This window comes from Crocodylus siamensis, chromosome 7 (genome assembly GCF_052110815.1).
Source record: "Crocodylus siamensis isolate JL-2025a chromosome 7, ASM5211081v1, whole genome shotgun sequence".
In the NCBI taxonomy this organism is placed as follows: Eukaryota; Metazoa; Chordata; order Crocodylia; family Crocodylidae; genus Crocodylus; species Crocodylus siamensis.
Genome location: NC_143401.1, coordinates 86,279,773 through 86,506,390, shown reverse-complemented (window position 1 = coordinate 86,506,390; position 226,618 = coordinate 86,279,773). Strand labels below are relative to the sequence as shown.

General features: G+C 42.6%; 3 protein-coding genes across 3 annotated transcripts; 2 read left to right on the top strand and 1 right to left on the bottom strand.

Annotated features, from left to right (window-relative positions):
- The first annotated feature begins 10,719 nt into the window (after positions 1–10,719).
- Positions 10,720–17,745, top strand: KCNK18 (potassium two pore domain channel subfamily K member 18). Its single transcript, XM_090058733.1, has 3 exons — positions 10,720–10,936; positions 12,609–12,755; positions 16,883–17,745. The coding sequence occupies exons 1-3, from the start codon at positions 10,720–10,722 to the stop codon at positions 17,743–17,745; spliced, it is 1,227 nt and encodes a 408-aa protein (XP_089914859.1).
- A 55,510-nt stretch (positions 17,746–73,255) lies between these two features.
- Positions 73,256–107,735, top strand: SLC18A2 (solute carrier family 18 member A2). The gene is made up of 15 exons (XM_090057299.1): positions 73,256–73,457; positions 75,556–75,907; positions 85,133–85,191; positions 85,870–85,953; positions 87,989–88,081; positions 88,998–89,087; positions 89,180–89,223; positions 89,306–89,366; positions 96,375–96,470; positions 98,236–98,314; positions 98,564–98,615; positions 99,104–99,167; positions 100,026–100,145; positions 100,768–100,901; positions 104,811–107,735. The coding sequence occupies exons 1-15, from the start codon at positions 73,337–73,339 to the stop codon at positions 104,919–104,921; spliced, it is 1,560 nt and encodes a 519-aa protein (XP_089913425.1). The 5' UTR covers positions 73,256–73,336; the 3' UTR covers positions 104,922–107,735.
- Positions 107,736–107,866: 131 nt separating this feature from the next.
- On the bottom strand, positions 107,867–192,325 carry PDZD8 (PDZ domain containing 8). The gene is made up of 5 exons (XM_090057298.1): positions 191,424–192,325; positions 164,572–164,694; positions 155,300–155,402; positions 115,906–116,068; positions 107,867–112,439 (listed from the first exon to the last, which is right to left on the bottom strand). The coding sequence occupies exons 1-5, from the start codon at positions 192,176–192,178 to the stop codon at positions 110,254–110,256; spliced, it is 3,330 nt and encodes a 1,109-aa protein (XP_089913424.1). The 5' UTR covers positions 192,179–192,325; the 3' UTR covers positions 107,867–110,253.
- Positions 192,326–226,618: the final 34,293 nt, after the last annotated feature.

Genomic DNA, 226,618 nt, shown 5'->3' with positions numbered 1-226,618 from the left:
ACCTGCTGAACTCTACAAGATGAAACCTAAGGGAGATGCAGGATAACCTTGAGTTCTCATTCCCTGCATTCAAACTGCTGTTACGTATCCTTGCTGAAGGGCTGCAATAATTATTACAATTATTTACAGACATCTCAGTCACCAAAGGAAATTTCCCCTGTGGCCCTCTTTTCCCTCTACCCACCCACAAAGCAGACCGAAGGGTCTGTTTCTTTGGTGATATGCCAATATGTTCACGCACGTCCTCAGTCACATTGACCGTACCAGCTGTGGGTACTGCAGCAAGGTGTGGGTGCGTTTTTTATGTGTCCTTCCATACACCAAAACACTCACAACAGACCCTAAGCACATCTCACGCCGTGAATTGCTCTAAATGCTTCCTGGTATGTCCCTGGAAAAAAACAAAACCCCAAACAATGCCCCCCACCACCAACACCAAAAAGCCCCAAACATATTGGGTCAGATTCTAAGCGAGAGGAACCTGTTACAGCCCTTCTGCCAATCTATCCCATACGCAGTGTGTTAACAGGCCACTGACTCCACTGCCATTAATGGAGTAGAAGTAATTACAATTAATCTAAAGTAAGTGTGTGTGTGTCTGAAACGGCGTTGCAGAAGCCCACGGCAGGACAACACAGAGGGGAGTGGGACTACAGTAATTTCTACTGCTGTAGGTCGGGCTCATTTCACCAAGGTTTCAGATGCTTAGTTCATATTAAATTCTTATATTGCATCATGCTGATTTTTGCCTGGATAGTTCCAGAAGGTGAAATCTCTGTCTCTAAGTGGCCCAGAAACCACCCACCAAACAAACTTCCTGCTACCCATGGGGAGGGAGAACCCCAAGTCTTGATTTATAACCCATGTTTGGACAGACGTGTGCCTTGCGCTCCCTCTTGTGGCAATTTTCAGTTATTTACTTTAGCTTTGAGTTTTTACCTTTGTCCTGACAGGCGCACCGCCTCATAACCCACCATAGGGACTAGATTTTTAAAAGAACGAAGCCCTTCTGTTGGGAGCTAACTACAGGCTATTTTTTCCAGTCGACAGAGTTCTGCCCCCAGCAGCTCCCACTGTGACACTTTGGGACGCTCGGGACACTTTGGGCAAAAGAGCTCAGCTTGAAAATCTAACCAAGAGACCTGAGATCTGCCTTCCTGTAACTGGATGTGACTAAAGTGCAGAGAAGTCTAATCCAGTGAAAAACACCTGCATCTCTGTAAGCCGGGAATGCTACACATGTGAAAAGGCCCCGGAAGACTAGAAACGGCGGATGAATCAATCCTATAATAACGGAGTTGTGGAGATTTGTGCAGAAATGGTCAATTCATGCAAATCATCTCCCAACTGCCTACAGCCAGCTCCTTGGGTCTTGAGTTGGGGGTGACTTTTTTTTTTTGTTTTTTGGTCCCATTAAAATCCAGTATACCATGGAACCAATTCCAAGGACAGTTTAACAAGCACACTTAGAGGCTAGGATCATCTTGGGAGCACCCCTCTTCTTCCAGCCACAGTTCCCCATATCTGTTATCAAGGTTCCTTGACACTTTGCATAATAAAATTCTATTTTCACTTGCTTATAGCTTTGCCAATGGTTCGGGATGAAATTTTCTATGCCAAGTGGCTGCCTCAAGTTGAATTTTGGAAAAATGAACCTGAAGGAGAAAGCAAGTTTAAGTAGCCATCTGATTACGTGAACATGATCCATTCTAAGCACTGGATGAAGCAGAGGGCTTGTAGAAAAAAAAAGATGTGGTCATCTATTTAAAGACTGCACAAGAATGGACATGCATAAGGGATCTGAATAAAGGCAGCTTTCATGTTGCCATTTCCTAAGCTTAGTGTGCCTAACTTTTAACAAAGGGTAAGAGTATGTGTATTTATTTCTATTTTGGGCAGAGGATTTCTCCCTATAATGTAGCGGAGAAAAGCATGTTTTCTTACTGGGATAACCCATATGAGAGAGAAGGCAAAGGAGAACAGGAAGGCTGTTGGAGTGGTAAGTCAATATTCCCACTAGGCCTTTTGAGAGCAAGTACAAATCCTGTATATTTTTCTCCCATTAACCTACACTGTCCAGGTTTAAATGAGAGCAGAATCTGACCAAATTCTGCTACAAATTGACCATTGTGTGGCACCCAGGTCAGTGTTTAATATGAGTAAAACACATATTTTGGCTGTTAGCGATGTGCCTCAAATAACCTCTCAATCCCAAATTAATGAACAAAAATAATGATGGTACTTTCAGGTGGGCGAAATAGCTCTCTAATGGAGTGGCTTGCTGAGCTAATCACTTTCATTAGTATAAACATCTGATGATACCAAAGGATAAAGTGTTTGTGTGCTTCAGTAAAGTAACTTCAGCAAGGATGATTCCTACTGGCATGATAATGTATGCCCTTCCGCACATTTTTAAGATTGATTTTAATTATACATGAAGCTGATGGTTTCAGGATGCCCCCACCAATTAACTCTTTCTTTAGTTCAAACCTTTCACTGGTTGTATGAAGCTGATTGTAAAATACTGTTTCTCAATAATTTACAAAGTAATCAGAACCAAAGAATTTAGGCCCCCTGAGTTCTGGGGCAAATTCTACTCACACTCCAGTTTCTACAGCTCCAGGGAGTCCCACTTACAGCTGCTGGGGCTGGATTTGGGAATCCAGCCCCAGCTCCTGATATATGGCACAAAGACCTAATGGAGAGATGGTTTTTGTGTGCTGTCATGGGAACACATGGAAGCCCAGGGTGGATTTTCAGTTCTTCCTACACTTGACGGAGATAAAAGGCATTAGGCTCATAATGGCTTCATAGGAAGCCATAAGATTCGGCCCTGTTTGATCCCATAGAGCTACCGGTGCCCCACCAGGTATTAGACAAGAGGTTTGTACCTGGGTAGCTCATTTCCTTGTGTGCTATATAGGTCAGACATATTCGCAGAAGGATGCATCAAGAATTAACTGCAAGCCCATTAAGCATAGCAGTGACACGTGCCCCTTGTTCAGTTCTGGAGACATGTTCCCTAAGACATTGTTGTAAAGCACACCCTAGTAATATGCTACTCTGCAGTTTCTGTATGTCGATAAAAGACATCAATAATTCACCTAAAAGCAATGTTTATAGAACTATAACATTAAATGGAGATGGCTTAGGATACAACAGACTATATTATACATTAATGTTTGGAAGAGGGGGGTGGAAGGAAATGTTCTTCTTTTGAGGAGACGGGGATTTTCACAGCGAGCTGGCATTTGAATGGTTAATAGTTCCACATCCTAGGTCAAGGTTTTGTGTCAAATTCAAGTTTTTTTGTCTTGGAAAATGAACGGGGGCAAGATTCTTTGGTAATGAGGGTCACATCTTCATCTAAGGGAAGAGAGATTGCTTGGGTTAAACAGATTTGCCTGTGGGGTGGGTTGACTTCAGCCTGGAGCAACTATCCTGGTTGTCCAAGCTTCACCTGAGGGTATTTTCTGTTGGTGTGGTAGGGGGCAGGCTCCAGGCCCATCTGTCTTTTTGGCATATCTGCCCATGGGCACAGAAAATAAAGCCTTGGATTTAAGGGTTTTACATTTTGTACATAGATAATCTTTTCGTCTTTGGCAATACATTTGTAAAGGAAGATGGGCATGTGTTATGCTGCTGTTTAGGAGCAAGTAATTACTTTTTTTTAGTTTGGTGGCTAAACCAAAATATCAGGGGGGGGAATAAAGCTCAGGTTGGGGTGAAACAGGAAAACGTTCAGCCTTTTCAGTGAAACATTTGCCCATTTGCTTTGCGCCAACCCAGAATGTTTCATTTGATGGCAAATGAAACCTTCTGTTTTGTTTTGGGGTTATTTTCATTCCCTTTTTTTGGGTACAGAGGCCATTTTTTCCCCCTGAAAAAGGCCGATTTTAAATAAAACTAAAAAAAGGGTTGTTTAGAAGTGTGAACAGTGTTGGAAAGAAAGCTATTCTGTATCTGCCTCTACCACAGTCACCTGGGAAATTCTGCTTCACATCCCTTTTAGTGCTTCTCCAAGGCAACCCTTTTGTGAGTAGTTTGTCCTCCTGCATTACACTCTGAATGGACCCACAAAGGTCCCGCTGCTCGAGGACTGGGTTTCTACCCCCATTCCCCAGCCAATGGTTAATGTGGAAGGAATAATTGCAACTTGTCTAACTCTTGTGTTCAAGACAGAAGCACTCAATCTTTGGGATGCAGCTCAGCCATCCCACGGGGAAACCAGTTCCTTAGATCCTAGCCCTAGACTATTCATGCCCCACTGAAAGGCAGCCAATCCCACAGAGCCCAGTAACACATTCAAGACTCCCAACTAACCAGTGCCTCTTTCTTTCCTCCTTCAATGAAGGTAGGTTGACTTTCTCCAAGATGTTAGTGGGTTTTCACCACTAGAGAAAGCCCTGCTTTCACAGCTGTGCTGGCATTGCTATATCAGCAGATCTCCCTACTGGATATGTAGCCTACATTGTTGGAGCTGGTATGGGGTGGGTGCAGAAGGGCTTTTGTGCCAAAGGCTTTTCAAACATCTGCCTTCATACTTCCTATGATGTCGCTCATCAGTAAGCCAACTTACTGCAGGATAATGTCCTAGGAAGGAGGGCCTGCTTTTGGGTCTTTCTATCAGTCAGCATCTGGTGAGGGTGCTCTACGAAATAATACTGTCTTGTGGCTGATATTTGGTTTCCTCCAGGGCCTTCTGGAAACCGGCAGCTTCCAGGATGGACTGCATTGGTCAATGGCTGAGGATTCCTCTGATCTCCATGTTGACTCAGGACAATGGTATATTCTCCCTATTTCTGAGGCTCAGTGGGACACTAGCAGTGTGAAATCTTTAGGTTCTTTCCTGTGAGAACAATCTAAGTGAAGCCACGGTTATTGTAATGGCCAGGAAATCCTAGCCCAGCATCATATACCCCCATCTATATTTAGAATATCCTCTTGACGAACACATAAGAGGTAGCACAAGAACTGCTACCACCTGCAGATTTTACAAGCAGTTCACTGGAAATGATATGAAATGGCAGCAGTATTCCCTAGGCAGCCTGGCAATGTTTTTTCTTCATTGCATGTTCAAGTACTGCTGGGAAAGTCCTTGTGCATGGTGCTTATTCTTCATGAAGGCTCCTGTGGCAGGACGACCTCTAGGGGTGCCGTGACCTCCCCTAGCGTCCCTGGCTACCGTGTCAAGCCGGTGTCAATGCACCCTCACCAATCTTGCCCACCACATCTTTGATGTTTTAAATGTTTAGGGGAGGCTGGCTGCCTTTTCTATCTGCTTTGACACGGTGCCTTGATGTCACTTAGCCAATAATCTGTCCAGCTGCCCCGGTGCACTCTAGCCTTGGGGCTACTCGTAAGTCCCACCATCGCCTGCACGGCCTGGGGCCTGCTTAATATGCTCGCCCCCTCCTGGGGCTTCTCAGTGCACGCTCACACTTGCCCCCTCCTGGGGCTTCTCGGTGCCCTTGCCCCCTCCTGGGGCTTCTCGGTGCACTCGCGCCCATGCCTGCACTGGGGTCTGGCTTGCGCTCACACAATCGGGGCTCAGGTGGCCTCGGCCTTACCTGGCCCCAGACCCCCTTCTCCGGGTCTTGTGCCCACTCAGCTTCTCACAATCGGGGCTCAGGTGGCCTCGGCCTTACCTGGCCCCCAGACCCCTTTCCTGGGTCTTGCGCCCCACTGGGGCCTTTCGCCAGCGCCCACACTGGGCTCCTTCCGATACTACCCCACTGAGGCCGGGCTCGGGACACCCCGAAACGCAGCACCCTCTCCGGTGCCAGGAACTCCCACACAACTGGGGAGCTCCCCTGAGGCCTCCTCCACCCCTACAGCCTCACCCGGTCCTCCGGTCTTAACAACAAACAACAAAACAATATCATAAGCCAACCGGCTACAAATCAAGAACTAAGCCACCTGGCTAAACATAAACTCTAAACCATCAAGGAGTTTCTCCTCCCAAAAATCCCTACCAGGGCTTCCTCCACCCGGTCTACTCCCAACGGAAACTGCTCAGGCCACCGGGCTTCTTTCTTCTGCCCGCTTCCACCGAGCTCCTACTTCCTCAGCAGCCAGAGGGGGAACTGCCCCCTTGGCCTCAGCCTAGGCTGTTTATAAAGGCCAGGCCCTGCCCCCTTCCGGTCAGCTGACCTCTGGGGTTGTCTTGGCAACCCACACCTGTGCTGCCCTGGTGACTGGCAGCTGCCCATATTCCTGTTATCAGTAGCAGGCACCCTAGTGCCCTGCTACAGCTCCCTTGACTTGAATCCACCTCTTGTGCACGAGTACCACTGTTCCTCTTCATCACTATCAATGTACGCTCTTATACTGTGCGGAGAGGCCGGAAGGTAACAGAGAAGGAAACATTTCTGGTGCTGCAAGATGCTGAAATGACGACACCTGTTCTGCTCCTCCTTCCTAGAGCTCCCAAACAGAATGCATACATCTCAACTTCTTGCACAGTCCCTCTATGTTTTCTTCTGCATGCTGCTTTGGCATGGCATGCCGTCTATGAGCTCGTAGGCAAGGCCCCATTGTCCTGTCCACAATCAAGGCTCTATTCTGGACTCACTTCTATTGTGCATTATTACCAAGATTTGCACTGACTTCAGTAAAAAGGGTTACTTATTGTTCCCTTCACCCTGACGCTGCCTTTCTTCAGGTTGTTAGTGTGGCAGTGTGTCTGTCCTTCCAGGTGTGGCTGTGAAGCCCCTGAAGCCCTCACTTCCTGGGCAATCACCCCGTCAGTTGCTCACCACACCTTGATGTTTATTACTTTTATCAGGGAAGTTGCCCCAGGGCTTCCCTAATTGTTCTTAAGTGAGTACCTGGTGCCAGTGGTGCCTTATGGGATAATTGCAGGGGTCTGTTCCTCCCCTACACCATTACCCAAGTCTTGCAGTTGGCATCCTCATTGATGTTCTCTTTCACTTATCCCCTCCCCTGTGGTTCCTGGATGCTCTCTGGTCCCACATACCCAGCCCCTCAATCTGGGCTCCAGACCCCTTCCCGGGTCCCTAGAGACCTCCTCCTCCTCCCCTGAGTTCCTCCCCAAAGCTCCAGACTGCTTTGGTGTCCTCTCTGTGTCCGTGCGTCAGAGCTGCAGTCCTCCTGCACGGGTGGGCTTATACCTGCCCTAAACCCAGCCTTCCTCCCAAGTTGGGTGACTCCCTCTACCCAGCCTTGCCTCACCTACCAGCTCCCTGCGTCAGCAGATATGTTGGGGGCCGTACTCTAAATTTACATACTCATATTAATAATAAATAGTAAGGAATTCCCATCCCCTTTGCAAAGAAACCAACCCATTCTTGGGCACAGATAGCAACTGCTTTTGGGAAGGTGATAATGTCAGCTCTTTGGGTGTTTATACACGTGCTCTGGGAGTGTGTTGGGGGGTGCTCTAATTAAAAGCACTGTTAGAGCAGCTCTAATTAAAATGCCTGGAGCATCACGTGTATCCTGTTCCTTGGACATTGTAGGAACCAAGCAGCCACAGACAGTTTCTTTACTTATGGTTCCCAGCCTTTTTTCAGGCAGCACGTTACCGCAAAGTACTCTCTCTTGACTTCCTCTGAGTGTTACACAAGAAGTGTTTCTCTGGGTGGTTTTTGGGCTTTCTTGCTGCCTGCCCTCTATGTACCAATGGTATTTTTGCCACTGCTTCTTCCCTGCACACCCAGCTCTACTTGAACCATATCCAGCCTCCTGAGTTTGTGTGCAGCCCACAGTCTTACTCTGCTTACACCACTCAGATTCCTGCGTGGTCTTGCACGTGGCCCCTGCCTGAGTCATGGCTCCTATTGTTTCAGCTACATATTTTAAAGGGATTTAGCTGCTTTTGACATTTATCCTGAACAAGGAGATATTACACAGTTACCTGCTCCAAACTTTTTGGTGCAAGCTAAAGCTTTTTATCCCATGATCGTAAGAAGGTCCTTTTCCTATATATGAAATGAATGGTCAGTTATGTAGTAAGCAGAGATGATCCCCGTTGTTGCCATGTGGCTTTTCAGATTAAAATTCAGTGAAGACCAACAACCTGTCACATCACTTAAGCCCTATTTTGAGGGCTTAAATGAGATTTAACTGGTGCATAGGCCTTGTGATATGCCCAGGGGTAGATCCAGTTGCACCCCCCTTTGATCCCTTCTCCACTTAAATTTTAAAACCAACTGCCTGGGAGGGGCATATGGGAATCAATTGAATTCATGGCTCTTTATGGTCTCCCTGATTCCTGCTGATCTCTCTCTGCTCTACATGTGTTAATGACCCTCTCTCCCTTTTAAGGGTCATGATGTTACATTGATCAAATGATCCTTTCATCTGCAATTGCGCTGTCTGTTCACCACTCCTGGTAATGTGCATCTTTTCATTCACAACCCTGCACACTGTTTTAGCTCTAGCTAAAAACCTGAACTCAGGTACGGTGAGATTATTTTAGGTGTAGTAATAACTGACAGTGAAGGATTACATGCACTGTTCAAACGCTCAATCTGAACAAGAGGCATACATTTAATTATAACAACTACAGGACTAATGACATAATATCTTTTGTCTATTTTGACAATTTTTGCCAAGTATGTTGTGTTTCCTTAAACTTTATATATTTTGTTTCAAGGTAATTTGCATCACAAGAGGTGAGAAACTCCATATCAGCTGTGAACGGACTGCCCAGAGGAGTTTGCAATCTATTGACCCCTCTGTGCAATCCTATGAAATATGAACTCTCATTTCTACCCAGGAGAACTTTTACAATCTTTTCTCCAATGCTTGATGAAGCGTGTTTGTGCCTGAAAGCTTGCAATTAAAGACTTTTTTTGCAAAAATCTTGTTGGTCTAATAAAAGATATCATCTCTACTACAAGTCCTGATATATAACCTAGCAAATTAGTGCACATTCCAATGGTTATATTTGTTTTTGCTTTAATCTTAAAAATTGAATAATATAGTACTTGCATTTTAGCAAGGTTTCTCATATAACTGGAGAAAAATGTAAGTTATGTTGTATGCAATGATGCACAACACCATCTGCACCCCCCCATTCAAAATCTTAGATGCATCCATGGATACGCCCCCTCCCCAGGTTTGAATGTCAGCTTCTGTGGACGCTGCTAGGGTACCCACATAATACAGCATGTTACAGGCTCTTGGCTTTGTTGAATAATCTGAAAATGCTAAACCATAATTTTTTGATGGAGAAGCAAATTGCATGTAGTTCCCTGGCCTGGCCCTGTTTTGACCAGCGGGATCTCTGCGTTTGTATCCACCACCTGCTGCTCCATCCAGACAGTCCACAGAAGGCATTTTCACAGTGCAGCTGTGAACACATGCCGAGCCAGAGTCTCCACCAAGGAATTGTGGTTGGACCTAATTAAGCCAGTGTAGCTTCCGCTGATGGGGGTGGAGGTTTGCAAGAATGCTTCCACAAATCATCCTAAGCTGTTGTTTACTGAATGGCTAAGCAGCAATTAGGAACTTTTCCCATCACTTAGAACCATCTGAAGGGCAGCACCTCGGAGGGTAAATCTCTTAAATTATTTATTACCTTGAAATGGATGGGCCTGGTCTGGAAAAGTTCATGTAACTGTGCTCAGTCCTGTGTCCCTCACTACCAGAAGGAAACACAGCAATAGGGGAACTGCGAGAGTCAATGCCTGGGGGCTTCCACCCAAAGCTAACTGTCACCAGCACGGGAGGATGGGAGCACCCCCGTTAAAACTGTTTTTTTGGTGGCAACACTAAAAGGAAAAAGAGACATTATTGAGGGTGGGCATGAGAAAAGAAGAGTTGAAAATGAGAAACAGGACACTTAGTATGAATGCCAGTGACATCTACTGATGGTGGAGTAGCTTCCCAAAGGACAGTGCAGCAAGGGCAGCAGGAGGTACCGTTAGGGAGTAAAATAGTCAAGGGTAGTGATACTGCTTATTACCTCAAGTAAAGTGATGACTAAAAGCATGTTAGTTTTGCAACTGGATGCTCCGTGCGCCCAAATTCTGAAGTCCTAACTCAGATCTTACTCATCAAAGTCCGAGAGTTTTGCTTAAATGTAGGCTGAGTGAGAACTGGGCAAGGACTTCATGCATTTAGTCCTGGCTGAGAAAATCCTCTACAATTAAATTAAAAAATAAAAAATAAAATGTGGCACAGAGGCAGCTATATAATACATCTGTAGGGCAGACAAAATTCTTGCGAGGCCCCGAGGGAATGACCATTAGTAAAATGGTTGTGTCCCAGCCCTATCTTTCATCTGATAGATTATCAGTTTCCCCATGGGTTCCCTGGGGGACTGTTTTGTCCAAATCCATTATCTACACTGTGTATCTTTGTTTGTTCCTGGGACATTTCTTTTCTGCTGTGTCAGTGGGAAGCTGACGTGGGAGCTCGGAACAAGAAACTTTAAACATCAGTCGACTCCGGTAGAAACATACAGCGGCACATTACAGCTCTAAGTGATCAATAGTAATGCAATGCTACAGTGTGATGTATTATCACCAGATAGATACTTACAGATTTGATTAGGCATGGGCTCTTTTTAAGGAACCATTGGGACTGTAACAAAGCCTTCAAGTATAAAGTCCTGGAATCTGAAGGCTTGAAGCAGAGAAATCCTTGCTTCCTACAGCCAAGAGGCTTCACTCAGCAGCAAAAGCTCTCTTGTCCGCACACTTGTTCCTGAAAGCCGTGGCTGGCTTTTTCCAAGAAGAGCCTTAAGGGATGGAACGAACATCTCCCCCCCGGCAAAATAAAAGGTCATGCACAAGATTGTTTTGGGCAGTGTTTCCTCATGCCTGCTTCCTCTCTTCTCTAGTGATCTATGCTTTGCTGGGGGCTGTCATGTTCTCTCACATTGAGGGGAACAGGAAGATCACTGAGAGTAAAGAATACGAAGATTTTATGCACAGTCTGTGGAACATCTCACAAAATTTATCAGGTAAGTGCTGTCATAGATAAAGGACTTAACTGTACTGGATCTTACTAATTCCCTTGCAAAATGAGACCTCTTAGCTTGAAGTATTTATGCACAGGCTAACGAAAGTCAAGCCTGGAAGCAGCTTTCCTGAAATGTTTAGACAGGGATTCGGTTTATTTGCTTAGCTTCTCTAATTATGATTTCCAGATTGAAGACTTCCACAGTCCCTGTGTGTGTGAATATTTGCAGAGGTTTTTGTGGTGCTTGCTTTCTTCTTCCCTTTCTGCTCCCATCATTATCAAGGGTAAACGTTACCCCAAAGCTATGGAACAGCTGAGAGTGCCTAGATATTTTAAAGGGTTTTCTTTGTCCCAACAGGTCAGCTAGGAATGGGAGGTCTGTCTACAGCTCAACACAGCAAAATATAAACGCAGTTCAGACTCAAATAAAAGCTGGCTCATAATCACTCTGTGAAGAACAGTCATCTCACAATAGGGAATATAATGTGAAGCGGGAAGGTTGTTTTGCTGGACAGGGGCTGGGTGGGCGACACCTACCCATTGCCTACAGTAGAACAAGAAGAGAGCTTGCACGACTGGTCATAAGGACTTGTGTACGCTTAGTTATCCCAGCGCAAGCACCTGGGGGATTCTCCAATTCCACAATAAGAGGTCTTTTTTTGATTTAAGTTAATCCACTTTGGAAATGACCTTTATTAGGGGAGGAGTGAGAGGGATAAGTCGCAATCAAAAGATGCCAGTCATAGTTTTCATAGATTTCATAGACATTAGGGCTGGAAGGGACCTCAGAAGATCACTGAGTCCAGCCGCCTGCCCCAGGGGCAGGAAGTCAGCTGGGGTCATAGGACCCCGGCAAGAAAAACATACAGGTTTCTCCTGAAGGCATTTGAAGTAGATGCTTGAACCACCTCTGGCGGCAGTCTATTCCAGACCTTGGGAGCTCAGACAGGAAAGAAGTTCTTCCTTATGTCCAGCCTGAAACGATTCTGCAGAAGTTTATAACCGTTTGACCTTGTCATTCCTTGGGGGGCTCTGGCCAGGCTATTGGAGTGGCTGCTTGAGATAGTGCCAGGGGAAGGTATTGATCCAGTGGTCGGCCATGGGCTCAGGCAGTAACATGCAAGAGATTTTACTCTTCACTTTCCGATAAGTTGTGAAACTGTTTTGAGTAAAAGATCTGGCTGGCTGGCTGCACTTCTTCATTTTCCTGTTCAGCTGCCCAGTCAGAAGATTAAATTTGCTGGGAGTCAGTTGTAAAACTTAGCATCCAGCAGGTGCCTAACTGAAAAGAGCTGGAGAGCCCGGAAGACAATAACAAACCTTGTCTTTATTTTCTCTTTGGTAAATCTTTTACTCCCTTTTTTTCTAACTAGCCCGCTCAGTTTCTCTGTCCTAAATGTTATGTTACAGTTTGTTTTTCTTTGACCAAACCTGTCTGTTCTCTAAAGTTTATTCCTGAAAGGTATTGGTCTGATCCAACTTAAATGTGTGTGTGTACGTACGTGCATGCACGTGCACGTGTGAGAGAAAGAGAATATTTCCTTAATAAATAACGGAGCCAGCTCATCAGTGGATGTAGTCTGACTGATGGAAGTATGCTGATCTGCAGTGTCTGACGATCTGGTCCACAGACTTTAAGCAATAACCGCATCTCATTTTAATAGCGTATGCAGAAAACTGGTCAGAAGTTAAGGAGCTGTTTAAGAACAAAACTGTTCCTCTGCTCAAGGATGCTAGATCAGAATGGTTTGCCAATCCAAAAGAACAATGGTCCTTCCTGGGGTCTCTGTTCTTCTGCTGTACTGTATTCACAACAGTGGGTAAGTTCTGAGGTAAAGTACATCTTACCGAATCCATTGTTTTTCCTTCATTTATCTCAGGTACTTCATGCAGTGAATTCACTGAAGCAGGGGGAGGGAGGGCAGGGATTGAGAGATGCAGGTTAACTTGTTCAGCGGGGACTCTGCAAACATTCTCTGATGCATCTTGGGCGCACATCTGAGTGACAGCAATCGCATTTGCTAATTAAATACTCAGTTGTGGGCATACAAGGTATAACAATTTAATAAAACTCGTATTATAGTACAAGAGTATGTTGCTGTCTTGGGCCAAAGTGTCTCCTTGTCCTCCCGCTGCTGTGAATTGTGCTGGGTGCTGCCTTCCAAATAGAGGAAGTTATGCATATAACATATGTCATGTTAAAGTTCACAGCTAGTTCACAGCTTAGGAGATTTTTTTAAGTTCTTCTATATCTATGTAAAATGTAAGGTAACAATCTCTACTTTGGGAACGTGGATGCATAATGGCTAATCAAGTTTCCTCAAAGCACTGCTGAAATTTTTTGATTTGGCTCCAGATTTAGATGGGCGAGTTGGATATGAACAAAAATGTTTGCCTCGTTCCTGCTCTTTCAACAGCACTTAAAGCTACTTTCCATGCCAGTGCCTAATGCTACTGTTATTCTTCTTAATAAGAGTTTTCACATATTCACCAGCACAGGCCGTGACTAGCCCACCACAAAGCTAACCATTCATGAAGAATTAGAGCTGGGTGGGAAATGGTTTTCCTGCCCTGCAAAAAGTTTCAGTGTATCAAAAACAATTTTCTTCGGCATTGGGGTGAACCTAAGATCCTTCAAAGCTTTGTTAAAAAAAAAAAAAAAGAAAACACTAGTTAGAGTGTGCTCTGTCCCAGAAAATCAAGTTGGGACCAGGTTCCACGCCTCGGCTCTGTTTGATTCAGAGGAAGGATCTGAATCTCACATCTCTCTCATCTTAGGTGATTGCTTGGACCCTCAGTCTGTCTGGGAACAACCTGACCATCACCAGCCTGATGGCTATTTTGTGCGTAAGGGATCTCTCTGTTAATACTTCTTGGAGCTGTTCTACTATGCACAACTAAATATTATTGGATGCTGTAATTATAGTGGTTAGGAGACCCACGTCCCTGCTCCAATGTTTATATAAATAAACTAGAACAGCTGCAATAGGAGAGACCGTGAGACATCCATCCCCAACCAGTTAAATAGCATTAAGAGTCACTTATGATGAAAAAAATGGCATACCAAGGACTTATCTGGGTCTCATGGCTATTTGAGTGCGGGCTCTCTTTACCTCTCTGTTTCTGTCCAGACATTTCATCTTGGATTTGAAAAAAATATTGGTTGAAATTAGTACATTCTTACCCACCCTCCAGGCGCTGAAAACCCCCCAGACCAAACTCCTTCCATAAGCAGCTCTAGAAGATATTATTTGGGGAGGCTGGGCTGTTCTGGGGCTGGTGTGTGCTGGTGCTGTGTGCACAGCAGTGGAGGAGCAAGCGACAGGGGTGCTGGGTGTGGTGCTGTGGTGGCAATGACACTGGAGCCACTGTTCCTGGCCCAGTTTGGGGGGGATTAAGCCCTGTTAGTCCGGCCTCCCGCCGCCTAGGACTCCCTCTGCCCCTTCCCGTTCTGAAAACAGCTTGAGGCTGGGAGACGATGCAGACACAAGTTACAGAAGAGGCTCTGTTTTGAAACACCTTTATCTGACCCCTCATGCAAGAAGGGTTCAGATTTTCACCCAACTAGCCATTTTTAAAGCAGTCTGCAGCCGTGTACTTTCGTTTGGTCACAGCAATAGACCGCTTTGTGGCCAGATCAGGCAAACATTGTCACATCTGTCTGTGCCCTTAGGCCCAAGAAACCACAGTTTCTTAAACCCCCAACATGCTTGTTCCTAAATAGCCCATATCTGTCAGCCTTTACAGGAAACTGCAAAGCACATGTGTTTCTCTGGATCTTTTGGAAGGCAAAGATTTTTTTTTAACTAGCTGCTACTTTATAGCAGCTCCTGTATATTTGTTCTTACTGGAAATTTTGGTAACTGTTAGAAGACCTGCAATGTAGGAGAGGCATTTTCATCTGTATGAATTAAAAGGAAGAAATGGAAGAGAAAGCATTTGGTTTAATTATGACAAAAATGGGCCTAAAATCTTCCCAAAAGATAAAATATTAACAAAGGAAGAGGACCGAATTCATTGAAAAGCAAATGAATGATGCCCCCCGCCAACCAAAAAAAAAAGTGCCCAACCCTTTAAACTGGTGGAGGCTGAGGAGCACTGCCATTAAAACTTTAATACAATTTATCTGATAGTTTCCTCTAATGGAAATGCATTAACTTTGGGTTTTAGCTTCACACCGAAAAAGCAATGGCATAGCGACAGGAAAGGAGCGTTATGTCCTAATTTAATTTATGGCAGTATATTCTCTACTACCATTTTTTTTTTATTGATAATGTTCAAATCACAGAGAATGACTGGCAATAATTCTGCATTTGTTACAGTTGATATTTATGCACTTCAGATCTGTAGAGAATAAAATTATTATTTTCCAGTTACTTCTTTTTTTCATGTATGCTCAATTCCTGAATCTGTGTTCCTGAAAGCCCAGCCCTACCACTGTCTGTATATCTATACAACACTTGCCATCAAAGCTTGATCTACCAAACTGTAGACAGTCACAGACCATGTACTTTGCAATGCCATTCAGTAATGATCTTGAGTCACAAATTTCATGGTATTATGATTCCTTGTACCAACCTGTTGCACAGAAGTGTGCCAAGTGCAACATTTGGGCTACAAATAGATGGCACATTTATCCTGGGATAACCCAATTAATCCTGGGACAAAGGACAATCATTCAGGCTACCGAGGTAAGGTTTATCCTGGGTCAAATTGTCTCTCACTGGTTTTGACTGGCATTAAAACAGGTGTGGGACAGTCATATACATGAGCTGCTTGAATGGCAATTAAATTACACCCCCACAGTCTGGAGGTTGGGGGTGAAGTGTTATCTTGAATACTTCATGGATACTTAAAGTGGGACAATGGGCTTGCATGTCTGTACAGTCCCTGAATAAAAGGCTTTATCCCAGGAGAAATCCAATGCCTGTTTTTAGCCACAGACATCCATGTTTGTCTTGGGTTAAATCTTAAAATAGTTTCCCAAGTTAGAGGTAGCAACAGGTTATCCCAGGATACAGCAAAGTATGTCTGTACAGTTACCTTGGGATTACATCATTGAATCAATGGCAGAAAAGCAGCATTGCATTCATCTGCTTACTAAACTCTGATTAGAAGGTCATCGTGTTTACATGCCAATCCTGGCATACCACCCCCTGCACAACTTATACAGGAACAAATGCAATGCCTGTTACTAGCTGTAGATTCAGATCTGAACTTTCTCAAAGCTCGAGGAGTCTTGGGCTGCTGTTCTACTCTTACATGGTAATTCGTAAATGGAGTCCAAACTGTTTTCGGGTCACCACAAGCGCTATGGATTGTGCATATACACTTTCAGAAAGAATATGAAGAAAACCACTCTGCACTTGCTCTGTCACTGTCCAGTAAAACGGACCAGACTGAGTGGTCAGGAACTTAAGAAAATCTGAAATCTGAATCTGAAATTGCTTGTCACACTTCCTCAGAGCTCCTGTGGCTTGGGCTGGGCAGCAATCCCATGGCTATGTCACATTTATACTCTGAGCCCTTCCATGACAGCTCAAGTCCAGCTTATACAAAAGAATTCACATCCTCATGGGTTCAAGCTTCTCTGCTGAGGATCCCAGAAGTAATGACTAGTCTTGTTGCTTTGAAAACAGCCAATCTCTTCTCAACTAACCCCAACTGCTGGGCCATTTCGCCTTCAGTCCAACAGACATACCAGCATTCAACAAGACTAACTAGCTTCCCATATATAACAAGACTGCTCTGTTAGAAGTGCTAGTGTTTCTTCTGTCTCAAATGTTTTAAAGTGTATTTTAAAGGCTTGAAACGGATGTTAATTTTGACTACAAAAAGGTTGACTAAAAATAACTCCTTAACATGAACAGCACCAGAAGTTCAGTTATTTGAATGCAAAATAAATCACAATGTCCTATTTTCTGGTTTTGTTTTTGGTTTCTTTTAGGTTATGGCCATACCTACCCTATAACAAAGCTTGGGAAATACTTGTGTATGTTATATGCTTTTTTTGGCATCCCTCTGATGTTCTTGGTTCTGACTGACATGGGAGACATCCTGGCAACTATCTTGTCCAAGTCTTACAATGAATTCAGAAAACTTCAGTCAAAAATTCTAACCTGCAAACTGTGCTGCAAGAAAAACAGGGACACCAAAGATGGGATGTCGCTACTTATGAAACACAGAATAGTGATCCACGAACCCCTGAGTATCACAGAAGTGCTGAAAAGTCAATCCTCTGTCATAAAGAAGTCACAGCAATGCCGCAATGCCGAAATATTTGAAATGCTAATTGCCAGAGAAAATCAATACCTTGCACCACCAGTAAATAAAAAACTTGAAAGATGGAGTTCATGTCCTGAACTAGATAGGAGAAAGATGATGAGCCATGTCATTGACAACTTTGACAAAATAGGAAAAGAACTGGAAAAGCTAGATGTGCCCATCATTTTAATGGCACTGATTGTCTTTGCATACATCTCCTGTGCAGCAGCTATTCTTCCAAATTGGGAGAAAATGAATTTTGAGGAAGCATTTTATTTTTGCTTCATCACCTTGACAACCATTGGGTTTGGAGACATTCACCTGCAACATCCCAACTTTTTCTTGTTTTTTTCCCTCTATATTGTAATTGGCATGGAAACGGTCATCATTGCATTTAAACTGGGCCAAGATCGATTGATCTCTTTTTACAAAAATTTGATTTCATACTTTGGTCAGAAAAAGGCACCCCGATATAAGCAGGCTCCATTTACAAAACAAGTATTGCAGCAGCCCCTGACACATTCACTGGCAATTGCACTGAAGTGAAATTGTCATTTCCATTTCCTCCCCCTCCCTTATGGAAAGCTGACAGGGGACATATGTTCCTCATTGCTTTAACACATGCCCCACCTTCTCCAAAAACAGTGGGGACGTGCTGTACATGAATTCTGCACAAATGAAGTGTATAACTAGAAATAAGGACCAAAACACCACGAGGAAAAAGAACAGAATACTTCCACATTTGGGTTCACATCAGTCTTATGACCCTTGGCAATGGAGCTTTCACTTCCCGCAGGCGTGGTCTCCAAGTGAACCAACCCCTAAGCATCTGCACAGGAAAAACTGGGGCAAAATCCATATTCACCTGAGCCAACCAGTGCCTAGTCCCTTGCCTGCTTTTTGTCATAATACTCAATCCATCATGAATCTTCATGTTATTGTTATTGGAATTATCATACAGAGTTGAGAAATGGAGATACTTCCCCAACTGCTGTTTGCTCATAACCTTATACAATGTAAACACTTATGCTCCACAATGGTCAGTGTGAACTTAAAATAAAAAAATAGGTAAAATTTCAGTTCCTCCCCCATCCAGCTGTTTTACAGTATCAGACAGTGCAAAGCAGCTGGACAACTGCCAGTCAATGAGTAGCTAGAGAAGGCCTAGTTACCTCTTAAGTCTTTGTAATCTGCATTATGTATGTATGTAATATATGTATGCATGAATTCATGATGATGTTCACCGTTCAGCTATAGTATTCAACCACTTAGCAAAGTTGGTGCTCATGAGATAAGTAGCAGTGGCAATGCATGTTATAAAACCCAAAAATACATCCCATCATATGAGCCTTAGCTCCTGGTATTAGAGAGGCAGCGTGGCCTAAGCTGCCACCGGAGAAGCGTGGAATCCCAAACTTCTAATCGTAGCTCTATCACTGACTTGATGTGTGGTTTTAGACAAATTACTTTACTGCTTTGTGTCACGTTCCCCCATATACAAAACATCCCCAGTCTCCTTGGGATACTGTGAAGATTAAACAGTTTATACTTGCTGAATATTGTGAACATATAAAGCATGAAATATGTGATAAGTATTATTCAGAACAGGTTTATGCAGAGATCCCCATCATGCTAACAACGATGCATCTTTTTGTCTATCAAACATTCTATAAAGGGAGCCACCGAATTCAATTATGTCTTGGCTCATAAATTATGTGAATAAAAACTGAAGATGAATGAAGACAGTGGATAATGTCATGCATTTGATCATGATATTAAGTACTATATTTTTATTAGCATGTTTGTCTTTGAAGCATAGTATAATGCCATGATACGAGTTATGATAGCTTCTAATAATCTTAATGGGTGTTGGCAATTCATATTCAGTCCTCCATATTAATTAGTAGTAAGCAAGCACCGGTGCTATGTAAAATACATAACGTATACAATAGATGGACTGATGATGTACAAAAATGTACCGTATAATAATAAACAAACCAGCTCCAGCATGCCAGCTTCCATTTAAACAGTTCTTTTCGTTCCTCATCCTGTGTCTGCATCCTGCAGACTTGCAGTTTTTCCATAAAGTTTTTCTTCAGTTAGTACTCAGTGCTACAGCCTCTTCTCAGACCAAGTCCCTAACCCATGATCCTGATACTAGGGAGACCCCGTGGGTAGAGGCTTGGGTCCATGTTGTTTCCTCAATGAGGTGATGCCCCTGTGTTTTGCTGTTCACTTTTAGGCCTTATTCAGACGTTTGACAGAGCTTCACATTTTCAATCCCTGCATCAGGATCAGAAGAAAGGTTCTGAGCACCAAAATATTCTGTGTAGAACAAAGACAAGACTACACTGAAGCAAAGCATGCCTTCCAACAGCATGTTCAGATGTTAGAAAAACATGACAATCAAATGTGTCTGGGTCATAAAGCTTATAAAAATATTTAAGTTAATCTATTTTTTTTAAAGCTAGTTGTCTTCAAGTTTATAGGTATACACCAGGCAGAAAAATATGCTCTTACATGGAATGTAGAAAGCAGTCTTGAACAAGGATAGGCAAAAACATCAAAGGCACAGATAGGCAGGGGCTGGGTTTCTGCAGAGCTTGAAAGCACTGAGCAGATGCACAGAACTGAATACAATGAAGGCTGCCCCCTCTCTTCCCTCAGCCTTGTAGGAAGTTCTTGCAGCAAAGCCCTAGGTGAAAGAAATGCAAAAGAAGCAGTTGTCAGACCTGGATGTGCATAAGTGACTGGTGCCTCCTGGATCTGGGGAGGCACCCGCAGAAGGCATTGATGGCAGCTGCCCTGTCAGGGGGGGCACCAGCCCTACTGACAGCATCAGTGTTGGCCATCGGGGGGGCACCAGCTCCATCAGGGGGGCATGCGCACCCCCTACCAGTTGCCTATGCTGATGTGCATCTCAGATGGCGGCATCATTGGCCTAAGGGTCTGCACAAAAGAGTCTTGAGGGATAAAACAGTAGTAAAAGGAAGTCCCAGGGCCAGGACTGAAAAACCATTAAACTACCAAAGCAAAAATATATCTTCTCCTTCAACCAGCCACATTTAAACAGCCACAGCCTATTCCAAGCATCCCTTCAATTTGCACTTCATTAGAGCAGTCCGAAAAGTGCTAGAAGAATGTGAAGCTTTTCATCTGTAGGGCAGGGGAGGCCAGACTTTAGTAGAGAAAATGCTGATAATGCCCAATAGACTTTGTGGTTTTCCACTTAGCTCTGGATGGAGGCACATCAACATTAGAAACACACAGGAGGCTTGATAGCAGCCTCAGCAGAGGCTGAGATCCCCTTGGATCTCAGCATTTCCACATCCCCAGAATGACTTTGACTCCAATCCTTGTGCTAGTCAGGAGGTGGAGTGAAGCATGTAACACACATATTCTGTGAACAAAATACAAGTGTGCTGTGTTCAGGGCTGAAGATTTTCACAAACCCAGTATTCATTTCTATAGAGAAAAACACCACAGGCTGTATAAAACAGTGCTACAGGACACATTCCTGTATTGTAAAGCAAGTGCCGAGTGTGTTGCTAGGTTAAAGTTTGCCTTTCTCTATTATCCATATCCATCCTACACACATACAATTGTTTAAAAAGAAAAAAAAAAACCCCAAGCCTCTGGGATATCAGAAACTGTATACATTGCATTGCATATAGAGAGACAGAAAATCAAATTGCCTAGGATAAGTTCCAGTCACATTTGTTCAAGTACATAAGCACAGATGGTGAGAGAAATACTGGGAATCAGTTCTCTCAACCACAGCGATAGCTGCCAGCAAGCAGTCAAAAGATCACTCATATATTGGATTTTTTAAAATAGAAAGCTGAAGTCTGAACACAAGGATGGTTATGCAATTTTGTTATTATTCCTGCTAACAATTAAGTAGGTATGTGCATATGCTACTGTTTGGGACACTACTAAAATGTCAGCAAGCAACTGCATCCAATTTTTCACTTGGCTTTTCTTGAGAAGTTTAGCCCCCTGTTTCACTAGGTACAGTCAAGATTGTCTGAGGTCAGCGCAAGTTGACTCAGGCTGACACAACTGTAATTCATGGGTAGAGCAGAAGACTTCGGTGAACTTGTCCACAAAGCCCTGCTGACCAATTCATTCCACCTAACAACATTACAGATAGCTGCGGTCTTACAAAAGGGGTGTCATGCCAGCCAATGCAAGTGCAGAAACAAAACACAGAAGGTTCAATGACCAGAAAAAGAGGGAGGGCAACTTCATAATGAAAAATTAAACAGCTTTATGTCAACAATTTATTGATGAGAAATCCAGGTAATAAAGGTCAGTCTAATGACATCACCTCACACTATTTGCTTCCACAAAATGCTCCCAGAACAAGACACTGAGAAAAAGTATACTGCGGGTAAGCATATAAAATTGCCAATGTACTTGAGTCTCAGTGTAAAAAGAGTTGTACTTAATCTACTGCATGCTGCAGGCTGTCAACAGGCTTTGTGTTGAGTGCTCTGAAGGAGAAACCCATTGGTTTGTCAAAGCAAGTGTTGACATTCGCCGTTTCTTTTCACATGTGAAGTAGAGGCTCCAGAAACAAACCAAGGTTTGGGATTTGGCACTATTATTGCATGACTATATGGTACTCATTCTACAAGCCTACCATCCTATTATTTTCTTACAGGGAGTTAAGTTATGATTGAAAGCAGAATTTAAAAGCATTGCAGTGTGTATTCAGGTAGAAGCCCTTCAATCTTCAGATTCATTCTTACATTTTCTCTTATTTGAGTACAGCACAACAATGCATCATCTCAGCGGTGAATGAATGCCCCCAAGTGTCTGAGGAGATTATTGATCAACAGTGCCGGCTGCATTAGACCCAGCACAAGGCATCCAGCCATGCTGACAATTACTAAGCAGCTTTTCAGACACACCCGAAGTAAAGAGCTGACAAATCAGGAATAAGGAAATACATTTTCATAATAATCAATATTATAAACTTCAAATGAGGCAGTAAATGAAATGGCATGAAACAGATACAATGTATAGTAGGGGAGGGGAAAAGATGCATCATAAAGTGTACCAGGATGGAAAAAATACACATCACCAAAGAATACAAGAAAATGAAGCCGTGTTAAAGTGATGGTAGCAGAAGTCCTGTTCCTAGCCATTGCACAGAGAATTGCATTGGCAAATCTGAAGCCATGGCTATGTTTTGAGCACAAAAAAACCATTTCTTTCCCTTTGTAGTTTCAAAGTTGTGACTGGGAAGACTGATCCCTCGGCTTGCTGTAACTTGTTGAGTGTGTAGATTTGTCAGTAAAGTTTCTAAATTGTGCCGGATGAGAATCTCAAGGGTGTGTGTAGCTGTATTTATAGATATAGATATACAACTGCATACGTCTGCATATACATACATACATACACACATATACATACATATACACACACACACACACACACATATATACACATACACACATATACATACATATGCATATGTATGCAGGTGTATATATGCAGATGCATATATATGTATATGCAGATGCATATGTATATACAACCAAGGGTATATGTATACAGTCCCAAAATGTGACTTTATTGCAGGCTAGCATATTTATGTATTGAAGAACTGGGCTCTTGATATTATTGTGAATGTAGCTGTAGTAGAGAGGACACAAAAATAAGAGGACAAGGTGAGCTAGAAGCAGAGTAGCCAGCAAGGTGGAATTAGCCCTTTAAAGGATCCAGCTGCTGGGGAAGGGAAGATCTATGAAGGTTTTGGGACCAGGCTGGTTGTGGCAGAGACTCTGATTCCAATTAGCCAGAGGGCAAAGTGTATTAGTGATAGGAGTTAAAATATGTGCAGAAAACCAAGACAAAAAGGGGCACCAGTGTAATTCAGCGCTCAGTGCCACACTTCCCCCACTTCTGTGCCTCATGCAGAAAGGATACGAATCTGGTATAACTCAACTATGGAGCCTAGCCCTTCACTGCCAGTGGTTCACTTCTGGAGGGTGTCACCTGAATTATCCATCCTGAATGCAATGGTTATTATTGCACAATTAGAGGCTAAACATATTCTTCCTGCTTTTTAATGCTTGTTCTTCAGTTTTCTTTTTAGTATTTGTTAGGGTCTAGTAGTGACACTTGATACCTAATTAGTAGTTTGATGAAATCAGCAGTCCAGTCTCTAGCAGACAAGGCTTAGCAGCACTAGAACAATTATTGGAATGAAGAAAGCTGGTTTCTCTACATACATGGCAAAATTCCTTATAAAGTCACTGGGAGTTTTGCCTATGTGATGAATCCAGGGCTTTAGCCAGACTATTGAGCTTCTCGAAAATATTGACGGACTATTATGATGATATTATTGTTGAACTTCTTATGAAAAATAACATAAAAGTGTGAATTTAGATTCAGGCATAGCAACACTTGGCACAGGAGTTCAGGCTCATGAACTTGGACTGGAGTTTAAAGGCAGCACATGACCAGCCGTAATCAAAAGTGTACTTTACTAGCTAGTCTGTAGATAAAAAGCACATGCTTGGGTCAGTGCTTCCTGCTAACAAAGCTTCTTTTCAAACCCGGGCTCCAACACGGAATAGTTAAACCGAGTGCCAAGTAGTTGTTATAGCAATTTGCTCGGGCAATGAAACAAACAAACTTTGTGCTTAACGAGATCAAGGGCCTGAATGCCTACTTTTTTCCGCCCCCCCACCCTGTGAAGAAAACCTTTCAAATGCTACGTAAGTATCAGAGGGGTGAATCTGGATCCTTTGGCCGAGCAAAGCCCCAGTGGCTTCCATGGAACCAGTTTGGAAAACAGGGAGGGCAGGGCGTGCGCTGGGAGTAATCTGTTCAATTCAAACTTTAGGAGGAGATCTCGTCTTACTTGTAAGCTACCACCTCCAGGAAAGTTTTCTTTCTAACCACAGGCTGGACAAGTTCCTGGGTGGGGGGAAAGCTTATCTGCACGAGCAAACCAGGCAAAAGAAAACAAACGCCAAAGGAAAGGGTTTGAGCCTGTCTGTAATTACTCCTATTCTACTCCTGTTGTCCTCTTGGAAGTGCTTCTTTTTTTTTTTTGTCACCCAGGAGCAATTATTCATAACTGAGGCCAGATTACAGACTCCCTAAGCAGGCACAATTCCCATTGAAAGAAACATGAGTTTTACCTGCCTAAGAGCAGATCAGCCTGAACCATGCCAAGTGCCAATAACACTGCATTACAGCATTCCCGAGCTTCTTAAGTCTTGCGTGGCCTAATGGCCCCCTCAAATCTTGTTCAGAGCTCCTCATTTGAATCCCATTGTTATTATGCCTTATTAAGAATTCAAAGAGAATATTTTGGGGCCAGAAATTAATTTGCACATGGGCATACTTGACCTTGATGCAGAACAAATCAGATCATATAATATTATGAATGCAGCCGGGAGAAAAAGCGCATTCAAAAAGCATCTAATATGCTGCCTAGTTCTTTAAAAGTAGTTATTAGGGCTGGAGAGCCAAGTTTGCATGGGATAACTACTGAGTTTCAGCAAAATGACCGCTATTCCACGTTTTCCTTTGAAAATCCTGTTTCGTTCTTCTAATATAGCGTCTAAAAAATTCCTTTGAAGCTTGCAGGAAAATCCTGGATTTTGATTTTTATTAATTAAACCATCTGTTTTTAATAATGACAAAATATTTGTTCATGACATACTGTTCTAAGGAGAATTTGTTCCACATGTACTCAGAAGAAATATGCCCGTGGGAGGAATATTAGGTGGGATAAACAGTGTTTAAGGAGAAAAGCAGGGGGACGAAGGAGGGACTCAGAGCCGTTCTCTTAGCAAGGAGAATTTTTACACATATTCAGGGTTCCATAATAGGCTTGTTCAGAGCACTCTTCCACTGCAAGACTATATCACATGGACATTTCACATATTTCTTATGTCAGAAGTAATCAGTAGGTTAACTAGCATGGATTTAAAAAAATTGATACTTTCGCCTATTGTTGGAGGATTTCAAAACCCTCACAAATATCCCTAAAAAAAGTGTCACAGTTCTTAATTTTGCGAGTGTGCTTCACAGAACCCAAGAGCCAAACATGAACCGAATATGCCTTTTTGAAATCAGGTACGTTTGCTTAATTATCATTTCTTTGGTCACTTATGGCTTTCCTATTACTGAAAGAAGGATGTTAAAAGAAAATACCCACTCCCTGGGTATTTCCAGACAGACAAGGAAAATGTTATATTAAAAAAATATATATACATAAGAAAGTCTGTTGCACTAAAATTAGCAGCCCACCATAGGAATTCAGGATGGTTCAGATAAATTACAAAAACCTTTGGAGAACTCTCTAAATTGGCAGGTCTAAACATTGTCAATGTGAATTATACAACTGGGGACCAAGCCAGCCCTATGGAAGAATAACGCCTTGGCAGATGATCAGAGATGTGTGTGAGAGAGTGCTTATGCTAAGCAAGGCCTAGCGTTAAGAACAATGCACTAAAACTCCCAGAATGCTTCAAGGAGGTTGAGGGGTCAGCGACTGACATTCTGGTAATCTCCTTCTGACCCTTAGATGAAAATTTTGACCTTCTGACCCTTGGACAATGATAAAAATTGCAAGCAAGCAGCTTATATTGTTAAAACAGGAAACCGCATGGCTAAACTGCAATGACGAAAAACAACCGCATATTATGTAAGCCCTGACCTTTTAACCCTGCTAAAAACAGCAAAACATTAGAATTAACATTAAAAACATAAAGGTTATTGAGAATTAACATAAGAAACATAAAGGTCATTAAGAATTAACATAAGCAGCGTAAAAATTATAATACAGAGCGTATCACCTGATATTATAATACAGATAAGTTAACTAAATAACCAATAGAAGTAAGAATTAGAAATACATATGTATATGTGTTATCATATATAAGTAATAGTAAAGTTACGTTAGATGCCTCACTGTCAGAGTGGGGACAGTTTTGTATCTTTTGTCTAAAAAAAGGTAAGGGACTCCTTTTAAATGAGCTGTTGACCAGTTCTGAGACTACTGAATCAGGCAGCCGCACCTAGCCTCCGGGTTAGAGAGCAAGGGCTTGATTTGGGAACCTCGTGAACCAATAGACCTCCTTAGTTTATGACTTTGTGAAACAATAAAAGTTTTTTAAATTGAACATCCAGGTCTGAGCCTGTGCTTAATTCAGTCCTTATATAATTCGGCATCGAACTCACACAATGTGCATCCTGATTTTAAGGTTGCAGGACCTTACAATCAGGACCCACGTGCATCCTGATTTTAAGGTTACATTCCCATTAGTAAATTAGGAGCATCTCTGATAACAGCACGTTAGAAAAAAGTTAGGCTAAGTTGGAAAAGCTACTGTGTGATTGGAACCAGGCTCTCTGAATGCTTCTGTTAAAAATTATTATCACCATTATTTATCGTTTGTATTGCAGTAGCACTGAACGGCCCCAGTACATACAAGAACCCTTCAGCTATCATACCCCATTATCTCAAAATTGCTAGCCAGACTCCTGCTGTAGCTTGTACTTTCTCTGTAAACTTAGCTCAGGTCTTATTGCTTTTCACCTGTTCTGGCTGAAAGAAAAATTCTTTCTTTCTGACTAGTTCGGAAATATGTAACAATTTGGGTGCTTGAGTAGGTCTGTGTAAGATCTGTGGCCTGTTTCCAAAACGAAGAAATCTAGTAGAATAGAAGCGTCAATCACACCAGAAACATGTAAGCCTCAGACAATGAAATATTGCTATCAACAAAGGACATGCACAGCACAATTGTTTTGTTCCAGCTGCATGGCTTTATCCTACAAATTACACTCTGAAGCATAGCCACTTGACCATCATTTACCTTAATGGCAATGTCGGATCAGTGCATTCATTTCTGTATGCTTATAGTCATAGGTACAAGCTGTTCAGGAAGGACAGAAGACGAGGAGGAGTTGCATTTTATGTAAAAGAGCTGAATGCTTGCTCGGAGCTCTAGTATGAAGATGGAGATAGGCCTGTTGAAAGTCTCTGGGTTAGGATAACAAATGTAGTCATGGTGGGTGCCTGTTATAAACCACCAGACCAGGAGAGTGTTGGGGACAACTTCCTGGTGCAAGTGTTGGAGAGGCCAACTAGGGACCATGCTCTTCTTGACCTGCTGCTCACAAATGGAAGAATTGGTGGGGCACGTAGTAGTGGATGGCAACTTGAGTAGCAGCGACCATGAGTGATTTGAGTTCAGGATCCTGAGGAAAGGAAAGAGAGCAGCAGAGTAAGGACAATGAATGTGCTTAGGGGGCTGGAGCACATGACTTTTGAGGAGAGGCTGAAGGAACTGGGTTTAGTCTGGAGAAGAGAAGACCAAGGGGGATTTAATAGCAGCCTTCAACCTCCTGAGAGGTGGTTCCAGAGAGGATGGAGCTGGACTGTTCCCATTGGTAGCAGATGACAGAACAAGGAGCAATGGTCTCAAGTTGCAGCAAGGGAAGTTTAGGTTAGATATTAGGAAAAACTCTCTCACAAGGAGGGTGGGAAAGCACTGGAAAAGGCTACCCAGAGAGGCTGTGGACTCTCCATCCTTAGAGATTTTAAGACCTGGCTAGACAAAGCCTTGGGGTTGGTCCTGCTTTGAGCAGGGGGTTGGACTAGATGACCTCCTGAGGTCCCTTCAACCCTCATTTTCTATGATTCTGTGATTTTAACAATATTACGCTCTCTGTGCAAGCCTTTAGGAGCACTTCAGTTAGTACTGGGAAGAGAATGCAAAAGCATTGGTAATGAGCTACTCTTTGCATGATCTGGATACTTTCGTCGTTCCCCGCCAGGTGACTGCAACAGGCTCCCAGAATGGGAGAGGACAGAAATTCAACAGAACACAAAAACAAGTCAAGTAAAGATTCAATGAAATCTATGTCCCTTCACTACAACGGCAAAAATAATGAGAAAAACCATAATGTCTTTGTGTAAATGTAAACTCTAACAGGAAGATTTTTCAGGACTGGACTCCCAAATCTGCCCACCAAGGATGCCTGTAAAAAAAGGGCTCTCATAACTGCACCAAGTATTATCACAATGAACCTGAACCTACAAACTCTTGTGCATGGATCTAGCCCCTGAAAGACAAGTTTTCTCTGTCTTTCAGGAATACTTATTAAAGGTACCTCGGTGTTATTCTGCACGGCTAAAACACCGTGTGAAAAAGATGCAAGCACTGACAAGACACAAGCATGTTTCACATGATCTCCCCATCTGCTTTCCAGTCACACAGAGTGTAATAAGAGAGAACTGAGGCACAAAATACCTTAAACCTATGGAGGGAAACAGATAGCCCTTTTGACCCCTTTGGCCTATGGTGTTATTTAGGCTTCCATAAGGACTAGCCATGGCACACTCCTGGCCTGAGGTTTTATGAACAGGTATTGTTAAAAGCAGATTTAAATCTCGGATTTCCCCAGTGGCCTTTGCACAGGCATACGGGTAGGATCATATTGCAGTGCAAGTCTTCAGGGAGCTGTGTTACCGCAGCATGGGTAATGTAAGATAGATTAGTCTGGCACAATGTGATATACTCCTTGGAAAAGATAACTGACATTTGAGATAAGAGACATGCAGAAGACCTAATCTATCTGGACTTCAGCAAGGCACCTGACAGTGCTTTATGGGAAATTACTGGTTAAATTTGAACAGATGGGGATTAGTACAAGAGCTGTTGGCGGGTGAACAAACTGGCTAAAGGCAAAGACAAGTCATGCTGGAAAGGGAACTACTGGGCTCAAAGGAAGTTACTGATGTCTTAGTCCAGGAGCGGGCTATTTTATCATTTCATTAATGACTTCTGGCCCTAAAAGTAGGTGTATGCTAATCAAATCTGTGGATGTTATAAAGCTGGGAGACATCATCAGTGCAGATAAGCACATCATACAGGAGGGACTGAATGACCTTGAGGCCTGGAAAAGTAAAAATGGGATGAAATTTAATAGCACAAAGTACAAAGCCATGAGCTTAGAGACTAACATGAATTCCTGCTGCAAACTGGAAGAGGCAGAAGGGAAAGACCTGGATATGATGGTCAGATACATGATGACCTAGGAGCTTTCACAGCGATATGGTTGTGAAAATGTTAAGTGTGATCCCAGGGTGTGCCAGGCGCATATTTCCAGTAGAGATAGGAAGGTGTTAGTACCATAAATTCTAACTTTATCTGGACCAAGGAGGAGGATATAGATGCAGAAAAAAAGATGCTAAGATGACGAGGGGAATAGAAAGCTTATTTTACAAGAGGAAACGAAAAGCGCTTGGCTTGTTTTACTTAGCAAAATGGATCCTGAGAAGGATGCTATTGATCTCTAAATACATGAGGGAGGTAAACACCAAGCAGGGGAAAGATGATGATGCTGCGTAAAAGCTGTCCGTGAATAAGTTAGGCTGGGTGAAAACTGTTCCTGAATGAATTAGGCTGGCAGTTAAAAACAGGTTTCTAACTCTCCGAGGAGCGAGGCTCCAGAACGGCCTCATAACAGCAGCCGGCCCAAACCACCCCCATACTTGACGGAGCTTAAAGTTTCTGACCAGGTTTATATGATAACAGGACTCCTGGAGGCTCTTTCCAATCCTATGCTCTACACAACACCATGGCAAGGTTTCTCCTTTGCATGAGCTGCTAGCATAGGTCCCAATTTCTCTGCAGTCTCAAATGCTCTCTGCAAATTGTGGGGTGGGCACCTAATCTCCTGGGAAGAGCTCTCTAGTGTTTCCCTCCCATACTGGTTGTGCAGCAAGCCCAGCACTATTATATGCCATATATAAATTAAATATACAAAATAGTTCCCATTTGACTACCCACATGCTTCCCACACCTATAACCCCTTTCATTTTAAATCTGCAGCATAACAAACTTTGCTATAGTACCCTGTCTATATACATCTCCCTTTTAAACTGCAGTTCTGGACCTACATAACATCCACAATACTCTTCCTTCTCTAAAATAAGCCTTCATTTTAAATTGCTTTCTGTAGCTCGGATGATTTAGTGCACTGCAGGGGCAGTGTTCAATATTAGCATTATTAGCGTTTGAATTGTGAAAATCTGATTTATTGTTGTAGCCTCGGGTAGCCATGAGAGAGGCTCAATAAGAAGCCTCAATAAAAAGCTACTTAAGTGCTCAGTAAAAAGCTACTTAAGTGCTCTATAATAATTTCCCTTTACTCATCATGACCAGGAAAAAGCTTCCAGATAGTCTAAGTACAGTAGATCACATAAACAGTATGCAGCAGCTTGTGCAGACAAGCCAAATCCTCTAACCTCCTCTAAAACACCCAAACTCCTAACCCCATCTAGGCCATTTAGCTCAGCCCTTTTTATGCACAGAGGATTACCCACAATGCTCCACTTCCCCAAATTAAAATCTTTCTCTCCATTTAAAAAAAAAGCCATCTAAGTCAAAGGATTAGCATAGTGAGTAGTTAGGTTTCCTTCACCCTGTACTGCAACAAAATCCCCTGCAAAATACTCTTTAATTTGGTTAATTACAAGCAATATGTGTGCAACAAAAATGGCTGCTCAGCTACTAAACTACATTTCCCAAAAGGCCACAGTTTAGGGGCAGAGACACACAGCTGAGGTTTAAACCTGCCCCTATCACATCTTCATTATAAGTTATAGCTGCTTCTTGCTTCACCTGTCATCAGTGTAATTATGATCATGCATATACAAGAGCCAGTAAGACAAGGTAGGTTTAACAGTATATCATTTATTACATTATAAACCATCCCTCTTGGGGTTGCCCCACATTCAGTCTTTTATTTAACTGCTGTCACTCAGAGTCTTTCCAAGATTTCAAGTCCTTTTTTCAGATATTCTTGTCACTCCTTTCGTACGCTCCCTGATATGTAAAATTTGCAAACTGAGACAGATTAGCAAACAGCTGGCGTTCCTATGCGCTCCACACAGGTAAGGATGCTGACGTGCATTTCCCAGTGCTTTACGTATGACATCAGTAGCTACCAGATCTCATGTATTTCCCATACCAATAATCATACCCTCCACGACTAATCCAACTTCATATGCAAGCTTCTTTCAAGCGCCTACCTACACACACCCTCATTAGTTTCATTCTCATTTTACGAGTAGGAAACTGAGGCACAGAGTAATGTAATGTTCTGGCTAATTCATGCTCCAGAGCAGAGGTGTCAGACAGATGGCCTACGAAGCCTGGGGTGCTCCTGCAGAGGCTGGGAACCTGGGGTCAGTGGGGCCCATTGCTGAAATCTGGGATATGGTGCCTGTTTGCAGACACGTGTCCACAGCAGGTGGCAAGCGATGACTGCATTAACCCCCATGCTGCCATTGCCTGCCCGGTCACTGATGGTGGGTCAGGATTTGGCCCATGAGGAGCCCCACAGTCCGGATCCTGCCTGGGTGGGGCTCGGGAAATTTTGACACCTCTACTCTAGGCTCTGCACCGAGATCATATGACTATCAAGTCCACTGCTTGAACAGCAAGTCTGTCTTTCTTCCCAAGTAGCCAGTGAGACTAGTTGCATAGGTGAAGATCTGGAGCGAGTACGAGTTTCCAGAACTTTGTTCTTCGATCACAGCCCACTGATACCTTGACAGCTGGTGAGAAGCTTCTCGCTAGATATGCAGATTTTATCCTATGTTTTGGGCTTATGAGGCCAAACGTTGTAACCTCTTATGATTCAGCAATCGCCCCAAACTAACTAACTAACCTTCTCTTGCTCATCTATGCTATTAATAATTATTAATCTCTCAAACATCTGTTAATGACGGCTTATTTCTCATTTTAGCGTAGTAATGAGGTGAGAGCCTCTGTGCAACGAACATTTTACAAACACCGAAGAAGCAGCAATCTCTTTACTGTCCAAATACATAACTGCTCCAAACTCTTTACCATCCAAATACGTAACTTGGACAAAGGGTGGGAGCTTATTTGATGGCTCCCCTTCTAACTTTCATGGTTTATAAGGAATAATCTGAGGTTCCTCTTTCTCACTCCACCCTCTCTTGGGGTCTGGCACTTGAACCTCGAGGTTCTGGGCAGTCGGCTCCCATAGCCGGCACGCTCCTTTGTAGAATATGTATCGAGGGCCCCGGCCTGCTGGCATCATGCTCTTTAGTCGTCTCTAATTCCCTGGAACTGAGCCTTATCTGGCTCTTCATCAGAAAGCAAGACTGTCCTTTGGATGTTTAAAATTTCTATTTAGCCTGTCGACCTTTAAGTGGTTTCCTTAATGGACCGAAGTTCTTGTTTCTTTATGGACTCTTTTGACTCGGTGATGTGATCAGTTTTAACTTCGACTATCTATGGGCATCCATTAAATATGACTTGGAGTTCAGCAGCCCCGTGCCTCTCTCATGGCACTCTTTATGTACTAGAACGCCCTGGGTTTTCCTTTTGCCCTCACTTATTCATGGTTGAGACTCTAGTTTGAAGCAAGAAAATGAGCCACCGTTTCTAGTAAGGCTTTGCAACTTTCCATTAAAAGCCTACGCCTGAAGTCGCTAGCATCTATAGCAAAACTCCCATTCTCTTCAGAGGATCCCTCAATGGTCCCTTTCCCTGCGATACAGGTCCTGTCATTTCACCCCAGTATTTAAAGTCCTAAATGAAGGCTCAGTCCTGAGGTTCACGCACAGACGATACTTCCACTCAAGTCATTGGGAGTTTTGCCTCCGTAAGGCCTTTTATTAGCATTCTTCCCTGGATCGATCGCCTTTCATCATTTTGTACCAGACACAGCATGATATTTATGGCTGCTGGAAACCACCTCTGGTCATATGTTAGTTTTGTCTGTTCGCAATTTCCAGGTCTCATTCCTTTAACAATATCAACCTCTTGGTCAGGTCTTTTCACAGCTCCCCCCTACACAAATTGTGTACACCTCAAACATGAACTTTGATGAATACAGAGCCTGCCACATTACCCCTGCCACAAGGGGTAAAGATGGCAACATGCCCGAGAAACAGGCTTAAAACTTGGTTTCTAAGTGGTATTGCAGGATCCTTTATGCTGGCATGATTATACTGGGTGTTATGTTTAAAAATTCAATATATGCTAGCTGATACTAGAGAGTAAGACTGGACACGTTTAGGGGGTCAAAGAAAGTGAGTCACCCGTTGAAAAAAAATCAATGGAAATTGGTTAGGCCACATTGAAAACCTACTCAAATGGCCAATGTTCGCAAGAACTCATGTGGGTGCTGACCCCTTTTGAAAATGAGGCCCCAAACATCCATCCTAGAAACCTAAGATGAGATAAATCTCTCTCTCCTCACAGCAAAGGACATATTTTCCTTTTTTTGTGGAGTAGGAGGCAAGCATATTCAGGTGTGGTAGGCTCAGGCCCCAGTTAAATGTTTTGTGGTCATATTTATCACTGTATTTTTTGTCTCTCTTGATAGCACGTATTGGCAGGATTGGAAATACCAATAAAACTGAAGTTAAAAGAAGAGGGTAGTTCTCCCAGCACTGGTCCTATGCAGATGTTACAGCCACAGAGTAATGGATTAAGCATGCAGATTTGCAGTAATAGCATCCAGTATGAGAGAATCATAAAGCACTTTACTAACAATGGTTTAGATTCAGTCTGCAATCTGTATGTATGCATATGAGGTGGTAGGAAGTTCATTAGGAGTGCAAGTGTTTCAGTATAAAGCACAGTCTCCACTATTCCAGGTCACGGTGGCCACAAAACACAGCTCTAGATAAAGGGCATGGCATGGCAGAGCTGTGGGTTTGGGGATGTAGCCAGATCGATGCTGTCTGTGTTTTTATACTGATTCATCAATATGGGGTGAGCCTGATCCAAAGCCCACTGAAGTCAATGGAAGCCTTTCATTAACCTCAGTGTTTTTGTAACCTTTTGTACTAGAGCAACTTAGCAAATGTATTGAATAAGGAATATAACTGATAGCTATACATACCTTTTCATAGCTTCTGTGTCAAACATATGTCTAGTTAAGGTACTTATGTAGCTCCTGTTGCCATAGTATCTGAGCACTTTACATTCTTTTAATGTATTTATCCTTACAGCACCTCTGGGAAGCAGGGAAATGCTCTTAATTTCACTTTGCAGGTGGGAAACAAACCCACAAGAGACAAAGGGCTATATCATTATGGCATTTAAATGCCTAGCTCCCATATTGAAACCACGTCTCCCAAGTTCCAAACGAGCAATCTAAACAGCTTTCCTTTCTAGACTGTGTCCTTGAAAGGTGACTTTCCAGGATGGCCCCTTCTTTCAAAAACCTCTTGAGGACTCATGGATGTACGAATTGGTTTATAAACATGAAAAACAATGCTGGCTGGAACAAAGTGGTTATTGTGAATCCTGCTTCCAGGAGATGAGAGTATCTTGAGCATGTAACCTAGATAATGGGTGGAGGAGATGGACGGCTGCACCTCTGAAGTTAAGAGCTTGACACTACAATGTTTACACATGCAATTTGCAAGTAATGAATCCCACCTGAATGTGCCTGGCATTCCCTGTAATTAGCAGAGATAACATAGCCACATGAATGGAGCAAAATCCTACGTATTTCAACATGGGCTGCTGGCCTCTGCCTAATAAAGGTGAACAGAGGAGGAAGAGTGGGAGGCGGAGGCTGAGATGCTTAGCACATCCCAGACACTGCCCCTGGCAGCAAGACTCCTATGAAAGGACTTACAGTTGCCCTCAAGCATCATAAAATGAAAGAAAAGGAAGGTAGCAACAGGGTGCCTAAGGGTAAATGCTGTCTTCTGTAGCGAGATTGTGGATGCAGAACAAAACTCCTCTCTGTATCTGTATAGATGAGTTTTTTTCCTTCAGATTTATCTTTAAACTTTTGGATGCCACTTTTATTTTTTTTTAAAATAAAGTGATAGCCTGTCTATTTATTGGTGGCAAAAAGCTCTGGGAAATGAGGAAACAGGAGTAGTTTGTATTTTTGTATTTTGCTGCCTTCGTTCACAATTGCCTATAATCTCTGGCACATTTATCTTTTTTTAATTATTCAGTGTTAGTTTCTCAGCCATATGTGCTGCATACGGTGAGTTCCTTATCTGAAATGATTGTGATGCCACTAGATGGTGCAGTTAGACCTGATGACTTCGAAGCGGCAGCTACCACCAGATGGCATGACTACAGTCTTGTAGTGTTGTAGGATGATGAATCTACTCAAATCTCTACGTTTAAACTAATGCATAGTTGCCAAGCTCTGCTGTTGGAGCTCCACCAATTTATACTTCTCTAATGTTATTTCGCGTGCATTTTTGTAAGTGGGGGAAAATCTAATAAATGTAATATAAAGTTAGAAGAGGCTTTTGTATGAGAAGGTAAATGGTGTGTGTGGAGCATATATTGGAAGTGAAGGATATTATTTTTCTCTTACACAGCAACTTTCAATTGTAAAGTTATAGATTTAAGGGCGGAAGGGACAATTATACTTATCCAGACGGCCTGCCTAAAACAAACGTAGGAGGCTTGAGACACTTTTCTGCAGATTAGACTAATCTAACATGCGGTAAAACATAACTATCTACACATGCATGGGACTTACTGCATTTTAAATTAGTCTAATGAGCTGCTTGCTAGTACTAGCACATAAAGGTATCAGTTGTGTTCAGGATCCTGAGGAAAAGGAGGATGGAGAGCAGCAGAGTAAGGAGCCTGGACTTCAGAAAAGCAGATTTTTCACTCCAGGGGCAGGATCCTCTGGGAAGCCAGACTGAGGGGGAGAGGAGTCCAGGTTTGCTGGCTATACTTCAAAGAAGCCTTACTGAGAGTGCAGGAAGACTAGCAAGTATGGCAGAAGACCAGCTTGGCTTAGCAGGGAACTCTTCAGTAAACTAAATCACAAAAAGAAAGCTTGTAAGAAGTGGAAACTTGGACAAATAACTAGGGAAGAATACAAGAGTATTGCTTGGGCATGTAGGGATAAAGTCAGGAAGGCCAAAGTGCAACTGGAGTTGCAGCTAGCAAGGGATGTGAAGGGGAGCAAAAAGGCAGCAAGTATGTAGGCAGCAAGAGGAGAATCAGGGAAAGTGTGGGTCCCTTACTGACTGGGGGAGACAACCTAGTGACAGAGGATGCAGAAAAGGCTGAAGTGCTCAATGCCTTTTATGCCTCAGTCTTCACAGGCAAGGCCAGCTCCCAGACTACTGCACCAGCAGCACAGTTTGGGGAGGAGGTGAGCAGCCAGCAGTGGTGAAAGAACAGCTGGACTTAGAAAAGCTGGACATGTACAAGTCCATGGGGCTGGATGGGATGTACCCAAGGGTGCTGAGGGAGTTGGCTGATGAGATTTCAGAGCCATTAGCCATCATCTTTTGAAAACTCATGGTGATCAGGAGAGGTCTGGGATGGTTGGAAAAAGGCAAACATAGTGCCCATATTTAAGAAAGGGACGAAGGAGGATTCAGGGAACTACAAATCTGTCAACCTCATCTCAGTCCCTGGAAAAAATCATGGGGCAGATCCTCAAGGAATCCATTTCTAAGCACTTGGAGGAGAAGAAGGTGATTAGAAACAGTCAGCATGGATTTACCAGGGGCAAGTCATGCCTGACCAACCTGATTGCCTTCTATGATGAGATGACTGACTCTGTGGATGTGGGCAGACCAGTGGATGTGATATACCTTGATTTTAGCAAAGCTTTTGATATGGTCTCCCACAACTTTCTTGCACACAAGCTAAGGAAGTACAGGCTGGATGAATGGAGGGTAAGGGGGATAGAAACCTGGCTGGAGCCTTGGGATCAGAGAGTAGCAATCAATGGCTCCATGTCTAGTTGGCAACCAGTATCAAGTGGAGGGTTCCAGGGGTCAGTCCTGGGAGTGGTTTTGTTCAATATCTTCATCAGTGACCTGGAAGATGGCATAGAGTGCACCCACAGCAAGCTTGCAGATGACACCAAGCTGCGTGGAGGAGTAGACACACTGGAGGTAGAGCTAAGATTCAGAGTGACCTGGACAAATTGGAGAACTGGAGAATTGGAGAACTGGGCCAAAAGAAATCTCAGGAAGTTCAACAAGGACAAGTGCCAAGTCCTGCACTTGGGATGGAACAACCCATAACCCCATGCACCGGAACAGGCTGGGGACTGACTGGCTGGGCAGCAGCTCTGCAGAGAAGGCCCTGGGGGTTACAGTGGACAATAAGCTGAATATGAGCCAGCAGTGTGCCTTTGAAGCCAAGAAGGCTAATGGCATCCTGGGCTGCATTGGTAGGAGTGTTGCCAGCAGGGCAAGGGAAGTGGTTCTTCCCCTCTATTCAGCACTGGTGAGGCCACATCTGGAGTCCTGTGTTCAGTTTTGGGTCCCTCACTACAGAAAGGATGTGGACAAATTGGAGAGAGTCTAGTGGAGGGCAACAAAAATGGTTAGGTGGCTGGGGGACGCGACTTATGAAAAGAGGCTGGGGGACGTGGGCTTATTTAGTCTAGAGAAGAGAAGACAGAGGGGGGATTTAATAGCAACCTTCACCTACCTAAAGCAGGGCTCAAAAGAGGATGGAGCTGGACCGTTCTCAGTGGTGGCAGATGACAGAACAAGAAGCAATGGTCTCAAGTTGCTGCAAGAGAAGTTTAGGTTAGAGATTAGGAAGAATATTCTCACTCAGAGGGTAGTAAAACACTGGAACAGGTTACCCAGAGGTGGTGGAAGCCCCATCCTTGGAGGTTCTCAAAACCCAACCAGACAAAGCTTTGGCTGGGATGGTCTAATTGGGGCTGGTCCTGTTTTGAGCAGGGGTTGGACTAGATTACCTCCTGAGGTCCCTTTCAACCCTAATTTTCTATGATTCTATGACAAATGGTGCATTAGTTAATGCTCCGGGAACAATTTGCTCCTGGTCAGCCTAGACATCAGGGGACCACTGCTGCTTGGCTAAGCCCCAATGTGAGGGGACCTGTGCCAGCTGCAGGGGAAGCTGTTGCCCCACTACCTGGGGAGCAGGACAGGTCCAGATCCCCATGTGGCTGGGAGAGCTGTGCCAGCTGCAGGGGCAGCTGTCTTACCACCACCTGTCTCTAAAGCAGGGGAGGGAGGAAGAGTCTTCCTTTTTTCTGAATTTTTTCTCCTTTGATTTTAAATTCTTTAGGGCAGCAACTGTCTCCTCCCACCTATTTGTAAAATATTCATTATGATAAAGTCCCAATCTCAGCAGGTGCCTTTAAGAGCTATCCTAATGCAGACAAGAAACAATAATGATGCCTTATTGATCTGAAAAAAGACCAGTCAAGGCATTGCAGCACCGTCTGACAACACTCAGTATATGTTATGACACCACAGCTGGCCCTATTGCTACGAACCTAGGAATAGAGGCTACTAGGAAGAAGCCAAGACTAGAAGCTAAAGTGCATAAGTTTTCATGATCTATTTTTGGATTTGCAATAGGAACTGGCATTAGGAACTTAGAAAAAATTGCAACATCCTTGTGCTTCATTTGCCCCATCTGTCAAATGGGGGTAACGATACTTCTGAGGCCTGTAGTGAGGCTTTACATTTTGCTGGTAGAGCATCTGTAACGCATTTCATTTATATTTTGAGGAGGGAAAAGTTCTGGAATTGATTTGTATTGAATAGCTCCAGGTTTATTAAATGAACATATCACAGAGGGAAAACTGTACTGGTGCTTTTGTCTCAAAATGCCAAAAGTTTCTCCACGCCAAATCCAAAGAACATAAAAATTATTGCAATTAAACACCCTCTGTCACATTAAAATAATGCTGCGGTTGAATCACAGCCTATGAAGGGCAGGACAGTATTGAGTTCTGGGTGTCATGGAAACATTGCCTTCTACAGCTGAAGATGCAGTGTGTCACCTCGCCCGCTGTTCTGGGATGCTCACACTGCAGCTGGGTGTGTGGTGCTTTTATCGGCTGAGAAGAACAAGGGACAAGGATTGTGTTGGAATTTTACTCTTTGCATGTTAGCAATCTCAAATGTTACAACATGCTGACATGAAGCCTTTTCCACACGATGAAGCTTCTTGAAAGAACGTAGAGAAACCGAAAGCAACCTGGCAAAGCTTGCAAGACCGTGGACGGCAAGGGAGAAGAGCCTGCCACTAAAAAAATCCCAGCTCACTGCCATTTAATTGCCTCTTACTAACGCACGGTAGGGACAGACAGTAAAATCGGCAGCAAAGAAATTGCATTTGTACATGGCAAACCATGGCACCGATAGCAACAGAATGCTGCTCCTCAATTATTTTAGCATTTTCGAGGTACAGCTAAAAAAGCAGTTAGGTATAATCCAAAGTAAATCACGAGACATCATGCGGTCCCTTCCAATCTAAGTTTAGACAGAGCAAGGCAAGAGGGGGTAACCGACAGTAGAGAGCTGAGGAAGGATGAGGGCTGAGTAATAAGATCCCACTGTTATCCAGGTTTGGTGAGCAAGGAGCTCGACGGTCTGATTCTAGGCATGTTTTTGAGACATGGTCCCAAGTCTTTCATTTTCAGGGATGCCCTTCAGCCCCAAACTCCCCTCTGCTATCTGTCATTCGATCATATAGAACAAGCTGAGATGTGCTGGCTCCGTGGCCTGTGGTGCCTCAGCCTTTCCTGTCTCACCCAGGTTTGTCAGCTCTTAGCAGAGGGGATTTGCAAGCTAGAAGCCTCACACCCGTGTCCAGTCACACGTTCAGAAATGAAAGATCCCCCACTTCCTTGGAAGAGGCCTGCCTGTAGCATCAAAATACTCCTAAAACATAGTTGTCACGGACAGCAAGTGTGTTATGAAAGATAACAAAAAGAGTTGTTATAAAAATGAGCAAACATAAGAAAATCAGCAGCCCTGTTTTGAGATACAGTCAAAAGAAAATATGACAACAATATTTTTACCTTATTCCTGCATCTTAGCCCTAAGGTCTAAGAATACAGCTTTCATCCTCTCCAAACCACAGCCCTCTCCCAGACTGTTATCTTGCCTTACTCAGCTAAGCTACCGGGAGACTGAACTATCTCATGCCCAGGAAATGTTAAACCAACCCTTGCTGTCCTGACAAGGTTTAAGTACTTGTCCTTATCTGGCCAAATCCATTCTTCTATCAAACTCTTGGAGATCAAATATTATATGTATATTATGTATATGCATTTGACCCATCAGGCATCTTTACTGAGCTGTTTATGACTGGAAGAATATTTACATCCTTTTAGAGATAAAGATAACTAGTCTAGTCTTCCCGTGTTAATTAAATACTGTTTGGGTGGAAGATTATTTGCCTTAAAAAGCAATTCTCCTGTGTGGGTTATGCCTTGGCACCTCACATCGTCACCCAATATGCATAGCTATCCTAATATAAATCCTCAAGGTTTACTTCTCCCACTTATCTGGGCTCTGATCTTATAGGTGTGAATAGCCTTTGTCCTTCCTGAAATCTCATCTGTCCTCTTCAACTGTCTATCCTACAAGGGTGTAGAACTACAACTATATAAAACATCATAACCAGGGGTCCTGGTTTTCCATGTGCCATGGTAAAATGTGGATTTTCTCATTTTAAAGGAGAAAAACCTGGATCTTCTCCTTTAAAGAAGAAAAACGTGGGAAACAGTGGGTTTCCCTTTGCAGGCTGGCAGAGTTCCAGCTTGCAAGGGGCTGGGGGAAATGGGAGGAGGGTGGTCTGGCAGAGGGCACCATGTGCCTGGAGAGCATCTCCAGCAGGTAAGTCTGTCAGGGGGGAGATTAAGGACCCCACAGCGAGGGAGGGAGGGAGTTGGGCAGGGCTGGGGCTGCTGCCAAGCCTGGGCAGTGCATGGGGCAGGGCCTGGGTGGGGGGCGGGATGGAGCCATGGGTGGCTTGTCGGGTGGGTGGGGTGGGGGATCCCCATGGCTGTACGCACTCTCGGGGGAAGGGGCATAGAGGGCCAGTGCACCCCAGACTTGTGCGCGAGGCCAGGTGGCTGCCTGCTGTGGGCTTGGGGCTCCCTCCCCTGCTGCCCTGCCCCCAGGGCCTCCGCAGCCCAGTGGGCAGGACCTGGCACGGCAGGGCAGGCCACGGCAGGGCAAAGCAGCTCCATGCTGTCATTGCAGGGACCCCCCCACCCCACCATGGAGAGGCACCCGCTGCCTGCCAGGAAGCAGCAGGAGTGGTGGCGTGGAAGGCACCTCGCCATGGCAGCGTGGGGCTTGCAGTGGCAGTGCCCAGCCCTGCTCTGCCCTATTGCATTGGGTCTTGCTGCAGAGGCCCTGGGGAGAGGGCAGCAGGGCAAGGACCCCGAACCTGCAGCGGGCAGCCTGCACCCCCTCCATGGGCTCCACTCTGGCCGTGCTGCCCATGGGGGAGGGGGAGCTGGGCTCTGCGCTCTGCTTGGCTGCGGCAGCTGCTGCCCTCCGCGAGCGGCAGCCAGGTCTTGGGCACTGCTGCAGGGAGAAGGGGACTGGCCCAGGAGCCCTGGCCACTGGGACCCCCTCCAGCAGGGCTGGGAGGTGGGGGGCTGCACGCGCGGAGTGAGGGGCACCAGTAGGGCCCAGGGGGGTGTGGGTAGGGAGTGAGGAGCAATGGCTTGGGCAGAGCACCAGCATATCAAAGTGCCACAAAGCAGTGTGGGGGGCACAACAGCAGCTGGACCCACATCCTGATGAGCAACAGGGGGAGGGGGAACTCTGATTTTCCATGATAAAACACCCAAAATCAAATGCCAACAGTTATAGGTATTTAGAATTTATTTTATTACAGTGATTGAGGCACTGGTAGGCTTCCAAGTTGCTTTAAAATTGTAACTATATCAATAAAACCTTGTGTTCAACTGATAACTGTGTATATAGCGACGTTTTGTTTTAATCGTGGCAAAATGTGGATTTGGGGGTTTTTAAAATCAGAGAATTTGCATTTTTTAAACAGAGAAAACCAGAGTCCCTGCTCATAGCTCATGCAAACATACAGAATACAAAATTAGACATAAGTTATCTTTTGCTGCTTATGAACACCATACACTATTATCAGTAAACTTGTTTCAGGGAAACAAGCACAGCATTCCACAAATACCTCAAAATGTAGTGGGCTCCTGACAGGGTCCATTACATTTACCATATTTACTTGAATCTAAGATGAGATCCGCCCCCCCCCCATTCAATTAGATTCAAGCACAAATATGGGGAGGGGGCAGAGGAGGGCAGCAGCTGCAGCTCTGACCCCAGCCCTGACCGTGAGGTCAGATTTTGAGTCATAGCCACTTCCATCCCCGACATCTTCTGCACCCCACTCCACCACCATTTCTCCCTGCCACTGCTTACCTTCCCCGTGTAGCTGTCTCTTGCTGGGGCCCTGCTCCAGCAAGGACAGTGGCAGCTAAGGCCCTGGCTTCAAAGCACTGCTGCAACAGCTGCTGCATGGCTGGGTTAGGGCCAGAGGCACATGCACTCTATTCTTCTTGCCCCTGCCCAAAACCAGGGCCCCAGGAGGAGCTGAAGCTGCAAGGGCAGCGATGGGGGGTCAGCGCAATGGGGGTGCATGGGAGGGAGGACACAGGTGCCTAGGGTGCAAGTAGCACAGGGAGAGGCAGGTGTCAGGGGGCACCAGAATGAGGGGACAAGCAGGAGTGGGAACACGTGGCAGAGGTGTCAAGCCAGGGGGGCAGGTAGGAGGGCTGTAAATGGGCAGTACAGGCACCATGGGAACAGGTGTGAGACATGCAGGCCCTGGGGGCAACAAGCAGCCAGGGAGGAAGTAGTGAGAGGCACAGGTAGCAAAAGGCAGGGGTCAGGCCACTTGACTTCCCTGCAGCCTGGCTTATCACCTCCTGCCCTTCTGCTGCTGCCTGCTCCACTGCAGCGGGGGGGAATGAAAATTTCAGGTGACCCTTCAAAAATTAGATTATAAACATGTAAAAGTATAACAATACATGTTCCATGCCTTGAGCCTAATTACTGGGGGGTTGTCTTCAGTTCAGAATTGCCTTGGGTTTGGATAAATACAGTATATATATTTCTAAACAAGTCAGCTCCTACATTTAAATAGGTAAACTAGGGGTGAAAGTACTATTTTTTATCATGTTCCTGCATTCCCCCTGCATTCCTATTGTCACTACTCTAGGTGATAAGGATGAAAAATCAGATCCTCAATTTTTCATTTCCTCTTGGATTTAAATATGTTAGAACTTCTCTAGTGATGCAGTGGTTTCACTGAATGTTCCAGCAGTGCAAAATTAGGTGTTTTTATCTCAAGATAACTCTCTCAGGGCACGTCTACACATGCACTTTAATGCACAGTAGCCTATTTTACTGTGTATTAAAGCATCGCATAAAAAACTGTGCTATTATGCACAGTAAAAAAGGCTACCACACAGTAAGCATCACTTAAAAACCATGTGCATTCATTCCCGTGCATTAAGGCAGCCTAATATGCATTTCTTTAGTACCTCACCTTGGAAGTACTAAATTTAAGGCACATTAGAAAAAACACCTTAATGCATGTGTAGACACGTCCTCAGTGTACAATTCTACTGCAAATAAAACACAGGTATTTTTTCAACTCGATTCAGAATTAACTTTATTAACTACACTCTTCACTTTGGCATTATCTCAAGTAGTCTCACAGTGATGAAATGCACCTGTGCCTATTCTTCCATGGGACTTCCCAGCATAGATACCTTGAGACTACTACTTGGCTGGACATATATTCCATGTATTTGGAAGATTCCTAATGCTATAATAACCCCGGTGTTTATGCTCAAGGGGCTATCTCTGAACTGAAACTGCAGTGTTACCATCTTACAGCAAGCACTGATTCTCTGAGACCTCTTATCATGTAGCTGGTCAATATTTGAAATGGCAGGGGCTGGATGGTTCAGGGGCCGGGTAAATTTTTACTTACTCTCTCTCAGCCTCTTAGGCAGAGACCAAACCTCTGCTCAAATGTCTTCCGTTTTCTTTAATCTTTTTCATAAATTTAAAGATGCAAGGGGGCTTGAGTCACCCCAGTTCATGGCCCTCGTAGCATTGCTGATTCTAAATGCACCAAGCATTTCAGATGTAACTACATGAAATGTCAGCTCTTGCACAAGAGTCTAATTGCTGACTAACGACTGTACCACCCCTTTAAATACTAGTGAAGCCACTGAACTCTTCCTGCCCTGAATACTCAAGAAGATGCGCGCAGGGTAACACATTGACTACTTGTACATGTGAGAAACACATTCTGGATGATTCTCTTGATACCCAGATCATAAAAGGAAACAACTGCCAGCAGAGAGGCATTTTTAAACTCTTCATCATTCACAGGCCACAGCTTGGAAATATGGGGCTTCCAACGCCTTCCTGGGAACAGTGGTAGGAAAATGGCCACAATACCATTCAAATGTCTCGGGAGAGGAGAAGCCAGAAAGCATACTTGTTCACCCCTTTCCCTGAAAACACAGCCTGTTTGAAGCTTTGGAAAGCTTTCGGTGGGGGGGCTTGACCAACGGTAGAGAACCGAAGAGCAAACACATCAGACAGCAGGCCCACAGGCAAAACTCGCGTCATTTGAGACAGAAATCCTGGCAACAATTAATACTGCTTAGACCAGCATCAGCGGTGGTGGGAGAAAATATTATTTGGGGGTGCGGGGGGCAGTGCAGGACGGGGTGCAGTGCAGAGCGGTGTGGGGCTGCCCCTCCCTTCCACAGGGCCATTGCAGGGCTGGCACATGGCAGGGGTGCTGAGTGTGGCACTGCAGCAGTGGGGCATGGTGGTGGCGCTGGAACAGCAGAGCCACGTTTCAGGGGACTAAGCCCCATTAGCTCTGGCTTTCTACCACCTAGGACCAATATTAATTTCAGAGAGGCAGGGGGTGCTGAGCAAGTGTGAATTAGAGGAGAGGAACCAGGGCAGCAGGACCTCTGAGCTAACCATGATACTACAAAACATAGGAGAGCCCAAGTAACCCCAAGGAAGGATGGAAGGGTAAAAACGCTGGACTTGCTTCTTCTCCCCCTTTGACTGAATTCTCCACCGAGCTCCTGGCACCGAGGTAGTACCTGTCAAGGTAATGTATAGTAAATCTCCCTCTTAGCTACTCAGGTGGGAAGGTCTTGGCTTTATGCCCACTTTGTGGAAAGAGGAGACTCCTCCCTAGCTTGGTCAGACAGCTGAGGGCAAGCAAAACTCGGGGGGATCTGAGCCCCAAGCTTGGGCCTGCAAGTAGGATGCCCGCCAAAGGATTTGGAAACATCTGAAGCCCCAGATGGGGGTGGAGGAAGTTTGCTGGTAGCAGGACCACTTATGGTTCTGGACTGACCCATGGATTTGGAATTGATTTGGCTGATTTGGCTTGGAATATGGACAATTAAAAAAAAAAATCCCCACAGACTCATCCAGCCAAGGCAGAGACCACTTTGAATATTTGGCTCACAGATCTGGCTTCTTACATATCAAACTGACAGAGAAAAATGCATGTGCTTGTCTTGGTACATGAAATGCAAATCTGATTGTACATAAATTCAGAGAGAGAAAGAGTGCTCATAAACAACAGTATATATCCAAAGGAGAAGTAGCTTTGCTTCCTTTCTCATAAATAACCAGAAATGATTGTGTAAAATGGGGGACCATCCCAGACTGATTGCACCTGATCCTGTCTCATGAAAGTGGATGATGAAAGCTGGCATTCCTTGCAGAATGGAGGCAGGCATTCACATTTTAATGGTGTACTGTAGTAAAAGTGGAGCCAGGTCCCATGTTTATAGGTACAAATGTAGTTTACTCTGGTGTTCAGGTACAGTTTCAGCAGCTGTGCAAGATGCAATATGTTGCTATGGATATCAATGTGAGCCTCTGTTTAGATTCTAACTTTGAAGTTGACTTTGGCTACCTGGAGATCAAAGATGTAGCATGATCCTTTAACTTAACTGTAGCTGCAAATTATTTCTTTTATCCCTAATTTCCCCCTTACTGCTTTTCATTGTCTCTTTCATTTAGTCCTCCTCTATGGGCATAGTGCGAGTTAAAAATATAAGCAATGAAGTGAGTCTATTGAAGGTTCCTTTCATATAGATGGGGCTCCAGCAGAGCTAAATTACATGCCATTTTTATGGAAGGGAGAGATTGGATTATTTAAAATGACTTTATTTCATCATAGAGAAGAGATGTGGAATAGATCTGCCTTACGCAAATGAAACTGTGCACTAACAGAATATTGATAAATTGCAGTTGAAGTCAGAGATATATTCAAACCACAACATGTAAATGCCAAGTCCAATTCTAGAGAGTCCAAAATGCCAGAGATGTTCAGACCACCGCAGAAAATAAGGGCTAACTTTGGATTTCAAATACCCTCCAAGTTAATGGAGAATTGATTCTGGGAATTTGGGTTTGGGCCCCAAAAACTGAAATGACATGGGACACCGTTGAAGATATACATCACAATCTGAAAGGAGAGAAAAAGAGAAGGAAACCCCTGGAATAGCAGAAATGTACTTATCAGGGTTAACAGATAACACTGTCTGCTGCCATCCTGTTACAACCACAGCTCTCAGGTGTACAACAAAGCCGAAGGCGAATGACGGACTGCAAGTAGTACCAGCAAAACAGCATCATTTCACTACAACCGGACGCCTGGGGGCACCTTCTTCAGCATTTAATGCTAAATGCCATAGAAAAATATGAACTTTCCTGTAATACCAGATTTGGTGGGGAAGAAAAATAATCTGACTATTTATCTATGACCTGATCCACTGCCCAGTGAAACAATGGAAAGTGTATTTAGGAATATCATTACGGTACATTTCCCCTACATTAAACTTTATTATCTATTTCCCAATTTTAAATAGGCTTTGCAACACATCACCCTGAATAGGATAACCGTGAAGGAAAGCATGCGGGGAGTGCTGGGCCAGGAACTTCAGCTTGCTTTCACCATTGGGGAAGACTGCACAGAAAGAGAAACAGCAAGTCTGAGAATTATCTGGTGACTGGGTTACCAACGGAGAATCCACAGGACAGTTTTGTTTGGATGATAAATACCTGGATGAAGTTTGAAAAATTAAAGAAAGAGGGTACATATATTTTCAAATGTGGTGACTAATTATGGACTCGTTAGTCTGAGACACAAACTAAGTTTGTATTCCTTGTATAACTCTCCTCCGTTAGCGTTTTGGAGGCATTGGAGGTTTGTATTGTTGATCATGCAGTTCTTCTGTGTGCAGTTGTTCAAAATATACTTTTTAAATAACATCCTTCATTTCACAAGGATTCTTGTTAATGAAACTATTAGGAAGAGCTAATGGAAAAACATTACTCAGCCAATTAGTTCCTTCATCAGTTCCTCACCTTCTTTTGTGTAGGTGATCTAGATAGTTATAATTAAAAATATAGTGAGTTATAATTTGCCTGCTTTCAGTGGACACATCCAGGCTGCATGATTCATATGGAAAAATGCACAGAAAAAGAAGGAAAGAAGAAACAAAGTTATTTAAGTTTGTTAGAACCAGAAGCCAATGCATCTCCCCCAGAGAGGTGTAAATAAATACTAGACTCGACCAGATTCATCTATGAGATGTTTGTATGCCATCAATTCATTCTTGTGTAGAGGGCCAGCGCTGGCTTATTTATGTATACAAGACCTCAGGTTGGGGCTTAAGTATAACTTAAACTTAATTAAGTGTTTTGGGAACTGTCTGCCACGGTGGAACTTTTTACCCCTACCGAGAATGGCCATTGGCAAAAGCACTAACTCATTTTCTTTATGTAATCATTTTCCTTTAACAAAACCTCTTACATACAGTCCCTGATCCCGCAGGTGTTTCTCTGTGTGCTTCCATTTTAAGTCTTTGAATTTATGCTGTCATAAACACGTGTGCAAATATTTGCAGGGCTGGGACCAACAAGCCAAGTGAAAGATCTGGTGGTGGCAAACTGGAGATTATGGAAATGGTTTTCACATAATTTGCTTTACCGAGTGAAGCAAACAAACCCTTGTGAAATGAAGACAGGGAAATCAGATGAAGAATAATTACAATACCTCATTAGGACCTCAATGTGCTGCTCTTAAATGCAATTATGGCTAATATGATTTAAACAAATGTTACTGAAGGTCTGTATTCCATCCATAAGGATGGACTACTTTTTACTTTTTCAGTCCTATTATTGAATGACTTCCTAGTGCTTTATAAATATTGACAGTGACCAATTCTTCCTTCAGGAAACACATGGCAGTTGGGAGACGTGAATGCATGTACAGAATAGGTAACTAAATGACCAAATGATTACACTAGGATCCAAAGAAAAGCAGAAGCCATCTATGCCTGAGGGTGCAGATATACAACAATGTGCTGTACCCTGGATTTTACTCCATATTAAATGTACTTACTGCTTAGTAAGGTGGGGACAAATTAGTAGTTCTTCCTAGGTGGATGCCTGCAGTAGCTGCTGTTACACTACCTGACCAATAGTTATATTGCTCTATACCAGCTGAGGATCCAGCCCCAAATATTTCATACTGGTTTGATTTTGTTAGCTCAGGAAAACCGAAAGGCAATTCTTGTTTTTTTTAGAAATTGTGTAAAACCAGGATTATGTGGCCTAGAAAACATCTGTTTTTCTCTTAGGAAGGGTGTAAAAAAGACACAATACTGGTTTAATGCCCTTGATTCCACAAGACTCCTTTTTCTGCCTTTCTAAGGGCGCGTCAACATGTGCAATTAATGCTATAATGGCTTACTGTGCACTAACCTACTTCACAGTAAGCCTTTCTGGAGATCACGTCTCCAACCCTGCTCTGGCCTCCTGGTGCTATCCCAGGGGGCTGGCAGGGAACATGGGGCCAGTCCCCATGCACACAGGGCCAGGAGAGCTCTGTTGGCTGCAACGGCAGCTGTTTCCTGGCCCTGTGCACATCAGGAGAGGTCCCGATTGTAGCTGCTGCTACAAAGCTCTCCTTGGCCCCCTGTACATGGGGATAAGGCCCATGTCCAGCGGGGCTACCCCAAGCAGCTCGGGGCTGACTGGGAACTGTCCCTTTTGGGGTAGATCCCAGTCAGCTCTGGGCTGCATGGGGATTTTCTTGCCCAGCCTGGAGCTGACTGGGATGTGCCCCAGAAAGAACAGGTCCTGGCCAGTCCTGGGCTGCTTAGGGAAATCCTCACATAGCCTGGAGCTGGCTAGGACTTGCCCCAGAAGTGGGACAGCTCCTATTCCTAACCAGCCCCAGGCTGGATGGGGAAGCAGAGAGCTCCCGAGTCCTGTCACTGCTCAGCTTCCAGCACCTGTGGGGAGCCAGGAGCTGAGCAGCACTGGGGTGGGATGGAGGGGGCAGGAAGGGATTGACAGAGAGCTATCCTGTCCCAGTGCTGCTAGGCTCCCAGCTCCTGGGTGGGGAGGTGGGAGCTGAGTAGCGATAGGACCAAGGGAGTTCCCCATCCCCTGTGGCCAGTCTTGGGGCTGACCAGGAGCAAATTTGCTCCTGATAAGTGTCTACATGTAGTAAATTAGTTTACTACCTGGATTTACAGATAGTAGCTAACTGCTCAGTAAACTAATTTACTGCTTATTAAATGTGTGCATGTATAGACAGTGATGCTTTACTGTGCAGTAGATTAGTCTACTGTGCAATATAACATCTCATGAAGACACACCCTAGAAACACTATCTATATATGGGTTTAGTCCAGTAGCAGCATGAAAGAGTGTGTCCTTGTGGGTTACTTAATCTAGTTTAAATCACAAAAGTTTTAATGACAGAATATCTGACCTGAGGCTTTTGACAGGGATTCAGGATATTCTTAAATGACTTAATAAAGTGTGAATAACTTGCAGGACTTTTTTTAAATACGAGGCTCAGCAGGTCACATTTTTTTTCAGTTGAAAGGTTTCTATAGTTCTATCAATCATGTTGCATTTTGTTATGCTAAAAAGTCTCATTCCTAAACTAAGATGTTTTAAAGATTGGGGCAGAAAAAATATTTAACAAGTTGGATTTAGGACAGCCTTTATATAGGCATCTGTGCGAAGTAATATAGCTCATGGGGGCTACATGGTTAACTAGTATTTGGGGCCTTTGGGGGTTATTTCTAATTTAGCATGAGAAAATGATTATGTGAATAAATTAAATTCTTGGGTATAATCTTATTTATTTACTACCCCCACTTCCCCTGCAAAATCCTGTTTCCCAGAACACAACAGAATCAAACAGCTGACAGACGCCTGGGTTAGAGAGGTCCAAATGTGTCCAAGAACCTCTTTTGAATAAAGACATTTTGTGAATAAAGAATGTTTTTGCAAAAATCTTGTTGGTCTAATAAAAGATATCATCTCTACTGCGAGTCCTGATTACCCAAGAATCTGTGTCGTGCACAGTTGCTTCTCCAGACTCCCTTCTCTAAACATGTAGGCTGCAAAATCAATGTTTTCAATAAGAAAAATACTTCAGCTGACGCAGCTAAGCTCTGACCCAGTATATGCTCTGGGGAGTTGCTTCATTGTCTGTAGCTCTCCTTGCAACATAGACGCTAAATTTTCCTTTCCCTGAGTCTGCCAGAGTGCTTGACACACACGCTGACTTTAACAAGACTGCATATCTGGACATGTCTGTACTACTGATTGTTTGGTGTGGTACCACGTATTCTTTGAACCTGAACCTGCCAATTGACCATGCCCGAAGCCCTTATCACCAACCATCAGCATGTTTCCAACCAAAGATTCTCCTCTTGGCAGTCATTAGTACTTTTTAAAATAACAACAGGGTTATGCTGAAGAGTCCTTACTGTAGGGTTTTCTCAGGCCCACGCCTCCCTGGCCAATGCCACCTACTACCCTCCTACAACTCTCCGTCCAACTATGAACAATGTGCCTTTTTCCTTCATGCATCTACAAACAAGTTTACACCTAGCTGTGTGCATGATCTCCCTGGCACACAAGCACTTTTAACAATTCCATGGAGCTCCTAGTTCAGGGGCAGGGCCCTGGCATGGGTGGCAGAGTATGGCAGCGGAGGCATTCTGCTTGGCATGGGTGCCTCAGAGCGGATGGTGGGGAAGGGGCTGGGGCTGCGGTGCCACAACAAGGATTGGGACCCTCGTGGCTCCCCTGCCATCTGGCCCTGGCATGACATGACATCTTACAAGTCAAGGTTGTGAGTGCTTTTGGCACTCTGCCCCAAAATGTTGCTGAGCCTGTCTTAGTTGCATCTTTAGGCATCCTTAAAAATCTGGGTCTCACTTTCTACCATAGCCACGGGGTGGCAGGTCACATGAGCTTGCCTATTAAGATTCAGGGATGGTGCTGAGGCTAGTAGGGCTCTGCAAAACTGCACCGTTCTGTTTCGCCTTGAGTTTCGAGGTTTCCACGGAACAGTGTTCCGTTTCGAATTTCATTTCGATTTGAAACAGCTGTTCTGTTTTGCTTCGTCAAAACAGTGAGGCTGTTTCGACATTTTGCTAGATCAGGCTGGGGGAGTCAGCCCATCCCTGGCACTAGACTGGACTGGGGGTGGGGAGTCAGCTGAGCTGACCCCAGACCGATTTAGTACCGGGGGTGGGAAGTTAGCCCAGCTGGACTGACTTCCCATCCCCAGCTCTATGGCTGAAACGTTTCGACTTTTGAAATGTTTCAACCAGCTTTGTTTGTTTCGAGGCTGTTTCAACGCCCTTTGTTTCAGTTTGCTTTTGCTGTTTTAACCTCAAAATGAGTCGAAACAGTGTCGAAATGAAATGGCCGGTGAAATTTCGCACAGCCCTAGTGGCTAGTGGGTTAGAGGTAGATGTGTGGTAAGGGAAATTGTGTAGCTGTGTAAAATGAGCCTGTGAAGATTGCCACTATTCTTCCTTCAATTACCAATGCAGAACATTTCTAAAAAAATTGAGCTCAGTTACTCAGTAGCTAACTCTTCCATTAAATAGCCCAGGGAATTAGTTGCTGTTTGTTGGTAATTGCTGGGTCACTAGAATTCCTCTAAGAAGCTACACGTAACTGTACGGTAATAATTAACTTGCTTATCCAAAGCTAAGGCAACTTTGTTTTTGTTGTATTAGGGACAGTGGAGCACAGAGTTGCTATTATTTCTGGTCACTGATTTTATAGGTCTGGAGGCTACTGCCCACAACATGAAAGATTACATAGCACATCAGGTATAAGAAGGAAAGTGCACATCAGCTACCACTGTAAAAGCACAATAGACTGATAGACTATAGAAGGTAATAGGACAAATTTACACTTTGACATAATATTTTAACTTCTATCTCCCTTGCATTAGCAGGAAAAGCCAAACTTGTTATAAGCAGGTAGATCCTACCACAGTTAAGTTGCACTTACTTACACCACGTTTAATTTGACTCACTCTATGAGGCCCCAGTCTTTCACTGAACTTTGTGTAGGGGCAGGTCCCATCTACATCAACTTGTTTAAAGCATGGCACACTTTCAGGCAGGTCAGTATTGCTCCCATAAAAGACAAAATAAATGATTTCTTCCCCGAGCACTCCCTACATAGTTTATTCATGGCTTCATTCCCATTAGCCTCACATCTCCAATACAAGCAATCCCATTTGCTTAAACTCCCCAATCCATTTTTAATTTTCAAAATCAGACACTGATAAAATCTACTGAAAGAAAATGCACCATAGCCTAAGGGAATCTGGATAATTTGTAAAACATTATTTCCACAAACACGTGCAGGACCAGATCCTGAATTCCTTACCCTTTTTAATTGCTGATTTGAATGAGAAGGGTTCTTGAGCGAGGAAAAATAAGCAAGGATTAAAAAACTTGGTCCCAAAATGCTATCGGTGGACACAATTCTGCAAACGCTTTAGGCACAGGGGTTATCATCGTGAATGACAAATCCCATTGACTTGTTTGAGTTTATTCATGGAACTGGCACACCTGCTCCTAGGAGTAAGCTTCATCTCCGCTAAAAAGCATCTGGAGAATTGGATACATCTTTGTTACAGGCCTCATTCCTATAAAACCCATGTGCATCTTCTTAATATGAAATACCTAGGTAAACTCACTGGCCGCGTCCAGATGAGCAGTATGTAGTATGTCTGTGGTGCCACCTCACATCCAGATGTGATCTGCTGCTACAATGGAGCAGCACAGAGATTTTTTTTACCCCTGGCTATCCACAGAAAAAAAAGTGGAGCAGTGCATGCGGGGGCAACACACACCACTCAAAAGCAGAGCTGGGCTGCTCGGAGCCACACTGCAGCTGCCAGCCAGACTCCCCACAGCAGAATCACCACTGCTGCAGCCCTGGGAGGCTCCCAGGACCCCAAGTAAGGCTGCTGGGGCCACCCCGGTGCTGGCCCCCACCTCCACTACTGCCCCTGGAGTAGCTTACTCAGCACCAAACCACATGTGGCCGAGGCATTCCCTAGGGACAAGTAGCAGCACAAGGTTGTCCCTGGGGAGCCAAACATCCATACCATGTGTGGATGCGGCCAGTGAGATTGGTGGGACTACTTACATGTGTTAGATGTTAAACATATGTGTATAGAGCCTTAGTTCCCATTGTTTCCCTCAGCTTTCATTTCAGGATTTCCTTTCTTCCATCTTCAGTTGCCATTGCTTTATCTTACTTCAAGCCCTTTAAAGGCAAAAGTGGCCTTCTTAAGATAGCCCCTACTGTGAGATACTGGAGCTAACAGGCACTGTTTCAAGAACAGGTCTTATATCTGTGCTATGAATTCAGGCTCCTGAATCTCTTTCCTATTCAGGCTGACAGTACATTTCCTCTTCAGCTGAGCAAAACAGCCAACCAGCTGTAAAAAATTATAGGATGTGAAATCTCACTGTGCCATCCCCTTTGCTAAGATAGTATAGAGCTGAGCTCCCTTCATATTCTGTAAACTATGCTCCCCAGAAATAGTCCTGTTAACTGTGCCCCGAACAACCACTGTTGGATTACTTCTAGGCATTAAAAAGATTTTCTTCAAATAAACAATCTTGGGATTTTCTATTAGCAATTTAAACCTAATCTGAGAATGTCTGGAAGTTGAAAATGACTTCTACGTGCTGAGGATAGTGTTCCATTACCAGTAATTTATTGTCTTTAAGAGCATCGCTGGAACATTGATTAACACAACAAAACACAGACATTTCCAGTTTATTGTAAAATCTCATTGCATTTATCCATTTGTGACTAAGCCCAGCAGTGCAATTTATATGCCTCAGCAGAGCTTTCCATTCCTAAAATTGTATTTAGAACTCACATGAAGATTTCAAAATTTAGAAAGGGGCAAAAAAAAATCCTGTACTGAAGCCAAGAGGCAAAAATAGAAACAGTGTTAATAGAAGAATGTGAGTAAACACCAAAAATACATTGGTTAAACACTTCTTGACTCTAATGTTCAACTATAAGTACTGGATGTACTTAACTCAGAGATTATAGTAACATTTGATTAAATAGGATATTTCCCAATCCTCTGAGGACCTAAATCTCGTTTCTGTGAGTTATGAATTTTAGCTGAACCTGCTCTCTGTTTTGTTTATATTTATTTGCTGTACCTTAGAAGGGATATTCTAGAGAAATGTCGTTGTAAATGATATGAGGACATGCTAAAGGATTTAATTTTGATAACGTGAATTTTTTTTAAAGCCCTTACCATTATTGCTATCAATGTTTCAGGACCCAGCCATTCAAACTCATTTACTGAAATCAAGGGGATCATGAATAAAAGGTTTCAGCCATCAGAATATTAAGGCCAGATCATGGTCCCTGCTCTACGTCCTAATGGAGCAAATAGAAATAAAACCTTGATCAGTGTAAAACCAGGTCTGTGCCATACAATCTCCGCTCCAGTCACACAAGGTATTGCTAGACCGATTGCACACAGCTGACAGTGGAGTTAAATGCCACATTTCAGCTATTCCTTTTGGAAGAGCTCTTCCTAAGGGACTAGACAAACCAATACAACATAGAACAATCCTTAAACCTAACAGGGCAAGGGTCTTCCACGTTCTGCAATGAGTGTGGCTTAGCTCAACCCATGGGTCCAGTCCCTTATACTGAAATCATTTTAAAATATATTTGCCTTGGCTCCTTTTGCTTAGTTCCATTCACTTTCTGTACTCCATTCAGCTTGGACCATGTAGCTAGCAGACAACGTTGCTCTTTGTTCATCATCATGTTCACCTCCTTCTTCTCACTCATTGACATCAGGGTCTTCATAAATAAAACAAGACTTCATGATCAGATGTTTGTGAGATTCCATATTCCAGGGATAAAGAACAAATTGGAACTAAATTTCCCTAAAGTTCAGGGGAAGTCCAGATCAGAGGATCTCTATTTTTATTTTTAGATACCCCCTGGAAGTGATCCTGAATATATATTTCCTGTTGTCTCTCCTTGTAAAAGGTTGCCAGTTGCTTTTTCAATATAACTTTCTACCAGAAAGTTTTTTTTTTCCTTTTTTTTCCCACTCCATTTTTCTCCTTTTATAAAAGCAGAGCCCCTGATTTTGCAGGCGTGTGTTGAGGAACCTTATGGTTACCACATCCAGAATTTAATATTCTCTAGTCTTTTTCTGCTGCTCATATAAAACCTTTCATTCATCTGCCTGCAGTCCAATCTTGCTTTTAATAGCATAATTATTTGCATTCCAACAGCATCCTTCTGCCAGAGATTTCATATGTACTTTACAAACATTAACTCAATGTAGCTCGTAAGACCATTGGAAGGTAAGAAAACATTATGCCCATTTTATAGCTTGAAAAACAGAGCATGTAACTTGTCCACAGTCATGTAATGAATCAATGGCAGAAATAAGAACAAACTCCACTTACTTGATATCAACATAAGCAGCACTGCTGAAAGCGGGCTGGTGACTAGCAATGATGTGCACAGATGCTGAAAAGAAAACCTGTAATGTAAGGATGAATCTTTAAACTCTTTTTTTCTTGCATTTGCAAACTTCCCATTGAAGATGGGAAGATCTGCTTAAAAAGAAAGGGGATGAGGATAGAGTTAACCCATTTGGCACTAGTATATTAGATGTGTGTTTTCCCATATTCTGTCTTAATTCTGCACAGAAACTGGACAGAAAGCACTTCCATTCTTTTGCGTATCATGTCTCCTATCTATAATTAAGTGTATCATGCTTTTTAAATAAGTGCACTAGGATTCATTATAAAAAGATACTTAACTAAGACCTTTTTTCAGGTTTTTCACTTTTGCAAGCATGTAACTGTGTTTCTTAGCCTAGCAGTGCATGTTTCTTTGTGTTTGTATTTACATTTGATGCATTACATAGAAGGAAATTTTATTTATGCTCCTATTATAAACAAGGACCCACAGAAGCTTTTCATCTCAGAGCTCATCTAATACCTTTGTTCTCACATTACAGTTGTTTGGTTTCTCTCATGCTCTGAATGCTTCTCTGTGCTCTTATACCATAATTATTACATTAGTACCCATAAAGGTTACTGGATCAGCACAATAGTATTCAGCACAGGTGTTGGTCTAATTGTAATACATGGGGAACAATCACCATGTTCAAGAGCCTGCAGATCATGCTTGCTCTGTGTGGTTCTCTTGTTTTTCTCCATTAATTTTATGTGGGATTTAATCCAGCATAATACATTTAGGTTTTGCCCTAGGAGTTGATTACAGGGTTTTAGTATGGATTCACTGACCACAATGGATGGGGATTTGTATTTAAAAAACAAAGCTATAGGCTGGCTTTCTGGCTTGTTGGGTCTATGTGGGGAATTGTGCTGCAACTTGGTAGCCCTCCCACTGTGTTATAACGCGTGGTAAAAGGGAGCATACATTATTCTAACGGTGTTATACCTGTTGTTTGCAAAGACATGGCTGTGACCCGACTGACAACTGGTTCATTTTAAAATTGAATATTAGAACACAAACCAGAGTAAAAACATTGTAAACAGGAGTCTTCTGATGTGGTTGCAGATATAACATTAGAAAAGAAACAAAAGTGGATCACCAGCAGCGTGACTTTAATTGGGTCTCTCTGATGGAGCAAGTTTTCGGCCTTTTTTGGATGGTTTCTTTTTGCTGGGAACACTTGGTAGTTTAGCTGGGCAGAAAGACTGGACCATGCACAACACCAACCTTAGTATTACCTCCTGGCTGCTACCAACACCAGCTGCGAGGACACATGGATATATCTGAAACTGCTGATCTTTTCTCCAATATTGAAGGATATTCTGACCGGGAAGAACCAGGCTCTGTCACCGATTCCTGAGATAGAAAGGAAGCAGGGGCCTCCAGTTCTTCTCCCGGTGTGTTTTCTCTACTTCCCATTCTCTTTCCGATTCTGTATACTAGCAGAGGAACCATTATACATCTAACCTTACAGCACTTTGCGATGGCCAGTGTGGGCAGCCATAAATGGATCTTGGCCTTGCTTCCCACCAACTGGGCAGAAGAAAATAACAGCTATGAAGCCAAATATTTTCCCAAACCAATGTGGTTATTATGGGCCCAAAGTGGTTAATACGGTCTTGTACCATATGTTGTGCCTGTGATTATCCGGTGACTGAACTTCAGTGCAGACAGAAGGTGCTTCCTTTCTCATATTTTCTTTCAGTTCTTTTCTTCTTCCCTCCTTGTATTCATTTGTCTTGCTTTATCTTAGGAAGAGACAGGATTAGACTTTAACAAAAGTCTGTCAGGAAATGAGATCTACCAAATAAAACTGACTTTCTCTTCTTTCCCAGTGAGGACGAGAGATACCATCTGAGAAATGTCAAGCAATGTGTTTTTATCCTTTGAAAGACTCTCTACAAACAGAGGGAGAGAAGGCCAGAGGAAAATTATATCAAAGGTGAGATTTACTTGATCTTTTAAATTGTAAAGGTTTCTCCTTTCCTCCATGTGTGTTTTAATAATGGCTAGGAATAATTTTTCATTTGATGGTGTACAAACAAGTTCCTGCAACACAACTTTACAACGCAAGTAGCAGATGGCCAAACAAAAAGGGGAAGCTTAAAAGCCCACAGTGCAACTGGGGGAAAGGGGATGAGTGGGGTACCAGCCCTGAGCGCTAACTTAGAGGAGGCACCTGGATAGCTCCCTTCCCCAAGGAAGTCTTTGCTATGGCAGGCACAGCCCTGTGCCATAGGCGCCAAGTAGGTGCAGCCCCACATCCGGCTGTATATTCGGAGAAGAGGGGTGGAATGACAACCTCCCCGCCACCCTAACCCTAACCCTCCTCCCCACCCCGGCAGAGACTTTGCTATGGGAGATGCACCCAGGGAGGGGTGAGCGGGACAGCAGGAGAAGCCCACAGGGAGCCTGCATGGTTGCCTGTTCCACAGCAGCAGCAGCTCCAGAAGTAGCGGCAGCTGCCTGGGTGAGGAGAGCAGGGGCAAGTAAGACTCCATTCCCTCTCCCTTTCCCTCTTGGAAACCATCAGACAGGCTAAAAGCACAAAGAGTTAAAATACGCAAGTTTAAAGTTTGGTGCATCGGGAATATTTGGAATCTCATCAAGAACATCCTGGGATGTAAGAGTCAGTACAACCTCCTGCAGTAGATAAGAAAAGTGGTACACACCTGGGAAGATCTGTAAGAATGTTGTAATTAAATAAGTTCATTAGTCAGCAAATTGCAAGGTGCATGGCACCAAATGTGATGGATCAGGTGTAGGAAATAATGCAGCCTTGATATCAATGCTTCAAATACACTTTGGAATTATGTTCAACCCTGCTGACAACCAGTCTGATCACTTGGCTGTTAGCACCGATAAATGCTACACTAAGTTTATGTTCACTGAATAGCTGTGTTGAGTGTTTATTCAAACCATATTGCAGCAGGAGCTAACAGGTTCTTGGAGACATCAAAACCTCTCCTCCCCTGCCCTCTCCCACTCTCCAGTGGTCAGCGTAATTTCCTCCACACACCTCTGGCCCAGGTGCTGAAAGATCTTGCTACACCACTGTTAAAAACCGCAATGTCTTAAAGCCCTGAATCCAACACTTACAATAACAGGCAAGACTAAAAGATGCTATGAACACAAACGGAGACTGGCATAGCCCTGGTTGAACTTCCCTTGCTAGACCCTCCACCAAACTATTGTGTTTAGGCTCACACCTTTGAGGTTCTCTCTCCTGGGCTTGAGGATCACCAAGTTCAATAAATATAGGCATACCATGAATGAGAAGAACTCCCAAGAATTCATTTTATTGTGGAGCAGTAGGCAACCTCTGGAGACCCTTTGTCTTCCCGTAACTCACTAGCTAGCTGCTCTCAAATCGAGGGACCATCTCCTAATTCCTAATCTCCTCAGTCTCTGGTTACTGAGTACCTTTAAAAATGATAGATTCTACCACTACAGAGCAGACTGTGGGTGTTGTCTCTTCCTTTGACCGCCAGGTTCCCTCCCCAGGATGAGTTCTCTCTTTAAGCTTGCCCTCCTCAGGTCTTCACTGCACTCTTGTTTGATAATAATCTTTCTGGGGGCACGTGATAGATGGACATGATACAACACAAGATTTTCAGAAGGATTTCTACACAGTCGCTCTTACTTTTAGACATTATAGGAGGTATGCAGTTCCTTACAGAATAAGAAACCTGCTTCAGTTTAATGCAAACATAGTCCTGAAATGGATACAGTTTCCTGCCATCACAGGCAACCACATCGTACAATCCTTGCATAAACTCTTCACCTATCACTTTCTAACGTCCCATGGGATTTGGTCAGGGTTACTCCAGGGTCCAAGGTGTCCTCTTCTACATGTTACTCCTTCAGCACAGGCCTTCCTTTTTTATCAGGTTGGAGAGAGAGCAATTCTAAGTAGATGTGTTTATACCCTTCCACCCCCTTTGTCACATGACTCTTTCACTGCTGCATCAGCTGGAGTCTTTCTATAGACTTTGAGAGGCATTTTACTGAAGGCTGAGTCTTAACTGGACCAATTCTGATACTACACTTACAGCAAGTTTAAAAAATATTTAAATAAAAAGAGAGAGACAGGAGATATGCTAATACTGCAGTCACACACAGGCAGAAAAATACCTCTGCTAATCCTGAGTCTATCTGCTACACTATAAACCCATGAGTTCTTAAATTAAACTCATGCACACTTGTAACCCAACAATGTTAAATTCAATGTATTAATGTCTATCTGCACATGCACATAGCTCATTGCAAGCTAATGGTCCAAATAATCACTTAGTTTCTCAGTTGGGTTTTGTATCCCATATTGAGTCCATGTTTCTGCAGCTTAAATGCCAGCAGTACTCAAACTTGTTAATTTAAATTCAGTTTGGGTATGTCTGTGCTCCTCTGCAGTCACTGAATTACCAGTCTTCTAGTATTGATGTATCCAGAGTCTCATAGTTCATGGAACCAACCCCACTCTGTTATCAATAGATATTCATACACCAAGTTTAACATAGGTAGGTTATAATCATGCATGGATAATATATAAGCATGTAGGCTGATAGTATACTAATTGGGTTCAGGGAATGGCAGAGAGATCTTTCCATGTATCTACCTTGATTTTGATATTTCTGTCTATGCCATGGGTGGGATGTGTGGCATGAAGCCAGTGGGTGGCCTGCACTAACCCTACTGACCAGTCCCACATTCTGGATCCAGAGCCACTGCCACCATGGAGTTTGCAGCATGGCCCTGGAGCCCCAGAGCCACTGCTATGTGTTGCAAGGCCCCAGAGCATGATGCAGTCACTCAAGTTGTGCTGGTCATGGTGGCTGCTCTACTCTTCCAGGAATCAAGCTGGAACAGGTACCTGATGCAGCATGTGGAACCATCCCATGCACCCCACATGATACGTGTGGGTCACCTCTGGAGTCTGTGCATTTTCACCTGGGTGCCACTTGCTCTCTAGATGTTAGTTTAAGTTCGGAGCTGATTCAGCTTCTGTACTACACATGCCACTCTCTCATCTCACCACTCCCACAGGCTGAACTGGACAGTGAATCCCTGTAGCGGTTGGTCCACTGGTCCCATTTCACCTTGTCATCTCCACTGAACAGAAATGTATTTGTCTTAAGGGTGGAGGTGGGAGGTGGGGGATGTCAAAGCCACTAAAAAGACAATAGGTTCAGCAGACATACAAACTGTCAATATAAACATGGTTTGCATGTAATGACTGGATTACTCTAAGCTCCAGGGATGGGAAAGATTATTTGTCAGATGCCTTTTTGTTACAGATGGATTTCTGGAGAAAATAATTAGGTTTGTAACGCTGCAGCCAGCGTGTCTTTCCAGTGATCGTGGCGTTAACATTAGGCTGCCCTCTGGGCAATGTCAACTGCAAATAGAAGACTAGCTCAGAAAGGACAGAGAAAACAAGGTGTTATTTAGCCTGATTACTTTCCGTTTTTCTTGTGCCCGATGCATCTTTTTTTCTAAGACCCTCTTCAATGAAATATGCCAAAATGAGTCCTTACTTTACTCAAACTCTAGTAGGCAGTATCAGAGTATCTCTCTGCAACTAAAAGTACTATCAATACATCTTGCGTTCTAATGGCTTTCCTGATCGAGTTAAATTCCATAATTCAAGCACATCCAAAAGAGATGAAACACCTCATCCTCCCCTCCCAGGCTGCTGCTTCTGCTTTCCCCATTGTCCCAAGGGCAGAGGAAACACCAGAGCTGTTCCTGTTCCCATCTGCTCTCCTGTTCAGGCTGCACGTGGGTCGGGCTTTTCGCCGGTTTAAGTGGCTTTAAAAAGACTCCTGAGGGTGGTCTGCCTGCATTTCTGGGGGCAGAGGAGGCTGGGATGCAGCTACTCCTGCAGTGCAAGTTGTTGCCCCTGTACCCCACTTTGGGAAATCATGGACCCACCCTTGTCTAAACTGAATATGAGCCAGCAGTGTGCCCTTGTTGCCAAGAAGGCTAATGGTATCCTGGGCTGCATTGATAGGAGTGTTGCCAGTAGGACAAGGGAAGTGATTCTTCCCTTCTATTCAGCACTGGTGAGGCCACATCTGGAGTCCTGTGTCCAGTTTTGGGACTCCCGCTACAAAAAGGATGCGGACACATTGGGTAGAGTCCAGCAGGGGGCAACAAAAATGGTTTAGGGGTTGGGGCACATGACTTCAAAAGACAGGATGAGGGAACTGGTCTTATTTAGTCTAGAGAAGAGAAGACTGACGGGGGATTGAATAGCAGCCTTCAGCTCCCTGCAGGGCAGTTCCAAAGGGGATGGAGCTGGGCTGTCCTCAGTGGGGGCAGATGACAGAAGAAGGAGCAAAAGTCTCAAGTTGCAGCAAGGGAAGTTTAGGTTAGATATTAGGATAAACTATCTCATTAGGAGGGCAGTAAAACGCTGGAACAGGCTACCCAGGGAGGTGGTGGAAGCTCCATCCCTGGAGGTTTTGAAGACCTGGCTAGACAAAGCTTTGGCTGGGATGATCTAGTTGGGAATGGTCCTGCTTTGAGCAGGGTGTTGGACTAAATTACCTCTTGAGGTCCCTTCCAACCCTCATTTTCTATAATAATATAATCTTTGTTAGTTCTCAGGTCTCAAAGATAAGTTTTTTTCTGTTCCTGTATCTCAGCATGAAAGTATTACGGTGTCATAAAGCTTCAGTAGCATGAAAACAGGACTAAAAAAATCCCTGAGTTGAAAAAATGACATGATAAACAAAGAACTGGGTTCAACCAGCTTTCCAAAATGAAATGGTTCCAAGCCCAGATGAGCCATAACCATTTGCTTGAGAAAGTTTATGTTCATGTGTTGGACAGATTAGAGTTTAAAGCTCTAATATAGATCAAGATTGGTCAACTGAGTGCAATGGCTAATCAGCTAGAATTTGGGATGACTGGTGCTCTTTTTTTTAAAAGCCATTCTAAGTGACATGTTCTCAGCAGGGTAAACTGTGCTTTAAAGCAGCAAACTCTTGAAACCAATGTTCCCTTATTCCTTGGATATTCCCATATAAAACAAGTTAATTGAGTGATCTAATTATTAAGACTGCACTTCTGTGTTTGTCTTAATTTCAATGAGAGTCAGCTAAACATTATACAAGTGAATTGTCATTTATGCTGTCATTACTTCCATTGCTATTCAGTTAGGTAGCAAAATATTGTTTACACAGAGCAAAGTGTTAGGCTAAATGCTATGGATCATGTCTTTTCTTCACAGATTATAGATTGTGGAGGGAGCAGAGAAAATGGTGGTTTTCTATTCAAGTCCTATTTAAAATCCCAGAGTAGCTGGGTGTTCCTGCTAAAATAAGCAGCAGCAAAATAGTTTAAAATGTGAATTGTAAATTGTTATCATTATATTGTTGAGTTAAAGCCTACTATTTCTGACAGACTCAAAGAATTCTGATCCCTGGCTGTGAACCTTTTACTTAATCACCTGAAAGGTTTTTTTTCTACGCGGTAAATATAACTAGAAGGCAAAACTGGCTATGATTCATATCTTTAGTTATTTTTGTTCAAGGCTGTGCATTGATATACTTACTTCAAAACAACAAGTTGACTTTTTTACCACTGAGTTATTTTGAATACAGCACACAGTGAAATGAGAGACTCTTCACCCAGTGAAATAACTAAAGGGGGCGAATGACAACAGACGTATTATTTTGGTTGATTAATAATAGAGATGTTTGGAGTTTAGCCTTAAGACATCTCTTGTGAACAAGTCGGTACCTTGACCACAGGCTTCTCTTTAAAATGCATTAGAGGGTTGTCCAGAAGTTTGCCTCCCATGGGCAAGGCACCGCATATCTGTCTCTTGTTTTTTGTCCCACTTTCATAAAGTTTTCCTGCATCTCTCAGCTATGGTCTCATCCTTCTGCAGTGACCTTCTCCATGCTTAAGAAATGACTGAGCCACTCCAAATAGGTCTTTTTATGACAATGGCTTCATAAGCTGGAAGATGGAGGCAACTAGGAATCGGACTCTCTACATGTTCTGCCTGCTAATTCAGCAGCTTTGGCTCCCAGGCTCTGGACGTGTATTGTGAAGACCATCATCTGCTTGGAAGATGTGCCTATGCACACACAGATTGCATACTTGGTGAAGTGAACTTGGCAGTCCCCACATGCACTCATCGATTGCTGAACTTCAACCTCCATCCTCAAGGTTTCTATCCGTGACTGGGCACTAAACTGACCTAGTTTTAACCTTTAAATCAGAAGCCAAATATTTTTGTGCATCAGTTTATTTTACTTAACTAACTGAGCCACCCCACAGAATCCAATGTCCACATGAGTACCAGCTGGCTGGTATGTACACTGCTTTTCCCTCCTGCACTTTGAAGGCTGACTCAGACGCTAGCTAGATCTGCACTTGCTCCTTCCCAGCTCAAAGCACCAGGGCTTTCTCCCTCCTACTCACTCAGTACTGAACAATTACTGCATAAGACTCATACCTTTGACTCACTCACTTCAAACACTCACTGACTCACAGACTTAAAAGATGTTAGCCTGAAGAGGTTAGTTCAAAGACATCAGTTTTATTAGCTGGCTCTTGCCGCGGTTAGATTCCAAACAATTAGATTCTTTTTATCTCAGAAACACTGCCAACACTTCATCCTTTGACAACATCAAGGAAAAGATTAACCCCCCCAAAAACAAAGCAACCCATGAGATTGGAAACCTCAGAGTGGACCAAATTCAAACTTTGACCACTATATTGACTGCTTTGGGGAAAGAACGAAAAATGAAAAATAAATCAACAACAAACACCACCATAGCAACCTCTCCCTACCAGAGAGAAGGGCCATAGATCCAAGCACCATATACTAATAAATCCAGCAGATAAAGGAGGAGCTATTGTTATCCTTAACCATGAAGACTGCATAAAAGAAGCCAACAGACAACTCTGACACCACTTGCTACAAAAAACTAGAGGAAGATCCAGCTCCCCTTTTCACTACCAGGGAAAAGGCTGGAATAGTATGGGCCTGTTCAGAGGAGTTCAGAAGAATACACTGGAAAAAAAGTTACCAGAATGTCACTGCCAGGGAGAAGAAGAAGAGGAAGACCAAAGATAAGATGGAGAGATATAGCTGCATGAGAGAGAAGGAGTTGGATGAAGAAGATATGTATGATCAAAGCCAGTGGGAAGCCAGGATCTGCAACAGTGACCCCATTTAGACGGGACAAGCGAGGGAAGATGAAAAATAACTGTAAAAGATTAATTTATCTAAAAGGCTCAGATAATTGTGAGGTATAACAAAAAGGCCTGTCAGGAGTCCCCTGTGGTTCAGTGGTAGCATCCTTGTCTACCACACAGGAAACCTGGGCTTGATTCCCAGACACTTATACAACTACAGCCATGGACGCACCAAACATTTGGACTCAGTCTGGTCCTTGGATTCTGTCTCAGTGGCCTGGTGGGAGGTCTGGGCAATCTCTACTCCTCCAAAAAATTCCTGACTAGGCATAGACATTGATGGTCTGGGTGGCCCTCATGCATATACCATGATCCAGGAGGATTGACAGTTGCCACAAAGAGAACTGTGTGGTATAGACACAAATGTAAAATTGTGAGGGGGGAAAGCTTTAAAAAGGGCTGGGTTATCTTGAGAATGAAGAAGATAGTGAGTGCTTACAGGCAACTCACTAAGGCAAAAGCATGAGGATTTTACTTGAGGTTATACTCTGTGGCTAGGGACACAAACTGACATTAGTGACTGGAAACTGGTTCAGATCTGTCATACAACAGAAGTTCAGTGCACATAAACTACTTTCAAAATGTCCAAGACTGGTTTATGATAGACCTGCATGGAGTATCAGACTTAACTGATTTAGGTTAAATCGGTTTATTGAACTTCTGTCCCAGATCCCCTCTAGATTCCAGATACCTCTCAGTCCCCCGGCAGCCCAGGATGCTTTGCACCTCCCCCGCAAGACTCCCCTTGCAAGGTAGGTGGGCTAGTCTTGGCCCAAACTGTCTGCTCCAGCCAAGCAGGGAGGCGTGCACTAGTGCCCCAGCTTCTGGCCTGAGACATTGCAGGCATGTGGCTGCATTTCAGGAATCAAAAATGAATGCCTGTTCACTTGCTTATTGGTTCTATCTACCCAGTTTAGACTAACTTGCGAAGACTGAATTGATTCAGTCTCTGGATTTTTGACTGTCTATACTTAGCCCTGTGTGGCCCATGTTCTCAAAACCAAACTTTAAAGACAGTTTTTTTAACATATTTTAGCATCTAAACAAGCAGACATAATTTTTTCAGAAGTTTTGAATGTCTTGCTACACACATAGGAGTTACTGGGACCCATAGGATGCTCAGAAGTTTTGAAGATCAGGCTATAAACTTAGGATCCGAAGTATGCATTCAAGTGCTCATTTTGGTTTGGGTGCAAAAAAGCAGGGGGTTGGGGCAGGGAGCTGGACTTGATGACCCTCTGGGGTCCCTTCCAACCCAAATGTCTATGAAGTCTATGAAATGCAGCAAAGAACAAGGAAGCAGGGCAAAGAAGAGACTTTATTCATAATCATTTTATGAGAACACAGTCCTGGAACACTTAATCACCAAATTACTCATTTAAGTGTTGCAGGCTCAGAGCTTACACCTGGAACAGGCCTGAGTGTTATGGTTTATTGTCTAGAAAAAATAAAAAAAAAACTAGTCCTCTACGTGTTGGTGATCAAAATGATGATTGCCCTGGAACATGCAATGGTCTTAGTGTATGAACAATAGCATCTTAAAAATGGATTCAAGTCTCTTTGATTAAAACTTGATTACAATCAAAAACACTAGTTTCAAAAGGACTGTAGTGATCTTCTTGCTTTAATTAATGCAGAATTTCCTTCCTTCTGATATAGAAATCAGTCTCCTGGAAGAAAATGGCCTTAGATAGGATAATATTCACCACATTTGTTTAATTCATAACCAAAGGTCTTTGAGAAAATGAGCTGATTTCAGATTCCAGGTGTGATACACACTTACCGAATGCATAAAACAGGTATGTCAGCAATGCTTATAGGAAATTAAGTAAAGGAATGCACAGCACTGAAGTAAGACTTGATGGTTATGCAAAGTTAACCATTTAGGCAGCTTGAACCTGGGCCATCTCTGGGGATTGAGGACAAACGTCAGCTACAGGTTCTTTCCTTTTTTAGATAGACTAGCCATAGGAAATAAGTCTGCAAAATGACACTTCTCTCCACTGAAAGTAGTAGCAGCTTGCCCATTGCTTAGGGCAATGATGATATTTTGCTGCAGAGAAATCTTCACTTACTTTTTCACAGTCCAGATTTGAACTGCAATACCAGTGCTGTCTTTCGGTTTTGCATCCTGCTTGGTCATTCTGGCCCTATGGCACTGTAGGAACCAATTCAATTAAACAGACTAGTCCGTCTGCCAAAGCCCAGGTGTAAGACACAATTGAGACGTAAAAGGCTAGACTTCTTGATGTTTAGCCTTTGTGATGACCAACCTACCATTATCCATACTCTGGGGGTTTATGAGATGTACATAATACTACAATCACTTTTAACTAGTAACTCAACAATTAATCTCTTTACTATCAATATGTTACTTCCAAATAAAGGAAAGAGTGCCAACAATGCCAAGAACTTAGAAGGAGACTTAGAATTTAGGCTCCAATGCCACTTAGATACTCCTGAAATCTCTAAACATTGTTTGTGGTTCATCTGATAGCAGTGTTATTCGATCTGGATCAGATAAACATATTTATTTAAAGTTTGATAAAAAATTGTAAAGGTATTAAACTAGTATTTATAACAGAAAAGAGTAGAGCTGATGGATATTTTTTATCTACCAATGTTTTGTTGAAATGTCCAACAGTAGTTGGGAGAAAAATAATAAAGTTTCTCTCTTCTCCCCAGTTTGTTGACTAAGTAGTTGCATAATAACCAAAATCTTAATAAAGAAACCAATTCAGAAACACATTCACTGAACTAGCAGTTCAGTTTGTCTGTCATCACATCCTTTTTCGATTCCATCTTTAGTAAATATGAATGCAGCTGGTTTAAATTTATACAAATATTTGTGGAGGAACAATTTTTGTTTAAATACAGCTGTGTTTGAATAGGATCTAACTAACCGAGCCCCCACCTGCTTAGTTTCTAGGCACAATTACAATATAATTGGTTAATAGCAATCATAATGATAATATTGTAACATATTTATGGGGAGGGGTGTCATAGATAATATTGCAGGGTTGTTGGTTGTGTAACCGTGTTGGTCTAAGGACATAGGCAAGGTTCTTTGGGTAGATGTGATGGATCAACTAAACAGTTGGAAAAAAGTTCCGTGCAAACTTTCTGGCACATACACTCACATGTAAACATGAGTGTTCAAGCATAGGTACTCATAGCAAAAGTGCTAGTGTACCTACCTGTATATATCTGATCATTGTGTGTCTGGTAATCAGTGTTCATTGCGGGGGCACAGGCAGAGACTCGGAGAGTGAAAAAGCTAATCTTTTAAATGCTAACCAAACAGAGTGGTCAGCAGCTGTCAGTACCAATGGAAGTATTGCAGAGGTAGTAGGCAATAGGGGAAATGGAAGTGGAAGAAAAATCTTTTGCTTAGAGATTTTAACGTGCTTATCAAAGCATCTTTGCTTTCCTATCCTCCGTACAGCACATGACATTCCATAGGAAATAGATTTACCGGCTGAGGTTGTAGGGCAGCTATGAGCTAATTCTCTTTTGAAGTTCTGTGAATACAAGAAGGTCCAACTCCTTTTTTTTTTCTTGTTGTCATGTTTCTATTGATGTTTTATTAAAATGCATCCTTTATATATGTTGTGCTCTGCTAGTCACAACATCTGGACATACATTTTTTTTCCTATGTGAGCAAAGTTACCTGTATGCATGTTTGCAGAACGGGGCACCTGATTTCTCTTCAGTAAAAATAGCGTAAATGTTCTGAGGGAAGAAAGGAATGTCATTCTCCCTTGTTGGTGACTTGGGAGTATAGCACTGGAGATATTGGTTAGGAAAACCATGCAAAAGTGACAATCCCACTCATACAATCTTAGCAAAGCGTATTGACATTAAGCTGATGGAACCGATGACTGCATATCAAAGAAGGTTTGTAGGAGGTACCAGAAGAACATATCAATGAAAAATCAAAATTTACCAATGTGGGAACAGAAATAAGTAATGGATATTCTGTTCAACAAATCTGGCATTATTATTATTATAAGAAACTATGAATGCACAGTAAATAGCATATTTTATGAAAATTTTAGTACGGCAAACAAGGCCTAATAGAAAGTCTTTTCACTGGTTTCAACAAAAACTAGAGAGCCTGTTATTGTCTATCCATTTTTCTCTCCTGTGTTACATCTCTAAGCAAATTCTATGATGGAACAGTCATTTGCCAGAGTGTAAAACTGTTTTGCTAATAAGTCTCTGATCCAGAGGCACTGGCAAAAGGTACAGACTAACAGGTTTTCCTCAACAAAATTTGCAGAGAAATCTGCACCATTTTTAAGGCTTTCTTAAGTCAGAACGTAGCACATCCTGGTTACCTAACTTTATAAAAACGAACAGCTAAAGCATGCAATTCGGTCAGAAAAATAAACTGGTTTTTTTTCAGTAATGTCACAAGTTAAGTCTGTTCTACTGGGACCTGACCCTTTGGATTCAGTGGGAGCATTTACACAAGATACTTTACTTAGGATCAGAGCAAATGACAGGGCAGTAAGCATTACAGTCTACATGTGCAGATGCTTACTGCACAGTAATTTGTTCTACTTGCGAGTAAATTAGCTACCTGTAAATACAAAAAGCAAATTTACTCAGGAGTAATTACTGCACAGTACAGCACATGTAAATGGCCGATTGGGAGCAAACGTGCTCCCAGTCAGCCGGGCAGCAGGGAGCAGGAGATTGTTCCCTGCCCCAGGAGCTGCCTGCTGCCAGGGTAGGCTCCACCATGTGACAATGTCACAAATGTGCATAATGATCACAAAGAAATATAACAGTTTGAGCAGAATGCATGGGATTCCATGCAGATGTGACAATGAAATGGACCAATTAGTGGTACGAGAGTCAGTGAGAAAAGAATAGTAAAAATACTGATTTTGCTCATTAAAAGACTCATTTCCTGAAAGACATATGTGGTGACCTTATGCAGCTCACTTCTAATTTGACATAGCCTTCCAAAGTATGCCATGATTGGAAGTGAGGCTAGAATTCAGGTGACTGGAAAGGATTAGAGGGGTAAAAAATCATCTGCATAACCCTATGAAGCTTATTACAGGTATTTCACTACCACTTTTTGGAATTGCTGGGGAACCTGTACATATTAGACTACAGTATAACTTGAATCATGTCCTGCAGTATGCTCTTTATCTGTCATGATAGCTTAGGACAGACAAAATTAGTCTGCTGTATCCTCTTCAGTGGTGCTCAGACTAGCCTGCTTCTCCAGCCTCTGATGATGCCGAGCTTCAGCCCAGAAAAGCTTGTGCTGTATCTGTCTAATCTGGTGAGCCTGTAGCAGTGGTTCTCAACCTTTTTGGACAGGAGGCACCCCTCTATAACTTTTGTGAATTGAGTGGCCCCCGGTTTCAAAACCTATTTATACGTTACAGCTCTAACTGCCTTACAAAGGACAGTAGGAGCAGGAAATTGTCTGGACAGGGATAGCCTGAGCTACTTTTACCTGTTTGGCTTATCTGCTTATCTCCTAACACCCCACTTATCTACTCACATCTCTTGCCACATCTTTCAAAGGATGTGGCAGTACCCTGGGTGTCCTGACACAATTACTCTGCTGAAAAATCACTGGTCTGTAAGGCACAAGGGAAAAGATATGGGAGTCACTGTGGACAGTTTTTTAAAAACATTACTTCAGTGCTCAGGAGCCACCAAAGGGCAAACAAAATGTTAGGGATTATTAAAACAAAAAGAAGAGGATCATTATACCCCTTTAAATGTCTGTGGTAGGTCCATACCTCGAACACTGTGCTCAGTTCTGATCTCCACACCTCAAAAAAGATACAGAAGAACTAGAAGAGGTTCAGAGAAGGGCAACAAGGATGATTAGCAGTATGGAGGGGCTTCCACATGAGGAGACTTTAAAGAAGCTGGGTCTCCCTGAGAAAGGGAAGACGGAGGATCTGGAGAACTACAGACCAGTCAGCTACACCTCCATCCCTGGAAAAATCACGGAGCAGATCTCCAAGGAATTCATTTCTAAGCACTCGGAGGAGAAGGCGATTAGGAAAAGTCAGCATGGATTCACCAGGGGCAAGTCATGCCTGACCAACCTGATTGCCTTCTATGATGAGATGACTGGCTGTGTGGATGTGGGGAGACCAGCGGACAAGACATACCTTGACTTTAGCAAGGCTTTTGATACGGTCTTCCACAACATTCTTGCAAGCAAACTGAGGAAGTCCGAGTTGGATGAATGGACTGTAAGATGGGTAAAAAACTGACTGGATCACTGGGCTCCAGGGGTAGTAATCGAAGACTCAGTGTCTAATTGACAGCCAGTATCAAGTGGTCCTAGGGCTGTTTTTTTCCCAGTATCTTTATCAGCGACCTGGAAAATGAGATGGAGTGCACCCTCAGTAAGTTTGCAGATGACACCAAACTTAGGAGATGGGGAGAGGGGGAGTAGTAGAGATGCTGAAGGGTAGGGCTAGGATTCAGAGAGACCTCGACAGATTGGAGGATTGGACCAACGGAAATCTCATGGCGTCAGTAAGGACCAGTGCAAAATCCTGCACTTAGGATGGAACAACCCCATGCACTGAGACAGGCCAGGGACTGAAAGAAGCAACTCTTCAGAAGAGGCCCTGGGGGTTTCATTGGACAATAAGCTGAATGTGAGCCAGCAGCGTGCCCTTGTTGCCAAGAAGGCTAACGGCATCCTGGGCTGCATTGGCAGGAGTGTTGCCAGCAAGGCAAGGGAAATGATTATTCCCCTCGATTCAGCACTGGTGACATCGCATCTGGAGCACTGTGTTCAGTTTTGGGTCCCCCACTACAGAAAAGATGTGGACAAATTGGGGAGAGTCCAGTGGAGGGCAACAAAAATGGTTTGGGGGCTGAGGTACATGACTTATGAGGAGAGGTGGAGGGAACTGGGCTTATTTAGTCTGGAGAAGAGAAGACTGAGGGGGGATTTAACAGCAGCCTTTAACTACCCCAAGGGGAGGTCAGAGAGGATGGATCCAGACTGTTCTCAGTGGTGACAGAAGAAGGAGCAATGGTCTCACTTTGCAGCAAGGGAAGTTTAGGTTAGACCGGAGTTTCCCAATCAGTGGTACACCTACCACCAAACCACCTGTCAGTGGTAAGCTTAACAGATCTATTATAATTACTTCATATGACAAAAACTTTCTGGTAGTACTTAAGGTCGAACTGAAACATTTGCTGGTGGTACTGAAGGTTATATCGCTTTCAGCTGGTGGTGCGCCATCTCTCAGAGTTTGGGACCCGCTGGGTTAGATGCTAGAGGAACCTTCTCACTGGGAGGGTATAAGAGGTGGTGGCACGAACGCTGCTCTGCTGGTGGCAGGAGCGTGGCGGTGGCAGGCGGGGAGCGCCCGCAGGCGGCAGCGGTGACACGAGCGTGGCGGTGGCAGGCGGGGAGCGCCCGCAGGCGGCAGCGGTGACACGAGCGTGGCGGTGGCAGGCGGGGAGCGCCCGCAGGCGGCAGCGGTGACACGAGCGTGGCGGTGGCAGGCGGGGAGCGCCCGCAGGCGGCAGCGGTGACACGAGCGTGGCGGTGGCAGGCGGGGAGCGCCCGCAGGCGGCAGCGGTGACACGAGCGTGGCGGTGGCAGGCGGGGAGCGCCCGCAGGCGGCCACGGCGCTGTCAGCCGTGGGACGGAGGGCGTGGCGAGCACTGCGTGGTGGTCCGCGACCACCGGCCCTCGGGGACTGCCTGCAGGCGCCACCGGTGGCGGTGGCCGTGAGGGGAGGGACAAGGGGCAGCCACCTGCGAGCGCCACCAGCAGTGTCGGCGGCCCCTTTCTGCAGGGGCACGCGGGCGCGTGACGCGGCCTCCATCCTGGGCGGTTTCGAAGCCCCCGTCGGACGGCGCTCTGGCCGGGGTGATCTAGCTGAGGGGCCGTGCCTCGTTTTCTGTCACGCTGCGATTCTCTTCAGCTTGAAGCCGGCCGGGGAGGGGGCAGGAGGAGCCAGCCGGCCATGCCTCCCCCTCCCCCCCGTCGGAAGTTGCCCGGCAGCTCTCCCCGCGGGCGGGGGCGGGCAAGCCCCGCTTGGCGGGCGGGCGGGGCGCTGCCCACGGGGTGACGTCAGGGGAGGCTGTAAGTGGCGCTGCCAGAGGCGGGGGCTCGGGACAGGCCGGGCCGGGCCGGGCCGGGGCGGGGGCGTGAGGTGCCGGCCGAGCCATGGCGTGGAGGGAGCTGGCCGTGCTCCGCTGGCTCCGAGACAGCCGCCAGTCGCGGAGGCTCATCCTGCTCATCGTGTTCATCGCGCTGCTGCTGGACAACATGCTGCTCACCGTCGTGGGTAGGTGCCGGCCGGCCCGCGCCCCTTCCCCGCCCCTCTGGGCTCGGGGACGATGCCTCAGTAGCCCAGGGATGGTTTCTTAGTAGACCAACTAAGAAATCTCCCCAGCAGCAGCAACAAACCCGGTTCTGCAAGCTTTCCTGGAGCTTGGGGAACATTAAAGGTGGGAAAAAGTTCCTGTCAACTCGCACGGAGGGAGCCGAGGGTGGCCGTGGGTGCCGCCGGGGCTGGGCGAGTTGCTCTTTGCTGTGCAGAGCAGGCAGGGTTTCTTGGGCGGACAGGCAGGGAGGCGTGCAACTCTGTCTTGCTGTTCAGCAGTGAAGCTTAAATTCAAAACGGGCTAAACTCTGTGTTTCAGGGATGTATCTGGTAGCCGTGTTGGTCTTTTCTTTATTAGATGCATTTTCAGGAACATTATTTCAGGAAAGTTCCCTGCAGCGCTTTTTTCACCATCAGAGGTGCGGCTGTCTGCACCCGAGGTCCCCCCACCCTGTCCTCCCAGCTGGCCCCATCAGTCCTGGTTGAGGGCTTCTGCAGAAAAATATTTCTAGTAGGAAAAAAAAAACCCAACCCAACACTTGTCTCAGTTTTTGAAGTCTCTGTAATGATGCCTTCCTTCCTTCTCTCTGCGGTCATAAGAACTGAAGGGAGGGCCAGATAACACAAGGCACATGTTTCCCTTTGATAGGATTCCCCCCCATCATTATTGTTATAATAACTTTTGTAGCACAGCAGTGACAACTAGATGAAGACATCTACTTCAGTTTGAAATAAAGCAGAATTAGGTGGAGTAAAAAAACCCAGTCAGCTTTGACCAGAACAAAGATGATCCTGTATGGTTTAAGACAACAGCAAAACTTCCCTTGACTTCACAGAGTCAGGAGCATATACAGGCATGGCTATAAATGCATTTAACATGAACATTTTAAGTTGCTTGAACACAAACTAATAGTTTTAAAAGGTCTTCTCTTAGTTTAAACTTTGATATAAGGATGCAGTTTTTAAACAAGTGAAAACAAGAGGAAAATACTTGTTCATGTAACCCTCAGACATAGATGCTACAGGGTTGACTCCTTGAGTGCACTGTGGCATCAGTTTTTAAACTGCACTCATTGATTTCAGTGGAAAGTGCAGTTTAAAAAGCCTGGTGCCATGATAGGACTTCAGAAAAAGCTGTGTATATATTTTAATTTTTTTTTATATATTTTTTTTTAAGAAAATCATTTTCTCGTAAATGTATTAGTGCCTCATTTCTTATTCAGTAACCTAATGTTAGAAGATCTTTTCAGGTCTGATGAATATTCAGATGTTGCAAGAGGTGATACAAGTAAGCAACTGGTGCTTGTATCACTATTATTCCTTTGCAAAATATATCGTGGCATCCACTTTCAATAATTTTGAAGAATGTATTTTTATTATATATGAGTATTTTCAGGAAAATTATACTAAGAAAAGAAAATCATATTAAGAATTTCACTTTTGATTTTTCTGTTACATGAATTTAACAAAAATCCAGTGATGAAGAGAGAATGAACATGAATGTTATAACTCTCTCTGTTATTATAAAGATGACACAAAATCTTTTCCCGTAATACTTTTACGCCATGCAGCAAAAGTAATTGCATGGGATAAAAATACATGTTACTAGACCATTTTCTTGGATTTTGTGGTTTTACACCTCAATAAGTGTTCTTTAAAAAGATATGCATCAGATAAGGCTGCACAAGCAATTGGGTTCTCCTCATACTTTGCTTGTTAAATAATACCTGTGGAAGACTTTGCTACACTCACGCAAACCAACAAAATCTGAAGATCTATGGAAAAAAGCTTACAGAAGCAGGTTATAACTGCACTTCCTAGTTATCATTGATACAGCCAGCATACATATTCCTGGTACAACTTTTATTAATATAATCCTGTGCTGTAGATAAAAATTAACATCAGAGCTCTTAATAATGTTCCAGCAAGATAAGCCCTATTTTTTTTACTTGTTCTATTATCATTTCGTTATCAGTGATAAAGCATGCAGGCTAATGAAGTGATGTCATTTGCAATGACAACTGTAGAGTAACCAACGTACTCCGTTTGTTTTTTCCAGTGCCAATAATTCCCAGTTACCTCTACAGCATCAAACACCACAAAAATGCGACTGAAACCCACACTATTAGGCCCAAGATAGTTTCATCAACATTGGACAGTTTTCAGAGTATCTTCTCCTATTATGACAACTCTACAATGGTTACTGGAAATCAGTCTGATAGGACAAGACCGAAAGAGTGGTATCTTGCTCAGACAGAACAAATGGTTTTAAATGTGACTGATACACCCTCAGATTGCCCTAAGGAAGACAAGGACCTTCTAAATGAAAATGTTCAAGTTGGTTTATTGTTTGCTTCTAAAGCAACCGTGCAGCTAATCACTAACCCTTTCATAGGGCCAATGACAAACAGGTATGTTATCTCTCTCATGCTATTATGATTTTCTACTGAAATTTTACTATTCATCGGTATTTCAGCATTATTTCCTTTAGTGGCCCTGACTCACTGGACTTCTCATGTCATAGCCAGATTTTAGTGGAATATGTCTGACTAGCACATCTTCAATGTATCAAAGATTTTTAAAAAATAGAAATCAACTGGTGTAGCTTACAGTGGCCATTTGCTAATTTAAGTATTATTCACTTTCTTCCCCATTCTTAGGTCTGCTGTCCCTTATAGAGGCTTTTATTTAAAGGGTAGATAAAGCTCTTTGAGAACTGGTCATGTAAAAACTGCATTATGTTGGCCTGAATGACAATATGACACAGCAATTGTAATGGTCAAACTATTGGAAAGAGATGGCAGGTTCTAAGACCGTCCATATTTTTAATAGGAAAAGGCCGTGCTGAGGTTGTTGGCAAAGTTCAGATTTTTTTTCTTTGTACTTGCATTGGAGGCACATTGTTTTTAGGGCAGTTTGAGAATCTAGGATCTGAATCATGGGCCAGGATTTGGGGATAAGAATAGAAGGTAAAACTGCTATTGACTTCAGTGGGAAAGGGAGCAAGTCTGCTTCTTGCGTAATTAATGCTTTGCTGCTCTGAGTCATGTTATGGGTGGCCCGATCCCCAGCTGTTTTAGTTAGGTTCGCATAACAAATCACTAGAGTTACCCCAGTTTACACCATTTGGTATTTTCGTTTAATGTCCTCAGACAAAGTGTTTTCTTTCGATCTCAGATGCATGGAAAAATTGAAAGGAAGTGTGTTGAAATGGTACATTTTTGAAAGCTGCTTTGACTGGAATCACAATGAGGGCTATAGTACTTAACATCCACGTGATTCAAAAAGGAAATTAAAAAAGCACTAAAGGTGTTTATTTGGAGCTAAACTATTATAAACAGGTTTTTAACATACAATGTACACAGAACTGTTCAGATAGTCGTATTGATAAACAACTCAAGTGCTCTACATGAATGATGAAGATGTTATCCTAATAAGGGACATGATGAGTACCTAATCAGGAGTGCCATGTAAATGAATCCTTAAACGATTGGGGTTATTACATTTTTTATAGTTAAAATTAACATCGTTATAACATTTGGTTTTATTAATAACAACTTGTGTGCGTGTGTCTCCACTGAACCAGTGTTACCCGAATATGAATATAAAACATATAAGGGGTAACATCCAATTAAGAATTATGTTTGGAATGTGAGCTGTTCTTTTAAAAAAAATCTGTCTCGGGGCTAAGCATTTTTTGTAGAGCTCTCCATTTTATTATTTTTTTATCAGATGATTTTCTTTTTGTTGGAGTGTGCAACACTTGTCATGCATACCAGTTATGCAGACAACCAGATCGTTTAAAATATTGGCTATTTCCATTTCTGAAATCAAAACCTGGTGGTATTCTTGAATCCTAGAGCTTGCCTATATGCAGATGTTGGAGCAGGGAAACTAAACTAGGAACCTTCCTATTTGTGGTGGTTTAACTACATTAATCAAAACTTTAATCTATGGTGCTTTGAAACTAGCCTTTAAAAAACACTCAGTCTGCAAGCGTGAGCGCTGCATGTACACACACCGTTTAAAATTAATTTTATGTAAACACACAGGCAACTCCATTTTTCTGATGAGCAAGCTGTTCCAATTTATGTATCAAGATTTGCTGTCATGATAGAAAGGGTTAGCATAGCAAATAGATGTTGCAGCTAGGTTTTTATTAAACTTTTGCAAGAATAGATCCCACATGCACAGAAACACTGATTTAAAAACCACCTCTTTTCATTGTGTCAGCTATCAGTACACTGTTGATTTTTCTTATTGATCTGATTAGGTTAGCAACCCATTCTACTTTTCTCTGAATTCTTACGTTGGCATCGTCGTTTGTACAAACTGCAAATGTTAGGGAAAGCGAAACAACATGCTTTATATGAAATCATGTAGGATTTATCAATAGTGTGATTATGTCACATTTTGTTTACCATTTCTGTTAGTTTCTCCAAAAAAATGTACAATGGAAGCTTTTGGAACCAAGGGGGCACGTGCAAAGATCTGTTTGTGCATTTGTATGACCCGAGCCCTAGTGAAACTGAGGTAGACTGGATGGCGTCACTCCTTGTAAATCATGCTATAAAGATTGGCTTGTAGGTGTGGCTGGATCTGTGGGTCCGGACTCTCCTGTAGACATGCAAGGATCAGCTAGGTTTGGAAATGGCCCTCCCTCCGACCCATCATCAGCTTTGTCCGCATGCTTCTTCTACCGACAGGATGATGTTTGTCAAATGATCTTTGCTGAGATTTTCTCCAGAAACTCTTTGTCTGTTTTTTTTTTTAATTTGAGAGTATATGGAGCACTACAATTTCCACCCCCCCCACACCTTTTTTTTTTTTTTTTTTTTTTTTTTTTTACAGGACCCAGACCCTTAAAAAGCAGGAAATGAATAGTGAATGACAATGTATATTTTGTGGCCGATATAACAAAGAATATCTTTTCTTGAAAGAAATGGATGTTGTCATAGCACAGTACCTCTGAGTTTGACTCATGGATTGTTGTGGGCTTTGAAACATTTTTATCTTTGTCTTAGGGGAAGATACTTTTATGAGGCAAGTTTAATAGAAAATATAGTTTCATATATTTAGCCACTAACAATGGATGTTTTAGGTGAAGTACTTATAACTACTGTTTCTTTAAAATATATATGTAGGTTAAGCGTGAGCTATTACAGGTGGACCCAGCAGTATCTGCTGAAGTTAAGGTTGTCCTTAATTTATCGTTAGAAGGGCACGGCTTTCAGCTGCTTACAGATTTGTCAGATTTTTACTGGTCAGACTGAAGTCTCTTTTGAAAAGTTTCATCAAAAGAGTTCAGCTGAGATTAGGAAGGAAACCCAAATAAATCCAAAGAGCCATATTGCACAAGGGAAATTTGTTAGGCAATCTCCTCAAAATAATTGTGCTTATGTATTTGCCTTCCTGGTGAAAGAATGATGCTGTGTTGTTGTTCATGGGTTTTTTTTGCAGAGCTGTACGCTAGTTTTTAAGTACTTGATGTTGTATAGGATATGGCAGGCTGTTAAGTAATCTTATTCTATAACTATTACTGGTCCTTTCTGTTGTTTTGGGAATTTTTCAGAGTTGCTTTTCTGGGTTCCCCCCGCTTTGTGTAGTTTGGAGACAGGGTTTTTTAAATTGTAAAGAAATTTAGTGGATAAAAATAACCTCATTGGTCAACTTAAGGAATGAGAGGTATGCATGCTCATAGAGCATCTTTCAAAGAATACCTGACAAAACACACACACGCCCAAGAGAGAGGTTTGCTACACATGCAGGGTTAGCATATTCTGCTTTCAGTCTAAATGGTAGCAGAGTTATTGTGAATTAAGAAGTGGATTGAACACAAGCCCCAAGCTACACATGGCACATGGCACCCCTGCTTCAGAGGCAGACCTAGGACAGTTTTAAAGCGCAGAGCTGCAATAATGTCCTTGCTTTTCCACCTTCACCTATAGCAAGACTGGAAAGAAGTAATCTGCACTAACTCAGCCCTTAATGTAGTTGTTTTTTGTCCACACAGGCAGAGACAGATATAAAGCTCTCTTTACTCTCTACTAAGTATTAGAATTAAGATTACCCCTAAATGTCCCACATATACTGTTCCTCTCTGCCATAATCACCCTAGCTGGAAAAATATAACGTCAAGCATAGTATTTTGCAGTTAACCTCACCTTTATTCATTTGTTGATCTGAAAGCCCTTCACAAAGGGAAACAGCCTGGGTAAATAGAGAGATTGGAAACAATTTGTGCAAGAGGAACTGTGGCATAAAAGCTGAGGACTGGGGCTACCATTTCCAAGATCATGGTTCTGTCCCCAGTTCAGATGGAATTTTTGGCAGGCTTCCTAAAGCTGTCAATTATCCCAATGGGAAAAGGGACCAGCACATATTCCACTTAGGACAGGGAGCATTTTGATAGAGAATACAGCAACGGGAGCCATCATTTACAAGATCCTCTCCTGAGCATCCAACTTGACTTCATTTCCTCCCCCAGCTTCATTGATAGCAAATTACAATAATCTAATTTATTGAAAACTAAATAATGTCACTGTTAACTTTGAAGTCCTTATGTTTTGAAGTGACAGATTTTATGACACCAGGGGAAATACTTTTTAAAAGGTCCCGATTCATAACTTGGAGCAGTCCCTTTTAACTGAGTGGACTTATTCACTGAAATACAATTACATACCTGTAAAATTTAAGTGAGATAACACTAGTATACTTTTTTCAAAACTCAGACTTTATAAAACAGTGCAATTTAAAATTGTAGATTTATAATGTGCAATAACAGTTTATCAAATTAATTTTACAAAGCATCAAGTGATTTTAAAAATAAATTATTAAAAACTTATTGAAAATCTATTATTTTAATTGCTCTGTCTTGCCAAAATTAGCATGGCAGTGGTAGCAGTAGAAGGTAGGGTAGATTTGCACTTTATAGGCTAACTAAATCAGAAATGCATAGCATAAGCTTTCGTAAGCCTACTGCTTACAGATACCATGCATCTCTGATTTAGTTAGCCCATAAAGTATACATCTACTCTGTTTTCTGCCTGATTTCAGGCTAAGACGGCTAACTACCTCTCTGCTCAGTGGGAGCGGCAGCCTCCACTGGGGAAAACATGCGTTCCGATTAAAAAACCAACCCCCCCCCCCACATACAAGCATAGAGACTGATACTGTTGCCCTTCAACACCAAAAGCAGCTTAGTAACCCTTGAACAAAAGGAAAGCTGTTTGCTTTCTCCTGTATCAGTGTTTTTATGTCTTTATTATGCAAGCGGCCTTAAAGAGCAACATGTGTGCTCTCTCTCTCTCTAACACACGCACACATATACTTAGAACATTTTCAGAAAGGCATTGGTCTTTCAATGATTCAGTCTCTGTGGGCACATCTACACATTCATTAATGCGTTTTTCCTAATGTGCGTTAAATTTGGTACCTTGATTTTGAGGTAATAGAGAAAGGTGCATTAACCTATTTTAATGTGCATTTAGTAAAAGTGCACTTTTTGTGATGCTTTAATGCACGTTACAATAAGATAACGTGCATTAAGGTGCCCATGTAGACACACCCTGTATGCCCAATTTAATTGGCCACCCAATATCAATGGTCACTTGGGAAAATTTTGGCCATCGTAGCTCATTAAGTTCCCGCCATAATTACACTGACCTTTATATAAACATTTTTCACAAAATGAGAGAGGGTTCTCAAAACTTTCTACAAGGATGATAACTCCCCACACATTAACAGCTTTGCTTAATTTTAACGTATGTTCTTCTAATATAACCAGTGCATGAATCTGTAAAAGGTAAATAAACAATGTGAAAAGTAGGAAAGGATAGTAACGAGGCAAGTTTGGGATTAAGCTAGAAAATAAAACAAAGCCATAGCTTCTCAAACCCAGGTATATTTGTAATTAAATATATTAACTCAACCACCTGACAGATTTCCTTCAGACTTTAAAGAAGCAATCTCGTATGCATTTAGTATCTCTAGCAATTTCTGGCTAAATTTTCTGAAACAAAGTTAGAAAAGCAATAAAAACAAACTTCACAGAAGGAGCTAGCTGCAACTCATATATGGAGAGCGATGACTTACTGGAAGTGTTACAAACCCTAATAATTTTCAGGCTGAGTTTTCTACTGCCTTGTATAATTGTTTCCATGAAAACAAAGTGAATTCAAAACACTGAGTTAAGATGGCAGCATTTTATGCCTAGTTTGCAGATGTTTACCTACCAAAGGAAAAGGATGTGGAAGAGTCAGACCTACTTCCCTATGCAGAGAGACTAGATCTACAAGACAGTAACCCAATCAAAAAAATTAAAGCCATCAGTGTTCAAACTTTGAGTAAAATCTGGCTCAGCCTACTACTAAAACTGTGTTGTAACAGTATTGAAGCCAACAGAAGAGTCAAATAAGATCCTGACACACAGTCACTGCAAGCATTGTTTTGTTTCACTGCAACACAAAACCCATCAATGGTTTCTCTCATCATAGGGTAATCTGCGTTAATAAGTATACTCACCACTAGACAACCCTGTAATCATGGATCCATCTTGTCACTGAATCTTAGCAATTTGTACTGTTTCCATCTGTAGCTGCTGTTTCCCCCTCAGACTAATGATAGGCACTTTTCCTGAAGTCAGAATACTTGCAAAAGCTTTCCTGAGTGCAGAGAGCCCTTTTCAAACATGTGGGATTTTGCAGCTGTCTCAGATTTACTACTGAGGAAGCAATTCTCTTTTAGTGGATTTAAAGGGGAAGGCAAAGGAGAAGTTGGAGAGAGGTTAGGGACAGAAGACATTTACGGGTGTACATGTTTCTGTCCATGGTAGAGCAACACAAAGTAGAGATGTTAACGTGGGGTGAAGAGGCATTGCAAAGAAACAGAAGCTTTAATATTTACAACTTCCTCCTGTACAAACAACTTCACACAGCAATAAAGCTAGAGTGGTCCAGAAAAGAAGTTGGAACAACCAAAGTCCTGTTACTTTTATGATGCTGGGGACTTGAGCCTGAATGTAGGAGCCACCCCTGTGCTAGCATGTGTCTGTCTGCAAGTGTCAGAATTTGAAATCAGTGCCCATGTGCGAGTAACAAGCTGCTTCATCATAACAGGAATGCTACAGATGGTTGGGGTTTCTCTACTCACAGGGTTGAATCTGATTTTTCCTCCTACCATGCCAATAATTGCCCATTAGGGCTGTGCAAAGCTTCAGGTGCTGATTCAATTTGGAGGAGATCCGGCCTTATTCGGGGACAGAATCTCTGAATCCTAATCGAATCAAATTGGGAGACCAACGAAAAGGTCTGAATCGATTCGAAGATCTCCAAATCAAGTTGGAAAAGATTTGAAGAGCTTTAGAGATTCGGGTAGTCCCCACTCACCACTGCAGGGAGCTGGACTTGACTCTGTGCTTGTAAGTAGGGGACGGGGGTGGAGGAGGGGACCGTGGGGGGTCCCCTGTCAGGCTCCATCCCCTGCCTGCTCCCCCAGCCCCACTGAGCGCCTTGACCCCTGCCTGTTCTCCCAGGCCCCACCATGACTGCCCCGCCTGCCCCAGTGTCCTGCACTTAAAAGGAAAGAAAAAAGCCCTCACTCACCGGCTGCTGCATTGATGGGGCTGGGAGAGCGGGCAGGGGATGGGGCCTGCTTGATTTGGAGATTCAGGTGATTTGGCAGTGGCCGAATCTCCGAATCAGATTCAGCTGAATTGATTTGGAACGGTGATTCAAATCACCAAATTGAATCACTGTCCCCCAATCGTCCGAATCTGAATCTGAAGCAAATACTAACTGCGTTGCACAGGCCTATTGCTTGTCATGGCTGTACCTGTGGTGCCACTGACAAGCACAGTCAATACCTTACTTCACAATGGGAGATTGCTGACCTCTTGTTTTAACAGTATAATCTTGGAAATTGTTAAGCAAGTCACTAGCCACCTATAGTAAAGTCCCATATTCAGGTTTCCTGACATGCTTTATTTTCAAACACAAAAAGCTGCTAGATATATTGTTGCACATTTGCACCTTGTCATCTACATAGAGGCCTAAGCTGAGATTTGAGCAGGGAATACAGAGAGAGAAAGTGAGATACCCAAGGCAGCTGCAGAAACTGGACTCAGATCTTCCAACTCCCAATCTCATTGTGTAACCACAAGATGATTTGCTTTAACTGTCATTTTTAATACCCATTTACATTTTCTAACTCTAAGAATGTCTATATGTGATTTCTACAGTATTGCTTTTAATAAAGAGGCAATATTTAGGGCAGAACTTCCCTTCATGATCCTGATTGAAGATTTCTGTTTAATATTTCATGTTTCTTCCGTATAAGACAGCTCCCACATATACTAGTGGGAGTTCTGCACATGGAATGAGCACAAAGTACTCCATAGAGTTCCATGTTGCTAAGATATTTGCATTTACTGTGGTCCATAATTAAACAAAAATCCCCATTAACAGCTACTAGAGTGTTGTTCAATTCAGGACCATGGCGTAACTCAGTAGCATGCTAGTGCTTAAAAGTGCAACACATGAACTACCAATATAAGGGCCTGATCTTTGCAAGTCACCAATAGCCAAGGTTGCTGGACACTTCTTAACAATCAATGCCTGGAAGCGTAAGGTTCAAAAGTTTAGGTCTTCAAGGGTTTTCTTTACAAATGCATTTGAGACAGATTCTTACATAAACTCTACATTACATTTACTAATTAAATAGAGTAGAAAAGCTCTTATTTGGAGTTGGCTGGTTTTGTTCCTGTGAATAGTTTTGACAGAAACAAAAGTTGAGATGAAATGTGTTAGGGTTTTTGTCAAAAATTAATTTTGCTTGCCAAAAAACAAAATGTGCTTGGTTTTCAGCTAAAGTTTCTTTTCTTTTTAAACAAAACCCTGAAAATAATAATCAAATAGTTATTTCCATTGGAAAGGACTATTTTGGTGAAAAAACATTTTTCCAAGAAAATGTTTCAAATGGAAAGATGTGATCAACTCACTTCTTATTCCAAGAACAGTAAATATCTCAGGAACAGTGTTATTCCCCAGACTATTTGAGCCCTTTCCAAGTTAGGCAGGATATCTAATGAAATCAATGGCACTTTTTCCTGGGTAAGGATTAGCAGACCATGCTTTTGACTGGCTTGACCATATCTCGCTGTTCTTAATGGGACTGTTCTGTGGTGGCCCCTGCCATCTAATTTCACTGTGTACATAGGAATAGAAAGAGCTGACCCGGACCAGTCATACAGGCATTGGAAGAATATTTCATAGTTCAGTATCCTCAAACAAGTTGTGATAGCTCTGTCCCATCCAACCCCACTGAAGCCCAAGTACACTGTAGAGGGTGCAACTATGGCAGAATTTGATTAACCAAACCCTGAAATGAAGAACTCCCTTGGGATTTCTGACACAGAATCTATTCTACTGAGTGGGAAGATTTGGATCTTAGGCAACAATTTATTCAGGGTCCAAAACCCCAAAAGCAACCTAGTTTTCTGCTGATTTCTTAATTTGTTTTTAAAAAGGCAACCGCCCCTTGCCTTGAGGAAGGAATGTTTCTGACTAAAACTGATTTATCCTGTACAGGGCAAAGTAAGTTCTGCTCCTAAAAATCTGTGTGTTCATTTTGTTTTCCAGAATAGGTTACCAGATCCCAATGTTTGCTGGCTTTTGCATCATGTTTGTGTCAACCATTAGTAAGTGTTTGTTTTTGGTGTGGTTAGGTTCAAATAATGTTCAGATACCCCAGCAGGATGAGGATCTTATATTCAGGGTGCCTGTTATGGGTTGACGATGGGTGCAGGGGTGGTTTTGGGTGGTGGGGCATCAGGGAGATTGAAGGATGCTCACCTTCCTTTCCTTCTGAGAAACCCTCCTCCCTTTCCTTTTCCAGTCCCTTGTGGATTTGACTCCACTGACCTGTTTTGCACGGGAAGCTGACTGGAGCCATTGCCTGTGGGAGGGAAGGGTGCATGTGATGTGCAGCCCCTGCTTATCCCCAAGTGCCAGGAGCTGTGAACTAGGCAGCACTAATGCAGCAGTTCAGAAGGACAGGGAAAAGGCAGGAACCTTGTTAAACCTTCACTGTGAAGCTGCATTAGACCAGGATATAATCTAACTCTTAGGAATGAGTAAAGATGGCTTTTTTGGTACCCTGTGTTACCAGGAGGCTTAGACACAGAGAAACAATTCAGCACTGACAAATCTAAATGCAATAAAAGAAAATAATGCTGTTAGCATTGAAAGTGACACAAGAGTTGCAGTAAATGCCTGGCTAAATTGAATGGAGTTTTTGCAATAGTTAAAATAGCTAACGTTGTAACCCAGTTAGATTTAACTTAATTAAAAAAAATCCACCTCTGCCTTTTGTGCAGTGTTTGCCTTCTCAGGAAGCTACACATTACTGTTCATAGCAAGATCTCTCCAAGGAGTGGGATCCTCTTGTTCTTCTGTGGCTGGTAAGTATGAAAATATGTATGATGGACTCAGTGGCCTGCATTGTATCTTGTCCCTTTTAACAACAGTAATTGCCTCGATTTTCCTATTTTGTCCGCAGCTTGAATAATTAATGTAGAATAATTCAATTAAATTCATTTTACTTTCAGCTGGCTTCTTTCATTTAAGTATCTGAAAAGCAAATTTCACTTCACCATTCCTCACTATTTGCCTTGTGCTTATGCAGAAAATATTAAGAACTACTCTCTCCCTGGGACTTGTGCACAAGTGTTGTTAGTCTTTTATATTAATTTTCACCAGTTTTAAAAGGTCATCAAGAACTGATGTCTGCACTTACATTATAGGTGGGGCTGACAGCCCTGACTATTACTGAAGCTGCCCGGTATTTACCATTACTGCTTTCAGTTGGTTGTAACTTCGCCTATATTTTGGCCAGAATGTCTTCATTCTGGGTGTTTGTCTCAGGCCTTCTCTCTTTATCCTTTTTTTTGAGGGGTGGAGGGAGAAGGGGACAGTAGCAAAAAGAAATTAGAGCCCGCACTGTTCAGTCATGGCTGTAAATAAGGAAGGGATAAAAACAAACAAAGCCCATTGTTTTTCCCATGTAAAAAAAAAATCTGTGAACCTTTTCCATAAAAAGGCTCGGAGCCCTCATACGTTAGGGGAAGGGTATGAAACAGGGAAGAGGGTAGCCTTTGTGCCAGGGATGCACCTTTTGCCAACTCCATGGAAATCTTTTCACACGCCACATTTTGCCAACTTGTAAGCCTTTGAGAAGAAGAAAAAAAAATCTCATGTCATGTATGTTCAATAGAACTTCCCCTGGGACTGTAGATCTGAGTGAATGGGGATTTTCAGAGCCCAGGTCCATGCATGTGAATTCAGAGCAAAAGGATTGTTTGTGCATCAGAGAGAGCACATGGGAGAGATCAGTGGGAAACCAGGAGGTCTGAGCAAGGGGACTGAGATAAGAATGAGGAACCCTAACAGTGGAGAGGATAGCTGGGTGGGGAAGAATATTGATTGGGATGAAGAGCCAGAGGTGGAGAAGAGATGGGACTAGGAAACTAGGGAGGATGGCTCAGGAAGGGATACCCATAGCCATATGTCATGATTCTCTAATATTCAGTAGGGTTGAAGTATGATGAAAATAAATTACTGTATTTACTCAATTCCAAGATGAGGTGTGCCCCCCTCGCTTCATCATGGAGAAAGCAAAGCCTTGTCTTAGCATCAAGCATCACACCTGGGAGCTGGGAGAAGCACCTGTGCAGAGAGCCCAGCTAGGCCAGGGACAAAATCAATAGCATGAAGATTCCTGTTTCCAGCATCTGCTCCCTACTCCTGTCCCTGTCTGTTCCACCTGCCCTGTCCCCTCCTGTTGCTTGCAGGGAGCCAGGCAGGGCAGGAGGAATCTGCACACTGCTGCTGTGGTCTCCAGTCAGCTGGGCTCCTTGGGAAGCAGCTCCTCACAGCTCCTAGCTGGGTCGGTCTGACTCAGTACAGCAGGCACAGGGGAGCTCCAGAGCCAATCCTGCCCTGCATAGCTGCTCCTTGCAGGGTGGGGCGTGAGCGGCCCTGGGGCTCCCCCTGTGCCCAGATCAGTGGAGGAAAGCAGAGAAAGGGGGAGAAAGGCAGGGAGGCAAGGGGTGGGGAAGTTTTGGGGAGGCAGGCACCAGGGAGGCAAGCAGTGGGAGACAGGCTGCCTACTTTCCCTTTGCCTTCCTTCCCACGCTTTCTTTCCTCCTGCCTACTCCCACCCCTGCCTCAGCTTTCCCATCTGCCTGTCCTTTGCCTGCCCCCAACTCTCATTTCCCCACTGCTTGCCCCCCTGCTACAACTTGCCTGCCGTAAACTTAAGATGACCCTCCAATAATTAAATTCTGGTCATGGACAATTACAACAAATTTATAATTCTCCATGTCTAGAATCTAATTTTGGGGAAAGGGTCATCTTAGATTCAAAGTCGTCTTGGATTTGGGTAAAAATGGCTTGTATTATAACTGCCTATTTTTTTGGACATTTGTTTAATTTAAGGCATGGGCATGCTGGCCAGTGCTTATACAGATGATGAAGAGAGAGGCAATGCAATGGGGATTGTACTGGGAGGCCTTGCTATGGGAGTTTTAGGTAAGCAAAACGTAATATTCATGGACTCAAAATGCACTTTTATGGGGTTTGTAAGCTGCAGAAGATTTCATATTAGAGCTCCCTTCTGTCCAACTAAGTTTTGTCATCCTGTCTCCAGAATAGAATAACAGGGCACACTAAAATTGTCTTAACAAAGTTAAAATATATTTTTTACACTTATACATTTAGCTAACAGCAGGCAAACCTTCTGATTTTCAGACTCATTTCAAACCTCTGGCACCAATATTTTCCTCTTCCTAACTGTGTGGTGAAGTCTGTCGATTAACATTCAGCAATATAATTGTTCTTTTGCAGTTTCATAACTGGTATTTGGTGGTACAAGGTAGTATTTCTAACTTCAAAGGATTTTACAAGCACTAGAGGCTATGTTCTCACCCACAACATTTTTAAATCCGAGAAATGAAAATAGGCTTCCTAAAGGTTTGGCCCCAACCCTTTCCAATTTAAGTCAGTGGCTGTGAGGAAGCTTTAACTTAGTAATATCCATGGTATAGCCATCCTCATGAGCACTACATCCATCCTTTGTCAGATTGCCAACTTGCTTGTATAGGGCAGATATCCTGCTTTCCTAACTTTGGCAAGCAATGTGAATGACACTGAAGGCCCTGATTGTGTAAGTTAAGGTGGCAGGATTTGGCCCATGCTTATTGTGTCTCTATCTGAGTAAGGGTTGGGAGGCCAGGTAATAACAATACGCTCCCTCCCACTCCTGGAGCCCCCCTCCCCAAAATACTTACTACTCAAATTGCAGTAAACTTGCATTCTTTGAACTTGTGACCAATAAGACTGATAGGAGTTTTGCCTTGGGCTGTCCATGGTAGCTGGGTCAGGCCCCTCAAAAGTTGTTTGAAACCTAGAAAGTGACATTATGAACGTTTTGCTTTTTCTCCTGTAGTGGGTCCACCTTTTGGGAGTGTGATGTATGAGTTTGTGGGAAGGAGTGCACCTTTTCTTGTGTTGGCAGCATTAGCTGTGTTAGATGGAGGTTAGTAAATCCTAATGCTGATCCCATTTTATATTGCAATAGTACACCAGCTAGCTTGACCCAAAGCTACAGTATTGATTTTTGTTTTACAGCTATTCAGTTATTTGTTCTACAGCCATCCAGAGCAGAACCAGAAGTAAGTACTATCATAAGACACTTTATGAAATAGGTGGTAATTTGCTTTTACTAATCCTTATCTTTTTAATCTGTTTCAACAGAGTCAGAAAGGAACACCGCTACTGACCCTCTTGAAGGATCCATATATCATTATTGCAGCAGGTACTATATATTTTACCATTTTATTCTGACTGCTCCTTTCTGATGTGCCTGGAATCCCAGCCTGCCTCATTCCAACTGTTCTCAGGCCAGCAGACAACTCTCTTACCATGGATCTCAATAATTTACAGTGTTCCCTTAAAAACAGATTTCAAATGAACAAATCATTCACTTAAGCAGAGATGGACTTGAGATGAGAAATTAGGATTCAGACCTGACGGGAGACTTCCCAAAGAGTTAAGATTTTTTGGTTTATGTTCACCGATAAAGGACAGTATGAAGCGTGCATTACTTATCCGGGGGAAAAAAAATCACAGGAAAAAAAACAAAAACCACCTAGAGTAATTAGGCTCATGGAAATACACACTTCTTGCCAGTTTAACATGTCCAACATCAAGAGAAGCATAGTGTAACTCAGGCATGGGCAATTATTTGGGCCTGTGAGCCAGATAGGAAGTATTGTTGAGCTGTTGTGGGCAAGGTAAGCACCCCCTCCCTGTCCCCTCCTCTCCATGCAACAACTCACCAAAATTTCCTGTGTGGGATGCAGGGAGTGATGTTCAGGAATGGGACAAGCAGGAGAGGCTGGGATCACAGGGCAAGGTCATGGGGTGGTGACTGCATGAGCTGGGGCCGAGCTCTGATCAGCAGCCTACACGCCCCTGCGATGGGTGCAGGTTTTGCAGGCAGGGGTGTGCAGGGAGCAGATTGTGGCTCTGTCCTAGCCCCATGCTGTCATCTCCCCACAATCCTGACCCCGGGCATGGGCACAGCTCCCCATGAGGCTCCCAGCCAGTCTCTGTGGAGGATGAGTGGGATGCAGCTGAGTGGCAATCTGGAGTGGAGACAGCACAGGGCCAGGGAAAAGCCACAATTCGCTCCCCACACACCCCTGCAACAGGGAACAGGGATAGGTGGGGAGCAGATTGCAGCTCTGCCTCAGCCCAGTTCTGTCACTGCCCCAAGATCCTGGTCTTGGCCCTGGACACAGTTCCCTGACCAGCTGTGTGCTGCGTCTGGAGCCTGGGAGCTGTGTCCAGGGGTCAGGGACCAGTCTCCATGGAGACCAGATAGATGCTGCATGGGCAGGGCATGTGGCTGGGTGAGGAGCTGCATCCATGGCTGGGGCTGGGATCACAGGGCAGTGACAGCACGGGGCTTGGGCTGGGGCTAAACTGTGATCCGCTGCCTGCAGGCCCCTGCGACGGGCATAGGTTCTGCTGGCAGGGGAGTGCAAGAGAGCAGATCAGCCCTGCGCTGTCACTGTCCCAGCATCCTGGGATCTCCTCAGCTCTGCCTACCAATCTCACTCCTGGGCGCCACTCTCTGCTGGCCTGCACAGGTCCCGTCTCTGGAGGCGGTTCCAGGGCAGATGGGCTCGGATGCACGGACAGCGGGGCTGAATCTGGCAGTGGCAGCCAGAGGGAACCACCTCTGCCAGGAAATGGAGTGTGGCTGCATGTGCCACGGTCTGGGCTGCCCTCTGTGCCTGGGCTGGGCAGGGCTGTGGGCTGTATTTTGCCCACCCTTGTTGTAACTGAATAGCAAGTTTGGAAGTGCTGGTTTGTTAACATTTATTGATCCCAGTGGGAAGGGATTGACAGGTTCTGCACTAGTGAGGCATGCAGCCGGCTGCTTCTCATTGGTACATGGACCGTGGGACCATTAGTTAAAGCAAGATTGAAAGTGTAGCTGAGTAACTGCGAGGGAGATATTCTCAGAATATTTGAGCCGGAGACATGGGTTTAAATGGGATTTTGCAAAGGTGTATGATTAGACCTGAGAGCAGTGTGGTCCTTCTCAGCCAATGTGCCACAAGATCCTTTTAATGGTGCTGCAGGGTACTGCAAAATATTAGCACTGTTACATGTGCAAACACCTACACAAGTCACAAGATAAACCCAGAGCTTTCAAATAGGAAACCACAGTGTCAAGAATGTTTTGACCTGCTGTATCTTTCTGAGTCCTGCATTCAGTTTTGGACTACAGAAGCTAATAAAGCAAGTCAAGAGCTGGCATTTTCTGAGGGATGCCTTGAGTCTAAAAAGTCTGTCACTGCAAAGTTGGGGCTGAGGAGCTGTTATTTCTTATCTCTTCACACAGGAGCAGAGATTGAATCTTTTGGTCTCCATTTTGTGTCACATTATTATGCAATTCAGCTTTTGCATCCATTCTCCCCTCTCTTAAAACTCCAGTATAGCAGATGTAGAACAGTAAGAAGTTTAGCCTCTTGTCTTTCCTACCAATGCACATCAGCCCATCTGCAGGCTTTCCTACCACATCAAACACACTCTTTGAGTGGCATTGCTTCCACTTCCTTTTGAACATGGCTTCTTACACTTAAGTGAGTTTGAATTTTCCCATTCTCTCTCTCTAGCAAGATGTTCTAGTGGGCTGCAGACCTCACTGTTGTGATGAGCCTAATGGGGAAAGATGGCTTAATGGTTAGGACACTAGGTGATGACTTAGGAGATTTAGACTCAGGTCTGTGCTGCACCACCAATTTCCAGCATGGTATTGGGCAAGTCACTTAGCCTTTTTATGCCATAATCCACTGTGAAATGGAAAGTATAGCATTTCCATTTCTCATATGATGACAAATTCACTAAAAATGTGAGGTGCCTAAACATTATGGTGATAGAAGCCATAGGACAAAGTAACAGCAACAAAAATGAGGCTCACATTACAGAATCTGAAATGTTTGCAATGCAGAGTTAACTTTCTTGATAAATATTTCACTCCCCTGGAATGACTTGTTAACTACAAGTATTATAAATGAATATTATAAATGAACCAGCATTTTTTTTTTTTAGAAGTTGTCCGTATTGCATTTGGAGATACTAGTTTCATAGCTATGTACCCAGTTCCTCTCTGTTTGATTTTCTTGTCCTTGAGGAGCCAAAGTGCAATTAGAGGTTCAAAGTCAAAGGTCCTCCCAAGGCCCATGAAGCTAGTAGGATTATTGCACACCATTTCTGTAGCCAGTGGCACAGAGAGGTGCGTGCATGACACGTTAAAGCAGGCCAAATGCTTTGGCACTGCTTTAATGGTGTCGGTGTTTGCACACCTTGGTGATGTATTGCACATTAATTCCAGCTGCTGTAGGAAATTCGGTGGCGTAATGTGCCTTACATGACTTGGGGCACAGCAAACTAAAATTCATCCACGGAATTTTAGTTTGCTGCCCCTACAGGTGCAGAGCAAAGCACTGGGCTGTGTGCAGCTCCACAGCTCTGCAGGAAGCCCTACAGACAGCCTGGCAGCAGCCCGGAAAGGCAGGCTCTACCCAAGAAAAGCAGCAAACCTGATCTTCTTAAAAATCCACCGCTTCAATTTAAGGTCCCTGTTTTGTCTTCACATGCCTCAAGAGAACAATGTGGCCAGCATCATCTCCAGCCACTTGTGACTACCAAGCCTGCATAAGTACCCACTTACAGCTGGATCAATTCAGGGAAGCTTCTCGCATAAGCCTAAAGCAGGGATCAGCTTAACAGCCTGAACCACAATTAAATGCTTCAATCATTCTGCTCCCATGACTCAGCTGGAAGGAGCAGCCTGAAATCTTCACATCATTTTAGAGCCTTTGCAAGTCTGATTGTTGCTATAATTATGAGGCATTTATTTGCTAGAAATATGGATTTCTTTTCACAAAAGATTTTGCCAGACAGACATGACAAAACCTAGTTATCTGCCTCCTGGGGATAGTGTGGTAGGTGGCATACAAGTAAATACCAGGTCTAGCAAAGACAGAAACTCTCATTCTTCTATTATCCCTTTGGAATATATCCTAGATGCTTGGGCTGAGATGAGGGCTGAGAGGCAGCATTACCAAGGAACAATTACAAGGTTGTTGCAGTCGCTGCATTGTGGCAAATTCTGGTGACATTTTGAATCCTGTGCTCACAGGAAATTGATGCAATCCACGTGCATGTGTCTTTCTAACAAAGTTTGGTATGAGCTGCATGAAAGTTTTGCTGTCTGAGCCCATCATTAAGTAAAAATAGCACTTCTTCCTAGAGCTGGACTTTATCTGGCATGAAATGGTTTTCCTGCATCGATGAGTTCTTTCAAGCTCAGCTGGTTTCTGGTTTGGGGCAGGGCACCTCTGAGGTATTTAATTGGAACTGCTGCAGTAGCACAGACTATATTGGAAAGGTTAACAGTTCATCTTTATTTGCAGAGCATTGATGAGCTGTTGCTTCTTGCCCCAGGAATAGGTAGGGAGTGGGTCTTCAAGTTGGTTTTAGGGGATCTTAGAGGCATAGTCTAATACATCTTGGCGTTTTTAAATGAAGAGTGACAGTGGTGCTCATACAGTGCTGAACTGCAACATGGAAAACTTATTCCAGAAGAAATACATTTCTGTTCTAAGACAAGTTGGACTTGAATATTAAAAAGTAATAAACTCCCTGGTAAACAGTTATAGAGAAACATGTTACTGTTCTTTAATGTTAGTCCAAGACGGCACTAGAAGTACTAGAAAGAAAAGGAGTGAGGCCTGCGTGGCTCAGGGTGTTGGTTACACTGATGGTTTCCAGACTTTCTGGGAGTTCATTTTATACTGGATTATGCCCTTCTGCCCTGCCTTCTCCAAGTTCTCTGGAAGACTGGAACAGGCTCATCGACTCAGAGAATCAGTAGTAATACCATCTCTCTTCAACAATGTACTAATCCTAGTTTTAAACCCAAAACACATCACAAGAAATGTGGTAATGATGCAGATAAAATTTACAGAGGAAGGTTTAGTAGGAAAGACTCCTTATTTTTCTGGCTACTAGAACTGAGAAAGAGAAGTTAATTGATAGACTGTAAAATTTGCGATATGTCCATAACTGAGACACATTATAGCACAGTATGGGAAACCTTGTACCACAACCCCATGTGTTGAATGCCCCAGGGGCTTGGAGGATTTAAGGCCCAAATCCTTAAAGTCTTTAAGTGCCTGATTCCCATAGATTTCTAATGAGTTTGGAGCCTAAATATCCAACTCCCCAAGGCTGAAAGTTCAGTCCTTTTGAAACAGTTAGATGAATACATGGGGTTTTTTTTTTCCTGGTTTAGGAGTACTCGGTGCCTATATATGAGCAGCAAGGCTGCTCCGACACGCTGTGTTAGAGCAGGCTTGATTAATTGAGTCTACTGGAGCGTGGTAATTACTGTGCTCCAGCAGACTCCAGGGTCTCGTGCATCAGCGCCCCCACACTTAACATGATGGTGGTGGGAGTGGGGAGATGGGCTTTAACTAAAGCTCATCAAATGAGCTTTAGTTATAGTGACCTTACCACCATTTTTAAGCACGAGGATGCTGATACACGAGACACTCCAGGCACTTCAATTAAAGCAGCTCTCAGAGCCACTCTATTTAAAGCGCCCCCTCCACCCCACAACTCCAAGAGCACATGTATAAATGCCCAACGTGGCCATTAGTGCCTCATGTAGACATAACTATTCTGCCTCAGGCTAGAAACATTTGTTTGGGCTGGAGGGGAACATCATCACCAGGCTAGAAATATCCAGAGGTGCGGGGAATTCATAACAACCAATTCCCCGCTTCCTTCAGAAATCCTCCATAGATCTGGGACCTTCTCCTTCTCTTGCTGGGCTGGTGAAGCTTGCTGCTGCAAGGGGCTGATTAGACCAAGATAGGCCCCTAGGGTTTATATTAAGAAAAAATACATAGACTCTCTTTTCTGGCAGGACTGCTAAATATGGGTCCTCCTTAGTCTGCTGGAGCAGGGCAATCTTTGCCCTCAGGTTCCTTCCTTCTGGCAGAGGAACAGGTCCCTCCTACTGAAAGGGTTACAGTTGTCTTCTGGCTGCCAGCTAACTGTGGGAACCTGTCACGTCCCAGTGAACTGGCATGGCAGTAAGGACACTTAGCCCCAGGTCTTCAAAAGGCATCTCTCTGCACAGCACTGTGCCAACTAAACTAGTCAGCCTGCTGCCTGGTGCAATTCTCAGCCCCCAGCAAAGGGGCCAGACAGCCCACACAATACATGGAGAGGGTTACGGCATGCAAGTGAGTAATTTTCAGCACATGGCTAGCTGAGCAAGGGAGCTGCCTAAGCAAACTGGAAAGAAATCAGGAGAGTGGCGGGGAGAGAAGGGGATTAGATTCCAAAGTGGTCAAACTGCCCCAGAGCACTGCTGGGCCAGAGGCTGGTGCTTCCCCCTTACTCGTTGCTTGGAGTTGTGTGCTTACAAGCAGAAGTATGCTCCCCCAAATTCACCCTATACTTCTGGCTGCTTTTTGCACAAATGCTCTGCTGCCCCTTCACTTCTCTGTGGCCTGCCTCCAGGTCTCCCAGACCAGGGGCTAGCAGCTACCAGGGTCTAGGCATGCTTTGAGATTGCTGGTGAGAGGAGCGTTCCCCTGTAACCTTGTTTCAGAGCCTCTGGCTTGACTAGAGCCCAGAGCAGGCTGTTAGCAGTAAGGTGGTTTCAAAAGTGAGGCTGCTCTGTGAAGGCCAACAGGCAGAAACTTGGGCATTAAGGGTACTTAGTTGCCTGCAGGAATAGGTGGCAGCTGAGCAGAAGCTTTGCAAATGTCAGTGGTACTGAAACAGAGGACTTCTTTACCTACGTATTTTTAAGGAACTGGATCTCCGTGTCCCCTCTTAGTCATCTTCAGATGCTTAGAGAGTGGGGTCAGAGTCATGTGCCACAGGGTTACAATTTTGCCCCCAGAGAACAGCTGTAAAGACCAAAGTAGTATCGTTAAGCTTATCCTTTATAGAAGTCAGAACTACTGCACTTTCTAAATGTCACCGAGTTCGCTGGCATCTTTGTTTTTCTCCCATTATGAAAATAGCTTAACCTTTATTGTACAATTTCTTAGAGGATTGAAATAAATAGGAAATCAGTTGTAAGTGGTTTTGCACTCCCTGCCATTTCATAGCAATCAATATTTGGTCTATGACAAAGAGCACATTTTTGTAAACGCTGGCTGCCTCTATTTGGCTTTTGCTCAGCATTCAAGTGAAATAATTTCTGTGTTTTTCCTTCTTTAAGGCTCAATCTGCTTTGCAAACATGGCCATTGCTATGCTGGAACCGGCACTGCCCATCTGGATGATGGAGACCATGTGTTCAAGAAAGTGGCAACTTGGTAAAGTACAATGTTATTCATAATTTGGTTCTAGTATACTTTGTCGCAAGACTGTCACATTTCTGGTTTGGTTGGCAGTGGTCTTATGTGCTCTAATCATATTAAGATCATCACTTTTTTTCAGTCTTCTACTTTCAACATGATAGCTGTGGGGGGTCCCATCCCCTGCCCCCCCCCCCCACACACCTTGCGCTATTTCCAGCTAATGAGTCTTTTTTATGAACCCTCAGATCTTGGAAGCCAGTGAGTAAGAATGAGTCTCTGCTTTCATTTTTTAAATAAAAAGTTTTAACTCATGATTCTGGAGACAAGCCAGAAATTTTACTTACGTGCCTCATAAAATGCTCTAAACCAGAAGGGAATTTTTAAAAAATCCCCTATTCCTTATTATTTACAGATCGCATGATTTTTTTAAGCTGGCAGAGCACTCAAAAAACAAACCAACCCACAACAGGTCAGACTTTTCTGACACTATGGATTCCTATTTGAAATGGTTTGGTTTATCTTATGAATCGTATTTGCACAGCTAACAGTGCTAACACCTGCAGTGCCAGTGAAAGGATCTCAAGGCACCCTAGTTGAGAATCACTGTCTTAAACCTACTGACCCTGTTTGATTGTTTCTCAGAGCTAGTTCCAGTAATTCTCTTACTCTTTCTATCCTGGCTTCTTCCACTTGCTGCCCCCATCAATGTTTGCCAGCAGGGCATCTCCAGCAGAAATCCTTACCTGAACTCTGAAGAACCTGACCGCATAAAGCTACTTGTAGTAGGACTTCTGTCCTCTGAGAGCAGGCTTCCTCTTACACTTCCCATTAGCTTTGAATCTCAGTCACCTGCTGTCTGTCATGTGATCTAGGAGGAGGGGAAGACCACGGGGGACAGGTCTTGAACCCAAGTCAGAGCTTCCCTCTAGCAACTCAAAGTTGTACAGCAAAAAACTATGTAGAAAAAAAATATGTATCTTTGATCCAAAATAACAGGTCTTATAAATTAGGCGCTAGGGAAGCTGGCATTGCAGGGTCAGAATGAAAATTACCCTGGATGACTAACAGGCTTAATTTTGTTCTCAGATTGAGTTCTAACAATTCTAACTTTTGACATTTTTAAAAAATGCTCTTCTAAAGTATTGTTTTTACCATTTAATTCCCTTTACATACACTTAGCTTTAATTCCTACCTAGCGAAGGGCCACACTGGCATTACAATCTCACCTCTAGAGCCGCTAGAGCTACCCTTGGAGTGAGATTGTGACTTGTGAAGTTGCAGTCCTTCTGCTCCAGGAAGGACATCAGCAGAACGCAGGCTCTGCTTCCTCCTGGTTCTTCTTGCCAGGTTATACTTGTAGAAGACAGATGCTCCTTAAAAACCACAATCCCCTTATGTATTGGAAGTAGTAGTAAATTGCATTGGTGCAAAGACCATCTCTTAGTTACAATGGGCTTCATCTGGTTAAAAGATGCTATATACATGGGAGGAGTATACTCTTGTTCTTTGTCTCTTTCATAAATCCTCCCCTCCAGATCCTTATAATTGATACTGAAAAACTCTTTTCAAAGGCACCATGATGCTGTTGCATTTGATGGGTAATCTCAAACCTCATTAGACTTCATGAAAGGACTGAAACATGCCGGATATTTGATGGCTAGGGCCAGGCACCTGAACTCTGTTAGATGCGCTTAAATCAAAATTGTTGCGTCTGAATTTATTAGTTTTTCTAACACTTCATTGAACTCATGGCTGATAAGCTCTCTTTCATATTTTTCAGGCATCGCTTTTATTCCAGCTAGTATCTCTTATCTTATTGGAACTAATATTTTTGGGATACTCGCACACAAAATGGGAAGGTATGCTTAATTAAAAAAATCCTTTGACATATTCTTGTAATATTTCTAGTGCTTCCTAAGGCTGTTACTTGATAATAGAAGCCATTAGATTTTACTAGAAAATTATGCCAAATAGTTCATTAAATAAAATAACGTTGCTATTTCTTTGGTTATGAACCTCTGCACTTCAGAAATAACACTGAAAAATGCAAAACTGCTTCTATTGTCTGCATTTGACTAATGTCTAAGAGAATGTTTCTTCTTTAATAGATGGCTTTGTGCTCTGCTTGGGATGATAATCGTGGGAATAAGCGTTTTATGTGTGAGTAAAATTTGTCCTAGCAACAAAACTAACTGCCAGCTCAACTCAAACTTTTCTGTATTTTGTCTGGTAGATTTTTATTGTAGTTGCTGCCTTGTGATACCTTTTAAAATGTTATTTTAATATTTCCTAGTGTCCAATCCTCAGTGCCTTCTGCTTCCATTATCCTTAATAGTGCTTATCTTTTGGCAGGAGGTTATAGTCTTGAGGAATCAGGAGCATAATTCTGTAATGTTCTCATCCAATTAATTATAGCTTACTTTATTAAGATGTAATTAAATGCAATAATTACATTATTGTTGTTATGGCGCAATTCTGTGAAACAATACAAAAGAGTTACTTATGTTTTAATTTGCCTTTCTGTGCAAGCAGTTCTATGGTTCCAGGCAACACACTTAATTGCTCTGAAGAGTTATTTGAGAGAAAGAAAATAATGCAATTAGCAATATATGATAGGATATATTACATTTCTGAAATTTAATTTTCAGGTACCATTTGCCAAAAACATATATGGGCTCATTGCACCAAATTTTGGGGTCGGGTTTGCCATTGGTAAGTAAAGCGACATGTAATCTGCTCTTTACTTTCTGTTGCCATGCTGAAAGAGGAATAACCATCCCTGGACTCTGATCTGAATTTATCTGTAAGCTAGAAATCATTTCAAGGGCTACACTCAAAGTGTTCAGCCAAGAATCTCATTAGCCAGGCTAGTTTAAACCCAGAACAATTCCATCTTTCAGATTATCTGGCTATTTAGATCATATTTTTACAATTCCAGAGATGCATTAATTGAACAAAAAAAAAGGCCTCACACACTTTTTACTATTGCCTGGTATTTACCTAGAAACAGGCACATTAGAAACAGATGTATTGCTGACCCAGTATAAATATCCTGGCATAGCTATATATACTCTTTCAGTACATTGCATATATTTAAAAAGAACAGTGCTTTTTGAGTTTTTGGGTTTTGTTATTTTCATTCCAAGACACAGGAGCAGACAGATGCCTAATTTGATATTTGATGGGCTTTCTAAAGTATCTGCAGAAACAAAGAACTTGTAGTAAGCGTGGCTATTATAGTATTCATTACAAACCTTGAATCTCACACAGCTTTTGGATCTGATAAACAGCTGATGCTGTTTTCTCATTCACAGTGACAGCATAGCTCAGGTGTCATCCATGTGAAATACAGTTTAATAATTATGATAGACTCCAAACTAATATAATCCTGTGTGTGTGTATAAACATGGACAGAATAGTTTATTTCCTGTAGGAACAGCTTTGGAGTGTTTTTTAAGATTAAAATCTCTTTCAGTTTCATTTAGATTTTTTTAGTTTGTATGAAAGCTAAAGAGAGAGAAAAAATGAAAGCTGCTTCATTAAATACATTTTCCCTCCTATCATCATCAGGAATGGTGGATTCTTCCATGATGCCAATTATGGGCTACCTTGTAGATCTGCGCCATGTTTCAGTCTACGGCAGTGTGTATGCAATAGCTGATGTTGCCTTTTGCATGGGGTTTGCATTAGGTAAGGACTAAATTTCTCCTGTTTGCATTGCATCTAAAGAGTTGTGAAAAGAGAAATGAAAAAGACTTAAGGGCAGTGACAGCTCTGTTAACTGTAAAACTGGTGTGCTTCTGCAGCCTGGGATTGGTGTGCAGTGGAAATAACACAGGAGCGCCAGGGTGAGGATTCCACACTGCCTGTATGCCATGGCTCTGTGTCCTGCACAAGATGCATCCGTGCTGTTAAAGATGTTTGAGGCAAGACAGGCATTGACTACAAAAGCTGTCTGCAGTGTTGGGCCACTGCTGTACTTGCAGCTAAAGCAATGGCTATTGCAGTCTGCCTGATGGAAGGGTTTCATTCTGTCCTCCTTCAGTCTACTGTGGGGGAACCTTGTGTCCAGCCTTTTGGCTCAGGCTTGGTGCAAAAAAGTGCGTGAAGGGTCTGAACTAGTGCCTTTGAAATCAATGGGAGGACCTCCATGAACTTCAGTGGGTGTGAAACTGGGACCCAGAAAAGGTTTGTGCTTAAACTTGAATTTAAAATCCATATTTACATTGCTCACCAGGCTTGTTTCTCTAATGATGGTCAGAAATATTTTGTACGTGCAGCATTTGTAAATAAAAAGCTTTTTTTCTAAAAGGTCCCTCTGCTGGCGGTGCCATTGCCAAGGCCATCGGTTTCCCATGGCTCATGACAATTATAGGGATTGTGGATATTCTCTTTGCTCCTCTGTGTTTCTTCCTTCGAAGTCCTCCTGCCAAGGAAGAAAAAATGGTGAGCAGATTTTCTTTAAAATCAAAACAAAATGTACTGTCTTTCTACTTCTTTAGCACTCATTTCTCAGCAACAGGACCTAAAGGTTTTCTGATATCTCTACCCTTTCACACATGGAGTATAAACTATATGCTCGGTGCATAATTTGGTATTCTTTTGCCCCTTCCTCCCACCTTTTGCACTACTTTTAACCAGACCCAATTCTTTAATCCTGCAAGACAATCAGCAATGTATGTTTTCTTGGGCTTGGAGCAATAAAGGCCCAATGAACAGTCCTAAAAAACAGTTTAATAGCTAGATTCAGTATAAAAAGCTGCACCTCCTCTGGGGTGGAGACTTGAGTTTACATAAGAGGTGTGCATGGGTTTTTTGCTGTACGCTGATTTATTGGACGTCTTGCCTTCCCTACTAGCCCCAGAAAAAGGTTTCTTGGGCTCAGCAGGTGCTGGCTTTTTCTGTGTCCTCCAAGGGGCTTTACACTGTATTTTACTCCCTCCCCTCCTTAGTTTATCTACCTGCAGACTCAGGCCTCTTGCTGAGTTTTACTTCTCATACTGCTGCGCACAAGTTTCCAGGGCCAGGCTTTGCTCTGAATATCTCTTCCATCTGTTTGGCAAGCAGTTTGGGAGTTGCCAGTCTGTAGGTGCTACAGGGGACATGATAAAACATTAGTAGGTCACGTGTAGCCATCACAGGTTTCTTGCTTCAGCACTGGGGTGATCTGCAAAACCAGTGGAATCCATGCAGCATCTCTCCCTGTGCTGTACAACAGCAGGTCTAGCTCAGCCCCTCTCCCTAGGTGCCTCGGAGATCCTGCCAAAACTGAAAAAAATGCTGTTCTGGCCCTAACTGCCCTTTCAAAGTAAGAGACTTGCAGTCACCAAATGGCAAAAAACAATTGTCCACAACTCCTTGTATTAGAAATGCAGTGGATATCTCTGAAAGGTATGAGCAGAACACAACTGATAGGAGCCTTCCTATTTGGGGGAGGCACAAACAGAATGGAACAAAATACTCGCTGAAATTCCAACAAGCATGGGTGCAACGGACCTCCTGTGCTGTCGAGTCCAAAAGCAATTTCCCAGAGATGTCTTTTGACTGCTCAGTCTGACCTTTCCAGACTGCACTAGTCATTTTACACAGTGGTTAGAATTGGGCAGCAGAAAAGAGAGCTGCTGCTATTTGCCAGGCACATGGACTTTGGCAACTTTGCTTCAGTCTTTGCTAGTTGCAGCTCCTTGCATTTTGAAATGTCTATTGGAAGACAGGAATGGGCTTGGTGAGTACCAGTATGAGGGAAGAGTACCTACCAGATTGCTCAAGAGATGATTCAGGTTTCTGAGTCTCTTCAAGAAAAGATCCTAGCTGCAGCCAGGGAAAATAATAAGGGTTAGCAAATGGTGGCCTAAGAGCAAGCCAGAAGTTCTGGAAGACTGAAGTTTCAAGGAGTATTTGATGAATGCAGTGCCAGAATCATGAACAGCAAAGTGCACTTCCTGGAGGGAATCCTCCATTTTCAGTTATTCCTGCAGCTAAAGTGCCCTTGGGGGGCGATGGGGGAGGAGGGAGCACTTGCCATGTGAACAGTCTTGGGCTTGTGAATTTTTGAGCCTTTTAGTTTTTATAAAAAACTTGTGCTGGTTTTACCTGATCAGACAAGTCTTCATACAAGCCAGGATAGACAGTACGTTATTTTGATAGCCCTTCTGAACTGCTTAATTTAGCCACTCTGAGGGTCAAATGAAGACATCTCTTTCCCATCTACTGTGGTCTTTTTTGTCCTCCTTTCCTTCTTCCTTTCTCTTCCACTGACCTATTAGCAAAGGAGCGTGGAACAAAGATTACAATGGGTAAAATTCCAAGGCTGTGGCTAGGAGAATCTCCTGTTTCCATTGATTTTTTTTTTTTACAGATTATCTCCAACATTTCCCACTGCTTTGAAACATAAGGCAGTAGTACAGGAGGGGAAAGCAAAGAGAACCACACTAGGCAAGGAGGAAACACTGCTTATGAATGAATGCCGGTTTTCATCTGCCTGTGGTGCAGATGAATTAGAAAGAATTTGTCCCATGGTGAAGACAACAAGCTTAGTTACAGCTGCCTTTTACAGATAAAAGGCCAGAGCTACATTGGAGTTATTTCCCAAACAAGTATTTAAACCTACACAAAAATACCGGATTTTTTAACCCTCAAGGACCTGAAACAGCATGTGTATTTTATAAGTTTATGAAATTAAATCCTGACCCCGCTGCCTTCTCTAGGGAAAGGGCCTCACTTCAGATGTTTATCCAGCAGTACCTTGATTGGGGCCTACCAGTAGTATTATATACTTTATAATCGCCAAGAACAACACTCTTTAAGCAACTTGTCACTGAACTAGCATTGTTCAGCTTTCAATTTGGAGGAAGAGTTCCTACTGTATTCCATTAGTGTTGCATGATTAATTGAAAGCCATAGACTAGGATGTATATAGTTCATAGGCTGTGCTCTGAATCTTGCGGAAAAACTTTGCTGAGGCATTAAGAAGACAGATTTCATGGTGATGGCCAAAAAGTCAATGTTATGCTTTTGGCAGGTCCTTTACGGTAATAAACAAATTTTATAGGGCAATTAGAATTTGGCGGCCAGTGATTTCAATGCAGTCAGATTACGATCACGCCAATCGCACCTTGTCGTGCATTAGCAGATGCATGACCAAGAGACTGAGGGAAGTGATACTTCTCCTCTATGCGGCATTGGTCAGGCTGCAGCTGGAGAACTGTGTCCAGTTTTGGGCGCCGCACTTCAAGAGGGACACGGAGAATCTGGAGAGAGCTCAGAGGAGGGCCACTCACATGATTAGTGGCCTCTGTGAAAGACCCTACGAGGGGAGGTTGAGGGATCTGGATCCCTTCAGCCTTCACAAGAGACATCTGGGGGGAGACCTTGTAGCTGTCTATAAGTTTATCAAGGGAGGACAACAGAGTTGGAGGTACGCTACTTACCAGGGCACCCCTAGGAGTAACTAGGAACAATGGGTACAAATTAGTGGAGAGTAGATTCCGGTTTGACTTAGGAAGAAATTTTTCACAGTAAGGGTGGCCAGAATCTGGAGCGGGCTGCCAAGAGAGGTGGTACTGTCCCCTAACTTGGAGGTCTTCAAGAGGAGGCTAGACAGGCACCTAGTCATCTGACTGTGGCCCTCTTTCCTGCCTGGGATAGGGGGTCGGATGCAATGATTCTTCGTGGTCCCTTCCAACTCTACAATCTATGAATCTCTATAGGGTGCAGTTCACACTTGGACCATTTTCTGTCTTGGATTAGGCACACAAGTCATGTGGAGCTCAAAGGATTTTTACTAGCATGTTCCTGGGCTTAATCTGGACTTTTCAGTAGAGCTGAGTCTGTCTCACTGTAAAACACTATAAAAGCTGTTACTTGCTTAATGTGGAGCCTGAAACCAGGGGAAAAAATTAAATGCATGTTCAAAGCAACTAATAAAATGTCGAATAGCAATAGCACAGACTAGTCCTATGGCTTTGCAAAGGCAGCAGAAGTGGTAAGGAAATCAAGCAATGGACAGAGCCTTTGCTCAAGGAAGCAGCTTTCCACTTTCTTGCAATTCACATAACTAACAGTGATCTGAACTAGAACTAATTCATTATTTGTAATGCATAAGAACGATAACACAAGCACCCCAGCTTAGCTACCTGTGGTGAAAAACAGTTTCAACTGAAGTTCACTATGGAGCTGGGGGGTAAAGATTTCTTTTACCTAGCCAGTGTATATAGGTTTGTCCTATTTTTACTGAAATTAGGGATGCTTTCCTGAAAGAAGTGGAAGTGTCTAAATCTGTGGCTGCAGTTGTGTAGTTACCCCCCGACCCGCATACAGCATAACTGCTTATATCTATGCTCTGTTTTCTTTTAGGCAATACTCATGGATCACAACTGTCCTGTTAAAACAAAAATGTACACTCAGAACAACATCCAGTCCTATCCCATAGGTGGTGACGATGAAGAGTCTGAAAGCGATGAATGATACCCAGAGCCATACCCAGTATTTTGGTGTTCAAAAAGCAGTGTTTCATGTGAAACATTTCATCCAGAAATATGTTTTAGTTTTACTGTACTTTTAATGGTGAAATAGTCAAGAAACCAAAGGTATATTATTAATTTCTGATGGCTATAAAGCAGACTGCTGCCTTATGAAGAGGGAAAATAAAAAGCTTTTATAGGGGTTTGTATAAACAGTGTTAAACTTCATGTATTTAATTTTGTTAAATATTATACAGTATATTTTTGATTAAATGTGTAGTATAAATCTATATAAATATAGTTTTTTTAAAGTTCACTTGTGGACACTTTCACACAAAACTTCATTTTATGCTTAGAGCCATTGGTGGGGCAAAGTCAAGTCAGTAAAACTCTTTTTTTTTTCCAATCTGTGGAATAAATTGAGTTTGAGGATGACACAGCTATCCCCTCTCGATCCTTTTTAGGGTTAGTGTGCTCCCTCAGGCACACGCAGACTGGAATGACAAGGCAGTGTTGCATAGTGTTGGGGTCATGCAGTGCCAGGTTTTTATTTCTTGTTGCTGACTCCAGAGTCAAGCTCTGCTTACAAAACTGGTGGCACAGCGAGAGTGCTGGGTAGGGAGGGAAAAAATACCCCACTTTTTTCCAAACATTTGTGTTCACACAGGTCAGTACATTTCTTTTACTACTTTGATTTTTAATACAGTTTGAACCCACAAGCTGGTTACATTGGTGGGAGAATTCATGAATATACATATTTAATTTTAGGAGTGGAAGAATAATAACAGAGCTAGTGTATATTAAAGATGGTTGATGTTGATGTATAAGATTTACCCTTTTTATATTCAGATTTATTTTGTCATATCTCTGAAACTTTATTTTAGATACTTACACATTCATTTAAGGTGTTTAATAGTTGATATTGCAGAATCACAGTATTTACTCGTGAGTCCTACAAGTAAGATGATAAACATCCATAGTTGCTTTGAGCAATTTGATTTTCAGGCTGATAGTTGGCTAGATACCTAGACATGTTTATGGTTTCGTCTGTTTGAAAATTAAGTCAAAATATAAATTACACTTAATAATGGAAAAGGAACAGACAATTTGTTTCCAATACCTCAAATTATCATTTGATGAAGCTAAATCTAATGGAAAGAAAGTACTGCAGTAAACAATCAACCTACACATCTGCACCGAGGAAAAGAAACTTCAGAAGTAAAACAAATGCTCAACAAAAAACAACGTGCACTTTTATCCAGTGGTGTGTGCATTTTGGTTTTATTTGTAACTGAATCTTAATGTGCCTTCATGTAACAGCAGATGTTTTATGGACTATAGCGTAGATATTCTGTGTTTACATATAGTTTTGTAAAGTTTATATAGTATGCTCAGAAAGTATTGAAATGCTGTGGATCAAACTTCAAGTATCTCTTTGTTGATAATTATGGATTCAGATGCCAGAAAAAATAAATAAAATACAACCTAAACTACATCATGATTTAATTGTAATAAAATGTGATAAAAGGTTACCATCTTTTGTGCCAAATGGAAAGGAGGCATGATGGACTTCACCTAATCCACGGGAAAACAACACTTAATTCATGTAGTGGATCTATGCTTTCCACTAGTGGGATTAAAAACTTTACCTCAAGGAGAAAGGCTGTCTGCACATAACCTGCTAACATAAAAACAAGATCTCCCAAATTATCTGTTGCTGAGTACTGATCCAAACTTTTGTCTACTATTTAAATAAATAATGCAGACAGATGTAGTGTGGCACATAGACTATTCTCTTCTAATGGACATGTGTAAGTAAATGGGAATTGTGAGAAAATATTGGTGGAGGGAGGGGGAAACAGACCCCTGAAATGGTATGAAGGACTTCAGTAGTAGATATATAGTGCTTTCGAAGACTGACTTCATACCAGGAATCTCTTTTTCTTCTAATCTCATTTTAATGGATGCAGCTAAAGAATCTTTTTCATCCTTTGGAAGCTTATGTGCTACAACATGATCATTTAAATTTCAATTAACTGACAATATTGACAATTGAGTGAAGTGTTATTTGCTTACTCAATAATTGCATTAACCAATTTACTGCTTAAAAGTTCACAAGGTTTAGATAACATTTACCTCTGTAAAATGAAACACAGGAACTTGCATCACAGAAGAAAAGGTGGAAGGTCTTGCTCACTGATTGTTTTTACATTTTTCTTGGGGAAGAAAAAAAATAATATAAACTAAGTTGGCACTGCTACAAAAAAAAAGCAACTGGGTGGTGTGGGACTTCTACGGAGAGACATGGGACACATCTACATGAGATGCTGACTGTGTAGTGGTGTGTCACAGCACTAACAGTGCTAATACACTACTACACATTATTATTCAGCTACTGTGAAGTCACATCACTTAAAAGGCATTTGCCAGCACTACTGTGTGGTAACTTGGAATCACTTGAAAACTCCTATACCCTAGTTATTGCACATTAATTTAGTACTTGGTTATACAAGTACTGAATAAATGCACAGTAACCACTGCGCAATAGTGTCTTGTGTGGACGTGCCCACAGGGGTCAGACTCCTCCTTTAAAAGCCAAGGGCCAGACACAGAAACATGCGCGGCCTTGCTGTGACTGACCTCAGGTACTACTTCATCACGGAGCTTTTGGACAGCGCACCCAAGCAGCACAGAGCCAACTGGCTGTGCTATATCACCCTGCCCATCCACAGGGATGTGCGCTGAAAACTGGCACAGTTTTGTACATCTGTACCGCTGCCTCACTCTCCCCTTCCAAAGTGCAATAAAACACTGGCTGTAGTGGTGTGTTTTTGCAGTTGTGCTACATTGGGCATATTTGTGTATTTCTCCCTAAAAAGTTATTATACCTTAGATGATAAACTATTATAATGCAAATATATTAAATATAACATAGTGCAAAGAAGTTGGTAATTTAGCAAAACTATTTTATTAAAGCTTGTTCTTATGATAAAGTCATAGCCAACAAAATCATATCAGGCAGAATTTCCATAAATGCGTGTAGCTGCCACCTATCTAGATAGCACTAAGCCAAGATTCTGTTTTCTATGGTATTCTTTATTTTCAGCTATTTACAGTCAAGCATGGAAGCAAAGAGTACAACAGGAATGTAGTATTACAACTTTTCCCTCAAGAGCCAGCGCTTGCGTAGTTAATGCCAGATAGGAGTTTTGTTTTCCTTCTCATCACTAAAATACAACTATTTCACCCCCACCCCATTCAACATATTTAAAAATATTGCACTACATTTAATTTATATCTTACAATCATCATTAGCAATGTTATATGAAGAAAATTCTATCCAGCTTCTCTATCCATTATATTATACATTTATGTAATTTAAAATCCTGAATGTGTTGTTGTGAAATCAAAATTTGCATTTTTTTTCCTGCAGCTCCTTCACATCTGGCAGTATAAATGAAGTACTTGGATACACTTGAAAACTCCTTTACTAATCAATAATGAGCAAACACTGATGGAGATTTAATCCAGATCGCCACCAATGAATGGTAAGATACCCAGACGATAACAATGAGAAAGACATACTATGCATTTCAAATCAAGCATGGGTTAAATGACTTAATCAGTAAGGGGGGGATTTTTTTTTAAAATTATTATTTGCTGAAGTAGAATTTCAAGGAGTGTTATACATGCGTATTTATAGAATGGATAACGTTTTCACGTGTCAGCTGAAGAATTATCAACTGCTGAAAATACTTCACAAAAAAGTGCAACTAGTTGCAAGACTGAAAGTAACAGCTTTGCTTAAAGATAGAAGTAGTATTTTTTTACTGCTGGATCTACTGTTTATTGTTTTTGCCTCCCTATTTTATAGTGGACAAGTTTAACAGTGTAGTATGTTAGTGGCTGCCCACCAAAAATTGTTTAAATTAGTGGTCTAACTGAATAGTTTCGCCTCTGATTCCACAATCAGTGATATCATAGTACAGTACTTAAACATAAAAAATTATGGTATTTCTGTATTAAGATGAAACTTGAAGAAATTCATAATAAATAGGGATAATGCATTTAGTTAGATGATGCGTAGAGCCAAAATTTACATATAGCACATGATCAGACTGCTTGCTAAAATTCCTCCTTATCTCATCTGAACATATTTGTTTGAATCCAGTGGGAGAGATGTATGTAGTTTAAGATTTTTTTTTTTTTTTTTAAAGCTGGCCTTTTCGCTCTTAGCATTTCTTCTGGTTGAGTGGCTGAATGCAGTTCTTCAACATCTGATGATCCCAGGAGTGTTGACATACACAGCATTTATTGATTCTGTTCAAATCCCATATTTATTCTGCACTTAGAATGTGTGGCAAAATATTAAACCCTCTTGAAATAGTAATGTTGCTGCATGCCTTTCATAGACAGTGATAAGGATAAAAAACCCCCAGCTTCTGAGAACTTCAGTTTTCCTTTTGCAGGTTAAATATTACATTTCACAGCAGGATTTGTGTGTTATAAGGCTGCTGCCAGCTATTTATCTCAATTAAAACAAACAAACTTGCTACGTTTTCTGGCATACTCCCCATAAAATTACTACGCAGCATCAGTCCATATTGAATACATGAAACAATGTTTAATATCCCAAAGGTCTAACAAGGGATGCTTTTTAGCATAACAAGACCATATTGCAGACTAATCATGACTTTTTCAAGTTAGGGTGTTTAACAAAGTATGGAAAGCAAGTAATGCGATATGTAATGGTACTTTTAACTAAATATTAATAATAGACAAAAAGCCACTGTGTTTGGCAAAAATAAATACACAGCCGTTTAGAAGACATATTAATGCACCATGATCAAAATTTCAAAACCTGGTCCCTTAATGACTGCTGTGTTGTCACCAGGTTAAGCATGCAGCAAGCTTATAACTTTTTCATCACATGATGGAAATGAAACATTTTGAAATCCTGGCGGTTTCCTGTTCAAAACACTAGTTCAAAGAAAAACAAACAAACAAAAGTGTCAATAATGCTCTAAAGACACCACACATACATTAATGTGAAATGTTAAGGTTACATAATTAGAAAAAGTTAAAAATAAATTATTAAAAATAAACTCCCAGTATAAACCCAAAAATGTACTTCTAACACAATTTGAACCAGCCAGTTTAACAATATGGTGGTACCGTAGCTGGAAGAGAACCTCTACTAAACCATACTCTTGCACAGGCAAGTAACTGTGAAGAAGCTGGCTGTATACATTATACCAGTGTTTAATTAAGCTCTGATGTGTTTTTTGATTAAGTGCAAAATATTTTTTTCAGTCCATCCTTCTGAAGGCTAAATATCAGTCTGCTGATCGAGGTGGATCATATGGTTCTTCTGATATGCTGCTGTTTAATGTTGGAGCCTCTGTCAGATTGACATCTTCATGATCCATTTCTTCTGCAGTGCTGGTTTCCTCTGTGTTTTTAGTCATTTTTTTGGACTGCTGGTCTAAAGATATATTTTCTAAAGATTCTATATCCTCAATACCTGCTCGGTAGTGGATCATGAGCAGCGTAAGCGCCTGCAGTCTTTCAGCTGATTTAATCAATGCAGCAGAAATTAATGCTTTTTTCCTTGCATCGGTTGTTTCTTTTTCTTCTTTAAGCAGTAAATTGTTATTTTCTAGTTCTTGATCTATTTCATTCTGTAGCTTATCCAACATGAACTCCAATTTCTGGAATCTTTCCTCTGTAGGCAAACTTCTATACAGGTCACGGCCAATTTCTTTAACAGCAATGAAGACACTGTCATCTAGTCCTCCCTCCTTTCTTGCTAATTTAGTTGCACGTTTTGAAGGACTATTTGAACCACTGATTTCAGTGTCACTGCTTTCATTATCTGAAGTGTTTGGTGTGTGCTTTGGAGAAGGCTCTACGGCATCTGTTCCTGGTTCAGCGAGGCGAGTTTTAGGGACTTGCCGAAGATTTAAAAAACGAGTGCTTGTGTTGATAATATGTCTTGTTAAACCTGTTGTTTTGTTAACAGACTTGCTTTCTGAATCAATGCGAGAGGATGCAGGAGCCTGATTTTCCTGGATTTCTGTTTTAAAGCTTCCCATGGTTCGATCGAGTTTCCTTTCAGCTGCCACACAAAATGGAGTTTCAGTCAGACATTTTTCTTGACATTTTTTATGACAAACATAAGCGCAGAGCATGCACTGAGAAGCTGCTTTAGTCCAAACTTTCTTTTTGCAGTAATCGCACCACGTTGGATTCTGAAACTGAGTATCTTGAAAGTTATGCTTGTTTTCGGTAAACACCATTTGTCCCAGATACATATGCTCTTTTGGAAGCGCGTGAATTTCTTCTTCCGAGTTAGATTCCCGTTCTTGTTCCAGCAGAAAGCTCGAATCTTCAGCTTCACCGTCTTTTAAATATTTGAAGTGCAAAGTTACATCTCCATAGCAAAACTTTTCATTGAATCCCTTATGCACTGTCAAATTGCGAAATGCAGTTCTAGTGACGGCAGCTTTAGGAGCAGGGGCATCTAATCTAAACGTTCTGATGTATTCCATGGATGATGTAGCTATACAATCTAAAGCAATTTCTTCAAGTTTTATACTTACGTGTCCTAAGCAGATAAGCCCACCCATTTTGAAAGGGTCTCTGCACCAAAGTGCAACATTAAGGTACTTATGGTAGCCTTCCACTTCATATATACAGGAGGATGCTCTTGTCCTTGCCCATCTACCCTGTCGGTTGCGATATGGAATTTCAGGCGATTCCCATACTTGCTCGTCTCCGCCATCCTTAGAACCACGTGCATTTTCTAAAATTGTATCTTTTAATATTTCTTGTTTTGGTACAGCTGTTACTTTTGATAGCGCTGGGTCTTCTACCTGATCACTATTTTTTGTTATCTTCTCTGAACATTTATCTCCATTATTTACAGGTGGAGGAGGCCTCTCTGGTTTTTCAGAAGATATGTCGCCAGTTTCTATTTGAGTTTCACTAGAAGACAAAGTAAGTTTAATCTGTGGTCTCGGTGGGACAGGAGGTTTAGCACTGGATCCCTGTGGCGGTCTGACTGATTGCTGTGTTGGGTCTTGGCTCTCAGAACTTTTGGGTGCTAACGGTTTGGCTCCATCTTTTGATTGAGTTTTTAAATTTGTTTGATAATTTCCTAAGTGTAACTTGCGATTTAGAATTGGAGATATAGTTCCAAGTGGTTTAGCAGCAAATGTTACTACCGAACGTTTAGGACTCTGAGTTGTTGGAATCTCTTCATTCAGCTCAGCTGATTTTATCTCACATGCTAAGTCTTCAAATTCAGAATCCAAGTCTTTGCTCTCAGCATCTGCTGAAATGCTAACTTGGTCCTCTTCTTGGTGTGTCGAAAAAGTAGATTCCTCTAACTGTGCAAAACTGTCTTGCAGTGCTGCACCATGCTGATTATAACCCACAGGCCTCTCATAAAAGACTAAAACTCTATCGCCAGCCTGCTTGATAAGCTTTAACACTTGAACAGTTGAGGTGATTTTAACACCTAGGTAAAAAGTAAAAACAAAAATTAGCAAACTCAAAAGGAAAAAAAAATCCCTTATATAAGTGACCAAAAAGCAGTACGTGAATAATTCAATTCTGCAATATTTAGTAATTGTATCACTGAAAGCCGCTATAAGGTGGGGCTGGCAATGTCTTCTGGCAGGGCATTTGCATGACCCACCTCTAGTTGCACGTCAGCGGAAAGATTTTCAAGAGCAAAAGTTCTTGTCATTAGTCCCTAACTGTACAGCCTTACATGCTGGACAACTTGATAGTAGTCTCATGTAGCGATTAGATTATGGATTGCATAGGATAGTTTGGATAGGGACGATCCTGCCTCAGGCAGAGCGCTGGACTAGATGACCCCTGGAGGTCCTTTCCAGCGCTACTTTTCTATGATTTCACTCCACTTCTGTTACTACTTCAGACCTCAAAATCATTCTTGCTCTCTGATGTCCTGGTCTTTCTATCACAGTGCCTCCTATCTTTATGAGTCAATGTCATTAATGAAAATATTAAGGCAAGTCCCAAAACCAGTCCTTGAGGAACTCTACTAGTAACCTCTCTCCTACTTGAAATTTCCCCTTTCAATACTACCTGTTGCCATTTCCCCTTTAGTTAGTTCCTTACCCACCTTACAATACTGCACATGACTGTTTTCTCCAGCTTAACTAGTTAACTCTTATTTTGCACTATATCAGATGTTTACTGACATTTAGATATATGAGATTTCCTTTCTGGAGAAAATCAGTTGTTTTACCAAAGGGGAAAAAAAAAAAATCAGGTTATTTTGTTGTAATCTACCTTTGGCAAACCTGTGTTGCATTTTATCCTATATACCCATTTACCCCCATGCTTTTATGTTATCCATTCCTTCAAAATTTGTACCACAATATTATGCCAGATTTTAGAAAAATAAGCCTGTAGTTGCCTGGCTTACTTTTTTTTAAGATGTAGGTAACTACTTTTGCTGTTCTCCAACCATATGGCTTATGTTCAACAGACTATGATTTCATATGCCAATTCATAATCCTGGGATGAGACTGCCTCGTTTCCACTCTCATCTTGAGTGAATCAGTCTCTTAGTTTTGCTTCCATGTCAGTTCTGGTATTTGCATTTCCATACTGTCATTCCAGTTAGCTGCCCCACTACTGCCTCAACATGCTGGATCATCATTCTTACTGAAAGCTGCGGCCAAGCATTTATTTATTGTTTGGGCTGTAGCTAGGTCATCTCTAATCCTTACAAAACAACAACCCAAATTCTTCTTTCAGTGTTCTCTGTATTTGTACGTCTTATCAAGCCTTTTCTTTCTAGTTTAATATCCTTTGTAAGATCTAACTCACCTTGACTTTTGCTACTTCTTCATCCCTATACTTCTTGATCTCCAAGACAGTTCTCCTTACTATAAATCTTGTCTTCCATTCCTCATAGCTCCCTTCGTATCCTAAACATTTTTCTTGAATCAGCTTTTATCATCCATTCCTAAAATAATTTTGGCCCAGATTGTTTCATCCATTCTGTCCTCTTGTTTCTTTAGTCTGTATAATGATTATACTATAATCATTAAGGAGCACTACTATGATAGTACTTCTATCCTGAATAGTTTTATTGAATTTAGTAATATTTTGGTGATGATTGCTATTACCATTTTCTGTTATTCCCCATATATCCACTGTTAGATGCTACACAGGAAGTCAGTCCCATCATTTGATTATCTGGGTTCCTTGCATTGGTATATAAACACTTCCATTCCTTACTGAACATATTCCGCTGACTAGCTAGGTTAAACACTCACTTTCACTGACTGTCCTTCATATCCATCTACTGTTTTCATCCATATTAATACTTTCTTTTTCTTTGTTGCCTGTTTTCCTACCCGCTGATATTCCTTTTCCATTGCTGTATCCTGAAACTCCAGCTTAAGTTTTAAAAAACAAAGATTTCCAGGATCAACATAGGAACATGCTTTACAAACAGAGTACGCTAGACAAAACCCCTGTAAATCTATCTAGATAGAGGTGTCAACGTGAACCCAGAGAAGTTGAATTCGTTTTTAATTATGGACTATGAGCCTAAGTGCCTCAATCCACATCGGGATTCCTAATGAGTCTGGGAATTTTACACAAAAATCAAGAGTAGATTATAGTTTCTATGCAGCAACTAAGATTTTATAGATGTCACTGACCTAAATGTTCAGAATTTTCAGGGGCATAATGTTAAATGCTTACATGTTATTTCAGTTCCCAAATTGGAAAAGAAAAGGTCTAACACGTTAGTACTTTAGAGCTAAAACTTTTATGTTTGCCAGGATGGAAAAAGGCACTTGAGAGGACATAACAGCAGTCTTCAAATACATGAAAGCCTACCATGAACGAGGAGGGAAAACAGCTTTTCTCTCTTGCTGCAGTGTAGGACATGGACCTATGGCTTGAAGTTGTAGCAAAGTAGGTTTAAATTGGTATCAGGAAAAACTTCTTCACGGTTAGGAGCGGAAGGCAGTGGGCCAGACTGCCTAGAAAAGATGTGGACTCTCCATCACTGGAGGTGTTCAAGAAGTTGGATAGGTACTGGTCAGGGAATGGTTTAGGCATAGCTATGCCAATGTTCAACTATGGGTATATTTCCCATGCTTCTGGGCTTTGCTGGTCGCCACGTGCAGCTGGGAGGGAATTTTTTCCCCTCCTACTGCTACATTTTCTTCAGAAACAAGGCTGGGGATTTTGACTGGGGTGCACTAACGCTCCTGCTGAGATTGAAACCGAGAGGTTCCTGGCTACAGCATCTTGTCCCTTCACACAAGGTCAGACTGATAGCCATATCTGAGGTGAGGAAATAAATTTTACCCCGTGGTCAAATTAGTATGGACCTTGGGGAGTTTCATCTTCTTGTAGGCATGGCCCTATACCTGGGATTTCTCAAGTGTATTTTAGTAACCTTTGCAGCAGCAGGATATTGGCCACTATGTTCCCCCTGCTTTCTCTGTATCAAATTGGGGTGGTATGTCTTGTGCTGTGTGTGTCTGGGTTGACTGAGCAGTTAGACAATGAATAAGATGGTTTGGATAGGGATGATCCTGCCTCTGGCCAACGTCTGGATCGGACAACCGTCCAACCTTACTGCTCTGACTCTAAATATTATTTTCCTTGCAAGCTAAGCAGCTTTAAGTCATCAGAAGAAAATGGACCCCCCTGCCATTTCTCGACTGTTAGAGTATGACGCTTGAAATGTTTCTTCAACTTTTTCTTTTATATATAAAAACCAAAAAAATAGATATTAATATGCAGAAAATGGGCCTTAAATTATATTCCTTGAGGGGACATAAGTACAGAAATGCCAGTCTATCAATAGGGGTTAGATTGATTTTGCTCTCTGTTGTGACAGTCTAGTTGAATAGAACTGTATACAGCCATTCAATGAAAGACAGATGCCTGTGTTGTTTTAAATAAAAGATTTGATTACTTACCTCCAATAGCTATAAGTCTATCACCCCGTTGGAGATCAGCAGCTGCTGCAGGTGAGTTTGGTGTAACGGTTTCAACAACAACATGTCCTCCAATTTCTTCTTTAGGCTGCACTAGGCGCAGAGTGAGTCCAACACTTTGTAAGTTCCCTTTAATTAGTTCTGCCTGGAAAAAAAGTATAGTACAGTTTATTAAATATAGTAACTCCCTGATGTTATGGTTTCAGCCGTTACATATATTAACAAAATAGAATTTATAAAAACAGGGACCATGAAATGAAGCGTATAACTGGATCAATGCTCTGACTATGTGGGCATCCATTGATCTCAAAATCTTTGGACCACACCATCTGACAAACAAGTTATTCAATGGGTAAAAGGAACTCGCACCTCATAAGAGCTCACAGACTCTGAAGACTGTACCATGACTGCATTAAAAGGAGGTATAAGATTCCCATTACTTTAAAATATTGATGCAATCCCAGCCCTGAGCTACAGACACACTAAACAAATGTAAGTCTGAAGGAACAGGGTGCCAGTGGGGTCACTTTAACAACACCCTAATATTGAAACTTTGTAGACTTGTCCCCCTTATTGGGAAACATTCTGGAAAGGAAAATTGAATCAATCTCTTCTTAGACTTCCGCTTTGGACATAACACATAATAGTAATTATAAAAGCTGCTACCATCAGCAGCCAAACATGGAACTCGTCTGGAGTTAGATAAGGTAGAACAAATGTATTACGTAGATAAGAAAAACATATTTGGAGTGATTCTGTGTGGCATCTGTTTTATAAGTTTATTAAGGCATTCAATTTAAACTGAAAGCCCATAAGACTCTTGAAGCCTATCCCTGGCCTACAAAGAAAAATAAAACCATACTTTTCACAGATCATTTTTCTTAAACAATCTTCAAATAGTTGAAATATATAAAGCTTTTTAAATTTAAAAAGACAAGACTTTATTAACTTGGAGTGCCTTATTGAACTTGCTGTATTTTATTGCTAAAATCATTATTTTCAGGTCCAAACTTGCAAAATTTGGGAGTTCACTGCAGCTTCATTGTTTACTCATCCACCGACCCAAAAGTACAAAAAAAATCCAAATGTAGTAATAGGTGATGTTATCTGAAATGCCTACCAAAGTTCAGTGCTTGAGATCTCTATATTGTTTCTTGATATAGAATACCTCTGCTAAAAATTAAAAAGTTAATTTTTTTTTTTTAAAAGAGCATTATTACCTTTGGGCCATTTAAAAAAAATGTCGTCATCCCCTTTCATACGATCAGAAACAACTTTGGTGGAAAAGCTGTTTGGGTCTGTCATTCAGGTAGGATTTACTAAGAATACATAAAGGTATTTAACAGTAATATTTCAGGAAGAAAGGATCACATGCTTATAAAGGAGCTATCAGACAGAAACTAAGCAAAGGATCTTTTAACAAAGTGAGCAATATACATTTCACTTCCTCTAACTTATATACATCAGGACCTTAGGTTAAACAGCTCTGTATACTGCAAGAGAAAATTATTACTGCTGTGATTTTCAGAGGTGTTTATGGAAGTCACATACCTAAAAATCACACTGTGGTCTCTTTTGAAACTCCTACCTTACATTACAACGCAGAGGGAAGATCAGGCGAAAATATTTCTGAATCTCCATGCTTCTCATGACTGCTAAAAGACTACGTTGGAGAACAGATATTGCCCAATAGCTTAGGAGCTCTAACCAAAATATGAAGTAGCCTGACCTATGCTGTTTAGACAGCAAAAAAGAGAAAGGAAACAACAGGCCTCATTTTCATAGCAGACTATTCGTTAGCCAACTGAAGTACATAGCACTCTTTAGTAAAAGTGATAGCAAAAATGGCTCTGTTGGAAGTGGTAGGAAAAAAATGAAATGATCCCTTCTTAACTGCATTAGGTTTAGCAGGTTTTGTAAATTTAATTGCACTCTATTAATACTCCTTCAGAGCCTTTCTGCCATCTGCTTTGATGGTTTACAGTCCCTTGTGAAATCTAATTTCGAATTATGACTCTGGGCCTGAAAGCCTGGAATCAATTAACAAAATTCGACATTTTGAAAACACAGGACAAAATGGCTGGGTTGTGGGCTGGTCTGTAATATCAAAGAAGATACTGTACCTGTACTCCTGAGTTTCCCATCTGTTCTGATGACAAAGCTGCTAAGAAAGTTTGGCTTTCAGAAGATATTTTTCTGAGAACTGCTCTTCTGACCCGTTCAAAGTCGGATTCGACAAATGTTGATTATTTTTAACCCCTCTCCCCCACCGTTTTTTTAAAGCTGAAAACTAGTATCTCACAAGAATTGGGATTCTCTATTTTGTTATGATGGAGCAAAGACCACTAACAGTATACAACTATTACTTATGAACCACTGCAAAAGAGGTGGTGGGGAAAAGAAGAAATGGATGTCTCCAGCACAGTAGGTTCCCTTTCAGACTTCAACCTTTCTTTACCAGCTTAATGAAGTATGATAAATATTTGAATGCATAAATACCAATAATTCTAGCTTTACAGAGCTTGCTGCTGTATATCCCATTCTTAAAAGAGGCCTACCTGGGAAAGTATTGAGTCTAGGGTTTCCAAACCAGTCAATGGAGTGGTCAGATATTGTTAACTGTATATTTTTGATCAGTCAAAGATTATAGCAATTAAAAAAACCCCTACTTTTTTGTAGTTTTGTTGGCAGAAATATTTTATTTTTGACATATTTCTTAATGGAAAAATTGTGCTTTTTCTGTGCATTATTTGGACCTATTTGTCTTTTTTTTTTTTTTTACAATTTTTTATTGATATTAGACCAGTCAGTCAATTGACTGAACTTTATTTGACCAGTCAAACATTCAGCCTTAAGTTGAAACATTTTAGAAAGCAGGGACCATGTGAACCACACGTGCACTTCATGCAGAATATTGCAACTAAGGACTTTACAAGGGAGCAAATCAAGAGAAAGTAAGAGATGCAGAGATGTTTTTTATTGTTCTTATGCCTCTTTGAATCCAAGGACTCCTCTGAACTGGTGGTCTTTAAGGCAATAAACATTCCCTGCTCTGAATGCCTAGATGTTCAAAAGGTAGGTGCCAGCAGGGAAAACTTGGACTTCTATTCTTGACAAATGTGAATGGTGAAGAGGATGGGTAAGCCAAGTATTGCTTTGAAGAATTACTTTTACCAGTGATTTCTGGAATCAGAAATGTTGTCTCGTTCTTTATTATTCGGCTTAAGAAGATATGCACCTAGATTCTTTTTAACAGGATCTGTTACAATGAAGCACACCAAAAGGCCACACAAGCCAAAGGGTATCGGAATCAATGAACAGCGAACGTGGGAGCAGGGAAAAAAAAATTTAGACTGAACCCAAAACCTAGACAGTACAAACTAGAGGTGCTGATGTTAAGCAGATTGCAATAAAGGAATTGAGAAAAGCATGGGACCACAGAGGTGGATCCAGGGGGATGGAGTGGCACAGCTGTATCCCCCCTTCACTTATCTGCAGAGTCTGAGGTGTGGCTGCAGTCCTGAGCTGGCAGGGGATACTTGGGGGAGAGGGGGAGACAAGACAGCCAAGCAGGACAATGTAAAGGGGTGGGGGTGGGGGGGACCTCTTCCTATGCTTAAAGGCAACCATTGCTAGAGACTTGAGGGGGGGTGGGAGTGGAGGGAGATACCACTGTGCATCAGATGGGAAGGGTTGTCCAGAACAAGGTGGTGGTGGGCTCCGGGTGCAGGAAAGTCTTAGCTACTTTGGGGCCTCAAAAAAGTCCTTGGCAGCTGCTGCTTCAATGTGATCTGCCTGTTGGGGCAGAGACTAGGGAGAAGGTAGCTTCAGCCACCCCCTGCAGTGCCAGTCACATCACCCGCACCCCCGCTTTTGAAGTCCTAGATGTGCCCATGACCACAGATGCACAGATATTGTTGGGTCTGAACATCTGGGCTTTGATAAGGATGCAATGAGTCTAATCATTGGTAGCAGAGGGCCCACAGTGTAATAAAACCACTTAAAGGAAGTCTCTTTTTAAAAAGAACAGATAGCTCCTTTGAGCACAGTGAGCCCAGTTCATCTTAAGCTCAGCTATAGAAGTTAAAAAAAGAAAAAAACAAAACAAAACAAAACAAAAAAACCCCAAAAAAACCAGAAAAGGCCAAACAGATTCAGACCAAGCTGATTTCTTTCTGGAAACTTTTGAGAAATTCTGAGCTGCTCTAATGTTTTTGATTTCTCCTTTTCAGATGCAGACAATGGAATACGAAAAGATAATTACAGTATCCTTCCATTTCTTTGCTGATTCAGGTACGATCTACTCGGGCATTTACGAACAGTTGGATTTCTACAGTTTAACTTCATTTTTGGCATCAACGTGCTTGAAGACATTTCTCACTGTGGGACCATTTTATAAACTAGAAAATGCAAGACTCTGTCTGCCTGCATTATGGCTTTTTCCCCTTTTTTGTTGTAAATTTAATTGTGATCAAATCTGTGGATGACACCAGGTTTCTTGTGATAGGAAACATGCAAAAACAGAGATCAATGTTCTCAGTGACAGTAATTAGAACAATGGGGTTAAAGGTCATGAGAGATGGTTAAAGGGAGAAAAAACAAACAGTAAATACACAGAAAGGGATTTAGGGCCAGGTAAATAAACCAAACACATTAAATTAAGTTTATTTCCATTTGATTCTGTTAACAATTAGTCCCACAGTTGCTTTTGCATGTAATCCATTACTATAATTCCTCAAATAAGATAAAGAAAACGTCATCATAAAAACTGGAACACGTGTGATAAAACATCCTCCTCCTCCAGACTGGTCACAAAATAAAGTAGGTAGCATAAGGAGCATACAGAAATGGGACTAGTACTGGGGCTGGCAACTTGTGGCTTGCAGACCGCATTTGGCTCACAGAAGTCTGATCTGTTCTGCATCTGATTAATGGCGTGCTGATCCCCAGCTGTCCAGTCTGTTCAGTGTTTTACTAACAGTGTGAAAATCCCCTCTAGCCACTCTGGCCTTCAGTGCTCCATGCAGAAGGCAGCCCATTTACCATCACCGCCAAATTAATGTTGCAAAGGCACATTTACACGTGCTCCAGGGGTAGGGTGGCACTTTAATTCCAGCAGCTCTGAGAGCCACTGTAATTAAAAGCACCACTGCATCTTTTGCATCAGTGTCCCCACACTTAAAAATGGTGGCAGGGGTGCTTGAGCTAAAGCTTGTTCAATGAGCTTCAGTTCAAGCGCCCCCGCCGCCATTTGTAAGCATAGGGACACTGATACATAAGAAACAGGAGGCTGCTGCGGCACGGTAATTACCATGCTACAACAGACTCAATCGAGCCTGCTCCAAAGTGCTGTTATTACAGCGCGCTGGAGCAGCCTCCATACTTGTGTATAGGCACCCCAGATGGTTGCCTGCCGTGGTTTTCAGTCCTTCGCAATGCCTGGCTGCAGCTGGGGATTGAATGCGATTAAATCAATTGAAGTTTGATCCGGACAAGACAGAGGTAATAGTGGTGGGCAGACCACGATCTGCAGGGATTGGGATGTCTATCATTGATGGGGTTCAGCCTTCCTTTGTCATTCAGGATCAGCCCTGTGGCACTCCTGAATCCTGTGCTACCCTGGATCTTCAAGTGGAAGTGGTAGCTAGAAACACCTTTAACCAATTCTCTCTCACAGAAAGGCTATAATGTTGTTTTTCAGATTCAGACCTGACCACCATCATCCATGCCTTTATAACCTCCAGGCTAGACTATCGCCATACACTTCACATAGTGCTGCCCTGGATGACCATGCAGAAGCTGCAGCTTGTCCACAACTTGGTGCCCTGTCTTCTGACATGGATTGGTCACCAGGACCACATGACTTCAGCGCCCTAAAGTCTACACTGGCTTCCAAAAACTTTCCAAATGAAATTCAAGGTGCTGGTTTTGACCTAAAAGGCTCTAAATAGTCTGGACCTGACATATGAAAGGGATCAGCTGCTTTCCTGATGTCCCTTTGCGACCCTAAGGCGAGCCGAGAGCAATCTTCTGCAAGTTCCATCTGTGCACCAAGTTTGCTTGTTGAAAACCTGTGGGAGGTTGCTCTCAGCAGTCCCTCCTCAGCTCCTTCCCTCTGGCATGCCACAGCCTGAGTCTGAGCCTGGACATCTTCCAGACCACTGCAAGAGCTTCCTATTTGGGCAGCATTAACCAAGCAAGGGTAGGCTGGAGTTTTTGTTTTGTGTCATATTTTAATAACAAACTTGCTTTTATAAGCAAGTTATTTTGCCTCATTGTCTCTGGGATACCATTTGAGCTGTTGTTTGCCATTTGAACAAAACTGTGCCTGTAAAATTAGAGGATGCTTCGGGAAGCATGGGTAAAAGTCTCTTCAGTCATACCGTAGGACAGTGGTCACCAACCAGTGGATCTTGATCCAACAGTAGATCTTGGAGCCTCTTGGAGTTGATCCGAGGCTGGGGTGGGGGGCTGAGTGCCCACGTACATGCACGTGCCCCAACCCAGCAAGTCAGTCTTTGGGGTGGGGGCTAGATTGAGGCCCCCCCCAGGGTAAATGACAATGCTGCAGAGGCAGGAGCAGGGGTAAGCTGAGTGGGGCCCCAGCTGGGTGGGCCTCACCTCCTGGGGAGATGCGCCCCCAAATCATTTTTTCTCCCTCTGCCTTGATCTGCTCCCCCCCTTCCCTCCCCACAGACTTGTGCTGGGTGGGAGATGGGGGAGGTAGGTGGTGGTAGCTGCACACAGTAGATGTTGGGTTGCTTTTAAATGCCAAAGGTGATCTCCTACTTAAAAAGGTTGGAGACCACTGCTATAGTACCATAATCAGGATATAAAATGAACAGTATCTTCTAAAAGCTCAACTTAAGATTCAAACACTGGTTATGGTCTGTTCTAACTTTTCTTTTCTGGAGATTCAAAATGAAAATGTAAATAAGGCTCACCATTAGACCTTTCAAGGCAAAGCAAGGGCATCATTTTGACTAAACCTCTGGAACCTTAGGACTATACCAGAATGAAAATCTATGACATAAAGGGAAGAGATCATTAAAAAGAGTACAAGATGTATGTTGTTTTCAACAGCCACATGAACACTGCTCGTCAGAAGTTTAATTGCATTTCCCATAACACACGGGCATATATTTTCTGTTGGTTATTTTGAATGTCTTAATAAACATTAAATGCAACTGTTATAAGACAAAAACAACACTGATTTCCTCCCAAACACAGATTTTCTGGAAAGTCCTACTTCACTGTTTTTTGCACGAGCTTTTGATAAGCTTGACATTTCTTTTTGTTGCTGAATTGGCTTTGTAGGCTAAAGAGCCAGCTTTTATAAATGATAGATCTTCAAAGACATTTTTCACTGCATGAAGATAAGAACATTTTTGCAACTAATTCTTACTAACTACTCACCAAGACATACGTATTGATTGTTAACTATGTGGCCTTTAGTGTAATTAGTAGTAATTATATCTTAAGCTGTTGTCATTACTGAGCCAGATGTGCATGTCACAAATGATTTGAAAATAACTATCACTTTCCTCACTCTATGATTGACAGCATTCATAATAGTTTTTCAAAATGTGAAATATTACGGTTGAATCATCAAACTATTGTTTTCCAAAGCTGTGGAAAATATAGTCATGCGGCTTAACACAGTTTTACAAAAAGCAAAAATGAAGTCCATCAGCTCTCTCTGGAAGTAGAGCTGACAGAGCAGGAAATAGCACAGATATTTTATACCGATGGTAGCCAATCTTTTTGGCAGGGGTGGGTGCCAAAAGTTAAGCAGTGCCCCCACCTTGCATGCCACTCTGAACCCTCTCTCCACCCCAGAAGCATACCTGATTAAGTTTGCACTATGGGGCACCAAAGTGGAGGCAGAGCCCTGGCCATGCAGAGAAAAGCAAGGTAAGTGTTAACATCTGGGTTCAGGTTAACCTTTCCCTGGCTCTGTACCTGCTGCAGTTTCTGGTGAGCAAGAATCCGAAGCCCTGAACTCAGCAGTGGCTTCAGGGCCTGGGAAGCATTAACCTTGATCTTGGCTGTAACACTCAGCATCTCGTCTCACAAGCGTTTGCCCCCCATCGCTGGAGCGCCCTGCTCCCCGTCTCTATTTCAGCACCTCCCTTTATTGGCGTGCCCATGGCCCACCTGCCACACAGCAACTGCAAATGCCACTTGCACTTGGCCACCCCTGTTTTATACTAAAGCACTGATGTCATTATTTGGGAAGCAGTTTCATCGTTTCATAGTTTCTAGGGTCAGAAGGGACCTGAGCAGATCATCCTAGTCCGACCCCCTGCCACGGCAGGAAAGAGTACTGGGCTCAAACGACCCCAGCAAGGTGTTCATCCAGCCTCCTCTTAAAGACCCCCAGGGTAGGAGCCAGTATCACTTCACTTGGAAGCTGGTTCCAGACCCTAGCCGCCCTGACTGTGAAGTCGCGCCTCCTGATAGCTAACCTAAACCTACCCTCTGTCAGCTTGTGACCGTTATTCCTGGTCACTCCTGGCGGTGCTCGGGGGAACAGGGACTCCCCCAGTGCCTGCTGGTCCCCCATGACTAGTTTATAACAGGCCACAAGATCCCCCTCAGCCTTCTCTTGTGGAGGCTGAACAGGTTCAGGTCCCGTAGCCTGTCCTCATAGGGCCTGCCCTGCTGCCCCCGATCATACGAGTGGCCCTCCTCTGGACCCTCTCCATACTGTCGACATCCCTCTTGAAGTGCGGCGCCCAGAACCGGACGCAGTACTCCAGCTGCGGCCTGACCAGTGCCGCATAGAGGGGGAGGATCACCTCCTTGGACCTGCTCGAGATGCATCTGTGGATGCATGACAAGGTGCGGCTGGCCTTCCTGACTGCATCCCCACACTGCCGGCCCATGTTCATCTTGGAGTTGCTTCTCTTTCCTTGACTTGATCATTTTTTAGCAAAATTTCTAAAATACTTTATCAGCACCCCCCTCTAAAATTAACATCCAGACTTATACTTCACTACTTCTTCACCCCTATAACAAAGTACGCTTACTATATATTCCTCCAGCACTCCTGGGAATAGATTATAGACCTCTAGTTCTAGGCAAGGGGGCTAGGGAAGGGATCATCAATGTGCTGTGAGATAATACCCAGTTCTACTTGACCCCCTAAAAGCTTTTCTTAACAGATACTCAGTGGGGATTGTGATCTACAGGTTACAAAGCCTGGTCCCCCGCCCCCACTGGTCACAAAACAATGCAGCTATAGGGCCAGGGAAAGGTCACTGCAATTCAGCTCTGCCGCCTTCCTTTCTTTACTACAGAGCCGTGGTTCCTAACCTTTTTTATACTGTGGACCGGCAGGGCAGTGGGACGGGGCACACAGAGCCAGCTGCCTCCCTCCTGGGGCTGCCCAGCCACCCAGCTTCAACCTCGCACGCAGCTGCCAGCAGTGGAAGCCGCTTGCCCCGGCAGACAGACAGGGGTCCGACCAGGGGGGCTCATGCCATGACCCAGCAGTCAACTCTTCGTGGCCCGGTGGTTGGGAACCCCTACTACAGAGCATCTCCACCATGAGATGCCAAGGACAGCAATTGAAGGAACACTTTTTCACAGAAATCCTTTGAGATAAAGCAGCCCACAGCAGTGTCTTCTCCCATCTCCAAGTTGGAGACAGCTTCCATTGACCGAACAGGACAAACTCCATGCACCTGGTGGCCAATTAAATCTGACTTGCTTTACCGAAAGCCATTCAACACAATTTTCAAAAATTAATTCTTAATAGGCTATTTTTGAATTTATTAGGGTGCTAGGTACCCCATCCAACTGAAGTTCAACATGCACTGGCCACTTACTCCTGTCTGTCTGAAAATTATCCTCTTAAAATTTACATTTTGTTCACCATAACCAGTATTTCGGCAAGCGTATTGGTGAAATCCAAGACAAGACAGTATAAAAATGAGGAAGATATATTTCTGGATTATTTTGCATCCATTTTCTTACAAATCATGAAAGGAATTTTCCCTCTGATTTGTGTAATAAAAATAATTCCGACAAACTCGTGTCTTTCCTGAAGTCTTTTGTTGACCCTAAAAATGTACATATCTGGTAATTACTCTAGAGCACTTAGCACAAACAGTGTTTGGTAATTCGATCCAGACCGTGTATTGGTGTTCTAACATTAAGTGTATTTCATGAAAGCTCCTGTTGGAAAAACATAACTCCCGGAGAAACCGGAGTGTATTGGTGACTTACATGAACTTAAACGTACCTGAGAACTGTACGGGGGAGAAGGCAGCAGCAATGCAACTCCTCTATGATTGCAAGCTGTTGAGCTGTGGGGAAATGCCCCCTGCCCCTCTAACCTTCCCCAGACTGGAATCCCCACTCTCTAGATCACAGTGCCAGCAAGTACAAGCGTACAGGCATTCGTTATAGTGAGAGAGACTCTCTTACAGGGGAGATCTTCCAGATGTCATCCTGGAAGATGTTCATTCCGGATCAGGCATGATTAATCCTTTGAGGAGAAACTAAGCAACCGAATTTACGTTCCTAGTTTCCTACCGGAAGAGAGGCAGTTCTCTTGGTACAGCCCTAACACCTGGACTTGGTGGCCTAAGGACAGATTTTTCATTGGTCTTCCTCTCTTTCTGCCAGGTCAGCTTTTAACTGGTTAGCGTCCTTTTATTTTAGGCTCAGTCTTTACAAAATAAATCCAGTTATCTTTGCTGGTACCTGGAAGAAGTAAGAACCCCGGTGTTCCTTCAAGAAATATCTATGCAACAGGACCCGCTATGACCACAGCAGAGCATAAAAAGTTATCTTGGAGGAAGCTAGCAGCTGAGCTGTGCTGACATCCAAGTCCCCACTGGAGGAAGTTATAAATCTTTCTTTGCAAAGGGGTACCTGAGCTGATTACGTTCAAGTTATCTTAGGTGTGTCTACACCACATTTGATATTTTTCTGCTGTCAATGTACATGTACTTGGGGCTCACTGACGTCACTTCCAGCCAAAGCCAACAAACAGCTCAAGTAGGAGTTAACCTTTTAGAATTCAAGTAGGCTGCTGAATTCAGTTTTATAATCCTGCCCAAGTCACGTACAATACTCATAAATACAATACAAGCCCTTTCCCCAAATTTTTAACAGTAAGCCAAGTAGAACTCCAATGATGAACACACAAAGGAGGATGCCACTATAATAATCAGTAAAATTTCCCATTACAGTACTAAGCTTATTAAAAATGGCTACTTGCAATCAATTACAATACCAATTATTTTAACCTAGATAATTTACATATTGCACAGGGAATATGACACACATCATACAATATATAAATTACATCTCATTTTATTATTACGTAGTATGTATAAGATACAGTCAACACTGGAAGGAAGGATTTTAATTTTGTAATCAACAAAACGGACTTATTTTTTCACCCCAGGATTTTCATTTTGTGGGAAATGTCTACCTTCCTGTTCGGAATGAAAGTTTCATTAAGTGTAATCATGGACACATACGATACCTTAAGAAAAACCGTGTCTGTTTTTCCACTGGAAGTGTATAGAACTAGCTGAACTCGATGATTTCTTTTCCTTGGGAAACACCGGCCCTTTGAAGAAGCCACATGACAACACTGACAAAAGACAGTCTGTACTCTATTCCTGGTTTACTGCTAACAGAAATATGCCACAAAAGACAAAACAGCTTTAGCAGCTACTGAGATCTGAAGGTCAAAGCACAGATTTAGACTCCACTGACGTTATACAACATAAAAGGAAGTTTTTCAACATAGCACCTTGACCTGCCTCTTCCCCCTGAGAAACCCAAGACAGTGGCCAGTCTCACTTCCTGTGGAACACCAGGGATAGTCAGACGAGTACTCTTTTTCAATGTGTTTACTGTATTACTAAGTTGATGAGGTTTTAAGACTCTCATTCTGCAATTAACAGTGTACCAAGGAACTACAGCAACTAAGAGGCCCTTTGATAATTACAATTAAAGCCTTAAAATCACTTATTCATTAAGTAAGGAAAAGAAGATTATGTAAGGTCAATTTAAAAAAAAACAAACCCACAAACTTCCATGGGTCAGGTACCCAGCAGGGCTAACAGGCCACCAAAACTGTATTCTATACCATAATGCCCTACAAAACAGAGCGATGGATGTTACGTTCTGGACTGGGAAGGAAACAAGCAATAATTCATTAAAGCTATGACCCTGAAAACACTTACGCACATGCTTAACTTCATTAACGCAGGTTATTCTACTGCAATTAATGTGACTACTTGGGCTAGTAAAGTTAAATACATACACGTCTGCAGGATAAAGGCCAAAAACTTCTGACGTCAAAGTGTGAACATGTTAGTCGGCCAGAACAGACTAATTATTATGGAAGGAAAAGGGTCTGCACATTCTTTTTCCTCAGTACTTATGACACATGAGGAAAGCCAGGGCAGCTGCTACAAAATACTATTTAAATACTGCAGTTTTATTGTACAGAAAAACAGTGTCTGTGACATACAAAAAAGTGAACTGTTTAGCAATTATCATGAATTGCTGCGACACTCTAAACAACAATTACAGGAGTTGAATAGAGGAGTTAAAGGCAAACAAGGCAGCAGGCAACCTGCATTTAACTTCAAAATAATGTCAGAGGCAGGTAAAATGCAGACCTTCGGCTTTATGTGCAGCTCTTCCTTGGAGAGCAATTTAGCAGAAACACCAATATAGCTCTTCTTTAAGTGCTGTAACACACTGACATCCTTTTAGTCTTTATTAAACCCAACTGTGATGATTTCCCTTAGCCCTGAAAAAAATGGAAAAAATTGATTTTTTTTCAACTCTGATATTACTGATTATGCATTTGATAGAAAAAAAGGCTTCATCTAATATTGCTTGAGCATGACTTAGTCATTATATGAATATTTTGTAAAAACCTCAGGAAGTTTAACAACAAATATGAAAGCAGGTTTGCAGAAACTGAAAAAAAAATCTGAGAGAATAATTTTGGATTTCTAATATTAGGTGCAAGACAGAAGCCTAATATTAGTTCCCCTTTCAATCAATTTCTTATAGATGCTTGCGATAATGTCCATATAGCAGATATTGGCAAGGAACATCAGATGAACTTTCTTCCAAAAGAAATTTTTAAACAGATGAAGAAAAAATGCACATACAGGAAAAAAAAATGAGTATGCCTTTTACTAACAAAGTCTAATATTTTCAACTTGTTTTTAAAACGACTCATCTTGCAGAAAGACAGTATGACATCAATGTTCATCTTTGGAAATTTTCCCTTCAGGTCCAGTGAACATCCTGTTTTCCTATTTTAATAAAGTATTTGCCACATAATTAAAATCTGATACAAATAAACTTTCCAAAGGGGGGAAGGGGGGTGGGGAACGGAAACAACACACAAACACACACAATTAAAGTGTTATTGTGATTTTTTTTTTCCTTAAATTTCCAAATGCCCTTGAATACATCTACTGGTGATACTGTTACATTATCAATCCCTTCCTATTGCATCTTAAACTACCACATTTCTAAAGAAGCAGATGCAAAGAATAGCATACTGGATTGGTTTTTCTGTGGTTTCCAAGCAAGGAGTTTGTAACCCCCCCTGTTTAAATTAAGTAAATAAATAACTTTTAGGAAGTTATTTTAGCATTTCCAAAACAACAGCAACACATACACAAAACAAAACCAGTCACCCCATTAAAGGTCTTGGTCATTGGGATCTAAGCCTTAGTAACAGTTTTGGCACAACTAGTAAGAAATATTGTCAGTTTGAATGGATGAGAATCAGTCTGGACCAGAGGTGTCAAGCTCACCTGTGCTCCCAAGGCAAGATCCAGATCCCAAGGGACCTCCTAGGACCAGATACAGACCCCGTGGCAGGGTAAGTGGCAGTGGCTAATGCAGCTGTCGTTCACCGTCTCCCTTCCCACCCACTTCCACCAACATGCATGCCCATCAGGGCTCCATAGCTGGGAATTTGGTAGCAGATCTTGACCTGCCCCTGAATTTCTAGCCCCTCTAGGAGCCTTGCAGGCTAGGTAAAATGGCCTAGGCCAGGGGTATCAAACATACTCATGAGCTAGATCTGGCCAGTGGAGCCATTTCGCCTACTGGGTCTGCTATTAAGCTTCTGTGACAATTAGCATGCAGGTTCCTGGGAAATAACTCATGTAAAGTACCGCTATACGCCTTGCCCAGAAAAAACTACATTTTTCATTAACTCATATAAATACTATTCTCAGCATACAGTATTTCAATATTACATGTAGTCTGCATGCAACTTCTACAAACAAACAGGCCCCCCCAACAACCCACCCATTCAATTTAAAATAGCGCAGAACATGGATGAATGCAGTTTGTGATTCTTACAATACACAGATCAGACTTTCTGACTTCTTGATGAAAACCAGCGTTCTACCATGAGGGTTAAATAAAACGGCCTGAGTGATACTACAGAAAATAAGACAGCAAGCTTATTTATCTGCCAAGTGACCAGATCACTGTTTCAGAATCAAAATTATATCAAAATAGTTCATGTCAAAAGGAATGAAAACATGCTGAATAAAATGTATCCACATAATTAGGGTTCTTTAGAAAGTTTATCAAATACTGAGTAGTATGAAAATGAATGGTTACTATAACATTAAAAAGCTAAGATCTCAGTGTTATGAGACATTATGAAAGCTTGATTCTAACCACACTTTGAATAATTACTGTTAAAAGGTCAAAATCTGCAATGCATTTGTCCCTTTTCTATTAAAGAAAAAAAGCACCTCACTGAGCCTCTAGAAATCTTGACTTGATAAACACTGAAGTGCACACACACACAGAGTTAGGCACAGTAAGGAATGTCTTAGTCAATGGTTGTGTGCCTATTTTTGGTTATTTCACTGAACGTAACATGTCAAATCAATTTGTTTATGGTTATAGGGCACAAGTCGCTGCCAGGCAGTGAAACAGCAGCTCACTGTCACTCCTAATTAGTAGCAGCAAGAAGACAATGCACCTAGGGCCAGAGTTTCATAATGTTACCATCCCTCACACGTAAAAAGTTGCAACAACAACTATAATTGAAAAGTCCTTTACGTCAATTAAGTCCAAAGCTGAAAATTTACTGTGCAATAATATGTATGCATATTTACTTAGAAATGACTTGAATAAAGACATTGCCATTGTGGAAATTTCTTTCCAAACATGAACGAGAGCACCAATTCATCAGAAGGAATATTAAGGAACTGAACTTCTTCACACCAATCCCCATTTACAGCAAACAGGCTGTCAAACTTTCTGCCTCAACATATACAAATAGGATGTGAAGAGCAAAAGTCTGGATGTTTCTTGGTCTTTCATTTCCCTTTCACCACAATCAATTTGGCTGCATAATTGGATAACAATAATAGGATTCTGGTTCCTTGTAATCAGAAATTTGCCTGACAAGGAAACAAAATTGATAAAACTTCTCAATTTGTCTGCTGAGCCAAATGCCCTTCATCTCTAAGGTTTAAAAAGATTATTTTCAGCAAATACTTAAAAACACCATTTAAGTCACAAACTTTTTTTAAAAAAAAGCTTGGGAGAGGATTGTGCATTATTAATGCTCTACAATAGTGTTTTAAAAGGAAATCTAGCTATCTAATCATTTTTTCCACTGCCAGTGACTGACCAAAATGAATTTCTGGAGGTGGTTGGGTAAGAATCCATTCCATGATGAGGGGGAGAGAGACTCTTCCAGGAATAATCTCACTAGGAGTTCCCAAAAACTGACTGGCTGCCGGCCATCTGTGCAATCATTCAGTCTCCCCAGCACACCTATGGCCTTGCAAAATCCTGTATACCAATTCTAGGTATGTGCACCTCCACTGTACCTGAGTACAATTAGGAATGGGAAAAGCCAGTCTCAAGACAAAACTTCCTTTCTGGAGTGAATACTTGACCACTGTTACGTAGTCTAGTTCTATGACTATTGGCCTTTATGTAATAATTAAACTATATCAATTCCCAATGAAAATGTAATAAAGAGATTGGCTTAAGAGTAAAAATGTCCAACTTTTAAGTTCTGCTTTTCTTTTCAACTAGAAATGGGACTTGGCTGCCATTTTATTTTATTTTATTTTATTTTTTTTACCAACTCTGTTTTGAAAAATTAAATACACAGTGGAGTCTCTCGGGAGCTACCCCACTGCAGAACTGACTTGGAACCATGAGAAATTATCTTATATCAAGGTATCCACTGCATTCAAATGGCATCACTGAAAAACAAACATGGTAAGTCAATGCACTCTGAAGAGCAATCCAGGAAGAAGGTGTCCAATTTGATTTCTTTCCAATTGGAGTAGTGGGAACTCAACTTTTTTACGGTGCAGTTGGATAAATTTGAAAAACATTATAATATGTGATGCCTGATGCATCACAGGACTGGACCTGGTGATATAGCCTGGTGTTCAAGACAATGCTTGCCCCTCAGTTACACTGGCACAAATTAAGTCCACTAAAATAAAAAATTTACACACTGAGGAAAAAAATCTGGCCTATTCATTGATACAACAGAGATATCAGGCAACAAGTCAAATGACTGATGTGTTATTAGAAAAAAAATAGTTATTACCATCAAGTATAAATTTAAATATTTATCTTCCCAAACATACCAGTACTAGGTATCTGCATCAGGTCTGAATGCATGAGGGTTTTTTCAGCTTGCTTAGATTTGAACAATAATTTTTTGACTGTGAAAAGCTTTATCAATGCAGAAGAAAATGTGTTTGCAGCCTGCTTTTATTTGAAGGCTGGACATCCAATGGTGCCCCATGTCCTCTTCTCTGCAAGTCTGTCGAGATTTAAGGAAGCAGGCCGTGTCAACAATGCTAGAAAGGAGTTGACTCCCCCCAGTTCATAAAAATGGTAAAAATGGAAATGCACCCAAAATGGTGTAGTATTTGCAGAAGTACTGTCTTCACCAAGTCCTAAACTCTAGCCCTAAAACAGTCCCCCTCAAATACACATAACTCAGATCTTTTGGATGTACATCATAATTGGGTACTAAACACTTCTGCCTTTGTTCACTTGTGAGTTATTTTAAGGTAAAATAATTTTCCTTTTCCTTTGAGGTTTCTCTATAAAAAAAATAGTTGGCATGATTTTTGTCACCAATTCTTTGAATCAAATTTTTTATAAAAATGCACTGTTAAAAGCAATCAAGTTGAAATCAGAATATTCAGGTTCTGAAGATGACATATATATGCAGCCCGATGAATGCTTAATAGCTCTTAAAGGCAAGATGCATGGAATCAGCCTTCAGCTCTTTCAGAACTAGTTAGCGCAACTACCTACTCGCCTTATGGTTATGGGAGAATAAGGACTTATGTTAATCAACTGGGGGCAACTGATACCTGTTCTTCCACAAAACAATACTTCTTTCCAACACAATTCAAAACAAACTGAAGACCTATTAAAAAATAGTGAAATATTATAATCAAGTCTTAGAGAAGAATACAGCGGACAGGAGCAGAAGACTATACTCATCTGGGCCTACGGACAGCAGTCTGCCTGTCACCATGTGAGAAAATTGCTGCAAACTACATTTCTTGGTTCGCTTTGTCCCCCCCAACCTTTGGGTCACTAAAGACTGTTGAAGGTTATGCTTAAAAAAAGAAAAGAAAATCCAGGCTCCAAAACCCATAAAAGCAAAAGCAACAGCTGGGACTACACTGATATACTTAGTCTCTGGGGTAACAACAGCCAGACTGTTGTTACAGGACATTCTGCTGTATAAAGGTAGGAAGCACCATTTCGGTTTGTCTTGTGCAGACACAGAGATTAAAATGTTTTAAAATAATAATAAAAGTAAATCACAATACTAGTAATTTCTCATTTTAAAAAATTGCACAAACATAAAAAAACAAAGAAAAATGAGCATTACTGTAGACCTTTACACTTTGCAGAAAATTGAAAATCAAATTGTTCTTTGAAGTTAACTTGACAGTATAAAATTCAGCCTGTTAGACTGTGGGCAACACAAACTATAACTACATAAATAATATTTTTAAACCCTTAAGAAAAATTGTAAAGTGATCACACATCATTGCTGTTTGAACTCCAAAGCCGTGAAGAAAGAAAACCTACTGTATTTGAATTATTACCCTGAAATATTCTTGTATTTCATCTTTTTAAAATCCTATTGAAGTCTCATTTTGTGCTTTTGATTTGTAGCTAATTTAAATTTTATTTGAGCCTTCCAATAAAAATTGAGCTCTAAGTAAAGGAAGTTAGGCAGAGGTTGTTATGGAAACTCTAGCAAGCGTATGTGCTGGTTTTGCCCTTTTTTGTTACTACTTACAACAAAAAAGCATTATTTTTCTGTATTGTGTAAATAACACTGAACTATGCAGATTACTTACCATGATGCACCAGTAAGTTGCTTTATTTCCTACTGACAACATTTGCCATCCTTCAAATGTCAGTAGAAAATCAAGAGAACAAACCCATGTTTTCATCACATAGAGCTTGCTTTTCTTGTTGATCTCTCAGGGTTCATAAAAATACTGTTTGACTTGCGTACTTGAATGCCATCTAAAGAATAGCATAGTAAGATAATTAAAACCAAAAGAACGCTACACTACACTGGATTCTGGTATTTATATGACTTAATAGTTTAGATCCCAGAGTGGGAATATAACTTGATTTGTGTGCTATTTTATTGCAACAACCCTTTGACGGATTGAATTGGAAACAACTTTACTATGCTGCATGCAAAAAGTCAACAGCAGTGGGTAAATACAGTATTATTAAGAAGTGATGAAATGCAATAGTGTTTTGTTTACAATTATTAAACAGTCGTCATTTTAGAGCATGACAAAAATTAATTTAGTTATGGGACACCTGCATGTCTTTCACAACAATAATTGGTTGTACTGTAGTTAAGTGCTTTTTTATTTATTTATTATTGTGTTTATAGTTTACATTTATAATGTTATGAATCACTGATACTTCCTTCAAAAAGGAATTAGGTATTTCACCGAGCACCAACAATATTCAAAGTTACCAGAATGAACTACAAAACATTTGAGAAAAGATATTACACCTCGTGCTCGAGGGTTTAAATGTTGGTGGCAGGGTGCAGACAGTCCTATATGGCCAGGTACAGACATTATACTTGTACCAGTATAAGAAATCAGAAACCGGGCCACGCCTGTCACAGAACAGAAGTCTGGGATACAAAACCAGCCTATACCCATAGCAGAACAGAAGTTAAACACAGACTAGTTTAAAAATGGCAGAACCTGGTCTAAGACTTGCCCCCACTGCCACCCCAACCAAAGGGTGAACGCATGTTCTGTTCGCTACTGACCTAAACTACGCTGGTTATAGGAACCCATGTAATTCAGATCAATTCCACCTTGGGCTTTCTGAATGTCCGACACCAAGCCCAAATGCCTTTTGTAGTGTTCTTATACTGGATCACACAGACCTCTTACATAAGCCCCTGATCAGTACAGCAACACTTATACACAGGCACGTGTTTTAAGGTAACCTTAAGAATTTCATTTCCTCTGCTGATTTTGGGTGACTTCTCTTTGGCCCAGGAGAGAAGAACCTGTGATTATTTTTATTAGCATGAAGGATGGGTGATTCTATACTGGACCTAAAGTGGTTAATTTTCAGGTTACTACCTTTATCAATCGATTCAGAAGGGGAAAAGGAGTCTTTTCATTTAAAAAAAAATGCGTAACGAGGTAAGATTTTGATTATGTAAGTAAATAAATAACATCAAAGACCGGAACCCAAGAAATATAACTTGGTCCTCTCAGTAATTACCAAAGCCATGGGTGCACTGGCTGATCACGTTAGGGTGCTTTCTTTCATGGGATGTTGCTGTCTTCCAACTGCTGATGGCAGCAAAAGGCACCAAGTTTAACACGGGGCATTGCCAAGGTAATTGCTTTATCTTGGCCACAAGAATTTTGGTACTAGTTACAATTTTGAATTACAAGCTTTAAAAAGAAAAAAAAATTCTAAAAGCACACAATAAACTTGACTATAAGGGAACTGAAAATAAACCTTACTAAAACATTTAAGATACCAACACCCCCTTCCCCCCAATTATTTGTTAAGTTAAACAGAGTTAAATCAATTGCACAAAGGTACTTTCACACTTACAGTACATGATAATTATCAAGCAGGGATTTTATTGCACTAACTATTCAAAATAAATGGAAGTGACACTGCTTCTCTAACTGAACCAACCAAAGTGTATAGATAATGAAGACCACTGCACAGAAATAATGCGTTTTGCATGTGTAAAATCTATTTACTCTCAATTTGCATGTCAGCTACATGACCTTTGGGCAGCAGGCACCATTTTAAAATGCTTGCTCACAGTACAGTCACCAAATGCCTGTTCAGTTTAAAAACTTAATAGTTTTCCTAACCTTTGTTCTTCTCAGAAGCTGATGTGATATGATTACCCCTTACTCAAAGTGCAGCTTAAATTTTGGACCTCTTCCGTGCAGCTTTATTTAGTAATTTACTTGCAATTCTTTTACCGTGTGGCGAGTAATCCCATAACAATGCCTTCCTGTTTTAGCTTTCCTTTACTGCCAGGAATTAAACTCTGTTTTTCTAAAAATCATATTGTTCAGATCAAACTATATTAATACCCATGCTGTCACAGTTTATATTCAATTACATACAATTTTCAAACCTCAGCCTAACCTGTTAAGTAGGCAGTTACTACCACTAACAGCAGCTGAAACAAAAAAGATGCACAACTACAAGCTTTCAAAGCAAGAATTTTATGCAGGTTTCCTGTGAATGCACCAATTCCTTTCAAATGTTTCTAAAGCTACTGTAAAATTAAGCTTAAGCAAGCCAATGTTCATGCCAGTTTACTCCATCATATAAAGAAGCATTCTCTAAATTATGGGGAAAAAGGCAATCAAATTCACATATTGCATTTGTCATGCTACTTTGACCAAAGACATAGCCAAGTATGTTGTTACAGTGCTGGAAATTTAAGTCATTCTATATATTAGATTTATATCCTGCCGTGCAAGTTTCCTAACCTCTTCGTAACTTAGCACAAAACAGGTTAGGGTCATTCATACCTCATCACACAACACACGAGTCCTCTGTACAATTTAACTTCTTTTTTGAAGAACATGTTAATAATCTACCAGGTAGGTGAAAGAGTCACGATTTAAACATATATTGTAATGGTAGGTGCTTGCACTTCTCCAGTTCTGCTTCGTGATGGAGAGATGCCGCATCAGCACGGATTCCCTTAAACAGTTCCCCCTTCGCTCACTGCCCCCATTTAGTGTGCATCAATAGGGAAGGAAATTGCAGCCTTTTTCTTAGGCATACTTCCTCCTGACCCCAACACACCTTGCTCCTCTTACCCGTCTCACCTCTGGTCTCCTCTCCCCCGCAGCCCGCCCAGCTACCCACAAATGCCCTTTCCCCCAGAGGTTCTGTGGCGCAAACGCTAAGCTGCGTAGGGCGCCACGCAGCATCAGTGAGAATCCAGCGGGAGATACGCATGACAACTCTGTCCCACTACGGTATTTTGGGAGTTTGTGGAAGGGTAGACTCTTCCATGACTACTCTCGACTCGGTCCACACAATTCCAGCTCCTGAAACACGACCAGCAGAGAAACTAATTTCTGTGAAAGTCAAATTCTTCACTATGGCTAGAAACTGTTTATTTCTAATGATGAGAGGATAAGCCTTTAATGAGCTTTTTATATTTCCCTGGTTGCTGTATTTAAAGCCTATGAATTAGTGATACTAAGGTAAGCCCTGTATGTAAGCAGATTGTGGGGTCTAAAGCCCTTGTGCAGATCAAATGTTAAGAATCTGGAGGCTACTAGTGCTGGTGCATGTAAGCAAGGAAATTAGCAGACAATTTCTTCTTAACTGTGATAAATTTAGGTTAAAAAACCCTCTTTTTTAAAACCCTCTTTCAGCATTTGAAGCACCAATGCATGCAGAGCAAATATAGGAAGGACATACACTGATCCCTGTAAAAAAACAAACAAACCTCTTCCTTTGAAGAGACCAACAGCAATTCTTTGTCCAACTGCTAGTCTTCAAGGGATTAACTCCAGCGTAACTGCTCCCATGTGCTAAGCAAACATCTACTTTACTCGGGCTCAAGCAGTTTAGAGGAAGCGGAGGGGCTTTTGTGCTGTCACACTCAGAACGACAGCCAGACGTACCAAGTGTGGAGTCATGCTTTGGGGAAAGTTAGCCAACTGCTAAAAGCAGACCACGAACTAAAATGTTCCTTTCCAGAGTTTTTGGGAATCAAACATAATGTAGCCTCTCTGCCGTAGGATTCACCTATGACAGCAGAATCCAGAATTGCGACGGGAATCCCAAGAGCTGACCTAGTTGTTTTATTTTTTTTTTCCTTAAACTGGTAAGATTTTTCAGAGATTTGTAAAATTTCAGGAGTCGGTAAAAGCAGAAAAATAATCGTTTGTGACAGGGACACCAGAATAATTCATTTAAAGTTTGTTGGGTTTTTTTGTTTTGTTTTTGGCAATTCCCCAATGAGAGTTCAGTCAGGGAACCCCAAAAGAAACTGCTTTGGCTCATCTGCTACAGCAGCAAGCTGAGCTCCCAGGCTAGCTAAACCTCAGTCTCCTAGGTCCATGCCCTGACTTCACTTCAGATGGAGTACCACCGTTCTCTCTCTCCCAAGAAGGACCTGGGTTATACAAGTCTGTGATCCACCTGTTCTTACCAGGTGGTCTAGATGAGTATGGGCCTCTATCAGAGAATGACAAGCAAGGTTTTCTGAGTAACTTTTCAGCTTGGAAAGGACACAGATGTAAGGAAAAGCACTCTGGCTAGGGACAAAAGTTACACAAACTGGTTCAAGTGATCAGAAACTGGTTTAAACCCGTAACACAGTGCAAGTTCAGTGCATACAACCCAGTTTCAAAATGGCTGAAACTGATTTAAGACAAACCTGGGTGGATGTAGCATCTGACTTCACTGATGTGGGTCAAGCTAGTTTATGGATCTTCTGTCCCAGACCCCTTCCCGGTTCAAGTTAAACCAGAGTCCCTCAGCATCCCAGCATGCTCTGCAGCCCTGGGTTGGGCTGTGCTCTCTGCTCCATAGAGCAGGGCCAGCCCTGCCCCTTCGTTCTCTAGCCAGGGGCAGGTATGGCCAGACACCAGCCAGCATGGCACCCTCAGGCAAAGGGAGCAGGGAAAGGGGTTATTCCCACCCTACCCCCTCCTACCAGGGGACAGTACCTGAGGTCTTCATGGCCAGGATATAGTAACCTGTCAGGCATTCACTCCATCCCCACTCTAGTAGCAAGGGTGGGGCATGGCCAGAGCCAGCAGCCGCCTGCCTAGACTATGTACTGGCTGGGGCTGACGGTGTTCTTCTTCTTTAGCGGGAGCTTTAGGGCAGTGCCTGGAGCTCTGGCTCCAGTTCCAGCTGCCTTCTGCCCACTCCACCTGTCCAGCACAATGAGCAGCCCCTGTGGGGGAACAGGTGGAAAGCAACCAGAACTGGAGCCAGAGCTCCATGTGCTGAGCAAAAACTGCAGAGCTAAAGCTTCCACCCACCCAGAGCTGCACAGCAACAGCTGGAAGCAAGAAAGACAGAAGTGCCCCGCCAGCCCCGATGTGGCTGCTGCACGGGACAGAGGCATGGAAGGGCCTGCAAGCCCCTCTGGTGGGCAGCTGCCAGGTTCCAGGCCCACTGGTGCCTCCGAGCCAGCCTGGGTGGCCTGCTGCTCAGCCAGCCACCACCTGTGCCCCCAGCCCAATCTAAGGGCCTGGACCCCGTTGCCCAGTCCAGGCCAGACCCTGTGCATCCACCCTCAGTAGCACCAGCCCAGCTCAGCACTGCAGCCCCAGCCCCAGGCAGATGGCAGGGCCACGCAAAGATGCAATGTTGCCCTACTGATTGTGAGTGCCTCTTTTTTGGTCCCCACCTGTCAATATCTAAGTCCTGATTCCACCCTCCCTTCCACCAGGTACTCACTGAAAATAACCTCTAATGGAGCAGTGGAAACTAGATCAAAATGGCTTTAAACTGGCACCTGGAAAAAGAAACATCCCAAATTAGTGGGCACTTGAATAATTTGATTAGGTTAAGGTGATTGGGACCTACAGATAGATTTATTCCACCTGACCCCTTGTAGAGGGAGCATTTTAACTGACAGTAGAATGCAAATACTCCTTTTTTTCCAGAGATATTCAATATGCACTGTCTACAGGTTTTCTTTATGCAATTAAGTCTGCCATAGCCAACTTTATTAACTCTAAAACAATCTGGTAACCATTCATTTGCATTACAGTTCTCATTCTGCAATTTTACTTTGACTCCAAAAGTTTTTCCAGTACATCAACTAGGTTTTCTATCAATATATGTATTTTTGTTTGTACCACTGCAGAAGGCCTGAAGACACATGCAACATGTACCTGCTAAATACTTGCTTATATACGCTAAAACATTCAATCCAAAAGTTACCTTGAATTTTTATAAAATGTTTAACACTCTCCCTCTATCCATTACGCTACGGAAAAGAGGAGCTGGCAACCACTGAACATCATTCATTCCGAGTAAGAACTGTAGCTAAAAGCCAGTAAGATTTCCCTCCTCCTTCTCTGCAGAGAGGAAACTGCCACAGAGGTCCAGCTGTAAAAATGGAAGTGACGAGAGAGGCGTACTTCAAATGCCACCTTTTTCTCCTCCTCTCTTCTTTCAGATATTGGCCGGACACAAAAGTTAACAGCAATTAACCTTCAATTGATATTCAGATCATGGTCAAATAAGGAAAAAGCAAATAAAAGCAAATAGCTATGTTTACTGGGTAACAAGAATTAAATTATCCCTGGCTTGAACTGATCATGACTGAGTCTGCCTTATGCATATGTGCATGCTATTTAACGTTTTGTACACTGGTAAGGCCAATCACAAATCACCTGTTCTCTGGAAAATGAAAAGGGCTTAACTGAATACATATTCACTTTTAACAGAAGCAATATTATATTATTTTGCTATAGCCAAAAAAACAAACAAAAAACCAACAAGGGAAAGCTAAGAACTGGCATTTCTTGAGGGGCCCCTTGAGTCCAAAAAAGTTGAGAACCACGGTAATACTGGAATGGCATTTTTAAAAGCCATATAGAAACGGAAAAAAAAAAGACTTGAAGTTCCAGCAGCTTGAAATTATGGCAACTCTTCCATACTTCACACAAAATGCACTTCTTTCTAAAGAGATTTTTACTTTTTTGCTATATGTTAAGCCACGTGTCCTGACAGACAGGAAAAAGTTCATGCTAGAGTAAAGAGTTTAATTTTCATAATATTATTTGAAACTAGCAGTTACCTGGCACCGAAAACCAAGAGGTCTTGGCCACTCCCACAGTCTGGTTTCTGTCAGTCATATACATTTCTTTCACATTAAAAACTCTTAGGTCTTGGTCAACATTATTTCTCTACCTCCTCCTTGGTCAGTCAAATCAAGTATCATATGGATTCATAGATTCAGGTCACAAATCCATACAAAACAACAGGCCTTGCATAAGTGAAGTATGGCCTCTCTTTGTAGTTATTTGGATCTTGACCATGATCATGTCTGTCCTGCCAAGGGGATAATCTTAATTTGTATGCCCTTGCTTTAAAGTGAATATTATATTTAGCTTCGGTACCACTTAAGGATTAGTTACAATGGTATTTCAACTACAAGGACATCCCCATTCTTATGAATCTTATTATTCTGCTTTTTTTTTTTTTTTTAAATGTTTCCAACAGTTGGTTACATTGAAGTTCCTAAAAGATATAGCTTAGAAGACAATGTGCAAGTCCAAGTGACTTTTGTATATATAATCCCACACTGTTCAACATCTTCATCAGTGACTTGGACGAGGGGGTAAAAAGCACCCTGTTCAAATTTGCTGATAACACTAAGATGTGGGGGGATGTGGGCACACTAGAAGGGAGGAACAGGCTGCAATCGGACCTAGACAGGTTACAGGTGTGGGCAGATGAGAGCAGGATGGGGTTCAACACTGACAAGTGCAAGGTGATGCACCTGGGGAGGAAGAACCAGCACCATACCTACAGGCTGGGGAACTCCCTTCCTGTCAGTGCAGAAGAGGAAAAGGGTCTTGGAGTCATCATTGACTCCAAAATGAACATGGGCCGGCAGTGTGGGGAGGCAGTCAGGAAGGCCAACCATACCTTGTCATGCATCCACAGATGCATCTCGAGCAGGTCCAAGGAGGTGATCCTCCCCCTCTACGCGGCACTGGTCAGGCCGCAGCTGGAGTACTGCGTCCAGTTCTGGGTGCCGCACTTCAAGAGGGATGTCGACAGCATGGAGAGGGTCCAGAGGAGGCCACCCGCGTGATCAGGGGGCAGCAGGGCAGGCCCTACGAGGAGAGGCTCAGGGACCTGAACCTGTTCAATCTTCACAAGAGAAGGCTGAGGGGGGATCTAGTAGCCTGTTTCAAACTAGTCAGAGGGGACCCGCAGGCACTGGGGAAGTCCCTGTTCCCCTGAGCACTATCAGGAGTGACCAGGAATAACGGTCACAAACTGGCAGAGGGTAGACTCAGGCTGGACATCAGGAAGCACTACTTCACTGTCAGGGCAGCTAGGATCTGGAAACAGCTTCCAAGAGAAGTGGTGCAGGCTCCTACCCTGGGGGTGTTTAAGAGGAGGCTGGATGAACATCTTGCTGGGGTCGTTTGACCCCGGTACTCTTTCCTGCCATGGCAGGCGGTCGGACTCGATGATCTGCTCAGGTCCCTTCCGACTCTAGAAACGATGAAACTACGAAACTAAGTAGGCCCCAGACAAAGGCTTCCCTTTAGCAGTATGGTCAGCTATAAGTTTTTTGGAAAAGTGGACTGTCGTGGATGGTCTTTTGAAAATGGAGCAACAAAAGGGTAGTTCTTACCTGATGTTTTAAAAGAACAAAAGTAAATACTATCAATTTGTATTTTGCTTTTTTTGTTTGTTTGTTTCTTTGTTCATTACAGCATCAGTTTTGATGTACACTAATTTTACGATTTTATGACATGGAAGTAAAAATATATATTCAATCACATACATTTTTAGTGGGATTAGGAACACTTACTGGCACTGACTGCAATGTCCAAATATTTCCCAGTACGGAAGTAATTTACTTATGGCCAGCTGCCTCTGCTCTGAGGCTTCTTCCGTTTATCTTGCTCTGAATCAATAAACAGATTTTTGTTCAGTGACTGAGCTTTTTCAGCTAACCTCCTCCCCCTGCCCCCACCTCTTTTTTGGCAAGACACAATCACTTGCAAAAAGGACCAGTAGTTGCCCAGGCCCAGCCACTAATCTCTCTACTTGATCAGGTTCTGACATGGAAAGAAACGTTACCGCCAGTTAAACTCTGTCACATGGCAGATGGCCAGTCTTTCCTGTACATCATAGCTTTGACACACTAATGTTTCAGTAAGTCTTCTAAAATTTCTCCCCGGAGTTTTCTGACAGCATTACACTGATGAGAAAATGGGTCAACAGCAAGTGGATGGCTTTAAAACACGAGTAACAAGAAGTGAGAAGATAGATGATCATGGGGAAGAATCATCCTTAAAGCATGCTGCTAACAAATTCAAATACACTCACGCTTAGCACATCATGCTCATAGTAAAAAAGAAAGAAAATAAGCTAAATACTGATGAGATTATACACCCCCCCCCCCAATGAAGTCAGTGGAATTAGCACACACAAAGAGATCAGAATCAGTTTCAGTAAGCTGCTCAAAATGTGATACCAAACATTTGGGTAACCAAAAGCTAAATTTAAAACTTTTGTTTTTTGTAATTATGAGTGTAACTTGGTGAAAACATTTTTAAAACTAAGATTATATTTGCAGAGAGAATTATGTGACAGTTTTTCCTGCATAAATTTAACAACTTTAGGTGGAATCTCTCCAGAATCTAGCCCTATTGAGTTGCTTTTGTTCACTGAAAATATGCTTCATACTCCAAAATTCCATAAGAAATCATCTAAAATTAGGAATACAATTTTCGCTGGAAATAAGAACTGCTCTCTCATTTGCAAGAAACTTATCTAGTTCATGATATGATATGGAAAACAACGATAACTTTAATGATAATTATTGCCAGAGGTGACTGGGCAATGCAGCTGAAAGATAGCAAGCTAGATGTGAAAGCAGGAAATGCACAAGCTGGCAGTGATGTTGTCATATTTTCCCTGGTGAGACTATGAAAGTCTCTGCATAGGAAAGAAATTGAAGCCGTTAGAAGCAGACATACAAGATCATGCTCCTTTGGATGTGGATAAGAACCGATAAAGGCTTGGACAAGATGAAGAATTAAAAAGTAAAAATCATTACATTAGTGTTTATACAAATGGGCTTAAAACAATGTTTAGGCATTGTAGTTCTATAATGTATGTACTTGAACAAATTTTGTTACTGCATGATTCAGTGAGCTAGATTTTCTCTTGTAATTAGGAGGTTCTTAATATAGCTTACCTATTTGCCCCCAAGTATCTCTCCGGATTGGTATACTTGTGGTACAAGAGTTAACACATTTGCTGGGTGGTTATTTTTCTGTTTTTCTGCTTCTCTGTGGAATAGGTCATTCGAACACTGAAATGTTTTATATCAATCCTATATTTCCCAGTAGCACTGAGAGACCTGGATGCTATAAAAATACTTTATATTGATATTGAAAAATATAAATTTTCTTCCACCAAAAGCTATCTGAACTCTAGGAATGGCTAGTCTCTCCTTAGAAATAAATTACTAGGTCAGATATTTAACCGGGAGGTCAGAATAGTTCTACTGGTCTTCATGAAAGCAGGGAATATATTTTACAGCTGGCCCAGGTGTGGTCCGCGGTGAGCCGACTGTAAAAGATGGCAGGCGAGATCAGCAGGCGAGAAGATCCCCTTCTCTCCCCCCTCACCCACTGACTCCTCAATCTACATTTTCACTGACCGCCTGTCTTGTATGCAGCCCAGCCCGGCCTCTGGCTTCTTTACTTTTCATTCCATCCAGGAAGAGCACACACCAACTGCAGATACTTCCTTAGCCTGACAAAGGGTTTCTGAACCCGAAAATTTGCTTAAAAATTGTTTTCCAACTATTTAAGTTGGTTTAATAAAAGATATCAGATTCACCCAAAGAACTTTGTCTGCCTTGGAAGTATCAGTTCACTAACGGAAGAGTGTGGGTGACATAAACCATGTTAAAAAAAAAAGTAAGGCTCTCTGCCACCATCCTAAACACAAGCAACAGCCAATTTGAGCATGATCTCTGCAACGCTTTGCTGTAGGACACCACACAAACAGGTGAGGAAGTCATTCCAGAAATGTAGTGAATTACCCAGAAACCGTCTTGTTTACACTGGTCAATAAAACACTGTTATCTCTCTTACAATAGGCCACACTGTTTATTCAAACACAGTTAGCCTTCAAGCACAGGCCACCTATTTATTTAGTGAGATCAGCTATCACTGTAAATCAATTTCTTTGCAAATGAGAAATACAGCTGTCTGCAAAACCTACTTAAAACTCCTTCCTGCATCCAATATTTATATGTGTAGCAGAGCAGATTACCACGAGAATACAAAAAAGGTCATCAGCACAGTGTATCTGGGCAAGTGAAAATGGTGCTGCTACTCTTCAGTTGTATAGCTGATCTGAGGGACAGTCATGTTGCATTTACTTTGGTGTGCGTGCGTGTGTGTGTGCTCGCGCGCACATGCATGAGCATGTGTACTGCTTTACAAGCAGCTTTATTTCCTTTTTTAACTATGTGTGTACCACATTATCATCACAGGTACAGAGCTATTCTATTAAAAATATACGCAATTCAAAGATTCACAAAACAAGTGTGTTATCACCTCAGTCACCTTTATGAAGTTTGGCTGTATAGGACTCCACTGTTAAAATAATTTTTGCCTTTAACGTGCTGAAATGCTTTAGGAAAGAGGAGGCCCGGTCTCTTGATCCTGCAGGATGTTTCTGCAAGGTTCTCCGTATTGGAACCGTTATACAAAAGGATGCCCGAGGAATTAAGATTTAGCTCCACCCACAGATCCTGCAGGTTGTACACATTTCTAAGGGGATCAGTAGCAACACTACTCTTGCAGGGAATCCAGCAGCTATTAAACATGGGTTGTAAGGCCTTCCTAACATCTTCTATAGGACAATAAAGAGCAGCAGCAAACGCCATGTTTAGGGCATAAATTCAAATCTAAATCCCCAGCAGTTTTTGGTTGCTTATAAACTTTTGACTCTCATTATTCAGGTGGAATACTTTTTTTTTTTTTTTTTTTACTGCTTGTTATTTGGCTGAATGTTCAAAGTCTGAAAATTATTTCGAAGTCGGGCTAATCAAGTGCCAGAATGCCATTTTCATGTCAAGATTTCATGACTTTTGATGTACTCGTCTTACTAGCCAGTTTTCATATGGCGTGTTCGATCTGAACAACAAGCTAGGCTGTGTCCCACAAACCACAGCCACTGGTTGGGACTTGTACACTGTTGCTACATCTCAGGAAGACCCAAGAGGGATTACGTCTTAGAGGAGGAACATGACATTGGAAGCCAAGTGATAGCGAATACGAGAATTACAAAACCAGCCTCTGCACAAAATGCCCCTGGCCTCGCTGGCTGGCTGGCTAGTAGTATCAAAAAGGGGAGGCATGGCCATGGCTTTGCTCCTCCCTCATCTTCTCCGGACACTGCGTCCCCTCAGATGCAAGGAGTCCCTGATTCTCCACCAGGGTGCCGAAGCACCCTGGGGTGCCATGAGACCTTTTAAAAGGTGCTACAAGGTATAAAGAGACAAGGGGAAACTCAGGATTGTCCCTGCCTGGTCACTGAAACGCCTCAACTACCCTGACCCTCTGCAAAGAGTTAAGTACTGTAATAAATAAATTAGTTTTTGGAATGGGGTGCTGCTCAATTAACATAAGCTCTCAGGTGAATCTGATATTTTATGAGACCAACTTAAATAGTTGGAAAAAAAAGTTTTAAGTAAGCTTTTGGGTTTAAAAACCCTTCATCAAGCTGAGGAAGTTTCTGCAGTTGGGTGTGTGCTCTTCCTGGGTGGAAGGAAAAGCAAAGCCACAGGCTGGGCTGGTATGCATACAAGTCAAATAAGGGGTGCCTCAAATCTGAAAGGTTGAGAAACACTGCCTAAGCACAGGGCCTGCAAGGGTTTCTAACCTTTACACAAATAGGCAGAAAGAGGTGTGGTGTCATGTAAATCAAAGGTTCCTTCAGGCACAGTCTGGCCCAATGTGACTATGTTCTTAAAGACTATTGCACCTTGCACAGGTAAGAAGTGGAGATAAGGTTGGAGAAGCTGTAAAAATAGTTCCAACAGCTATGCACCAAACACAGTGCAACCCAGTTTTACAGAATGTCTTTGGTTAAACAGGAAAAGGGTTGTGTTAAGCCTGAAGTTAAAATGTTGAAAAGCTCAAGACGAGAGGAGGGAAAAACAACTTGCTGGCCTTCAAGTTTATTTGAAAGATGGATTACCAAATATTATGTAAGGCGCAAATCTCAGAACTATTCCCCATTGTATCTACAAATATTATCAAATTTTACAAGACCATGAATTTTCATAAAAAGTGACATTTTCAAAAAGCTTTCCTTGCTTTAATCCTTCTCTTTTTCTTTTGATAGGATTAGACAATGAAATGGCAGACTATTAAATAAGCACACCAAAATGCTAACTGTGAGGCATTTGGCTTTACATATTTATAAATTAGTGTTTCACAGTCACTTCAAATTTGACATTACAGTTCAGTGTCTTCAAGCAACTCATTGCAATAAGTGTTGAATTTGATTTATATGGTCCTTCATTTTCCACGCATGCCAAATAATTATTTTTTAAAAACACCTATAAATTTGGTTTAATGAAAGACCAAAAAAGAAACGTGACTTTTTTTTTTTTAAATTAAAAATGAAAACGAAAAACGTGAGCTTTCTTGCCTAAATCCATTAAAAAAAATTCCACACAGACAGTTAGTCATTCAGGGTCCAAATATTATCTTGCAAAAGGTGAGATCTCTGCCAACCTATTCATCTGAAAGGATGGACTGCTTGCTGTGGAAGTCTCTCCAGTCTTACCTAGTAGAAGCTGTTCTACCAGGTAAAAAGTTCAACACTTGCAGGCTGATGCTCTCCGACCTCCTTTTCCATTCATCCAAACATTCAGAGGACTGACTCGACTGAATTTAGAGAAGGCAAAAGCATGAAGAGAGTTTCTCAGGAAAATAGTCGCGGGAGGGAAATTCACCCATCTAAAACTATACACCATTTTCCACTGGGATGCAGTCTCAGGAATACAGAGACACTGTGAAACAACTGCAATGGCTAGGTTTGCTAGGACCAAATTCTGTATTTTATGGTGTACAAGTCAACACTGTATTTCCAATCAAAATTTAGGATTTTCATAGATCCAGTGTATAAGTAGTCCCTGCTACTGCAGCCAGAGTCCAGGAGCCACAGTCGCAGCTAGGTGGGCAGCAGAGGAGCTCAGCATGGGGGGTCATGAGTAGCTCCTGCCTGGCAAGCACTGCTCACTGCTGCCACTCTGCGCCCTGGTGCTGCTGGCGGCAGGTGGTGGTACTGTGGATCCCGTGGCTCCACCCCACTGGCCAAGATCTACCCGCGGGGCAGCTACCGGGCCGTGGGTAAGTGTCCCCAGGCCAGACTTGACGGGTGCAGAGTTTGGGCAGCCAGCCTAGCTCCAGTGTCAGGAGCCTGACCTGGCCTCCATCAACACCAGGAAAGCTCTTAGATGTTTGTTTGCTGCCTCCCGCCAGGGTGCTAACACAGGGTCCAGCTGAAGTACTGATACGGTGTATAAATTGAGATAGAAATTTAAAAAGGGCAAATATTTTGGCTTCAAACCTTGACTTATAACACTGAAATATGGTACTTTAACTGTATACAAGATACTCTCTATACTGCTTAAATTTACACAGTATATGGTTTATTTTGTTTTGGACTTTAAACAGCCCCAGATTATTAAGCCTGCAATTGGAAAATCTGTTCCTTGATTGGCACAAAAAACACAAATATACCTTGAGTGCCCTTGGGACTCCAAGCATTACCTGAAAATACTTTAATAACATGTCTCCTAATATTTCTCAGATTATCTGCCTAGCCATTTGTAAATCACATCATTTCTTATTTAATAACCATGGTAAAGAAGTTTCATTTTTAGTTGTGAATAGGTCTGGATTAATTTCTTTCAACAGATCTTTAAAGCTGGTAGCAGAGGATAGAACACTCCCAAGGTTAAAAAAAACAACACAACTGTGCAGTATGAAAATGTGTACAAACCCTCCGGCTAGTCAATACTTTGACAATCTTGCAGTACCAATAACAGTCGAATATTTGTTAGCACACAGATTATGAAAGGAAGACAAGTAAGAGTTAGGTCTCAGCTCCAAAAAAAACTGAATCACATTTGATACATAGCCCAAAGAAATGGAAGAGGCATTAGTCCAGCTACATTTTCCCCAGCCTTGGCATTATTAAATAACTTGATAAAGGTATTGTTTTGTTTAGTTTCCAGTACAACAGAAAGCATGCATACGTGGAGAGAGGGAGAGAGAGAGAGAGAGAGAGAGAAAGAGAGAACATATTACATATTATGGATGCACACTACTATTTGTATTATTTTCCATTTACACAAATAATAAAAAGGACATACTCTCCATATTCTACGTGACCTCCCTGGGCAAGACTTGCACAGATAAGTAGCTAGTTAATTCAGCTGAAATACCCTTTCTTCCCATTGTACAAGAGAGGATTGCAAAACCACTCACTGTATATACACAATTCTCACTTCTAGGCTTCTGTCCCTCTTGCTAGGATTATATACACTACTGCTTTTTATACCTGAAGAGGCCTGCTTTGAGAGCTCCTGTGGAATTAGACAGCCCTTTTGGGAGTTTTATAAGAGTACCTCTCTCAGCACAGGCATTCATCTCCATTGCTACAAAGCTGAATTTGGACTACCAATACTCTGTAGAGGAAAACTGGCAACTGAGTCTTGCTTCAAATATTACACAGAAGTGTTAGGTGGAGCTATTTTCATTTTATTCATGAGTTCTGCAGAAAAAAAAAATTAGTAATCTTATGCATTACAAAGAGTGTGAATAATTCAAGCGAATAATTCCCACAGAGCTCCCTTAGGCCAGGAATTCTCTCTGTAAATACAATTCAGAGCAAACCCCAAATTCTCTCTTATTATGTAGTCCTCAAACTAAAAAGCTACATGTCATTTCAATGGAAAATTTCCAAAACATCAGGAGCTAGTGCAAGGTATAGCTTCTTGTTAACACAAATATTCCAAATAACTAGCTATACATCAGGATGAGAAATGTAGGAAACCATCCAACTTTAATGATCTGCTCTTTGAACATGGACCCTGTTTATGCATACAATAAATGTGTACAGAAAATCCATGAATAACATTTATTCCAGTACTATCTAATAATACATTTAGAAATGCTGCAAACAATTTTGCATTGGAATGTGTCGATTCATCTCTCTGAGGTCACATGCATGTCTCAAGTTGATGTAATAAACACCTTGGAAGCACAAGACACCCTGGGACTATAACATCCAGCGCATTACTGAAATGTCTACATTTAATAACATAGCATCATTTTTCAAAACTGACATGTACTAATATTCTATAAATAATGAGATCAGATTAAAGTCTCACCATTCATTACAATATATTAAAACTGTCTAAACTTTTATCACCGCTAGTATAATAAAGAAGAATGAAAATGCCAATAACCACACACAGCAAGTTATGAATATTTTCCTTAGGAATGCTGTAGAAAGTCCAAATCAGATGCTGTGTCTTCATGTAGCTATGCAGCTCAACTGAACATATGCAGCTATCTTTCATTTCTCACAAGAATAATCTATTACCCCTTTTGTGTTGATGTATGCATACATGTCTAGTCTTGTTATCAATTCCTTTTCAGTTACTACTGAAAGTTTAACTGTTAAAAGATAGTGGACAACGCAAGAGCAGCAGCTTTCCATTGACTCATCTCTTTCCATTACAGCGGAAAGCCAACAAAGCATACAGCACTCTCCAAGGGTACTGGGGCAACTGCTACTGAGATGTGTTCCCAGAAACCCTCAAGTCAGTGCTCTGACAGACTCGCACAGCATGGTCCTTGAGCTAGCACGAAGGCAAAAACTTGTACGTTATTTTGAATCTAATCCACTGATTTTCAACCTCTTCCAACTCAAGGCACCCTTAAAAAACGCCAGCTGTTTGCTCCGACTTGTTTTTTTTGACTAAGGAAAAACAACAGAGCATTTTTTTTTGTTGCAAAGAACTCAGAAAGACCACAACAGGCGAGAATGTTTTTTGACACTATGGATTCCTATCTGATATTTCTGCACTGAGCTTGTACATTCTGTGTAAGGGCTTGCACACTTAGTGCTAATATTGTGCAACACCCTTTAAAGGCTCTTGTGGCATCCTGCTGAGATATTATTCTAGCCTTTCTTTATATTTCTTTTTGAATTTTTGACCATGAAGGGTGACTTCACCTTTTTATTATAAAAAGGTATTACCGGCTACTCAAATTGCTCACTTCAAATGCTATACGGGTCTTACGTTAAGATGATCTGTAATAAACACAACCCTTAAGTAAAATTCCCAGATTCCTTTATGAATGCATTACCCTTAAAAACCTGGGGCCCACAAGATGCTATAGACTACTGATTCTCAGCCAGAATACCACAGCACCCTGGGGTGCTTCCAGATCCTCTGAAGGGTGCCAAGAGGTGTGAGGACATAAGCGAGGTAGGAGGAGGTAAGTAAAAAGACACAAGCTCGGGCTTGTCCCTGCCTAGCTGATCCCCTACCCCCACGGCACAGCCCCTCGCAAGGAGGCAACCACTGTAATACATCAATTCATTTTTAAAAATTTGGTGTGGTTCACAAAAATTATGGAGGGGTGCCTGCAGTCCAGTGAAGGGTGCCTGAGAGTTCAAAAAGGTTGCGAACCTCTGCTGTAGTAAGCAGCTTAAACTTTTAGATAAATACATATGCGCTATTTATTAAAAAAAGAAAGATTTTAATGCTATGATGCGTGCTCCCTAACTTAAATTACTTCTGCCTGAGATGACAAAAAAAAATTATGTGGTTTTCACAATAATCAGCACAGTTTCAAGGGAGTTCTCTTGGTATTTCACCTAGTTTACCACTTGAAGAACTGCTACCCACTTACTAACAGCATACTAAAGGCTTTGCTGGATGCACTTAGGTAATTTGGACATTGCTTGCTAATGCACAAAAGTTAGCATACCAAAAATGCATTTATATAGCTGACAGCCTAAGTTACCTAGTTATTTTGTACTTCTTCCCCTTTGTTTTATACAATTAAATAAGAGCTAAACGTTTAAGAACCTTGCCCCCGATATTTTTCTAATGGTCTAAATGCTATTGACCCAGTCTCAACCTTAGTCATCAGTTTATTTGTACTGCCATCTGCTGTCAGGATTACACTACTGCTATGCCAGTAATATTTTAATTTTTGCAATTAATGACACAGCAAAAGGCAGGCATAATATTCCTACTCACACCTTATAAAATAAGTTTTTGTTTTGTGACATATGCCTTAAATAACAATTGTTCAACACCACATGCTAAACACATTTCTATATACAAATCAATGTAGTTTTAATTGCTAGCACAACAATCCTGCAGACATGAGGGAATATTGGTTGGGACTGCTTTCATGTGAGGAAGTACTAGCAGGACTGGATCCTTATCCCAAAAAATTACAGTATCATAATATACTAGTATAGTATCATTTACTTAACTGGGAGTTCTGGTTGCTATAGGACATATATTAGGAGGCTCAGATAACCTGTACTAAATGATAGTATACCGAGACAAGGCTTTTGCTTATAAGAGTTAATAAAAAGACGGAAAAAACAAAAGATCAAAACGCAACAGCAAAAAACAACAACAAAAAACAGATAATTAAATGACTTCATTATAGCAAAGATTTGTTAAAGTTTCTTTTAAAGATCTTTCAATTTAAACAATACTGTTCAGGAGAATCCTGATTCAGATTAATTACTAGCACTGCTAGCAGGATCTGAAGCTACAACCATACTCAGTTTTCACAGACTCATACACTGCACCTTTTATCTGAGGAACTCTCCCAGATCCTCCCACACAGAGAAGGAAAAAGCATAGTTTATGGACTGTGTCCTGCTAAAATTAGTGCAAACCATCAGTATGATCTGTTTCCCATATACAGGATCACAGTGCTGGAAGGGACCTCACAAGGTCATCTAGTTCAGCCCCTTACTCAGGGATGATCCTAGCCTGAGCAAACAAGGTATCCATCTGACTGCTCTTGAAAACTTCAAGGATGGAGATTCCAGAACTCCTCTAAATAGCCTGTTCCAATGCTTGACCACCTTCATAGTCAGAAGGTTCCTTCCAATCTCCAAACTCAATTTTCTCTGATGCAGTTTGAGACCGTTGCTCCTGGGTATTTGAAGAATTATTGAATTGTACCCCACCTCCCCAAGTCTTCTGCAGACTACATAACCCAAGTTCTTTCAGCCTTTTCTCACAAGTCATGCTTTTGTTGCATGCTTAATTTATGCCAGCAGTTTTCAAAAACTTTCTGAAGACTTGGAATCCTTTCACATCACTTCTGCTGTGGAACCCCTAAGCCCAACTCCACACAGTCCAGGGGCCCTGGCCCTGCAGGCAGAGCACTGCCTCCAGGCCTGCTCTGCCATTACCTCCAATCTCTCTGCAGAACCCCTGATGACCTACTGCAGAACCCCAGGGTTCCATGGAAAACGGTTTGAAAACCACTAATTTATATAATTATGGAAACGAAACTACAGTAATCGTACACAAGTTATTTGGACAGTCTAAACTTTAGGATAAATCGTTGATACTTAGCAATCCCCAACTGGTTCTCCTGTATACAGCTGATTGCTTCTCCTGCATGTTAATTTCTACCAGAAGAAGTTTCTTCCAGTAGAAAAATATCCAGGAACTGAATTGTATAGAAGTTCTTCTAGTTCCATGGTGAAAGAGCTTCACAGGCATGGTTTCCAGCCATGGGGCACTAGGGGGGTTGCTCCTGGGGCTATGCTCACTCTTAGGAGAGCCCATTAATTGACTGTCTGCCCTGTCCCCTGCCTGGGAAGGGGCAGGCTGTCAAGTGGCGGCTGGCAGCTGCTGAAAAGCAACAGCAGATACAGACAGCTAAGGAGGGTTCCAGCCCCAGGAGAATGCCCCCCAACCCCACCCATCGGCTGACTGGCAGGAGGGAGGCATTTTCTCATGGCGAAGAAGCAGACACAGCAGACTACCTCACCTTGTGCTGCTTCAGGCTGACCCACAGCAGTGCAGGGCAAAGTGGGGGCATTTAATTGCAGCAGCAAGTCTCACTCACCCCACTCTGCTCAGTGTCAGCTGGGCAGCCCATGTGGCAAGGGGAAGCCAGAGGCGCCGAGAACCAGGCATGCAAAGGCTTTCCCCAACCTGGACTCCAAGCCGCTCCAGCTTTCAAGCTGCTGCCCCCACTGCCCAGATAACAGCAAGGGAAATCAGACAGAGAGAATTTCTTGCTGTGTTCAGGAGTTGCTGCTTCCTGACTGCTTCTCTTTGCCCTTCCCTTCCCTCCTGCCACTCAGCTGGGTAGTGGGGGCAGCAAATTAAAAGCTAGGAGGGGCCAGCAGTCTGGCTAGGGGAAAACCCAGTTCCCAGCCACTCTGGCTTCGCCCTGCCATTCAGCTGACCTGGAGCACAGCTGGGCAAGGCAACCTGGTATGTCTCAGCCACAAGGCTTGGGAATCTTGCCACCAGGGCAAAATGCCCAGACCCTACTCTGTACTTGAACTTTAGAATGAGAAGCAAGTGGGGAGCAGCAGGTTACTGCTCCTTCTCTCACCTCCCAGTCTACAGGATGGGGGCAGCTGTCCCCTGCCCCACATCACCTTCTGCAGACCAGAGACCCCAGTCTCAGGAAGACAAAGGAGCCTTTCCCTTGGTTCAACTCCTCTTGGGCCCTGGGAAGAGTTAAGGCAGAGGAAAGTTTGGATGTTTAATTTCCTGTAAGGGAACCCTGGTTATCCCCAAATAATTTTTCCTGCCAGAGCAGCCATTTTTGATTTGGGAGAAAAAGCTTGGATATCTGCACACTTCGTGTTTCTACTGGGAGAACACCAATTCTCCCCATAAAAAATGAACACCTGTGTGTGGCCATTGACGACTTAAGCTAAAACTGGAACTCTACAGTCTCAGAAGAGTGTAATCAGAGAAGTTTAAGCCATGTACCATTTCTATGGAACTTACTGTTTTTATGGAACTCCTTGACTTTTCTTCCCAAACATTATTGCTCAGCTCCAGCGTGCAGTGAACATTTGTTTCTCTTTCATAGGATCCAAAAAATAGTAATCTGAAAACAAAAAAACAGCAGTACAAGTATTTTAACAGTTTTATACATAGTCAAATTAGATCAGTACATGCTTTAGGAACAACTTTTTAAAACTTATTCACCTTTTTCATACACTAACAACAGTTCTCTAGTGTTAAATTTAGTTTGTACCAAAAAGGAAGTTTTAAAAGACTTCTATGCCCTCTAGTGGAAGAACTGAGTAAATAAAACTGGCCACAGTTTTACTAAAGACAGGGAAGAGATGCAGTTATCTAAGTAAGTAATACTACAGAAATCATTTAGATGTACTAAATGAACAGTGCATAAATTTTTGTGAAACCGCTTCATCAGGTCCTGTGAAAGGACATGCACAGGAGTCTATTAAATAGGGGCAGTTTACTTTCAGTATCTTCTTAAGAGCATTTCCAATGCTCCATCTTTAAGTAGATAAACTGCACGTTTACAAGAAATGTTTTTTTCAAGTCTCTTGACTATTTAAACATTCCTCCCACTGCCAGAACTTCACTACTGATTTACTTGGTTCAACAAGATAAATAAAATTACTGCAACATTTAAGCTAAGATTCCACTTTATAGCAAACTTATTTCTACTTAATGATGCCCATATTCCATCATCAATATGGCTTTTCTCCACATAAATGCTAACATCTCCCCCCCTATTTTTCACGTATAAGCTTTTATCCCAAAAGATAGCAAAATTCTTCAACTCAATAATTTGCAGTATAAAATGAAATGCACCAGCCTCTGGGTGCAGAGACACACTCAGGATGCACATAAAGGTAGGCTGCACAATAATAGGTGGCAGATGGATAGCACATTTTGGGATGATGCAAACTCTTCATGGTCACAACAAGCACTGGCTTTTTATTGTCTATACCTTGAATGTCAAATTCATCCCAGACCCTGCGCCAGGGTGGCAGCAGGTCAAGTGGGGCTATATGGGTACTGCCCTCAATCCTGTTCCCTCTTTGCCCCATGGTTGCTGCCGATAACTATGTCCAACAGAACCCCAGGTTCTGCAACAGTTCTGCCCCCTGCTAGCTCTGCCCCCAGATTCATACAGAACTGATAAAAATGGGATCTAGGGTCCCAACCTAAAAGATACTATGTAAAATAACTTCCAATACTCTGAAAATCATCACCGTGAAAGAACAAACAGCAGGGTTGGAATTTTAACCTTAAATTAAAAAAAAAAAAGACTAGTCCTCCCAGTCCCAGGGCACCAAACTGGCAAGCTTTGGAAAAAGACTGCCAAGCAATTCAAGACTCTGCTATTTTTCTAGAGCAGCCACCAACCTGCCTTTTAACATTACATTAAATAGTAAACTGAGCAATTGACGTATTTTGGATTCTGATCAAGGAAATGTTTAAAGAGATTAACACACAAATGTGTGCACGTGCGCACACAGAGAAATGTTTTAAGTACAACTAAACTGTATGCAAGAGTGTGGATGTGTGTGGATGTGGGTGCAGGGGGAACAAGACAAAGGACGTTAGCAGCTCACAGAGGCACCATGGGGGGCACATACTCCCTGGATCTGTGGGGCAAGGGTGGGCTGCTACTGTGCGCTCGAGGCTGGAGGTTGAGCTAGCCTCTTCCCAGCAGGGGGCCTGGGTCAAGGCTGTAGCAGTGCTGGGAAAAGGGGTTATGGGGGTTCAAGCCATCAACAGCATAGTGCAGCAGCATGGAGAAAAAGATCCCAAAGAGCATGGATGTCAGAACACAACCCTGCTTCACTCCGTTTTTCATGTCAAACCTGTCAATTTGATCCATCAGACTGAACTGTGGCCTGCATACTTTCATGGAACGAGCGTATCCTGCTGTGTAATGTTGCAGTGTATTCAATTTTTACCAGGACCTTGAACAAACCTGCTCTGCCGATAGTCTCATTACTCCTACTGCAAGAAGAATGCAGAGGACAAAATAAGCCATGGTATGTAGCATTTATTAACCTGACTAAAGCCGTTGGCACTATCATGTCCACTTTTGATTTCCTTGCTCTGAATCCACAGTGATTCCAGGTAGATGTGGTCAGCAAGTTGTTGCAAGCATTTCAGGATGACTCTAGCAAAAGCCTTGCCTGTGACGTTGAGGAGACAGATGCCCCTATACTTGTTGCAGTCACTGTTGTCTCCCTTGTTCTTGAACAGAGTGATGACGATGGCATCACGCATGCCCCGGAGCGCTTGATTTTCCTTCCAGCAGCGCACTAGAAGTTGATGAAGATGCGGTAGCAGGTTAGCCTTCTGCACTTGAGAACCTCAGCTGGGATGCCATCCTCCCCCCGTACTTTTCTGCTTGTTAGAGAGTCTATGGCCTTGCCAAGTTCTCCAGGTGTAGGCTTTTTGTCTAGCTGTGCCAGTACACCTAGAGTTGGAAGTTGATCCAGTGCCTCTTTTGAAATGTCTGTTTCATGGGAGTAAAGCCCTAAGTTATGTTCAACCCAGCGTGACATCTGCTTGTTCTTGTCAGCGATTTTTACTTTGCCATCTTGAGACTCGAGGGGGAAAACTCTAGTGACAGCTGGGCCAAGGACTTTCTTCAGGCCGTCACACATAACTTGCAGGTTTCCTGTGTCTGGGGCAAACTATACATCTTGACATGGGTCAGCCCAGTACAGGTTTGTGCTGCATCTGGCTATTTCTGTACCACTGTCCCAACATGCTTCAGTTTAGCCTTGAAACTTTGTCGGATTCTGGCTGTGTTTCAGATAGGCTGTATTCTTGGCTTCAACAAGCGGTAGCTCTCTTCCAAGTATGCCTCAAACCAGTCTTTATTTGACAATTTCTTCTTCCCATATACTTCTGTGGCTGTTTCCTGGTAGTAGTTAAATTTTAGCATCTAAATAAATAATTGGGTTTTTAAAGAACTGTCAAAGAAAAGCTTTAGGAATGATTCAGGACCACAATCCCAGTGTGTCTTGGTTTTCTCCCAACCCATGCAACCATATGCCAAGTATGATGGGAAGGGAGAAGAAGAGACAAAAAGGTCCAATCCTCCTTGTATGGCAAGGGAAGATACCAATCCTTGTAAGCCTCTAAGGCAGTGGTCTCCAAACTTTTTGGCTAGAGGGCTACTTAATGAATTTTGTTGTCCTCGAGGGCTACACCTCTTTCTCTCTCTCTTTACTCCCCACATCATCCCCATCCCACCCTGCAGCACATCCCAAACCCTACCCCACCTGGAGCTGCAGGATGCCTTCATCCCCACTTTGCCCAGAACCTGCTGGCCACATCCACAGCTAACGCCAGCACCTGCCTGGCACAGAGGACGCAGCCCCGGGTTGGTGCCAACATCGGCTGCGGACAAGGCCAGCAGGTTCCAAATGGGGTTCAGGGAATCTGCTTGGATTCACAGCTGATGCTACTGCGTCAGCACTGGGCAGAAACAGTCCTGCCGGCTCGCCCAGTGGAGTAGAAATAGCCCCACCTAACCAGCATTGTGCAGCGGCCGGAGCCGGAGCTGCTGAAGTTTCTACGGCAGGTCTGAGGCACTGTAAATTAGGAACTTAAAAATTAGCAAGCCCAAAATTACTCTCAAAGTTACTTCCAGTGCCTCAGCTCCCCACTTATAAAGTTGGGGCAATGCCACCCTTTTACTTCATCAGGGAGCTAAAGTAGCTGAAGTTTGTGAGATACTCCAGTAACAGAAGTGATGAGTGCCATAGAAAAACCCAAGAAACAACAAGTTACTCTATCCTAAGAGCAGAGTTTAAAGTAAAAGCTTGGCACTACACACTGAACACTAAGAGGGGAAAAAAAAATATATAGCTGAACATTGTATATTTGTGCACTGGATGAAACAGGGAGTGTATGGAAATATACAATGATCCTATAATTAAATATTCATAGTTAGTTTCATAGTTGGTAGCGCTGGAAGGGACCTGAGCAGATCATCAGATCTGACCCCCTGCCATGGCAGGAAAGAGTACTGGGGTCAAATGACCCCAGCAAGGTGTTCATCCAGCCTCTTCTTAAAGACCCCCAGGGTAGAAGCCTGCACCACTTTGCTTGGAAGTTGGTTCCAGACCCTAGCCGCCCTGACCGTGAAGTAGCGCCTCCTGATATCTAGCCTAAGTCTACCCTCTGCCAGCTTGTGACCATTATTTCTAGTAACTCCTGGTAATGCTTGGCGGAACAGGGACTCCCCCAATGCCTGTTGGTCTCCCCTGACCACTTTGTAAATGGCCACTTGCAGTTGTGGGTGAGGCTTGCAGTGGGTGGTGTTTAGCTATCTTTGGGTAAATGGTTGCCTGTGAATGCAAGAAACTTTGGACTATGACCTTGAAAGGCCCTACCAGTCCTAGTTGCCATTATGTCTTAGAATTACAGGGGAATTTACACATTCATCAGCTATGCTGTGTAAATGTGGTCAGCAAATAAACAGTGGCCTGATAGCATTAATTCTTAAGCAAGCCAAGGCAAAGAATTTCATGCAGAATATACTGTCCTGTGGAAAGAGGGTTATCAAGCCTGTTGCAACTAGGTCAGGAGATTGCAGAAGTCTGGCTGGTCTTCAAATCTGAGGAAGAACCTGCTTTGTTGGAGGAGAGAGCACAGAGATCTCCATCCACAGGCTCTTTTAGAGGAGCTATGTAGGCTAAGCACACTTTTCCTTTCTACTCCCATTTCTATTTGCCCACCATTCTGGTCCACATGTGTTTGAACAAACTGAAACTAGTAAGCCGAAACCAAAAGGGATTTCCAGCAGTAAAGAGCCTCTGCTAACAACAACAACAAAAAAAGTCAATTAAAAAAAAAACCTGCAAAACATTTCTTCTTCAATTTTTAAAAAAAACCCTGTTGTTCTGTGGCAGGCAGGTCCAAATGAAGTCTGCCTGGAACTGGCGAGACAGACGGAACTTCAGGAGGCTCAGCTACTCTTCTCATGCCGACAGGTCTGGCTCCTGCTGAACTGGTTCCAGTTTCCTCTGGAAACTATATACGGGTCAATGAGGAAGGGAAGGGATGGGGTGGGGGGAGGGCTATTTTTATTTATTTATTTTTACAAAAGCATAAACTCTTTTGAAAGTTAGGGGAATTTGAGCACCTAAATCACTGGAGCCTTAGAAATATTTTATCGTTTAAAAGTTGATTTTTCATAGTTTATACAAACTGCAAATGGTTTAAAAAAACCTGCATGTGACAGATTGCCTTTAGTTTGCCCATTCATATTTGATGGGGTGAACAGAATTACTGAAAAATACAGGGGCTGTAACTCAAGCTAAGTGGGCTTCAGAGTTTACTCCTTCCCTACAAACTGGATATTGAATTGAGACTGGATACAAGAAACATGTAAAATGTAAACATGGGTAGCGCAGCTACCCTATCAGACAACTTACCATATTTACTCAAATTCAAGACTAGGTTCCGCCACCCCCATCAGCATAGGCGGAAAAGCACTTCATCTTATAATTGCATACAAGGAAACCTCATCAATACACTGTCTATCATTAAACTGCTGCCAAAAGTAGCATGTACTCAGCAATGGAACCCAATATGAAGCTGATTAAATGCAGCCAACATGGAACATGGCCCACATAGGTTCCCATCACGATGTTTGTCCAACTGCACGGATAGGTTAGTGCAGCCCATCTGAATAAGATACAGTAGTGCTCACTGCATGCAGTCTCTCTGTGCCAACTCATTTGCAAATCATGGTGAGCCACTTCATTGAACACATTTCAATATCCTCTTCACTCCTACAGCTGAGCTGTGCCTTTCTTTCCCATTTCCAAGTATTCCCGTTTCTTCACCACCCTGAAATGTCTGGAAAACATCAAATGGGGTCCCAAATAGTCCATCCAGAATCCCTCTAACATCTCCTTTCTCAGCCTGGCACATGATTAGAGTGGCCCTGCCCTCTGTGAGATGCAGCCAGATCAAGTTGCCTTGTGCTTCACCTGCATATACATTTCTGTAGGATCCTAGGACTTGTGACAAGAACACCCAGTTCCTGCCATGAGTCAAGGGCAAACCAGCACATGGATCCTTTGCTGCTGGGGAGGGAAGAGAATGGTATCTTGAGTATACACATACCGAGCAGCGCTGAGCTGTGGGGTCACCATGGCTTGAAATGCTGTTAACCCTGCTAAGGTCCACCCCAACAAACTATTGTGGTAAATCATGAACCTTTTGGCTTTAAACTAATATCATGCATAGCTTGTATTATATACAAGTAGGTACAAAAATGCTGCTTAAAACTGTGTGTACAGAAGATCTATGTTAAAACTTGCAGCAGTTTAAAAAAAGGCAAAATGCATCCATTCTAGATGAACTAAGTCTGTGGGTATCTGTAGTCATTGAACTATTTCAAGGTCAGCGTTTTAAATTTTCCCCTCACCTCCATGTGCTCAGGGAAAACAGTCTAATAGTAAGGAGTGGGGGAAGGGTGGAAGCAGAGGGCAAGGGCGCTTGACCCTCCAGATTAATTTTCCTGTTGAAGCAGTGGGAAGGGGACAGATTAAAGGCAAACTTCCAATAATTAGATCCTATATCTGGAAAATTATAACAAATGTATACATTCTCCATATATAGAAACTAATAATTGAAGGGTCATCTTGTATTCAAGTAAATATGGTATTTCTTTAAAAGCCTTTCTGAAGTTTTTAGGAGACTAGAAAAAAAAAAGGCCCAACAGACTATGTTTCCTAAGCACCAAATACCCTCACTGGATTTGAACAACATATAATGGATTTTTCAAAAGACTACCACAGACCCTTTGAGGGACATGTCTGTGAAAATATGGAAGTATATCTGCTACCAAATTTTTTAACATAAAAAGCTCAGTGTTACAGGGACTAGGATATCCCTCAAGCCAAATCACTGAAGCATTCCTACATTACCACATTCTGCACCTGTTATATGAACAATGATTAAAGGCTAGTAAGAAGACTGTCCAAGGTCTGGAAGTAACAAAAACTTGTTAAAGTCAGCAATGGGACATTTTGTTTTGGTGCAAGATCAGATTAAACACCTTATTTATAAATCTATTTTTACCCAACTAACAGAAGCTTGAAAAATAACTTCATACTTTCATATTTTGCCTTTATACCACCCAGTGAAAAATGATTCTTCAGCTGAATTATAAATGTGACTGTAAATAAGAGTTCTTGTTTATTCATTTGTGCACTATATTTATGTCGCTGGAGGTACAAGAATCTTCACTAACTGGCTGCTGAGTCAACATATGGAGCAAAAAAAATAATAATAATATAATGGATTTTACTTTCCTACTCTGCTGATTTTCAACTACATATTTTTTTTACTCCATTAATATTTCAGATTCAGTTAAACATTCCTCAGATTACAAGAGTTTCAAAACTGAATCATTTTTTGTGAATTGTGTAGTGAATGCTATACAAAAGACTAAAACATGCTTTCATATACCAGTGTTACTTGTGTTTTTTCATTTAGAGTTATTTTGTCAAGTTGTCCATTCCTGAATCATGCATTTCAGTTATTTTACTTATGACATATATTCCAATATTATAGGAGCTAAACATTTAAACCTCTTTACATTACAAATATGAAGTTCCATAAATAAATATTCAAGGGCAGATCTAGAGGAGCCGCAATGACACAGCTACATCCCCCCTTTTGGACTAGGCCCTGCTACCGGTGCCTCCAAGGAATTTGAAAAAGTCCCCAAAGCGGAAAATAATTCCCCTCTTCTGCTCCATTCTCAGTCACGTCCCCTCCCTTTCTCTCCATCCCCCGACCTGCCCTCTTGGGGCCAGGGGTATTTTCAGAGCTGTTCCTGCTCACTCCAGCTGAGCTGCATGGGGGCTGGGCTCACCTAGCACAGCAACAGCAACGGTGGCTTCCTGTGCCTGCTCCTGCAGGGACTGGCACTGTGAAGCAACCCACTACCTCCCTATTGCTGCTGCCACTGTTTCCCAGCTAAGCCCACCCCTCGCACTGCCTAGCTGGAGCAGGCAGGAGCAGTTCTTAAGAAGTGGGGGAATGCTTACCTGCTCTGGGAACTTTAAAATGTCCCTAGAGGCTCCTGCAGCGCAGTCTGCCTGCGCTGGGGTAGGCGGCTTGGAGCAAGCCTGCAGCCACTTCTCCAGTGTGTGTGGCTTGCCCCTGCAACCCCCTTTGCCACCCCTGTACGTGTTAGTTTACAAAACCTATCTGACAACAAAATTAGAAGGGATCATTTTTCCTATAACAAAAATCTAAATTCATATAGTTTAAGAATAAAATGTTTATACAGTTTGATAGACAAATCATCTGGAGAGTTTGAGACCTCAACAAAATAAAAGATGATTATACAAGTTGTCTGTAAAGACTTATTTCCTTGCACGGTTCTTAGAGAAAACACTCCAGAGTAAACTATGTTTCCCCCCCTAAACACTGACTAGATTTCTCTGTCCTTACACAAACATTTTATTTCATGCAGTGATAAGACTTCTAAGATTATCCTGTACTGGCAAAATTAAGTCTTCACACTAATTAATTACATTGATAAAAGGTACATCTGCCTACTACTGCTTTTTCATCAAGGTTTTGGGTCCTTTGTTTCCTCTGTTTAAAAAAAAAGGTTTATTTTTTTTGTTACATTTCTTTCAAAAGTTTAAGGGGATACTAAGATTCATTCCCTAAGTTCAAAAGCCAAAAAACCCAAAACAAACAAAGCCCGACACTTATCTGGATTTAAGATCATGACAGTCCTCTTAGCATCCAGTTTTCTATAGCTTGCAAGTAAGGAAAAACTCCATTGGTTTGCAAACTATTATCCCAACATTTTTACCAATTAAGCCTTGCATCTAATTCTTACTGATATGGAAAACCACCTAAATATTACTTATCTATCACTGCAGCCAGTGGGAAGAAGTTTAAAAATCATTTGAACTTTATGCAATTATATGTCTCAGAGGCTTGGTAACGAGGATAACAACATTCCATGTTCAAAGGAAATTTAAGAAATGCAAAGAGCATTCAGTGGTTGGCCATGTTCAATTCCAGGTAATGGTGCAATAAAAAGAGATCTTCTACTAAAATCATTCCCCTTCACATTTTGCAACAGAGATTGAGAGCCATATGAAAGGAAGTGAATTTTATTCCTGAATCTTAAGACTTGATTAAGGCTTGTTGTTATATCATGTACTTAGAAATCAGCAACAGCTTGTTAGTCTAGAAAAACAACCAAAGAGACCTGGTCATACCTGGTACATTCTATTAACGTAACTTTAAGTCGGCCTTCTGTCAGTGGAAAATCTTGTATGCTGAGATCCCGATCTTCATACTCTTCAGGTGACATTACTTGAAATGGAAAAAATGGCTTGAACCTGACAAAATAAAATATAAGAACTCTCAATTTTTTTTGCAATATCGTATCTTAGACAGTACAAAACACACAATTGAGACGGAAGGCACAAAGAACGCACATGTGTATGCACACACACTTTGTCTCTCTTCCTAATAGGGCAATAGTGTTTGTTGAAATAGGAACACCTTACTAAGAACTTGACCAAAAGTTTGACACCCAAAAAAAGCCCTTCGGAGCTACTCTAAGTTAGCTCCTGCAGAAGAAGCCAAAGACATATGCAGAAATATGAATGCTTCACTTCATTTTGATCATTTAAATGGCATAATCAACAGGGCAACTAATTCTGAAAATAAAGGAAGCTTATCAATTTATCACATGATAAATTTTTATATTACCAGTGTATTTTATTTGAGAATGTTTTATTGCAGTCATTATCTTTTGAGAAGCTTAGTATAAATTTGCAACTTATTTAAAAAAAAAAAAAAGTCAAGTGGATTTAGCTGATCAAGGAGAAAAAAACTGCAGAAAAGTATTTAAACACCATAGCATAAGTTTTCATATATTAAGATACTGATATACTTAGAAAGCTGAGACCTGACAAGATACTATTAGTATCATTATGCAGATTAGGACTCTATTTTTCAGACTAAAGCTTGGCATCATTTGAAAGAACCATCTTTAGAGTGCTGTTTGACTAAGAGGTCAATGTAAAAATAAAACCAAATATTAAACCACCTTCCTCTGCCTGTCATGTGCAGATTCTGTATGCCTCCATCTGCATTTTAATTTTTTTCTTTTTTCCTCCTTTTTTTTCCTCTTTAAGACTGATAAAGAAAAAGGAGCAGCAGATTTCCCCCCATTTGCAGGACACGCTTTATTAATGAATTAAAAACAGAAATATCAGGGGCTTGGTAAAAACCATTGCACTGTCACTCTGACAGTTGATTTATATTCTTAAGTGATCCTACCTTAGATCCCATTTGTAGTCAACCTATTTCTACAATAATATTTTGGAAACATTTGTTGAATGTTTAATTTACATGCAAGAACTTTAGGGTTTTTTTTATTGACTGTATCTTCATTTCCCACTGTTTTTTGTCCCCATTCTGCGTCATCTGTCTCAGTGTATTTTTAGTTATCAGCTTTGTTTGGAGTACTTGTTAACTGAAAAATATGAACATCCCTGCGCGTGGAACGTATTTGGTATGTCATCAGAATGAACAGACATCTTTCATGAACACTGTTTGACCACTGGAGTCAAGTGCTCATCACATTCTGGAGTGTATACAGGAAGCAGTCATATGCATCTCAAGTGACTTTTCTTTTACTTGAAAATAAATAATCAAATTCCCTTTCACTGATGACACAGCCATTAAGAGGAAGCAAAACCTTCTGACCTGAGACCCTTTAATTTTCATCCTACCTTCCACATATTCTCATTCAGAATAGTATGCCCCAAATCATGCCTGAACACATCATTTTTTTCTGTTCTTGTGAATAAACAGGCCTTAACTCTCAAATTATTTTTTCAAAAACCAATTTAATTCCTTACTCTATCCAGAAGTCAGTTTTTCCCTCTTGACTGTTTGGGGTACGGGTGCGGTGGAAACCCTAAACCTTGTCTTAGAGTAGTTTTAAGAACTAAATTCTCAGAGTACTCCATTTCTAAAAATGTAATTGCTAGGAGGTAGTAACAGTGTTTTTAAAAATAAGTCCCACATCTAAAGCCTCGTTGCCTGCCCTCCCACCACACTTTATAATGAGATAAGAATATGAAGCAGTAAGAAAGCTTAACATTTTTACTAGCTGAACCTTTAAGTCCCCAAATGCAGATCTCACCTAGCTTAAGCCTGGTTTGTTATTTCACCCTTAATTCTACTTCAGTGTCTTAAAACTTGAGACAAACTACTCACCTTTTTCATTTTGTATTAAAAACAGAATGATCATAGTTTTAAATAAAAAAAATAATCTGTGAGCTAATGAATTTCCTTGCCTTGCACATACCATCCTACCATCCAGAGGTCTTGATAAAGGACCAGTCCTTGCTCCACAGAACTTACAAATTTAGTGTAACTGACTGCATTGGGTCTGCATTATGAGATTTTTTTTTTCTTTTAAAACTGTGCCTTCAATTCACGCTTTGTTAGCTTAAAATGATTTGTTTCTGCAGCTAAAATGAAGAATGCTGTCAAATTCTGAGTAAGCAAATACTTTTAGGCTTAGGATCTTCCAGTGTGTGTATTAGCTTCATTTCCAACAGAATGAATGTGAATAAATACTGAAACGGAATAAATTTTTCCTATTAAATTCTAGTTCAGAGGCGGGCAATTATTTCGGGTGAAGGGCTGCTTACTGAGTTTTGTCAAGCCAGCTTCTTCTAACCTCCATACGCAGACCCTCTATAATATAAGCCTGCAACAGATTTCAGTGCCCAATTATTCCCTCTTCTCTAACAGGAAAATCCTTCAAGCCATTCCATTCTTAGAAGGCACACAGACCCCCAACAACAGTTGCTGCTTAGTGGCAGCATTGCGTGTAGTAAGGAATGCTCTCCTATAGAGCTGTCATTGTTTGACCAAACAGGATTGCTAGAAAACAACAATACAAGATGCTCTCCACTTCCAGCCAGAGGCCAGGTTTCCTACGTCCATGTCTCTGCAACAGACAAGCTTAGGAGCAATGTTTATATTACAGAACAAAAGCTTTGCAAAAATGCAGCTGCAATACACATGGTGTTTTAGTCAAAAGGCTATCTTAATATTAATATGCTTCACAAGACTTGGTCAACAGATCCAAGTTCTGTTTCCAGCTTTACAACAGATTTCTTGTTAACTTAGTGATTTAAGATCTCAATGTACCCAATGCCTATTCCCCCCCACCCCCTTTAAGGAAGGGACAATTTCAGTAGTATAACTGCTTTCAGTTGGATTTAAAATTAGATTTGGGCCACCTGTTTTTTATTAAAACTTCATATTGAATACAAACATGAGCAGATCCAGGCATCTGTAAAAACAGGGTATGGAAGCAGTGGCCAATGCTGCAAGAATGACTGCACTCTTGCTCCCCCCGCCTCCCCAGTCAACTGGGGCAGGATGCAGGAACAGCAGCCAGGGACTTCTGTTAAAACCAGAAGCAGTTAAGATTTCCACATCCCTCCATCATCCCACACACTCTCAAGTCCCTCTTCCCTTCCTCTCTGGGTTAAGGAGCACATCCCCTTGCTCCCCCCTCCCCCCAACCATGCTTCATTTCTGTCCACCGCTGCTGCCAACCCTGGCTGACACAGAGGCAGGAAGAACTCCCCAGCTGTTCCTGCCCAGCTCCAACCAACCTACACGGGGAGCTGGGCTCAGCCAGGGACAGCAGCAGTTGGTAGATTTCCTCCTCCCTGAGCTTGCTCCTAGGGAAACTAGGCAGGGAAGAGGAACCCATGCTTCTGCTACTGCTGTCCCCAGCTGAGCCAGTCTTCCCAAGCAGCCCAGCTGGAATGGGCCAGAAATTAGTCTGGAGCTTCCCTTACCCCGAAGTCAGCCAGGGACAGCAGCAGGCAGGAGAAGCAGGGAGATGGGAGGGTAGGAGATGTATTGCTGAGGATGGAAGGGAAAGGCTGGGGGGGAAAAAAAAACACTTTGGGGACTTGAGAGTCCCTGGATGCTGCTCCTATAGTCTGAAAGATGGTGAAGCCATGCTGCTGTACCTCCTCTAGGATTTAGATTCAGGGGCAGATCCACTCATTTTACTGACCTACAGAGATCCTGATACATAGGGACACTATAGTACACTGCTTCATCTTGCTTTCTTCCTTTAAGAAGTGCAATTAATTCTTCTAGCCTTCTCCTCCCCAAAACAGAACTACACAATATGGTTTCTTCTCTTTACACATGAAGACTATAGCTAAAACCTGATGCTTATGAAGGGTTTCTATGCATCTCCCTCCCAAGATGTGCATTATAAAAGCTTGTCCATATTAATTACTATGACCACTGCTTCTATGTAGATTCCAGCCTATCAAAACCCATACCCAAGACATTATATAGGCAAGATCACTCCAAATGCAGTCTTGTTGCAGTGCACAGATTGCATTTCTTTTTACCCTCTACATGTGCTTTCTCTGAGGTCTAGAATAAGTACCTGATACCATAGACAAGCTCCACGCCTCACTCCTTAATTAAAAAAACCTCCAACCTTCTAAAGCCCATTCACTCTTCGAAACACACTACATTATATAGTTAATACACGGTGGGTGCATGTACATGTGTGCTTTACTACAGAGCAGACTACCTAGTTCAGGGGTGGACAATTATTTTGGGCAGAGGGCCGCTTACTGAGTTTTGGCAAGTCATTGAGGGCCGCATGATAGGCAGCCGGGGCAGATAAATATTAATTTTCTAAACTTTTTAGGGGTACCATGGTCCAGACAGGATGGCCTCGTGGGCCGCATCCAGCCCCCAGGCCGCATTTTGCCCAACCCCGACCCAGTTCCACAGTAAAGTGTCACCACATACACATGCTGTCATATTATGGTGCAGTAAATGAACTGAGTAACTGGCCACGATGAAATACATGCGAAGATGGTGACCACAGGCGTAAACTGCACCCAGTCAGTCCAGGCAGCAGGGGGCCAGACTCCTGCCTGCCATCCAGCCATACGGCTCCGCAATTTCAGCACTCTTGTGCTCCAGCCATTGCCTGACGCCACCACCCCAGAGCCCTAGAGCTGACTTCTCCCCGCCCCCAAACCCCAACTCTGCCGCCAGCTCAGGTCTCCTTTCTGTCCCAGATGCACATGTAGATGCTATGCCCAGGAGCAGTGTTCTTGGGATCAAAGTGCTCCTGAGTTTATTGTGTTGCATTAATCGCATGTGTAGACATACCCAGTGTGTCACTGTATTAAAGTGAAAAGAACTGCCATTTCCTGGATCAAATTGCAGGTTCACCTAGCCCAGTGTCCTGCGTCACACGGTGATTTTAAGACTGAGGAAAAAAATGTCCAAAACATTAAGATAATTGAGTTAAATTAGAAAAATCAAGGCAGTATAATATGTATCCTGTACTTTTATAGTTCATGTCAGTAGCTGTCAACCAAGGTGCTTTCAAGGATGCCATGGAGCCAACACTGGTACTGCTACAGCTGGGTGAAACTGTCCAGCATGCCTTTTTCCTGGAGGGCCATATATAACCAGTTTATCATAAACCTAATGTGCCTGCTTGCGTCTCAGCTGCTTTCTGGTCTGGTTCCAAATGTTCCTCCTGTAAACTGGCATGCTGGGCAGAGCAGCAGACTGCACGTAAAGTAGGTAACCCAAGACGTGGAACAGTGGTTCTCAACTGGGGTGCTGCCAAATTCAGAAAAGTTATGTAGAAGCACCTTGAGTCTAAAAAGGTTCAGCATCACTGGTTTATGCTAATGCTTAGACTTCACTAAGGAAAACAGACATAAGAAATATAGGAATATCATCACAGCAACAAATCTTAACATGAGGAATTCACTGACTCTGTAACTTATGCTCACAGTTTACTGGCTTATGGCATTTAACCACCCTTAGGAAAAGAATGAGAGGCATATTTCTAACAGCCTGAAAGACGAAGCAAAAGGAATATAATGTGGGAAGCGTGTGGGGAAGGATTTTTGCTTGTTGGCTCATCTTTAAGCAGTTACAGACAAAGGGCCTATCTACACTGATTCTGAAGTTGTGCTAGAAAATACCACGGTGAAGTACTGCAGGTCTGCTCTGAGCACTACAGTCAGGAAAAAAAAAAAAAAAGAAAACGTAGCTGGTGTTTGGCACGCACCCAATGCAACCCTCTCTCTAGTGCTCTGCCTCAGGTGCGCTTGCTGGAATTCATTCAAAACTGCTCTAACTGTGGCTGCATTACATTTTGAGCTGCAGCATGGTGGAATGGATGTGCAGTACTTCACTGCAGCACTTCCTAACATGGGATGGAGATAGTAAGGGTATGTCCCAAAAGGTCTAAAACTTAAGTCTTGGAAGTTTAGGACTTTTACTTCAGAAAAAGCAGACAGATCAAGGACAAATGCAAAGTGAAACCAGAATTTGAAGAGAAGCAATTTTTAATTACATTGCTCAAAACTGAGTTAAATCCTAAGAATCAATATTTCAGAACTGAAAGAAAAGCTGTCTGCAAAAGTTTCAGTACTCCTGATCTTTCCTTTTTTAGACTCAAATAGTTCCTAATCTGTCTCCAGTTCTTCAAGGGTCTCAATCAAAATTGGGAAGAAAAGATTTGATAGTCTTTTATCTAGTTTGTTTCGACTTAGTTCTCCTCCACTATTGCAAATATCTTTCCACATCAAAAAACAACAACTGCAAAAGCTGTTCTCTTATACTTTCAGTTAAATATTGAATTGTTTCCTGTCCTCTAATATAGTTGTCATACTGAGGAACAGAGAAAGTCAGTCTAACCTAGCATCAGAAGTACCATACTGACTTGAATGCAAAACATGCCGCTCCCCCACCCCCCATTTAAACATGGACGGGGGGAAGCCTTTTCTTAGATTTAAATACTGAGCTGAAGCAGGAGGGTGCTATGGCCTTGGCTCCAGGACCAGGGGCGAAGCTGCAGTCTAATTATTAGGGGGTCATCTAAACTCCTAGTTTGGGATTTGGATAAACATGGTAGTTCTTAGAACATTAATAAGGGTTTTTTTAGACAACATACATTTGTTTAAGCAAAATACGCTGTTAGCATAAATAGAATAAGATTGCTCTTACTTTTCTGAAGCAACTGAACAATCAATTTCAAATCCAAATGACAAAAGGCATCAAATAAAGTTTTAAAAATACACTGAACAGTGCCTCCTTAAAAACAAATCAACATTTCTTCCCAAGCTGAGCTACAAACAACATCAACGCGTGTATGTGAAATTCAAGCAGAACATTATTAAAAAATCCTTATTAAATTGGGAAAGAAAGGAGCATTTCAGTTTGAGGCAAAGAACATATTTAGAGGCAAACTCATCCAATCAGTCTGCATAAGTAAGCTCTGTGAGGAACACATTAAGAATTACTTTTACAGTGTAAACAAGCCCTTGAATAGGAATAATTCATTTCAAATATAGCAACAGAGAAAACAAGCAACAAAATTATGTTAACATAACAGTGACACTCAGATGATTAGACCAAGGAAGAATTAGACAAAAGTACTCTTTGAGTGTAACTAATTAAAGATACTACTCTTAAACCAGCCTTAGACTCAGATCTTTTGTCTATAAAACCAAAAAAGTACTGAATACATTTATTCAAACCTTCTGTCTAAACCCGATTAGCATAAAGAAAACTTCATAATATTATATATATTCTGCATTTCACTATGCCGATAAAGCCATGAATGGTGGCAACTTCAGCACATTTCGACTTCTAGTTTTATCTTTAACTTGACAGATAACCATCTTCTAAATCTGAAAAACAAAAACAGCTTGGCACTTCCATAGTCATAGGGAACTCCTCCTGACCTCTTTTTTTTTTTTTTTAATTTGGGACGAATCCTCTCCATCTAATTAGAATGCAGCTGTAGTTAACGCTTACATTTAAAAGTGTGTCTGACCCAAATTAACATTAGTGTATTAGCTACTATACAGCAATTGTATTGTTGGCTTTAAGCCAGATTTTTGTACCAAACAGGAACAGTTTTTTGTATCTTAGTTTAACCTAATTAGCCTGTTAGCTAAAATGAACTGCTGCCACCAGTATCTACTTAGCAGTCATGTTTTCAGTAGCATCAGGAAACAAGGAGGAAAGGAAGCTCCATTTGGCTAAAGACAAACAACGACTTACTTCACTCTTTTTGGTGCAAGGATATCCAGAATCACAGGCAAAAATACTGAAGGGACAAACTCCAGAATATCTAAGCAATCCAGCAAAAGAATTGGACTGCTTTGAGAAAAAACAATCCTTTTTCAATGCAAAAGAAAAGTTAGAATTTTGTAGACTAAGTCAGCTTCAGGTGAAAGGTGAGAGCAGGATCACATACAATAAGTTTTAAAAAAAGAAGAAAGTTTTAAATTATTCAGCTGTTTGGCTGAGGAAAGGTAATGAAAGGGATGTCTAAAATCATTACTTGGATTTCGGCTTACCACTTGAGTTATATAACTTTCAGCTATATAACAATTCTATTACTGTCATTAAAAAGATTAGCTGGTGTTAGGTTCATTAATTTCCAGTAAAAGTAACATATTCATTTTAGAACACAACATATATTAACTTAATATTTTATATTATAATGCCCCTGCTTGAAGTCTTTAAAATTTAACAGGACAGGTAAACTAGCACACAAAAGTACAATAATACATAATGTGCACAGATTTAAATATTTAAATGTTTAGGGAAAAGGATTATTTTGTAAGGAGTTTGTAGAAGATATTTACTTCAACCATATTTACTAAAACATAAGAAAGTACAAACAAAGCATCTTTCAGGGCTAAACTACATTTAATAAAACATGATTTTTTAACTATTAAGTGAACCCTCCCACTCCCCAAAGATTCTGATTACTACGTCATGCTTGAAAGAATAAATTCTACACTTCAATTCTGGGGATACAGATACAAAGCAGGCTTTATTTTCCTATTTAAATACTACTTTTTTGGTTTCAATACAAAACCATAATTCAGATTTTTCATAAATCTGAATTTAAAAATTAGTTACAGTTAACAAACCCGATTCTTAACTGGCTGGAAAAACAACAACAACAACAACAACAACAACAAGAAAGCATCCTAGAAGGCATTAAGTTCAAATTCTCTGGCATTTTGTCAGCTACATGAAAAAACTGCTTAACAAGTTACATAATCCTGTTAATAACACGTTTAAAAATGTGTCAGCAGCTGATAAATGTAGTGGATCCAGAACAAGGGCTGATGCGATTTCCCTGCTTTTGCTGCCCAGGCAGACTCTTCCCCCCACCACCTTAAAGATAGTAGGGCCTTCATGTCATAGTGTGTGGATTTCGTAAATTTTATAAAAAACAAAACAAAACACACAAATCTGTTTCTGACCTTTTTAGTATTCTACCCACCACATCATGGATTTTATTCTCTTACCAATATGTGGGAAGCTCATATGTATAAATTCACAACATACTGAAGAGGCACATTTTAGTCAAAAATCACCACAAGGAGGAAGAAATTAGTATCTGTTTTTCTATGATGTTGTTCCAGATGCTCAGGTTACACTCTTCCCTATGACTAAGCAGTGAAACATGAGCAACATGTGTGACGATAAGGACAGAACTTATCACAGAATCCTTCACAGGAGAGTTCTTGTACACGGCGCGTGTCCAGATGCTGAAAGGGTTAAATTCATACAATCCCTGCAGTACCACGTCTACTCCACAGTAGCTCAAAATAACAGCACCACTTTCAGTCTACACTTACACTTTCTAGGACAGGAGCGGCCTCCTGCGTGGATGTCACAAGGGGCATAGACAGTTTTAGTGCACGGCCCATGCAGACTGCGTATAGGTCAAGAAGCAGAAAGCAAAGCAGCAGATCCAGAGGGGGTACAAGGCTGGGAGCAGAAAGCAGAGCCCCAGATTGGATAGAAGAATGGGATCAAAATGTCACATGGGGAAGGTACAGGGCTCATCTGTGGCATGCTTGCCAAAAAGGTTGGCCCTCGCTGCTCTAGAACAACTAGTGATCTTGGGTGCTGTACCCAGAAACAGTAAGTCTAGTGGGGGACACTTTTCAGCACCCCTCCATCTTTAAGGTGTCAAACTGGGCATTCAAAACTACTAGTTAGTTTTGAATATTTGAGCATCGATCTACAGAGCCACGTAAAACATGCACTAAATTCAGGGGGCTTCTTTGCAAATATCTAGAGCAGCAGCTTCCCCTGTTTCTTTATCAGAAGTCATCACACAAATGGTAGAGTACCTTAAATATTTACTACTAACTCAAGTGTTTCCGAGTGCTAAAATAAACAAGCTGCAAAATCCTGAAGTGGATACACCAGCCCGATTTCTTAAATTTACATAGAGCTACTGGAAGTTGGAGAGCAGCGAGGGGCGGAGGGGGGCAGCAATTCTGTAGAAAGAGCAAAGTAAGTCTTTAGCCAAATGCAGCTTCCTTCCCTCATTGTTTCCTGATGCTACTGAAAACACGACAGATAAGTAGATACTTGTGGTAGCAGTCAGTTTCAGCAACTGGCTAATTAGATTGAACCGGAGGACCTCCACCCACCTCAAGAACCACAGATCCCAGAAAAAACGTCTGAACGCCTGGCTGCCGGAAGACACTGTCCTCAGGACTATTCAAGACAGGCAAAGTTTTCTGCTGTTTGTCACGCGCTTAAAATTGTAACTTGCTGTACTCAATCAATGCTCCCTTTCGAGAACAAACCTAGCCATTTTCATAACTTCAGCAGCACCACCTACATTCTAACGCTAAGGTTGGGTATGAGCTGGTACAGACCCAGTCGCCTTCCAGCCGCTTCATCCATTCCCACTGAAGCAGGCCCACCTCATCAGCCAACACCCCCACTGCCACTGTGCGCTACATGGAAAAAGATTACACATGCCAGAGGTAGAGCCACCTTCACTGGGCATCCTGTGGACATGGAGGTACATGGCAGCAGCAGCAGCTCTGGCTCAGCCCTGGGACATGCTACCCCCTACCCGGGGCTGGATCCGGCTCGCAAGGAACCCTGGGGTCAAGATCCAGGGCAGGAGGCAAATTTGACACCCCTGACTTAGCATCTGGTTAAGATTTTCTGCAAACGTATTTCTGCTGTCAGTGGGTACATGTACACGTTCTAGCCCAATACTACTGTGCAGTAGTGTATTAGCAAGGGTTTTGCTCGGCACACTACTGTGCAACAGAATTAGGCTACTGCGCAGTTTGCGTCTTGTGTAGATGCACCCAATGTGTTTGGCTTAGCTGACGGAGGCTTTAACAGTTCATTTGTACATCTGACCACTATGCTGTGGTTTGTACAAAGGAGATTTAACTCAGATTCAGAGGTTGGTGACACAGCCCAGTACAGTTGCCTGAAGTTAAGTCCTAAATCCTGAAGGCTTTAAACTAATTTCACATTTTCCACTGGTCCCTGCATTAGTCAAGACCGACATGCTCAAAGAGCCCCGAGTCAAGAAAGCATTTCTTGCATATTTATCTTCAAATACATGCTTAAAAGTTAAGCAGGTGCTTACATGTTTTCCTGGATCGGATGAAGCTAGAGGGGTTTTCATTCATCTTTTCCTCTCCGTTTGCCTTTGAGGTGGGTTGGTCAATGTGGAATCAAAAGACTATGGTGATGGGCTACTGGGATAACAAAGGATGAGGCAGAGGGGAATAATTTTCCCAGGAGGAAGAGTAGCCTTGATAAAAGCACTCAAAAGAAAAAGAATTTGCTCTAGCCCCTGGAGGCTGAAAGACTGGACTAGGTGTGCCTGGTTCAATAAGTATGCCAGCAGACAGCTTTTAGCTGATCACAAAACAAATATAGATATTAAATGCTACCTCTCGCCAGCTTGATTAGATGTAAACTCCTAAAATTAACATTTATCCAGTGGAAGAGAAGAAGGTTTTTTCAGCCTACAGACAACATCATTTTGAAACAAAACATTAAGAGGCAACTTGAGCACTACATATCACATACAACATGTTCACGTTTTTTAAACATTATTTTTTAGGGCACTGAAAAAGAATAAACGCTGTCTCAGATCATTCTCTAGCAAAAAGCTCTCTTATTTCTGTAGTATCGTTGTTCATAAGAGTCTCAAACCTTTAAAAAATCCTGGAGAGATGGGTATATTAACTATAATTTTAGGAACAAAAAAGCAATACTGCTAGAAGAAATGGCGAGAATGAGGCATAGTTGCTTATTACCAGACTCTGCTCTTAACTCCTAATCCTCACTTTTCATAGTTCACCACCAATACTCTTCTGCTTCCCCAGTTCCACAAGACGAAAACCACCAGTATCCCTCACAGCAGCTTCTGCTAAGTCTAAGAGTTGACTGTACCTGCGAAATGCCTTTTTACTCTTGAACATAATGCAACAGTGGTAGGGGAATTGGCATATTTTTTAAAATGTACCATGGATACTACATTTCAGACTCCGTAGTTTTCAATCCAACATCCTCCACAAGCAAATTCTGAGAAATGACACAGGTTGCATCAGTCCCACTGTTAGTAAAAAACACAATCAAACCCATTTTCTATCCATCCATCAAGTCTTCTCTCCTTCAGTCACTTCAAACAAACAAACAAGCAAACAAATGATGTAGCAGTAATACTGTACAGATTCTTTAGCCCATTATCAGATCCATGCCCTAAAGACTTTTCAATATACTGCAAATAAACAAGTAAAATGGATGAGTCTATACTGGTCAATATGATGCAAAAAGCTGGTCTGATCCAGTCAGCACCGTGGGACTGCAGAGTAAATGGTCAAACTTAAGGTGAAAGAGTACAAAATCAGAAATTCAGGATACGTGATGATACAGCAACACTCAGATAGTTCCACAGTATTACTATCAATCTATGACTGCAAAAAGCACAGATATTTTCAGATTTAATACTTTAACATTTCCTCTAAATTGGTCTTTTACAGCCAAATAAAAATATGAATTTTTAGTTTTAAGAATAAAGTATTAATGCCTGCTTTGCTTCCCCTCTCCTATAATCCAACTAGTTCTATTAATGGTTGTAGCACTTGTAACTTCATTAGTTGTTCTTATTTGAATTTAATTAACATACCACTTCGAGAGTTTGTCAGCAAGGAGGTAAAACCATTAAGAACAATTAAAACAGGCGCACAGTCTTCATCTTGGGTCTGCATTATACTTCCTCTACCTAATTCAGTGTCTTAAATAGCTATAAAATGACAGAGATCTGTCTAATCCAGCTCAATTACAGAGGCAGTTTAGATCATTCCATGAACTCTCTTGCTCTGCAGTCCCAAGACTCTGATGCTCAGTTTCTACCCCTTCTACAGTTACTTTTGCATGGGCTAATGAGCTTTCTGGTGCTTAGTCATTTGCTACACCATTCAGTTATGGAAAATATTAGTACAGTCAATCTATCAGGCTTATTTCAAGCCTTGTTTTACAACATGGAATTCTCTAATCAATATTCTCTTCAAATCTCAAGGTGGACAGTTACACAGAGCAAGTGAATTCAATACCAGGCAGTTCAAGGATTTTACCTCTGCTCACACAGTAAATGAGATCCAAGGTACAAAATGCTTAAGCATTTCAAAATGACTACCTTGGCACTGAAACAAAACATGATACTCTGCTTAACTGGACTGCAAAGCCAGATCTGAATAGCTATACATACAGGCTACTTTCCCCCTGACTGCATAGTCTTTAGAGAAATTACGTTAATAGTTAAAATTGAAAATAAATAAATAAATAAAATCACAAACAGGGACATTTCAGAATGTCAAGAATGGTAGGCAAGTACTGAACAGTACTGTACTTGCAGGTAATTACTGGAACTTACACTGATCTACTTCACTGATTTCGTCAAACATATGCAATTATTTCAAACATTTGTCAAAGATATGCAAAAGTCTGCATGACATTGCATTGAAATGCACACCATCTCCACTGATTCCAGAACACTGTTTTTGAGTATAAAAGTTAGCGATCACAGTATTATGACTAAAACCTTGTTCCAAACTCCTTCACAAAATCTTCATAAGATTTCCAAATTTTAAAAATTTCTCCCTAAATGGCTGATAAAACTTTAGTTGTGGAACTATATCCTTGAAAATAATAATGAAGTGTTAGTGGGCACATCTACATATGCATTAACGTCCTTTAGTTAATGTGTATTAAGTCTAGTACCTCTGGGCACTTTTACACGTTCTCTGGGGGTTGGGGTGGAGGGGGAAGGGCAGCACTTTAACTTTTGCAGGCTACTAAAAAGGTAAATTGTTGCCACAGTTTCATGTGTTTAAAGGCACAATGGGAAATGAGGAAACAGAAATCCTCAGGTTCTGAGAGTGCAGGAAATAAATCCCTGGTTGTCTCCTAGTAGGAAGTCCCTAGAAATAAAGCTCTGCTTTGTCCCTTCGTGGTTCTCAGTAATGTAAGCCCAACATTTCATGTCATTGTTACACCTCTGTGATTCATGAAACACGAATTTATGCTTAAATCACAAATATTTTTGCTCGTCACTTTCTAAAAGGGAACGTTAGCCAAGGGTTAAGAGTTTAACACTTCCAGACTGCTCCAAAACAGGATAAGAGACAGACACTTTCAACACTGCAACTTTTAAATTTAGCATACAAATAAAATATGTATGCACTTTCACATTGCTTAAATACTTCCATTTTTCTCAAACTGTCCCATTCAGATACAAACCCAACTGACCAACTTTTTGTAGGCAAGTTCTTGTAATTTGTTACAGAAAAATACGGAAGGCAATAAATAGCTCTGTTTCAACCATCTCTTCTGTCAATTTGCAGCAGATGAGCATTTTGTTGAACAGAGGTACAATTTGATATCACATTGCTAAGGTTTTGATAATGAACTATAAATAGATTTTTAGCTCTGTGTAAAACCAATACTTTATCAAGTTACCAAAAATTCAAAAATGAGCATCTCTAGGTACCAATTTCCCAAATCAACACCTGCATCAAACACTATCTTTACTTTTCAGTAGAATTAATGGAGTCTTCAGTTATTTTATTTAAAATGGATAAGAATGATGAAATGGCTGAAAAACAAGCAAGTGTGAACATGAGTTGTGTACACAGAAGAGTGTTGGGTGACTTCAGGCAATCTCTGAAGGAATGTAGAATAAGCAGTTTACCATAGTAACCCAACAACATGAAAGGAGTACCTACAATAATGAAACTGTCAGCATGAGGCTAAGCTTCATAATGACTAGGGCACAGCATTCTGTTACACCACTATCACTGCTAAAACTCACTCCACTTGCTTTATAAAATATTAAAATGCAAGCAAAGAATTTGGTAAAATTTCCAAGACTTTCAGACTAAATGGCCTGTGTATTTGTACAAACACCCCCCCCCCCTTTTGGCACGAAAATCTAAGCGCTTCATTTCTGCATAAAGCTCACATTCTCTATTCTTACTGGAAGGAAGAGGGAGGTTCAGAAATGGATTCTCTCAAGGTTTCAAAAAGAAGTACGGGCTTACAGTCTGATGCCACATTTTGTACCTTGAGTTTCTCTCACTTAAAGGATACCTACTGCTTTTGCTTAATTAGCCTAATCATAAAAAATGATTTTGGTTTTCAAGATAAGATCAAGTTAGTTAAGATATAAGTTCTAGAGGATTTACTTAAAGCTCTGAAAGTATGCAAATTGATGGACCTATTCTGAGCCATTAAAAGTTATTCAATACTTATAACATGTAAGCATAACAAAATGTATTTGCTGGCTGTTAGCTAGGAAAAAAACCAAGACTTTTTCAATACGTGAGAACTGAAAAAAGTAAATATTAAGGATCTCTTTTCACACCAATGTCACATTCAAAAATCCTAAGACCACCTAAACTTTACAAGATCTCTTTCTAAATTCTCACCATAAAAAAAAACAACTCATCTATACTAGGATTTTTGTTCCCACCATCCTTTAACGTTACCAATATATTTTTATTTCATATTCTACACCTCCTTCATAGATTCCAAGCTACTGAAACTAATCACTTTCACTCGAATACAAAAAACTTCTCATATAAGATTTTTCCCCTCATACACAATTTAAGTCGCATGAAAAAAATTAGTATTTACTTAGCATTCACAAAGACCTCTACCCACCCGTAAAACCAAATAACTTACTGGCACATGCTAGGGGAGTGAATGATTGCTTATTTGAAGGACAGGACATTTCGAATGCCATTTTTCACCATGAAAATGTAAAGGATAAGCAAAACAGGGAGAAGAGGTTTCACCCCTATTGTCTTTATCAAATCTATCAACATACATAAAAATAAAACTTTCATTTTGACAAGAAATAGAACCGAGCGACGTCGGAGGAGCGGTGCAGCAGGGATTCTGAAGTAGGCCAAGTAAGATTATTAACATGCTGAAAGGGTGAAAAAAATATATTTTTAGTAAGCAAAAGACTGGCAAAGTTCCTTTTAGAATAATTATTCAATGCTACTGGAGTTCGGTTTTGTTGTAATATTATTTATGCCTTTATGTAAGTATCCATTTTATTTTTCTTCTTAAAAATACAATAAAGTTACTTGCCCCTGAGCTGCAAAGATAATCTGCCCAACGTGAAATGCTGCTGTCTGTGGATGACTCTTCTGCATCTGCTTAGCATAGCTTTGCCAAGAGACAGAAGGCTGTGTCTGGTCATTTTCATAGCTACTACTGAGTCCTGTCTGTGTCACGCTGCCATCTCTAGCAACAACAGCAAAAGCAGCAAGCATCTGATTTTTCCACATGGGAAAAGGACTCAGAAAATGAGAATGAAGAGAAAGTATGGGAATGGGAAGGGGATGAAGGGGAAGAAATAAGTGTCTCTTAAGCTACTAGAAACAGGCTTTCAAATCTGTAGGAGGAAGCTGTTTTGCTAGAAAGAAACAGATATAAAAATAGCAGCAAGATCCAGAGATAGCAACATGGTAAAAATGTCTCCACATAGTCTGCTTTTCCAGCAGAAGGGCAGCGGGTTTCTTAACAGGTTCCCACTCCCAGACGTTACTGATACTCCCAACATTACCTTTCAAAGGTAGGTCTTGTTAAGCAGGTGAGTCCACCTGTTAACTGGCATCAGGAATGTTTCAAAGCCCCTGATTACCATATTATTTTTGTCATTCCTATAGCAGGGAATCATCTTAAGACACAATATTGCTTACATTACTTTCTGGCTTATATTTCATGAAGGATCTGGAATCCATTTAAGGAAGTTATGTAAAAGTTTGGTAAACCATCCACATCAAATAAGATAGATTAAAGCTTTTGGCCACAATGACAAATGTTAAATTAAACTCTACATAATTGCTCCCATTATTTTGGAGTTTATTAAGTTCTCACTTTTGGAGTTTAGCTCTTAATAATGAAATGTTACTAGAATGCAGTCTTTTGTCAGAAATGTTTCTTTAAGATGGAGATACCAAGTAACATTATTACAGCCTCCAATAGCTTGCTTTACAATAAAGCAAAGTCTCTGAGAAGTTGTAAGCTAACATTAAAAAAGCCACCATCTCTTACGTAACATAATGAAACACCCAATGTCCTTAAAATATACAGAACTCCATCACTGGTTTAGCTATGCTAAGCAGATTAGGTATCTAAATGGATGAACTTGCAAGACCTTGAATGTGGAAGCACAACAGCTGTCAGATTTTCAATAATACTGCAGTCAGATCTGGAGGGGGAAGGTAACTAAACAATTCCACTCCAAAGAAAAACTTAGAGCTTCTTCATTCTAGCACAGCATGATTTAAACCGTCTACCAATGTGGCATAATGGTACCAAATATTAAGGCTGCGTATGTACAAGAGAGCAGCACCATTCTAGTCTAACAGTGTAAATTTCTGATAATTTAGTTGAGATTAGCTAAGCCTGCTGCAAATTTGTGCGCAAACAACAACTCAGTAGTTTTAAAATATTTCTACGTCAGCTTACATTTATCAGAAATCCGTTTGACCCATACCAGAGTAAGTATTCATCCAAGGGTGTACACCAGGTTAATTAGATCATTTAAAAACAAGTTCAAGTTTAAATGAGTAAAACTGTATTATGTAGAGAAGGCTTCTGAGACTGGAAGGCCCCGAAACAGCATTCATTCTCATGCAGTTAAAAGTAATAATGCAGACATGGTGGAAGAGAGAAGAATCTGGCTCAAATTTCATTCCTCTCTCTAACACACCTTGCTGGTGTTTCTATACACTGCTTAAATCTGCCATGACTATACATGCAGCAAATAAAACACCATCTCTCAAAGTGCTTTTCAATTTTGGTAACAAGTTGTAACTTCAAAAGGAAAAAGGTTGAGAGAGATTTAGAAGATTTAGATATTCAGAGCATTAAAGCTACCCAGTGACAATTGGATGTAAAAAGACTTGTTTCTTTTTTCATTCCCATGGCTCTAGCCACTAGGTAATTAGTCTCAGAGGTATAAGGTAACTTTGGTAGTGTTATCTAAAGCCATTTAGCACACAATCCTATATGCATTTTTCATTAGCTATTTTTAAATGCTGGAACTGAAATTAAACAACCATGGCACCTCTTTTAATATCTGTCAAAGAGAGATGTACACTGTGATTCCCTCTAAAAAAGAAAATCAATATTATCTTGATTCAGTGAGCCAATTTCTTATCCTCATGTTTACATAGCTAAAGAACCGTATTAAAATTAAGTATAGGTACTTTCAGACCTTGTCTACATCTGACTGGGAAATCTTTCCTCTTTGCCCTACCACAGGTATTAGCTAGAGTGGAAGCTCAAGCAGCTGTCTATGTTTATCCCACCACGTGATCTAAAAATGTGTGTGTCACTATTATCTTGCTTTACTCAGAACATCAGTGCCATGTACGTCCTAACACTTCAATACTTGCTATCAATAGATTTACAATAATAGCATGAAATTTAAGTCTGGCACTTATGGCCAAACTAATGCTAAGGCTAAACTAATGACAAAGAAAAAGCAAACAAAAGTTTAACATACCTTATATTTTATATCCTTCTAGTGTGGGTGACACTAGATAAGGTAAAGCCCTACTCCTGAACAACAAATATATCAAAACAAAAGTCTGGGGAAAATCTTGTATTGCAGCTTAAGACCCAAGAGAAACAAGCATTTTGGAAAGTTGAAATGAAAATAAATAAATAAAGCAAACAGAGTTTGTACGCATCTGTAACAGCAAATGAAGAGGTTTGTCCCCTCTTCTGCATTACCATTCTGTCTAGATGGGAAAGTTAGTGAGCAGTAAACTAGGATATGAATTTACAATGCACTAACCATTATATACTAATTCTCCCTATGAACACTTTTACTGCATTCCAAGTACTGTATTTACTCGATTAGAAGATGAGGGTTTTTCCCCCATTCATTGGGAAGGAGCCGGGGGGGAGAAGGCCGCGCAGGGGGAAAAAAGCCCAGAAGAAACAAAAACCAAGCCTTGCCTTACGATCATATCTGACTTAACTGAAACCTGAAAATGCACGTGGTCCGCCAACAGAGAGTACCCGAGCTCCCCCCAGTGCACAGAGTTCCAGGCCAACTGGCACAGGGTCACTCCAAGCTGCTTCTTGCCAGTGTGTACTGAGTTGCTTTGGCACCCTCTGGCTGGAAACCCCACACATAGATTCAAGTGACCCAGCAAGCACTGGGTGTGGGGTTTCTGGCCAGCACGCGCCAAGTCATTCTATGATGCCCCAGCAGCGGGCGCTGGAGCAACTCGTCATGCACTGGCAGCCTGCACAGGTCCATCTGCACCAGGTTGCTCCAGCACCCACCGCTTGAGCAGCAGCTCAGAGCAATTCGGCACTGTGTGGGGGATGGTGCCTGCTGGGTCATTTTGAACGGCTTGCAAGAAGCCTGGCCAGTACACACTGAGTTGCCTCAGCACCCGTCAAGCAGCAGCAGCTGGGAGCAACCTGTTCACTCGCCTGCCAGGCACCCAGCATGCTGTGGGGAGAGGCTGGCCGGGCACACAGCAGAGAGGGACCCCCACAGCACTCATGGAGGAAGAACCCCCCCAGGGACCAGCCAGGCATCCTGCACGGAGAGACCTGACTGCAGCGACAAGGGACTCTGCAAGGGACTGAGCGTGCAACAAGGGATGCATGGCAAGACTCCAAGCAACAGTAGGGAGGGATCCATGCAGTGAAACTCCTAGCAGTGGCAGCAAGGGACCCAGCCTGTGGTGATGAGGGGACCTAGCAGCAGCAGGAAGGGAAGCAGCATGCTACAAGGGACCCAGAAGTGGTGACCAGGGACCCAGCATAAGCATGCCAATGGGGGGTCAAGCACACACTGAAGCTCCAGTCAGCAGCAGCAAGGGAATGAGCATACACCATGGCACCTGACAGCAATGAGGCAAATGGCAACAAGATACCCAGCAGAGGGGCATGTGGCAGAGGAGCACCTGGTGGAGTAGCAGGGAAAGCAGCAGATTACAGGGGCTGATCACCACTGAGTGGCCAAAATTTAAAACAACAGAAACTCACGGCAGATTCTGTGGGGTGATCAATGGCAGAGAAACCCCCAAGACAAACCACACAGAAAAAAGAGGTACAAATATGAAGATACCAAAAGGAACAAGGTGCAGCTATAATACCAACTTTAAAATGAAGGTTATAAATTATGCTGAAAAAACAAATCATTGTGAGGTGGAAAGGAAGTATAATGTTACCGAAGCTAATGCGCCTTGATGGAGTCAATTAAAAGGGAAACTTGAGAATGCTAAGTCCACACAGAAAACACTGGGGAGTCCAACACAAGGTTGCTTTCCTGAAGCTGATAAGCAAGTTCTCAAGTATGTTCAAGAAAAGGAAAGGAGGGGATGCCAATCACCCAGCATTAGAAACAACAAAGAAATTGAGCATTCCTCTTCAAAAATTCAGAGCCAATAGTGGGCGGTGTATCTAAATGACATAGCAGCTTAGCCCTGAGACAAAGAACATCATTTGCACAAAAGTTACTATCAGACAGCAGAAAAAACTTGCTGAATTCCAGGAGTACATTACCGGGCTGAACTCAAGATTACCTGCTGGGCCAGATATGTAATGCTGATAAAACTCTAGTCTATTTTGACATGCCATGCAATGTTACCATCATGATAGGTGCAAAATCCATGATTAACAGGAAGTGAAAAGTCACAAATTACAGTAATGTTAGCAGTACTGGCAGATGGAAGAAAATTGCCTCGCTATGTGATTTTGAAATACAAAACTACCAAAATAAAAGCTTCTAAATCTCTCTCGATCAGGAATAGTGGTTTGATGCCAAAAACAAGGATGGATGTCAAGTGAACTGGTTAGATGTTGTATAGAAATGAAGATTGGGGCAGTGCTAAAAGAAAAATGTTAGTGTTGGATTCATTCAGAAAGCATTTAAGACCAGTTGTGAAAACAAAAATTTGGTCAATGAATTGTGATCTTGTGGTCATACCTGCTGATATAAAATTTCAACTCCAAGTACTGGATATCATAGTGAATAATCCACTTAAAGAAACATTTACAGTGTCAGTACTTAGACTAGCTCTTGGCAGGGAACCACGTGCTTATACCTAGTGGGATGACTTAGCAGCCAACCATAGCACTGCTTTGCCAAAGGATTCTGACTTCTTGGGAAAGACTATCTTCAGGATCCATTACTAAAGGCTTCAAGAAGTGCTCTATATCCAATACCATGGGCGCAACTAAAGACAACATTTTGTGGGAAGATGAGGGAGAAGAGAAGAGTGAAGAGTGTGAGAGCGAGGATGCATCTGCAAGTGACTGGTCTTAAGTCGTAGGATCTAAGAAAGGAGTAGCGCTCACCAGGTCCCACACAGAACCTAATACAGATTAAGTTACGTTAATGCCTGAATTGAATCGAAGCTAATGTTGAATTTATGACTTACTGGTACCGCTACATTTTTTCTCCCCGTAGATCTATTTATAAAAACAATGCCAAATTAAATTTTTTCCTCATGTGGAATCTAATTATTGGGGATTGTGCTAAATTCAGAGTCACCTTAGATTTGAATAAGTATAGCATAAAGTAATGCGCTGCACTGTCAAAGGGGAGTCAGGTAGCTCATACAAGGGCACAAAAAGCATTCATGCTGAGTTCAAATAGTGTAGCCAGCGTGCTGCAAATTCATGTTCTAGCATACTGTAGCCTAAGTTGCAAAATCAGAATGTATAAAATCAGGAACGCTAATTTCACTATAACAAGCATAAACACTAATTTAAGATCAGAATGTCTTTACTACTTTTTTCCTGAGCTAAACAGTGTGCTTAAGGGAATAAATTTTGCTGCAAAAAGACTTACTACAACTGTAATGTCCTGCTAGGCAATGCCACTTTTTGGATGACTTGTCTAAGAAAGGTTCTCTCCCCTAAACAGGAAAAATATTCAGCTACAGAAATTATATTGCTGGTTTCTTCATAGCTTTTCAGTTTGCTTTAAAATGACATCTTAAAAAAACAACCAAAAAATGAAGACAGGCATAAGGCCTTTTCTTAGATTACGAAAGAGGGGAAGTGGTAATGGGTAAAGAGCATTACCAATAACTATTTTATCATACACATTACAACTTAATTCACATTTGGAAAAAAATTGCACAAAATAAGCTATGTGCTTATTTGTCTTTAAACACATGCAGACACATGTGCTCTAACATTTCTATAAAAATGTACACGTGACAAATTAACATCTAATTTCCACAAGCCTTACTATAAGACTGACCGGCATGAGCTACTGACTATTGCAGGGATTCTCAGTTTTTGTCAGTAGACATCACCAACAAGCATGCAAACTTATTCTCTGGTCATCAGTCATCAGCTAATATCCCTAATGCATCTATAACAGTTCCCTATATCTTAGAAATATATCTTGTCAAAACAATATATTCTTAGCTTCTTTTAACGCTATTTTACAGCTGGAAGAAGATAACAGCTTGGTAGATCAGTTCTGAGGTCACCTGGCTAGTCTAAAGTCCCTTTTGAAGTGGTTTGACAGACAACTCTGTACATGCCAAGACTTACTTTTCCAAGGCTATTCTAACTATTCAATGATTTATTTGTAAAATTCCTAGACAGAATTAAGAGAAGAAACCACAGAAAGGTCTTGAACTACAGAGAGGCAAAACAACTTGTTTATATTATTACTAGGTAAATATACATCCAAAAAAGCAGAGGAAGGGAATAAAATACATTTGGTATGGAGGCGTAACAATAGTCTGGGAACAAGTTGTTTAGAAGGTGTGAAGTTCCTGACTGCCTCCTTTACCTCCAACTGCTTCTTACGCAGAAAACGTGCATCCGAAAATAAATTGGCATGACTCTAAAACAACATCCTAATGACACAGTAGCGTATGTTATCTTACAAACACATAATAAGAAAGAGCTTACCTTCCTAAATATGTTACTCAAAAAGCAGTATGATCCAGAGTTTAGAACAGTAAGGACACCTGGATTCTAGCCCTGATTATCTGGCCCATGATAACTGAATTTCATTGACAAGTGACTAGCTGGGCCTTCCATTACATCGGGGTCAATGGGCTGTAAGTTTTAACAGTATTTGTAAAGTACTTCTGGATTGCTTGATGAAAGAACTAAACATAGAGCAGGACCTTTTTTTGTCCAATACCTACTGGCCTGTATACTAAATGTACTACTGTGAAAAAGAGTTCTGCCACCACAAGTCTCGCCCCATATTGCACAAGCTAAACTCCCCATAAAATTTAAAAGAAAAACTAATTTAAGATTCAGCTGATGTTTTTAAATAGCATAAGTATAGCTCAGGCTGGGGTGGCACAGAGAGCTTCTGTGTGTTGCATGCAACAAATCAGGAAAGGAACAGACAGCGCAACAGCAGATGGGGAAGGAAGCAGAAAGCAGTGCAGCAAGTTGGTCAGGGAGGCACAGGGAAGGGAGCAGAAAAGCAGAGCAGCAACCTGGACAAAGGAGGCAGACTGGAGTGGCACACGGGGTGGTCGTGGCGTTAATTTGTGGCATGCCTGTCAAAAAGGTTAGTCTCCACTGTCTTAGACTTTCTTTTCCTCCTTCAGTTCTTTCTTAAAGCATAACAGCAGACCTCTCCTGTACTGCTTTCAATCACAAAGTCTTTCCGCTCCTTTCTCTCCCTAAATGGAGTTCTGCTTTCTTTCCAGCACTTTATATTTTTTCCATTTCTCCTTTCAAAATTTCTCTCCCTCTACTCAGTTTTAATCCAGTTACCTATTGCTTCCTCCCTCTCCCACTTGCTCATGCTCCTAAACTCAGCAGCTGCAAGCAAAGGGTTTGAACAACAAAATTACAGAATATCTAATACTTAGTGCTAAATTGAAGGGAGGTGGCTCCTTAGTCCCAGGGCATCTCCCAAATCAGACTCCATGACCCCCTTCCTCTCACAGCTGCTTGAAGAGGGGGATGTGCCAACAACAGACACATAGACACTGCAAGAAAAACAGAAGTTCCCTCTATTCCCTTCCTCCTAGCCAAAGTCAGTAGCTTCAACTCTGTTCCAACTCCCACAAAACAAAACTCCCGAGATACTTGTCACCGTCAATGCTGCCGCAGCTTCCGAACAGCAGCAGTTTCATAGTTGGTAGGGTTGGAACAGACCTGAGCAGATCATCGAGTCCAACCTCCTGCCACGGCAGGAAAGAGTAGTGGGGTCAAGGTGTTCATCTAGCCTCCTCTTAAAGACCGCCAGGGTAGGAGCCAGCACCACTTCTCTTGGAAGCTGGTTCCAGACCCTAGCCACCCTGACCGCGAAGTAGCGCCTCCTGATATCTAGCCTAAACCTACCCTCTGCCAGCTTGTGACTGTTATTCCTGGTCACTCCTGGCGGTGCTCGGGGGAACAGGGACTCCCCCAGTGCCTGCTGGTCCCCCATGACTAGTTTGTAACAGGCCATTAGAGCCCCCCTTAGCCTTCTCTTGTGGAGGCTGAACAGGTTCAGGTCCCGTAGCCTCTCCGCGTAGGGCCTGCCCTGCTGCCCCCTGATCATGCCAGTGGTCTCCTCTGGACCCTCTTCATGTTGTCCACATCCCTCTTGAAGTGCGGCGCCCAGAACTGGACGCAGTACTCCAGCTCCAGCCTGACCAGTGCCGCATAGAGGGGGAGGATCACTTCCTTGGACCTGCTCGAGATGCATCTGTGGATGCATGACAAGGTGCAGTTGGCCTTCCTGACTGCCTCCCCACACTGCCGGCCCATGTTCATCTTGGAGTCAATGATGACCCCAAGATCCTTTTCTGCCTCTGTACTGACAAGAGGAGACTTCCCCAGCCTGTAGGTATGTTGCCGGTTGTTCCTCCCCAGGTGCATCACTTTGCACTTGTCAGTGCTGAAGTGAAAGCAGTCAAAGTCTTTAGTCAATTTTCATTTTACTTCTCTGTGGGAGAACTATACCTAGCAAATGAAACACAAGAAGTACCCGTCTAAAGGCTCAGGAAGACCATCACATTAACTTGCCAAGTGTCAGATATTTTCACAACCATAATTTCTATGTTTTGAAAAAAGTAGGAAAGTTCTGCAAATGTTGTCATCCTGCTTATGTAGATTTCCCAAATTCTAGCTCATCTTATGTGCACCCACACATAAACAAACACATTTGCATAAGCTGGTCTAAATTATGGGGATAAAAAATAGACTACAAAAGCTGTAAAAGCGACCACTTCTTCCTTCCAAGCCTTAGGTTAGCTGGAACCCAGATCAACCTCAGTTATTTGGGCTGTTTCCCCTGCAGCGACTTTCAAAGAGGTGTTACTGCTGAGAAGTGTGCATACACAGCACCACATTGTAACATTTGGCAGGTGGTAATGCAATCTACAAAAGAACATTCCAGCAGGCGAGAGGGCAAAGGTAATTCCTAAGGCTGTAAACTACTGAACATCAACAGTAATAGACCAGGTAGAAATCAGACAGAAACCAGTAAGGTTCTTTCACTGGGCATCACATTACTTGGCATTTATGTCAGATAGGAGGTGCTCTTCATTCCAGTTCACCATGAGAAACATTAAGTGGACACCTGAAGGTTCCCCGATAGCTGGGAAAGCTGCTGGAAGCAAGACTGTTCCCAGCTAACTTTTAGGTCGGCCCAAGGCCAGACTGGAGGGGCACAGAAGAAAGCAGCATCTGCAAACTAGGGAAAAAGCATCTGTTAAACTATCTCAAAAGCACATTAGAGAATATGAATTACTGCCTCTCTCACCAGAAGCACTAGGATCTCTATTTTTACCGGGGGGGAGCCTGGAAGAGGAAGAAAAATGAGACCAAGAACTGACATGCTGTAACGAAAGAAGTGGGTCAAAGTTCTAGCCTGCACTTCTTCTTGGGAACCCTTTAGGAGAAGGAACAAAGCTGCTTCTTGGGGAAGTCCCAAAGAAAAGCTTCCCTCGCCCCTCCAAAAAGAGGCAAGCTGCTCCTCCTGTTCCCAGACACATGCCCAAGGCTATTCGCAGCCCCTAGCAGAGCCCCAATATCCCCCCCACCCTCCTTCCACCTTCTGCAGATGCAGATGGCTGAGGCTACAGCAAGTTAGGACCATCACGCCACAATGGCCACTTCCCCCAGCACTCTACGCTCTCATAACCCAGCCTTAACCACACAGCATCAGAGCCACACTTCAGCGGCCACTTACACTACCAATTTCCTATGCTCTCAGCTCACAGCTTAACCACACAACGCCTATGAGGGGAACTCCCCTTACCTTTGAAAGCACTGGGAACTCAGAGAAATGGCCCAGTGACACCCGACCCATAGTGCTAACACACCTTTCCATTCCTTACCTTATGCTATCACTATTTTTCTTGCGTCTGCTCCAGTACTATTTCCCTGACAACACTATTACTTGGCAAGTTTTCAAAAAGTGAATGAACCTTTATCTTCACCACATCAACTTGGAGACCAGTTTTCCCCCTAGCAGGCGGGAGCCCTCCCCAGGCACCCTGTCCATCCCCCTCCCCCAGGGAAGGGGGCCACCATCCATCCCCGCCCTTGGACATCCCCATCCACGTCTCCCCACCGCCCCTGGACAGCCCCATCCACATGTCCCCCCCCCGGGCCACCCCATCCACATCCATGCCCCCCACCCCGCCCCCGGCCGCCCCATCCACATCCATGTGCCTCCTCCCACCTGATCTTGTAGTTGGGCAGCGTGTGCTTGCGCTTGATGACCTTCTTGAACTGGTTGACGATGAGGGAGGTGAGCTGGGGCATGGGCCGCCCCTCAAACTGCGACTTGACCTCGAAGACGACCAGCGGGTCGTCCACGAAGGCGAAGGACCAGTGGGTGAAGGGCAGGCGGGTGAAGACCAGCTTGAGGCGGCCCAGGACCCGCGAGATGCGCACGAAGAGGTAGGCCGACTTGCCGAAGACCAGGTCGGCGTCGATGGCCAGGTGGAAGCCGCCGTTGTACTCCACGTCCACCTCGAAGCCCAGCTCCTCAGGGCAGCCCTCGGCGCCCGCCGCCACGGGCCGCAGCAGCCGCACAGCCTTGAAGAGGGGCACCACGTCGCCCAGCGAGACGTCGCGCAGGCTGAGCCCCTCCAGCACCTTGCCCGTCACCTTGGTCTGCAGCAGCTCCTCGAACTCCACCTTGATCTTCTTGGTGACCCAGCGCCGCACCAGCGCCGTGTCCCGCAGCTCCCTGAAGAGGAAGAGGAAGACGGCATTGAGGAAGTGGCACGTCTCCTCGCCGGGCTCCGCCTCGCCGCCCTGCAGGTAGTCGCGCAGGCTGGGCTCCGGCAGCACGCGGCCGTGGCCCGGGCCGGGCCGGCGGGGCGCGCCGGGGGGCTCCGGCTTGCGGCGGTACAGCAGCAGCAGCTGCAGCAGCAGCGTCACGAAGGAGCCGGCCAGCGCCGACAGCAGGATCACGTACAGCAGCAGCATCTCCGCTCACGCCGCCGCCGCCGCCGCCATGCGGGAGGACGGGGGGAGGGGGGGCCGCGGAGCTCGCGAGCCCCGCTCCGCCTCGCGCGGCGGCGGCAGCAACCGTCTCATCCGGGACCCGCCCCGCCCCGCCTCCCGGCGCCGGATTGGAGCACAGGGGCGGGCTCGTCACCGGCGCGCTGATGTCATAATGCCGCGGGGAGGGGGGAAGGGGAAGAGGGGAAAAAAAGGGAGGGGGTGTTGCGCATGAGCCCTGCACCCGGGCGGCACGAGGCAGGCGGGCGGTCGGTGCGAGCCTTCAGGCGCAGCGTGAGGGGGGAGGGGTCACGCGGAGGCTCTGGGTGATGACGTCACCGAGGAAGGGGGAAGCGGGAGGAGAGACCCCGCAAGTGAGTTGCGCGGAGCCCGGCGCAGGCCTGGGGGTGGGCACACAAGCGGGTTTGGGGGGGTTGTGAATCCGGTACCTTGTGTTACACCAACTCAGTAGCTGGGACAGTTGTTCCTGGCAAGCTTTTGGGGCTCTTCTTGTGCCTGACAGCTTGCAAAGAGCGATTTTTCCAATGACTGAGTTGGCTTAATAAAAGATCTCGGATTCAAAAAAAAAAAATCTTTATATATCTGTGTGTCTAGATACCCGTGTCTATCTATATCTAACTAGGTATCTATCTAGATCTATCTACGAAGAGCTCTCTCTCTATACACACGCACGCATCCTCTCGTAAACTTCACACCGCACCTCTAAACCGCGTTAAGAAACCTGCGCTCCTGTTACAATAAATGCAACTGCCCTTCCCTAACCCTGTTGCAGTTCCCTGGTCCAAGCCCTGATTTCGGGTTTATGTTCTCAGTTCATAGATTTACAGGGTCGGACGGGACCTCAGGAGATCATCGAGCCCGACCCCCTGCCCTGGGCAGGAGGAGCGCTGGGGTCAGACGACCCCGGCCAGGTGCTTGTCAGTCTCCTCTTACAGACCCTGGGGCGGGGGAGCGCACCGCCTCCCTTGGAAGTCCGTTCGCGGTCCTTTCCGTTGTCAGTGTCGCTGTCACTTCCACGGCTGCTGGCTTTGATGCCGTCGTCCTCGCTGTCTTTGGGTCCAGTTGCGTCGTTGTCCTCTTCCTTCTCCCCATCCGCCTCCCCTCCCAGGGGGCGGTTGAACAGCCTGTGCCAAGTGTCGCTTTTCCAGGTGGAGTTGGCTGTGTCTCTCTGTCCTCTCTCGTTGCTATCTAGTGGTAGGACTGGAGTTTGCTCAGACAGATATCGGATTTACGCAAAGACCCTTGTCGGCAGGGACACTGCTCTCAGTAATCCTGGCTCTAGTCCTTGCCTCCTTTAAGCCCCTCCTAGGAATGGAAAGCAAAAGTCCACAGGTGCCTGACGCCTTCCTTCTTCCTCTGCAGGTGTTATATATCTTTTTTTTTTTTTTTTTTGGTTTCTCTCTCTTCTTCCAGTGGGAACTCAAGACCTGCCTTAGCAACCCCTAAATTGTCCTCTTCTGGTGGCAACATGTGGCTTGTCTCCTCATAAAGGAAGGTCTGGGCTTGCCTGGAATGGCTTAACCCTCCCTCCTTCCCTGTGGTGTTAGTGCCTCTTCCAGAAACAGCAATATTTGGGGGCCCCTCATTACCACCCTCCCCCTCGCCAAAGAGGTGCACTCAGCTGCAAAGTGCTTGCAGTGGATGGAAGTGGCAGCCCTTCTGCATTCTTCTGTTTAAGCAGTATTGAGAAAATCAATATCACTCTGTGGTTACCAAATAACACAGGCAGCAGTTTTTCTGCTTCGGCATAAACACCAGCTATGGAATTGGGCTAGTCCTGGATACTCAATTTTCAGCAAAAAACCCCCCAAACAAACAAAAACAGGTTGACTGCAGCATAGACTGGCCTCTCGAAATCAGAGCTATTGACAGAAATAGCCGTATTCATTGATTTACCTTCCCACCCTACAGGCATCAAAAAGGATTTGCTCTTTTCCTCAAGCAGCTATTGGCTTGATGTAGGTCTTAGCTGGGGCCATTATGATGTCAGCACCAGAATTCAGTAATTAAAAAAAAAAAATCTCACTGGCATCGATAGCTTCTGACATAACTAGGACCCCCGTCCCTCAGAATATTGTTGGAACTTCTACAGCCAAACCACCGAGATTAAAAAAAAAAAAGGCAGGTAAATCTTATCCTGTGACAACCCTGACAAATCATTCTTGAGTAGCTATTGCAACGTTATGTGGGTGGTTTCTCAGCTTGCCTTGTGCGAACCAATATTAATCAGGAACTAGGATGAAATCACATGTCTATTTTTATTCGGGATGAACTGCTGTGGCTCAGGAATATAATACAACCTTCACTGGGAATATGGAGGAGAAGTATTGTCACACTGGGTGTAAGGTAAGACAGCAAGTCCATGCTACACATCCTTCCAGTTGTGGGAGGCCTACAGAAATTCCTGAGTAGGGATATTGCAGGATTAAGAGTCTGTAGTTTGTAAGGAAGCAAATATGTGACAGGCAAAACTGAGTTCTCTGTATCCTGCTGCCCTCAGGACCTGAAAGACCTCCTAAAAACCCATTTTTGTGTTAGTGGTACTAGCAGTTCACCCTCCAAAACTGCCAGGTATATTCACTGGCAATATGGGAAGAGGACAGCCAGTCACTCTTGGGGAAGCAATCCCATCAAGGAAAAGGGCAAATCTGAATGGTTGGGTGCAGGTTTCCTGCAAGGTTAGCCCTAGAGTCATGAGACCTAGAATTGTTTTGTACTGGACAGGTTCAAAGCCAAACCTCTTTCACTATCGTTAGACTAGAAAGTTACATTCTTTTTGGTCCTGATCTGGAACTCAAGTGCTCCAGTAGGCTTTGTATGAAAGACCCTTATTGGGTTTTCCAGTTGACATTGTCTTGGGAAATTTGCTGGAGCAGGGGAGCTGTCTTGCTCCGAGCATTTTGAACCCCATTCCACTGAGCTGTATTGTGGTCTCTAAATCACAAGTTAGCGTAAGTATGAGAACTGTTCTGAATTAGTTTGACAGCCACAGATACAGTAACTCAATTAACTTACAAACTAAAACTGAAATAGGAACAACAGGATAGAGATTTTTTTATTAAGTATCTTTAACAAGGTAGCTTGTCACTAGAAGAATTTGAGACATCAACATCTTCAAATCACACTTAATATTTTACTGCAGTGTGGGTGAATAAGACAAGATCACCTAAAGAGCAGTTTGCAAAGGGCATGTTTTTTATTAAGAAAATAGTTGCCAAGTTGACATGGTGAAGATAAAGGTTCATTAACCTTTTGAAAACCTGCCAAGTAATAGTGTTCATAGGGAAATTGTACTGGAGCAGAGACAGGGAAAATAGTGATAGCATGAGGTAAGAAATACAGCATTGAAGAAACCTGTTATTCACCTGGAAACACAGTTTCAGGGTAAACACTCATAGGCTGATAAGGCAAGAGGTGCAGTTTTGTGTGTGTTTGATGGGTGAGTCTTAATATATTCTGATATTAGAGTGTTCAGCATAGTTTAACAATGGTATTCTGTCCTGTTTATTTCAGTTACAACAAATACTTAAAAGTTGTAACAGGGAATGAAGGAATGTAAAAGTTGTGAAAAGAATAATAGGGCTTCAAGACACTATAATGTACATATAGCAACATGTTGATTGGTGACATTCGGAGCCTAGAAAAAATAGTCTTGGAACAAGACCCTGTTCTAGGTGCTGTGCAAAGATATACCATAAAGATGGTTCCTACCCCAAAAAGCCTACTATCCACAGGAAGCAGATTGCCAAATGAATGACTGCTGGAATGTTTGTTAATAAAGCATTGCTTTTCCACTCAACTGGAGTTTACCAGTGGTCCCCAACAGCTGATGGGAGAACTGGTGCCCTTTGAAATAAAAGCCACAGCTGCAGCTAGAGCATCTCTCCGGTCCCACACGGCTGATATGCCCCTGCATACTTCACAAACCTGCATCTTTGCTTCATTCGGTGGTGGCAATTAGGCCTGTGCTAGTCGGCAGCTATTCAATTCGGCTTTGGGTCCGGCCGCTTCGGATGACAGTGATCCGATCCAGAGCTCGGGACCGGGTTCCCACTTCGATCCCGCTCGGAGATCCGGCCATAGGGTATAATGGGGAATCAATGAAATATCTGTAACTGTTGTTTTTTGTCTGGTATGGATGAAACAGGGGGGGGTAGCCTCTGCTGAGAGCATGAAGCCTGCTAAGTTTCAAGATCAGTGAAGGTGTTCAGGGGGAACTGCACCCCAAATTCTTAAAAACAAAACTCATAGCACGTCTATATATTACAATGCAGGGGGGTGAAAACTGCAGGGGTGCTCACCCCTGCTGAGGCCACAAAGTCTGCCAAGTTTCAAGGAAATAAGTGCAGGGATGGAGGGAACTGCACCTCAAGCTGCTGACAAGCAAAACTCGTGACAGGTGACCCTGGGTCTGTTAAGGTGCAGCACGGTGAAAGCTGCAGGCCTGCTAGCCCCTGCTGTGGCCACGAAGCCAGCCAGCTGTTGAGGAGATGGGTGCAGGGGGTTCTGGGGCCCTGCACCTCTGGCTGCTGACAGGCAAAACTCGTGGGGTGGGTGCTTGTGGGACTGACTGTCTCTGTCCTGTGGCAGTTGATTGTCTGTATTGATTCTTTCCTCTCCTTAGGCTGTGGTTGTGTAGGTGTTAATAGTTGCTCGTTAACTTGTTCTCTTGATGCCACAGGTGGTTCAAAGGAGGGCCAAACCATGGACTTCTCAGTCTTGTTTCCTTTCCTTCCATTTCTGTCTTTTTTTTTCAAACCATGGACTTCTCAGTCTTGTTTCCTTTCCTTCCATTTCTGTCTTTTTTTTTTTTCTGTCACCATGTCTCAAACTAGTTTTCCCAGGTTGTGATGTCAAAATGCCACACTTCTTAATGTTTGCCTTCAGGCTGTCCTTGACGCGTTTCCTCTGGTTCCTGCATGCCCTTTGTCCTTGGCCGAGTTGGGAGTGTAGTTCTTTTGGTAACCCTACATTAGGCATGCACACACAATGCCCTGTCTACCACAGCCAGTGCTGAATAATCAACACGTCTGTGCTGGTGGTGTTAGCATTGGTAAGGACACTGGCATTTGTGCATTGATCCTCCCACTTTATGCCAAGCATCTTCTGGAGGTAGTGCTGGTGAAGCCATTCCAGGCTTTTCAGGTGCTCCCTGTAGGTTGCCCAAGCTTCACAGCCGTAGCAAAGAGGTGGGATGACCATAGCCTTATGTAACAGGAGCTTTATTTGAGTCCTGATATCATGATTATTGAACACATAATGATACAGTCTTCCGAAGGCAGAGCTGGCACATCGGATTCTGTACTGGATCTCCTTATCAATGTTGGCCTTCTTTGAGAGATGGCTGCCAAGGTATGCAAAGTGCTCAACGTTCTCCAGCTCCTGTTTGTCAATGAGGATCTTTGCCAGGGGAGTTGAATGGCCTGGAGCAGGTTGATAAAGCACCTTTTTTTCTGACATTAAGGATCAGTCCCAGGCACTGGTATGCTTCTGAGAAGTGGTTAAAGGCCATTTGTAGGTCCTCCTCCATATGTGCAACAACACCACAATCATCGGTGTATTGAAGTTCCACAATCAAGGCCAGTGTTACTTTGGTTTTGGCATGAAGGTGGGAAAGATTGAAAAGGTTTCCATCCATCCCATACTTGAGGCTAATGCCATGTGGCAGACAGTCACGGATGAGCATCTTGATGACCACAAGAAAGATGGAAAATGGATTTGGTGTGATCACACAGCCCTGGTTGACACCAATTCAAATGGTAAATGGCTCTGTGGCAGAGCCACTGCATAGGATGGAGGCAGTCATCTAGTTATGGAGGAGTCTTAGGATAGTGATAAATTTCCTTAGGTAGCTAAACTTTGATAAGATCTTCCACAGAGCCTCGTGGTTAACGGAGCCTTTGCAAAGGGCAGGGGGAAGAAGGAAGAATCAAGAATCCAGGCTCTACTCTATAAAACAAAAGAAAACAGAGGCAGGGCAGTATGTGGATGCAGCATCAGACAGCAGGATAGGCTCACTGAAATGGGAAAGAAGGAAGTAATCCATACTTCACTGGGCATATCCTTTTCAAGGAAGGAGACAGATGTATCCTGTACAGAGGTGATGAATCACACTTAATCAAATCAAGGGCTATTGTTTTTACAAAAAGAATGGGTGTTTATAAGGAATATTTTAAAATCTACATGCCAGAGGAGCAAAGGGTAGTAAGCCTACTACGTAAGAGTCTGCGGAATATCAAGAGATGCCACCCGGAAGCTTTTCAATAGAAAATTGGAATTTTGAATTTTTAATCAAAAAGGCAGGTAACAAGATCAATTGTGTTTTATTCTGTTTCAAAAAAATAAAATACAACTAGAAATAACATTATAGTACTGATGGGAAAAATGATCTAACCCTAAACCTTCTAAAAAGCTTCTAATTTACATCTGGACATGTTAGCCTAAATAACTACTTTTAGGAAGTAGGCTACTGCTATTTAGAATTTATTTTGCCAGCTTCCTGCCTGTGTCATAGATAAGTGACTTGCTGTCTGTCATTCATCAAATAAGATTAGAGAATAACAACAAACAAACCAACTCTAAACACCAACCTTTTCTTGAAGCTCAACACGCTAATTATTGGTGTGTATATTATTCCAATAGCAATAACTATTTTTAAAACCCGCTGCATATATTAGCTCTACCTTGTATGTTTTAATTAGAAAACTACTGTATTTGATCACATTAATGGATTTTTGATACAATACTTTATTTTAACCATTTGTATTCTAACTTGAAATTGTGGAGGAGGGGAAAGGTTTGTGCAAGTTTTCCCTTTTAAAAATTAAGAAAGTCAACCTCCAAAACTACTTTTATTTATAAAAGGAACAAGGAAGGCGAGGAGGGACAAAAGCAAACCATTTCTTTAGTACAGAAAAGTACTAGTGCACTTTCAAAATAAGGGATTTTTGAAAATCTGGTAATAAAATAGAACCACAGATTGAGACAAGTGACTGAGAGTGTGAACTTTTAATGGGCCGCATGATTTAAAGCTGACATGGTTGGATGTTTAATAAAGCATGTAAAAATACCAAGGAGGTAATTAAAGAAAGGTTTTTAGTTACTCAGGCAAAGGTTCCTCCTATATAACAACAGGTAATAAGACAAGAGGATTTGGGAATGCTTTTTTAAATGAAGGGTAACGTGGTTATGGAGTTTATAAGAGACTGTTTGGGAATGCAAAACACCCCCTGCCTCCTTCCACCCAGACTGGAAATTCAGCTGTTGTATAATCTTTGATTTCCTGGAATAATCTTTGGATGATTGAACCTCAGTTAAATCTTAGCAGCCAAAGAAAAAAGAATTTTCAGTCAGATCATTTAAAACCAATTTTTGTTTTATTTAACTCAAAAATGTAAACGTCTTTGAGTCAACAGGCTAGATGCAGAACAGCACTTAAACATTCACCTAATTCATATTTAACTCCATTTCTGGCTTTAAATAGCTGTTTTAGTTCTTTCTTCATTTGGGACTGATACTGCTTCATCAGAGAGCAAAAACAAGCTATAGTTTCACCCTTTTTGGCCTTCTGATACCCTAGAAAAATGTAAAGCAGAAGGCCCAGTTCTCTCATCCTGCACCTTGTGGAACCACTCACACTTTTGCAGAACAAAATGCACCCATCCTGCTTCTGTGGCAATTCACATCCCGTCTGCTCAGACTTAGGTGTCATTGCCTACCTAAAATCAGCAAGTCACACCCTATATACACACACCTGAGATTTCCAAACCTAAAAATAAAGGGAAAAAAATATATTTTGATGAGGAAATTTCAGGCATCTTTTATATAGCAGAAATAACATCCATCCTATTTTCCCCCCTTTGAGTCACGTTTAAGAAAAAAAGTACGTAGAGTGCAAAAAAAAAATTAAAAGATCACAGGGTTGTACGTCTAAATGTCACTGTTCTGAAAGATACTGGAACAAAGGTAGCGGATAAAATGGCAAAATGTGAACGAAGGCATAATTTAGGACAGCACAGTCCAAATGGATTCAGTAACAGACAAATGTATTTAAACCACTTTTCATATGCAGTGAGCAGAAGAATGGCAAACACTGGGAACAAGCTTAGGTTTTTCAGTCATCATTGGGTTGGAGTGCTTTCTGGAGGACAAAATGTTAAGAAGCTTTTCAGCAAACACAACACAACACAGCAAAGGCAGTTGACAGGCACGTGTTAGAATTGGCCTGTCATGGGATAGTTGGGGGATGCGGGGGGGTGGAAGTCACCATCACAAGCTTAAGAAAGGATAGGAAATAAAAGTATGACTGAATTTCTTCTGACTACATATAAGGCAAGTGCTCCTTGAAATGAAAGAAGTCATGAAGGCAAATTTCTTCATTATTTTACTGAAATCACCAGCCACTTTTACAATATTTGTAGAGAAGAATGTCTTCCCCAGATTCTTTCCTGTGCTCCCCCCCACCCCTCCACTTTTTTTTTTAATGTAGCACATCTCCAAGACAGAACAAGCTGGGATACTACTGATCTGTCTGGGCTGAATAAAAGAGAATACTGTTCATAATAATATTTATAAACATTAAAAAAGGAAGAGAAACCATAAAGAAGACAATAATTATTTCCGAATTGTTACTTATACTGTTTGTGCAGGGCTGAAAGTAGTGGTCTCCTTTTCTCTATTAGCTCTAATGATTGCCATAATAAGCAGCAGGATCAAAATATATCACATAACTGTATACATATTATTTGGACATCATCCAGATTGCAATCCCAGACTTCTTTTCAATTCTGCAACTGTAAGGGCTAAACTAACAAATAAACCCACCCTCCAGGTTCGTGCATTGTGCCAAGGGGTTGTTCTATAGTAGAAACGCCGAGGAAGATCTATGCTTGACTCAGCTGGGGAAACTGGATATGCTGATCTGCAGTTTCCCTCTAGAGTACACACTCTGAGCTGATGACAGTCCGTACCCTTCTCTGGCATTTTTGTTGCCAGATCCCTCCAGCAGTTTTTAGTTATGAGCTAAAAAGTCCTCTACCCCAAAGTAGACCAGTGCATTCGGTGACTGCATTATTTCAAACACTGTGCTAGAGGTAGCATCTTTTATTAAACCAACTAGACGGTTGCACATTTTTTTTCTTTATTTGCAACTGTCTAGTTTTGCAACTTTTTCTTGCAACTGTCTAGTTGGTCTAATAAAAGATATCACCTCTAGCACACCGACTGCTTGTTTTCTTAGATCAGGGATGGGCAATTATTTTGGGCAGAGGGCCGCTTACTGAGTTTTGGCAAGCCATCGAGGGCCGCGTGACAGGCAGTGAGGGGCAGATAAATATTACTTTTCTACATTTTTAGGGGCCCCGCAGGCCGCATAGAATGGCTTGGCGGGCTGCATCCAGCCCCCAGGCTGAATTTTGCCCACCCCTGTCTTAGACCAACACAGCTACAACTTTATCTGTGTGTGATTTCAAATGCATTTGTGCTAGATGAATAACCACTGGCAAATTCTCAGTTGGTACAAACTGTCCAAGATCCAGAGTGGACATTAACTTTAATAGATCTAAGATTTATGACAGTTGAGGATGTATCCCTCCTTGATATTTTCTCACCCTACTCCATACTGGTAGAATAATTACTTCGGAAAATATATGCACTCAGTATGCTGGATGCTTAGTCAAGCTTATGTATCTTGTTTTCAGTCATGTTCTACTACTATCTGAATACCATTTAACCTTCACTGTGTTAGGAAACTAGATGCCTCTTAAATGTCTTTTCTTGGGTAAAAAGTTTTTATTTTTTAAAATGCAATTAATTCACAGCTTCTTTCTCCTTTATTTGTTTCCATTACCATTTCTGATTGACTTTTGCTTCTGCTCGTCATTATAACTTTAAGTCCAGAATATTTTTATATGGAACTGCATATATTTCTTTTGCTCCTTTAGATATTCGTCTGCCTTGCACTCACAGTATTTATTTATGCGCCAGCCAAAGTGTTATATTTGGCTTCATTATTATCAAGTTAGTCCATTTAGAATTCAATCAGGTATCTCTCCCCCAAGTATTTCCCACTCTTCTTTGAAAGAGATTCACCTTACATCAGAAGAGAATTTCAATCAGGCTCCCTGAGGCCATTTTGTATGCTCCCGAATCAGCTTTCCTAGAGTCAAGATTGTTTTAGTTACTTCCCCTAATACATTTCAAGTGTAATTACACTATGATCAATAAGTCTTAGATGTTCCACAACCTCAGATGTGTTTTTTATACTTGGCTTACTTCCTGGATTAGTCCAAAGCAGTTTCTGACTGAGGAAGAGTGTTCAAAGGAACTGTATAAAAAGCAATCCTGAATTATTCCCCCAGAAGGCCCTTATTGAATGTTATTTCACACTGCAAGGATGCAGTTCGCTTTTGTGAAGAGGGTCCATATAAGGCCCCATGCACAGTCTAGGGTTACCATACTTCCAGCAGCAAAAAAGAGGACACCTGGGATTGGGGGGAGTGAGGGGGAAGGCATATGATTGTGGGGTGGCAGTGATATGCCTGTGCCCTGCCTCTGCCCCTCACTCCAAAGCCCCTGTTCTACCAGCCCCCGCTCACTCCCAAAACACAGCTCCCAGTCCCCATCCCTGCCGCTGCCCCACACTCCTGACCCACATCCCCCTGCTGCCATCCCTGCTGGTGCCCCATACTCCCAACCCACAGACCCCTGCCCCCCCAGCCCTGCCAGCGCCCCTCACTCCCAACCCACAGACCCCTACCCCCCAGCCCTGCAGCCCAAGCAGCACCCGTGTATTCACACACGCATGCATACACACAGTGTCTCTTTACCTGGCTTGCCAGGGCATGCACAGGGAGCACATGACCCCCAACAGCCAATCACCTTATCTGCTGCTCCCAGCCCCAAGCAGCCAGCCCAAGAGAGCAAAGGAAATGCAAAAAACCCAGACATTTGCTCTTATTTTAAAAACCTGCCTGGATGCAGCACAGGGGGCCAAAAAAGAGGTCATGTCTGGGAAAACCTGGACCTATGATAAGCCTACTTAAGCTCATGTGTGTTAATCTGAAACTAGAGTCCCCGCTTCTCTAGCATCTGCTTCATCCTTGGTGCTTTATCCCTTTAGAGACAGAGGGTTATGTGCCCCTTCTCTATACAACATTGTCCCTTATCATGCTGAACTATGCAGGTTCAACTCGTAAAACACAGGATACAAAAACATCCTTACCTGGCAGCATCAAACAGTGGCCCCAACCTCTTCTCTTCCAATAAGGTTAGGGACAGACATTCAAAAAACCTGAACCTAAATTGATTCAATCTTTGCAGGTTAGTTTAACTCTGCTAGGCTGAACCAGTTTGTAGCCAGACAAACATTGTCTTTGAACTGAAGAAATTCAGGCACATGCCTGCAGTGTCTCAGGCTAGAAGCTGGGGGGCACTAGAGCAACCCTCCCTTCCCCTGCACAGTGCTCAGTTGAGGGGGGGAGGGGAGGGGGCATGACCAGGCCCCAGCAGGACCTCTGATTAGGAAGGTCTACCTGCACAGTCCCAGGCTTTCACCCACTGGATGCTCGAAGTGGGTGGGAGGGAGTGTTTTCAGACCCCAAACCCATGCTAGCGCTCTGAGGGAAGGGGGTGTGTGCAGTGCATGCATCTGTCATTGATATGGAGGTTTTCAATCTCCCTCCCTGCTTCTTTACACTGTCTGCAGCAAACTGACAGGTAAGCAAGTCAGCAAGAGGCTGATAACAGTGTTTATCACCTGATCAGCAAAAGAATAGCCTCTCTCCATCAGTTCAAACTCTTTTTAAACAGCTTACCAGCTGACCTGTTGATTAGCTCCAAAGAGCCCCTGTTCTGTGTGCCCGTCCAAGTAAAATTGGAGAGACACACACACATAAACCTCTTGGCATTAGCTAGCATACCACTTTCTTAGGGGCTGTGCTGTGGGAGATGGGAGGGAGGGAGATTTCCTGCTTGAGCAGCGAGCAGCAAGGGGGGAGGTATGGCAGGGGGAAGCCAGGCAGACCCTGCTGTGCCTGCAGTCTCTGCCAGAGCTCTGGCCAGGGAGCAGAGGGGAGGGGCCAGCCCTGCTGTGGAACAGAGAGCCCCGCCCAGCCCAGAAAGCATGCCAGGATGTTGCAGGTGTCTGGTTTATCTTAAACCAGCAAGGGGTTTGGGACAGACATTGCATAAATCGGTCTGAGCCAAATCAGTTGAGTCTGTTATTACATTCAGCCAGGTTTATCTCAAACCAGTTTCAGCCATTTTCAAACTGAAAAGCTCTTTTGTTACAGGTTTAAACCAGTTTCTGATCACTTAAACCAGTTTATGTGTAATGCTTGTCCCTAGCCTAAGATGTTAGAGTACTGTGGAGGGCCTCTAACCAGCCTGTATTTCACCCCTGTGCTCAAGCACAGTATAAGTAGAGCAACGAATCATTTTCACATTCTCTGTACTAGGTGGATTACTGGATTTCTCTCTATTTGTGCAGCTGAAGTAATCTGTGAACAAGACTCGTATGCTGGCCACTGCTTATGCTGTGTTTGCCTTTAAAAGCATTTTCTAATCTAAATTTTAAAAACTAAAGACTGAGGCCTGGGGCCTAGCAAGGTGACTGGTATAGTCCTGTCATTTGTCATCAACTACTTTATACACAGGGAATTCACTGGGACCTTTTGTCAAGATCCATGAGATTTCCTTTGGGAAAGTGAGTCTTGTGAATTTTTTTTTTTGTTTACTCTATCTCAGTTTGCATCTACATTTCAGCACCTGATATCTAGAAAAAACATGAAGAGATCCTGATGATGAAGTCTTTAAAATAAATCCTTGGCTTACTTCATATTATAGTTTGAACTTATCTCCTGTTACTTCCCCATCATAGTAGTAATAGTAGCATATGTATTTTGTACCCATCTATTTTGACTAACCATCTACCACCCCAATCCTGTGCAGGTTAATGCGTGTGCTTAACTGATCTCAGTGGGGCTTCTCACATGCTGTGAATTGAAACCCAAGTTTTAGCATAGTCAAAGCTTTCACATACTGTAAAGATAAAAATTTGGTTTAATTTTTTCACTTCTCACCATTTTCGAATGTTTCTTTCTGAGCAAAATATTTAAATCTTGAGCATTATGGGCTTTTTGGTTAACTAGAAGCCCCCCAACCATCAACAAATATAGCTGCTTTGATTGAAATAATTAACACTCTCCCATTGTCTTAGGAATCCATGGGTCAGATTCAAGTCAATAGAAGTTTGGCCAGTGACTTTGTAGGGCTATGATTACACATCTTTTTGCCTGCTATTTACTTGTTCTGCTTATTAAATAATTTCTTCTGTTGCTGTCAAGGGACATATACACTAATGAGCTCTATGTAAATACAGCAAGAGAAAACCTAACACTACCATTCCTGTCTCTCTTCAGGCAGGGAATCTTTAAAATACCAGATGACTATAGCATTGCCTGCTCTAACAGGATTATACCTGGATATAACACTTGGGAGCACAGGAAGGGGACTGACTCTTAAAGTATAGACAGTAAAAAAGCCTGAGGCTGAATTAATTCAGTCTTTGCAGGTTAGTCTAAACTTCAGAGATTAAACTAAAAAACAACTGGACCTACATTTACCTTTGATTCAGGAAATGCAGCCACACGCCTGCAGTGGCTTAGGCCAGAAGCTGGAGGGTGCTAGAGCATGACTTTCTGGCACATAGCCAACATTGGCTGTGTTTTCTGCCTCTTCCTGCTGCCCCTGAGGTCTTTGGGATTTGCAGTCCAGAATCATAGCAGCAGAACTCTCCCGGGTTGCTCATCACTTTCTCTTCCTGCTTCCAGGTGCCTCTGGGATTTGTAGCCCAAAGTGGGAGCCAGCAGTAAGTTTGAGCAGGGTAGGGAAGCTCTGCTCAGGGGAAGGTGGGTTTAACCCCTCTCCCTGGCCCCAGACCCCCGCCAGGGTTTGCTGGGCAGCAGGGGGGCGGGTAGTCCCTGCTTCCCTGCCAACCCTCCTCTGCTGGAGCAGACAGCATAGCTCAGCCCAGTTCTGTTACAGCTCTTCTGTTCTGTTACAGGTTTCAACCAGTTTCTGAGCATTTAAACTGGTTTATGTGTAACTTCTGTCCCTAACCTTAAGGCCATCAAATCCAGTCCCCTGCATTGTCCAGCAGTGGTTAACCAAAACAATCCACAAAATGCTACTTTGACCATTCATCCCCCATTACAGAGAATAATACCCAAGACTCCAAAGACCTATGTTGCTATGTCTTGAATAAACCAGACAGCAAAATGTGTGTGTGTGTGGTTTCTGTTCTGCTCCGTTTTCCATTGTTTCTCAGCTCCTAACTCTAGTTATTCCAAATGTAGGAGGATACTGAGCTGACTACAAAAGAAAATTTTTTGTCTACAGGTTAAAGAGGTGACAAACCTGTCCAGGATCCTCAACATCTCTCTAAAAATACAATTTCCTCCCACTACTAAACTACAAAGTATTTTTAAACCCTGCCAAAACAGTATCTCTTCTTCTCTGCAGTTGCTGGAAATACAGAAAATAAACTTTGAAGAAGTTCAGTGTCAACTAAAAAAAAATATTTATTTAATTCTTGATCTGAAAAACTGACAACTTGAATAAATACTTCTAGTTTGAAATAATCTCCTAATAATTTGTCTTAGGCCAGATGGCTTCCTAGAAAATTTTTGCCAGACTTAGTCATCCATATAAGGCTACTTCACAGTCAATATAAAGCGAGGCCAAGAAAATGAAATGAAATCCAAGTTTTATATTAGGACTATAGGTCTACCTCCTAATTATACCCATGGGAGAATGGGCAAAAGTAAAAACAAGAATAACAAAAAACCAAAAACTGTCGTAGAAGTTCTCTCATTTCTTTGTCAAGATTTTGAATTTTCAAATGTTTTTCACCATCCCTATTGCTTGTCATTAAAAAAAAAAAAAGAAAAAAAAATTATGTCTAGAAGACCAGGAAATACGCTGCTTTTTATATAACCCTATTGATTGGGTTATTAAAGAGGAATGAGCCTCAGATAAGATCATCCTCAAGCCTAGTCAATACAAAATTTCTTGTTGCTGTTTAAATGCTTTATATTGAAATTGCATTCTGTGATCTCAAAAAAGATCTCTGTTCTCACATGCTGCTAAATGTATGAACTAAAGTCCTTATGTTTTTATATCTCACTCAAAATGCACGGTCCGAATGTCTTTGGTTCAAGAAGGACAGAATGTATTTAATAATAGTAGTCTACTGATGCAGGAAACTATTAATGCAGCACATTTACCATTTTAAAAAGCCAGAAAAAAATGGAAGAGCCAACTAAAACTCTAGCATGACCTTTTTTGTGTCCTGTATACTTATGGTACATGTTTAATATTAATGGGATATTTTAAATTTATACTGGCCCCAGAGAGTCGGAAAACATTATGCAGGTGTAATATAATCAGTGCACACTTCTACATGCAGTCCTTGGGTAATATTACCAAAGTCTTAAAATTACTCAGGAAATACATTTTTAAATAAGACCCCTTAATAGTAAAGTAAAAGAAAGTTAATGCAATATTTTAAACACTACTGCAATAGAAATAATTGAGAGCTGTAGTCACTGCTATAAAGCCATTGTGCTATCACTAGAGGTACAGGACAGAGACCATCCTTGCTCCAATCTAACACAAAAATGCTGCAGATTAATTTTCGTTTTTGGAAGCTATATTACTTGGTGCTTAATGCCAAGGCATTTATCCAGACTCCACAATAGTTTCTAGCTGATTCTGTGGTTCTCAAGCATTGATTCTGGAACACAGACCCCCAAATTTTCCCCTTGCTTTGCTTGGGAAAGAAGGAAGAACAATGCTGTGAAGGACTTGCTGTCACTTAACTGGAATGATCATTGCAAGGAGGGGAGCATGAGAGCAGAGGAGCCCTTTCAGGCTAGGCACAGGTAGCCATGATCTGGCTGGAGAGTTGGAAAAGGTCCTGGATCTGAAAGCCGTAGCAGGACAAAGGAAAGGGCTGGACTGGGAACAGTAGCAACAGCTGCTGAATCCAAGCAACCTGGGCCAGGCACATGCTAAAGTTGACTCCTTTGTCCCTAGCAACGGTGCTCAGCAATTTGGGTGGCACAGAATAAATGGGCACCAGACTGAGTTTGGAGCAGGGAAGGGAGCCAGGACCTAGAGATGAAAGGTTGGAAGGGGCAGCACAAGGGCATGTGATATGGGAAGGAAATTCACTCAGACTCCAGCCAGAGGCTCATTTGCAAGGCAGCGGTAGTGGCCTGTCACAGCAGAAATACTATTGGCAGGGCAGGGTTTACTGAGGACCCTGAAGAACTGCAAATTGATTAGTGGAATGAGTTTTTACATGCGGGTTCAGAAATAACTGTGCTCCTGGAAGGGGCAGGAAGGTCAGTAATATTGTTCGATGGAATGGAGAAAATGGAAAGTGCATTTCATATACCAGTTTCAGTCCCTTATTCTGAACAATAGCCACTGTAGAGTTCAATGTCAAATTTATTGCTGCAGCATTACATGAGATTTCTAGAATCCAAGCACAGAAACTGGCCATCCTATTATCACAAAGCAACCCTCTCCAGCCCCCGTTCCCCCTACCCCCATCACTTCCCATCTCTGCATACGCAAAGTAAGAGCGCTGGAAAACAGACAGAAAATGAAGTGCAGCCAGGTGAAGCATGTGGAGTTTAGTTAAACAAATATCCATGTTTTCTACTGCAACTACAGTTTGATTACTTTCCTGAAGGAACAGGCAGCGCTTTGAATTCACAGTGGTGTCTTTTAGGAAATTAATGTTTAGGGCCTTAACAGGACCAACATTTTTTACACTACAGGCATACACCACACACAGAGGTCTTTCATTTAATTAATAATACATAAATACAAGTCACTGGAAGGAAGAAAAAACAGTCTTGTTAATTAACTTCTGAGATGCTAAGCTGTGTCTCAGCTTTAAACATAGCCTGGCAACACTGTTTCTACCTTGCAGAAATAACCTACTTTAGAGGAAACACAGCATAGTAAATGCAAGAATGTATCCCTCCATTATTTTCTTTTTAAATACAGTATTGCCAACTCTCATGATTTTTGGCATTGTTCTTAAAGTCTACACTTCAGGAATGTGAAAAGCATAGCTCTTTCTTTTATATGTATAAAAAACAAAGAGCCAAATGTATATATATATATAAAAGGAATTCACTTAGGAAATACACACACACACACACACACACGGTTTTCAATAACCAGTAAGAGTGCTCCAGGAGCATTACAGACAGGAAGTGGCAGTGCAGTGGAGCACTGCCATGACAGTGGGGACAGAATGGAGGGGCAGGGTGAAGCCAATGCTGCTGGCTTTGCATCCCCCTGGCTATGCTCCCTAGAGGCAGTGGAGCTCTGCCATGACGGTGGGGATGGAGCGGAGGGAAATATATACTTCTTTTATATATAAAAGAAAGAGCTACGTTTTCCACATTCCTGAAGCACAGAATTTAAGAACAACACCAAAAATCAAGAGAGTTGGCAATACTGTAAATATACACAGCCCTTTATTTGTTCTTAGCAGAATATCAAAGTCAAAGGAAGAGACAACCACGGATAAACATTCAGGTTAGGGACAGAAGTTACACATAAACTGGTTTCAGTGATCAGAAACTGGTTTTACACCTGTAACAGAACAGCAGTTCAGTACACATAAAGCAATTTCAAAATGGCTGAAACTGGTTTGAGATAAACCTGCTGGAATGTAGTATCAGACTTAACTGACCTGGGTCAACCTGGTTTATGGAACTTCTGTCCCAGACCCGTTCCTGGTTTAAGTTAAATCAGAGTCCTCCAGCATCCCAGAATGCTCTGCAGCCTGAGGCTGGGCTGGGCCATCTGTTCCAGTGGAACAGGACAAGCCCTGCCTCTCTGCTCCCTAGCCAGAGGAGGGGCAGGGGTGTGGCCAGATGCTGGCCCCACTAAGGCAAAGGGGGCAGGGAAGAGGTTTATGCCCCCTCCCTCTCCTGTCCCACCCCGGCGGGGTCTGCCAGGCAAGGGTGCAGCAGCCCATCAGGCATTTCACACTGCTTGAGCAGCAGGGGGCATGGCCAGCCCCACTAGCAGCATGAAGAGAATGGAGAGGGGGATTTAATTTCCCCCTCTGTCCCTTGTCCCACTGACAGGACCTGAACTGGGGTCTGCCTGGCTGAGGCAGATCAGCCTGTGTCACAGTTCCCCCCCTCACTGCTGCAGAGGCAGGGGTGTAGGCAGGTGCCAGTCCAGCATGGCCCCCTGAGGTGAAGGGAGCAGGGAGGGGTCTGGGGTCTGCACGGCTGGGACAGGGCAGGGAGGGGGGAATTAAACCTCCTCCCTCGCTCGTTCCCCTGAGGCTACTGCTAGTGCTGGCCACATCTCCCACTGCTCTTGCAGTTAGGGGTGGGAAATGCCTGATGGGCTGCTCTGTGCAGACCCTGGCTGGGGTCCAGGGGGAAAGGAGAGGGAGGGGGGAATAAACCCCCTCCCTGTCCCCTTCTTCTCTCCTGACATGGACTGCTCTACCCCAGCCAGGCAGACCTGGGCTTGGGTCCTGCTGGTGGGACAGGTGACAGAGGGGGGAATTAAACTCCTGTCTGCTCATTTCACACTGCTGCTGGGGCTGGCCAGGCCCCCCACCACTGGAGTGGTGATGGCAGGGGTGGGAAATGCCTGTCAGGGGTTGCTTCCCCGTCCCCCCTCCAGGCACACTGCAGCTGAGGTCCCTGCAGGCTAGGGTGGGGGTTTAAACCAATTAAACTCAACCTGCTGGGGCCTGGCTATGCCCCCTATCAGCACAGCTTCCCAGTAGCTGAGGGCTTGCTCTAGCACTCCTCGGCTTCTTGCCTGAGCCACTGCAGGCTCGTTCCTGCATTTCCTGAATCAAAAGTGAATATCTATTCACTTGCAAGTCGGTTCAATCTATGCAGATTAGAGTAATCTGCACAGATTGAATTAATTTAGGCTTGGACTTTTTGAATGCCTGTACTTAGCTTCACAGTTAAAGGGCCAAGATGGAAGGAGGAAAGGGCAGCTGGAACAAAGCACACAGGTGAAATGGAGGTTTCAGCTACAGGCCCTTTCCAAAAAAACCCACATAAGATAGTGTGGCAGATCAAAGTAGCTGGCTGCGTAATAGGCCAGCTACTTCAGAGTAGGTCAAAATGAAAGGGAGAGAGAGAGAGTGTACATGCATACACACAAAACTACACTGTTGTTACAGAACTGCCTGTGGGGAGAAGAATTCACATCTGTGATCCCCATCGCACATCTCCATCACAATTATGCTTAAGACATTCTCAGCATCACTGAAATAATCACTGATACCATCCCTTAACTGGAATAGGCTGATACTTTCACACCAGAGTGAGCTTATCCCCTGCCAGCCAGCTGGAGCTTTCCTTTCTTTCTCCTCTTCTTCCCTGCCGGTAAATCAACTGTACCACTTTGGGGAAGAGGAACAGGAGGAAAATCTCCCTTCTATCACCACAGAGCTATTAACCAAGATCTGTTGCCTTTGGCTTTGGACCTCCTTGCAACTAAATCCCTGGTTAACCTACGGTTATTCCCTTGAGAGAGACAGTCAGTGCCAATAACTGATCAGAGCCTAGGAGTGTGTAGAGAAAGGACATTCATCAGCAGCTGCAATGCATGACATGGTATAGTATACTGTTAGCAAGGTTGCAAAGCATCCCTAAATGACAGCAGCTGGGTAGGCTGCTTATAGGTGAGAAAAAGCCCTGTGTGCCATAGGTTGCTTATCAAGGTAATTGTCTGTGCTTAATTTTCCTCTAGAGATTTGTAGGCATGAATACCACCTCCACACCAGCTGCTCAGCAACATATCTGATTCTGTAATGTGAGCTTGCTTGCTACTTTCTGATCAGTGAAAGGGACAGTGTCAAGGACTTTTTCTCCATGCATATGCCAAGTTATGTGTAATGCCCTCTCAGTTTGAAAATAGTAATTCTTTCCCAGTCAGGAAACAATATTCTCACCACTTCAGCCATCAGCATGGTTTTTCCTTTCTGTCATGCTGAACAGCTAATAAAACAAGGGTTTTTAGGTGAGGTGGTTTTAAGTGTAGTGGCTGTTCTTGCAATATGGTTCAAAACTGAGGGGATGGAGGAAATGACAGGTGCGTTGAGCAGGCATTTCACAGGATCATTGCCTCTCTCTGCCCACCCACACAGAAACCCCTTGCAGGCAAGTCATGATTTCATGTACTTTGAGTCCTGTTGTCTACAAATGTCACCTGCAGAGATAAGCTCCTGCACAAGGTTCAGCTACAGAGCTATTGTTCCTCCACAAAGTTCAGTGTTTTGATGAAGGCTTTTGTACAAACCATATTCTGATCCCCAATTTCTACAAAATTGGTATGTCAGCAGATCTTTATGCATAAGAAATGGAGTGAAAGGGTGTTAACAGGAGACCAGGAAACCTGGCTTCAATTTCTTATTCTTCCCAGGCTTCCCTGTGTGAATCATTTAGTCCCAGGTCCCCAAAGGTATTTTAGTCTTTTTGCCTTCATTTAGTCACCTGTAAGCTAAAGATAATAGACATAATGAACAAAGAAAAATATTGCCATAGGTGCTAAACACCTCAATGGAGATGACATATGCAGTCACCCTATGCAGGATATCTAGCCTTACTCCTAATTTACAGTAATTACACTGAATATAACCCCACTGTTGGTTCTGCAGTCCCTTTAGCTAAGAACAAGGGAAGGTGCTGCGGTTGCTCACACACTGCATTTCCTTTCTCTGTGGTCTGGTGACTCATCTCTCTCGTTTCCTTACTGCTCTTTTTTACTGACAATACACATATCCATGTTTTAAGATGTTCCTCAGTTAGAACAAAGAAATGCTTTTTTGATAAGTGATATAAAAACCACTCGCTATCCATTATAAGCACTTAGCTTCCAGCTTCACTTCACAATTGAAGACTAGAGGGGTGGATTTAGGAGGAGCGCAGTCATGCAGTTGCACCCACCAAGCCTCCTCTTGCTTCCTGGGCTACCCAGACTTTAAAATCAACTGCCTGGGGGAGGGTGGAGGGGTAGAAGTGTTTCTATTCAGGCAGCACTGAGGGAGTCAATTGACTTTATGGCTTATTATAATCTACCTTGATAGTGTCTCGTTATTCCATAGGTGTTAAGCCCTCTCTCCTTTTTAATGGCCTTGATGTTCCACAATTTAAACTATCCTTTCCTTCTGCAACTTTGCTATCTGTTAGCCATTCCTGGTAATGCCTCTTTTCTATTTCACAGCCCTGCAGACTATTTTTAACTCTGTCTAAAAACTTTATCTCAGCCGTAGTAACATTAACTCAGTCATTTCTACATGTGACAGTGAAGTAGTGGAGGCGCTGCCATGGTACTCAAGATCACTAGATTTTGTTTTTATGAATTTGAGTACAAGACGTATATTGCCAAAAATGACTACAGAACAAATGAAACAATATATTTTGACCATTTTGGCCTAGTCGCTTGTGTTTTTTAAACTTAATATATTGTCTAGAAACTTAGTGAAAATTCCAATCAAGCTGTATTTGTTTTTGCTTTGATCTCAAACTGAATAGTCAAGTGCTAGGCCCATAGCACAGGGGTTGTCAACCGGGGGTACGTGTACCCCTGGGAGTACTTGGATTGGTTCTAGGGGGTATGCGCAGGAGGGTGGGGATGGAGCACCGCTGCCTCCCAGGAGCAAGGCCAGGGTAGTGTGAGGGCAGTGGCGCCCCTCTGGGGTGCGGGGAAACTTGTACGCAGTGGCTACCACAGCCACACACCAGCCTGGTGAGCTTTCCCATCCCATAGAGGGGTGCTGCTGCCCTCACCCCACCCTGGCCCTGCTCCTGGGAGGTGCCCCGCCCACAGGCCATCCCCGCCTTCATGCTCGGCATCTGGCCACTGGGAGTACTTAGACTAAAAAAGGTTGAAAACCCCTGCCCTAGCATGTCAGTAGAGATCCTAGTATCTCTCTAACTGGCGAAAAGAATACCTGTGATGTTATATGTCATGATGTCCTACACCATCTGCACCCCCCTTTTAAAATCCTAGATTTGTCCATGGAAGACTATGCATCTTGAATTGGCAAAATAAAGAACAGAGTACAAGTCTTTTTCTTGTTCCCCAATATTGGGAAATAGGACCATAACCCCTGTAATAACCTATCAGAATTGAATTGAAGAGTGCCTACACACTTCCTCAGCCTGACGCTAGGGTGTCCATGCCTGAAAGCTTGCTAAGAAGAATTTTGCCAACTGTTTGAGTTGGTCTAATAAAAGATATTGGATGTACCCAAAGAAACTTGTCTGCCTATGTCCTTAGACCAACATGGCTACGATCTACACCCCTGTATACACATACATATACGCACCCCAGTAATGTCACTTGGAGTGAATGAGTGGACATGGACTTAGAGGGGGCACAAGAATGCTATTGGGCAGGAAGTGCTGGTGCAAGCGACACCTAGGGGTTAAGAGAGGAGCCACCATTATTTTCACTGCCAAATTTATGCTTGATGGCAAAATTCAGCAGCATCTGCAGTTCGGGTGTGCATGGCTCTCTCATGCAGCACCTGGTCCTTTAACTCTCTAGCTGCTGGCTGCACTGAAACCTCCTCCAGTCTGCATGAGCAGCATCTGCATTGGCAGCAGGATGGGCCTGCCTTGAGCCCCATTGCTTCCAGCCCCAAACTCTGCAGCAGCTCTTCGTGAATCCTCCCCCTGCAGCAGGTTTGGCCCAGTGTATAAGTCTTATCAGTTGTGTCTCTAAGATGCACACACACAAGCCCCTTGCCAATAGTGTTTTTCTTACAGAGGGCCCAGACACTTGCTGCAAATACTTCTATCTTCAACAGTTACCATGAAGTAGGCCAATTCACTTCAGTGATAATACTCCCGAAATCAAGTACTTCATTGGAGAAAGACATCTTCTTGAGGTTAAGTGTTTGCAGGATCAAGTCCTTTTATTGGAAAATAAGAAGTACAGTTACCATATTTTCTTGCATACAACATCATCCTGAATAAGATACCCGGTTTTTGAAAGGCAGAATGGAAGTAGGGGCAGGTGGGGGGGTGGGGGAGGAAATCTTGCTTTGAAACTACAGGTAGGTTGCAGTAACTAAGTAGCAGACTTCAGGGCAGGGTGGGGGTTGTTCACAGCCCCATATAGCACTACAGTGTTACTTTAGCTTTCCTTGGCAAAGAGAAAAACTGTTATTACTGTATTTCTTCATGCATAATACATACCCCAATATCCTGCAGCTGCACTGTTGCAAAATTGTGCTGTTGTATATCAGAAAAATATGGTATTTCCCAGCATTGTTTGATTTTACTTTTTTCAGTATATTGTTTCTAACAATTTTACTTGGTATTGTTTGGATACCCCCTTCCCCACACCAAGAAAATCTTTGCTGTCACCAGCTTAATCTGTCTCATCCAAGGAATGTTAAATCAAAACCTGATTTTCTGATAGGCTCTTACAGTGGATAGGTTCTTATTTAACATACACACACACACACACACGAGACACACACACACACACGAGAGAGAGAGAGTTCCTTGTATGCAATTCTTTATTTCGCAAATTCAAGAAACATGCTGAAGGCACAAGTTAATAAGATTTGCTAGTAGTGCAGGTCTGGGCAGGCCTTCCCAAATAGATACAGTATGCTAGCACACTTAAAACTGATTACAAGACAAAAACCAGAAAGATAAGCATTATTAACAAAATGTATTTTCCTAGAGGAAAGTGTGGAGGACCCACCTCTCATCTCATAATACAAGTTTCTTATTGATGTTATGATTTTACTTCAGGTATTTAGTAAGGCTGTAATATATTCCAGGGCACTCCTTAAATGCTTACATATTTAATCACACAGGCTTAGTTAGAGACTTCAGGCTTCCTGTCCTACGCTGCAGGCACATTAATAAGCTCTCTGGCTAACCAATCCAGCAAGAGTATATGCTTTTATCAAACATCCAGTCTTGGAAGTACAACGAAGGTCCCAGACATGAATCCAACTCTCTCACCCAAGAGCCACCAGTGTATTGAAAGTGGTCTGGCTTGACTAATAAAAGCAGCAGATCCAGTCCTGATACCATCTATCCAAAACAATGGACCATTGTTTTCAAGTCAGAATGTAGACAAACAAGGAGGGAGTATTCCATACTATGAAATAACCCTGCCTGGCTAAATCTGGCTAAGACTTTAGTTTGGCCAGAGCTTAGTTTAAAAATAAATAAATACATAAAATATAGCAGTGGGTTAACCTGTGAAGGACAGAGGAAATCCCTTCAGGAAATGCAATGCACCCTGTATTGTCCAAAGTGGTCAGGCAGGGTAGTGCTGCTCTCACTAATGTCGGTAGGTGACTCCTGTTGATTGTAGTGGGAGCAGACTTGAATTGGTTATCGGTGATTGTATCCAACGGTAAGAACCTCCAATTGCCTCTTTCTTCATGAGATGAAGAAACACTAAACTAATTACATCACGATAAAACTTGATTGTGTTTGCATGTCAAGAAAATGTGTCTCGGCTATTCAGTTTTCTACCACCAGCTTGTACCGATGCAACAAGTGTGCTCCCCACAGAAGCATGACCCACATTGTTTGACAATTGCGGCAATTACTGGACCATGGATCGATTCTCCAGATAACAGTCTCTACTGCACAATGTAGTTTCCTCAGCCCAATATAATTCAAAACAGCTGTGCTACTTGTTTTCTAAGCGTGCCTTTTGAGACGTTAACAGGGCACTTTTAGTTTTCATCAGCAAGCTCTTCACTTCTCTCTAAGGAGCTTCTGTATTCTTCCATGTCAGTTGGTTGTCTGAAATGAGCAAGAGGTCTGTTTGCAATCAGACTGGGGGGCCCATTACTTTATGCTGAAATAAGAGTATGGGTCACTACCTGCAGCTGAGGCAATAACTTTGGGAATATTTGGGATTGCCTCAACTGCTAGCCTTTGCCAAAAACTAAGCATGTGCAAACTGCACACATCATCTAAGCTGCATAGCAAAAGTTTAGACAAGACAAGTTATCTCAGACAATTGAGTGTGTTATGCATGCATCCTTAGGGTTACCATGTTTCCAGTTCCAAAAAAGGACACCTCACTCCCAACCCACAGACCCCTAGCTCAACCAGTGTCCCTCACTCCCAACTTGCAGCCCTCTGTCCCTGCTGCTGCCCCTCATTCCTGACTCGCAGATCCCTGGTGCTGCTAGAGTTCTGCACTCCTGGCCCACAGCTTCCTGCCTCCCCAGTGTCCCTCACTGCCAACCCACAGCCCCCCTGTTCCCCTCAGCCCTACCAGAGCGGGGCTTCAGCTGCCCCATCCCGACAGGGCTGGGACAGCGGCTGCAGTGGCTCTGGCTTCTGTGGGTGGTGACAGAGTGAGTCTGGCCCTGGTGGGGGCTGGAGGGAAGAGGAAAAGATGCCTGTAGCATCCCACGCCTCAGACTGGGGCTCCTGCACCGCACCAGGTGACCTGGCTATGCCACCACGCACCCCCTCCAAGGCCACGTCTCCTGGCCACCCAACCCCTGCAAGCATGGGCATTGGCCCCTGGTGCCATGAGTCCAGCTGTGTAGATCCCTGCTGTCCCTGAAGGGCTCCCCGTCCCCTTCCCCTGCTGGAGGGACAGGCACCTCTCCCTGCCCCTGTGTCCTGCCACAGCCCTTGCACCTTGACACCATTCCCCACTACCAGCAGGCACCCACCTCCCCCACCCAGACAGTCCCCAAGCCCTGGCCCTCCAACCTTCACCCCTCATAGACTTACCTGCTTGCAGCTGCTCCCACCCCCCTGCTTAGCTGCATGCTGGCCACGTGTGTGTGTGTGCATGCGCACTGAGATGCATGGTGCCCTTGCTTCCAATCACCCTTCCCTGCACCCACCAGCAGAGTAGAACAGAATCCCAGACATTTGTTCACATTTCAAAAAACCACCCAGATGGAGATTGGAGGATCCAAAAAGAGGACATGTCCGGTAAAACCTGGATGTATGGTAACCCTGTGTATCCTACCCTATTCCCCTAAGCTCAAATCTCTCCACTGAGGGTGCCTTGCTGAACATCTCCTCAACTTCAATCCTACAGGCTGACAGTGAGTGCTTTCCTGATTAAAAGAATATATGCAAGAGGGTATTAGCTCTTTAAAAAAGTAGTACACATTCAAGTCATACATGGCTACTTCTTTCCTGAACCTCACTCTCTCATTTAGGTATCAATCACATGGGGTGAAATCTCCCTGCCTATTATAGTAAATGGAAGATGTCCATTCCCTCACAAATCCAGGATATCGCCCACAGTGACCTAGTAATGTTATTCCAGAAACCTACTTTGAGCTAGACCTCACTGAAATACTGTTGTTTCCATCACAACCAGTTTTATACACTTTCTCTCTCACCAAGGAGCATCTGCCACTGAGTAGGGAAGGGAAGGGGAAGCATGAGACATTCATTTACAGTGTTTTTTTGCAAGGATGAACAAACTCCATTTACTTCATAAAGCTTTTCCCTGAATGTGGTAAAAGAAACTATTCTTCCAAAATTTACAGTGGGACTACAAGTAGAAGAGTGGAGATACTGTCCAGTGCTTTATGACAACTTAAATGCAACAAGGCTTTTCCCTCCATAGGCAGCAGAAGCAGAGCACACAAGTACCCTACCTACAAGAGTAGATATTGGGAAGGGGGAAAGGGGGCAGGGGAGAGACAATTGCCTACTTTTCTGGAGGCTCTTCTGATGATTTGGTAGTGGGACTGAAGACACCTAAAAACAAGGATATCCTGGCCCACTACCTCCAACGAATATATGCAAATTACTCACTGCAGGATTGTTATCAAAATCTTAGCTGTGTCTACATGTGTGCAGTTGCCTTGTGCTACCATGTAATGTGAACCTGCTGCTACCTGGGTCCCCTTTGCAACCTAAACATTTCTTTTAATCCCAAAGGAGGACTAAGCACTGTAAGCAGTTACTAACTAAATACACAAGTGACAGTCACCCTTGACATCACAAAACTAAGCTAGCACATACTGGAAATGTCAATAGTCCTTGCAGGACTACACTAGTTGCTGCTAAGCAGACAATCTGGGGGTCAGCAGGGAATAGGGGATACTCTGTTTAGCAGGATGTCCCTTAGGGTTACTAGAAACAGCAGCCATAAACTGAAGGAGAGCAGATTTAGATTGGACATCGGGAAAAAAATATTTATGGTGAGGGTTGCCAAAATATGGAATGGACTTCCAAGGGAGGTGCTGCTTTCCCCTACCTTGGAGGTGTTTAAAAGGAGATTAGACAAGCCCCTGCCTGGAGTTACTTAACCCAACCACTCCTTCCCGCCCAGAGCAGGGGGCCGACTCGATGATATCATAGGTCCCTTCCAGCCCTAACATCTATGAAATGCAAGGTCTTCTATTAGGCTGCCATATTATATAAAATACCAGCAGTACCTCAAAGAGCTGATTTAGGTGCTTCCAAAAAGCATTTTTCATTTGTGATATATGAGCTCCACAAACTTCACGACCACCAAAAATGAAACCATTAGACAGTAAAAGTGGTCTTTACTCGTATACTTTTCTATGTGTAAATTAAAGGTGGTCCTGAAACAAAACCCTACATCCCATCAGCCTCAAACTTTTGGAAAGTTTCTATCAAGTGTCCAAAGCTTACGTACCTATATGTGACAGCCTTGTCCAAGCACTGTTTGAACAAAAGTTAGTGTAATAACCCTTGCAAGAGTGCTGCTGAGATGGCGTTGAACCAGTACTGTGAACTGGAATCAGAATACCCTGCATGACAGAGGATTACAGAAGGGACCAGAAATTCAACTTCCTAAACCAAGGGAATGAATGAAAAATGGTATTTTATTGTAAATTCACTTATAGCGGGTCCAGAGCCAAAATTTTAGTAGAAAAGACCATTTGCCTCTTAGAGAGATGTAAAAGTTAACATCTTTTGTGCCGAGCAAGTAAAGAGTATTTGTGAATTTTTAATGCTTCTTTATTTTCTTATGTGCCAAAGAAAAAGATTTATCAGTCTAGACATCTCTAACTTGAAGAGAGGGAAAAGGCGCTCTCTTCAGGCCTCCCAAATTATAACACTCAGCTGACTCACTTCAAACTTGCAGTGTTTCTTCATGCATGTATTTAGGTGGAACCTGTTGGGGTGAATATGCCATGTGAAGAGCCAAGATTCAGGATCCTGGATCCTGTCAAGAATCAAGCAGTCCAACAAAGTACTTATGCATTTGCTTAATTTTCAACAGATTTTTATGATGAAATTTAAGCATGGGCTTACTAGCATTACTAGATCCAGGCAGGACTACTCTGCACATTTTGGGCATTTATAGATGTGCTGTGGGAGGTTGTGTGGGGGGAGCACTTTAATTAGTGAGCTGTGCTAATTAAAAGTGCCAAAGTATCACATGCACCAGTTACCCTGCACCGAAAAATGGCAGCACAGCACTCTGAACTAAAACTCATGAAATGAGTTTTAATTTAAAGCCCCCTCATTGCCATTTTTCAGTGTGGGGGAGACAGGGGGACACTCATACACATGATGGCAGAGGCTGCCGGAGCTCATTAATTTCTGTGCTCCAGCAGACTCGATTGATCTGCTGGATTTACTGCACGTTGGATCAGCCCCACTGCATGTCTATAGGAGCCCTTTATGACGGATTCCCAAATACAGGGGTGGATCCAGGATTTCCCAAAGGGAGGTGCAGCAGCAGCAACCCGAACTGTAGGGGTAGTGGCATTCCCCTCTCCTAGCCTCTTCCCCTGCAGCGGCATGAGCTGACCTCGCTGCAGGAACCTCTAGGGAAAAAAAGTCTCTAAAGCATATGAAAGTCCCCACCCCACCTTCCTCTTCTTGCTCAGAGGCAATCCCTTCTCCTCCTCTTCCCCAGCCCCTTCTCCCCTCCGCCGCACCAGACTCCCCTGCCTCCTGCTGCTGTTTTCTCCACTGTTTGGGGGCAAGGAGGCTCCAGAACCCGCCAGACTGGACTCAGCTGGGGAAGGGACAGCAGCAACAGAGCGGCTTTTACCCCATCCAGGCCTCAAGTAGGTTCACGGCAGGAGAATCTCCATCCATCCTAGCAGCCCTTGTCTGCACCCCCCCCCCCAAACTGAGCCCCAGCCTAAGCAGGAAAGGGAAGGGAGAGAGGATTTTCACCTGCTTCAGGAGCCTTTGAAAAAGTCCCCGGAGGCTCCAGTGGTGCAATACATGCCACTGCATCCCCTCTAGATCTGCCCCTGCACAACTATATACACTAAAAACAAACCAACCCCTGCCCCCTCTGCTGTGTGATGTTATATCAATCTCACTGTTGTAACAGATAGGTTGACCAGAGTTCAAGCAATTCAGATGTTATCGGTTCAAAATCCATAGCTGGGTTGGATTTTTTGACTCTGTCCTATCCCAGTATTTTGTAGACATGCCACAAAACTTTTCCTTGAAGTTTGTACTTGGGGAAAAAAAAAAAAAAAAAAAAAAAAAAAAAAAAAAAGCATGTTTGGTGCACTTTTCTCTTTAAAAAACATACATTTTATTAGTAGACCTATTGTCTTCTCTCTACGGATTCAAACCCTGAGCAATATGCCACTCCTCACATAATTTATAACAATAATAGTACAGATAGCATCTCTGTTCAAATGTCGGGTGCAGTATAAGAAGCTAAAACAGGTAGGCAGAGTCCATCTAAGGAGCGCACAGTACTTTGCACGCTATAAGATACAGTCTTAGGTAGGAAATCTAACTTTCCTTTCAAACTGCTTTTGCTTTAATGTCCCTTTAAAATAGAAAGTTTTAGAATATTGTATCTAAACAAGATCTCTCAAATATCACGCAAAAATAATGGACATATTTTAAGGTGCTAGGTCTGGGGTCCACAGAAAGGCAACTGCTGGAGTGGTGATCAGCAGAATGATTCAGGCATTTTTTTTACTGTATGATTCTGCCTAGTCCTTTGCTTTCACTCCAAAAGGAGAGGTAAAAATCTTTGTAAATGCATTAGCATAAAGAACCTGTGTGATTAAATTTCCTAAGCAACTAATATATCTGGCTCATTGTATCTGGAGTCAAAAACATGGAAAATATCAGAGCCACCCAGTACTGGTTTGTGGCCACTGGAGGTCACTACTGATCCATTTCAGATAACAGATTTTTTTCTGGGAGAGAAACAAAAATCTTTTCTAATTTGAAGAAGGCGAAATATTGTTTTGCTTAATAATGTTGTTTACAAGACATCGTTAGCTCTTTTCCTGAAGTCAGTGTAGCGTGCCTGTCACCTTGTCCTTCATTATTTCTGTACAGACAAATTAACACATGGTATTTTATCACGTTGTCATGCAGGCAGCGTCCTCCCCTGGGGAACAGAAGGTCTCAGGAGCATGTGCACAGCTTCTGTGGGAATATACCTCCTGGGAGCACAGGGAAAAATCATAGGGAACCTGTAAGCCAACATAGAGTACACAGTCCATTTTTCTTGGAGGCTCTCACATCCGACAAAAATCTTAGGATCTTTATATTTGCAAGGATCCTCGGAGACTGGCTGACTTTGGCAACTTGAAACCACTGTTTTCTTTCCGTGGTTAGGTTTGGAGGCATCTGCCTCCTGTCCCTCTTGCTTTCTATGCAGAAGACAGTCAATCTATTCAAGAATTGGAGGCCCATGGCAGTGACCCCTGCCCCTATGTTTTATGTAACATGCTGGCACTCTCCTGGCTTTACTAAAAATACAAACCCATTGCACTCGCATAGATTATTGCACAAATAGACCCATTGAACAGATTATTTGCATTCCAGTAGAACCTAGTGGACCCGCACTAAATCAGGCCCAACAGATTAGAGACAAACATATATGTGCTGTAAAAGACTTTGCACTTAATTAGGCAAAACAGATAAACATTGGGAGGAAGGAAGGATTCCTATCCCCATTACACAGCCAGAAACTGGGGCGGAAAGACATAACATAACAAAGTCACAAATGGAGTTTAGGGCAGCGCCTTGCCCTTTACCACAAGACCACATCTTTGCCGCATTGGAAGCTGCATGTTGTATTAAATTTTGGCAATGTTAAGGGGGATTTAAAATCACTTCCTTACCACTCCCCCGGTGGGTTCAATGGACTGCTGTGTATCATGCAAGTGGTGTTACTGCACCATCCATTGGTATAAGTTGCCTATTATACCATCCTATTTTCAGTTGGTTTAACTTTGCTACATTTGAATAATTCCAGCTGGCATTTTCCACCCCAGGTGGCTGCCTCAGGCTACATTTCTGGGAAAATTTCAGACCAAAGAGTTCAGGCAGTTCACAAATGCTCAGTAGCAACTTGATGGAGTTCAACAGCTGGGATCTTCAAGCATGAAATCAGACTGTGCATGCGACATCCCCACAGAACAGCTGAGCAACTACAACCCAGGGCCACGAGGGCTCAGAAGGACTTTTTATAAAACTTCTGCTTCTAGCTGTTCTGGGAACCCAGAGTTGTGAGCAGGGAGCAGGTCTCCTGTGGTATTGCAATGACACCTGCCCTATTAGCACCCAGGCAGTGTGAGGGAGGAAGTGATTGGATTTGAATGCAAAGGCAACATGAGTCAGGGAAGTGACTAGTTTGGAAAGAGGAGAGCGGTGAGGTTGGGGCTTGGGGAGAGAAAATGGGACTTGGATTCAAGCAGGGAGATTGGCACTAGCGAGGGACTCAGGATCGGTGGGGCAAGGAAAGTGGGGGAGTCATGGGAGGACAGATAGGGCAAGGTTGTTTCTATTAGAACTGGGAAGATAAAAACTGCATGCGCTTGGGCAATGCAACTGGGATAGGAGACAATTGATGGGTGGGGGAAAGAACATAGGGATGGGACATGGAGCTGTGAACCAAACACGGGAATTGTAGAGGAAACTGGGACAGGCTGGGTAAAGTCTGGGAGAAGGGAGAGGGAAAGACTGTGCAGTATTGTTATCTAGAGTTGGTCCATGGAGAACTACCACTTACTATTGCTAACAGTTCCTGTTGGCTCACGTGGCAGAGGTCCAGGTGGTCAGTTTACAGGTTCCAACCATGCAGATGATGACCCATGATAACATGCCATGCATTAAAAGAAAAAAAGTGACCTGTGGAAGAAAAACACCATAATACAATCTTAACATCATCATATAAATCATATGCATGAGGGGGCTCAATTAAAGAGACACAGGAAACCTTAATTCTGATAGTTAATAACCTCTGACTTCTTGATTTTTGCAACCATCAAGCTTTTTATTCTAGTTTTTGGAGTGCTTTCCTAAATAGGAGGTCGTCCTCTAGGTGTACCCACTCTAGATAACAACGAGATGCACAACTGTGGGCAACTGTCACCAGTCTTGGTTGGCAGCAGAACGGGGGGATTCAGGGATTGGAGGTCCCACTCCAGGCTCTGGAGGAGAGGCGGGTGACCTTCACTCTTCTGTGCTCCCCCAGTCCTAAAGCTGGTCCCAGCTTTATTCCTGGTATGAAGTGGGTTAGTCTGAAGAACAGATCACAAGGTCTTGGCCCAAAAAAGGTGGGGGGGGAAAAAAAAAAAAAAGAGTCCTGCCTGCTGCTGCTATCCAATAACTTAAAACCCCCCCTGTAGATCCAACTGCCAGGGCTGCTGAACTCCAGGCTCCGAGGCAGCCTGCCAGACAGGTGAACTGGCAACAAGCCAAGCAGATTTCCTTGGGGAAACCACCTGGCATCTGTCAGAAGATTCAATGACATTGACAGTCTTAGAGAACATCATAACTTAGCCCAAATCCAATGGGCTTCTTGAGGGGCACTGCCCAAATAGGGTCTATCAGGACATCTCAGCCCTACTCTGGTAAAGAGCTGCAGGTCCTCAGCGCAGCACGATCAGCAGCCTTTTTTGCTTCCGGCTGTCAGAGTTTCAAGGGTGTCGAGCCTAGTGCGTGGAGCCAGGAGCGGGCCCCAGCAGAGCTGAAGGGCTGGGAGCAGCCCTAGTTCCAAACCGAGGAGTGGGGCCGAAGCCCAGTCTGAAACCGAGCGATAGGACTAACCAGGGATTAGCGGTCAGGAAGCAAGCTGAGGTCAAACCAAAATCCAAACGCCGAGCCAGAGGGTTAACCGGGAATGAGGGAGTCAGAGGCGTTGTCAGGAGAAGGTACGCGAGGACTAGAGACCAGTACCATGCAGCAAGGCTTAGGGGCTCCCTAAGAGCAGACCTGAAACCAATCAGCGGGATGGGCTAGGGCTCAGCTGATGCTGGTTAGACTCAGTTACTGTGGCTGCAGGGCAGCAGCTTCACTTAGTCTTGCTCCAGCAGCCTAGGGCTCAGCTGGCCCTGGCTAGTTCATCCAGTTAATTAGGCTGCAGGCATGTGCCTCACTTACCCTAGTCCTGACACCAGCCTCTAAAGAGAGGCAATTGTAATTGTTGAGCAGGGTATGGAGGAAAGCAAGACCATATGTAAGTGTGAAGAGAAAGAATGAACTGTGGTGGGTGGTTGAGCTGTTGGGCCAAACCTGTTCAGAAAAATAAAACAGCAAGTGAAAATATTTATGTACCTACTTCCTCATCCGTGAGGAGAAAAGTTATTTTCTTGTTCATGAATCAATAACACATGAAAGGGAACCGGTTCTCTTTTCACTGGCTCAGCCACCCAGCTGGCTGAGGGGGCTGCAGAGAGAGAGAAGCAGGAAGTAACCACAACAAAACCTGTCTTTTTGGAGTTCGAGACGTATGGGAATAGCAGCCATTCCAGCGTGCCTCTGACCTGGCCGATGAAGGTTTTTTTACATACCCTGAGAGCAGGCAGCAACCGGAGAGTGAAACCCAGGCATAGAGCAATGTTTTTCATTTCATGCACCATCCGAGATCTAGTGCAACATCAGTATGCAGAAGGTATTTAGCATAGAAATAATAATAAAAATATTCAGGACCAGATTCTGCTCACCCTTCTCATGCCAAGGAGTATTTTACCTTTGCAATTAGTCCCATTGGTTTTAACAGGGCGCCTTCTAGATCGCAGCCATCCAACTTCTAAGTAGATAGGGACTGCCTGCTCCCTGGGCTGCACCGGGGGGGTCATGGGTCCTGTGGGCCCCTGAGGCTGCATGTCCTATGTCTGCACCCCATCGCACTTTGTGCCCACCACCCTGCTGCAGCATGCATCCGCTTGGATGCTCCTCCAACCACCGTACCATGCATCAGAGAGTGCCCAACCTCACCCTGTGTGATGCCCCATGGGAGATGAGGAGGGGAAGGCACAAGGTGAGAGGGATGAGGAGGAGTCAGGAGCCCTGAGGAGGAAGAGGGAGCTCAGAGACTACCTGCTGTTCAATGGGGCAAGTCAAGGCTGGGGAGAAGACTAGGAGCTGCAACTTAAACCTCGCACAA

Coding starts and splice junctions, on each gene's coding strand:
- KCNK18 (XM_090058733.1), top strand. CDS start 10,720: ATGGAACGAACATCTCCCCCCCGGCAAAATAAAAGGTCATGCACAAGA. Junction 10,937..12,608: donor CATCTCACAAAATTTATCAG/GTAAGTGCTGTC, acceptor TAGCGTATGCAG/AAAACTGGTCAGAAGTTAAG. Junction 12,756..16,882: donor TACTGTATTCACAACAGTGG/GTAAGTTCTGAG, acceptor GGTTTCTTTTAG/GTTATGGCCATACCTACCCT.
- SLC18A2 (XM_090057299.1), top strand. CDS start 73,337: ATGGCGTGGAGGGAGCTGGCCGTGCTCCGCTGGCTCCGAGACAGCCGC. Junction 75,908..85,132: donor ATAGGGCCAATGACAAACAG/GTATGTTATCTC, acceptor TTTGTTTTCCAG/AATAGGTTACCAGATCCCAA. Junction 88,082..88,997: donor CCTTGCTATGGGAGTTTTAG/GTAAGCAAAACG, acceptor TTTCTCCTGTAG/TGGGTCCACCTTTTGGGAGT.
- PDZD8 (XM_090057298.1), bottom strand. CDS start 192,178: ATGCTGCTGCTGTACGTGATCCTGCTGTCGGCGCTGGCCGGCTCCTTC. Junction 164,695..191,423: donor CTGCCCAACTACAAGATCAG/GTGGGAGGAGGC, acceptor TTATTTTGTCAG/GTTCAAGCCATTTTTTCCAT. Junction 112,440..115,905: donor TAGACTTATAGCTATTGGAG/GTAAGTAATCAA, acceptor CTTTTTACCTAG/GTGTTAAAATCACCTCAACT.